This window comes from Crinia signifera, chromosome 12, assembly GCF_055691185.1.
Source record: "Crinia signifera chromosome 12, ASM5569118v1, whole genome shotgun sequence".
Taxonomy (NCBI): Eukaryota; Metazoa; Chordata; class Amphibia; order Anura; family Myobatrachidae; genus Crinia; species Crinia signifera.
This window is the reverse complement of record NC_139228.1, coordinates 11,214,977-11,459,922: the sequence shown is the minus strand read 5'-3', so window position 1 is coordinate 11,459,922 and position 244,946 is coordinate 11,214,977. Positions and strand designations below refer to the sequence as shown.

General features: G+C 47.6%; 5 protein-coding genes and 1 pseudogene across 19 annotated transcripts in view; 4 read left to right on the top strand and 2 right to left on the bottom strand.

Annotated features, from left to right (window-relative positions):
* Positions 1-13,613: 13,613 nt before the first annotated feature.
* Positions 13,614-35,398, top strand: LOC146050366 (ETS translocation variant 3-like). Its single transcript, XM_083167329.1, has 5 exons — positions 13,614-13,749; positions 21,232-21,296; positions 23,034-23,271; positions 27,813-27,928; positions 29,089-35,398. Exons 2-5 carry the CDS (start codon positions 21,251-21,253, stop codon positions 30,285-30,287), a joined length of 1,599 nt encoding a protein of 532 aa, XP_083023455.1. The 5' UTR covers positions 13,614-13,749; positions 21,232-21,250; the 3' UTR covers positions 30,288-35,398.
* Positions 35,399-44,893: 9,495 nt separating this feature from the next.
* Positions 44,894-64,537, top strand: LOC146049331 (ETS translocation variant 3-like protein). 4 transcript variants are annotated; one of them, XM_083165812.1, is made up of 6 exons: positions 44,894-45,739; positions 53,070-53,124; positions 56,591-56,828; positions 57,156-57,339; positions 58,409-58,529; positions 60,692-61,478. In XM_083165812.1, the coding sequence occupies exons 2-6, from the start codon at positions 53,085-53,087 to the stop codon at positions 61,258-61,260; spliced, it is 1,152 nt and encodes a 383-aa protein (XP_083021938.1). In that variant the 5' UTR covers positions 44,894-45,739; positions 53,070-53,084; the 3' UTR covers positions 61,261-61,478. The 4 variants fall into 4 exon arrangements, with proteins under 4 accessions (XP_083021938.1, XP_083021939.1, XP_083021940.1 ...); XM_083165813.1 differs by lacking the exon at positions 44,894-45,739 and adding an exon at positions 50,656-51,604; XM_083165814.1 differs by lacking the exons at positions 44,894-45,739; positions 60,692-61,478 and adding an exon at positions 64,425-64,537 and having other exon boundaries at positions 50,656-53,124.
* Positions 64,538-95,996: 31,459 nt separating this feature from the next.
* On the top strand, positions 95,997-207,977 carry ARHGEF11 (Rho guanine nucleotide exchange factor 11). 7 transcript variants are annotated; one of them, XM_083166332.1, is made up of 43 exons: positions 95,997-97,172; positions 134,908-134,940; positions 136,267-136,281; positions 144,237-144,328; positions 149,495-149,593; positions 152,715-152,764; positions 153,359-153,416; positions 153,582-153,757; positions 153,841-153,912; positions 154,913-155,032; positions 155,399-155,453; positions 157,255-157,331; positions 158,072-158,206; positions 159,124-159,192; positions 160,052-160,153; positions 161,564-161,662; positions 162,552-162,594; positions 163,428-163,524; positions 163,949-164,071; positions 164,196-164,219; positions 164,649-164,793; positions 166,855-166,957; positions 168,298-168,327; positions 170,000-170,126; positions 175,019-175,198; positions 175,818-175,865; positions 175,948-176,135; positions 177,033-177,179; positions 177,569-177,648; positions 179,597-179,722; positions 179,882-179,999; positions 195,101-195,279; positions 195,580-195,655; positions 196,883-197,050; positions 198,182-198,269; positions 198,446-198,553; positions 198,641-198,720; positions 198,989-199,213; positions 199,443-199,844; positions 203,552-203,647; positions 205,624-205,808; positions 206,436-206,622; positions 206,860-207,977. In XM_083166332.1, exons 1-43 carry the CDS (start codon positions 97,138-97,140, stop codon positions 206,907-206,909), a joined length of 4,710 nt encoding a protein of 1,569 aa, XP_083022458.1. In that variant the 5' UTR covers positions 95,997-97,137; the 3' UTR covers positions 206,910-207,977. The 7 variants fall into 7 exon arrangements, with proteins under 7 accessions (XP_083022458.1, XP_083022454.1, XP_083022460.1 ...); XM_083166328.1 differs by having other exon boundaries at positions 205,624-205,877; XM_083166334.1 differs by lacking the exon at positions 203,552-203,647 and having other exon boundaries at positions 205,624-205,877.
* Positions 184,850-184,968, top strand: LOC146050764 (5S ribosomal RNA; annotated as a pseudogene).
* On the bottom strand, positions 207,863-227,506 carry LRRC71 (leucine rich repeat containing 71). 3 transcript variants are annotated; one of them, XM_083166335.1, is made up of 17 exons: positions 227,339-227,506; positions 225,411-225,505; positions 222,155-222,190; positions 219,606-219,740; positions 216,165-216,287; positions 215,584-215,659; positions 215,426-215,500; positions 215,144-215,212; positions 214,554-214,713; positions 214,060-214,143; positions 213,895-213,984; positions 213,448-213,585; positions 212,577-212,685; positions 212,299-212,381; positions 211,002-211,113; positions 209,997-210,118; positions 207,863-208,373 (listed from the first exon to the last, which is right to left on the bottom strand). In XM_083166335.1, exons 1-17 carry the CDS (start codon positions 227,434-227,436, stop codon positions 208,266-208,268), a joined length of 1,713 nt encoding a protein of 570 aa, XP_083022461.1. In that variant the 5' UTR covers positions 227,437-227,506; the 3' UTR covers positions 207,863-208,265. The 3 variants fall into 3 exon arrangements, with proteins under 3 accessions (XP_083022461.1, XP_083022462.1, XP_083022463.1); XM_083166336.1 differs by having other exon boundaries at positions 211,002-211,110; XM_083166337.1 differs by lacking the exon at positions 227,339-227,506 and adding an exon at positions 225,607-225,754.
* Positions 227,507-243,540: 16,034 nt separating this feature from the next.
* PEAR1 (platelet endothelial aggregation receptor 1) overlaps positions 243,541-244,946 on the bottom strand; it is a 91,961-nt gene continuing 90,555 nt past the window's right edge. For all 4 annotated transcript variants that reach the window (XM_083167110.1, XM_083167111.1, XM_083167113.1 and 1 more), the window contains 2 exons: positions 244,780-244,946; positions 243,541-244,523 (listed from right to left, as the gene is read on the bottom strand). The exon at positions 244,780-244,946 is cut by the window's right edge and continues 37 nt beyond it. In XM_083167110.1, the coding sequence (XP_083023236.1) occupies positions 244,360-244,523; positions 244,780-244,946 (331 nt within the window). In that variant the 3' untranslated portion in view covers positions 243,541-244,359. The remainder of the gene's footprint in view (positions 244,524-244,779) is intronic.

Here is a 244,946-nt window from a genome sequence, read left to right as displayed (position 1 = left end):
CTCCATGTACTGCCAGTACATGGAGTTTCCAGCTCTGTGTATGATGAGCAGTAGCAGCTTCCAATAGGAATCTACTACATGCTGAACTCCTCCCCACAGGGCTGGGCTGTTGCTGTGTCTGCCCTGCTGCTTCATGGAGCCTGGTGACATACCTCCCAACTTTACCAGCTCAGCAGGCGGGGCGCTGCTGCTGCGCGCCGCAGGCGCATCTAAATTTTTGGGGTGTGGCCTAATTTGGGGCGTGGCCTATACTCGCGGCTCTCCCGCGAGGCCACGCCCCCATTTTGCCGCTATGGGGGCATGACCCAGAGGCTCTGTGAGCCTCTAACCATGCCCCCAGCCCCCGCACAGCGTTTATTCCCCGCTGCTTAGCAGCTGACAGGGGGGACTCCCAACAGCCCCCCCCCCCACACCGCAGGACACTGCCGGCCGCGGGTGGGACAGCGGGACAGGCCCTGATAATCGGGACTGTCCCGCTAAAATCGGGACTGTTGGGAGGTATGTGGTGAGAAGGGGTTAACAATGTGTCAGTGACACAGCCAGGCAGCACAAGAGCTCCAGAGGTGGGGGGGAGTGCCTGCGGGGGGAAGCATCTGAGCTCTGGTGCTGTCTGTCTGTGTCTCTGGTGTTGTGATTTTAACTGGAGGGGCTGCAGCCCTATAGCAGGAGCCGCCACTGGACACTCCCCCGCTGCGAGTGCCTTCAGCTAAATTTTCATTCGCCAGCATTTCATGGGTGTGCCAATAGAAACGCTGGGTGTACCCCAGCGAATGCAGCCGTGCCCCTGCCTGCTCAGGGCAGGCGGATATTGTCACATGACATCCCAATTCGCAGAAGAGCATTCAGCTTAAAAGTAAAGGTGCATACATACGGATAGATTTGCCCAACGATCTGGGCGTTCCCGATCGATTGAAACGACCAATCGTTCAAATCGTTCCGTGTGTATGAACGATATATCGAACGATGCGCGTACCCGACGGTCGTTGGTAGAGGTCGCTGATCTTTCCTGCATGCAGAAAGATCAGCGACCAATCGTTAACGATGTGTACCAATCGTTTCATGTGTGTGCACGATGAACGATTTGGTAAGGCTGATTGACTGGCTCCCTCTCCCTCCACCATCGTTAAAGATCAATCTTTCATGTGTAATCGTTTGCTCAATCGTTCATCATTTGTCACCAAATCGTTTGTGCAGGAGGTTCAGAGGAAATCGTTAACGAGATTGAATCGTTGGACATATCTATCCGTATGTACGCACCTTAAGTCCTGGCTGACTTTCAACTGTGAACAGAGGAAAAACTATTTGATGCGGATGCAGTTATAAGATGTACCACAAGGTGTCAGTATATCACAACATATTTTTATCTCTTACTATGGCCTGACTGAGAGGTGTTTGAGATAACTTGCCACTGCGCAAAAGTCCACGAGACCTTTACTCGGCAGACATGATGTACCCACAGGCAATACTCAATAGGTCAACCTGACTGTCGACCAGCCACCAGATTGTGTGAATGTTTGGGGGCCGGGACTGTTGTGAATGGGCAAATATGTAAAGTGCTGTGGTATATGTGTGCACTATATACTGGTAATAACAAATATAATACACACATATGTATATTTTAGAGATGTGAGCCGAGAACTGTTATTTTTTTCATACAATAACATCAACCTCAATAACATTAATTTCCAGTCATTTCAAATCAATTTTGAGCACCTCACAGCTCAGAATATTGGGTACTTATGTAGTATCTGGGCTGCCGATTTTTTGATTGTATGCCTTAAGTTAAGGCATACAATCAGATGCGATGCGATGCGATATCGCATCGCATCGCATCGCATGCGACCATCGGATGCGATGACCCGATTTTTCCATAGGAATCAATGTTAAAATGGACTGAGTCCATTTTAACATGGAATTCAATGGGAAAAAGGGGTCCTTTTCATACCCCTACTATCCAAGTGGGCATGGAGTTGGATATAAACCTGTGGCGAGCGTAGCGAGCCACCGAGCCCGAAGCGTGGCGAGCGAAGCGAGCCCCGCGAGGGGCCGGTATTCTGTGTCTCCTCGCGGGGCTCGCTACGCTCGCCACGCTTCGGGCTCGGTGGCTCGCTACGCTCGCCACAGGTTTATATCCAACTCCATGCCCACTTGGATAGTAGGGGTATGAAAAGGACCCCTTTTTCCCATTGAATTCCATGTTAAAATGGACTCAGTCCATTTTAACATTGATTCCTATGGAAAAATCGGGTCATCGCATCGCATCGCATCGCATCGATGGTCGCATGCGATGCGATGCGATGTGCCCGATTCGACCCGATTTAGAAATCGGCAGCCCAGATACTACATAAGTACCGAATATTGTTTTCAACAATATTAGCCAAATTCTGCAGCCAGTTGGCTGGTTACTAAGCAACAGAGCAGCAGCACAAACACACAACATTTTATAGCACATCTATGAAACAGCAGTGGCAGAAAAGTGTTGCAACATGAAATTGTTCTTGGGGAAGGGTCAGGGCTGGTGCTACCCACTCAGCACAGCCTGCAAAGCCGGTAGGTGGCGGCCCTGTAAGGCGCTCCCCTTCCCATCCCTGACACCGCCGCTGTCTGTTGCCACAGCCTGCTCTTGTCAAAATATATGACAGGCAGCGGGCTCAGCGCACTGCTCATGCAGCTATCTCTCGCCACAGTGCTGTTTTCACAGCAAGGAGCCAAGCCCGTGGCACCACTGCAGTGACTGGAGGCTGAGACAGGAGCTGGAAGCTACGTGTATGCTGCTGCTACAGAGACAAGGAAGACGGGAGGAGTAGCTGGCTGACGGGAAGAGAGCAGGTAACTATTAGCTGAGGGGCAGGCTGCACATTTAAGAAAAGGAAGGGTCATACAGAAGGTAATGGGCACTATTCTTGCCAATTATATGTATTGGGCACCACTCTGGGCATTATATGCATTGGGTACCACTCTGGGCATTATATGCATTGGGCACCACTCTGGGCATTATATGCATTGGGCACCACTCTGGGCATTATATGCATTGGGTGCCACTCTGGGCATTATGTGTATTGGGCCCCACTCTGGGCATTATGTGTATTGGGCCCCACTCTGGGCATTATGTGTATTGGGCTCTACTCTTGGCATTATGTTTATTGGGCACCACTCTGGGCATTATGTGTATTGGGCCCCACTCTGGGCATTATGTGTAGTTGGCACTACTCTGGCCATTATGTATAAATCGACACTACTCTGGGCAATATGTGTATTGGACACCACTTTTGGCATTATGTGTAAGTGTCACTACTCTGGGCATTATGTGTATTAGGCCCCACTCTGGGCATTATGTGTATTGGGCTCTACTCTTGGCATTATGTTTATTGGGCACCACTCTGGGCATTATGTGTATTGGGCCCCACTCTGGGCATCATGTGTAGTTGGCACTACTCTGGCCATTATGTATAAATCAACACTACTCTGGGCAATATGTGTATTGGACACCACTTTTGGCATTATGTGTAAGTGTCGCTACTCTGGGCATTATGTGTAAGCGCCACTACTCTCTGCATTATGTATATGTGGCATTATTGTTGGCATTGTTTGTTAGCAGCATTACTGTGGGTATTATGTGTAAAAGGCTCTACTACTGTTGGCATTATGTGTATAAGGGGCAATACTGTGTGGTGTAATTTTTCTCAGGGGTACTACTGTATGAAGTAACCTAAATAATGGGCTCTACTAGGTGTCTGAATGTGAATAAGGGACACTAGTGTGTGGTGTAATGTGAATAAAACCATGCCGCGGTGTGTGAGAATTCACCCCCTTTTTGTGCAGCATGCCTTTGGCGTGGGCAGTTTGCTTTATAAGGTATAAAGAGAAGGGCGCAAAGTTATAGTTTGCAGGGGGGCGTCCAACACCCTAGTACCGGCCCTGGGAAGGGTTAATGATGGCTAATGCTGCCCTTAGGTTCTCTGGGCTGTGTGCACCAGTATAACGGACTGATAGTTTGGGATACGGTATCTAGGTGACAAGCATTAGGTCGACCACTGAAGATCGATATTGCTGAAGGTCTACATGCATGAAGGTCGACATGACTAAAGGATGCAGCGAGCCATGCGAGGGGACGCTGTGCACTTTTAAAGTGAAAAACCCCATTTCGACCTTCCACATGTGGAACTAATGCTTGTGTAGACCTAACCCATGTTGACCTTCAGCCATGTTGACCTTCATGCATGCCGACCTTCAGTGATGGCCCAAATGCTTATAGACCTAATGCTTGTCTGTCCTATGACCCTCAGATGTTGATGCGCTGCGATATTCAGACCTGATCACACAGCTCTGATTTTACAGGCTGGGCGATAATTGATAGCCTGCGGATTTGGACAGATCGTAGCATGCATGAGGCCATCCGGGGATAAAATCCTGCTACTTTTTTATCCCTGGCCATGTATTTGGGGGTGGTAACCAATGTTTTTCATAAAAAAAAACCCTACCCTGATTATGAGCTCCCGCAGCACCCCTTCCCTGTCGCGAGGACTCTCACCCTGTGCCGCACCCCAACCCTGAGCATTCTCACCCCTCGGGATTGGTGCTCAGAGCTCCCGGAGTGCTGCCATCATTGGGGCTATCTGCTACTGTGACCTTCGGTGCTGTAAGGTGAGCTGCTGCTTTGCAGCATTGCTTTACTGCACTGGGGGTCACAGGAGCAGCAGGGGGAGCCCCAATATCAGCAGCCGTCACTGGACCACCGATTATCGACCCTAGATAGGTACGTTTTAGCACTTTATTTTACACTGTGATCAGTGTTCGGAGCAGTTTTTCACACAAAAAACTGCCCCCAAAGTCCTTTAATGTATCCTGTGATACTAATGCAAAAAGGGGTGCGAAAAATACTATTTTTTCACATTATTTTAGTAAAAACTTTGTTAATAAATGGCCCCTATGCCATAACAACCTGATAATTGTGCCTCATGTGTGAGTAGCATGAGTTCCCAGCACAGCCGCCTGGAGCGAGCACAGCCGCCTGGAGCGAGCACAGCCGCCTGGAGCGAGCACAGCCCCCTGGAGCGAGCACAGCCGCCTGGAGCGAGCACAGCCACCTGGAGCGAGCACAGCCTCCGCACAGCAGCTGCCGTCGCTTGCAGTACTTCATGCACCCACAAAACCACACTCACTACTGTGAGTGACATCATTCTCCCACTCCTTGGGCAGTGACGTTGTGCACAGGTGTCCGGGCAGTTCTCACACCCTGGCATCTGTTCTTACAGCCCTACAAGAGACACAAAAGCACACGTTAGACCTAGTGCAACACACCATTAATGATACATTAGCTGCTACCAGGTCAAATACAGATCTTTCAGCTTCTCAGTGGTCGCTGCACAAGTCTTCACCTGAGCAGAACTTCTCATCCCTGACCAAAGCTGTTCCCCAGCACAACTAGGCAGGCACTATTATGTAGTTATATAATGGGGCTCAGCAGCGAGGAGAATATACCATGCACCAGTCTTCTCCCCACGGCATATTCTGCTTGTAAGTCACTGTTCCTGGGTTTCTTGGATGCAATTATCTTTGCAATTAGGATGTTTGCTGCAATTATCTTCATTACATCAGAGTTCCATCTAGATAACTCAGGTAAGTGAATACCTTAGTCCAAGGGCTATTTTTATACTTCCTGAAATCTGATTATTTTATTATATATAGTTGCAATCACTCAGCTAACAGGGTTTGCAACAGCTTCTAGGAGCAGGGCCGGCAACAGAAAATTGATATCTCTCAAGGCCCCCTCAAACACTATGACTCCTCCCCCCCCCCCTCCTTTGCTGGGACATAAACTGGAAGCGCATGCCCATTACTGGGGTGTGCTCTATCACATTGATGCCCTCCCTCACCCACGGTCTGAGCTTTAGCACACTGATGTGCTCCCTCACCCTGCGTTCTATCACACTGATGCTCTCCCTCACCCTGCAGCCTGCTCTCTATCACACTGATGTACTGACTCACCCTGCGTTCTATCACACTGATGCTCTCCCTCACCCTGCAGCCTGCTCTCTATCACGCTGATGTACTGACTCACCCTGCCGGCACTCCCTCACCCCGTGGCCTGCGCTCTATCACCACGCAACTCTTGCTCTCATAGTTACGCACTCCCTCATGCCCCGGTCTGTGCTCTATTACACTGACATGCTGGAATTTCCTGCTGGAACTAAGGATGGCCATCGACCATCGATGATTCAAAATCATCAATGGTTTAAGGCCAATCGATGGCCAGTTGCAGAATTGACATCAATGGCAACCATCAATGGCGTCCGCACCGATGGCCATCCCTAGCTGGAACTGCAACAGTCTCTCTTCCTGGTTCCTGCAACCGCCTCTCTTCCTGGTTCCTGTTCAGGCAGCAGCAGCAGTGCAACTGTGTGAGTGCCCTGTAGCTCCGCCCCCATGGAGACCGTGTAGCTCCGCCCCATTGAGCCCTGTGTAGCCACGCCCCCATTAAGCTCTGTGTAGCTTCGCCCATGTCCCTCAGGCTCAGAGTGGGGGGCTCTCGGCAGCTGAGCTGATTGAGTTGACGCCTGCTGGTCAGCAGCAGTCTGCAAGACGCTGCAGGGATCTAAGCTGTTGGGCGGCTGGGGGGGAGGATAGCTCTGGGGTCCCTCAAATGGTCGGGCCCGGGTCAGGTGTCCCCTTTGACCCCCCTGTCGCCGTGCCTCTCTAGGAGAGCCAGAGTGGCCAGAGACTGAATGCCAGGGGTGTAGCTACCATAGGTGCAGGGAGTGCATTGCTATGGGACCAGAGCTGAGAGGGGCCACCTACCCTGTCACAGTTACATGTGTTATATACAGGGGTGTAGCTACCATAGGTGCAGGGAGTGCAGCTGCTATGGGGCCCGGAGCTGAGAAGGGCCACCTTCCCTGTCACAGTTACATGTGTTATATACAGGGGTGTAGCTACCATAGGTGCAGGGGGTGCAGCTGCTATGGGGCCCAGAGCTGAGAGGGGCCACCTTCCCTGTCACAGTTACATGTGTAAATACAGGGGTGTAGCTACCATAGGTGCAGGGGGTGCAGCTGCTATGGGGCCCAGAGCTGAGAGGGGCCACCTTCCCTGTCACATTTACATGTGTTATATACAGGGTGTAACTACTATAGGTGCAGGGAGTGCAGCTGCTATGGGGCCCAGAGCTGTGAGGGGTCACCTTCCCTGTCACAGTTACATGTGTTATATACATGGTGTAGCTACTGTACCATAGGTGCAGGGGGTGCAGCTGCTATGGGGCCCAGAGCTGAGAGGGGCCACCTTCCCTGTCACAGTTATATGTGTTATATACAGGGGTGTAGCTACCATAGGTGCAGGGGGTGCTGCTGCTATGGGGCCCAGAGCTGAGAGGGGCCACCTTCCCTGTCACAGGTACATGTGTTATATACAGAGGGTAACTACCATAGGTGCAGGGAGTGCAGCTGCTATGGGGCCCAGAGCTGAGAGGGGCCACCTTCCCTGTCACAGTTACATGTGTTATATACAGGGGTGTAGTTACCATAGGTGCAGGGGGTGCAGCTGCTATGGGGCCCAGAGCTGAGAGGGGCCACCTTCCCTGTCACAGTTACATGTGTTATATACAGGGTGCATCTACCATAGGTGCATGGAGTGCAGCTGCTATAGGGCACAGAGCTGAGAGGGGCCACCTTCCCTGTCACAGACACATGTGTTATATACAGGGGTGTAGCTACCATAGGTGCAGGGAGTGCAGTTGCTATGGGGCCCAGAGCTGAAAGGGGCCACCTTCCCTGTCACAGTTGCATGTGTTATATACAGGGGTGTAGCTACCATAGGTGCAGGGAGTGCAGCTGCTATGGGCCCAGAGCTGAGAGGGGCCACCTTCCCTGTCACAGTTACATGTGTTATATACAGGGGTGTAGTTACCATAGGTGCAGGGAGTGCAGCTGCTATGGGCCCAGAGCTGAGAGGGGTCACCTTCCCTGTCACAGTTACATGTGTTCTATACAGGGTGTAACTACCATAGGTGCAGGGAGTGCAGCTGCTATGGGGCCCAGAGCTGTGAGGGGCCACCTTCCCTGTCCCAGTTACATGTGTTATATACAGGGTGTAACTACCATAGGTGTAGGGGGTGCAGCTACTATGGGGCCCAGAGCTGAGAGGGGCCAACTTCCCTGTCACAGTTACATGTGTTATATACAGGGTGTAACTACCATAGGTGCAGGGGGTGCAGCTGCTATGGGGCCCAGAGCGGAGAGGGGCCACCTTCCCTGTCACAGTTACCTATGGGTGCAGGGAGTGCAGCTGCTATGGGGCCCAGAGCTGAGAGGGGCCACCTTCCCTGTCACATTTACATGTGTTACATACAGGGATGTAACTACCATAGGTGCAGGGAGTGCAGCTGCTATGGGGCCCAGAGCTGAGAGGGGCCACCTTCCCTGTCACAGTTACATGTGTTATATACAGGGGTGCAGCTACCATAGGTGCAGGGGTTGCAGCTGCTATGGGGCCCAGAGCTGAGAGGGGCCACCTTACCTGTCACAGTTACATGTGTTATATGCAGGGGTGTAGCTACCATAGGTGCAGGGGGTGCAGCTGCTATGGGGCCCAGAGCTGAGAGGGGCCACCTTCCCTGTCACAGTTACATGTGTTATATACAGGGGTGTAGCTACCATAGGTGCAGGGGGTGCAGCTGCTATGGGGCCCAGAGTTGAGAGGGGCCACCTTCCCTGTCACAGTTACATGTGTTATATACAGGGGTGTAGCTACCATAGGTGCAGGGGGTGCAGCTGCTATGGGGCCCAGAGCTGAGAGGGGCCACCCTTCCTGTCACAGTTACATGTGTTATATATAGGGGTGTAACTACCATAGGTGCAGGGAGTGCAGCTGCTATGGGGCCCAGAGCTGAGAGGGGCCACCTTCCCTGTCACAGATACATGTGTTATATACAGGGGTGTAGCTACCATAGGTGTAGGGGGTGCAGCTGCTATGGGGCCCAGAGCTGAGAGGGGCCACCTTCCCTTTCACAGTTACATGTGTTATATATAGGGGTGTAACTACCATAGGTGCAGGGAGTGCAGCTACTATGGGGCCCACAGCTGAGAGGGGCCACCTTCCCTGTCACAGTTACATGTGTTACAGACCCTCCAAACGTACTGTCACGACCACCATGTCTGCCACCCATGCCTCCCACACAGAGGGGTAGATTTATCACACTGCGCTATGGGGCATAGGCGCTATCCCCGTGAGCTAAAGCAGGGGATAGCGCTTCCCCTCATCTACCAAACCCGCTGTGCGGGTGCTGTAACGGCGGCGCTATGGGGAAGGAGGGATAACGTTATATACGTTATCTACAGGGCGCCTGCCTAATATACCTCATTTATTAAGATGCTGGATGGCCGCGCGCTCCTCTGTTTTTCGCATGGGCATATCGCCAGAATTATCTGGCGCTGCGGGGCTCTCCTGTATTCCTCTTCACCGCTTGCTGGTCTCCGGCGTCTGCAAATTCAAACTGCGCATGCGCCGGGTACACAGCATCCCGGCGAACATTACCCGGCGCATGCGCAGTTTGAATTTGCGCATGCGCCGGGTACACAACGCGAGACCAAGGTATCCGGCGCATGCGCAGAAGATGCCGCCGGACGCCAACACATCATTCGTTATGGGAGGGAGCGTATCCCCGGCAGGAGGGGATAACGCACTCCCATAACGTGCGGCCACACAATAATAAATTTGGGCGAAAGTCAGGTTCTCTTCACCACGATAAAGGGGTGAAGCGAACCTGCGCCCTTAAGGAATGGTAAGGGAATATTAATAAATCTACCCCTGAGGCGCCATGATGCTGTGAACTCTGCCTGGGCCTTGCTGGACACGCTGCCTGGAGTGTACTGCACACACTTCCTGGTTCTGAAACCTGTCGCCTTCCCTGGCGGTGGCCATCTTGTTGGTTTCTCCAACCAGGCTGCACTACCAATTACCTTCAGCCAATTACAGTGCAGCTCTCCTTTTAAATACTGACCAGCTGGGCCAAACAGGCAGTCAGTACAATGATGTCCTTTCCCTAGGCATCTGACGCCCACTCCTGCTGAAAACGCTGCTGCCTGTCAGCTATCTCCAGACTGAATCCACTCCTGCTCACCTACTGTGAAGACCATCCACCTGCAGAACCCTGCTGCCGCCTCTACGGTCCGGACAAGGTTAGCCCCCCAAAGGGGATCACCCTTTCCTCCCCTGACGGTTACTTCCACTGCAACTCTCCCTGGTCACAGCTACTCAGGCCTGCTGCAATACTTCTTGGATTCATCCTATCAACCGTCCAATATTCCAATCATCCAACTGTCCCAACCATCCAATCGTCCAATCATCCAATTGTCCAATCACCCAATTGTCCAATCGTCCAATCATCCAATTGTTCAACCATTCAATCATCCAATCTTTCATTCAATCTTCAATTCAATCATCTCTTCAAGTAAATCCTTCAAATCAACTATTCAAGTTTACGTTTATTCTTCAAATCTACACTTCAAGTCATCTTCAGTTTTCAACCTCGTTATACCATCCACTAAGAACTTTACAATAAGTTTTATATATCATTGACTCTGGTTATTTCATATCTTCAGTATTACCTTTGTGCCACAGTTCATCTTCTGTATCGCAGTATCTTTATTAAAACTGGTTTTCTTTTATCCAATTACATCCCTCCCTTCTGTCGTCTATGCAAAAACCTTACATTAAGGCACCTAGCCTCCGTTACACTCCAGCTGGTGCTACTGCTAGCGTGACACGTACCAATTTAGCCGGTACAGTACTATTTTATAACGAACTGTACTGGCAAAAATAACATTTACCATTTTACCCAATTAGTTTGGAGTTTATACTGCCGCTGCCTTTCATCTGACATTACGGCTAACTTGCGGCCCCACCGGCTGTTCACAGTAGTGCATTGCGGTCACATTATGATGTCACGCTGGCCGCGGACTCGCTCCCGCACTCAGAAGCTGTCCACTCTGACAGACTTAAGTTCAATGGCTCCAGCAGCAGCATCTGAGCTGCGGCGGAACTCGGTGTGGGAGCGGCCTTGCATGAGTAAGTTTTACTACTCGCTCTCTCACAAAACATCCCTACAGTAAGGGACCTGACACATGGGGAGCTGAGGCGGACAGTATGGGACTTTCTTACTATCTCCTCAGCTTCTAGATGCCATAGGCTGCAGCAGCATCTCGCCTGCAGTCCCAGACGGTGCATGTACAGTCTGCAGCTGCACGGCTACTGCAGGATGCCCATAATTTGCCTATGTGTGCTTCTAGGGCAGCCCCTGACTAAATGTGTACAGTAGTATATGTGTATCTGCTTCTGCGTGCAGTGTGACAGATTCTCCAATAACTCGTCTCTGATTGTATATATGTATGTTATATGTATTATATTATAGGTATGATAGAAATAGCACATCATTTAAGGACAGAGGTAAATCATTAGGGTATAAGTGACACACCGAATGCATAAGCGGATACACATATTATATACATTATATACACAAATGTACACATATTTTCTGGGTCTCCAAATGTCCATTTAAAGTTTAGGAAAGGGGGCGTCCTTTACCAGTGGCCACGCCCCCTTTCTGAATTTGTACCGATTTCTGCCCTTCAAATGTTGGAGGGTATGGTGTTATATACATCATACTTGCCTACCTGACCCTCTCCATGAGGGAGAAAATGCTCTGTTCCTGGACTTCCCTGGTAATGGTGAAACAACTTTCGGTACTTGTGTATTATCTGGGTGCCCGATTTTTTTATCTTCGGGCATTGTACAACCAAAAATCGGTCGCATCGCATGCGATGCGATTGGACCTGATTTTTAATTGTACGGGCACCCAGATGCCTGATTCCTATGTTAAATGCCCCCCCAGATCCGATTTTTAATTGTACACCCACCCTGATGGGTAATGACTATGTTAAATGCCCCCCCATAGTTAATGCCACCCCACTATCAACGCCAACCCAAAGCATGGCGAGCACAGCGAGCCCGCGTCCTCCGACCTTTTCATACCCCCACTATCCCGTCGGCGTGGAGTTGATTTTATATAGTGTGGCGAGCGCAGGGAGCCACCGAGCCCGAAGCGTGGCAAGCGGACGCGGATTACTTCACATATATTCTGTGGCCGCTCGCCACGATTCGGGCTCGGTGGATCGCTGCGCTCGTCACACTATTTAAAATCAACTCCACGCCATCATGGATAGTGGGGGTATGAAAAGGTTGGAGGACGCGTACCGCCGCCCCTCACGGGCTCACTGCGTTCGCCACGCTTCGGGTTGGCGTTGATAGTGGGGTGCCGTTAACAATGGGGGGGCATTTAACATAGTCATTACCCATCAGGGTGGGTGTACAATTAAAAATCGGGTCTGGGGGGGCATTTAACATGGGAATAAGCCCAAATCGGGCATGATCGTGTCGCATCGCATGCCATTATAATGGAATGCGATGCAACATGATATAAAAATTGTACATTCGGGTTTTAAAACCCCTGAAATCGGGTACCATCGCATTGCATGCCTTAATTAGAGGCATGCGATGCGATATATCGGGCTCCCAGATAATACATAAGTACCCAACTTTCTTATCAATTACCTACTGTATCCACACAAGTAATGGCAATCAGTACCAGGGAAGCCCAGGAACAGAGCGTTTTCTCTCTGAAGGAGAGGGTCAGGTAGGCAAGTATAGGTGCCCATACACGTGCCGATTCAGCCGTGCATTTTGAGCTTAATTAGCATTGCATCGCATTGCATGCCTTGTGCATGCGATGCGATAAAAAGCAAGTACAAAAAGTATGTGCACCACATACTTTTTGTACTGTGCGATGAGATGCTGCGGAAGCGCGCATCTCAAAGCACACAACGCAGCGCCGGAATCGGCACGTCTATGGGCACCTTAAAGGTGCGCACACACGGGGGCGATTTAGTGCAAAATCACGTGAAATATGGTCGCTGAGCGACCATATTGCCCACAATGGGAGTGTGCACCGGGTGCGCTTCCGTTTTTGCCCCTGTGGTGATCGCTGGTCGCAGGAACATGCTCCTGCGACCAGCTGATTACCACTGCCGGGCTCCCCCCGGCAGTTTCTTTTTCATCAACGACCATCTCTGGTCGCTGATGTAAAGGAGAAACTGAGCAATATATTGCTCAGCCATATATGGCTGAGCAATATATCTCCCCCGTGTGTACACAGCATTAGATATACAGGGGTGTAACTACCATAGGTGCAGTAGCACTAATTGCACTCTCCCTCCTGCCCTGATAATGATGTACACCCTGAGGTGTGTGACTTGCAGATATTAGCAATTTTGTTGCCAAATTGTCAACAAATACTCCCAGGTTTGACAGTCTCTAAAATGGCGCCCCGTATGTCTCAGCTTCTGTATACGCATGTGTAGTTCCCGCCTCCGCACGCACACGTCATTGGCAAACGGGATTACGTGCTCGCGACGGGGGTTTCCTCGGTGACGTTCGACAGTGTGGAAGAAGAAGGAGGCCGGAGGCTGTACGTCATATGACGCGTTACGCGCTGGAGAGGGCGGCGCTTGAGAACGTGGGTGTGGAGCTGCGCTGACGCACGCCGGGGGTGGTGCTCGCTGGTGACGTGACCGATGGGAGGGGAGAGACGGGACCGGAAGTGGGATTAATAAGGCGTCTGACACTTCCTGCTGCCCCGTATGAGCCGAGGAGACTGGCGGCGGCGGTGGAGGAACTGTGACTGAGCGGCTGACACTGGTAAGCGCACCGTGTCTCCTGTATTGCCTGTGGCCGGCCTTCCCTGCGTGTTCCCGGGCCTCACCCATCGCCGCGGGGTCCGAGCCGGGGACCTATGGAGGCCCCGGGAAGCTGCGGCCCAGTGATGTCCCGCACAGCGTTGGTCTATGCTCTGTCGTAGCCCTATGCCGCTCATAGACCTGGCTGTAGCAGATTCTTGCCGCCTGTAGTACTACAGGTCCCAGCAGAGACTGAAGCGAGGCATTCTAATATATATGTGTGTGTGTGTGTGTGTGTGTGTGTGTGTGTGTGTGTGTGTGTGTGTTGTGAAAATTGCTGTATTGTGTGGATTTAAAAAAATATATGTAATATATATATGGCGCGTGGGTGGCGTCACGCGTGCCCCCCCCTCCTTGGCGCGTGGGTGGCGTCAGGCGTGCCCCCCCTTGGCGCGTGGGTTGCGTCACGCGTGCCCCCCCTTGGCGCGTGGGTGGCGTCACGCGTGCCCCCCCCTTGGCGCGTGGGTGGCGTCACGCGTGCCCCCCCCCTTGGCGCGTGGGTGGCGTCACGCGTGCCCCCCCCCCTTGGCGCGTGGGTGGCGTCACGCGTGCCCCCCCCCCTTGGCGCGTGGGTGGCGTCACGCGTGCCCCCCCCCCTTGGCGCGTGGGTGGCGTCACGCGTGCCCCCCCCCCTTGGCGCGTGGGTGGCGTCACGCGTGCCCCCCCCCCTTGGCGCGTGGGTGGCGTCACGCGTGCCCCCCCCCCTTGGCGCGTGGGTGGCGTCACGCGTGCCCCCCCCCCTTGGCGCGTGGGTGGCGTCACGCGTGCCCCCCCCTTGGCGCGTGGGTGGCGTCACGCGTGCCCCCCCCCTTGGCGCGTGGGTGGCGTCACGCGCGCCCCCCCCTTGGCGCGTGGGTGGCGTCACGCGCGCCCCCCCCTTGGCGGCGTCACGCGCGCCCCCCCCTTGGCGCGTGGGTGGCGTCACGCGCGCCCCCCCCTTGGCGCGTGGGTGGCGTCACGCGCGCCCCCCCTTGGCGCGTGGGTGGCGTCACGCGCGCCCCCCCCTTGGCGGCGTCACGCGCGCCCCCCCCTTGGCGCGTGGGTGGCGTCACGCGCGCCCCCCCCTTGGCGCGTGGGTGGCGTCACGCGCGCCCCCCCTTGGCGCGTGGGTGGCGTCACGCGTGCCTCCTCCCCCTTGGCGCGTGGGTGGCGTCACGCGTGCCTCCTCCCCCTTGGCGCGTGGGTGGCGTCACGCGTGCCTCCTCCCCCTTGGCGCGTGGGTGGCGTCACGCGTGCCTCCTCCCCCTTGGCGCGTGGGTGGCGTCACGCGTGCCTCCTCCCCCTTGGCGCGTGGGTGGCGTCACGCGTGCCTCCTCCCCCTTGGCGCGTGGGTGGCGTCACGCGTGCCTCCTCCCCCTTGGCGCGTGGGTGGCGTCACGCGTGCCTCCTCCCCCTTGGCGCGTGGGTGGCGTCACGCGTGCCTCCTCCCCCTTGGCGCGTGGGTGGCGTCACGCGTGCCTCCTCCCCCTTGGCGCGTGGGTGGCGTCACGCGTGCCCCCACCCCCCTTGGCGCGTGGGTGGCGTCACGCGTGCCCCCACCCCCCTTGGCGCGTGGGTGGCGTCACGCGTGCCCCCACCCCCCTTGGCGCGTGGGTGGCGTCACGCGTGCCCCCACCCCCCTTGGCGCGTGGGTGGCGTCACGCGTGCCCCCACCCCCCTTGGCGCGTGGGTGGCGTCACGCGTGCCCCCACCCCCCTTGGCGCGTGGGTGGCGTCACGCGTGCCCCCACCCCCCTTGGCGCGTGGGTGGCGTCACGCGTGCCCCCACCCCCCTTGGCGCGTGGGTGGCGTCACGCGTGCCCCCACCCCCCCTGGCGCGGCTACTAAAGTGATAAACATTATTCAAAATTGCTGCTTATAGTAGATAGTTGCATTAGATGTGATGGTTTGTATGGGTGTTTATTGGAGGGCATCATTTGTTGCATTATATTTAGATTGTAAGCTCCAGTTCCAGGTAGGACTTGTTTGTATTTATGCTATGTCATTTTCATGATTTCCACCACCACACACCCACTCGGCCAGGGGGTTAAGCTTTGTCTGAAACCCAAACGCTGGGATGTTTCCTGGTGTTGGGAGGGTGCATGAGATGTGGTTTTATGTGTGTTTGTTGCTTCTGGGCAGGCACTCGCTGCGCATACTGTAGCCTTGGCACCAGAGTTTGTTATTACCTGTATTGACCTGGCAAGACTGAAATCCTCTTAAAACATCTTGTCCAGTGGCCTTGACTCTACTGCTCGCAGCGTGGGTTATATATGCACACGTGTGATTGCTCCATTCATTGGCTGGTTGTACTTTACATATTTGCAGTTGTTTTGGTGTTTATCTTGTACAGCGCAATGGAATCTGTAAGTGCCATATAAGTGAATGTTGCTGATTTGTTTGTTACCAGCTCCACCACTGAGCAGATTGGGTGGGTGTGATGTCTGCAGGGGTATTGCTGTGTTTTCAGCTGCTCCTTTCCTCCTTATCCTGGTCGATTTGTGTTTACCTAGACATTTATGTGATTATATGGCTGTTTTCCTTGTGATAAGAACTGGCCTTCACAGCAAGCGCTCATGTTGTGGTGGGTGATGGGCTCACCTGGATGTTTTAGGTTATTTTGTGTTATTACAAATGTTCTCTTTGACTGATCCTTTGGTTCTTGTGTTTGTTCTAAACATCAGTTAGTGCCTGGAGCAAGTTCATGGTTTGATTAGTAGGATCATAGTTACCCTCTGTCCAGCAGCTGGTACCCCAGTGATTAGTTTCTTTGTCCTCCTTTTTCTTCTTTCCTCTGATATGAGTATTTTACATTGATAATAGATTCACCAAATCTTGAATTCCCTAATAATGGTTCTCCACTAGTGGCTCCTTCCCTGGGACCCCAATTAGCAGTCCCAGTTTATTAACCATATAGCTACTTCTCCATCCTGCACATTGAACTAGGATGTGTCAGTGATTCAGAGAGGAATGGTCTATTATTCAGGAACCCTAGCACATGTTCCACCCGTTACAACATTCACTTCCTGAGTGCTGATTATAGAGTATAAAGCAATGGTGACCAGCGATCGCTTTCATTATACACCTGCTCACAACAAGTTACTTCTGCATTTTTAACTAATCTCCTAATCCTGTAGCCACCTCCTCCTCCTAATCGTCTGGCTGTAAGAGAATTTCCATTCTTAATGTTCAGTCATTTAGAATGTGAGTGAGTTTTTATTTGGTTTGAACTGTGAAGCTTTGTTTTTTTACCTCTTAGGTGCAGTTATTTCACACATTCAAGTAATGCCACAGTATCCAGGTACTGCGTTGCTGGGGATATGGTTGTTATGAAGTTTGACCATTAAAAGGTTGACATGGTTTCGGTTGACAGGCCTAAGGTTTAAAGGTCAACATAAGCATTAGGTCAATAGTCAAAATATTGACATGAGTTAAAGAAAAAAATTAAAAAACATCGGTATTTCATACTGCACCATCCACTAAGGCATGGGGGGACAGCATGTCGACCATATAACTCCTACCCAGTGGAACGCACTCCCTCGCTCCATTAGACTCTCCCCGACCTTGCAAAGCTTCAAATGGGCACTGAAAACTCACCTATTCATCAAAGCGTACCCTTCCACTGCATAAACCAGCTGGTTCTCCGACCCCTTGCCTGTTTACATCCTGCTATCTAACCACCACCCCCTCGCTTGCACCTCTTGTAATCTGTCTGTCTCCCCTTCCTACTAGATTGTAAGCTCCTCCGAGTAGGGCCCTCTTCCCTCCTGTTGTCAAAGCCCACTTCTCTTCACATTTCACTCACAGATCTCCTTTACTCCAACACTCAGTGACCATCTTCATACTCATCTCCATCATTGGCCTCAAGCCTCTAGTTGTATGTTGATTGGGTCCTCACTACTTACATTTAAGCTGTAATGTGTATTGAACTGTGGTGCTCTTTATTTGTACTGTATTTTTGTTATTTATTCAATGTTATGCCAAGTTTTGTCTCCCTGTATTGTTCCTTTGTACGGCGCTGCGAAACACTTGTGGCGCCTTTATAAATAAAATTATAATAATAATAATACCCAATGAGCTGTTGGATGTCATATTAGTCTTCTGAGCAGTTACCTGCTGCCAGTTACCATATTTTGCACCTGGCATGAGACGACAAACGCATCCACCACCACACTGTTCCCCAGTTTCCCTATGATATTTTGTAAAGGTGCTAAATAATATATTTGCCCCAAGATATTGTGATAGTTGATTGTACGGGTGAAAAATAATCTCTATTAACCATAATATAATATAGTGTATCTGGATGGTAGTTGCTAGATCCCATTGCAGGGATGGGGAACCTTTAGGCCTCCAGCTGTTGTTGAACTACGCATCCCAGCATGCCTTGCAACAGTTTTAGCATGGCCAAATGACAAAACTGTTCCAAGGCATACTGGGATGTGTAGTTCAATAGCAGCTGGAGGGCAAAAGGTCCCCCAACCCTGTACTAGTGGGAGACTGGATCTACCACATAACATGCGACACCAATGGGAGGAACAAGGTCAGTGGATTCAAGCCAAGGATTCATATCCAAGCCACCATCTATTGCATTTAGTAACCAGGTGGCGAGTGAAGCCAGCATGCCTGAAGCATGGCGAGGGTAGTAAGCCCTTGGGGCTACATTTGAGCTCCCAACTTGTGACATGTCACATGATTGTGACGACAGGAACACCTTCTCCCACTAGGATATAGGCTTATTGTATCCGGTTGTATGTAGGTCGACATGGAAAAATGTTTTTTTTTGGTGGGGATTTTTTTTTTTGCAACTCTTTAATACTTTACCCTCCACGGTTATTGTATAGGTGATAGACAATGTCGACCACTAAAGGCCATTTTCCACGTAATCGTACGTTGTTTCGGGCATGGTGCCTCGGTGCGCTCTGCACACTATGCCCACTTGGTTAGTAAAGTATGAAAAACCACTTAAAAAAACAAACCAACCGCAGGTCGACCTTTTGACTGTCAATCATAAGCACCTAAGGTATGTCTATCCACTGACTGCGTACCACCCTCCACGTCTTCTTCTATTGGGTAGTCCGAAGCGAGTGAAGCACTACACTAACTGAGGGTCCACATGCTGAGGTGTTAACAATTGACACCCCAAAAACTCCTTCTGGGCTTTTTCTGTGTCGGCATAATGACTGCTGACTTAGATATGGCCTGTAAGCTATAATACATATGATTCTGCGATTGCCCATTTCACGCACAACAGCTGTTCTAAGCCGCTTTTACCGTGGTTTACCAGGAGGGTGCAAACAACAATAAGCTAGAATTGCCTTTTTTGGGCTGGTCGTGCTTTTGGGCGCTTTAAATTGGAGCTACAATTCCCACAATAATTGAGTTGCTGCCTAGTGTCTTACCAAGAACTACTAGTATGTATCGGATTCGGTATGAAATCCCGAATGGGTCATAATACCGACAAGGACAAAATCCCGACAAGGACAAAATCCCGACATTTAAAATCCCAACAGGGTCAAAATACCGACATATAGAATGTACAGGTGAAACAGTCAACATGACTTTCCGTCGACAGGTCGTGAGGTCGACATGGTTTTTTTCACTTTTTTTTTACCCGAATGTCGACACAGTCGCATAACTCGCTTCGCTCGCAATGCTTCGGGCACGGTGCCTCGCTGCGCTCGGCACACTGTTTTATTCTCCCACCACGCCCTAGTGGATGGTAGGGCATGAAATACCGCCTGTCGGCACGCGTCGGGTCAAAAAACAGTGAAAAAAACCATGTCGACCTTGCGACCTGTCGACTGTTTCACCTGTACATTCTATATGTCGGTATTTTAAATGTCGGGATTTTGACCGTCTGGATTTTGACTGCATCCCGTATGTATCTTACACGACTCTTCCGTATATGGGTTTTACTCTTCCTCGCTGTATTGTTGCCACAGACTGTGAGCTCGCAAAACTTCTCTGCATGTTCTTAGCCAGACTGGTTTTATTCCCAATTATGACGTGGAAAGTCATACTGGCACTACATAACTATAAAGGTAGAATGCAGAGTTTGCTTAACCATTATGAGCACTGCTACGGTGGTGTGACCCTTATGGGAGGCTCTAACAGTGCAACGGCACTCAGACGCTGGGTGGCCATGATTCTCTTCTCTTGGTGCTTAGGATACAGGTACACATCGATTAGGTGTGGTATAGGGCTCCGACAGTCGGGATCCCGACAGTCATGAGCCCGACGTCGGGATACCGACTGCCCGGACTCAGACAGCACGGTGAGCGCAACAAAGCCCCTTGTGGGCTCACTGTGCTCGCCACGCTGCGGGCATGGTGGCTCACTACGGTCACCACCTATTCTATTCTCCCTCTGTGAGTCGTGGACCCCCACGAGGGAGAATAGCCAGTAGCCGTCATGCACCTGTCTGTCAGCGTTTTGACAGTCGGGATCCCGACGTCGGGTAAATGACTGTTGGGACCGAGTCCGGCAGACCATCAATTGGAGGGGCTTGGGGGAAGCCCGGAGCCTCAGTAGGTGCCGGTGAGGCCGCACCGCCGGAGTGCACACTGCAGGCATACTACTCCTGTGCCCTGCCTAAATCCTAGCAGGCTTGCCGCAATATATCAGCTGTGTGTGTATGCCCCGTTAGACATCCCATCTGATGCGTTTGTAGTGCCACCTAGGTGAATGCGGGTTCTACTGCTATACTTAGCATGGTGATATACCAGATCATGCAGTGTGTACAGCCACATGATGTACCGATCCATTGGTAAAATAAGTTATAAGACACCAGATGATGACGTGCCGGCTTTTGCCGGATGGCACACATCTTACAATAGTTGCTGCCTAGCATACGGTCTGTTTGCGCTAGGAATTGGCGGCACAGGTGTATGCAGCGCACTTTCGGCCCTGGAATGGTGCGGGGGTTAAATGTATCTATGCCATTCAGAGAATCCTGATGTCAGCCCCGGGTCCAAATGAGAAAGGGTTTTGCAGAAGAAAACAAAACTCTTCCGGCAGTGAGATCAGCGCTCTATTAGTAACCTTTGTTTTGTCACCACAAGTGGGGGTAGAGGGGAGGCCGGTACAGTGCTTTAGGCAGCAGTGGTCAGGAGGAAGGAAATGCGTAAGCTGCTGGTTTCCTTTTTGTTGGTGACAAAGGGGGTCACACACGGATCACTCACGATGTATTGCTCACCTGTGCGGTGGTGGGGGGGCGTGCAGTGACATCTTGCGCTGTTTCTTGGTTCTCCTCGTGGTTAATGTGTTGTGCGTGCCAACAGGAAGTGTGTGTGTGTTAGCACGCAGAACTGGCCTGGAGTCACAGGGAAAGCACAGCGCTATATAATCAGTCTTTGTCGTGTAGTGCCAACAGGTTTCTGCATTATTTCATTATCGTTATTTGGACTTTTTATCGGTTTAGTTTTTTTTGTTGCGTTTTGAGACCTTTATTTATTTTTCTTCTGCAGGTCAGCAAGAAGAAGAAAGATGAAAACGGGTTGCAGTATTGGGGAGAAGCCTAAAGGAGGGGGAGGTAAGAGCGCGGCACATGTGCTGACTATACAGCGATAGTCTTCAGTACCCAGAACCATGCAGAGGAGATGATGTGTAACCCACCCAGCTTTTTTAATATATAATGAAATTATTTTTTTAATTCGCTCCTCCCTGTTTGGCAGCAAAGGTGTCGTGCCCTCCCCAGTATGTATAAGTTTCTCATGTGTACTCTATTCCCTCCCATTCAAAACTTGCGCGGATGACAAAAATCCAAGGTCCTCTTGCACCAGTTTACAGATTATGAAGCCCTTTCAGCGTGATCCTGCACTGGGGTCTATCCACCTTTAAGCGTTGGCGAATACCCCCCCCCCCCCAACATGTAGTGGTTCTTTTCTGCTGTCATGTCTGCCTACAAACCATGTGTGTACTGTTACTGCTTTACCTGTACTCTTACTTTCTTGCTGGGTACTCTCGCACATACGTTCTCTATACTTCTGCTTGTGTCATCTTATGTGCTATGTCCGACAGCTTAGAGCATAGAATGGCGCCCTTGCCTCTGTCATTCTGATCTTTTAGTGCTAAAGTCCCATGGCTGGCACGTGCCTCCTTGTTGGTAATGTGTGTTTTTTATGCCTGTCACAGGTAAGACGAAGCTTAACACTGCCTGCTGACGCTCTATTAAAATCACCTGGCCAATGTTGTAATGTTATATATAGATGCTTGTTATCTCCTTGCAAAGTTTGTCTGTGGCTAATTTTTGTTTCTAAATTAGGTACTTGTTTCCTAGCACGGTGCCCACTACGCTAATTGCTTAGTGGGCTATTCTGCGTAGTGAAATCTCATCGCATGGGCCATTTTAGTGCCGTGCGATGCGATAGAATGTGATTTTTTTAAATGTAATTTATTCACTGCTCTACACTAATATGATTGTATGACATACCAAGAGGTTTTAGGCCCCCCCACTATCCACGCCACCCCGAAGCGTGGCGAGCGCAGCGGAACGCGTCCTCCGACGTTTTCATACCCCTACTATCCATGTTGATTTTATATAGGGTGGTGAGCCCCGCGAGGGGACGCGTAATACATGTTAAGTAATCCGCGTCCCCGCGCAGGGCTCGCTGCGCTTGCCACACTATATTAAATCAACTCCACGCCGACGTGGATAGTGGAGGTATGAAAAAAGTCAGGGGAACGCGTACCGCTGCGCTCGCCACGCTTCGGGGGGGGGGCTAAAACCGCTTGGTATGTCATACAATCATATTATTGTAGAGCAGTGAATAAATTGCATAAAAAAATCGCATCGCACGACACTAAAATGGCCCATGCGATTCGATGCGATTTCACTAACGTTAGCCTACGTAGAAAATCTGGGCGCCGTGCTAGGAAACAAGTACCCGAAATGAAGAATAACTTCTGTCTGCTTATCCAGGTAACGGCTTTAACACCCACCCCCACTGCCCTTGCCCAGTCATCAGTCTATATCCGAGACTGTCCTGTGCGTTTGTAACGCTTGCTGCACAGTGGCCCCCAGGACGCGGTCCTTGTGTACGTTTAGGATTTGTGTTTGTGCTTTTGTCTGATGCTGGCAATTCTAATCTATCTCTGCTCTTCTCTACTTTTTTCTTTTTGTTTTTTTGTGTGTTCTGCTTGAATCTTTTTTTTTTTTTTTAGTTTCCCATGTTTTCGTCCAAACATTTCTTTTGCGATCGCTTGTCTGTTTTTTTTTTTTCCTTTTTTTTTTTTTATCATTTTATTTAATTTGTTTAACAATCTGTAGGTTATCACTTTCCGGACTGGGCATACAGGGCAGAGTCCAGTCCTGGCTCCCGTCAGATCCAGCTATGGCACTTCATCTTGGAGCTGCTACAGAAGGAAGAGTTCCGCCATGTCATTGCCTGGCAGCAGGGGGAATACGGCGAGTTTGTCATTAAGGACCCGGATGAAGTGGCCAGGCTGTGGGGCCGGCGGAAATGTAAACCTCAGATGAACTACGACAAGCTGAGCCGGGCACTCAGGTGAGACCGGGTAACTTAATAGTCTGTGCTGGTAATAACGAGAAGCAAACTGGTTTGTAATGGGCTCCAAACTGCCGCCCTCCATTGGCCGGCGCCCTAGGCAAATGCCTACGGCTGCCTAGTTGTGGCGCTGACCCTGTGTGTACCCAGCACGACATTGCAGGCGACTGGGACCCTGCATACAAACTTGCCAAGCAGATAATGATGGAACTACAGGGTCTGCCATGCTGCTTTCTACTGTGCGGCATTGCTAGCGGAAGGGCCATCAGCCACGGGTGCATGCAAATAGGGAGTACACACTGGACGATTTGAACAATTTGGCATTCTGATTAGTCGGAATTGGGCACATTTTTCAAAATATCATCTAGTGCAGTGGTCTCAAACTCGTTCCCCAGGACCCCACACTGGTCACGGTTTCCAGGTCACCCAGCAGGTGCACTCATTACTAACACATTTTAATAGATCCACAGTTGGAGGTAATTATTTCACTTGATTCTGTGAGGTGACATGCAAAACATGCACTGTGTGGGGACCTGAGGACCGACTTTGAGAACTTATGGTCTAGTGTATGCCCAGACTAGGTGATTCATTGCACCCTATGGGCGCTCTTCACACCGGCGTAAGGGGCTGCGCCCCCTTAATTTGTGAATGTTTGTATTGTGAGAAATATGGTTAGAATTGTATGTAAGATGCCTGTATTGCAACTTAAGTTAAAGGTGAAATGTGTTAAATAGAGAGCATATGATTTGGAAGGGGGTGTGTATTGTTTTGTTTAATTAAGCGGTTACAGAGTAAGATGTACATTGACATTTGTGGGTGTGTGTGTGTGCAATAGTATAGTAGGGTGTTTTTGAGTCAGCGGCTCCCCACTGGCGGAGGTTACGACACAGGAAAACAGGAGGCTGGGTAGTGATAGGGGTGTGTGGGCATACGGGGGACTAAAGAGGAGGGTGAGGGACACTGTGCAGCTTTTGCCAGTGGGTGAGGGTCCAGCGTGGCAGCACAGGAGTACAGGACGGTGGCCCTGAGTCAGTGTCTCCTCCTACTGGGTGGGAGTTAGGGTGCATGAGAGCAGGAGGCTGGGTGGTAAAGCATGAATAGGGGAATGGGGGCGACAGTGTCAGCCACTCCCCAGTGGTGGAAGTTACGGTTCAGGAGAGCAGGAAGCTGGATAGTGATAGGGGTGTGTGGGTATGAGGGGGACTAAAGCTTTTGCACTAGTGCAGAGGAGGGTGGGGGACACTGTGCAGCTCCAGCCAGTGGGTGAGCATCCAGCATGCCAGCGCAGGAGTACAGGACGGTGGCCCTGAGTCAGTGTCTCCTCCTACTGGGTGGGAGTTAGGGTGCATGAGAGCAGGAGGCTGGGTGGTAAAGCATGATAGGGGAATGTGAGCGGGTCCCCACTGGCAGAAGTTACGGAGCAGGAGAACAGGAGGCAGGGCAGTGATAGGGGTGTGTGGGCATGAGGGGTAGTAAAGGTATTTGGCTGTTGCAGAGTAGGGATGGCCATTGGTGCAGATGCCATCGATGGTTGGCATTGATTGTGATTTTGCACCCTGCCATTGATAGTAGTAAAATATTACTTGGATAACCATCGATTGTTATAGCTATCGATGGTTATCCATTATATCTGACTGAATAGGCCGTGGGTCAATCAGAACTCAGTGGCGGGACTTCCGGGTGTGGGGGGCAGAGCTATGCTCCGTGTCCTGGCACCTTAAAAAAAATTTAAACTTGATCGGTTCTCCTTTTCCATCAATGTAGGGAAACCATCTGGTCCTCCCGCATCGATGGCAAAAGTATTCAACGTCGGCCATAAACCATTGATGATTTGAAATCATTGATGGTCTATGGGCATCCCTAGAACTGGAGGAGGGTGGGGGACAGTATGCAGCTCCCGGCAGTGGGTGAGCGTCTCCTTTCACTGGGAGGGAGTGAGGGTGCATGAGAGCAGGAGGCTGTATAATAGTGGTATGTGGGCACCTAGGGGCGGCACCTGCTTGTGGCGGATGGTGGGCGTGTACTGTAGCCCACCATGGTGGATGGTGGCCGTGTACTGTAGTCCTGGCTGGCTGGTCTTTTCCCTGGGGGGGGGCGGGTTTGTGTCTAGCGCTGGGCGGGAACGTTATACACACAGGGGATGAGTGACGGATCTGGCTAAATATATAAGATTAATCCCTTCAAATCGGTCCCTCCTGCTGAGGTTACAACTTTTATTAGGAAAAGTGGTCTGACATGACTGTAACAACTCAATCCTGGATCACAAAATGAAGTGTTGGCTGTTGCTGAACAGGGCATCTGGGGGTCCGTTGATTTTAGGTTCTAAAACTAAGGTTGCGTTGGATCTCAAGCAAACTGCGCCATGCATCCTCTTGGCTGCGGAAGGCTTTGTGCTTTGCGTACACGTAGATCAGGAGATTTAGACATATGACTGCTTACCTTCTCAGTATAAACCCGATACTACTGGGATAGCAGCTCCTTGCTTTCCGAAGTGCGCGTATAGAAACAGCTGACATTGTCCTGATACATCCAGTGCGGTTAGTAAAGCAAACAGCAGCTCTGTTGGGAAACTGATCACAGGACATGTCATTAGTCAGACGGTACTTCATATAATACTGCTGGGTGGGGCTTCTCCAGGCTAAATTCTTTCTGCAGGTGTCAGATTCCTCTGCACGCAGTTCATGCGGAGTCTGGGTCCAGCCACGACAGGGTTAAACATAAGATTGTGTTCTCCCCTGTGGCTCTCGGATCCCGTGTGTTACCTATCCTGCCTCCCCCACAGCCACCTGTGCAGCCTCAGCATGGGCACAGACCCTCTTCCATTTGGCCGTTGTACAGCAGTCGTGACTCCAAAGCAGAAAAACATGTTCTTTTTATACATTCTGGTACATTGACTCCTACTTTCTTCTGTTTTTGTATCGTGTCCCTGGAAGGTCTGATGTTTTGCTGTCATAAGCTAGTTTGTGCTGGCAGACCTGGGCAATAAATTGCTGCTTTTTTTTTTTTGAACATGTCGTCATGTTTTCTGCATCCTGTGAGCATGTTCCTTAATGAGAATAAAGGGGTCTGCCTTGTGGTTTGTCATTGGCTAATCCAATATGAAAGGTCACTGTGCGACAGATGACTACTCGCTGCAGTATTCCGTACAGGAAGTCTGGTGAGCACAGATAATACACTTCCCATAAAGCACCTTGTGTTTGGGTTACTGTCTAGCTTTCCTCTTCTCAAGGTGGTTGTGTACCAAGTAGCTGTCTGTCATACGCCTTAAACACTGAGTGTCAAAGCAGGCATCTCCAACCTTGCCCCTCCAGCTGTTGTGAAACTACAAGTCCCATTATGCCTGGACACGGTTTAGCTATTAGGGAATGTTAAAACTATTTCAAGGCATGCTGGGATGTGTAGTTTCATAACAGCTGGAGGGCCAAGGCTGGATATGCCTGGTCTAAAGTGACAGACATTGGTTCTTTGCAAAAGGGGTTGACCCATGACCAGTGCGCTGTATTAAATGAAAGAGCCCTGGCTTCAGTGGTATAAGTTCCATAGAACACTAAACATTACAAGCCCCTAACATTCCTTCTGCATGGATGGCAGCCTTACAGTCACGTGACCTCAGATTGTTCCAGCACAGTGAAAGGCACAGCTGTGACCGGGTTCAGCCGCGTGCGCAGCCTCTGGCTGCTGTAATCTCACCCGTGCAGCTGATAGGATCCTCGTCCCTGTGATAGAGAGATGTGGTTTCCTTCCCTTCTTCCTCTCCGCAGTGCTAGTCCTGGTATCTGTCCCGTGCACACAGGGTGTGTGCCCTTCTGGTCTCGTCTCCAGACTAGGTGTGTGGTTTGCAGTCAGTCGCTGGTTGTGTTTATCAATGCATCTTTTCTGTGACCAATTTGCATGTTGCGCACTGCAAACTTTATTTTTTTATTCTAACGGACGTTATATAATGTCATGAGAAGTTGCAGGAACTAAGGGTTTGTGACTGTGGGGAGGAGACAATGGTATAAGTAGGGGGAGGGAAGAAGGCAGTGTACAGAAACGCAGCTCCACACACTTATGGGTACAGCTGACCTGTAATAATTCATATACGGCGTTACCTTGGGTTACAGATGGCCTGCATGTACCTGGACGAGTTATTAAGTTTCTGTGCAGGGTAAATACTGGCTGCTTTATTTTTACACTGCAATGTAGCTATCCGTTTGAACACACCGCACCCAAATCTAACTCTCTCTGCACCTGTTACATCAGCCCCTCCTGCAGTGAGCATGTCTTTGTCCATTAGCAAACCAAATGTGTATCACCCCTTAGTCTGGAGTGGATATGGCGTATGCAATGTGGAGCAGAGACCGTTCTAGTTGCAGACTAAAGGCTAAATATAAAATATGATAAAGGGTTTTTTTTTTTGTTCTCTTTTATGATGGTATTTAGGAACATAGACATGACCCAGAACAGCAACAGCGGGCGGCATTGAGTTAGATGTTGCCTTATTAACATCTGTACAAATGAGGAACGTTAGATTACTAACCGGCTTCTACTCGCCATTGCAGATACTACTACAACAAACGGATCCTGCATAAAACCAAGGGGAAGAGATTCACCTACAAATTCAACTTCAACAAGCTGGTGATGCCCAATTACCCATTCATCAACATAAGGCCCAACGGTAAGCCGCCAGGCGTATATAGAAGGGCCTCAGGTCATGCATTGCTTATACTTTGCTGCCTGTTATATGCAATGGCTCTTTTTTAGCATTTCTAATATAGCATCATTGTGTCTCTTTTGCACTTTACAAGTGCCAGTATATGATTGGTCGTTCCTAGTTATACCATTTCCTATTGCTGTGCTGTTGCCGAGTAGCTGATCACATGATTATAAAGCATTGTCCATAGCTGTGCCTGTGCAGTACCTAACACTCATTGGTTGCCAGGCTTGTACTGATTAGAGACTAAACATCTCACTTGATGCACTGTCGAAATATCTCCTTCCTCATTATTTAGAACTCATTGACTGAGATACTTCTGTATTTTGTAACCATAACCTTTAGGATGGAATTTCCCTGCTAGAATCCCATGTTTTTGTTCTGTGCACTGCATTTTACAAATACAATTCATTGCACTGGATTTGTGCTGATCTAGCAAATGAGTCACCCAATCTCTGTTCACTCTCCTGTTTCTCTGTATTGCTTCAAGCAAAACTGCCCTTGTAGCACGAGATTGTGTTGCAGCGTATTCTGTTTCTCCTGCCCCAGGCAGAGCAGACGGGAAACACAACCTGCTGCACAGAGTTTACGCTCCTCCTATTCCCATCCTGTAATAGCCCCAGCCATTGGGAGGAGATCCAGGTAATAGGTACTGAAGGTAGAGGTGCTTTATACACCTGTGCGGTACAGCGGGTGTATCCTTACCCTTATGTGTGCAATTTATAGCATGGTGAGTGTTCCTCAGGTTTGGATTTCCAACCTTGGTTCCATCCCATTATTTGTCACTTTCTCGGTTGTACATCTCAGTTGCCCCCTTGACACCCTTACCGCTTGCATGCCGGGCTATTTTCGGCAATGCCTTTAGTTCAGCAGCTGTTATTTCTGTGACTGAGGGATATGACGCGGTTGCGTTGCGCGCGCGACGAGGGTTATGACGCGGTTGCGTTGCGCGCGACAAGTATAGCAGGATGCATGCCAGAGCAGATTTTGATTGAGTGTCCTTTACAAGGCCAAAGAATGGCAGCAGGATGGAGCCGTGCCGGAGGGCTAGTACAGCGTAACTCAGTGCGTCACCTGTAATCCTGTCTCGTCACACACCAGTTTCATGTTTTCCTCTGTTGTAGGTGGTGTTCCACAGAGCGCTCCGCCTGTCCCTACAGCCTCCTCCCACTTCCACTTCTCGCCTATAGACTCTCCGAATGACGATGGGCACGGTGGCCATTTCTCAGGGGGCTCTACAGCACAGTCCAGCCGTGAATCCTTAATTGATGTTGGAGACCGTAAGCAGATGCCTTCAGAGGCAGAAGATCTCCATGCTGAGTGGCGACGCAATGCTGACCTCATGTCCCCTCGACACCCCATGGTCTCCGGCGCCCACGGCCTCCAGAAGCATAAGTCTGATCTCTTGCTGCCAGTGTTTTCAATGCCTGGGATGTATCCGGACCCGCACAGCCCCTTTGCTTTGTCTCCTCTCCCGGGTCGTGGAGGCTTACTCAATGTGCCCATCTCACCCGCTTTGTCCCTGACTCCAACAGTTTTCTCTTACAGCCCCTCGCCAGGGCTGAGTCCAGCTTTCCAGAGCGGCAGCTGCTTCAACTTCAACCCTGAAGAGATGAAACACTACCTGCAGGCCCAGGCCTGCCTTAACTACCACCTAAGTCCACGGACTCTGCCCAGGTTCCCTACTTTCATGATGCCACCACCTCACCGCCATTTCCCCCCAGAAGAGCAGCCGTCTTTCCCCATCAAGCTGCAGCCCCCTCCGGTTGGACGGAAGCATAGGGATTGTCCTCAAAGTCCCGGCGATCAACAGCCACCCCCTCAACAACATCTCCTACTGCCAGTGAAAGTGGAGCCAGTTTCCGATGATGAGCCTAACTCTGAAGATCTGGATTCTTCAGACCATGCAGAGAGGGAGTTTAATGACAGCGATAATGAACAAGAACCAGTTTCTCCAAGTGAGGACGCAGAGGAAAAAGGGCATACATTCGCGAAGCCCGCTGCTCCTTCCTGGCCACTCCTCTCCCCCGTTGCAGGTCGATTTAGTTACCCGAAGGAGGGTACAGTAGAGCACGCTGATGCTGGTGACAAGGTGCCGAAAGACTCCTCCGGTGATGTTGTAGCAGCAGCAGCAGTAGTAGTAGAAAAGAAGGAGGACTCTCTGCCGGCCAAGCTGCGCTTCAAGCGCCTCTGGTACGGAGAGCGCCAAGCGGAAGCCAATGAGGAACGAGAGTGCAGGAAGGTCAGCTGCATCGTCAGCGGCCTCCGCTCGCCAGGCCTGCCTGCAGAATCCAAGGCCGTAGCCGCCGCAGCCGACTCCTAGTACTGGACCTGAATGTGGAAGACATGTTTGTGGATTCCTGTTTTTGTTTTTATTTTATTTTTTATTTTTTTTATGTATAGTATAATGCTATTTTTATAGCATTGCTGCAGAAGTGGTGAGGTTTAAAGGTTTTGTTTTGATTCCCAGACTTCCTTTTAACATTGCAGGTGATGTTTATTTAGTAAATATATATATATTTTTTTTGTTGAGGCTTCAGGGAAAACATTTCCTCTTATATATGTAAGGGGAGCTTAAACTATACATTGTGTTTTGCCGATTTATATGGAGACATCGAAGTGTATTTTATTACGATTATATAGATTTGTCATGGTGAAGAGCTCTGCTCAACGCTTCTCTAAACCGAAGAGAGGATGAGTGACGCTGTCTTGCACTCTTGTCCCGCTCCCCCCCCCCCCCCCCCCCTCCTTTCGGCTTATTAAGGGTCCCACAGATTTATTTCCCTTTTTACCTGAAAGCTTTAAAAATGAGAGCAAAGTGACACTACAACATGGATTGTAGGGACCGCATAACTTAGAGGGATGTGATTTGTGAGGACGAGTTAGATTTTTTTTTTTTTTTGGCTTTTATAAACATTCAGAAACCCACACACCTTTGTGATGTCATGGATGACCAGTCCTTTTTTTTTTTTTTTTTTTTTTAAACATGAAAAGTAATTTATTCTACACAACAAAGTTTGTAAAACAGCAGTACTAACTGTAAATAGAGAACCCTACACCGCGTCCAGCCAGGCCAGCCTGCGGGAGCCTAGTAGCATGCAGGCCACTGCAGTCTGTTTTCCCTCATCACACGTACCAACTCCTGTCATCGGAACTCCAGGATGTGTAACGTGTGGTTTCATGACCTACAGGAAGCAGACTTCATAGAATACGGGAAGTCCAATGAAATGAAAACAAAAGACACTCATGCGACGCATCCCTTTTTTGTCTCGTATATTGGTTTGTTTGGTGTTTCCTGTGACGCTCAGACATTCCTGCTGCTAAAAGTCCCAACCATACCGGCGAGGCCACAGGTAATCCCAGTTCCACCTGTGGTCCCACGTAATGTAGGATCGCAAACCAGAGTGAAGCACTGCACCTACCTCTCCGTGACACAGTGGTGGCACCGATGTTATCGTTCGGCCAAACGGGCGAGATTTGTCTTTTTGAGTGTTGACTGATCTAGAAAATGTTCAGCTTTTATTGCAGACACCGTCATTATTGGTGTCTGGGCAGCCTCCAAGGTAATTCCTCTCTTACCGGCAAACCTGCTGTAAGGGGGAGTCTAGCCGTATTCACCAGCCGATCCAACTATCCATACGTAAAATCTCTTGTAACAATATACCGAAGTTCTCTGCTTTTTTTCTGATGCAGGCCCAGTTCTCCAAGATGTCGTTGGAATCCATTTGAGGGTTTTTGAAATGGCGGATAAATCCGCAGGGCACCAGCGGAAGCTTCAGGATAACCTTGTGTAGTGCGTCTACGAAACACTGGACTTGCTGATAAAATGTATTGTATTTAATAGGCCTGCTGGTGGTTTAGGGTTCTGTAAGAATAGTCATTGGTGATGTGGTTCCAGTGAGCTGCTATTTCTACACCCGCTTTGTGAGTACCAGTCGGTGACATTGTTGATCCTGTGACATTTTCTGACTTTAATATGAATTAATTTCAACAAAATGGCCAGGTTTTTTTTTATTTTTTATTACTTTCCCTACTCCAAAATGCTTCGGACCAGAAGTATTTGGGCATCTGATTTTTCTGTTAGCAAAGTCTGAACACCGGAAACTTTAATGTTAATATATACCTTTTACACAATATTAATGTACATAAATGAATTTTTTTCATAGACTTCATACATACAGCCTGAAAATAATGTGTACATTCATTGTGTGCATTTAAAGGTCGGGAACACGGAACCACGAGATTAAGATAGTGACCGTCACACTCCAAGGAAAAGAAAAAACTTTTTTTTCCGGTATATTCCATATTTTGGAGATATGGTGACTCGACCTGAATTAGTTTCCAAGGAAATAAAATGTTTCATCTCATTATATAATTGTTGCACATCCGCTAAGAAGCCTAGTTGTGCACTGTCATCTTCGTTACATAACTGCCATTAGCAACCAGAATAACTGGTCATCCTCGCAGGAAGTCTTGTCGGCAGATAATTAGTGCTGTGCGTGTGTTGTCACGCTCGCTGGTAACTTTAACTAGTGCGAGCGCGGGTCTTTACACCGTTACAGAACGTGTTGGTGTGTCGGTGGTAAATAAAGTGTGTTGTACACCAGAATTGCCTGCCCTGTTTCACCCCCTCCTGCATACTTAGCCGTTTCTGGTGGGTCCTCCATCCCCCTCCTGGTAGGGTTTGCTACACTGGCAGCAATTGGATGGGGCGGTGTGTGTGCTCCCTGCATTCCATCGTACATGGTTGTTGGTGATTGGATCGGATCATTCTATTGCTTTCTGTGACCTTTATTGCCTGCCACACACAAAGCTGATTAGCTGTTTCTGGATATTTGATCGCTATATGACCTTACGGCACGTAACACTAGACGGAACCACTGAGTAGTGTAGTAGTCTAGTCCTCCTCCCGTCTGTCTGGATTTTTGAAGCTCTCCTTTCGCTTGTGGATAAAGGCGTCAGTGTTTACGGATATTCTGACACCTCCTGATCAAGACAGCCTCCATCGCCCTTCCTCCTGTCTGCCTCTACATTGGTAATCCATCTCCATACTCCGATACTATACAGGTCTGTGCTCCTGCTCCGATACCATTTCTATCAGCCATCCCATGACGATTAATAAATGGTTAATGGGAAGTAGAGAAATGGGACACCTTGCCTTGGGTGCTTTCATGTAACCTCTGTGCCTGTAATTCCCCGGAGTGACTACCAGTTCCCAATGTCATGGCCAGGAATGCAGTCTAACCTGTAGCCAGTCCCGTGAGAAGCTGACACCACTGTGTTCCGTGTACGCGTTTCTCTGCAGTCTGCAACCTTCCCTATTGTGCAGGAGTCGGACAGGATCCTAGCGGAGATGATCTACAGATAATGGACATGGCTGCTTTTGATGCATCTCCCAAATGTCCCGCTGCTTGCTGTTCTATATAAAAGCGGATATCCTGATCATGCATACAGCCGCTCACTTTAGGGTGGCCTGGCTGCTTTTTACTCACCAAGAGCCGAATGTAATAGCCTCCGAATTTGGCGGCTGCGGGGGTTACTGGCCAAACTGACATTTTTTTTTTTTTTTAAAGGGGCAACCCCTTACAAAGCAAAACCATGCCTTGCCAGTGATAGCCCCTTTTAAAAATAAAGTTTGACCAGGAACCAGTACAGCCGCCAAATTCAGAGGCCCAAACATTTGGCCTCAAGTGTTTTGTTATATGTACTGCTGTTTAAGCTTCGAACAATAGGAATCTTGGAAGTAAATTTCTCTCCCATGAAAAACCAAATTAAAAAAATATATATATTTTTGGGGGGTGTCTGGTTATTCTCAGGAACAGGAATGACAGACCTTCACGTCCCTCTACCGTAGACCATGTCCTCACAAAGTGCTCATTGCTCAGAGGAAGCGGCCAGCCCCCCCTACTGGTAGAAAATAGAATGACACACAATGCCTGTTAACTCCTTTCCCAAGTGCCAGATAAGTGTAGATGCTGCTTCTTCGACCGGTATACGCTTGCTATTGTATAATAAAGTGTGTGTTTTTTAGTTTAACTTGATATTAACATTAAGTTATCTATTTACTTTTTTAAAGCAGGGGTGGGGGGATAATTCATGTATCAGGGAGAACTCAGGGCTTCGGACACTGGACCAGCCTGGAAGCAAATGTCGTATTAAATAAAGAGCCCTCTAGTGTTAAGAAGTTGCTATTGCAACAGTTCAAATAATAAAAAAAGATTCAGATGGACAAAGTTCTGTGAACCCCCCCACTATGAAATGGAAAAGTAGAATATAATTATTTTTGTAATCCTAAAACAAGTGCCAAATATTGAATGGTAATAAAGCGATGTAGTAGACGTTGTTTTGTGACTCTATGAACACTAAATGCACAATCAACCAAGTGATGTGGAGGAGAAGGGTTTGCAAAGCATTAACGAGTCTCTGCAGTGTGTTCTCCAACTCTACAATGTGTTCCTGAACTAAATCGAGTCCTCGTATAACTCAGGTGAAACGCGTTGTCTTGGGACGGAGAAACGCGTCTGAAAGCATTCTTTCTTCAGGGTAGTGGAAGTAAAAAATTATCATGGGGGGGGGGGGGTGTTAGGGACCCCACTGCCTCTCAAGCACTTTGTTGTGAACAATATTGAGCAGAAGAACTACATGTTCCAGGTTCTAACTGGTAGATGTAGTGCTGCTTAGTGTATGTCCGTAATGCTGTTGTCACAGAGCGCTCCATTTGATAATAGTTTTGTGATGAGTTGTTTTTTTTTCTAAAAATGACTTTATTAGCAGTCATTCCAATATTCACACTTAAATACAAATGGGGTTTAATTCTGTTAGGTACAGGAAACCTAGAACACCTGACGAGATGTCAATCCCCGGGATGTCTCGTCTGTTTATATTCAGGTAGCTTTATGCAACAGCGCCACCTTGAGGCATAAGTAGTCTCCGCACACTTGGTTGATTGTCCCTCTTGCCCTCTCTTAATTCCAGCATAACTTTTTTTGCTAAGTGTTGGATTTTATTTCTTCTTTTTATTTTTTTGGAAATGTTATGCTTTTAAGGCGTTTTAATTCCAGTGGTTTTCTTCCCCCATTGTTTTATTTTACTTCTAGATACTTAGTGGACTGTGGGAAGAGGACTATATAGTATTAAGGCCATGTGTCAGACTGAAGTGGGTAGTGTACGTACATAACGGTGGACTAGCTGATCTGTGCAGTGCCTTTAGACGATTCTAAAATGTCTTCAGAAAAAAAAAGAACCCACAACTTGTATTTGGCATATATATTATATATATATGATGTAATGTTATATAGAAACATATGTATAATATACATATTTTTTCCCAGGGGTATGTGAAAGCTCTGTATTTTGTATAAAATTTGAAAGTAAAGTGTTTTACCTCAAATTTTAAGATTTTAAAAAAGTAAATAAAATTTCCCTTTTCATTAAGTTTGCTTTTGTGTCTTTCTTTTTATTACGAAGCCGACCACGGGGGTAGATTGCAAGGGGAGCAGATTAGTAGCTCTGTGATATCACGTGTCCCGGTGACATCACAGATGGGATTTAGCTCCCAAAATACCGTAGGGTACGTAGGGGGATCCAGGTGATGGTTTTTTTGTCAGTGCTTCTTTGTGGGGGGGGGGTCGGGAGAGATGACTTCCGTACCTTTCCATCCACGTTGACTCAATTTGTGAACCGTAACGTGTTCTGAGCACAGCGGTAGTCAAGTGAGGCGAACTGGGCAGTACCCCAATCTCTTGACAGTTGTGTGATTGGGGATATTAAATGTGCCAATGCTTAATACATGGGTTAAAAACCAAGATCCTGGTGGTAATTGCAGAATTGGGACTTTTTAACATGCTTAATTACCTCAACCATTGCTGGCCGCTTATTGGTGCATCCGGTCGGCGGTAACTGTAAGAAGGTTAATCTTTAACCGTTTCAGTGCCAAAATTGATGTGAGAGATCCTCAAAATATCCATTAAAAATGCCAGGGCCACTCACAGTGACGGTTTTGTTTTATGTGCAATATTTAACTAGACTTCAGTGAATTGGTTTGGCTGTAATTGTATGTATACTAAAAGAACGATCGCTGTGAGCAGATGTTTTGAGGATCTGACCGCAACATTGGCACTCAATGGGTTAAGTCTGGCATGTGTAAACTGTGGCCCACCAGCTGTTGTGAAACTACACATCCCAGCATGCTTTGCCATAGTTTTAGCATTCCCGAATAGCGAAACTGTGGCAAGACATGATGGGACTTGTAGTTTCAACACAGCTGGAGGGTCATAGTTTGGACATTCCTGGGTTAAGTCCTGTATGCAAATTTGGGTAGACTCTGTACCCTATGGTAAAGCATTGTATTACATTCACAGATGGTGCTTACCAGGTCTTGTGGGCAGACGGATCATTTGCTGTGAAATAACCATTCTTGCTCTCACATCTTCCTAACCGAATACCGCTGCAAGGAAATCTGTATGGGCGTCCTTGAGGAAGAACTACAGGGGGGACAGTAAATGCCACTCACATCCAGACCGCGCTGCCTGCCCTTACAGGGAAAGCCGCTTCAACACTGCAGCATCTCGCTTTCCTTCATCTCGCAGGGCCCTGTTTAATATTTTCTGAAATCCCCATCCTTAATTTCCAGCCCGGCCAGGGAAAACATCACAGGCGCTGCACGTGCGCTGGTATTGATCGGCAAGATTACTCCATTTCACCCGTATTGATCACATAATTGCTTGATCTCGGTTCTCATTTAGACGTGGCAGGTCCTTCTATTGCTTTTAACTTTCTCTGTTAGTTTCGCTTCCCCACCGTCGTGACCAATTCAATAACTAGGGCAAAAAAAATTCCCGGCTGGTCTCCTTGGACTCATAAGCTGTATTAATTACAAAGTTCAGGAATTTGACGTTTTCAAAGGGTTCTTTTTTTTTTCCAACAGTGTTCAGGCAAAGATTGGTTTTCATAGCAATATTGTTCCATGATGTGTACTTTTGTCATCTGTGATTTTTTTTTTTTTATTATTATTATAAAAAAAAAAAAAAAACACTTTATTTAAATGGTGCCACAAGGGATCTGCAGCACCTAACTAGTTTATAAACCAATGAGCAAAACAAAATGGCGCCTAGCAGTACAGGACAAGTCAATGTGTCAAGATGGCTTCATCAGCTGTCGATGTCGTTTTATAGAATAGATGAGAGGCTAAGGGGGGGGCAGGGCCCTCTAACCCCCCAAGTCTGTCTGTTACCCAGTTTGTTTTATCACTGTCTACTATTGTAAAGCGCAACGGAATCTGCTGCGCTATGTAAGACACTGTAACGGAATCTGCTGCGCTATATAAGACACTGTAACGGAATCTGCTGCGCTATATAAGACGCTGTAACGGAATCTGCTGCGCTATATAAGACGCTGTAAATAAATAGATCCTGGTCTTTGAGAAGCCGAATCTGCAGTTGTGGACAAGGCCACGAAGTCTTCAAATTAGTGGTAATCTTTTATGATTTTTGGATTATTTCTGAAAAATATAGAAAATTGAATAGATGAATGCAAATTCCATGTATTCTGTGCAAATACGGCCGCAATTTCGCCATATTTACATGGATGGGCAACATTAAATATCCCCCTAAGAGAAGAGGCATTTGATGGGGGAACCCGAAGTCGGGATCCCGACTGTCAAAACACTGACAGCCGGGTTCCCGACGGTCACCCGCTATTTTCCCTCATGGGGGTCCACGACCCCCATAGAGGTAGAACAGAATAGGTGGCTCGCTTAGCGAGCCCGCAAGGGGCTTAGTTGCGCTCACCATGCTGTCTGGGTCTGGCCAGTCGGGATCCCGACGTCAGGATAATGACTGTCAGACCCCTATACCACACCCTTTGATGGGAGAGGACCATGCCTTTGATATCTTACACTATGTGGGATGGGCAGTATGTGACAGAGGGGCAGATGTATGAAGCAGTGATAAGGGAGAAGTGAGCCAGAGGAGTCACTCAGCAACCAATCGGCATTAAAGTAACATCTATAATTTGCATAATATAAAATTAAATACAGCAGCTGATTGGTTGCCATGGGCCACTTCTCCTCTGGCTCACCTCTCCCTTATCACTGGTTCATAATCTATTAAAAGATTGTTGCAGAAATGTAACGGAGACCAGAATTTGTCCAATATTGATTTGCTGGCTGTTACAGTTCGCAAGCAACTTTCTGGTGTGGGGTTTATCAGGTGTGGTATGGCGGTCCAACAATCATCCGTCGGTCAGAATCCCATCTGCCCGTGCTCCGACAGCGGAGGTGGCCGTGCGCAAAGAAGCTCGCCACAGGTTCTATTCTCCCTCTATGCGGGTTGCGGACCCCCACAAGGAAGAATAGCCCCTGTCAGTCGGGATCCTGACTGTCGGGCAGTCCTCCGCCACCCGGGTTTATCAACCTTGTAAGTGCATAGGTTCCTCCTATAAAATTACGGACAGATCTTGCTACTTTTGTACAATACATCGATGATGTCTGTATCGTTTGATTTAAAAATAAATAAATGGATGAACAAGTCAATGCCTAAGTGGTGGTAGTTCTCTGAACGATGGGGGGAATAGTAGAGCTGAAGCCTATTAACTGCAGGTATTGCCCTAATCCGGATTTCCCCTAGGTCAGGCATGTCCAAACTGTGGCCCTCCAGCTTTTGTGAAACTACACATCCCAGCATGCCTTGCCACAGTTTTAGCATTCCCTAATAGCAAAACTGTGGCAAGGCATGATGGGACTTGTAGTTTCACAACAGCTGGAGGGCCACAGTTTGGACATGCCTGCCCTAGGTTATATGAGCCAGCAATGCTATTGGCATCATGAGCTGGCATTGGTTCCTGGTCACCCTGCTCCTTCCTATGGAGTCCTGGGTTGCCATCAGGAATTCAGGTTGATCCCTCCAGCCGCATTTCTGAGCGGAGCAATATGGAGTTATCCCTGTACGTCCGCCTTCGCCGCTAGTCTGATCTATGGGAACGATGATATGCCCTGTAAGGAGTAGATTTATTCTAGAACGCTTTTCTCAGTCTCCAGTAACTTTCTGTAACCTGAAAGCTGAGTGCGCTTCTGTATCGATACCGCGACTGTGTTGTGATTGTGCTGTTTTCACATCCTTTTCATAGACCGCTGCAGGACGTTTGAGTCATTCCCCTTCTATTTATACCTCTAGCAACAGATGCAACCTAGCAGCCAGGCAGAACTGATCTGTGCTCTGCCGGAGCGTGAGGTCTGTTTGCAGAGTGGCTGATTCACTAAGAACCTGGGTAATTCTGCAAATCCACCAAGAATCCTCCTTTGAGTCAGCGGCCAGTGACCTTATTTTTCAGCATTATCTAACCCGGCACTGCCCACAAGCCACACGAATATGGGGATGGTTTTATGTATAAAGCTTTATCTCCCTGCCTACACTACATGACTAATGTGTGTTCTCTATTTAACGGCTGTTACGGATTTCTTTTATTAGCATGTTCCACGAGTGGGGAGGATAATCTGTTGTTCCGTATGCTGCCGTCAGCCCCTGGAGGAGGTCTCCGCTGCAGGTTTAACAGAACATTCTGCAGCTTAGGCAGTGAGAAGATTGCTAGGGAAAAAAATAAAAAAAAGTTCTTCAGTCTCCTGTAAACTTTGATGCAGTAACTTAAAGACGTGGCAGGAGAGACGGCTGTGTCCCACATTCAGCCATTTAGTTCTGACATTGATGCCAGTACTAGGTGGCCCTAGAAGCCGTCAGAACACCTTTGTTACAGCAGTTAAGTAGTATCCGTACTCTTATACGTAGTGTTCCTGGTCTGTAGAACTGGCCAGATCTTGTGGAGACTCACCCCTGTAAACACACACACAGCATAGCATTAGGATAAATGGTCCTGCAAGAAAGCCACCGATGCCAGTGTAGTTGGGGGCTGTAGTCCCTTTCTTAAAGTACACTTTAGAACCCAAAGACTTGGCACATCATACAAACCAAAAGCTGCATGCCAATTTAAGGTCTGCTAAAGGGAGGCATGAGGCACTGTGTGATAGCGTTTTGGGACTCGTGTCAGTGGTGTAGCAAGAGAGCTCTGGAACCCATCGCTTCTGGTAACCAACCCCACCCCACCTGCAGAAGTATCACAGGTGTACTTACCTCTAGCTGCCAGTCTTGTTGTCACTGTCCTACCTCGTGTCTTTGGTCTGTTGCCACATTCGGCTTCCTTCTGCCTTCCTCACGCCTGTGCCTCTTGTTTATAGTCTCTTGCCCCTCTGGGTTGCCCCCATTGTTCACGTTGTCATGTGGTTCAGATCATTAAGCCCTGCTCATCTGTGTGAAGACTGATTTTGAAGGGAAATATTTGGATAACTCCAGTCATCCTTCCCCATGCTACTCTGCTTGATGTGGTGGACGGGACGTGAACCCTCAATGTGCATGGTCTCCCCAATATTTTGTGTCTGTAAAGCTTGTTGCAGACCTCTGACCAGTTCTCCAGGGAGTCCAGGTGGTCTCACCTTAATTTTAGGGTTTCTTAGAGCTTCCAGGGCACGGTATGAAGCTGCCTGTGGTTGTGGATGAGTTCTTCTATACAACCTCTATTTAGAGAAAGCATTAACTTAGCAGATGTTAATAATGTGACTCTGCTTATGGGCGAGATGTACTAAGCCTTAAAAATTGATAAAATGGAGAGTGATAAACCACCAACCAATCAGCTACTACCTGTTATTTTTCAAACACAGTCTGTGACATGGTAGTTAGGAGCTGATTGGCTGGTGGTTTATCACTCTCCATTTTATCACTTTTCAAGCTTAGTACATCTGGCCCTATGTCTGGTACATTTTTGCTTTAACACAGTGGACAAGGAAAGGGAACCAGCACCGCTCAACTCATGGTGTAGATCAGGGCTCGACAAACCCCAGGGGCCAGGTCGCCACGGCGACCAGATTCTGCTTCCTGGCGACCAGATTTTTTTTGGGGGGAGGAAGCAGAATCTGGTCATGGCCGGCCGGGTGCACTTGCGGTAACAGCCACAACTCACCCGGCTGTATGAGAGAGCAGAGCACTGTCTGCAGGTCCACCGCGGCTATTACAATACTCGAGCCGGCGGGGGCGTGGCCTAATCACTGTGCACCACTGCACTGAGCTCCTGCGTGCTGATCCCCGCTGGCCCGCTGCGTCTGAGCGCCTGTACGATCTGACTTCCGGGTACCAGCTGCCGTATCCCAGCGGCCTGCACACCAGGTCCCCTGCTGTCTTCACACTGGGACTCCCGCTGACTCCTTCACTGTCTGCAGTTCCCAGGCAGCCGGGGGTGCTGGAGTTAGCCGCCGTCCACTCCTCAGTTCATTCCAAAGAGGCTGCGTCCTCCTGTGGGGCAGGGACTGCTGGCTAGTCAGCAATGTGTGACAGCAGCTGAACCATGGCTCCCAGGCGAGGGCTCTAAGAACTGGCTGCTGCTGATGGTGCTGCACCTTGAGGCAGGTGCTGCCCTCCTGCCTGCTCTCTGCTGCCACTGTATTGCACCAAGAGAGTGGACCTGCTGTCTGTGAGGTTCAGTCAGGTGCTCTTAGGATCCCTCTACCTGCCAGTCTGGTGAGTCCACTGTCCCTTATATCTAACTAAAGCTGATTCCTTGAACACCCCCCCCCCCCCCCAGCTTCTGCCAGACCTCAGACTTCTACTAATGTAATTCTGATTACATTTTTATCGTATGTGCATATGCAGACGCCTGTTGCAAGCGGGCATGGCGGACTGCCTGTTCAAGGTCCCGCTCGTACTTAGTAGTGCGGGCGTGGGGCAGAGCCCATAGGAACGCCTAGCGTTTTATGGGCTTTCCCATGCAAATGGCCCAGTGGTGCGGGGGCGGGCATCTGACATCAGCAGGTGTCAGCTGCCCACCTGCTTACCGTGCAGGGCGCTCATAGATGTAAAACACCAGAGAGGTGTCTCAGATCTGTGAGCACTGCAGAAATCATTCGATGGTAGGTGACCATCGAATGATTGCCTCCCTGCATGCAAGCTGCAAATGGATGTTTATAATAAGCATCCATTCGCACGCAGGCGGGGATTTTTGGCAGACACTGTCCCTATCTTTTTTTTCTGGCTCCTAAACTTTCATCCTGGCTCCAAGATTTTTAAGAAATTTGTCAAGCCCTGGTGTAGATGGATATTGCACTGGACTCTGGTGAGGTCACTGCACCATTAGTAATGTCACCAGTCCCTTGTGCGCTAGATCTGTCCTTTTCCTGGCCTATGGGACACTCACAACCTGGGCAGCTGGGCTTCATGTGTGTCAGAGGTAGGGCACTTTGGGGGGGGGGGACTTTTTTTTGTTATGCTGTGCCACCAATGTAGGCAAACCATCTAAGGCTATTATTCTACATGGATCCCAAATCATTGATGATTTTGAATCATCGATGGTTGGTGTCCATCCCTACACTACTCTGTGTTCAGTCCATAAGTTGCTTCTCCGCATTCTGTAGGCATCTGATACACTTCATACCTGTACAAATATGGAGACACCGGATGAAGACCCAATGACTCGTCTTTCCATTTAAGTGTACTTAAGTCCCCAAGAAAAGGCTTTTTAGTCTCTTCTTTATAAACAAAGGAGAGCGTCTGGCTGCTGTTGAGCCCATACCTAAATCTGACTGGAATGAGTTCATTACTTGGGCTGTTCGTCTGGATTGTTATTGATCCTAAGCTGTCACTTTTCATTTTTACTAATGGGATATGAAAGGCCTTCAGTAACCGGAGCAGGCACATCTCGTCCTGCAATGCGCTCTCTCTCCCCGGCCTCATCTGTATGCCTGGGATGGCTCCGTTTTGGCCGCCGTTCCAGGCTTCTTTTTTTTATCTTTCTTAATGGCAATTATAACCCAATAATAGTTTCAGCAAACATGTGCCCTGGGCATGGAATACAAATAAGTGGCTTCAGCATACGTCCGCTCTCAGATCCCTGGCAGCAGAGTCGTGCCACCCCTATCATGTGATGTCTGCATTGTGTCATAGGCTGCTGGCACAGATCATGTACCGTATGTGCATGTTGGGTGGGTCATTTATGATATAGCACCCAGAATGATGTCAGGTAATGCAGGGTTTCCTCAACCACAGGCCTCATGGAATCCAAACAATCCAGGTTCTCCACATTTCCCTTCTGGAGCACAGGTGTAAACATTCATGACCGGCAAGATCAGCAGGTGGGATTAATTACTTCCAGCTGTGATTCTGTGAGGAAACCTGGAATACATGGCCTGCCAGCCTGCCCTTCGGCATGGGTCATGTATGTACTGCCACCTTCCACACTCCCCACTGAAGAAGCACTGTGTCTGGAGAACCCCAAAGCCAGATGGCTGCAATGGTGCAGATGGGGCTGCAGCGCCCAGGCCTTCATGTGGAAATAGGCCCATCACTGTGACAGCATGATAACTTTCCCAGGCGGAATAAGTTATAACAACCACCCAGCTGGCAACCCGATCAGCCAGAAATCAAATTTATTACAATTATATTTCTATTTTCCACGCAAGGAGCCAATGTATAAAAATAAAACCACAGAACGGCCGAGTTCTAAATCCAGAATGGGCTGCAGTGAGCATGCCAGCGATCAGGATGTCTCCAATCAAAGACCCGGTGCTGTAAACCTGACCGGCAGCCTCAAATCCGCTGCCATAATCCCATCATAACTGCTGATGCGGGAATACAGACAGCTGGCATCCAGCTCTTACGTATGCTGGGGGTCTCTTAGGGTTAGACTGTGGTGGGACAGAGAGGAGGGTGAGGCTGTGGTGCATGGGCAAGCTGTAAGGTTGGGGGTTAGGGGGTTGTGTTTAGGCTGTGTGTGTGGGGGGGGGGTGCTAGTCACTAATGGAGAGGGTTATTCTACTCACCCAGCCCATGTTGGGATTTTAATCCTAAGGATTCGGACTGCCGGCACCCCAACCACTGTTCTCCCCTATGTATTCCCCTAGAAGTCAGTACGTTGCCGGCACTGCTCTACATCTCAGGCAGTAAGTGCTGATACAAATTGGCATTAATAGATGCCACGGCTTGTGTGTTTGCAGACCGTGGGCTGTGCATGTGCACTAGAACGTCCGTGTCATATAACTATAAGTCCGTCCTTCAACAGGACAGCTCCAAAACATGGACGTGCGGTGAGGGAAATGGCGTTTTACAGACCTTTAGGGAGCAGAGGTGGCTAAAGCGTTGATCGAGGACACGCGACCAGTTGTGAATGTTTCTGCAGCAGCCGATAACAAGCGACCAGTTTTCTGATTTGCTGGCTGCACCAAACTGAAGCTGGGCTGTGACTAGTGGTGCGCGAGCTGTGCCGTTGCGTTAGATACAGGGTCCTGGGGGTCGGCAGTGTCGCTGCCCCACAGCATTTGGATACGGCTTGCAGAACACCCCACAGCAAGTGGCACTACTGCAGAACCGCCTGCTCTGTGGGGATGCGCTGAACTCCTCAACGCCATGACCACCTTATATCTTCACAGATTATGTGGGCGAGGCCGGCACCGGGCCACTGTCTATACCAGTCATGCCCAAACTGTGGCCCTCCAGCTGTTGCGACTACACATCCCAGCATGCCTTGCCATAGTTTTAGCATTGCTTAATCCCAAAAATGTGGCTAGGCATGATGGGACTTGTAGTTTCACAACAGCTGGAGGGCCATTGTTTGGACATCCCTGGTGTATACAGTGACGGTATATAGGCACATTCACGCCAGCTTACAGATATGTTGTATCTAAGTATATGTCCCCATATAAGGGCCCAGCACAATACACCATATACATATTATATGCCCTCAACCCAGTGAATTGTACAGAGAACTACAACTGCATTAGACCATTATTAATCTGTACTAATGGCTAGGAATTGTCCAATATGAATCTCATTGTGTAGAGATTCCACCATCCACCAATCAGCCATTTCCTGTCTGGCTACAGGCTGGGAGGGGGAGGGGGGGGGGGTAGAGAATTCTTCTTGGCCGCTCTGATTGGGTGTAATTCACAATCCGACACTACTCTCCATCCAAATAGCTCCGCAGGCAGCAACCCGCCCCTGCTTGAAGGCCCCTATAATCATGGTACCTTGGGTAAATGCCCAGTGTGCCTATACATTAAGATGGTGCTGTGTGTAGAAGGCTGTTTCACTTGCTCTGATATATCATGGCTGCATGTACATATCCGCACAAGCACGAATTAGCCCCTGGTGCAAATAGTAAGTCTTGTCTCAGAGTGAAAAAGCGTATTTATCCCTCTACATACATGCCCTAAATATATATATTCTACTATCTGTGCTTTACCGCAACACTGTGCGCTCCGGAGAAATGCCTAACGCTCTTTTGACCAACGCTGGCGTCAAGGCTCTGATAACATTGCATCGGTGTGTCGTCACAGGAGCGCTGGTGAGCTTTGTGCGTTGGCACGCCTCTAACAGCGCCAGGCGTCTCTGCAGCGGACTCTTACCTCTGGGAAAGTGTGCCGCTGTCAAATAGGTGCTAATTAAAAACCCGCACATGGTTATAGTCTGCGATCAATGCTGAGTCAGTGTCATGAACAACGGGATAATGTTTATTAATGTATTTTTCCTTCCCTCCACAACACAGCCGGTGTATCACGCGTAGAGTATCGCCACTATGCTATTTAAAGGGTTAAGGTATCAGCCTCAAAACCACTCTCTTCTCCTGGGACCGCAGAGCTCTTGGTTATCATTTTAAGTAACTCTAATGCAGCATGTGATGAGGACTGCCACTGGCTTGTGACAGATCGAAGCAGGACAGGAGAGAGACAGCAGCACACCTCCTAAGGTAAGACGCAGCGTGGAGACACCACAGTGCCTGGCTTTACCCCTGGGGCTGCAGCACAGCGCCAGAGGAGCTGGGATATGCTTGGGCGCTGACGGATGCTGTTCCTTTTAATATATAGATTTTATAGATCTCTTGTAGCATATTTCAAAATAGGTTAGAAGGTGACTACAGCTGTGTTCTGCACATTATATATGAAGTGCTCCGTTACAGTCCTGGTGGTGCAGAACTAGAGGTTAATGAGGTCTCCAAAGAAACAAACCTGATGTTAATGGTTTTTTTATTTTTTGGGGGAGACACTATATTCCCAATTAGCGGATCGGTAGCGCACCTCTCCTGCAGTTGTCCCCAGAGCTTACAGTCGATAGGTGAAATCTGAAAATGAAACTACAGGCTAATGCGACGTATTGGGGATTGTGTGTGACGTGTCGTTTATATGAAATTAGAGCAGTGGTTATCAAACTCGGTCCTCACACAGTTCACATTTTCCAGGACAGGTGCACTCATTACTGACTGTCACATTTTAAAAGAGCCACAGGTGGAGCTAATTATATCACTTGTGATTCTGTGAGGAGACCTGGAAAATAGGCACTGTGTGGGGTCCTGAGGACCGAGTTTAAGAACCTGTGGAATAGAGGAAGCGGAGAGTATTTCCTTTACTTCCCAACTAAATCCTAGACCAAGCACTTCTTATTGCCTGATAGATTTGTGTTACACCCACGGATCATTGAAAGACAAAACAAAAAAGTTAGGGGTATAGCAATCTTAGAGGATAAGGATCATGTCAACAGCAATTGGGTGAACTGTGTTTAGGACGAGCCCAAAAGGTTGACATGGGGTGAAAGGTCAATGCGGTTATGATTGTCACGTGAAAAAAAAAATAAAAAAAATTCAAACGTTTTTTTCATAATTTTCCATCTACATGTGCTATGATTGGGAACATTAATGTGGACAGGAGCCATGCGAGGGGGACTCCGTACACTAACAGAGGGGGTCCATGCGTTCAAATGTACAGAGTCTCCTCTCATGGCTCGCGGCCGCAATACTGTTCCCAATCGTAGCGCACGTAGATGGAAAATTATGAAAAGCTTCAAAAAAATTTGTGAAAACTCGTGTCAACTTTTTGATTGCGTTGACCTATTATCCATGTCGACTTAATGCATGCAGGCGCAATCACTAAGGTCCCATCTCGACAACCGTGTAGCAGATAGTGAGAGACCACTCATGCGGCGCAGTGGCGGCGGGCTGAGCTGTGTGCCAGCGGATGCTGAGAGACGTGACACTGTAGGGACACTGTAGGGACTATAGATGAGATTATCTCTGGGACAATATCATACGTTGTTCTTGGGAAATACACCGGGACCAGTCATTGACACTACGGCGTTTATTGGAATAGCGCTTTGTAGAGGGGATGAAACAAGCCATGGATAGAGAAAGTGGGGAGGTTGCCCAAATGATCAGCTTGTGACAGATAAATGATGGAATCTGACGGATTGCTTTGCGCAACGTCTCTACTTTCTCCCCATGACCCGATACCTCTCCCCCTTTATGTATTCCGCAATATCAAGAGCACAGGGATATGCAAAGATAGAATCGTAGTAGAACTATTAACCCTTTGTGTGCCGGTGTTGCTGTGAGACGCGCAAAATATATAAGAAGCCCGCATCATTCACAGTTACTGTTTCTTTTTTTTTTGGTTGCAATATATATAATTAAACATTAATTGACTTCAGTTCATCTGCCGGCAATAACTCAAGCGATTCATATTCCCTGACTACGGCCCTGGCGTTTTTAGCGGATATTTTGCTCATCTCTCTCAGCAACGTTGGCACTGAAAGGGTTAATGAACTAAAATAGTTGCTTTATAACATAACCTCCGATGTCCCTCTTACTGTATGATTGCCGTCACCCTTCGCATCCATACCAGTACGGATAAGAGGGGCCTCACCGGAAAGGAGCAAACCAGATTTCTATTGGCTTCTTACGTATTCAGGTTCAGTGTTGGGCATCAATCCCGAATATGTAATACCCCTTTCACATCCACTTTTAAAACGGTAAATTGCCGTTTTTTTCCCTTTTTAAAACGTTTAAGCCTGCACTGTGAATGCACCACAGCCGATTTACCGTTTAAAGTTAACTGGCATTTCGAACCGTGTAAAAAGCAGAGTCCTACACGGTTCCTTGCCGTTTTTTGTGCAATGTGAATGTGTACAATGCTATGCATTCACAGTGCAGGCTTAAACGTTTTAAAAAGGGGAAAAAAAACGGCAATTTACCGTTTTAAAAGTGCGATGTGAAAGGGGTATAAACCGGTATTTAAAACGGTAATCTGCGGCAATGTTAAGGCTCTGACCCGTTTTAATTACCGTTTTAAATACCGTTTTTTAAAACGTGTCGGCGATGTGAAAGTGGTATAAGATACGTATTTTTAAACATTTTTATTATTATTATTTTTTATTTTTTTGTGACCGCAACTCTGGTAAGTGTCCCTTTATATGTGTGTGTGTGTGTGTGTGTGTGTGTGTATATATGTATATATATAAAGTTATGTTTTTATTTTTTGTTTCATTTATTATTATTTTAAATTTATTTTATTTTTATGTTATTGAACAACATGTGACAATGTGATAAATAAGCATTCATTACAATTGACTGAACATTTGTAGTGGAGCCATAATGGCATTGAATTATAGAGTGTATCAGATTCATTGACCTACAATTACATTTTGGAGGATTATTAATGATAGTGATGATTAATAATAATTCATTAGGCAAGCAAGTGTTTTTGTTTAGCAATATGAATTATTTCTGATTAATCGACAAGCGAGACCAAGTAATGAAAATATTTTTATAATAATAATATGTGGCCACATTCTATTTTTTTCTTACAAATGATTTGACAGGCACTGGCCCAAATACCTTGAGTAATATACATGAAATAAAACAGGAGGGTCCCACATAACAGAAAATGCCGCTTAGTTCCCTGTAGCTAAGACTCTTCTCTCTACCCTACAATCCAAGGGAAATTAGACTTTTGATTGGTTGGTAGAACACTACAGATGCAGTAACAGAATCTCACTGACTCCCTGCAGGACACAGACAAACTTTGTGCAGATTTGTGGTTTCGGTATAATAAAGTTGACTTTATTTTGTATTTTTGGACCCCTGCGGGACGTTACTCAAAAACTTGTTTGAAGTGTGTTTTTTGCAGTTGTAAGTCACCAACATACATAAGACATACAGTGTGAAACCTTTACCTGTCCTAGTCACAAGAGCTCACACTGTACTTGGGGAACGAGCCTTGTGCCTTAGCCGGTAGGTAATAATCTGGCTGTTTTGCCATAGTTTTCCCCCGTCTCTGCCCTATTACAAGTGACCTTCCTGCAGTACTCTTTCCTTGGTTAGGATTTCTTGTTTGACTGGCGTACAAAAGCCTTTAAATCCCATTTCCCCCAGAGACACAAAGCAAGGAAATGAGGAGACGGGGTTCCAGGATAGTGGAAATAGCACGGAGTCTGTCGCTGCTGGAGAGGTGCCAGGCACACACAGCCATGGATGCTCCACTAATTCCCAGAATAATGTGGCTGCTGGAAGCAAACACTGGTGCAGACATAAAGATTATTTATACCGACATTACAGCATGAATGCGCTGACGTAACGCTGCTAAAAATAGATATTCAACTTTATTTATGCTGCTCTGTGACCTCTCTATTATCGGGATCTGTGGTGTTTTCCCGGAGAAATAAACCGCTTCGCCTAAAAATAACACTACAGATAGTAAGCCTGGCTAGCCGCCGTGGCTGCGTCACCGATTGTGACATGAAACAGGCACAAGTCCGAGTTCACCTCACCCAACTGGGCTACTGCTGCTGTCGCACACTGCGAAATGTGTGGTGTTATGCCTGAAATGCGCGGTGTAGCAGTGAGCGTAAAGGGCTAGATTTACTGAAACTTGCGCAAAAGGGAAAGTTCTGATGTTGCCCACAATGACCAGTCAGAGTCTTCCTATTAAATATGCGCTCGTAGAATATAAGACCTATAATATGACTGGCTGTTTTAGGCAACATCTCTACCTTTCTTTTTAAAAAGTTTTAAATAGTGCTGGGCAACGATTAAAAGTTTTAATCGCTATTAATCGCATAATTTTCTGCGATTAGTTGCATTTTTAGGCACATAAGTGCTGTTTACCTACATGCTCGTTGCCAGGGGGGATTACATGCTTTTTGCCAGGGAGGATTACAGGCTTATTGCTAGGGGGATTACATGCTTATTGCCAGGTGGGCATTACATGCTTTTTGCCAGGGGGGGGGGGGGCATTTCATGCTCATTGCCAGGGGGCATTACAGGCTTGTTGATGGGGCATTACATGCTTATTGCTAGGAGGGATTACATGCTCGTTGCCAGGTGGGCATTACATGCTTTTTGCCAGGGGGCATTACATGCTTGTTGCCATATGCTGTAGGTGTGTTTTATGTATACTACGTATATGAGTAAAGTATAAAGATAGCAGCAGCTGAGAAGATAAATCTGTACAGCTCTCCATAACCAGAAATGCTGGCTGATTCCGTGTGTGTGTGTGCAATTCTAAACGGCCACCCCAGAATCCTTTGTGCTCCGTCCGTTGGTTCTCCCGGCAGCCCTTAATCCTCTTGGCCTAATAGCATTAAACAGTTTTAAACAAACAAGGGTTTTGACCTCAGCCTTGAATTATATTAACTGGGGAAGGCCCAATTGCTTGTGATGATCCCGGCATCCCGAAAGGGAATTAATGAGCTCTGCATGGGATTTAGAGGGATGAAGAGAAACAGGGCCAGAGAATTATCTCTGACAGTGCCGTGCCTGTTTGTTTGGGGCTAACAAGCGTGAGACGAGAGACCCTTTCCCTTCCCAACCCGTAATGCCCCCCCCCCCCACCCCGTCTGCGAAATCGTCTTTTCAGCTTCTGTAGCTTAATAGCTACTCAGAGAAAAGTGTCAGAGCTGGGATTAAATCATGTTATCAAACCAAACATCCAGTTCTGGTGTGTGTGTGACACATGTATAAGTTACCAGCCGCCAAAGTGACAGAATAATAGAGCCGTAATATGTGCCCGCCCATAGAGGCGATCACACCATGGGGGTATCCTATTAGCAGCTGTCATTTACCGCTGCTCATAGCTTCACCGATGCCGCAGCTTCTTCCAATAATGACATCACTTATCGCACCGATGACATCACTTATTAAGGACCCAAGTCACAATCCACAATATGCCAACTGTAGGAGCCACGGTTACCCATGGGATCGGGAATTTATTCTGGGTCCCCTGCGTGGGCGCTGGTCCTTTTTTTTTCCACCCGATTAAAAATGTCCTCTAATTTGAGACCGCAATAATGAACATCGGTATCGATATTAGGCAGTATTTGTATTGCCTGAAAATGTATTGCATCTAATTGGGTGCCCCCCATAGTATGACAGGTCACTAAAACCTGTTTATTTGGCACTTGCAACATTTTTTAAATAATCCGTTCCATTCTACACCGTGATCCGGTTTTTCTTTGAGCGAGCTAAATGCGCAGGGAACGCTGTCCAGTGCCGCCCGTATCAATCAAATGATTTCTTTAAATATTCTTAAAGCAAATGGGATTACACTAATTATATATTTGCTTTGGCCGGTGAGAATCTGAGCGGAGAGGCTGAAATCCCTTTAGAGCCAACTGGAGTGGGATAAATCTATGCTTAAGCATTGGTGTAAATGACTTCTTATTTGGGGGGTAGATAAGAAGATAAGGACCCCCTCCTCCTGCCAGCGTATATATTTGGCACACTTCACGGGCATACAGCTCATCTCCTCGTGTGTTTGCCGCAAGAATCACGGCCCGTTGTGACTCCGTAAGTGCCAGTGTTATTGGGTAATAATTGTGTTGTGCTTCTGTGCCTTATTTATGTTGTGTCATTTATTTGCCACATTTTGTACGATTTTTATTTGTTTAGTTTTATTTTTTATTTGGAAACTATTTCTTAGGAAGTGATTTTCTTTTTTATTTACTTTGAGTCATTGAAAGCTAATGATACACCAATATCTGACCCAATGGCTCTACTAAATCTATATTTATACAGTTTTCTCAGAACTGGTTTTATACCAGCCCAATAACTGGGCCCGGTGTGAACCAGGCTTTCACTGAACTCCTGGGGGGGGGGGGGGGACGGGGAGTTATTAAAACTTGGAGCAAGAGAAACGGGTCTATGTGCTAAGTGGACAGAGATGAGTACCAGCCAATCAGTTACTTACGGTCAGGTTACAATCTGTGATTCAAAAATGACAGCTAGGAGCTGATTGGCTGGTACTTTTATCTCTCAACTTTATTTTTTTCTGAGCTTTTAGACTATTCCGATTTGTCTTGCAGCACAAAAGCAATGTCTCCAGTAAATTACCTGATAACAGAGAAAATACACTACATAGCAACTATAGATATAAGTATATATATGTATTATCGTTGCCAAATTAATCTAAAGCAGTGTTGCGTTTCAGGAGCTAAAACACACATTTACTAACATATAAAAATAAAAAAAAAACAATCTGTCAGTAAATATGTTTAAGCCTCTTAACCACAAAAATAAATTGGAGGTTATTTTTCTAATTGATCGATATTAGTCTTTAACAAATAACTGTAAAACATCATATACTGTGACCTGTCATGCAAACACAGTATATAGATACTATGGGATGACAGAAGACGTTGGGATCCCAACAGATAGAATACTTACACGTCTTGCCAGTAAATTGTGAGGTTAGGTACTAGGGGGAGGGTCCGTGTTAGGCTGTGGAATGGGGGTGCTCCAGCCCTGCCCCCTCCCCCATGCATGCAAGTGTGGTATCACATGCAGCACCTAGGGCAGTAGACCCCATAGCACCCCACCTTTCCCCCTAGTTGTGACCCTGTTAAGGGTAGGGTTAAAATACTTATGGGGATGTCAGAAATCTGTCTGTTGGGATTCCTCTGCCAACCCAAATAGATAGCCATACTGTACATACATATCAGGACAGGTGTTTGTAATAAAAAGCTTTATTCTATTTCTGGATAAGGAGGCTTTTAATTCTCTGCGAAGTCCCCCATAACTGTCAGTGGCGCCATCTTTCCAGTTATATTTTTGGAACAATGGCTAAGTTTTTCTTGTCTCCTCTACCGGCGCCATCTTTCTGAAGACATTGCCAGAGAGAGGGTGCCATCGCCAGTCAGTATACCCACTTCACGCGCACAGAATCTGTCATGGCCCAATTACAGATCTGCAGTTGATAACATTATTGATAATGATATTTAAATAATAGATGACCAATTATTATTTGTATTTCTAGTTACAGGCGGAGAGAATGCACTGTGGCTGTGTCCCCAGCTCATACTGGATACCAGGTAAGAGAGACCATGTGTAGCATGTTTCCTGAGCAGACTAAGAGCATCCTGTGGCCCCAAGCAAGTGTTAGAAGAGGCCCATGGCAACCAATCAGCTGCTCTGTATAATTTTATATTATGCAAATTATAGATGTTACCGTAGTGCTGATTGGTTGCCATGGGCCTCTTCTCCTCTGGCTCACTTCTCCCTTATCACTGCGTCTTACATCTACTCCTCAGTTACCAAGTAGCATCTTGTGTTAGTCGCCGCTACCCTGAGGTGAAAATTAAACTGGCAATATTAGTGATCCCGTTGTGCTGTACACAGCTGAGCTCCGTTTAAATTTTTTTTTTTTTGGTTAAACGAAGTAAACAGTAAAAAAAGATAAATGTGTCAATTCTTTAAATGCAAAACATTAATGCATATTTTATTCAAAGAGTAAGAAGTAGAGGGGAGAGAGAATAAGGGAGGAATCTGTTTGTGGCGCACTGAAAATAGGGTACTTGTGTAATATCACGGCACCCGGCTACGCTACGTTTTCAGCATAGCCCAATGGCTACCGAGCGTAGTCAGCGTAGTGCGCCTGCCAACGGCTGCCTTGCATAGTCAGCGTAGCGCCCCTGCCAGCTCTCCCCAGGGGGCAGCTTGTGCTGCCTGTGTCCCCAGGAGTCCTACCCCACACACAGCCTTCGCCGCAGGCAGGGAGGCTTCCATCTCCCTGCCTGCTGCCGTTCCCCGTCTCCCTGTGGCATGCAAATTTATACCAAGTTTCGTATACTTTAGTACTGAGAAAGGATCGGCGTGCAAATTTATACCAATTGTTGTGTCATTATTCCCAATAAGCAAAAGGGTTTACAGGAAATTATACCTGGTGTATTTAAGTGTGTTTAAGTACTTAGTACTGAAAAAAGATACCGCTTTTCACTTATTGTCCTTTGGTTTGGGATTAAAATGCCTCCATTTGAAAACCCCACTATCCACGCCAGCCTGAAAGATGGCGAGCGGACATGTTACGCTGTCTCCCGACCTGTTCATACCATCACTGTACACATTGGCGTGGAGTTGATTTTATAAAGTGTGGCGAGCGGACGCGGATTACTTTACATGTATTCCGTGTCTCCTCACGGGGCACGCTGCACTTGCCTTGCTTATAAAATCAACTCCACGCCAATGTGTGATAGTGGGGGTGTTTCAGGAACACATTCACACCTGACATATCATACATCTGAGACAGTAATGACGACATGTGTTAACTGGTAACTGAATTTTAGTTAATAATAAAGCAAAAAGCAATTAAACAAAGTACAATAAGTTTTGCAGCCATTACGCAGTCCCTTCACCTCTGACTGACTACTGTAACTGCGTAACGCTGACTGACTACGCTGGCCGTGGGAACACTATGCCGAATCTGACAGGGACACTGACTATACACTGGCCGTGGGAACACTACGCCGAATCTGACAGGGACACTGACTATACACTGGCCGTGGGAACACTACGCTGAATCTGACAGGGACGCTGACTATACGCTGGCTGCCGGAACACTATGCCGAATCTGACAGATACCCTGACTACGCTGGCTGTGGGAACACTATGCTGATTCTGACAGGGACGCTACGCTAACTACATAACGGGCGCCGTGATATTACGCAAGTACCGAAAATAATAATTAATGTTTAAAATATAACTTTTATTAGTTTTCGCAAACTAATAAAAGTTATATTTTAAACATTAATTACTATTTTCAGTGCGCCAAAAACAGACTCCTACCTTATTCTCTCTCCCCTCTACTTCAAACTCAACGGTCTGAGGCTGCACCCCCTGTAAAAGCAAAATAAATTAGAAAAGAATTTAACAACTAGGGGCCGAATTAGAAAAATATACAGAGAATTAGTCGTTGTGTGGGTGTTTTCTCCATAACTTCCGAACCTATTCAAAGAGTAAAGCCGTTTTTTATTAACTTAAATCTGCTATCACCATCAGGAAACGTTGAAAACCAGTGTCAAAGCAGCAGATCTCATGGTGGGTTGCGGGCACTGGGGTTATGATGGCGACCTGGCAGCATCATGGGCTCCCAAAATCCCCTCAGAGGATACAGTTTTTAAGGATGCTAGAGAAAGTGATGGTGGTGGCCATCTTGGGAGGGCCATTTTCAATAGTATGAAGGGGGCAAGCATGAACAGTGGCCCCCACCGGGACCACAGACCTATGGTTGTGGCCTAGGTGTGCGATCCCCTGACAACAATGAGAACCACTGACAATGAGCAGGAACTATGGGGCATAGCTGCCTACCCTCCTGCATTCTGCAAGAGACTCCCTGACATAGCAGCAATCTCCCTCTCTCCCTCATTAGTCTAGCAATCTCCCTCATGTCACCTAGCTCACATTACACTGTTACACCATAGTTACCTCCCCTCCTGCATTCTGCAAGAGACTCCCTGACATAGCAGCAATCTCCCTCTCTCCCTCATTAGTCTAGCAATCTCCCTCATGTCACCTAGCTCACATTACACTGTTACACCATAGTTACCTCCCCTCCTGCATTCTGCAGGAGACTCCCTGACATAGCAGCATACTCCCTCTCTCCCTCATTAGTCTAGCAATCTCCCTCATGTCACCTAGCCCACATTACACTGTTACATCATAGTTACGTCCCCTCCTGCATTCTGCAGGAGACTCCCTGACATAGCAGCAATCTCCCTCTCTCCCTCATTAGTCTAGCAATCTCCCTCATGTCACCTAGCCCACATTACACTGTTACATCATAGTTACCTCCCCTCCTGCATTCTTCAGGAGACTCCCTGACATAGCAGCCATCTCCCTCTCTTCCTCATTAGTCTAGCAATCTCCTTCATGTCACCTAGCCCAAAGTGATGGTGGTGGCCATCTTGGGAGGGGCATTTTCAATAGTATGAAGGGGGCAGGCATGAATAGTGGCCCCCACCGGGACCACAGACCTGTGGTTGTGGCCTAGGTGTGCGATCCCCTGACAACAATCAGAACCACTGACAATGAGCAGGAACTATGGGGCATAGCTGCCTACCCTCCTGCATTCTGCAGGAGACTCCCTGACATAGCAGCAATCTCCCTCTCTCCCTCATTAGTCTAGCAATCTCCCTCATGTCACCTAGCCCACATTACACTGTTACATCATAGTTCCCTCCCCTCCTGCATTCTGCAGGAGACTCCCTGACATAGCAGCAATCTCCCTCTCTCCCTCATTAGTCTAACAATCTCCCTCATGTCACCTAGCCCACATTACACTGTTACATCATAGTTCCCTCCCCTCCTGCATTCTGCAGGAGACTCCCTGACATAGCAGCAATCTTCCTCATTAGTCTAGCAATCTCCCTCATGTCACCTAGCCCACATTACACTGTTACATCATAGTTACCTCCCCTCCTGCAAAATTTGTTTTATAAGGTCTTTGGCTCTGTGATAATTCTCCCTCTAAATCTGAAATCCTTCCGGACCCCTCTCTGTCAGGTTTGGCGTTCCCAGACTGGGCGTACAAGGCGGAGTCCAGCCCTGGCTCCCGCCAGATCCAGCTGTGGCACTTCATCTTGGAGCTACTACAGAAGGAAGAGTTCCGCCATGTCATTGCCTGGCAGCAGGGGGAATACGGCGAGTTTGTCATCAAGGACCCGGATGAAGTGGCCAGGCTGTGGGGCCGGCGGAAATGTAAACCTCAGATGAACTACGACAAGCTGAGCCGGGCACTCAGGTGAGATGTAAAGCAGATCATGTGACCAAATTAATTGTTACACCATAGTGGCTAGATGGTCACCAACCAAACAGTCCCCCTAAACTATAAAAATTGAAGTCTGATATAAAAATAAAATTCAATCTGATTGGCTGATGATCCCCAGGGGTGGGGGAAGTCTTTCTGGTCCCCCTTGTACAAGCAGATTAGCTCAATTTAGACCTCAGTTTGTTTGGATTAATTACAGATCCGATTATGTTAGAATTGCATCACATGACCTGTTTGTATAATAAGTGTCCAGCATACGGACTGTGTACATTTCTGACCTGTGGATTTTTTTCTTTTCAGGTATTACTACAATAAGAGAATATTGCACAAGACAAAAGGAAAGAGATTCACCTACAAATTCAACTTCAGCAAGCTCATCTTCATTAACTACCCAATGCTAGACATGAGACGTCCGGCGCAGCCCGTTCTGCTGGGAAACAATGTGTGTCGCTCAGCTGTGCCGCCATGTGGTGCTCAATGGGAGGTAATATTCCTGTATTACACAGATGGCTACGTGTACAATGCTCATGGCACAGGGATATACATTATCCTAGTCTCATAACTCATTATGGAAGGACTACCTGTGAGAGATGCGCTGCTTCTAAGCCGGACCCAGGCATTGGGAGGGGGAGGGGGCATGGCCAAATCTGGGACACATGACCATGCCCCCTCCCAACAAAAAGTATGTGTGGCACCACAAGCTCCACCCACCTGTAGCACTTCCACTCTCTGCCCAATGGCTGATGTGCCACTCAAGGGCGTAACTACCATAGGTGCAGGGGGTGCAGCTGCTATGGGGCCCAGAGCTGAGAGGGGCCACCTTCCCTGTCAAAGTATCATGTGCTGTATATATTTTTCAGCATTACATGATTAATAGTGGCCCTTACAAACTTTTGCTATCGGGCCCACATATATCTAGTTACGCCACTGGTGCCACTTCTATACCCACGTGGCCGAGGCGGTAGTGGGTAGAAAGGAGAAGTGCTACAGGTGGGTGTGATGGCTGACCCGGTTACCGGTCAGGCCCTGACATAAGGGCCCCGCCATGAGTAATACCCCTCCCCCTCTTTTGTTAACGCCTTACACAAAAAGAAAAAAAAAAGAGCGAGTAACTTTGCACCTACAAGGGGAGCAAATACATTTATGTTGTTTGCATGCAGGGTAAGTACTGGCTGCCTTTGCATGTCGCCCACACAAGTTGAGTACAAAAATTGTACCGAATTGATGGCTTTGATTTACAGAGCATCCTATGATCTGCTATGACCGAAAACTGCAGCAGAAATCTCCCTTGTATTAGTTTGGTCCCATCTGTACAGTCTAATCCAGGGCTGGGCAACACCGGCCCTCCAGATGTTGATGAACTACACATCCCAGCATGCCTTGCATCAGTTTCAGCATGGCCACATAGCAAAACTAATGCAAAGCATCCTGGGATGTGTAGTTCATTAACATCTGGAGGGCCGGTGTTGCCCAGCCCTGGTCTAATCTAATCTCTTATGTCTCTTCTGGTCCCATCTGTGCTGTATAATCTTAGGGAGTTCTCTTCTCTCCAGGTTCTGCAGAACTCTCTCCTTGCACAGAAGCTGTTGGCTGAGCAGCTGGCTTGCTGCAGGTCCTTCCACAACCCAATGGATTATGACGGCAGCTCAGACAAGAAGGATCTGGGTGCTGGGGGTAAGTGTGTTTGTAGACACTGTGTATAAGGTCGCTGTTTCAGCCTAGTGCAGTATTATCTCTAAATACAGTGCTGCATAGGATGGGCAACAACACAATACCAAATCTCTTACTAGATGTGATCGTGAAACCAAAGGAATTAGGTGCTGTTACTGTAACGCTGACAGTGATAACTGTAATCCAATTGTAATATATCATTTAGGAGCAAGTGAACGGATGGAACGGTGAGCGGTTGGGTCCCACATGTGCTCACAGATAGCGGCTGGCACTGACAGAAGTGCAGGGTTTCCCCTGATGCTGGAAATGCAGCATCGCCGGGTCCTGGGCCCATTGCTGACACTTCATGTAACTAGGTTGCTGCATAGGGGTATATTCAGTGACAAATGGCGAGCTATGATGGAGAGCAGTGCCGGTAGCTCGCCGGTCAGTATTCATCTGACCCCCCTCCTTCACTTGGTGTTTCTTTTCAGTCAGTTGGAAGCGGCAAGTGCGGCTGTCGAAACGGCGAGGCTCGCCCACTATATGCAGCGGGCTCACTGCATCCTTGTTACGGTGAAGATTTCCCCAGAACATAGAATAGAGTGAACGGCCGGCAAAAACAAGCCAACCCTTACCGCATTGAATATACCCCATAGGGTTCCTTGTGCAGGGGGCTCCTATAACTCAGTGATGGTTACCATGGTGTTCCTGGCCTCCAATCACCAATAAGTCTCGCTATCGTCAGATGGTTTTACCCTACAGTAGCCAATGAGAGAGGAAACCACCAGATCCCTCCCGGCCCGCCCATTAACATCCTGTATTGTGTTACCCCCTTCCACCATATGGGTTCCGGTAGATCTACAGTGTCTACATAGACTGTTAATAGGTCTACCCCAAAAGGTCGACATGCAATATGTCGAAAGGGTCAAAATATCGACATGAAAGACAGACACATGACAAGTTTGAGATGAGTATGTTAATAGTGCGCAGTGAGGCGCCGAGCATGAAGCGGCCGTGAGCGGGACACTATCTGGGGATCCATGTTGTCAGTTTTGACTTATACCCTAAAATAAAAGAAAAACTCATGTTGACCTTTTCACGTGTTGACCTAATGACCCTGCCGACCTTTCCCATGTCACCTTTTGACTGTTTACCTAATAATCCCCTCCCCATATAGTGCTGCACCGTGACTGGCGCTGAGGGGGTCCATACACCAGTCACATGGCTGCCTTAGACCACCTAACACTAAGCCACACCGGGTGTGGATCGTTTGGTCTACAACAACTAGGTCGACAAGCATTGGGTCGACATGGGTCTAGGTCAACGCAAGCATTAGGTCGACAGTCAAAAGGTTGACATAGTTTTTTTCACTGTTTTTTTTCCGAATGTCGACACAGTCGACATGGACACAGTTTGAAGTGCACCGCATCCCCTCGCTCGCAATGCTTCGGGCACGGTGCCTCACTACAGTCGGCACACTTTTATTCTCCCACCACGCCCTAGTGGATGGTAGGACATGAAATACCGCCTGTCGGCACATGTCGGTTTAAAAAAAAAAACCAACAACTGAAAAACCCCATGTCAACCTTTTGACTGTCGACATTGACCCATGTCGACCTTGACCCATGTCGACCTTGACCCATGTCGACCTTGTTCCATGTCGACCTAATGGCAGGGTTGCCGACCCTCCCGGAATTCCCGGGAGTCTCCCGAAAATCGGGTCCCCCTCCCGGCCCCCCGGAAGGGTGGGCAACCCTCCCGGAATCTGGGGGACCCCCCCTGAGCCCCCCGAATCGCGGCATGTAAATGCCGCAATGCGCGGGTCTCAGAGGTGGGGGCGGGGCTAAAATGGCACAATCGCATCATTTTAGCCCCGCCCCCTCCATGGATATCAGTCATTTCTACTATTTCCCGTCATGGGGGCGGGGCTTAATGATGTCACCTTCAAGCACCGCCCCCCGGTCGGGTAAGGAAAGTCTCCTCTCCGGGCTTCTCCCGGAGAGGAGCATTAAAAAGTCGGCTAACCTGCCTAATGGTGTGGACCGAATGCTTGTGGACCTAGTTGTAGACCCAATGACCGTATCCCGCCACACCCACCTATATGCCTGCACTGTACGCAGTGTATGCAGTCTGCGCTGTATAAGGAAACCTGGGGAATTATATATCATGTCTTCTTTTCGCAGGATGTAGTTTGGTACCCACTCCCTGTTACTCGGGAACCTGCTGTCATTTCGGCCGCCTCCACGTTCCAGCCTCCACTGCTGATGCACCCAGCAACCGCTCGGCCCCTCCCTCCGGTCACTCCCCTTATACCTCTCCCCATGGTGGTCTGCCAGGCTCGCCAGAGTGGCAGCTGTGTGCCAACCATTTCTTACACCAAGGTCAGACTTTCATGTCTTTGGAAGAGAGGATCCAAAGCCTTAGTCACAGGGGACTACATGGCAGGCTAACAGGGGTAAGCCTCTGTCATCCTTTTCTGGGGCAACGAACAATGCCACCCAACCCAACCCTGCCCATGACTTCAACGTTGATGGCTGCTGAACCACGGAAAGAGTCCGGCCCGGCTGCATCCACTGTGAAACCTGACCCAGAGAATAAGTTTCGGACGATAGAGGCGGAGAACGCGATTCAGGACTTCGGTGGGAGTTCTAAGGTGTCCCTGAGCCTGTCTGAAGGCCTTAGTGTAAGGAATAAGAGGCACTCTGACAGTGCGGTTCTCCCCTGCACAAACTGGCTGCTCAGGCCTGCCTAGCTTCTCCCAGCAAACAGCGCCATCTTGTGCCCAGTTCTAGGTATTAATCATGTTGTATATGACTATCTCCCCAGTCTGTGACAAAGGCAAGGTATCCCCTGTCAGCATATTAAAGCTCACTGTTCCAAAGGACTTCATTGCTGCAGTGACTGTATATAGATGTCAATTGTATATTTATTAATAAAACAAATGGCAATAAAATCTACATGTGAAATCTCCCTTTTGCATCTGCATTTAAATGTATACAGTAGCTTCCAGAACAAGCATAAGGAACAGTATTCTCATTGGCTGCCAAGTATATATTTACCAAAAGTTTAATCTAATCGAAATGAGCAAAATGTGGAGCAGGTTAGTGTTAGTCCTGGGTTGGGGTGGTGTTGGGCACTAGCGGGGGACTTAAGGTTAGGCTGCGGGGGGCAAGGTTTGGGTTAAGGCCACCATATACTAAGACAACTTGTCCTAAGGACAAGTCGGACCTGATTTCTCTTGAGCTCTATCCCATTCAGGTGGCCGCTGATTGGTGGCCGCTGATTGGCTGAGAGAGCTCTCAGCCAGTCAACGGCCGCCCATTCTTTTGTATTAAAGATTTCAAATATCCTGCCCAGCTACCGCAGGGGATGCAGCACTGGAGAGCTTCCTTCCTGCCCGGCGCTTCCCCGCTCTGCAGATAGGTGTGTGCGGCTGCGCTGGCACAAACCTACACGGACTGTATCGGATGCTAACAAACACCCGCGATATGCCACTGACGGCTGTACATAAGGGGTGTTGTTGGATTTAGTCTGTGGAGGGCAACATCAGGTGGGGCATTGCGGGGACTAGAGTCCTGGGCTCTGACCGTGAGGTAGCCTGGGTGCCAGTATTGTGAAATATAGGTACCGGAGGGTGTGGGGGGGGGGTGGATAGTACATGGAGAGAGGGTTGTGGGGGTGGGGGCAGGGCAAAAGTAAGTATCTCTCTATTGGGATTCCAGCATTGGTATTCCGACCGCTGGAATCCCGTCCGGTGGTCATATGTATTCCGTACAACTAGTTGAGGCATTATTTCACTGTACAGATTTTACATGACATCGTATTCTTACAATGGAGGAACATAAAGATGTCATTGATCTTTCGTAGTTACCCCAAGGACCCATTTTTCCCATGATTTATTCTTTTTATTGTTCTAGAGCAGTGGCTCCCAAACTGGGGTACTTGTACTCCTGGGGGTACACTGCAGACCGGTTGTGGGTATCTGAAAATAATATTAGTAATGGTGGAAGAGGAGCAAGAAGTCTCCCATTGGAGATGAACAACGTTGTCACTTCCGGTTCAATCCACTACCCACGCTGCCCTCAGACGTTAGCGATCACCTGCCCCACGCTGATATGGGTGGAGGAAGCAGCGGCATTAATCCTACAGGCACTGGCAGGAACCCCGGAGACAGGACACAGCCAGCGGCCAGACACAGAGGGGCCCGATTCCTGGCCGCACGCTACTCCTCCGCTACCGGAGACAGTACACAGCCTGATGCAGAGGGGCCCGATTCCAGACCACACACTACTCCTCCGCATAGCGCTCACTTCCACTCCACTCGTAAGTACTGAGGATATTTCAAATTGAGAGGAGGGGTAATCCGAAATGACAAGTCTAATCAAGGGGTAAGGGAGGGAAAAAAAGGTTGGGGAACCGCTGATCTAGAGAACAGAAAACATTATTTTGTAGTATTTTAATTACTGTGGAGGAAAGTGACTTTATATGACAATATTAGTTCCGACTAGCTGCCGTAGCTACTTACAGCCTCAGTAATGATCTCACTTGTGGGTGTGGAATCATTGTGGGGCCTATGATCTAATTGTAATCATTTGGATTATGTATTTGTTTGGCCTGTTATGAGAAGCGGAGGTGGTGAGGCCAATGTCATGTAGGCAGTTAGAAGCCACTATATGCCCCAGTCTCTTCCTACATATAGGACAGTGCGTCATTGTGTGGAAACCAGAAATACAATGTTATGGCCGGCTGGGATCATCATGCTGTCATGGGGATGGACCTATTTCTATGTGGAGGCCTGGAGCTTTATCCTGCAGTGATGCTTCTTACTAGAGACTGGTAGAAGGTCTGATGGAGGATGGCTGTGATTTCTATCGACCAATAGTGGTCGATAAATTGACATATGTTGTCTATTGGTTGACAGTCAAAAGGTCAACACAAGCAATGAAAAGGTTCGACATAGGGTGGCCAATCCCGGGATTGTCGGGATCCCGGGATTTGGCCCCCAAAATGCCGGGATTTCAATCCCGGGATTGGAGTTTCTAATCCCGGGATTTCAGGATTAGCTCAGCAGCTGCCTGGCTTTTCCTGTCCCGTGTGGTGCGGCTCTGCGCAGCGTGATGTTCACGCTGCGCAGCCGCACAGGCTGCCCCTATCCTGTGACCGGCCAGAACACCCGCTCAGCAGTGGACCAGGCCGACAGCTGACCAGCCCGCTCACCCACCAGCGGAGTAGCGCACACACCAGGCAACCAGCCCGGGCTCCATCAACCCGGCTCCACCTCCTGGTTCCCATCTGCACCACGCATCTGTAAGTAAATATGCGGGCAGACAAGGCGGGTTTTTTTTATCAGGAAAGCCAATCCCGGGATTGGGAATTTTTCAATCCCGAATCCCAGGATTGAAAAAAATGCCCTGGGATTGGCATCTTTAGTTCGACATGAGTTTTTCACATTTTTTTTCCATAAAGAGGACTTTTTTTCATAATTTACTATGCAAGTGGACATAGAGGTAGATCATAATAGTGTGCCCGAATCATGGCAAGTGCAGCGGTATCCATGTGCGCATGTGTCAACCTTTTTTTTATGTGTCGCTCTTTTTCCAGATTTGTCCTGTGTCGATCTTTTGCCTGTCGACCAATAGTGGTTGACCCAATGACCCATACCCATCTAGTCTTCCACCTAGGCCCTAGGGACAGTTCCTGCAGTAGTATTCCCTGCCGCCAGGGGTCACTGGGCCTCTCTCATTTTCATGTGAGCTGTAGTTCTGGAAGTTGCCAGAGGTGGTGCTCTTCTGTACCTGTTCTCTGGCCTGTTGTCAGGTGATGACCTAATCATCACTAGAATGGATCTCACCTGACATCTGTCTATTTCAGTGTGCCTGGTCCCAGCATTCATTTGTGTTTTATTAATGTTTCTAGGCTTTGTGCTTGCAGTGAGCATCTGTGTACTCGGCCTGGCCGGAGACCTGAGGAGCTGCTGACCGTTCATCAGGTTTATATCCTTTGTTTGTTATTCAGTTATCTGGGATATGAATTGCTCTACCGCTGTGGACCCTAAAGGTGCCCACACAGGGTGCGAAAATTGTATGGCTCAAATTGCACCTAACGCACATCTAACCGCGTGTGGGCACCATTAGTCTGCAGCTTTCTTTGTTTTCGTGCCTATTCTGGGTCCTCCATGTTTCTGCATTTCCTAAGAGTGGGGTAGATGTATTATAATGGCGCTCATCCTGCCGCTATAACAGTTCCTGCCACGGGGACAGCTGTCGGCCTGTTATCTGTTAGGTAGCAGCGCTGATATAGACAGGGGCGCCACAATAAATCTGCCCCAGTATTACAAGATCTCTCTGCTAAACTACATTATCTGTGGCACCCTGACATGAGAGACGTCCGTTGTGTCTCTGGGGCAGATTTATTAAGCTCGGGGAAGTGATAAAGGGTCTGGTCTTTATCACTGGCCAATCAGCTACTACCTGTCATTTTTCAAACCAAATACAGAAAAAAGAAGAAAGCTGCGCTTAGAGGAAATACACCAATTATCACACAGCGTGCTGGATTAATTAGTTTATAACCATGAATATATGTATTACAACACTGTATACATTAATCAATGATGAATAATAACAAAAACTTTATAAACAATTCATGGATGGATACTGGGATAGGCACCCCGGAATGTTCCTCTTATTTAGGATCCTGTTCCGTATAACGGACCAAGTGCACCATTTTTTGGACAGTTCAATAATCCACTCACGATTATAGAGAAGAGTCCGGCGTTGAATTGCAGATGGAGCGGAGTTACCCCTTGGAGTGGTGCCGGCGGCTCTATGTCCTGTTGATAAACGACGGCTGTTGCTGGTGGTGAAATGACAAAGTCCTGGTTCAGGAATCCAAATTTGTAATCCACAAGATAATAGGAGTAATGGTGGGGTGTCTGTGGGATTTCCAGCTTTTTCCGGCAGCAGGTATTTCTCCATATATTACAGCAATATGCTGGATGCACAGACAACGGAGGACATTGCTAATGACCTGCGAGTGTGCATCATTAATGATATAGTGCATACACACTAGACCAGGGCTGGCCAAACCGATTCTCGAGATCTACCAGTGGTCCATGTTTTCCAGACCCCCTAACTGGTGCACAGCTGTAGTCATTACTGACTGTCACATGACCCGGATCCCCTAGCTGGTGCACAGCTGTAGTCATTACTGACTGTCACATGACCTGGATGACCTAGCTGGTGCACAGCTGTAGTCATTACTGACTGTCACATGACCTGGATCACCTAGCTGGTGCACAGCTGTAGTCATTACTGACTGTCACATGACCCAGATCACCTAGCTGATACACAGCTGTAGTCATTACTGACTGTCACATGACCCAGATCCCCTAGCTGGTGCACAGCTGTAGTCATTACTTACTGTCACATGACCCGGATCCCATAGCTGGTGCACAGCTGTAGTCATTACTGACTGTCACATGACCCGGATCCCCTAGCTGGTGCACAGCTGTAGTCATTACTGACTGTCACATGACCCAGATCACCTAGCTGGTGCACAGCTGTAGTCATTACTGACTGTCACATGACCCAGATCACCTAGCTGATACACAGCTGTAGTCATTACTGACTGTCACATGACCCAGATCCCCTAGCTGGTGCACAGCTGTAGTCATTACTTACTGTCACATGACCCGGATCCCATAGCTGGTGCACAGCTGTAGTCATTACTGACTGTCACATGACCCGGATCCCCTAGCTGGTGCACAGCTGTAGTCATTACTGACTGTCACATGACCCAGATCACCTAGCTGGTGCACAGCTGTAGTCATTACTGCCTGTCACATGACCCGGATCCCCTAGCTGGTGCACAGCTGTAGTCATTACTGACTGTCACATGACCCGGATCCCCTAGCTGGTGCACAGCTGTAGTCATTACTGACTGTCACATGACCCGGACACCCTAGCTGTAGTCGTTACTGACTGTCACATGACCCAGATCCCCTAGCTGATGCGTAGCTGTAGTCAGTACTGACTGTCACATGACCCGGATCCCCTAGCTGCTGCACAGCTGTAGTCGTTACTGACTGTCACATGACCCAGATCCCCTAGCTGGTGCGTAGCTGTAGTCATTACTGACTGTCACATGACCCAGATCACCTAGCTGGTGCACAGCTGTAGTCATTACTGACTGTCACACATGCTGCATTCATTCCTACTATAGATCCACAGGGTGTCTGACACCCATGCACTGTTGGTGGATCCTGAGTACAGGTTTGGTCACCCCTGTTCTAGACGATGCACACAATAATGTTGTTATGATATGTCGTTATCGTGCATGTAAAACATGGGTCTTCAAACGGTGGCCCTCCAGATGTTGTGAAACTACATGTCCCAGCATGCATTGCCACATTTATTTCCTATAAGAGCATGCCAAAACTGACAGGGCATGCTGGGACATGTAGTTCCACAACATCTGGAGGGCCACAGTTTGAAGACCCATGATGTAAAACGTCATCTATTGTGTAGTGTTCATTCTTGCACCCGCTATCTTTGAAAACCCATGCAGTTCCTCTTCCCTGCCTGGGGTGTCGCTGTCTGCTGTGGTGTTTCTAGCACAGGTCTGGTTTGCATATCGGTGCTGATATACAGACCACACTGTGCTATTGTGTAACGCAGCTTACGCTTGCTCAGGATGGGGTGATAGATCTCCTCTGCCTGGGCCAGGATATCTGTGTCGGAAGATGCTGACACCGGCCTTATCGCTATCTCCAAGGGAGGCAAGTTTGGGATATAGCCAATGGAGACATACAGTACATGCAGTGGTCGACAAAGGTTGACTCAAGCAAGAGTTCGACATGGAAAAAGTCGACGTGAGTTTTTAATGATTTTTTTATTTACACCAACTTGTTCATATATCACCATCGATGTGAGAATATGTGTGTCGAGCGCAGCGGTACATTAACACAACGTAGACACCTAAAAAATTTAAAAACCTCATGTCGACCTTTTCCCATGTCAACATTTTGCTTGTGTCCACCTTTGACCATGTCAATCTAATGCATGCTGACCTTTTTTTCATGTGTCGACCGATAGTGGTTGACCTTTTGACTGCCATCATAATGGCCCATACTCTCTATGCAGTGATGCTGGTGATTACTATGTAATGTTAGTTATCACACTTGTTATTACAGGATGTATATATTTGTCTGGTTTGTCACCATGTGAAGGGGTGGGCATTGCCCACAACGTGACAGTGATGTAATCTGCAGCCGTGATAGCACCCGTTATCCTGGGCCGGCTACGTAGACGTACGTCACACTTCTGCTTTCTTCATATTGGTTTCAGTTTTGTTTTTATATGCAAAACTGCCATTGTTCTACTAATTCCATTTATACAGCACTAAAGGAGATGACATTAATATTAAGGCGCCCACTTGTGGCATCTGGTGGCATTGCAGTCAATCTCTGATTTTATATCGTAGTTGCCAACTTTCTAACGTGTCTAGGAGCGGGCAGCCGGGTTGGCACAACAGTACAGGCATTGGCTCATCCGCTATACAATGCAGAGATTACTAGCAATGCACACTGGACTTGGGGGGCAGTGCACCTGGGGCCCCTGCACTCTAAGGGGCCCACTGCTGCTCCTGTCACCCTCTTCTTGACACCCACTGTTTTTCCCTGTTGCCTCTCCCTGTCATTCACTGCTGTATTGCAGCAGCAGGTGACGGGGTTGGGGTGCGGGAACTTGGATTGGGGTGCAGGAGGGCACCCAAATTATATTTTTGCACCTGGGCTCACCACCCACACGTTCTACCACTGAGTAGGAAAGTATACGTCAGACGCCAACTGTTCTGCGAGCGCTAACAATTATTACACCTACTCAGACTTACATCATCTTACAACTACGTGCAACCTCAACATTGTGCGTGATTCCCTATCAATCCCTACATCTCGTATGTACCAAGAAATAACCCTAGGTGGAAGGATTACATCTAACCACAGAAAAAGAAACCGACTACAAGCAATGCACATCGTCCAAAGATTTTATGGTTATTTAACCCTGTGCGGTAGGTGCATTTACCCACGCTCAGTGACCCTGTGAATGGGCGCCCGGCTCGTGCATGAATCACACAGTAACTAACAAACCATCCGGAACCCAATGGAAGGGGCACAGAGACAGAACGCGGAATTCCCGCTTGTACGGTTACATTGCGGGACGCATGGACCACGTGGGCGCAGGGCAGGGATTAGTGGGAATCTGTAACGGATTTTCCACGTGGATGGCGTCTCTGTGTGATAGCTGGAATCATGACGCTTATTATCACAGACAGGTTTATCCACTTCAAAAGGCCGCGGCTGCATCACGCTCCGTCCACCCTGGTGGGTACTGTTCTGGAGACTCAAGAAAATTGAACTAATTAGGCCATTATAATTGGCACATGTCACAGTCCTGGACTGACGTTCCCAGATAATGGCATGTCTGTCTGTACGTTATAAGATGCCGTAAGATGTGCTCTACTTCCCCAGCACCAGTGCATACTGGGAAATCACTTTCCACCAATGCTGGGATATGTCCCTGACAGAACCGTAATAAAGGGGGAGATGTATCGAGCCTTAGAGAGAGCGAGAACTGAGAAGTTGCCCAAAGCACCAATCGGATTCTAACTTCATTTTATACGCTGTGCTAGATAAATGACAGAAGCGGTGGTTACTATTGGAAACGTCTCTACTTTATCTCTGTGCAAGACTGGCCCATTTTCACCATTGATTTGTCCCAGATTATTCCCAGTTTGTACACATGAGTGCAGTAACCGCCGGGGGTCTCTGATGCAGTGAGACTTTGGCTCCGTGGAAAATGGCGCAGTGGCCATACGCAGCAGGAAATCAATATGCATGCAGGGCTATGGGACAGTGCTAGAGTCAGGAGCGCTGCCGGCTAGAGAGGAGGGGGACCAGAAGAAGACTGCACACAGGCCACCTCCTCTCTTCAGATGCCCCAGGCAGGGCTGTAGAGGGTGGGTGTGACCTGGGTAATGAATGGGGCGTGACTTAAACAAGGAGGCGTGGCCACTCCAGCTGTACACCTTCTCGAGCAACATCTCCACTTTTATAAACCCGCAATAGTGGTGGTTTTTCCTATGGACTGCGGCCTCCCCAGGTACAATCCGACACTGTGTTCTGACAAGTGAAACCAGATGCTGTTGGTGAGACTAATGCACTGGCTTCACTGTGACTGGCAGTGACTCCCTATTGGTAGTCTGACCAGCCAGTCACCGACTGTCCCATTGGGAGGTGTTTCTTCTCTCCCGGATGCCTCCATATAATCCGGGGTCTGCACACTGCCGAGGCTGATACTGCGCTTGTGTCGGTCCCAGGGCTTTTCATCCGCAGTGTACAGGCACCAGGACTGTTATTTTATGGGCTGCTGCTTCTGTCCGGACCCTGTGAATTCTGGGTACATTTTGTCTGTAGGTGACCTCTCTCTACAGCGCAGTTCCCTGTCGCCCCTCTGCGGGGGCGGTGGCGTCGCTCTGTTAGATGTAATTGACAACATTGGCGCTGTAAGCAGTAATATAGGATGTTCTGTACCTGGCGCGTAGGAACCGCAGATCAATAACAAGTTAATAGCAGGGTAGGGAGGGGAAGGCTCGCTGAGGGAGCAGCTGGAGGTAGGGGGATGCTGTACAGGCTGGATACAATTTCATACAAGAGGAAATTACATTACTGTAAAGGATATAGACATTTTTATTGGCAATAATCCTCGGAGAGGTAACAGGGCTCTGTACACGCTGATCACCGGGTGAATTCAGACTTTATCATCAAGTTGGTAAAGATGAGCCGTAACCCATTCAGCAGTGCTGCAAAAACATTACACTGCGATAATAAAATATACTCACTTACGGTGGGATCCTGTTATTTGGCCCCAAATTGTCCAGGATTTCAAGCCCAGAATTGGAGTATCCAATCCTGGGAATTTAGGATTAGACTGCACATGCGCAGTCTAATGCCGGGCAGCGTCTGAGCACCCGTTCAGATGCTGCTCGGCTGTTCCCGACCCGGCGTGCAGCCTGTGTAGCGTGACTTGGTCATAGGTCACACTGCGCAGGCCGCATTGCTGCGCCTCCGCCGCAGAAAACCTCCTCCACCTGACCTTGCCTAGCATCTCCGGAATCACACCCACTGCCTTCCTCCACTCTGCTGCTGCCTGCCCTGCTCCACCGCTCCCCCAAGTAAGTCAATGTCGATCCCGGGATTGAGTATTTTTCAATCCCAATTCCTGGGATTGGCATCCCTATAATCACTCTAAGGGGCAAATATAATAAAGTATCTAAAAATGGTAAGAGGGGCTGTTGCCCATAGCAACCAACATATGAATAGCGGTAAGTGCTCAATTAGTTTAGTAATACCACTCAGGTGCATGAGAGGGAGGGGTAATACTGAGTAAGTAAAAAATACATTGTTTCCCCAGCTCACTGAATGGTATTAGTAACCAGTCTAGAACACTGCATGATAATATAATTCAGAGATATTCAGTGAGCTGGGGGAAACAATGTATTTTTTAACTTCGTATTAAGATGTGTACCGTGCTATGCAATCTGCATACAACTTTGACAAGAGGGTTATTCTGGTTCACTCCTTCTGGCAAATTCCTTCTTAGATGGACAAAACCATGTGCACTACAGGTGGGGCAGATGTAACTAGTGCAGAGAGAGTTAGATTTGGGTGGGGTTTTACTTCAAAGTGAGATCTATATTGCAGTGTAAAAATAAAGCAGTCAGTATTTACCCTGCACAGAAACAAAATAACTCCCCCAAATCTAATTCTCTCTGCACATGTTACATTTGCCCAGTGGCGTAACTTCAAAAATTGCCCCCCCCCCCCCCCCCCGCCAAAGGTTTCTGGTGCGCCCTCCCAACCCGCCACATATACATACATACATACATACATACATACATACATACATACATACATCTATACTTACATTCTCAGGAGTCCGTCTGTCAGCGATGCGGGTGGGAATCCGGCTGTCATTGGCGAGGGTTGGAGCTGGGATGCCTGTCAGCGCTGCAGTGGTCCCAGGTCCCGTCCTGGCTTCATTCTGATATGAAGAACGGACCATCACAAAATGTCCACCCCCATACAGCAGACAGTTTTAGAGAACTGTCTGCTATATGGGGGCGGACATTTTATGATGGTCCATTCTTCATATCATCAGAATGAAGCCAGGACGGGAGCCGGGACCACTGCAGCGCTGACAGGCATCCCAGCTCCCACCCGCACCGTACCGCTATTACAATAGCACCGCAGCCCCCCCCGGTGCCCGCACTCACAGCTGCGGTGCTATTGTTACGCCACTGCATCTGCCCCACCTGCAGTGCACATGGTTTTGTCCATCTAAGAATGAATTTGCCAGAAGGAGTGAACCAGAATAAGGCCCATAGCAGTGGTGTAACTATCATGGGTGCAGGGGATGCAGCTGCTATGGGGCCCAGGCCTTTGGGGGGCCCGAAAGCCCAGCAGGCTATCCCCTGCACCCTTTTGTTTTTTCCCCACATACTTCAGTGCGGGCAAATGCTGCACCGCTGTCCCATCAGTATCCCGGCACACAGGAAATCGGCGGACCGCATGCAGGAGCCCGTGTCCAGCCCACAGCCACAGGACATCCCGCTCACTGATATCGGCGGCTGCCTGAGCCCCTGCGCAAAGGACACACACCCAGCACAGGAGACTGGCGGCTGCCTGTGATGCCTGAGCCGCTTACAGGAGCCGGGGCGCAGTACAACTGAACGGCAGCTGCATGAGATAAGCAGGGGCCGGGCTAAAGATGCCACTGCCGGAGCCTGATGGCGGCCGGGTGAGAAATATGCCTGTCACAAGTAAAAATCCTTTCATTGCTCACCCCTCTCTTTCCCCTCCTCACCTCACTCCCTCCCCACAGGACATCCGGCGCACATTTCAAAAGCCCCTGCACACAGGAGACATGGCACACCTCACCCCTTCTAACTCTTCCCCACTCTCTCCTTGTTCTCCCCCACTCTCTTTCCTCTTTATTGCTCTCTCCCCGTCCCCTTTTCTCTATCTTTCTCTCAACTCTCTTGCCCTAGTCTCTCTCTTTATCCTCTCTCTCCTCCCCTCCTCTCTTCCCACACTTCCCCTCTCTTTCCTTCCACTCACTCACTCACTCAGTCTCTCATTCTCTTTCTCTAACTGAAACCACCTCTCTCTAACACCATCTTTCACTCTGTCTCCCCCCCCCCCCTTTATCTTTTATCTCCATGATGGCATCTCTCACTACCTGTCTCTTCCCCTGACTCTCTCTCTTTCTTGAAAATGGTGGGAGTGGGGGGGGGGGGGGGGGGGAATACTATGGGGCCCACGCAGTTCTAGTTATGCCTTTGGCCCATAGTGCAGATCCGCACTATATAGTCCAGGGTTGCCAACCCTCCTGGAATGGCCGGGAGGCTCCCGGTCCCCCAGGAAGGAGGGCAACCCTCCCCGATACCGACGGACCCCATTCCCCCCCCACACACACACACACACATGTTCCCGGTGGCAGAAGCTTTAAATTGCAGTGATTTGCGGCTTTTCGTGGAAGGGGCAGGGCTAAATATGCTGTACTTAGATATAGTGCTAGGGACCCCCAATATACAGAAGCCTTGACGACGGCTTGGGGGCATGTCATACATTTGTGCAAATATATGTAACCGATATCTCTGAATTCTATTATTATGTAGTGTTCTAGATTGGTTACTAATACCTTTCATTGAGCTGGGGAAACATTGTATTTTTTACTTGCCCATAGCAACCAGTCAGGTTCTGTCTATCCCCAGTGCTATGGGTGCCAGCTGATAGTGACAGCGGTGGGTGCTCGTTGTGAAGATGCACCCCTTCATCCGCATAGGTGACATACAGCTGTGTGGCAGCTGTTAGTGGTGGGGGCGGCTTCATGCTGGTGTTGGGAGGGCTCAGGCAGGTGGACACGCACACACATCTCTCTGGCTCTCTCTGTCTTTCTCTGCATGGGGTGCAGCAGCGTCTGGCGTTAGTTGGGCTCCTATATTTTCATCCTGGGAGGGGAAGGACACGGGGTAGATCGGAGTGACCAGAGTGTTCTGTACTTCAGATACCATGCATTTGCCAAACTATGGCCCTCCAGCTGTTGTGAAACTACAAGTCCCATCATGTCTTGCTGCTGTTTTGCAATTAGGGAATGCTAAAACTATGGCAAGGCATGCTGGGATGTGTAGTTTCACAACAGCTGGAGGGCCACAGCTTGGACATGCCTGAGATAGATCCCTGGTGCTGCTCCAAGGATCTATCACATGGGTCTTCAACCTGTGGCCCTCCAGATGTTGTGAAACTACATGTTCCAACATGCATTGCCACATTTTTTCCTATAAGAGCATGCCAAAAAACCTCAGGGCATGCTGGGACATGTAGTTCCACAACATCTGGAGGGCCACAGGTTGAAGACCCATGATCTATCAGAATGCGGGAGATGAGAAGTGCAATGCAGGGCAGCAGGAGATTTATTGCAAAAATGGGGGCCTCCTGCAGGATGCGGAACAGTAGGCAGCTATGAGTTGAGACTATATACATTTACTGTGGAAAGGTGTGGAATCAGTAGTTTTTTTATTTATTATATATATATATATATATATATATATATATATATATATATATATATATATATATATATATATATATATATATATATATATACCAGCATTTACCTCTAATGTAAAGCATAGTGCCCCCATGATGCATGAGTATCACAGGAGGAGCCAAGGCTGCAAGGCATTAGCAGGACACATCTGTAGTAAAGCCCCAAAACATGATCGCATGTTGCATGGTTATTTTATGTACATAATACATTTCTAAACTGACATTTTGAAAACCTAGAAAATTAAAAAATGGATTGAAACAAAAAAATTGGTACTTGTTTCCTAGAACGGCCACAACGATTTAGATCGTTGTGGTCGTAAGATAAAAAATCGGATCGATCGCATCGCATGCGATTTGGTCGCATACGATGCGACCGATCCGATCGACCGATTTTTCACCCGATTTTTTTTTTTTTTTTCACCAGATTTGTTTAAATTGCCCCCCCAAATGTTAATAAGTGTGCTAGACCCCACGATAGACGTGAACCCGAAGCGTGGCGAGCGCAGCGAGCCCGCGAGGGGCGGCGGTGCGCGTCCTCCGACCTTTTCATTCCCCTACTATCCACTAGGGCGTGGAGTGAGAATATAATAGTGTGGCGAGCGCAGCGAGCCACCGAGCCCGAAGCGTGGCGAGCGCACGCGTCTAACTTCACAGGTATACGCGGCCCCTCGCGGGGCTCGCTGCGCTCGCCACGCTTCGGGCTCGGTGGCTCGCTGCGCTCGCCACACTATTATATTCTCACTCCACGCCCTAGTGGATAGTAGGGGAATGAAAAGGTCGGAGGACGCGCACCGCCGCCCCTCGCGGGCTCGCTGCACTCGCCACGCTTCGGGTTCACGTCTATCGTGGGGTCATGGCGGGCACATAAAAAATGTGAAATGGGTCATATTGGCCCATTTCACCTTTTTTATCATTTTTCCCTATGTGAGATGGACTTAATCAAGTCCATCTCATCTTGTGCCATTATAATGGCACAAGACCGACCGATTTCAATGTTAAAAGATTTTTTAACATTGAAGTCTATGGAAAAATCGGGTCAATCGGTCGGTCGCATCGCGGCCGATTTTAATTGGTCGCGACCGACCGATTGACCCGATTTCTGTCAATCAAAGTGAAAAAATTGTAAAAAATCGGCCACATCGTGAGGATCGTGTCCCTTAATTAAGAGCCACGATCACTCACGATTGTGGCCGTTCTAGGAAACAAGTACCAAAAAATTTTTTTTTTCAGATCCTTAAAATCCAGGACCTTGTTCTGCACAAGGGATTCTACACTATAACAGGGAGATGTGTGTAATTATAGGGAGGACCACTAGATGTCAGTATAATGCCCTCATTGGAAGTGAGAGTTGTGTTTTCTCAGATGCCCCTTGTGCCTTATTTGAAATCAAATTTAAAAAATAACTTAATTCTCTGCGCTCACCTTTAGCAATATATTACCACCATAACATGCAAACTGCACTAAAGCCGAGCTCCTTAGGTCAGGGCTGCCAAGAGACTCCTCAGGCTATGCAACTATAACCCATGACCGGGGTTATTGCCGCTCCAGTCCGGGCCGGGACTTGGTGTAAAAGCAGGGTTGCCGACCCTCTCGGAATTACCGGGAGGATCCCAAAAATCGGGTCCTCCTCCCGGCCTTCTGGAAAGGTGGGCAACCCTCCCGGATTCTGGGGGACCCCCACGCCACCCCCCGATTGCGGCGTCTTCCCCATACCCTTGGATTGAAATCCGTCAATCCCCAGGTCTCAGAGGAGGGGGCGGAGCTAAAATTGTCATTTTAGCCCCGCCCCCTCCACGGAATCTGAGAATTGGGGTTTTTAACATCCTGGGGGTGGGGCTTAATGATGTAAAGCTCAAGCCCCGCCCCCCGAACTGCAGCTGGAAGTCTCCTCTCCGGGCTTCTCCCGGAGAGGAGACAGAAAAAGTTGGCAACCCTGTGTAAAAGGGGTACAAAAATAATAATAACCCGGGTCCTGTTACCCGGTGTCTGACCTGGAGTCAGGGGCCGTGTAAATGGATAACCCGGGTCATCCGACCCAGAGACCGCAGAGCCCTGAGGTCAGTCCGGAGGTTGGGCAGGGGCTGCGTATAGCCTCCGCTGCTGTATGCGGTACTGTGCAGCGCCCTGAGGTCAGTCTGGAGGTTGGGCAGGGGCTGTGTACAGCCTCCGCTGCGGTACTGTGCAGTGCCCTGAGGTCAGTCCGGAGGTTAGGCAGGGGCTGCTTACAGCCTCCGCTGCTGTCTGCGGTACTATGCAGCGCCCTGAGGTCAGTCCGGAAGTTGGGCAGGGGCTGCGTATAGCCTCCGCTGCTGTATGCGGTACTGTGCAGCGCCCTGAGGTCAGTCCGGAGGTTGGGCAGGGGCTGTGTACAGCCGCCGCTGCGGTACTTTGCAGCGCACAGAGGTCAGTACGGAGGTTGGGCAGGGGCTGCGCACCGCCTCCGCTGCTGTCTGCGGTACTATGCAGTGTCCTGAGGTCAGTCCGGAGGTTGGGCAGGGGCTGTGTACTGCCTCCGCTGCTGTCTGCGGTACTATGCAGCGCCCTGAGGTCAGTCCGGAGGTTGGGCAGGTAGAACGGATTTCCTTAGCAGTGAGAACAGGGTCTGGCACTGCAGTCCCCGGCATTAAAATGCCAGGTAAAAGCCTTGTTTTAAGGGGAGGCAGTTCATTATTTAAGTTGGGAGGTATGGGTAATCCCTGCAAAGCCACGCCCCCTATTTGCTGAGGCCGCATCCCTTTCATGCAGTGATATTTATGCGATAATTTCGGAAAGTTGGCATCCTGCGCAATGACTTCATCAGTCACTGTCACTTTAACAGCAGCTAATGGCGCTACTGGGTATTACGCAAAGTGTTGCACAGCTACTGTGTCAGACGTATTGATTGCATGACCTATGTGACACTAGTTTATCTCTAGTCCTCGTGTAGTGTGATAATAATTAGCATTGCCCAATAATGACAACAGATTGCGATTTATACAAACAACACTTTCCTGGGTTGTGAATATGATAGTTCAGTGTCGGCTGAGCTTTCCGTGTCCCGTGCCAGTGCGCCCCATGTAGATCCCTACCTTAGCGCTAGAATGCAGGTTATCATGGCAAATGCCATCAGATTTACTAAACAGCCCAAGTACTTATCCAGGTGTGACGTTGACTGACATGCAGTAGTTATACACTTAGTAATCTGGCTGGAGTGGAGCTTGAGCAGAAGTGGAGCTTGAGCAGAACGGACAGAGCACCAGCTGGGTGAGGTGCGGCACTCTTGCGGTATTTGCCGGATCCAGTAGGAGGATTTAGCGGCGTGTCTGGAGCCATTGGCGTAACTATAGACGGTGCAAGCAGTGACATTGTTGTGGGGCCCAGAGGCTTAGAGGGGCCTGGACCCAGATTATAAAATTACACAATGATTACCCAGATTTGACTGCTAAGTAATTGGGTCCGATCCATTGCCCAGCCTGTTGTGTGATATTACATCTTCAATGAGAGGTGTCTGTAGTGGATGTTATAATGGTAACGGGCTGCATTAATGGGGCATAATATGAACTGGAGGGCACTAATGTGTCATGTGATCTGTTCATTGTAATGTGGAGGGCACTATAATCTTACATAACAAAAATGAGGGCAGAGCAATGTGGGGTAATATTAAATGGAAGCAGTATAGTGTGGCATAATATGAACAGGGGACACTGTCATGTGCCACAAAAAGCAACAGGCTCACTGGGTGACATAATATGAATAGGGGACACTATGGCATAATATGTACTGGCAGCCCTACAATGTGACATAATGTATACTAAGGAACTATGATGGTTCATATACTAAACCAGGGCACCACTATTGGACATAATATTAACTAGGGTACTACTGTGGTTCAGGATTTTAACTAGGGCACTATTATGGGGCATACAATGAATATCTGCTACATGGAGGTGTTTCTCAAGTATCATTGGTACAGGATCCCCTTAAATATGTTACTATGGGGACCGCAAAGGTCTGGTTACACCCCTTTCTGGAGCTAAATGGAGCATGTTCGTGTCCCACTGTGGTGCTCAAACACTGTGCCAAGATGGCGCCACATATTCACAGAAGACCAAACTGTGGCCATTTATATTCTAAATGTAATTCATTGTATAAAACTGTACGTTCACCTGGTGGTCTAGTAATGTCGGCGGTAGGCCCCAGCAGAGGTAAGGTGCAGCGCTAGTAAGGCTGAGACACTGGTGGTCCTACCAGCAGCCCTAGAAGAGTTATCATGATCCTGAGGGATCACCGCCAACTGGGTTCCTCCAGAATGCCAAGTCCTGCAGTAGTGCTCCAGATGCCAACATGGCTAGTAAAGTCTCAAAGCTGGTTTTGCCCTATATGTAGCTCCTTCCCTGGCTTCTAGCCCCATATGATCGCACATGTGTGCCACCATGGTACCCAGGCTGGGCTGACCATCATGGACAGATAATAGAGGTAGCTGGAATTGCTAAAGATACTTGTGGCATTCTCCCCCTTTACCAGACCTGTGTGATAAATGATGCAGGCAGTGGGATGTCGGCCATCTTGTGGCATACGTGCTGACTGTTCCAGCGACTCTGTTTGTCCCTGCGCTGCTAGGTCTCTTGTGGTCAACAGATTACAGCCAGAACTATAATCCATCTCCTGGCTGCACTGAGTTGAGCCCAGCATTCCTGTAAGCAGCACCCTGCCAGCTGCCCAGCAGTCCTGGACCGCAGTGAGCAGTCAGGCAGAATTCTGTCAGCACAGCTAGCAAGGAGGTGCTGCAGCAACCATACGCTGCCTAATGGGTGTGGGAGGACCTATGTGCAGATGAAGTTGCTGATGTTGTTGTGGGCAATTGTTCTATTTATCCACTTTTCCACTTCTTAGCAGGCTTGATGAATCTCTGCAGAACCATGATGGAGGCCTTGTGTTGCCCAGAGCCGTGATGGGAGGCCTTTGGGCGGCCCAGGACAATGACTGGAAGTGTTCAGGCAGCCCAGGGCAGTGAGTGAAGGCCTCGGGCGGCTCTGGGCAGTGAGGGTAGGCCTCGGGCGGCTCTGGGCAGTAACGGGAAGGCTTCCAGCGGCCCAGACCATTGGTGGAAGGCCTCGGGCAGTATACAATAGTGACTGGAGGCCTTGGGCAGTATACAGTAGTTCCAGAATAGTGACGAAGCACATGCATTTATATAGCAGCAAAGTCCACGCGTCCCCTTGTATTCGGGTATTGTACCATATTAAACAATATTCACAGAGCATTATCCCTGGGTCTGAAACATGAGGTAAAATGCCACCATTTTGGGTCAAGGAATGTTTCTAGTGGGACAGAACATTGTTCATCCACCAGTAGGGTTAAACCTCTGCCTCCCATGCTGGGATCTACCATAGGAACTGCATGCAGCTACCAGCATGAATTCCCAGTAGCTTCCTGCTGCTGCTGCTGCTGGGAAGTGTCCCGACACAATGGGATCAAAGATGTAGGAAGCGAAACCTTGCTGAGGGAAAGGTTCTATATAAGGTGACCGACTTGGAGAAAACCCTCAAAATAGAGTATTCGGGGCCTGTTTGCTGGACGTATTTGGAGGTTGTGCCGCGAAAACACTATTTGTACATGGACCAATGCAATATGAGATACAGACAGCGGGAAACATATTGCACTAAAGGCCTGGTGTAATGATGTCACCTCAGCGGTACTGTCTAGGCACTTCTGATTGGCTGTTTGCCCTGCAGCAATAGGTGTCTGTCTAATGGGTGCAGGGTCTGTGGGCACCTGCTGGGCATGAGCATTCCTGCATGGTGCACTCTGCACCCAAGTAGCATACCGTATACAATATAATCTGCCTCGGTAGACAGCCCATCGCCTGCAGTCCTGCAATAACATCACCGTAAAAATGTCGCAGCGGCTACCATACCACCGTCCGCCCCTGAATCAGCCCCCTAATTACAGTACATGTGTAGCAGCTCATGAGGTGACACTGTAGCTGCACCCGGCGACAATTGGGGTCATTTAGTAAGAGTGCTACTTTACTGCAGAGAGCTTAATGACATGCATGGACCTCGCAGAGCCGGGAACAGGTGTTGCTGGTCTGACTGCGCATGTGAATAGAGGATGCTGCTGGGAGCGGTGACCCATGGTGGTCTGGGTGGGCGGGGTTACTGTAGATCAGGTGACAGAGACCAGCGCCATGTGCAGTTACTGTAGAAGGAATAGCAGGGGATGGAACAAAGGAGGTGAATCGGTTTCACACAACAAAAACTGGAATTGTTCCAATTGTTTTTGTCCATGAATAGGGAGGATGAGCCCTTGGGGGGGGATTCAGTATGTTTTCTCAGTGGACGTTGTATCTACGGTCATTATACTGACAGTCAAAATACTGACATGAACATTATGGTATACATACAGCAGGGGTGTCCAACCTTTCACCTTCCCTGGGCCACATTAGAAGATGAAAATTTGGTTTGGGCCGCACATAAAATAAAATAACAGTAACGATACCTGATCATCCAAAACAAACATAGAAAACCTAGTTAACATATTAAACTTAATTGGAAATGAAGTTAGTGAGATGTTTGACATTGTTTCTCACATTCTGACACAGAGAATAGGCCGAAATTCACATTCTGACACAGAGAATAAGCCAAAATTCACATTCTGACACAGAGAATAAGCCAAAATTCACATTCTGACACAGAGAATAAGCCAAAATTCACATTCTGACACAGAGAATAAGCCGAAATTCACATTCTGACACAGAGAATAAGCCGAAATTCACTTTCTGACACAGGGAATAAGCTGAAATTCACTTTCTGACACAGAGAATAAGCCGAAATTCACTTTCTGACACAGAGAATAAGCCGAAATTCACAATGTGACACAGGGAATGAGTAAAAATTCACATTGTGACACAGGGAATAAGCTGAAATTCACTTTCTGACACAGAGAATAAGCCGTAATTCACAATGTGACACAGGGAATGAGTAAAAAATTCACATTGTGACACAGAGAATAAGCCAAAATTCACATTGTCACACAGAAAATAAGCTGAAATACACATTCTGGCACAGGGAATGAGTAAAAAATTCACATTCTGACACAGGGTGCCAGATAACACATATGCCCCCACAGTGCCAGATAACACATATGCCCCCACAGTGCCATATGACACATATGCCCCCACAGTGCCATATGACACATATGCCCCCACAGTGCCATATGACACATATGCCCCCACAGTGCCATATGACACATATGCCCCCACAGTGCCAGATGACACATATGCCCCCACAGTGCCAGATGACACATATGCCCCCACAGTGCCATATGACACATATGCCCCCACAGTGCCAGATGACACATATGCCCCCACAGTGCCCGATAACACATATGCCCCCACAGTGCCAGATGACACATATGCCCCCACAGTGCCAGATGACACATATGCCCCCACAGTGCCCGATAACACATATGCCCCCACAGTGCCAGATGACACATATGCCCCCACAGTGCCATATGACACATATGCCCCCACAGTGCCAGATGACACATATGCCCCCACAGTGCCCGATAACACATATGCCCCCACAGTGCCAGATGACACATATGCCCCCACAGTGCCAGATGACACATATGCCCCCACAGTGCCAGATGACACATATGCCCCCACAGTGCCAGATGACACATATGCCCCCACAGTGCCAGATGACACATATGCCCCCACAGTGCCAGATGACACATATGCCCCCACAGTGCCAGATGACACATATGCCCCCACAGTGCCAGATGACACATATGCCCCCACAGTTCTTCTTCTTCACCACCCCCCAAACCACGCCACCCCACCCGACCTGTATTAAGGCTGACTTACTATTTTTGCTGCGCCGTCCGCCCCTCCACATTCAGCACTGCAGCAGGACCCAGTCTTTATGCCGCCAGATATGCCGCCTTGTCTCCCTATGGCCGCCGACTGCACATTAAGTGCCAGCCTCCACCAACTCCTTTTGGCGCCTGACCATCCTGTAAGCGCCGTACGTCAGTGCGCGGGTGTGTGGTGACGTCACCCGTGCACCCGCGCACCTCCGCAAAGGACTGCTGGGACCGGGCTTCAGAAGAAACATCATGCCCCATTGAAGCCCGTTCCCAGCAGGTTTTATTGCATTGGGCCGCATTACTAGCGGACCTGGGCCGCATGCGGCCCGCGGGCCACGGGTTGGACAAGCCTGACATACAGTCATTAGCTCGACCTGCATTGGGTTGACCACTGAAGCTCGACAGGGTTGGAAGGTTGACACAAGCATTAGGTTGACAATGGCTAGGTTGACAGTCAAAAGGTCAACATGCGTTTCGCGTTTTGTTTTTTGAGTACTGAACGCCGGTATTGCATGCCTTACCATCCACTAGGGCGTAGAGGGACAATAGGATAATGTGCCGAGCGAGCCATGTTGACTATGTCGACATAAGGGTAAAAAAAACACATTTAAGATTAATGCTACATTTTTGACTGTCGACCTTGCCATTGTCAACCTAATACTTGTGTCCATCTTCCAACCCTGTTGACCTTAGCCATGTCGACGTATTGCATGTGTTGACCTAAGCCATGTCGACTTCCTGTTGTCGACCCAATGCATGTCAACTCATACCCAACCATGTGAATACATTCATACTGCTTTCACATCACAAAATGAAAGTTTGCGCCGGGACTTTGAAACGGTTCAGTCCCGGTGTGAACCTGCATTTTGGGATGTTCGCATTCCCACAGCGAACCAATATTATTGCCGATTCGCTGACATAATCCGGGGGGCGCAGCGGGAGTTGACGCATCATTGGAGGGGGGGGGCAGCGCTTAGAGCTGGCGATGCGCCAAGCTCTGCCTCCTCCATAGTTGCCGGGAGCAACGCATCGCCAAGGTCTGGAGGATTGAGGCCAACAGACGTGGTTCATTGGCACATGTCAGATAACTGAATCGCTGGAATTCACATGGCATTGGTCACAGGCAGTTAGCTGATTGTCTGGTACTTTATCTCTCTCCACTTCATCATGTTTGAAGGGATATTACTACTATTTAATAGTTTCATCCATACTTGGAATGGCCGCGAGGCTCCTGAAAATCAGGTGCCATTCCGGGCCTTCAGGAAAGGTGTGCAAGTTTACCACAGCCCTAGAGGGCCCACCTTCTAGAAAAGAATGGCTAGAATCTGATTGGTTGCTATGGGCAACAGATCCACATTTAGTAAATATGAAACATAAAGGCTACAGCAGGCATGTCCAAACTATGGCCCTCCAGCTGTTGTGAAACTACAGGTCCCATCATGCCTTGCCACAGTCTTGCTATTAGGGAATGCTAAAACTATGACAAGGCATGCTGGGATGTGTAGTTTCACAACAGCTGGAAGGCCACAGTTTGGACATGCCTGGGCCGCTAGAGGGTTTCACCTCTAGACTCCTGCCCGGTCCCTGACCAGCCTATACCAGCAGCCAATTAGTCATCAGTGGAGCATAGAAATGTGGACTTTGTCACTGGCAGATCAGGCATTTATTTCCCATACTGCACCACACACTGCTGCTGGAGTGCATATATCGTGAGCTGCTGAAGGGGTGTGTATCCCTGACGTCCACACACACATCACTATGGATGAGCAGTACAGCCGATGGGCGATCTACCAGGGCGCAAAGCTGTGTGTACGGGCGCTCCGCTGACCGTCTGTACACGTGATGTCATAGCTGGGGGTGCCAATTCAGATGCACGTACAGCTTGCTCCTGACGGGCACTTTGAGTGGCCTTTTGTAAAGTGTGTGTGTGTGTGTAACTGGAGTGACCACTGGTGGATCCTCCGAAGCGTCAAACAGGTGTGCACCCAGCTGAAGAGTTTACATCAGCTTTTTCGGAAAGTATGCAGTACCTGGAACACGGTGTATAGGTCGACAGTAATAAGGTCACTATTGGTCAACATGAGTTTTTCACTTTTCCATTGTTAAAAAATGGTATGTACAGGGAAATAGAATCATAAGACTCATTCTCATGAAAATTGCTACCACCCATAGGCGAATCTAGGGGGTGCACAGGACCACCCATTAGCTTTCCAACGAGCCCAGCCCCGTGTCTCTAGCCCTCTGTGAACTGGAGATACTGCCAGGCAAAACTGGAACGTTTTCCCTATAGGATAACATGGGACCCGCTAATTCCGACCCCCACCCAGTTCAACGGCTGCCAGTTCCCCCTTCGGCATCACTGAAGCTCGAGGTTGATCTCAGTCGAACCCAAATCGCTGGGCCTTCAATCTGATACCAGGCTGGATCCATATGGGTTAATTGGTTCCAAGGATATTGAGGTTAAACCATTTTTTTTTTTTTTTCATTTCTTAAATGTAATTTCATGACTGTTTATGTTCTGTGAGGGCAGATTTCTCTGGAACCAGTTTCATGGGACCAAAATCATTCGAAGCCAACTCAAAAGTTCTTCAATATGATATTGGTCTCATGTAAATGGGTCAGTTGGTTCTGAAGATATAGCCGGTTGGTTAAAGGGGTGGGGGGGGGGGGGGAGAGGGGAGTGGTTGTCTCTCCCCCTTACACCAGAAAATGCAGGGACTAGGCTGGTGTATAAGGGGTCAGCCTGGGAATGTCCCTGCATGATCCTGGGACCATATTCCCGGGTAAATCCCTGCATTTTCTGTTGTGAAAGGGGTATTATCAAATATATCAAACAGCCGTGACCTGCAGTGCTCTGAATACAGCCGGCCAGCCCCCTGCTCTCTGCCCAGCTGTCAATGACTGTCACCCCTGCAGCTTCTGCTCCAATTCTTCTCCCCGCTTTCACCTCAGCCCGCGCCCTCCCCCCTTTAATCATGTGGTGCCGGCGCCCGGCGTGCTCCCCCAACGTCACGCACAACAACAGCGTGCACAATATTTCAAATGTCCACTCGGCTAGAGGGGACACCAGGAGGGGAGTGGGATCAGTCTCTGCGCTGCGCTCTGCTCCTCTCCCCATAGAAGCAGCTGCACCGCTCTCCATCTCTCCCTGCAGCAGCAGCGAAAGCTCATATAAAAATTTACAGTAAGTGGCACTTTTGGGGGCATTGCTTAAGGGACGCTACAAGTCGCGGTATGTGGGGGCATTACGGTGTGCAGCATCATGTGTAAGGGGCATTATGTGTGCAGCATCATGTGTAATGGGTACTATGGTGCGCAGCATCATGTGTAATGGGTACTATGGTGTGCGGCATCATGTGTAATGGGTACTATGGTGCGCGGCATCATGTGTAATGGGTACTATGGTGCGCAGCATCATGTGTAATGGGTACTATGGTGCGCAGCATCATGTGTAATGGGTACTATGGTGTGCGGCATCATGTGTAATGGGTACTATGGTGTGCGGCATCATGTGTAATGGTTACTATGGTGTGCGGCATCATGTGTAATGGGTACTATGGTGTGCGGCATCATGTGTAATGGTTACTATGGTGTGCGGCATCATGTGTAATGGGTACTATGGTGTGCGGCATCATGTGTAATGGGTACTATGGTGCCATCAAGCAAGAAACCCCTAGCAATGAGCACGTAGGTAAGCAGCACTTGTGGCAAATATGTAATGGGCATTATGGTTTGTTATATAGTATGATATGTGGCACAATGTGTAATGGGCATTATGGTGTGTGGCCTTATGTGTAATTGGTATTACGGAGTTTGCTAAAATGTGTAATGGGCATTACTGTGTATGGTCTAAAGTGTAATACCACACCCCTTTTTGTGATGCCACGCCTCCTTACCATGAGGCCACACCCCTTTTTTCTGCCGCGCAAAGGTCCCCCTGCTGTAATGTCTGGATCTGGGACCACCCATTACAATAATTCTAGATTTGCCTATGCTACCACCCACAAAATAGCCACCTCCACTGAGAGTGGGTTTGTATTCTCCCAAACATCGGTACCCTACCACCCATAAAATGTCTGACTCCACTAGGCACAGGCTTTCATTCTCGCATACAATATATTGTTACCACCCATAAAATGGCCGACTCCACTAGGCGCAGGCTGCATTCTCACAATCACCTACAAAATGTCCGCATCAAGAGAGGAGGCCTGTGTACAGTCTCTTACCAGACCCCCTCCTCTCTAGCAATACCCAAGTGCTGTCCCAGAGTCTTGTGTGCACAGGTCCCCAGGATAATACTGTGGCAGCCATTTTGCCTGTGGTTTCTGCAGTTCGGCTGCTGCCAATGATGTGAAAGTATGGAAAATTAGGTCCAGGGTGTGTGCCCAATGCATGGGTGCCCGTGTGCACTATAGGTACCTCAGTGCCACCTTCAATGGGCACAGGCTTACATTCTCACACACATTGGTACCACCCATAAAATGGCCACCTTCACTGGGTGCTTGCAACACTTTAAACCAACTCCGTTACCTTTACTCCAATTTCCCCTCATTTGAATCACTGGTTATGCCATAACTGTTATTAGATTTGACATTAAAATAAATAGAACATTGGGAGATGAAATGAGCCAAATAAAATGGTCTTGAGGTTTCTATTTTTCTATCTGTCCCTTGCGGATATGGGCGTCTGCCAGCGTACGCTCAATCCCAGAATCCCTTGTGGGGGAGGGATGGGGAGCCATGCTCTGGTGCAGATTCCTGGCCGAAGGGGGTTAATTCCACTCTGCGTGCTTAATGGAAGCAGAACAACTGACCAGCAGGGAGAAAACAAGACAGCCTCACATCCGCTGCACACAACGCATTACTTCATTAGCAGCTACTGTACTGTACTCCAACTATATCTAACTTCCTGTGGTTAAACCAGTGTCTGCTGTGCTCACCGCCACCAGGGAAAATCATGTGCGCAGTAAGGGGGGGGCTTCATGTTGGATTAATAGAAAACATTTAATATATGGGTAGCCTGCCATAGGGCATTTCTCAGTGCCCTCGTCACCACAAGCAAAAGGCAAATAACTTGGAAAGCCATACTTACCACTGTGGTTACAGTCTTCTAGTATGTGCCCCAACCCCCCCATAGGCAAACATAGGGGGGTTTCTGGTTGCCTGGAAACCCCCTCCTCTTGGCAATTGCCTTAAATTGTGACAAGAAGAGCTGGTATAAACACATTGTGCAGTGTAAGGGGCAGAGCAGAGCTGCTGCACATACCCAGTGTACCAGCTTCTTCTACCACATTTACTGTATGTGTGGATCTGAGCCCTCAAACATCGCGATGGACCAGAGAGTAGCTGAAAGGACAAAGAGACAGGAGCCTTGCCATGTAGTGGGAGATTGTGAGCTTAGAAAATGCACTACTATTTCTATGATGTTTGTGTATTTATTTATTATAGACTCGCTTACTTACTCCAATGCCAATCAGAGTGGGAGATTTTGGATAACATTTGGAAACCCCCCTCTAAATATTTAGCGTTTGCTCTCCTGCCAAATGGGTGGTCCTGACACTCCCTACTTTAAAAAAGGGCCCTGTTCTTTAAAGGCTGACTATGGGGTTATTCAGAACTAATTGTTGCGATGATTATCGAATGACCGCGCTTGCGTACGGATTGTAATGTGCAAGGTTATTCAGCAACAAAAAAAGTCCAGAGTGTTTTTTTTTTCCTACAAGCTGTGCGCAAGTTCACTGACAGGAAGTCGGTGTTTGGGGTGGTAACCGCCCGTTATCTTGGCATGTCAGACAAAACGCAGGCGTGGCCAAGCATCTTCAGGGAGAGCAGCCTCAGTCTTGGAAGTTTAACACCTGATATTTGCATTCATTTTTAGCAAGGAAGCCTCTCAGATTTACCCTTAATTCTGTGATAGTCAGCCCCCCCCCCCAATCCGCCACTGTGTGAAGGCAGATGCTGTCTGTGAGACTTCACTGTGACTAGCAGTGGCTTCCTATTGGAGGTCTGACCTGCCAGTCACCCAAGGCAGTCCCATTGGGTGGTGGTCCCTCTCTCCAAGATGCCTCTATGGCAGGCATGTCCAAACTGTGGCCCTCCAGATGTTGTAAAACTACACATCCCAGCATGCCTTGCCATAGTTTTAGCGTTCCCTAATATCAAAACTGTAGCAAGGCATGATGGGACTTGTAGTTTCACAACATCTGGAGGGTCATAGTTTGGACATGCCTGCTCTATGGGCTGCTGCGGGGGGTAACCCATAAACACAGGTTCTGTGCATGCGCAGTACTGACAACGATACTGCACATGTGCTGGACCCTGGATCGTGAATATGTGACTGTGGACTGCCATAGAGGCTGGGGGTCAACGCATGCGCTGTAGCGAAGAAGCTATTGCGACTGCAATGGGGGTATGGACTGGCAGCGAGGACCAGCAGACGGCAGGGCCAGCAGGCAGCGGGGACTAGCAGCATCGGCAGTGGAGTGGGGGCGGCCCTGCGGCAGCCCCCTTCCCTCAAAGAGGTAAGAGCCACCACTGTCAACCCCTGCAGAAAGATAAAATAGAGAGCGATAAAGTATTGACCAATCAGCTTTCATTTTACAGGCTGTGTGTTGAAAATGACAGACAAGGATTGGCCGGGAACTTTATCTCTTTCCACTTTTTATCTCCTTCCAAGCGTTGATAAATCTTACCCAATGTTTTCTAATAAAGATCCCGCTGTTTGTGTTTCTCCAATTTTCTTTGAACACATTTTTGTTTATTTTCTGTTACCGTCCTGAAGGCAGACATTGTATTTGTGCTTGTACTAGAGACAGCCTGTGTTTAATCTTCGGCTTCCAGACAAGTGAGTCCGGGCACAGCGCGTGGCAAGCACATTGCTGTCTATACCAGCAGCTGTAGGCAATGCTGGTATATAGTAACTGAGCAGTGATGTGGGCACTGCTGCTACATGATGGGTGCAGTGACAGCTTAGCATGCCCCTGCTGGTATATACTTTAGTGGGCACAACTGTCATAATGTGGGCAATGCTAGCTTGTAATGGGGGACTTCTGGGATACAGTGCATGTTTTGCAGGTCGCCTCACAGAATCACAAGTGAAATAATTAGCTCCACCTGTGGATCTTGTAAAATGTGTCAATGAGTAATGAATGCACCTGCCCAGTGACCTGGAAAACGTGAACTGTGTGGGGTCCTGAGGACCGAGTTACAATCTAATATTATACCCCGTTCTCACTGCCACAATAACCCGGGTATTAGCCAGGGCAAGCAGTAATTTCCTATGTCGAATCTCTGTGTGAAAGGGTCTTTGTGAAATTCCCTGGTGTTATGCCCTGGGAATTACACAGGTTTTTTGCAGGGTTTTTCCTGGGTAATACACGGGTGAATGGCAGTGTGAACAGGTTAGACCCGGGTTTTTCTCACAAAATGCAAAAAAGCAAGTTTATTGCATTGCTCAAAGCTGCTTTTTAAACAGCCAATCAAAGATACTTTTTAAACATCCAATCAAAGCAGCTCTTAGATGCCACACACTTGATGGCAGGCATACCAGGGGAAGCAGTGTGAACAGGGCAGTCACGGGAATTTCCCGGATCTAAGGTGCAGTATGAATGGGGTCTGTAGAGCTGAGATGCTCTGTGCCCCGCCAAAAACACGGGAACAAAAACCCGGGATTTTGCAGGGCCGGCAATGAGAACACAGCATAAGTTTCAATCTAATTCACACAACCTATACATCCCAACATGACTCATTCCAGGAGGGACACAATCCTCTCTACCTGGACTTTCCTATTAATGTATTATTGCCCTCACCTGTGTTGGAATTACTTTATTAGAACGTAGTAATATTACAACACAGGTGACGCCAGTCATATATAACGATATGCAGAGCAGGTTGTCCCTCCTGGAATTGGTCATGTTTGCACAATCTTATATATGTACACACACCTTCCCCATGGCCCCCTGTCCTTAGTGCACCAGGCAACCCAACACCTTAATCTGTTCCTGCTAAGGAAGGGGGTCCTTATAATGCTGAGGATATTTTTCATAGGTGTGAGAAGTAATTTTACAGTGGAATCTCAAACACACGGGATGGAAAGGTACAACATACCATATAAATATATAGGGTCAGGATGCAGGGTGTTATGTTAAGGTGGTGGGGTACAGGGATTAGGGTCAAGCTGCAGGGGGAGGGGCCTAGGAGGAGAGGGAGGAGCTTACTAAGGAAGCCCCTGTCAGGATGGTATTTGCTAAATTGTAGTGGGCTAAAGGACCTTCCACACCCAGGGGAGGAGCAAGGCCGTGGGGGCTTGCTCCTTCAGTATCTACGCCACCACTGGTTGCCTTTAGTTTAGTAACCAGTAGCGTGGCGAGTGTCCGTTTGGGTCCCTTTGTTCCGACATTGCTCCTCCTCTCTCCGCCCCCTCTCCTCCCCTGTCACATCACTAGGTCCCTTAGCCCACTTGAATTTACACCATATAATTAGCATTTATTTATAATGTATCTTCATACAAGTATACTAATAGTCACAGGATATATAAATAAGTAACTGCAGACAGATGGCAGCGTCCGAGCCAGCTTACAGTCTATAAAATACACACGGATTACAGTTATCTGTACACTTGGCCTGATTCAGAGATGTACATATATCACACGGGATATACTGCGGTCGGGGTCCTCAGTCAAAATCCTGGATCCAGAACACCGGCGCCAGTATACAGACATCGCTGCCATGCCGGTGCATAAATCTCATCTGACGGCATCCTGATGGTAAGTGCGCCAGGGAGGGTTAGGTGTTGGACGGGCCTGGGGGTGCAGAGGGTTAGGCAGCGGGGAGGGAGGTTTTGGGTTAGACACTAAGAAGAGGGAGTTAGGGTTAGGCCACATGGGGGAAGGTTAGGGTTAGGCTACACGGGGGAAAGTTAGGGTTAGGCTGCATGGGGGAAGGTTAGGGTTAGGCTACACGGGGGAAGGTTAGGGTTAGGCTACACGGGGGAAGGTTAGGGTTAGGCTACATGGGGGAAGGTTAGGGTTAGGCTACATCGAGGAAGGTTAGGGTTAGGCTACATGGGGGAAGGTTAGGGTTAGGCTGCACGGGAGGAAGGTTAGGGTTAGGCTGCATGGGGGAATGTTAGGGTTAGGCTACACGGGGGAAGGTTCGGTTTAGGCTGCACGGGGGAAGGTTAGGGTTAGGCTGCATGGGGGAAGGTTAGGGTTAGGCAGCGGGGAGGGAGGTTTTGGGTTAGGCTACACGGGGGAATGTTAGGGTTAGGCTACACGGGGGAAGGTTCGGTTTAGGCTGCACGGGGGAAGGTTAGGGTTAGGCTGCATGGGGAAGGTTAGGGTTAGGCAGCGGGGAGGGAGGTTTTGGGTTAGGCTACACTGGGGAAGGTTAGGGTTAGGCTGCATGGGGGGGGAATGTTAGGGTTAGGCTACACGGGGGAAGGTTAGGGTTAGGCTACACGGGGGAAGGTTAGGGTTAGGCTGCATGGGGGAAGGTTAGGGTTAGGCTGCATGGGGGAAGGTTAGGGTTAGGCTGCATGGGGGAAGGTTAGGGTTAGGCTACACGGGGGAAGGTTAGGGTTAGGCTGCATGGGGGAAGGTTAGGGTTAGACTACACGGGGAAAGGTTAGGGTTAGGCTGCATGGGGGAAGGTTAGGGTTAGGCTGCATGGGGGAAGGTTAGGGTTAGGCTGCATGGGGGAAGGTTAGGGTTAGGCTGCATGGGGGAAGGTTAGGGTTAGACTACACGGGGAAAGGTTAGGGTTAGGCTGCATGGGGGAAGGTTAGGGTTAGGCTACACAGGGGAAGGTTAGGCTACACGGGGGAAGGTTAGGGTTAGGCTGCATGGGGGAAGGTTAGGGTTAGGCTGCATGGGGGAAGGTTAGGGTTAGGCTGCATGGGGGAAGGTTAGGGTTAGGCTGCACGGGGGAAGGTTAGGGTTAGGCTGCACGGGGGAAGGTTAGGGTTAGGCAGCGGGGAGGGAGGTTTTGGGTTAGGCTACACGGGGGAAGGTTAGGGTTAGGCTGCATGGGGGGGGGAATGTTAGGGTTAGGCTACACGGGGGAAGGTTAGGGTTAGGCTACACGGGGGAAGGTTAGGGTTAGGCTGCATGGGGGAAGGTTAGGGTTAGGCTGCATGGGGGAAGGTTAGGGTTAGGCTGCATGGGGGAAGGTTAGGGTTAGACTACACGGGGAAAGGTTAGGGTAAGGCTGCATGGGGGAAGGTTAGGGTTAGGCTACACAGGGGAAGGTTAGGCTACACGGGGGAAGGTTAGGGTTAGGCTGCATGGGGGAAGGTTAGGCTTAGGCTGCATGGGGGAAGGTTAGGGTTAGGCTGCATGGGGGAAGGTTAGGGTTAGGCTGCATGGGGGAAGGTTAGGGTTAGGCTACACGGGGAAAGGTTAGGGTTAGGCTGCATGGGGGAAGGTTAGGGTTAGGCTGCATGGGGGAAGGTTAGGGTTAGGCTGCATGGGGGAAGGTTAGGGTTAGGCTGCATGGGGGAAGGTTAGGGTTAGGCTACACAGGGAAGGTTAGGGTTAGGCTACACGGGGGAAGGTCAGGGTTAGGCTACACGGGGGAAGGTCAGGGTTAGGCTACACGGGGGAAGGTCAGGGTTAGGCTACACGGGGGAAGGTCAGGGTTAGGCTACACGGGGGAAGGTCAGGGTTAGGCTACACGGGGGAAGGTTTGGGTTAGGCTACACGGGGGAAGGTTAGGGTTAGGCTACACGGGGGGAAGGTTAGGGTTAGGCTGCACGGGGGAAGGTTAGGGTTAGGCTGCACGGGGGAAGGTTAGGGTTAGGCTGCACGGGGGAAGGTTAGGGTTAGGCTACACAGGGGAAGGTTAGGCTACACGCGGGAAGGTTAGGGTTAGGCTGCACGGGGGAAGGTTAGGGTTAGGCTACACGGGGGAAGGTTAGGGTTAGGCTACACGGGGGAAGGTTAGGGTTAGGCTACATGGGGGAAGGTTAGGGTTAGGCTACACGGGAGGAAGGTTAGGGTTAGGCTACACGGGGGAAGGTTAGGGTTAGGCTACACGGGGAAGGTTAGGGTTAGGCTACACAGGGGAAGGTTAGGGTTAGGCTACACGGGGGAAGGTTAAGGAAAGGCTACACGGGGGAAGGTTAGGGTTAGGCTACACGGGAGGAAGGTTTGGGTTAGGCTACACGGGAGGAAGGTTTGGGTTAGGCTACACGGGGGAAGGTTTGGGTTAGGCTACACGGGGGAAGGTTAGGGTTAGGCTACATGGTGGAAGGTTAGGCTACATGGGGGAAGGTTAGGCTACATTGGGGAAGGGGATAGGCACTAGGGGGATGATTTTGGTTGACTGGGTAAGCTGCAAAGTTTAGGGGGGGTTAAGGATGGTGAGGGGGACAGGAAAAAGGTCAGAAGATGCCTCATCGAATTAACTGCGTGAATATCATCATTGGGTTACGAAGAATCATTAGGAAAGTTCATGCCCCTGTCTTCTATAGCGCTGCCACCAAATGCCAGCATCAGTGGTGGAACTTGTGAGTGGTTGGCCCAGGTGCAAAAATATAAATTGGCCTCCCCCTCCTCCACTCCAACCCAAGTTCACAATATGCAACACAGCAGTGGGCCCCTTACTCCTCAGGGGCCCAGTTGCAATGCACTTGTTGCACCAATGGTAGTCCCCTCTCTGGTCAGCAAGGTCTCGGCCATGCTGCAGCGTTTGGGCCACTGTCAGTAACATCGCAGCTCCGGATCTGCAGGGAATTCTCGGGTGTACATACAGGCCTAGAAGCATGCCACAAGCCTGCAGGTATGAGCTAAAGATGCCCACCTGCAAACCACCCAGTGTCATCAACCATTTCCTTAGAAACGAGGGTACTTGTGTATTAGCACGGCGCCCAATTAGCATGCGTACGCTGGCGTAGTGAAATCACAATGCATGTCCCGTTTTTGTGCCATGCCGTTCCGCAGCAATCAGCGTAGGCAGCGTAAATAGCGTAGTATGTTCATAAAACCCCCCCACTATCCGAACCAGCCCGAAGTGTGGCGAGCGGCGGCGGAACGCGTCCTCCCGACCTTTTCATACCCCCACTATCCACGTCAGCAGCGAGCCACCGAGCCCGAAGCGTGGCGAGCGGCGCGGATTACTTTACATGTATTCCGTGTCCCCTCGCCACACTATATAAAATCAACTCCACGCGGACGTGGATAGTGGGGGAATGAAAAGGTCAAAGGACGCGTAACGCCGCCCCTCACGGGGCTCGCTGCGCTTGCCATGCTTCGGGGTTACGTGGATAGTGGGGGTGTGCTAAATCCCATTGCATCACATAGACATGTACACTGGGGGTGTTGTGCTAAATCGCAATGCACTAAAAATCGCATTTAGTGTGCAATGCGATGGGCGGTCAGGGGGCAGTGAATAAATTAACTAGTGAGATCGTATCGCATTACATTGCACGGCACAAAAACGTGCCATGCGATGCGATTTCACTACGCAGAATAGCCCACTAGGCAAATTGCGTAGTGGGCGCACATGCTAATACACAAGTACTAAACATGATATATATGCATATACACCAGGGGTAGCCAAACCGGTCCTCGAGATCTACCAATCGTCCACATTTCCCAGATCACCTACCTGGTGCGCAGCTGCAGTCATTACTGTCACATGACCCAGATCACCTAGCTAGTTCACAGCTGCAGTCATTACTAACTGTCACATGTCCCAGATCACCTAGCTGGTGCACAGCTGCAGTCATTACTAACTGTCACATGTCCCAGATCACCTAGCTGGTGCACAGCTGCAGTCATTACTAACTGTCACATGTCCCAGATCACCTAGCTGGTGCACAGCTGCAGTCATTACTAACTGTCACATGTCCCAGATCACCTAGCTGGTGCACAGCTGCAGTCATTACTAACTGTCACATAACCCAGATCACCTAGCTGCTGCACAGCTGCAGTCATTACTAACTGTCACATAACCCAGATCACCTAGCTGCTGCACAGCTGTAATCATTACTAACTGTCACATAACCCAGATCACCTAGCTGCTACACAGCCGTAATCATTACTAACTGTCACATTTTCCAACATGCTGCATTCATTCCTACTATAGATTCACAGGTTGCCTGAGACACCTGCACCGTTGGTAGATCTTGAGGACAGGTTTGGCCACTGCTGATATACACTATACATGACGTTCTGGTGTGCAATATATCAGGTATATAGGTAGGTCATCCGTACACGCTGCACCATGGGGGTGATTCAGCCTGGCTCTGTAAGCAGCGTAAATTCACTGCTTACCAAGCGGTTGAACGCCACCCACCGGCGTGCGAATGCCCACGCCGTGCGCATTATTCTGACACTCTGATGATTTTTCACCCGCTTGCAGATAAAAGTCTGACCCGGAGATGGCCGAACAGGGGGAGGGGGCTCACATCACGTGACATCATCTGCCCGCCCCTTGCAGACTTCACCACGCCTGCATTCGCATGGGGACGTGCCACTGTTTTTGTTGGCATACCCAGGAAGCACCGCCCCGTGCGAACGCCTTGGCAGGCATCCATACAGTGGCCCTGCACATGAGTATAATCACCCATATGTATACACAGAGCCGCACCATCGGTCCCTGGCGCGAATCCGCTGGGGACCGAGTGATGTTGAATCAGGCCCATGTGCAGAAAATGACAGGTGATCTCATAAGCATACGCATCCAGTGTATCTGTCTGGGCAGCATGAGCAAGTGAATATTAGTACATTCCATAGCTCAGGGCACTAGAGCTGTGTGCAGCGGTATAGACGCATACACACTGTATTATATGCATACAATATGTCCTGTGTGTGACTGTGTGTTCCCAGTCACTGAGAGTAGAATGGGGAGGAAGGGAGTGAGAGAGGGGAGGGGAGTATACTAGCAGTCCTTGCCCAGCCCAGCCTCCAGCAGTTGGGGGGGAGGGGAGCACCATAGCCTGGTCTGTGTGTTTATTGCAGCTTCTGCCTGTATTTATGCAGAAGGGGGGAGGGCAGTGAAAGGAAGAAGAGGAGAGGGAAAAAAAAAGGAAAAGAAAGGAAGGAGGGAGGGGACAGAAAATAACTGATCTCTCCTATCTCTATCACTGCTGCACTGGGGGGTTTAATCTGTGCCTTGGATTTTTTTTTTTTTTTTGCAATATCATTACATACATTTGTTTTTGCATGTCCCTTCCTGCTGGATGTGGAGCCGGAGACTGGGCTGCAGAGGAGGGGGAGAAGGATGCAGCATGCTGGGCATGGGGCTTCAGGAAAGACTGGTGATCTAACAGGCCTCTTGGATTTAACAACAGACCTGGATCTGCTGTAAGGAAGAAACCAGCAAAGCTTCAGTGTGGAGGGGAAGGAGGAACAACCAGGCTGGAAGGATCTCATTGAAAAGATCTGTTTTGTAGGCTCCCTCACTGCACAAAACTCCATTGGTGCATTGCAAAGAAAATCCAGTCCCAAACCACTGCTTATTTTTTCCCTACTGTGGTTACTTGCTGGAATTCTTTTGCATATTATTTAATTTTTTATATATTTTAAGGTGATTTTTTTCCCCCTTACAGCAAACAAGCTTTTAGGATTGGATTTTTTTTTATTATTATTTTAAGGTCATTTTCCTTAATTAAAAAAAAAAAGAAAATAAGCTTTTAGAATATTTTTTTTTTAGCCAAACAAAAAAAAATCTAATATGTTAATTTATTTTGGGAATTCCGCGCAGAGGTATATAATATTTTATTTATAAATTAAAAAATGCTGCAGGATATCGTTGTGGACGCTTAGGGATAGCACTGTGCCTTGACAACAGCTGTTTAAACAAAATTTAGATGGATTTTTTATTTTGTGTTTTGCACCTCTGCCGTCATGTTTAGGCGAAGACATGGGACTGTACACTTGAATTGCAATTGAATTTTTGGATATTATTATTTTTTTGCAAAGACGAAAGAGCCAGTATTTATTTGGGTAGGAGCAGATAGGAGGGCCATGCAAGATGACTTTGCCTGCTCCTTTAACAATTCATTGTTGCATTTGTCTGCAGTGAAAACCCCTATAAATTTAATGTTCAATTTTCCTGCATTTTCTTCCGACTCGGTGGCGAAACGCTGGATTTTGGGATATCCTTCGCAAAGATGAGCATCAGTTCACCTCCGACATCTATTGACAGGTATGAAATTATCTGTCAAGTGTGCTGTTCTTATTTAAAATATGTAATGGTTGCGTGGTGACAGCTATAAGGACTGTCAATCGTTTTGCTTAATTATAACATCATTTTCATGGTTTATGTGTGTTTTATTGAACAACTTTTTATTGAATGCAAGAAAACATGTTTTTGGGCTATAGGAATTTTATTGTGTCTCTTGTCGTGTTTGTTTTTATTTTTTGCATATATGTTTGTGTCGGTCTAATTGGGGAAATATTATTGAATTGCAGAAGTGAATACTTTGTTTCAATTTGGTTCAAGAAACAATCATATATATGTTATTCTTAATATTGCACACACTGGTTTATTATAGGTGACAGGTTAATTCCCCCCCCCCACCCCCCCTCAGCCTTCCTCCTTTTTTTGTCCTTCAACAATAACCTATTCTTGTGTCCCCCCTCCTTTGCCATTGACAAGAACCATTGAAGTGTTTTTAAAAGCATTACAATCTACATAATCATTTGCCCCCAGATTAAATCTTATTGTTCCGAGTGGTTCCATTTTGCAGAACGGTGCACCTTTTATATATGTTTGTGTTAAAGTTCTGGATGTAGAGGTGAATTGATCTTTTGTGTATTTACTGTTATTGGTATTTTTGCTACATGGATGAGTGGCTGAGATTTTAGCTTTTGTAGGTGGAGATGACAGATAAGAAGTTTTTTCAATGTTGTTGTGTCTGGCTGAGTTAACCTTGCGGTTTAGTAAATAACAGTTTCCTTGGGTGTTCTGAGATCATGGTGTTAAAAATGCAAGAAAGTGTTGCTGGACGCCAGGACAGGTGATGTGAACTGGTGTTTGAATGAATGGCTGATTTTGTGTATTTTTTTTTTTTTTTTTCTTCTTGTTTTAATTTTTTTTTTTATTTACTTTTTTTATTTGTTATCCTTCCATTTTTAAAACTCTCCGACTTGTCTGTCTATCACGAAAGATGTTCTAGGCCTGGAACAGACATGTCGTCTTACCAGCTGACATTGTTGCAGACCTGGGAGGCTAATTTCCCATGCAACAAATTCGGTTCTGCAGGCAGTGAGAATTCCTTTGAACCAAAGAAGGTGAAGGGATGGGTGGGGAAATCGGTGCACCACTGCGGAAGAGTCAAACATGGCACATTCTATGTGTACATTTTATGCTAATGGTAGCACTTTGTTCCGTGCTAAGATTCTGCCACTGGGGTGGATGAAGCACAAGACGCCGGCCTGCTTTAACCTTGCTTGTGAGGACTGTATGCATTTGTATCCCATGCCGATCACGAAGCATGGGGCTTCATAAATAGACCTTTCATATCACAGGTGTAACTTCAGTCCATTTGCTGAAGCTGAAGGGGGTTGAGGCCTTCCTGAGGGACGCTTAGGGTACATCTCTCACAACACGGCCTGCAGAGACACATCCACCTGCACTATAGCCCCGGCCTAGTCTCTGTAATTGTCCTTTCCTTTTAGCAGACTAGGGGGTAGATTTACTAAAACATTAAAAATAGGAGCTGTTGCCCATAGCAACCTGACAAATCAGGCATGGCCAAACTATGGACCCCCAGCTGTTGTGAAACTACAAGTCCTAGCATGCCTTGCTACAGTTTTGCTATTAGGGAATGCTAAAAATATGGCAAGGCATGATGGGACTTGTAGTTTCCCAACAGCTGGAGGCCCATAGTTTGACCATACTTGATTTTAAATCTTGCTTTCATTTCAATCTAAAATCTCATTGGTTGCTAGGAGCAACACCTCCAATCAAGGTTGTCCTCTTCATGATGTTCCGGTGGCCAAGTTTTAGGTATGCACATTAGAAAACCTGCCATGGAATGATGGGTTGGCTTCCACCGTCAAAACTTTTGATGTGATGGTAACTAACCATGGTTCTTGAATGCGCCCTCCCAAAAAAAAAAATTATGATGTACGATACTGACCCGCGACTATGTTGAAAAACTAAATTCCGTATTGTAACATCGGCTAGCCAACGCTTTCGCATAATTTGATGGCAACTTCCATCGGAAAGCCACCATTGATTGACAAAACCATAAAGATATCGAGAAACACAGTGATGGTGACAAAAACATCGTCCATCTATGTCCATCCCTACAAGGTGTTACTTTGGCCTCTCTTGGGGCAGTAGAGCAGGCGCTAGCGGGGAGTATGAGGATGCCGGTGTCAGTATCCCAACCGCCGGTCATCCGTATGATATGAAATTTGCGTATTGTGTTTGTCTATTAAACATTGTTCCTGGGGACCACTTTCTCACCTGAAACATTATATAGATATTACACTAGAGCAGGCATGTCCAAACTATGGCCCTCCAGCTGTTGTGAAACTACACGTCCCATCATGCCTTGCCACAGTTTAGCTAATAGGGAAACTATGGCAAGGCATGCTGGGATGTGTAGTTTCACAACAGCTGGAGGGCCACAGTTTGGACATGCCTGCACTAGACGTTCCAAATGCATGGACGACTTCTCTGTGTACAATGACCCACAACCTGAATCTTCTGAAACGTTATTGACCTCTCCTTTTATAGATGTCCTTTTAAGGACTTGGTTGGCACGACGGCCTGCTACTAGGTGCTGTACGGTTGTTGATAAACACTTTGAAGAATGTGTCCTTACACCTGAACTCCCGCCTCTAGTGTTTGCGTTTCCTTATCAAACCGAGCTCATGTACTTTGCACTTGACTTAAGATCATTTTTCACTGTTTGTTCATATTACCATCAAGGAAGCGATATCCTCCATAGTCTTCCATGGACAGAGGATTTTGTTAACGCGGATCGGTGGTATGCACAAAAATGTGGTCATTATCATACACACCGATAATGATCTAGTGTGTATGCAACTTTATTTTTTTGTGCACAGTTTACAAAATGAAAAGGAACATCCGGTTGCTATGGACAACAAAAGCACAATTTCTACACAACAATCTAATGAATGAAGTGCAAAATAACTTTTATTTCACACTTCCAATGGGGAAGATGTACTAAGACTTGGAGTAATGGGCGCGGGGCATGCTGGGAAGGTTCTGTGTCTGATCCCTCAACCAGCGCTGAGGCGCGAAGCCCATAGGCTTCTATAGGGTAACATTGTCTACAGCTGGCGTTGCCCTCCACAACGCGGCCCCAAAATGCCAGAAATGTGGTAATAAATCAGAAAATGGGTTTTTACCGCGTTTTTTTCTTTTGTGCATTTCGTCCGGTGTCTGAAAAAATGGCCACAGATTGAATTGTAATTTATCTCTCTCCACTTTATTATCCGCCAAGGCATAGTACATCTGACCCATTGTGTGCGTGTAATACAGTAACAGGGCAGCGTGTGTGTGTGTGTGTGTGGTGCCAAGGCTGACTCCAATCTCCGTGACTCACGTTACGGCTACACACCCTGGCTTTCGGTGGCGTGGTGCCCACTAGTGTGTCCGTATTGTGGTGCTATGTGCAGTTGGTGCCTTTGGGTTTGCTTGTGGCGTCAGGCCGTTGCTGTGGAAGGGCTGATGAGATCCATCCTCCTGGAACAATAACATTATCATTAGGAAATAGACTTGTGGGGATAGGTGCCAGCGATTTGCGCCCTCGGGCTGGAGACTTCCACCTTCTAGTGTCTCGTTTTTATAGAGCTATGAAATCTTTATAGGGTGGAATAACAGGAGAAGTTTGTGCGGCTGCGAAAAGTGAAGTTCTATGTATCGAGTTTGGCTGTACGGTATCAATGTACAATAGTGCCCGCCCATACGGCGGATCCTGATAGGGGATGGTTGACTTGTATCAATCGTAGATGTAGATCCGTTTCTGTACACTTAGGGTTTTATTCTGGTTAATTTTCAGCCTTTGCGAGTCCAACAAACCCCATCTTGCAAATGGTTGCCTGCCGCCACCCATTCCAGTCAGCCCCTGCCAGCGGCCGGCTCTCGTCAGGGGCGCGCGCGCACCCCGTGGCTACGGTGTTTTCACCGCCGCCTTCCCCATTGGCCCTCACCGCCCCGCCGTCCCCCCATCCCAGGGACCCGCCGCGGCGCCGTCCGGAAACTGGGACACGCGGCACAGCCAGATGGAGCGCCTCTGCGTGCACGCTGGGAAGGAAATGGGCGAGCAGCTGACATCCGGTGATGTCTGCCCTCCCCGACCCCGCGTCATGGCCTCATTGGCATGAGAACGTTCATGAAACGCCAGGCGTTCCCATATGCTAATGGGGCCACAAGCCGCCCACACCCCTTTCCACCCCCCGCCCACTGTCCTGGGTGCGTGCATCCGGTGAACAGTCTGTTCGCCGTGGGTGCACGCACCCTGCGTATGCACGTGCGCAGAAAGGCGCACGCACAGTACAAAAACGTTGTTCCCCGTGCAAACGCAGCCCTGTTGCGAATCAACCAGAATAAACCACTTAGATGCCATGGTATTGCAGTACTGTAGTGCAAACGGCAGAGTGCCGCAAACTGTAAGTTCGTTTTGGATGCGCAGCGCCATTAATAAAGCTGGCATGCCCACACATTTGGCGTTAATATCGCCTAGGGCCGCACCTCTGAAAAGATCTTCCCTTTGCGATTACAGGACTCCTTGGTTTATGACTGGAGAATCCGCCTTCTGCGTCTGAGGTGACTGATGCAATCGCTGCTCAGCAATACTGGAAGGATGCGTAAAGAAGACAGTAGGCTTCTGTCAGAGAGGAGAGAAATCATTGGAGAACACCGCAGTCCGCCATTTCTCCTACCAGGTTACGCCATGCCCAGTTTTGCGCCATCTTGAAGCGTTAACCCATGTACTTCCTGTACAAACGGGCCCACATTTTCTGCAGCTTGGTATATAGCCTTTGACCTCCAGCTTCTGAATAAATGGTCTCTCAGATCGGAGATGAATGTCCCCTTGTTTTATCCAGTGCGAAGAAGCTTCTGCTTCGGTTTATGGCGAGTTTTTTTATTTTTATTTTTTTATAGACGCAATGCAAAAAGAAAGATTTTATCTGTGTCCAGATGACGGTTCCAGTTTCTCTGAGACAGAATGCACAAATCTCATTTACTGTTTTCTTTAGTTGGCGTTGTTCTCCTGTGCGCAGCAGATATTTGCAATAAAGTTATTCATATTTCTTAAATTAGTGTTATCATCACTGCTGCTGATGTTAATGTTATTACTCGTCTGCCCCTGGCAAGGGTGTGGATAATAGGAGAGACATGTGTCTCGGTCAACATGCACTCGGTCGGCATTGAAAAAAGGCTGACACAAGCAATAAGTTGACATGGAAATTTTTTTTTTGTCAGTGTCGAATGCCCCCCCCCCCCCCCCCCATTTTTTAATTTATTTTTGTTTTATTTTTATTTACTGACGCATAGGTCCCACAAGCTTGCTTCTTTATAGCCAAGGGCCTACTAACATTATCGTACCTATAACAAGAACAGGAACCCACTCCCTCATCCTCACTGCGGCAGGAAGCTGTCCTCCGCCATCTTAACATCCCGGAATGCGCAGTGTCCAGAAAGATGAAGCCGTTCAGAAGCTCCTGCAGGAAAAAGTTGTAGGAAGCGGTAATTAGGAATAGCCGAGCGATTGTCGCAGGGGCCTGTAATACTGAGAAGGTGGATAATTAGGCCGCTCCGAGCTTACAGCCTTTCCACAAGTTCCATTAAAGACGTTTCCATGTTGCGTCTTTCTCTTCCTGTTTATGTCGATGCTTCCCGAGAAATGACTTTCGCAGAAAACAGGGGGGTCTTAAAAATAGCTCCTATAAGTCTTACTCTTCTTCCTCTCACGCTGCCCCGGCCATTATACACTTCTACGTTACAGAGCTGCCATATGTCTCTCGGGAAACCTTCAGAAATAAGTCTGAGAGCCGCTGCATTTTGGGCAGGAGGACGTAAGCCCCATACACATACATTGCCTAGTGTGTGCACTTCATATCATTAACAATGCGCGCTCCCACCGGTGATTAGGTATATTGTGTAGGGGGCTTTACTAAGATCTGACTATACCCTAAGGCAGAGGTTCACAAACGCGGTCCTCAAAGTACCCTAATAGTCCAGGTCAGGTCAGCAAAGATGGTTACATTAAATTGACTAAGGTACTAATTGTCATCTGTGGCCAAACATGGCTGTACTTGAAAACCGGGACTCAGAGGCATAACTATAGCACCGCAGCCCCCCGGGGGGGGGGGGCGCTGTGCATGTGTGGGCGCCGGGGGGCTGTGGTGCTATAGTTAGCCCCCTCCCGTCCGCCCATCTGTCGCCCGCCAATCCGCCGCCTGCAGCCTTACCTGTCTTGCTGGTCCCGTCCCGGCTCCCTTGCTGGCTTCATTCTTCTGCTAGTGAGACAGACCACAATAAAATGTCCGCCCCATATACAGTAGCAGACAGTTCTCTGAAACTGTCTGCTGTATGGGGTCGGACATTTTGTGTTGGTCCGTCTCACTAGCAGAAGAATGAAGCCAGCAAGGGAGCCAGGACGGGACCAGCAAGACAGGTAAGGCTGCGGGCGGGGGGCGCCCCCCATTACCGGCGGGGGGGCACCCAATTCATAGTTACGCCACTGCCGGGACTGTAAGGGTTCCTTGAGGAACACATTTCAGAACCTCTGCTCTACGCTTGGGTTCCTTTTGGAACGCATTTGAGAATCTCTGCCCTACGTTAGGGTGCCTTTAGGAACACTTTTGAGAACCTCTGCCTATCGGACTTGATGGCAGAAGCAACCATTTCGAGAGAACCACCAGTTAGCATGGCTGGGGTGTGTATTCCAGGGGGTGTGGTATGTTTCACCGTCAGTCATTATACCGACGTCGGGATCCCAACTGGCCGGTGTCAGACTGCGTGGCCAGCGCAACAAAGCCCCTTGCGGGCTTGCTGCGCTCGCCACGCTGCGGGCACGGCGCTCGCCACCTATTCTATCCTCCCTCTATGGGGGTCGTGGACCCCCACGAGGGAAAATAGCGGGTTGCCGTCGGGAACCCGGCTGACGGTGTTTTGACAGTCGGGACCCCGACGCCGGGTTAATGACTGTCGGGACCCCGTCCGGCACCCATTCCAGGTTCATTGTTCAGAGCTGTGTAATTGACTGCATCTCGTCTGGCACTTGTTTATTAACAATTTCTTATATAGCGCACACATATTCCGCAGCGCTGTACAGAGAATATTAGAACATTCACATCAGTCCCTGCCCCAGTGGAGCTTACAAACTATGGGGCAGATGTATTAAGCCTGTCAAAGAGATAAACTGGAGATCAAGTTGAGATAAAGTGTAAGGAGATAATGCACCAGCCAATCAACTCCTAACTGTCATATTTCAAACACAGCTGATTGGCTGGTGCATTATCTCCTTCCACTTTTATCTCTTCACCAGGTGTAATACATCTGCCCCTTTATTCCCTACCACATGTACACACACACTCATTCATTGTAGGGTTAATTTTGTTAGGAGCCAAATAACCTACCAGTATATATTTGGATTGTGGGAGGAAACCGGAGTACCAGGAGGAAACCCACGCAAGTATGGGGAGAACATACAAACTCTGCACAGTTAGGGCCATGGTGGGAATCGAACCCATGACCTCAGCTCTGTGAGGCAATAATGCTAACCATTACACCATCGGGATCCCGACAGTCATTTACACCGACAGACGGGTTGCCGACAGCCACCGGCTATTCTCCCTCGTGGGGGTCCTCGACCCCCATAGAGGGAGAATAGAATAGGTGGCGAGCGTAGAGAGCCACCGTGCCCGCAGCGTGGCGAATGCAGCGAGCCTGCAAGGGGCTTTATTGCGCTTGCCATGCTGTCTGAGTCCGGACAGTCCTAATCCCGACATCGGACTAATGACTGTCGGGATCCCGACTGTCGGAACCCAATACCACACCCACACCATCCGTACTGCCTTGATATTATATAATGAAATGATGTTACTGTTCCTGCTATTTGGAGGAAGCTATTTTGTGTGCACAGCAGGTTTCCTGTAGAGCAAATATTTGTAAACTTCCAAGGCACCATAGGTTTAATATATTTTTTTAAATATCAGTGTTAACCAGTTTGTGTCTTTCTATCTATGTGGAAAGACATAAGCTGGCAGGGTGGCAAATGGAAAGCTACAGACAGCCAACCTTTTAACATTTACAGACCAACATTTACAGACCATTACTATAGGCCTAGGATACCGTGTATACTAGAAGCTGTAACTGCGCAACTCCTGTCAGAATGTCTAAATATCTTAACAAATGGGAAAGTTGCTTAGTGTATGCTGCCATATCTAGGTGAAAGTTCATCCCACATGAAACAAAAAAACAGATCTGTGGGCACAAGGGTATGTGCTAGTACACTTTTCTGCATATTGTCCGGATTACAATAGTAGTCCGTCCAGTATGTGCTAATTTTACGGTATCTTGCTTTTATTAATATTTTATTTGTTGTTCTTGGCCTGTTCAAGATTATTGTTGTCAGCAAAAACCCCCAAAAAACTATTATTATTTGTTATTAAAAATAAATGCATTAGATCACCCTGTATATTTCCAAACAGTTTCTTTGCCCTGCCTGGGGGTTTCACTAGCTGTTGTGGTGCTCTAACACAGTGTGGTCTGTATTTCAGCAGTTATAGGCAGACCACACTGTGCTAAAAGCACCACACCAGGGAGCGACTCCTCAGGCAGGGAAGAAGAACTGCGTTGGTTTATTCCTATCGGGTATATTAATAGCGATGTAAATAGTGTGTGTGTGTTTTAAACCATGATTTCTTATTAATATATGTGCTTGGTTCTATCAGTACGGCAGCCTCCTCTTAGCTGGGGTACACGAATATGTAATTACAGGGGGTCAGCGTTTTCTCTCTCTCAGCAGATGGAAAATCGTCTGACTTCTGACCCGTTTGGGGAAAATACACTGTAATCTTGAGATATAATTTTCCTGGGTTATGGAGTTTCCTGAGGACACCGGCCCTCAATCTCATAATCCCTGCTCCCGTTTTAGCATTGTGAGACCAGTCCTCAGAGGCGATCTGATTTCTCCTCAGAGGCGATCTGATTTCTCCTCAGAGGCGATCTGATTTCCCGATATACCTGAGCAGGTAATCGCCCTGCAGTGTGTTTATCTGCTGTGCTAGCTCATGCTAGAGGAAGCTTAGTGGTTAACTGTACGGTCGGAATATCATTTGTCGCTGATGGAATCACAGGAAATCCTAATTGGGTTCCCAGTGTTAGTATTAGATTTGTAGCGGGATTGAACAGCGTCTGGAGAAAAAGGATGCACACGGCCTGTATTACATCTGTGTGCAGCCGATAGAGAGCCGCCACTGTATATTCTAATGGGGGTTATTCTGGTTCACTCTCAAAGGCAAATTCCTTCTCAAATGGACAAAACCATGTGCACTGCAGGTGGGGCAGATGTAACATGTGCAGAGAGAATTAGATTTGGGTGAGTTATTTTGTTTCTGTGCAGGGTGAATACTGACTGATTTATTTCTACACTGCAATATAGATCTCACTTTGAAGTTAAACCCCACCCAAATCTAATTCTCTCTGCACATGCTACATCTGCCCCACCTGCAGTGCACACGGTTTTGCCCATTTGAGAAGGAATTTGCCTCTGTGAGTGAACCAGAATAAGGGCCCATTTTTGCTATTAGGGAAATCTAAAGCTATGGCAAGGCATGCTGGGATGTGTAGTTTCACAACAGCTGGAGGGCCACAGTCGGACAATCTGATTGGTTGCTATGGGTGACAACACTGCTTTTCATTTTTTTTTTTAAAGCTTTAGTAATTGTACACTGTAGTGTTCATTCTAGCACTCTGCCCCTGTTGCAATCTGTCCAGTTCTTTATTCCTGCCTAGGGGTGTCGGTCTCTGCTCTTGGTGCTTCTAGCACACTCAGGTCAGTATTTCAGTACTGAGATTCAGACCAGAGTGTGCTAGAAGCAAAGAGAGACCTCTTTACCTCAGGTCTGTATGGCTCCTGCAGATGCAGAGGTCTATAAACATGAGATTTACGTAATTTATAAATTAGGCACAAAGACTGTTTAGGTGCTAGACACTATTGGGGTGACTACAGTGTGCCAGGCACAGGCTACATGCCTGAGAGAGGGTATACGTGTACAGTAGTCTTGGCAGGCTGGAGTTTCATGGCTTGTAGAAATGGGATGGTACACCGCTGGCGGCCATTTTGGGGGGATCCAATACCTCATGAGCATTCTGCCAGTCACTTCTCTGAGCCAGATGACAGCCATTATTATTGCACACTATTGTTCCTGCTGTGGTTGCCTGGTATGGTTTAATGGTGCAGAGTGCTACCCAGCTCGTGTGATGCTCGCCGTGTGACAATGTGGACGCCACATACAAATGTGGTGTTTTTGTAAATTTTATTTACATTTATTTCAGTGGGTGAAATGAGTTCTGGTACTTGTGTATTATCACGGCGCCCCCGATGTTGGTCACGCGATGTTTTCATCGCATCGCATGGCATGCACCCGATGGCATGTGATGCGATGCGATTTTTGCCCCCTATGCGATGAAAGATTGTATAAGCACCCTAATGGGTGCTTACAATGTTAAATGCACCCCCACGCCACTCCCCCACTATAAACGTGAACCCGAAGCGTGGCGAGCGCAGCGGTACGCGTCCTATGACCTTTTCATACCCCCACTATCCACGTCGGCGTGGAGTTGATTTTATAAAGTGTGGCGAGCGCAGCGAGCCACCGAGCCCGAATCGTGGCGAGCGTGGTATCCGCATCCCCTCACGGGCTTCACAGGTATCCGCGTCCCCTCGCGGGGCTCGCTGCGCTCGCCACACTTTATAAAATCAACTCCAAGCCGACGTGGATAGTGGGGGTATGAAAAGGTCGGAGGACGCGTACCGCCGCCGCTCGCCACGCTTCGGGTTCACGTTTATAGTGGGGGGGTGGCGTGGGGGTGCATTTAACACTGTAAGCACCCATTAGGGTGCTTATACAATTTTTAATCACATCACATCGCATTGTATGCCATTTACACTGTCATACAATTTTAAAATTGTATGACATTGTACAATATCGCGGGATATCGCATCGCATGCCTTTTGGTATGCGATGCGATGGGCGCCGTGATAATACATAAGTACCTGAGTTCTTTGCTGTAACACCATTTTGCCGTGCTATAATATGGGCCTTCTGCTGTCTGACTCGGCCGGGAATACTGCAGACCAAGGGATGTAATCTGGTTTTTATAGGTGCAGTGAGTCAGAGGTCTCATGCACACTGTTTATCTGTTGCCTGTGGGACTGGCCATACATACTTGTGTAGGAATGTCTGTCTGTGCCAAGGGAGCTTACAATCTTATAGGGTAATAATTATGGTATGTTACCAGACCTGGTCAACCTGTGTTATGAAACTACAAGTCCCAGCATACCCTCCCACAGGTCCGCTGGTACAGCTGGATGGCCAGGCCGGGCCTGGTCTATAGCTTCCACACAGGATCAGTGTTTTAATGTGCATTTGAGATCTCCCTCTAAACTGGGAAAGGTCTGTGTGTAGTTATGGAGGACAAAGCCACGGTGTGAAGACACAGTACAGTCTTCTAATTTTGGGATATATCTCCCCCTTTTAACCATATAGGCTGCCACTTCCTGTCCGCCTCACAGATCTTTCCCATCTGTGGATCCTGTTGTGGTCCCAGAACACAACCAACATGGCGGCCGGCTGCTCGTGGCCTGGCTGGAATGACACATACACATTAATGTTGGACGTGCAATTGTTTTGGTTGCAGCATTCAACAAATACATGCGAAACGCACCACTATATACGAGATTGCTGTTTTAAATCTATGTCGGCACATTATGCCCACCACACCCATTTTCCTTGATGTGCTACTTGCAATCTCTTTATCTGACCAAATTTGTCACCAAACAGGCCTGTCCTCTCATGGACCTTCTGCCTTTTTCAATTCATAACCATACGGCTGACCATTGCTTCTGCCGCCATCACTGTAGGCCTCTTGTAGGCTCTCTGATCCTACAAATCTCGCTTCTCTTAGCCCTGCCTTATTTGGGTTCGCTATTAGACTGGCGATATGTGCTTGCCGAAGACGCAAGTCATAGACCCATCCACTGTCATGATACATAGACCATTGTTAGTGCTCGTTAGACCTCCATGAATGTTTAAATTGATTTCGGAGGACTTAGTACCGCCTGATATGAGGAAAACAAAATGGAAACCTTATACATTTATTTTATTTTAATATAGCGAAGGGCTCTAAAATGTAGGTTTTTGTCATAATCTTTACAATCTTTGACAGAAAAGGGCCACACTAACCCACGGGTGTGGAATCGACAGATTTATTTTTTTTGTACCTGCACACATGGAGCGATATCGGGCTGCCTCTCCTCTCCCGTTGTTTACCAGGATAATATATATTGAGTACGGGAGTGTTGTCCCCTCAGGTTAGGCCGCTAATTGCTTAGTGTCACTGAGCCTGAGGAACAACAGCAAATAAAGGAAAAATGGCTGCTATTCCCCGGGACGTCTTACGTGCTTACTTCTCAGTACAGATGCATGCACAGAAATCCATGTTATTCTATAGTTCTGTGTGGTAATGAGCGCGGAACGATGATCAATATCTACAGCCATCGGGTGCCTATCATTCCAGGGTTTCTGTGTTGTTGTGCATAGATACAAGTCCTTCCAGCAAACATTACTAGTCTCTGGTACGATTATATCACGCTTATATATAGCACGCGGACATTATATATCGGCATTTCTATGGTATACGTGATAAATTCACGCAGAATACCGTGCTCATAGTGTGCGATGACTCCTGCATACTGTATATTGGCGCGGTTGTGATGTTTACTGATGAGGAGGAAACGGTATGCACTTCTGTCTCTGTATTGTAAGAACAGGCCTGGAGAACTCCATGCAGTAATACTGTGCATCTGTCCATTGGAAGAAATCCTGAGCATTGTACTCAGCATGGTCATTAGAGCAATTTACGATAGGATGGTATCGCTTTACCAACAGCCAGAAGACCAACGCGGCATAGCGATGCACAGAATCCTGCCACCCGGGTGGTCAGCATTGTAATCCTTCCTTCCAGCATCCGAACTGTACCCTGAGTCCCTAATGCTAATCATTCTTCCACAGCCTAACCCCAACCGTACCCTTAGTCCCTAGTACTAACCGTTCCCCGCAGCTTAACCCTAACCGTACCCTTAGTCCCTAGTACTAACCGTTCCCCCACAGCCTAACCCTAACCGTACCCTTAGTCCCTAGTACTAACCGTTCCCCCACAGCCTAACCCTAACCGTACCCTTAGTCCCTAGTACTAACCGTTCCCCGCAGCTTAACCCTAACCATACCCTTAGTCCCTAGTACTAACCGTTCCCCCACAGCCTAACCCTAACCGTAAACTTAGTCCCAAGTACTAACCGTTCCCCCACAGCCTAACCCTAACCGTACCCTGAGTCCCTAATGCTAATCATTCCTCCACAGCCTAACCCTAACTGTACCCTGAGTCCCTAGTACTAACCGTTCCCCGCAGCTTAACCCTAACCGTACCCTTAGTCCCTAGTACTAACTGTTCCTCCACAACTTAACCCTAACCGTACCCTTAGTCCCTAGTACTAACCGTTCCCCCACAGCCTAACCCTAACCGTAAACTTAGTCCCAAGTACTAACCGTTCCCCCACAGCCTAACCCTAACCGTACCCTGAGTCCCTAATGCTAATCATTCCTCCACAGCCTAACCCTAACTGTACCCTGAGTCCCTAGTACTAACCGTTCCCCGCAGCCTAACCCCAACCGTACCCTTAGTCCCTAATACTAACTGTTCCTCCAAAGCCTAACCACCCTTAGTCCCTAGTACTAACCATTCCCTGCAGTTTAACCCCAACCGTACTCTTAGTATCTAATACTAACCATTCCTCCACAGCTTAACCCTAACTGTACCCTTAGTCCCTAATACTAACCGTTCCTCCACAGCTTAACCCTAACTGTACCCTTAGTCCCTAGTACTAACCGTTCCCCGGCAGCTTAACCCTAACCGTGCCTTTAGTCCCTAGTACTAACCATTTTCCCACAGCTTAACCCCAATCGTACCCTTAGTCCCTAGTAATAACCATTCCCCGCAGTTTAACCCTAACCGTACCCTTAGTCCTTAGTACTAACCGTTCCTACGCAGCTTAACCCCAACCGTTTCCTTAGTCCCTAGTACTAACCCCAACCGTACCCTCAGTCCCTAGTGCTAACCGTTCCTTGCAGCTTAACCCCAACGGTACCATTAGTCCCTAGTACTAAAGCTGTGTACACACGGGGGCTGTAGGGGCTATAATCGCTGGGAATATGGTCGTAGGCGACCATATTGCCAGTGATGGAAGTGTGCCCCGGCGATAAATCGCCGGGTGCTCGCTCCCGTTTTCAGCCCCATTGTAATCGCTGGTCGCAGGAGCTTGCTCCTGCGACCAGCTAATTACCTCTGCGGCTCCCCCGGCAGAGGTTCCCTTTCATCAGTGACCATCTCTGGTCGCTAATGAAAAGGAGACACTGGGCAATTATATTGCTCAGCAATGTATTGCTAGCAATATATCTTCCCCGTGTGTACACAGCTTAACCGTTCCCCCACAGCTTAAACCCAACTGTACCCTTAGTCCCTTGTACTAACCGTTCCTCTGAAGCTTAACCCCAATCATACCCTTCGTCCCTAGTACTAACCCTTCCTCCACAGCTTAACCATACCCTTAGTCCCTAGTACTAACCGTTCCCCCACAGCTTAACTCTAACCTCTTCCCCCCCCCGAAACCCCCCCCCCCCCCAGCCATTCCCTCTAAAACCAAGTAAGGTTCAAAAGAGAGAACTGATGAACTGGAAGTGGTACTTTGCGTGTCTGTTACTTTACCCCACTTTTGGCATTGTTTAATCCCCGATCTCTTCCTACACCCTGACACATAGGGGCAGCCTGGGTTAGACTGTGGCCCGTGCAGCCCTGGTTGTACTCACACTTCTCTAGATCTGCTCCCTGTGTACAATGCTGGCTATTCTAGTGGTGGAGGGACTCAGAGTTAGGGGCCCATTTATCAAAATTGTAAAAAGAATGGTAATGAAATGGTGATAATAACGATTAAATTCGCATTGCGATTTTGCTTAACATCGCATGAATTTATCATTATTCACCTCGCAGGACAGGGCTTGCGAAAAAGCCCTGTCCCTGCGAATCCAGATCCCCGCTCTCCCCCCGTTAATATCGCACTGTGATGGACCCGGATCCTACTGCGCATGCGCAGCTAATAGAAAGTTAGCCAGCCGGCTTTTACTTTCACTTTCCCCCGTACTACAGTGTCCTCCTGCGGCTGCTCATAAGCAGGAGCTGGGGCAGCTCAGCAGATCAGAGTAGAGGGGCAGGACGGTGCTTCCCTTTATATCTTTAATAAAACAGAGTGAAGAAACATCCATGTGCAGGTTAGTTCTGTTTCTCCCACGTCCGCCCTCCAGCTCCGTCTCTCCCCCATCCCCTCTCCCTCCCCAGCGCTGCTGCTGTGGTTCTGGATGGAAAAGTACAGCAGCCAGGAACTCAGGCAGGAGAGTCCCCGTTTACATAGGAATCACAATGGGCTCTTCTGCCTGTGTTGGAAGTGCTGCAGTACATTCCTGTCCCCGGCAGCAGCGAGGAGGAGGGAGGGTGGGAGGACGTCCGTGTGACAGATCACCTGCTGCTGCACATGTATGTTTCTTTATGCTGTTTTACTAGAAATAATTTAGGGAAGCACCTGGCCCCTGGCTGCCCAGCTCCTGCTTTTATTAGTTAAGTTTAAGCACAGTACGGGGGAGAGCTCCTTGCAGCTCCGTCTCTCCCCCGTCCCCTCATCCTCCCCTGCACTGACTGGTGCCATAGCTGTCAATATACAGCAGGACTCGTAGCCGGACAGAAGTCTCTGTTAATTGTAGAATCACTCTCCCTGTCCTGCTGCTATACATTCCAATCCCTGGCAGCAGCGACAAGGGGGGTGGGGGGTCAGGGGAAAGACAGAGCTGCAGGGATCTCTGCACAGTACAGTGCACAGAAGTTTCAGCAGCATGAAGGCAGACTGTCACTGCTTAGATTAGATTAATAAAAGGTCTCTCTGCACCTGGGTTTGTATTGAAAGCAAATAGGGGAGGGAGGAGGGTGAGGGTGCTGCTATAGGAGGCTGCTAGAGCAGCCTTATCAAAAATGTAATCTGGATAACGCCTCTAAGAAGTGGCGATATTATCACACAGGACCCTTCCGAATTAATTTTACAATTCAAGTTTAATAAATATGAGTAGATCACATTTCCCATTATAATTATGTGAAATGCGATCTGCTTACTAAAAAATTGCGATAATTAGGTTTAGGGGATAAATTTGCGAAAAGGCTTACAATGCAAATTTAATACATTTAGGTGAAACTAAAATAATGCGAAAAGGGTGCGAAAACACTCGTTATCACATTATTTTAGTAAAAATAATGTTAATAAATCGGCCCCTTTAGTGCATTTTGGGGCCCATTTATCAAAATTGTAAAAAGAATGGTAATGAAATGGTGATAATAACGATTAAATTCGCATTGCGATTTTGCTTAACATCGCATGAATTTATCATTATTCATCTCGCAGGACAGGGCTTGCGAAAAAGCCCTGTCCCTGCGAATCCAGATCCCCGCTCTCCCCCCGTTAATATCGCACTGTGATGGACCCGGATCCTACTGCGCATGCGCAGCTAATAGAAAGTTAGCCAGCCGGCTTTTACTTTCACTTTCCCCCGTACTACAGTGTCCTCCTGCGGCTGCTCATAAGCAGGAGCTGGGGCAGCTGATCAGAGGAGAGGGGCAGGACGGTGCTTCCCTTTATATCTTTAATAAAACAGAGTGAAGAAACATCCATGTGCAGGTTAGTTCTGTTTCTCCCACGTCCGCCCTCCAGCTCCGTCTCTCCCCCATCCCCTCTCCCTCCCCAGCGCTGCTGCTGTGGTTCTGGATGGAAAAGTACAGCAGCCAGGAACTCAGGCAGGAGAGTCCCCGTTTACATAGGAATCACAATGGGCTCTTCTGCCTGTGTTGGAAGTGCTGCAGTACATTCCTGTCCCCGGCAGCAGCGAGGAGGAGGGAGGGTGGGAGGACGTCCGTGTGACAGATCACCTGCTGCTGCACATGTATGTTTCTTTATGCTGTTTTACTAGAAATAATTTAGGGAAGCACCTGGCCCCTGGCTGCCCAGCTCCTGCTTTTATTAGTTAAGTTTAGGCACAGTACGGGGGAGAGCTCCTTGCAGCTCCGTCTCTCCCCCGTCCCCTCTCCCTCCCCTGCACTGACTGGTGCCATAGCTGTCAATATACAGCAGGACTCGTAGCCGGACAGAAGTCTCTGTTTATTGTAGAATCACTCTCCCTGTCCTGCTGCTATACATTCCAATCCCTGGCAGCAGCGACAAGGGGGGTGGGGGGTCAGGGGAAAGACAGAGCTGCAGGGATCTCTGCACAGTACAGTGCACAGAAGTTTCAGCAGCATGAAGGCAGACTGCTTAGATAAGATTAATAAAAGGTCTCTCTGCACCTGGGTTTGTATTGAAAGCAAATAGGGGAGGGAGGAGGGTGAGGGTGCTGCTATAGGAGGCTGCTAGAGCAGCCTTATCAAAAATGTAATCTGGATAACGCCTCTAAGAAGTGGCGATATTATCACACAGGACCCTTCCGAATTAATTTTACAATTCAAGTTTAATAAATATGAGTAGATCACATTTCCCATTATAATTATGTGAAATGCGATCTGCTTACTAAAAAATTGTGATAATTAGGTTTAGGGGATAAATTTGCGAAAAGGCTTACAATTCAAATTTAATACATTTAGGTGAAACTAAAATAATGCGAAAAGGGTGCGAAAACACCCGTTATCACATTATTTTAGTAAAAATAATGTTAATAAATCGGCCCCTAAGTCACTGCAGTCATCTCATTGAGAGCGTCAATGGTTTTCTTGTATGAGCTGGGAACATGGAATTGTCTGATGGCCTCGAGAAGATTATGGGAAACGTTTGGGTGGCGATAGTGAATTCAAAGCACATTCTTGCTTGGTATCCTGTGTTTTGAACTTTTTACTGCCCGAGGGGGGCTATAGGCAGAGTGCTGGCCCCTGATGAACAGTCAGTGGGTAGCTTAAAAGGAGGTTACTGTACAATGCTGTATGGGGGTTTCTTTCCTCCTGCTTTCTTCTCCCTCATTATAATACAAATAAGCTTTCTCTGGTGACCGTGACTGATTTTCTTCACTCTACAGGGGACTCTGGGTGCCATTTTGTTTAGGTCCCTTATCACTGCTTCATACATCTACCCCTCAGAATTCTTTCAGATTTTTAACAAAATATAATTTTTGAGAAAGCTATATTTTATATTTTAGTTTGGGGGCTTTGCTGAGAAGCCATATTGGGGAAACGCAGGTTTTTCAAAGTTTTCCAGGATAGATTTAAAAATTTGTAGTCTGACCAAAACGCAGTGTGCCCAGTATTCTAGCCATTTGGGCACCTTAGGTAATGGGCACCAAGTTCCGCACTCCCACTGGGACAAATTAATATTGCACCATCACCTTCGACTGAAGACCAGGAGTGAAAAAAAATGTGACCCTTTAATTGGGGCAATTTAATTGTCTATCATGCCTGAACTCCTGTCTAAAGTGATGTGGGGGGGGGGGGGGGGGAATTATTCAATTGTGTGTAGTTTTTTAAATATATTTCATTACGCTGATTGCATCCAGACCGCCATCACGTGGGCCGGAAGCTAAAATAAGTCTCTCTGTGGCTCATCAGGGGTATCTCTGTCTGGTGTGGTGTCTATCACATTGTGGCCTATATCTCAATCCAGACTCTACTAGATGCACCACATATATCCATCGTAAATTGATCTGAGTCAATGGGTAAAGATACCCATACACCTGTGGGCTCTATCCCCCCCCCCCCCCCGACATGCTGGCACTGCAGTTCCATCGATCAGACTTGCCCATCAGCAGGCATAAATGATCTGTCAAAACCTGTTAAAATCCTGTTTCCGCCCAAGATCAGGGGATTCGGATTTTTACACATGTTTAATATCTCCAGTCCATTGACGCGACTGTCGGGATCGGAGCTGGACCACTGGTGTAACTTGAGCAATTGTCCGTTTTGGGTGTAAACATGAGCATAATAAAAAAAATATATATTTACTATTGCCATTTCCTTTCCCAAATAGTTTTATTTATTTTCTTTTAAAGGTAAATTTAAATAATTTTTAACAAACCAACAAAGTTCATCATTCAATAATTAAACTATTTTTATAGAACATCTGTTTGGCATTTCAATGGCTATTCAGAATTCTACCCATCAGCGGCCCTGGGAGGTACCGCCTTGCCGTTCCTTTGGCCTTTTAGGTATCTTCTTCCATAAATCACTTTGGGGGTAGATAGATCAAAATGTGGAGAGAGTGACACTGACCGATATATAATGCCCGTTCCACTGAATGGTGGTGTGTACAGACGATATTTCTGAGTGCCGATGTTTTGTCAGCCCTGTGGCCCAGCCGATGCACAATATATCGCAGCATCATGGGCACATGACAACAGATGTGTACAGTGGTGCATGATCTTACCCCACTGGCTCATCCTACCCCGCTGTACATAGGTACGACGGAAAAAAATAAATACACTCTATCACTATGAGCATGAAATATGTAATTGGTTCTAGAATGTAGAAGATTACCCAAGGAGCAATTTAGTCCTCGTTAGGCCTTCCTGCAGGCTTCCTGCGTATCCTACACATAATCTGGTTATCGCTGAGTTGTTGGTTCATTCATAAGCCAGGTAGATGTATAATTGTACATAATGTAGGCAGTGTGGTCTCCTCCGAGTCTGCGGCCTCTGCACGACCTGCTTGTTTGTCTGGGTTAAGGGGTCCTTATGTTCTAGAGTTTCCATCATAGTCCTCACAATCTTATCAGCTGTCATTAGAACTGCAAGTGATCAGAGGCTTTCCAGCGGGACGTACAAAACTGGTTAGCCTACTTACTACCTTACGTTTGTGTGTGTGAATGTATGTATGTATGAAAGTTGAATGAGCAGCGCCACCAGCAGTGGTAGATTACTCAAATGTGAACAATGTATAAAGTAACGGCGACTAATTGTTTTACAAATAAAAACCTAGTGCGAACTGGAACAGTAGTAAGTTTATCAGTATAAAAATATTAAAAGATCAATTGTATAAAACCAGGAATATTTATTTATACACAAAGACAAAGGAAAAATATATAGTTCTTATCTTAAAAGTATGGTCGAAGGCCAGGCTCACCCAACGCGTTTCGTCCTCTCAGACTTCGTCAAGTATATTTGTGCTCATAAGTTTACATACCCTAGCAGAATTTGTGATTGTGATTTTCTGGCCATTTGTCAGAGAATATGAATGATAACTCACAAACTTTTCTGTCACTCATGGTCAGTGGTTGGGTGACGCCATTTATTGTCAAACAACTGTTTTACTCTTTTTAAATTATAACGACAACAGAAACTACCCAAATGTCCCTGATCAAAATTTACATACCCCTGTTCTTAATACCGTGTATTGCCCCCTTTAACATCAATGACAGCTTGAAGTCTTTTGTGGTGGTTGTGGATGAGGCTCTTAATTTTCTCAGATGGTAAAGCTGCCCATTCTTCTTGGCAAAAAGCCTCCAGTTCCTGTAAGTTCTTGGGCTGTCTTGCATGAACTGCACATTTGAGATCTCCCCAGAGTGGCTCAATGATATTGCGGTCAGGAGACTGAGATGGCCACTCCAGAACCTTCACTTTATTCTGCTGTAGCCAATGACAGGTCGACTTGGTCTTGTGTTTTGGATCATTGGCCCTTTATTCTGATCGGTGCGGCCAGATCCGAATATGCGCAGCCAGGACCGTGCGTGCGAAACCCCGCCTTCCATACGGATCGCCAACTCCGTCCGTACGCTGTAAGAAGCTGGCCGAACGGACCGCACATGTATTTTTCATGGAATACGCCTCCTCCATCTCAGGGAACTTCCCCCATCATTCGATGGTCGCAGACCATCGAACGCAGGACCGAGTGGTCCACCAGCTCCCGCAACCTCAGACCACACGGACATTTTTCCGTGCAAAAGCAGGGATCTGGGCGGGCAGCTGACATCCGGCGATGTCATATGTCCGCCCCCTACACGTGCGTCATGGCCGCATTACCATGCGTACGCCCAGCGTTTGCATGGGAACGCCCATGAAACGCGGGGCGTATGCATATGGTAATGAGCCCAAATAGCCCTTCACGCCCCTCTCCACCCCCTGTTCGGAGTGTTCACATTTCATGCGGGATTTGGCCGTACGCCCCGCTCGCACATGCGCAGAGATGCCTCTGCACATCCGCAGACAAAAAACATTGTCGGCACGCACGCACGCGGATATTACCGCACCAACCAGAATAAGGGCCATTGTCATGATGGAATGTAAGAAAATAAGCCTCCGCAATTTCTATGGAGCCTGCGTAGTGTCTCGTAACTGCGTACACATTTGCAGCATTGGCGCAGATCCGGAAAACATTGGCTCATGAAGTCAGGAAGTCTATGGACACTGGAGATGTACAGGACCCTCGCTGATTGGTCTCGACCATACCCTATGCATTTAGAGTCCCAATAAATTGTTTAATGTATTCCCAGCCTATAGCATTCATTGCATTAGTTGGTTCTTCCTCATCTTTGCGGCCACCGGTTACGCTACGGAACTTACGTTGCGTACGGCAAGCCGCGAGGGTTATTTTCGTGGTCCACGCCACCATATATTTCCTTCAGTGAAATTGTGGCAAGCGAAGTGAAGCCCGCAAGGGGACAATCGCGATCCACCTCGCGGCAAATGTAACTGGCGCAAGCGGTGTCCGCAAAGATGAGGAAGTACCCACCAATTTTTACCACCATATACATGTACTGTAGATATGTGAATGTAAACACAAAGGACTGCTCTTCCAATACTCGCTGCCCCTTACGTTAAAAGCCATTTGGCTTTTATGTTCCGGGAGCCCTACTGCACTCATAGCTAGTGTCATCCCTCGCCCCCCCCCCCCCCCCCCCCCCCCCCACACACACACACACATATCCTCATAGGGTCCTCCTTGCAGAGCGGCCTCATGATCTGCTGCTCTGGTCAGTCCGGGAGTTTGGTAACGGAACTCCGCATGAAAGCCTGTGTAAGTTTGACATCTCTGATTTCAGACAAATGCGGTAATTAAAAGGAATTTCATCTTCAGTGTCCAAGACTATAATGAAATCTGAAAACCGCAGACAACACAAACAGAAAGGGAAAAAATCCAGTGACGGCGGAGCATAGAATTGTCTTTGTTCCGTGGAATGCTGGCTACAATCATTCAGCCCTCCAGAGGCTCTGACAGGTGAATGGGCCAAGAATTCCCCTATCCTGAGTCAACCTCCGTGTCGGCGTTGGTGTGGTTTAAATAATATAAATATGGCGGCCTTTTAACATTCTTTGTTAGGAAGGATGATGGGATATGCCTACTAGGTTGACATGATTTAGGTCGATCTGCATTTTTCACTTTGTTTTTTTTAGCCGTCAGGTGGTATTTTATACCCTACCATATACCTCGGCGTGGAGGGAGAATATAATAGCGTGCCCGAAGCATGGCACGGTCCGCGTTGACGGTTTCCATGTCGACATTCGGGACAACCCCCCCTCGGCTTTTGCTAATCTCTGTGTCCTGTCCACCATTGCAGCCATGTTTCTATAGCTTGTACTTGTCCTTTGTTGTCTTGTACAGTAAGTCGCTGTTTTCTTGTTTTTCTCATTGGTTTATGTACTTTGCTAGGTGCTGCAGGGTGCGGATAATTAGCTAGACCGTGTCTAGATTAACAGTCAGTAGGACAACCACAAAAGGTTGACAGGGCAAAAAGATTGACACGGTACAAAGGTTGACACGGTCATGAAAAGGTCAACATGAGTATTTCATAATATTTGGCTGTCAGTGTTGAGAACGGTCGACATGGACCCCAAATGAGTGTACCACTACGCTAACCATGCTCAGCGGACTGTTACATTGTCCCTCTATGTCGACATGCATTATAGGTCGATAGGTTCAAAAGGTCAACATGACCGTGCTAAGCACAGAAATGGTCGTCGCGCATATCACGTTTTCCAAGCGTTTGCTTGTTTTATGTGGACTATAATTGGGAATAGTAACCCTTGCCCGAGGCAAAGCGAGCGAACGCATTTCTATTGGTGTGGTCCCAGAAATCTACAAGATCCTGTAAAAAAAGCGTTGACCGTTTTTGTGTTAAACATTGTCACAACATTTTGACCCCATCGACATTTTGTCGACCTAATTCATGCTGACAAAATGGTGTCAACCTACTGACTGTCTATATAGACCGTGTCGATCTTTTATACCACCCCCAGATAAGTGTGCAACAGAAATCTTATGGTGCGTCTACTCTAGCCTATGCCAACACTGCTCCTCACCTCTATGGGAGCAAATACAAGTGTTGTTCGCACCGGCGGGCCAACGGAACAATTCAAATCTGACAGTACTGCTATGATGTTCTGCCAGTTTGACCTGCAGGTAACTAGTCTGTTAATATTCCCATTCCCAACTTAATTTACAGACAGTACTGCTGCCCTTTTCCAGACTGGGTGCTCCTTTTTAATTTTGTCGTTTTTGCATAAAGTTATGGTTGTTGATGTTTTTCTTTTTTTTACGTGTAATGTGTTTTTGTGTGTTTAGTACAGTATGTTAGTTGCGCCGTTATTAATTGCTTTTATTCCTTCCGCTCCTGCTGGTATGTGGCCGATGCTTAATGCAGCTTGAGGTGGGGTGGTGGGGGTGTCCTTTTTTGTCTGGAGGAAGACGTGGCAAGATTGTGCATTTCTTAGAACACCTGGAACGTTGGGGAATTCCACACACATTACTGCATAGTTTACACAGACCATAGGTCAGATATTGCTGATAGTCTGTTTGGGGGTTTCAGGGCTCTTTAGCAAAAATATCCGGAAGGTGATTCGTAATGACCGCCCTTTCTCGCGGTTATGGTATAGAACAGGGATGGGGAACCTTCGGCCCTTCAGCTGTTGTTGAACTACATATCCCAGCATGCCCTGCAACAGTTTAAGCATGCCCAAATAGCAAAAATGTAGCAGGGCATACTGGGATGTGTAGTTCAACAACAGCTGAAGGGTCGAAGGTTCCCCATCCCTGGTATAGAAGGTCTACGTTGACCACCATTGGTCAACACCTACGAATGGTCAATAGACTCAAGGTCGAAAGTGACAGGAGTCGACGCAAGCATTATTACGACGACCGTCAAAAAGTCGACACACATCTTTCACAGTTTACCTTCTGAGTGTCGACACAGTCGACATTGATACCTTCTTAGAGTACCGCATCACCTTACATGGCTCGCTGCGCTTGGCACACCGCTTTATTCTCCCACCACACAGTATTGGATGGTAGGGCATGAAATACCGCCTGTCGGCACATGTCGGCTCGAAAAAAGTGAAAAAAAATTGTGTGTCAACCTTTTGACTGTTGACCTGATGCTTGTGTCGACTTTGTCAACATTGGGTCTGTTGACCATTCTTAGGTGTCTACCTACTCACTAGACCTAGCGATTGTTGACGCTGGGCCCGGATGCCCCTTCTCGCATACGTTGCGGCATTTATATGGTATGTCGTCACTGACAACATTGCACAGGTTGACACAGTTCTGTTTTACATAACTGCAAGTTGGATAAATGAGAAATGTTTGACTTGTGCAACGTTGCCAGTGACGACCTAGCATGCAGTCCGTTACAGTTCCCTTTATAACCGAGTATACATTGGGAAGAGAGCGTACGTGTTTGCTAGCGACTACTGCTGCTTAATGATCTGTATTATGTGCCGGGATCCATTCCCTTGTAACTGCGTCTAACTAACTGTGCCACAAATTAGTATTGACGTGTCTAATCCGAGGGGCGGGTGTAATCGTCTCCCATAATGAGTTTTATTTCCACCAGTGTAAGGATGCACTAAAGCAAAAATATGGTAAAACCCCCCCGAAATTCACTAAAAGCCGCACGCCGGGTGCTTCTGCGGGGGTTAATAGATGCCTATCGGCTTCCTACCGCAGCGCTGTGTGAGGGATCCGTTGCAGATCACTCCCAGCATGCCCCACGGCCGGTCTCTCTGTGCATGCACAGAGGGACTCCTGGGCCTCCGACCGGGAAGTCCAGCGCCGGAGCCACATCGCGGAGGACAGATCTTACCGCAAGTGTTGTTCTTTGCGTTAATAATCACATATGAGAAACGTACAAACTCCACACATACAGTGCCTCGGTGGGAATTGAACCCAAGACCACAGTGATGTGAGGCGGTAAGCTAACCGCTATTTGCAGTTATGCTGCCAATATGGATGATTCAGTATATTTAACATTTATGGTCAACGTTCTTTGACGAATGAGTAAAGTGACATGCTTATTCATTCCCTGTGTGCCGCCAGCTTCACCGTTTCATTCTCTCTGTAGGGCAAATAAACACAGTTTTGCTCTACAGTGACGTAGAGAGAAATAAAGTACCAGGCAAACCGTTCCGAACTTCCATGTTGCAATGCTCAACATGCAAAGGAGGCAGCCATTTTGTTGGGCTCATGAGATGTGCATGTTGCACGCTGTTTGGTCGAGCTGATTGGTTGGTTGCATTATCTCTCCAAAGCTTATTACATCTGCCCCATTGAGTTTCTGTGATGAGGCCTATTATACAGGATGGGCTGGGTATAGTATATTTTGCTGTAGAATGCCAACACAGTAAATGCAAGTGCAGCAGCTAACATACATGTTGCACGGCAGTAATCCAGTTGCAATGAAGCCATGACCATACGTGTCAAGCTTCACGTGTGGGGTCTAGCATCCCGGTGTATGCCAGCTATTGACATGTGCTGTCTTGCTCTGCACTGCTGGCGTGCGTGCCTGCACAGAACACGCGTGATGCTGTTATTCTCTACGTACTACACCACATCTGGCTCTGGTTTCGTTCTACAATGAGGCCTATTTTTAGTCTGCCATCCTTAACATCTGCTGCAAAAATCAGCATGGCTTTATGATGTCACCAAAACACATGACTGCGACGGGAGGCTCTGACCTGACCCGAATCGACCTCCTTTTCTTACCTACTTCCTACATCGATTAACCTCCGACCTTTATGCATGTTCTCGTTTAAGCCTGAAAAAAAAAAAATCAGTTCTGCTATATGTGCGTTATGGGGATATACTGTATAGTCTACAGGTTATTCTGTAATACTTATAGGGGTTATCTGCTGAACTGTTTCCTGGCTACCTGATTTGGTCATGTGTACTGTTAGGGGGAGGGGGGATGTTACAGTGCCAGTTTTAGCTAGGTGGCCGTATTGTGAGGTCACAGGACAGTATTCATAACTAATGCAAACCCAGAAGACAGGGAAGACCTCCCCCTTTTTTGGAACACTGACCCTCGTTGCTCCTTCCCAGCCCTCATTCGTGATGCAGCTTCAGGGCAGCACAACCGGATTTGCAGACAGAGATTTGCTCCTCCTACAGATCCTGAGCAGATCTCTAAACTCCGAGGTACGCACGCCATTGGATCCCTGCAAATGTCTTAATCCGACCGTGAGATAGGTGTCTCTGGAAATTCTTTTCTAACATTGGGGACTGCAACTACATATTTTTTTTCCCAAATATATTTTAATGGGGAAGCGGTCATCTATTAGAATGAACTTAGGTCTACAGTCATTAGGTCGACCCCCACTAGGTCGACTGGCAGGAAGGTCGACCTGACTTAAGGTCGACATGGGCCAAGGTCGACATGACTTAAGGTCGAATTTGCATAAAGGTCGACATGAGGAAGGTCGACTGGTCATAAGGTCGACATGGGTTTTTCACTGTTTTTTGAGCCGACATGTGCCGACAGGCGGTATTTCATGTCCCACCATCCACTAGGGCGTGGTGGGAGAATAAAATAGTGTGCCGAGCGCAGCGAGGCACCGTGCCCGAAGCATTGCGAGCGAAGCGAGCGATGCGAGGGTCCGATTCTCATTGCCAACTGTGTCCATGTCGACTGTGTCGACATTCGGATCAAAAAACAGTGAAAAACCCATGTCGACCTTATGACCAGTCGACCTTCCTCATGTCGACCTTTATGCAAATTCAACCTTAAGTCATGTCGACCTTGGCCCATGTCGACCTTAAGTCAGGTCGACCTTCCTGCCAGTCGACCTAGTGGGGTCGACCTAATGACTGTAGACCTAAATGCAGTCTGACGAATGATCCCATTCCATTTTAATGAACCTCAAAAGACATCTAAGAACGGGGACGTGCGGTTTAAAGTCTCTAGAGCACATGGAACCATTATAATGTCAAAGATAGAACCATAAAATAAAATGAGAATCTAGAAAAAGAAACAAATTAATCCAATACAAAGTAAATAAACAGTATAACCAAATACTTGCCCAATGACAAACCAGGACCTCTAACCCATCCACGGACAGATCCAGCCAATCAGCAGGAAATGAGGATAGGAAGGACAGAGAGTGTGGAATGGATGAAAAAGGATAAGATAAAGGAAAAGAAAAGCAAGTTCTTGCCCAGAATCAGAGGGTAATGATTACATCTATTTATGAGACGAACCTAACAGAGTGCACCTACTGTATACAGTAGGCATGTCCAAACTATGGCCCTCCAGCTGTTGTGAAACTACAAGTCCCATCATGCCTTGCCACCATTTTGCTATTAGGGAATGCTAAAACTATGGCAAAGCATGCTGGGATGCGTAGTTTCGCAACAACTGGAGGGCCACAGTTTGGACATGCCTGGTATACATATATTATTATTATAATTATTATTTGGCATTTTTTGGGGGGAAATTTTTGAGTTTCCCTGGCTTTCATCACTGAAGTGCGTACACATTAGACCACCCCTCCCCCTACACCCGCCATCACTCCCTGCTAATTAATGGGCGTCTGATTGGTCATTCAGGGGAAGCAAATGCATTTGTTTTCTGTGCAGGGTAAATACCGGCTGCTTTTGCATGGAGCGAACAGATGTTAGTCAGCCTTATTTTTAAACTGTGATTTAGTTTTCAGTTTGGACCACTTACCCCCCCCCCCCAACTCTTTCTGCACATGTTACATCTGCCCCCCCCCCCCCCCCCCCCCTGCAGTGCAGCATGGTAACGCTTAGTTGGTTGCTTAACTTCTTTATTTATAAACATGAATCAGACTAGATGTAGTAATATTAATATAATGTAAGAATGATCTAATAATAAACTATTAATAAATAAAGAACAATAATGTAATAATACAACCGTCATTTTATCCAAATGTATAATTTTCACTTTCAGTTCTTCTTCTGCGCCCAGGGTCCCCCCCCTCCCCCCCCCCCCCCCCCGTGCACGTCTATCTAGTACTGCAGTGTCCCACGTTTGTACTTGTCCACGTTCTAATTCCGCAGGTGCAGTAAATTCCTGTCTGGGATAACATTATTGTCTGATTTATACACGTGGGGAGACGGCTTGCCTGGGGAGAAGGGATATTGGATTGTGCGCCGCACTCGCCCACTTTAAAGGCCTGCTAGGTCAGCAAAAACAAACTCTTGTTTTTCTAGGTCTCCGGGTTGTCCTTCATGATGTCTGCTCCCTGTACACAGGATAGCGGTTCTCCGCCGGCTGTTATTGTAGGTTGTGTTTTCTGTGTGTAAGGTGCGGGACTAGCGCAGCCATGGCTCCCTTACGCAATGGTGTTCCCGATGTTGGGGAGTCGGCACATGGGTATAGGGGGGTGTTCAATCTCCTGCCGCTATTGCCGACAGGGGAAATAAGGCGGGGCCCTATTCAGTGCTGTCTTTCCCAACAGCATTGAACAGGGATCTTGTCAGAATGGGCCCAACTTTAGACGCAGTTGTACCCATTCTTTCCCAAGAACGTCCATGGATTGTTGAGCTCCCGGCTACAGCTTGAGGATATATGGCCGTATCTTGCGACCGCGCCCCCTGTTCGGCATGCCGGACATTGAATCCCGTTTGCCGATTCTTCGTCGAGCCAGCCAAGAATGGGATAGGGTCACGGCTGTCGGGTCAGCCTGACGGTCGTGACCCGGGATTGTGTGTGTGTGTGTGAGAATGCATTCGGTGTGGACGGGCCTAGCGAGCAGGTCTGAATGATCTCATGGTCTGACCATGCTGCACTACAGATGGGGCAGATTGTGCAGAGAGATGTAGGTCTGAAAAACTCATTTCAACCTTTGCCACTTTGACCTTTACTTGAGTCATCCTCTTTGTCAGTGGTCACCTAGTACGTGTCGGCTTTTTTCGAATGACGACCAAGTGTATGTCTACTTATTAACTGTCGACCTATCATCCGTGAGTTGCAGAGGGGGAAATAAAAGGCATTTTGCACAGAGGAACCATTTCTTCTTGGAGATGAGGAGAACCGGATTGGTTGTCCAGATATTGTGGTCAGGAAATGTCACCGGGCTAGGCGGCTGTTCCCTTACAGCCTATGGTTTCCCAGCGCCGGCCTGTTGCTTAGCTGGCTGCGGCCTAGCTGGGGGATAAACCGTTACAATGCTGAGCACACAGAACACAAGCCCGCCTTCCTTCCCCCTCTGTAATTATGGTCTTTGCAGGGATGCGGTTGTGGAAACTACGACACACTATTTATATTGGGTTTTTCTCTTGAGTTTCGGCATCGTGCAAAACGTCACAAAGGACTGGAGAATATTACAGCAATACTGAATTAACACCTTGTATGTTGTGTATGATCGCCATCGATGCGATGTACGAACCTGCTTCATGATCCACTTTACCTTAAGTCGATATATCTGCCATCCTTAAACGACATTGGCAGAAAACTCACAGTAACCTTCTGCCCTGTATATTTAGGATTATTTGCATGTATATGACCTATTTCGGTTTCCTGTCCTTTCAGAACTCAGCGGTTGCTTACTGCACGCTGCCGTTTCTCAGCGAACGTCTGTTCCACATCGTAATCAGCTGTGTATAAGTTACAGAAGACTTGGGTACACCCTGTGTGTTGGAAGGAGGAGCTGGGATTCCAGGCCTCATTCTTGGATTCCAGAGTCAGGATAGGGAGCGATGGGCGTGAGCCGGTTACCTAGGTGTCGCTGCTGACACAAGGGTCTCCGCTTTGTGACATTGTCCTGCGAGACCCTGCGAGACCCTGCTTAGCATGCCTGTGTGTTGGGCAAACATACATCTGTTTTTAACCCCTGCTTTACCTGCACATTATTGACACAGCTGGGCTTGTGTGCGGTTCCACCGAGTCCTTCATTCTTGTACCAGGAATGGATTCCTCCAGGAGTCATTGACTTTGCTGTCACAACCTTTGGAAAACAGAACTGCACCAAGTCAAATGTCCCAAAATCATTTCCATTAGTTACATTACGTAGATGCACAGACCTACCTCTGGCTCCTTTACTGTACAGCTTAGCAATTCACAAAGGACAAGTGACAATGCTGAGGCATGAGGCACCGAGAGGTAGGAGGTATAAGTCATACTCAAAGGCGTGAATCTAGTTACGGGCCCTGCCTATGAAGCGGTGTTGTATCGATCACAAAGCCCCTTTCATTTTGCACTCATTTTGACACAAAATGGTGGAGGTTTGCACACGGCTCTTCTGGCATTGTGAGGAAGAAATACCGTCCACTGTGCTACATTTCAAGTAACTTTGTACTCAATGTTTTTAAAAATCTGAAAATGGCGTCACAGGTTCCAATTTTTCTATGGCAAAGATTTAACCCTGAATTTTAACTGTCCGCAGTCCTTCCTCCTCATATATTAATTTTGCAATGACAAATGTCTCTGCGCTTTTCCCTGTCCGCGTTACAAGTAGAATTTACTGACCACCACTAGGTTCTACTTCTCTGTAATGTATCGTACTGTTCATCTTAGTGTCTTTCATTTGATGACATGTCTATTATTAGTATTCTTGATATATTTTTTGCGTTAATTCACCCTGCACCTTTCAAAACTGATGCAGTTCCTCTCCCTGACTGGGGTGTCGCTGTCTGCTGTGGTGCTTCGAACATAGGTTTGGTCTGTATTGAGATACAGGCCACAATATGATAGACACCAAAGCAAACCGCGACACCTCAGGCAGGGAGAAGGAACTGCACGGGTTTGTGTTTTGAAAGGTGTAGGGTTCTAGAATGAACACTATATTTGAGTTAGGTTTCTTTAAAGGGTAGAACCATTTATGAGCCTTATTCCAAGATGGCTGCTATGGAGTCACAGCCATTCCTGTAGAATTATGCTAAAGAAGAAGGAGGCCTCTTGAGTACATAGGTGCTTTTTGCCGGCTTCTGTGACCCGCTGCTGTGTTCGAAGACACATCATCGGGGTCACTCTCCATGACTATTGGTCATTTCATTAACCCCCTGGTTATTCTGGGTGGCCGGGGTGTTCTCGCAGCTGAAGCCAGTGATCAGAAACCAAGGACGCAGCTGCAGTCTGTACTACAGGGGTTTACCACATGCTTCCCTCCAGCTGCTGCGGAACTACACATCCCAGTATGCCCTACCACCCTTGTACTAACAAGAAACCTTGCAGGCATGCTGGGATGTGTAGTTCCGCAGCAGCTGGAGGGCCTGCATGTTCAATACTCCTGTGGTACTAATTAATAGTGATCACACCCACTGTGATGTCATACTTTGATATTAGGTGTCCAGCCTTGTAATCGCGTCGTGTGCGGCTTCCTGCCAGGTTTGATTTTCTGTACTGCGTTACACTGGCCAAATTAAGGTTGGGATTAAGGGTAAAGTAACATATGTCAATTTATGTGGGGCTGGTACCAAATAATTTAGTACTTGTTCTCGTAGGCCTCTGCATTGTAGTTGAGGTCCGATGCTGCGGCCGAAGGTGTCGATGTTGATCGGATGCTGCGTTCTGTCGGCAACCACCTCTGAATCAGGCATTCAACTCTGATGGGCCATTACCGATTAGCCTTGACCCATGACCTCAGCCGTTGGCTGCACATACCGCTGTCAGGCCACTGTAAGCGGCCTATCCAACTGAGCTGCAAAGTGTTAACAGCACGGTGCCCAGTGCGGTGAGGTCTCGCTCCTTCCGCCCTCCGTAACTAGGTGTTTGTGTGTGAGCGCGTTGCCCCCCCTCCTACCCACACACACGGTGCATATGCTGTGCCTTGCAGAAATCCAGCCTGAACTAATGACTTCAATAGAGCCAGCAGGGGGGGAGGTACCACGGGCAGCTGCATCGCAATTACTTGTCTCCATCGGAAAATACTGGTCTGGATTATTAGAAAATTCCCTCCATCCAGCTGCTACCGTCGCCCTGTCCTTGGGGAGTGATGGCTTTTTCTGTCAGGCTCCAAACACCGCTTACACTAGCGGTTTCCTGTTCCGTGTTCCCCTATGTCACTGTGCGTCCTCTGAGACTTCCATAATGACATCACTGAGGGAGTGAGGAGATTGTGTGAGACCCTCACATGTTCTATGAGTGAGACTGTCCGGCTTTGTATTCTGAGGTAGGAGGGGGGGTCCCCACTGTGGATTATATGGATATTTCAGGTCGCAGGCCGTGTGCTTTCACACAGGTCACAAGTGTCCCTCCGCTTGCGAACGGGGGGGGGGTGGGGGGGCGGCTGGATCCATTAGATGAGGAGTGGTTCCGAATTGATTTCTCCCTGTGTTCCCAGTTGTGAACGCATTCCCATGGGTGGGATTTTCACTTGTGCGGGGGGGCGGCATTTGGGCTCAGAACGCAAGCATGTCTGAATTATAATACTTATTGGGATCCGTCAGGTTATCCTACCCAACACCTTTGCCTTTGGAATATTCTTTGTGCCCCTATAACATTTCAGAAGATCTGAGTGTAGGTACATGTAAACTAGGAAGCGCTATCATTAGGGGCGATTCATATAACACAGGTAATCCATGTAGGATATTCGCTAGCCCCATAGGGATGCCAGAATAATTGGCCAATGTTCCTCCATAATAGTCCCACTTATGCTACAGTGGAGGAGAGACCAGCGTAGACCGCCAATGAGGGGAGTACATGGTGGGCCCACTGTATTGCTAGGTGAGCGTTCTGCTGGACTCAGGGTTGTGCTGGACTGTAGTGTTTGCTGGATATTTAGTCCTTTCTGGAACTAACCGTGCCTAGACTACAACCAGAGGCGGAACTACCATAGGTGCAGAGAGGGCTAAGGGGCCCACTGCTGCCCCTGCTACACTCCTTGTGTCGACTACTGTTTTTTCCCTGTCACTCTCTGCCTCCCCCTGCCTCTTCCTGTCACCCACTGTTTTTCACTGTCACACTCTGCCTCCCTCTGCCTCCTCCTGTTACCCACTGTTTTTCCCTGTCGCACTCTGCCTCCCCCTGCTTTTTCCTGTCACCCACTGTTTTTCACTGTCACACTCTGCCTCCATCTGCCTCTTCCTGTTACCCACTGTTTTTCCCTGTCACACTCTGCCTCCCTCTGCCTCTTACTATTACCCACTGTTTTTCCCTATCGCGCACTGCCTCCCTCTGCCTCCCTCTGCCTCTCATTGTCACCCACTGTCATGCTGCATATTGTGTACTTGAGTTTGGGTGGAGGAGAGGGACCTGGCTCAACATCCACCACTTCCATCACTGACTACAACAGATTTCCACAAAGGAATAAACCGTCCAGCATTCTTGGAGCAGCCAAACTACTGCACCACTTTTTTATGTGTACTGGAATTCGGACGCTCCATATTGTTAGGAGCTGCTGTCCTAATCTTCCTATTGAGCACGGCCCTGCTTATATTGTATGTCCTTTTAAAGGTGGGCCAGAAGCTGAACGTTCCTTGGAGGGCCCGGGAGGAATAATACACCAGGCTGAATTTGTGGGGCCTCTGATATATACGTAAAATGCCCTGGTGAGGATCTCCGCTGCCTGGCTGGTAGGGTATAGTGACCCTCGCTATTGGGCATACCCGTGTTGCTGGCAGGACTCCTGCAGCCGCAGCTGATCCTCAGTGTTCTGACTTGCAGCAGGGCTTTAAGATTTGTATAAGATTAAAAGGGCACCAAGGTGGGAGGATAATAAGGTTTCCCAACACAGCTGTGTATTTGTGCCCCCAGCGTGTTCACATGGAGGTATCTGGCTTTGTTAGCTGGCTGTAAGCTGCTAGGTTTCTGTCATTGCCGGATCTAATTTGCTGTAATTCTCGATCCCCTGGATATATTCACTGAATAAGGTCCGACCAGATACGCCTTTTGCAGAAGATGTATCGCATTCGCTGCCATTGACTGCCACTGGATCCAACAAATCCTCGTGGCAGCCATGACGATCTCTGGATCCAATTGGAATTGGCGATTAGACACCTATGATTTGACTCTTTTCACCCGATTTCTTGGCCCGATGTGTCGGAATCGGGTGAAATTGTATAAGTCAGGCTTGGCCAAACTATGTCCCTCCAGCTCTTGTGAAACTACAAGTTCCATCATGCCTTGCCACAGTTTTGCAATTAGGGAATGCTAAAACTATGGCAAGGCATGCTGGGATGTGTAGTTGGAAGGCCGTAGTTTGGCCGCGCCTGGTATAAGTGTGTGGCACCTTAAGGAACTCTGCTAAGGCTCTTAATGAGTGTGCGGGGGAAGACTGGAGTGGTTATTAAATGTCGTTAAGGATAATTTACAGGAGGTGATCCAAATTAGGAAGCAAAACATCCTCCCGCCAAATATTCGGTCTCCCACGGGGATGCTGGGACCAGCGCTCTGATGCTGGCTTCTGTTCTACTTGGTGATTGGAGTAAAAAGGATTGCTGTAACATGGGTGCTTATTTTAGGTAAAACAATGTTTTGGACCGTGGAAGTCGCCTTGTACAAACACGCAGCCTTGAGAAAGACGTTCCAGCCATCTGAAAGCATTAAGCTCTCCCTGAGAAAGGGTAACTCCGTGACCCAGAAACGCTGAAGACAAAGATCAAAAATGTTACCGTAGCTTTGTGTATGGATTCTGGCGCAGAGACATGAGAGGGGCTCACTTACTGGGGGCACGCAAACTCCCATAGCACCCAGAAAGACGGCTCCTGTGATTGGTGGGGACTGTAGAGGCAAGCATATTTTATGTACGTCAGCGCTGATCAGAATACGTCTTACATGCCGACTGTATACTGACCACAAGGGAAGTGGCTCCTGTAAATGTGGCTGCCTCTTTGCGTAAGAAGCAGAATCGCGCCCATTGTATTTATCTCTCTCCAAGCTTCGTTCCATTTCCGTGGTGCATTATTATTGGAAAGAGTCTCATCAGTCTGTAAAGGGGTCCTGATTGTGTCCCAGATCTGTTGCTGGACTATAGCCAGAAGCAATGTCACAAGGGAAGGTTATAATAACAAAAGTGTTTTTTAAATATACTTACTTTTTTTGGGAGCAGTGGTGCAAATAGGTTTATGTTCTAGAACATTGTTTTTTATGTACTTGCTAAAATAAATAAGTACAAATAAATCCATTCCAGTTAGGGTTGGGGTGTGGGAATGGGCGGTTAGGGTTATGGATGGGACATTAGTTAGGCTATGGGAAGGTCCGGTTAGGATAATGGATGGGACGTAATTTGGGCTAAGGGAAGGTCCGGTTAGGGTTATGGATGAGACGTAAGTTAGGGGCTAAGGGAAGGGGTAGTAAGGTTTATGGATGGGACATTCTGCTACGGGAAGGTCCGGTTATGGTTATAGATGGATGGTAGTTTGGCTAAGGGAAGGGGTGGTTAGGGTTATGGATGGGTCGTTAGTTAGGTTAAGGGAAGGGGCAGTTAGGGCTATGGATGGGTCGTTAGTTAGGTTAAGGGAAGGGAAGGGGTGGTTCGGGTTATGGATGGGTCGTTAGTTAGGTTAAGGGAAGGGGTGGTTAGGGCTATGGATGGGTCGTTAGTTAGGTTAAGGGAAGGGAAGGGGTGGTTAGGGTTATGGATGGGACGTTAGGCTACGGGAAGGGTCGGTTAGGGTTATGGATGGGACATTTAGGCTACGGGAAGGGGCGGTTAGGGTTATGGATGGGACGTTAGGCTACGGGAAGGGGTGGTAAGGGTTATGGATGGGACGTTAGGCTAAGGGAAGGGGCGGTTAGGGCTATGGATGGGTCGTTAGTTAGGTTAAGGGAAGGGAAGGGGTGGTAAGGGTTATGGATGGGACGTTAGGCTAAGGGAAGGGGCGGGTAGGGTTATGGATGGGACGTTAGTTAGGTTAAGGGAAGGGAAGGGGTGGTTAGGGTTATGGATGGGACGTTAGGCTACGGGAAGGGTCGGTTAGGGTTATGGATGGGACGTTTAGGCTACGGGAAGGGGCGGTTAGGGTTATGGATGGGACGTTAGGCTACGGGAAGGGGCGGTAAGGGTTATGGATGGGACGTTAGGCTACGGGAAGGGGTGGTAAGGGTTATGGATGGGACGTTAGGCTAAGGGAAGGGGCGGGTAGGGTTATGGATGGGACGTTAGTTAGGCTAAGGGAAGGGGCGGGTAGGGTTTTGGATGGGACGTTAGGCTACGGGAAGGGGTGGTTAGGGTTATGGATGGGACGTTAGTTAGGCTACGGGAAGGGGTGGTTGGGGTTATGGATGGGACGTTAGTTAGGCTAAGGGAAGGGGCGGGTAGGGTTTTGGATGGGACATTAGAGTTAGGCTAAGGGAGAGGGTGGTTAGGGTTCTGGAGGAGAGGTTATGTAAGGGGCTGTCGGGATCTGGCTGTTGGTCATACCCCACCTGATGGAACAGATCATCTGGTTGGATGCAGAATCCCGCTTGTTTTTATAATGCCGGTCCGTAACATTTAAAAGGATAATTGTACAGGTATAAGAACATTAATATATGAATATGTAACGGTGCGTCCTCTTTCATTTAAAGGGGTACATTCAATAAGATAGGCGGTTTATTGAAGATTGGTTATTGCCCATAGCAACCAATAAGTTTCTATGTAGTATTTTCTAGAAGGTGCTAAAAAAGAATTAGAACTTCATGAGTTGCTATGGGCAACCTCTTTTCTTTAGTAGAATGCCCATCTTGGTAAAGTTCCTGTTTCACTTAATATTAAAGCATTGTACTTGACATTTTTTATTTCTCTTTGCATGTTCCATGTTTTGTCATGTTACAGTCTCTCGGTGTGTTTTTATGTGTGACTGTTGTACATTTTGTAAAACCAGCCTTCCGTTTTTTCTTCTTGTTGTCAGTGTTGGACAAGGGCATGAATGGCCCACCAGTGGTGGTGGTGGAGTAAGGGCTCATGACACCGCAAAGGGAATTTGCCAGCCTTTATAGAGGACATTGTCCAACCTTTATAAGGGTGAAGGCGGGGGTGTCAGGAGCCTCTCTTTGATTGTCAGGGGAGCTAACTTTTCTGTAGCTTCCATAGAAACAAACCAAGCACCCAAGTTCATCCATGGTCCTGCACCACGTGTTACTGACTCCCAAGTAGAGTAACAATGTATAATTTGATTGGATGGCTTGGAACCTGAGCCTCAGAGTAGGCGGTGGTGTCCACCAGGAACTTCCCCTGCATACCAGTTGTTCAGTCCAACCTAACGTATGGGGAGATTATTCAAGGCTGGTGGAGAAAGTACCAAATGACGCACCGTAGACTTTTATGGTTTCTATTTCTGTTTGATTAGACCGTAGGCTGGGTGTACAGAAATGGCGCACACATGTCTATGTCTCTCGCACACGGCCTCTTGTCATGCCTGTCTCTTTCTTTCTCTCTCTCTCTCTCCACTGTGCTTTCATGGGATTTGATGTCTGTCTCCATCACCTGTCTGCCGTCCTCATTCTGTGTCACAGAGCACCTTCTAAGCGGCATTCTCATCTGCCAAGGTATGTAGGAAATAATGTGTCTGTGACCTGTTTGTGCTGTTTTTATGCTGCTGCCCTCTGGCTGCGGCGGACCTATAGATTCCAGCAAGTTCTGTCATGGTAGGGATGGACATTGGAAGCCCACCACCAAAACCTTGCATCGCATCGATGCGATAGTAACTAACCATTGCAATGCAGCGAAAACTTCTGATGGGAAATGAATGACAATGGTTTGCATATTGCCACACGCTCGATGGTGGCCATTCTTCATGTTAAACAGCTGAATTCAGATGATTTTAGCATGGAAAGTCCATCGCTTACAAACCATTTGATGGTGGCTACCATCTAAAATCTGCCATTTAAATATAAAAACACTACCATCGCAGCAACACCGATGGGGCTCAACCATCGGAATTCAGTGTCTATCCCTGTGTTGGGTAACTACTGTAGCTACAGAGTGACACATAATCTCTGCTCAGTGCATACTAGTGGTGAGCCATCGATGGTTTCTCCTTTGTACTTGCGCAGAACCCATTTTTGTTTCACTATTGGGCCCAGCTATGGTATATTATACCATCAGTGGCTGGTCTTCAATGGTGAACCCAATCACCAGTGCTCTCTGACCATCGATGATTGCTTTTCCATGTTGACACAGGAGTCAAGAGGACCGTGCAGTGGATCCTCATAAAGAAACAATTGTCCAAATTAAGGGTGGCCACCAATGGATCTAACCATTGATTGTCAATGGTTTAATCATCAAGGTGGAACCACCAATGGTTAAACTGTGGATGTTACAGATGCTAAGGAATGTGACTGTGCTGTGCCTTCCCAGTATTTACAAAAAAGAGTATTTTGCCAAATTGATCATCTGGGGAAATCATGGATGGTTACAAACCATCAATGACGGCCCTTGGCTCATAAAAAATATACGAGACACTAGTTATGACATTATTGTTGCCTGTGCTATTGTTGTCTCTGTTATGTACAGTATATGTTCTCGTAATGTCTCTGTGTAATGTATAGATTCTAATATATGTACAGTCGCCAAAACAAGCACATTTCCGGTCATCGTGGTAGGAAAACCGATGTTGCCCGCACCTCAGTTGGGCGTGAGCGCCCCCAAAAAAAGGACTGTTTTCCTGCATGGTCCTCTGTAGCATTAGTATGAAAGGTTTATCCTAAACGTCACGGCTAATTAAACATGCGCATCAAAGCTTCGTGTGACCACAAGAACTCACTCTCCATGTCTTTTATATGTCATGATGAGGAGATAATTCATCTGTTTTGTTTGTAAGCTAACGTGTGTGTCTTTTTTTTGTCCATTTCACCGTGCCGCCTCCCCATCAGCCCCATTGCAGCCTGGTAAGATGCGACTGTCTGTGTGTATCGCATGTGACTGTGACCATAACGTGTGTTTCTCTCTGCCTCTATTTCTATGTTGTACAGTTACATAATACCCCGCCCATCAGATATAGCCCCCACCTCGCTTATACACATTGTCAGTGCCCAGTACCTGTGCACAAAATGGCCGACTGCTTGTGGGCTGCGCCAGTATTTACCAGACTGCAGCATGTAGCTTATAGCACAGCTTAAATGGTTCTACTTTAATTGTATTCTATGCAGTATCCCTGTCCATACCCTATACATATATTATACCAGGTAAGCAGTGATATTTGCTATGTGACAGAAAATATTGCAGCAGTAATATGAAACCCTATAAACATTCAGGCCTGCAACCCCCTGAAGGGCCACACGTTAAATTAAATGGCAGTCATTTAATACATTAATCCAAGAAACACACTATCTGTATTAACATATCAGCAAACATTTGGTAGAAGCATTAACAGGAAGTAGCTGAGGGCCACCGGCCATGATTCAAAATGGCCTTCTCTAGTTTTCTTGCCCAACAATGTTAGAGCCTCTTGTGTGCTTCAGTCTTTCTGACCATGTTTTCTTCTTCTCTGTTGGTTGTTTGTTCCTTGTATCCATCAGTAACTAATCTTCTCTGTTCTGCAAGAAGCGTATGCCCCCATTTTATAGGGGTTGCTGACTTGTCAATCACAGGCCAGGAGCAGCGTAGAAGTCCCACACACCGTTGCATTTGGGGATCATCTCGTAATGAAAGGGTTGGTTGGTTGACTTTGCTGCATGGTATCTGGGCCTGGCACAGGCTGCTTGCATGCTCGCCAGAGGTTGTGCTGAAAGGGTTACACAGGACAGCGTTGCCTTCAAGGTTACAGCACTTTGTCCTGCGTTGCTGCTAAAGGTTTTTGTTGCAATTTTTTTTTTTGTTTTAAAATTCCTGCTGCCGAGAAACAGTGTCAAAGAATTCTAAGAATGCGCCAGGCTTCAGAGAGCTGAATTTCCGTGTACCTTTTCCATTCCATGTTCTTTAACACTTGACTGATTAGTCGGTCCACCTAATTTCTCTGAATTAAGTTCTCCTTGTTTGTAAGGTTGCTGATTTTATATAGACGTATACAGGTCACAAAGCAGAGTTTGGCACGTGCTGTGTAATGCTGTCATCGGTGCTGTATTTGGGTGTGTCAGCGGTGACTTGCCAGAAGGGCCACTGTCTGTAACCAAAACCAAACTGGTGGTCTGTCTGGACGGTGTCTATGAGTATGGCCGGGTCTTTGTTTGACGCTTGAGGGACGGGTGACGATGTTTGATGCTGCAGGATGGTACAGAGATGCCAGGGACTTTATAGTGTAACACCCTCATCCAATTCATATAGATATTTGCTTTGAGGGCCAATGCTGGTATGCTGTGAGGTCCGATGCTGGTATGATATGAGGGCCCGTGCTGGTGCACCATGGGGGCCCTTACAGGTAGCAGCCAGAGTGGATGGTGGAGCAGCGGAGAGGGGTCCAACCTAGGTGACCCGGGTCACTTTACTAGTACCAATAGATGACATACAGTCACCGTTAAGACAGATAAAGTAGCAGCAATATGAATTGTATCTCCTGATGGGGAAAGCTGTGTGTAACTATGGAAAGGCGGAAGTGTGATCAGCCACAAAATATCAACAAAGATATTGGTGAATGTCATGTGGTCAAAAGCGGGTGTAATGCTATTATCCCTGCGGAACTAGATAGTGTAATAGTGCTCATTCCTGAACCCTGCACCTTTCAAAACCCGTGCAGTTCCACTTTCCTACCTGGGGTGTCACTCTCTGCTGTGCTGCTTCTAGCACAGTCTAGTCTGTATCTCTCTGCTGAAATACAGATTGGTTTGTGCTAGAAGCAGCGCAACAGAGTGACAGCCCAGGCAGGACAGAGGAACTGCACAGAAGGTATAGGGTGTAAAAATGAATTTGGGACAAATGCTGGTGTAATGTTTATATCCCATAGGGGACCGGGCAGGTGTAAGGATTGTATCCCCTGGGGAACGGGTTGCTTGTAGTGTGGGGCGCAGGCTAGTTTGCTACCGTGAGGCACAGGTGACATGTTATTATTTGTGGGGGCACAGTCTGGTGATGCTGGACACAAGCTGTACATAACATACTGTTTACCGTGTAATATTTGGCGGTGTTATATGCTGGTCATTACCAGGTATGACTGATGCTGTTACCGGTCAGCTGACACAATTGCCCACCTAATCATTTCTGCATGGCCTGCAAAGGTCTAATTATACAATTGACGGCTCCTTACTATTGGATCCCTGTGTCCAGGCCTGTTCCTCATTAACCTAGCCTTGACCTTGTCAGATCTTATTTAGCTTTGCCCGGTACAAGGTAAATACTCTGTGACGTTACACGTATTCTGGGTGCATTTGCTGCAGCTTAAGGTGCCCATACACTAGTAAGATTTCTCTGCAGATCTGGCTGGTTGGAACAAAAATATGGTTATGGATGAGTGACAGTTTGTCAGTTTTCCAGCATTTCCAAGCAAATGGTCAACTGTCATTTGCTCTCATCCATAACCATATTTTTGTTCCAACCAGCCAGATCTGAAGATAAATCTGCGTGTGTATGGCCACCTTTAATCTCTGTGATTGGAGCCACAATGTAGTCACAATGATACAAGTACCGTCCATAGTCCATACAGGTAACATGCTGCACATGTATACGTGGTGATGGCGGCTGGCTGATCTCCGACGTAACATCCGCGCAGAATCCCGAGATCAAACCAAGCAACTGGATGTCAACAGTGAAAATGTTGACGTTTATAATGTTGACAGTTGGTGTTAATGTTAGGCTGCAATTAAAGTAGGGGTTTCAGTTAGGGCTTAGGTATCCTAAAAAAGCCATGTCGACATTTGAACCATGTTGACAGTTTGAGCGTTGTCATGATCTGCCACACCTGTCCTCACTACTATGGCTCTCTTACTGCGGATAGCATTTGTGTTTGGCATTGCTTTCATCTATCCCATTACATGACCAAGGTTCTATAGGGGCCCAGTGATATTTCATTAACACCCCTTTCACACTGAAGGCCCGGATCCAACCTGGGTTATTGAACATGATGTCATGCCTTGTTGGAGCTTCTGGATCCATGTTCACATTGCAGGCTGGATCGGGAACGTTATTTTCAGACAGCACCCGTGTCTCGTTCCCCCAGACCTACTGGCGCATGGGATAAAAGTATTAAGTGTGGGCCTGGTTGGCTAACCCGGGGCATCTTTTACACTGCAGCCCAACCGGGTTGGTCCTGGGTTTACCACCAGTGTTGGGCCTTTCACACTGAGACAGGACCTGGGTTGCACCAGCTGCCCCGGCAATATGCCATGTGAAAGAGGTATATGGAAATGGTGGATTGGTACTTATGTATTAGCAGGGCGCCCGGCTATGCTGCGTTGTCAGCGTAGCCATTGCTAATATGGGGAAATGCTGGCGGGGCTTCAGCGGGCAGAGGGGGGAGATGCCGGCGGGGCTTCAGCGAGCAGAGGGGGGAGATGCCGACGGGGCTTCAGCGGGCGGCTTCAGCAGCCGGAGGGGGGAGATGCCGGCGGGGCTTCAGCGGGCAGAGGGGGGAGATGCCGGTGGGGCTCGGAGCGGGGAGACGCGTCCCAGCGGCAGTACGTAATTCAGTGGCGTGGAGTTCATTTTATAAAGTGTGGAGAGCGCAGCAAGCCAACTAGGCCGAAGCGTGCCAAGCGCAGCGAGCCCCGTGAGGGGGCGCGGATACACGTCCCCTTGCGGGACTCGGTGCGCTCGCCACACTTTATAAAATTAACTCCGCGCCCACGTGGATAGTGGGGTGTGTTAGTGGGTGTTGTGTGTGTGTGTGTGTGTGTGTGTAGTGTGTGTAATATACTTACCATTAAGGATGCCTCCGGCACTTGGCTCCCCTCGGGTCCGCCATGACAGTCCCAGCAATGTACGCAATTAGCGTAGTGCCGCTGGGAGAGCAGGGAAAGCATGCTCCCCCAGAGGCAGTACACTGAGTTACGTACTCCCCGCTCCGAGCCCCGCCGGCATCTCCCACCTCTGCCCGCTGAAGCCCCGTCGGCATCTCCCCCCTCCACCCGCTGAAGCCCCGCCAGCATCTCCCCACTCCGCCCGCTGAAGCCCGGCCGGCATCTCCCCATATTAGCAGGGCGCCCGGCAATGGCTATACTGACTACGTAGCTTAAGCTACGCTGTCAACGTAGCATAGCCAGGCTCCCTGCTAATACATAAGTACCCTTTATTCAGATCTGAGCTCAGTACAAATTTGTTTGAAAAATGAGCAAAACCATGTGCACTGCAGGTGGGGCAGATGTAACGTATAGAGCAGAGGTTCCCAATCTTTTTCGGATCGCGGCACCCTAGAGTATCAGAATTTTTCCACGGCACCCCTAGGCCCCCCAAAAAATATATAAAATTAAGTAGCCTGTGTTTCTTAGGTTCAGTTATGTGGTAAAGGGCAGGATTTGCTTCTGATTATACACATATTTTATGATTGGCAGCCACCAGCACTGGTTTTGTCCATAAATAATTGACCATAAATAATTTGAATTGGTCCTGGTCCACCAACCCGTGGCACCCCTGCAAGTGTCCCGAGGCACCCCAGGGAGCCACGGCACACAGTTTGGGAACCACTGGTATAGAGAGAGTTAGATTTGTGTGAGTTATTTTGTTTCTGTGCAAGGTAAATACTGGCTGCATTATTTTTACACTGCAATTTAGATTTTAGTTTCTGCCCACCCCACCAAATTTAACTCTCTGTATACATGTTACATCTGCCCCACCTGCAGTGCACATGGTTTTGCCCATTTTCTGAACACATTTGTACTGAACTCAGATCTGAATAAGGCCCAGAGTGTGGTTTGCTATTGCCCTGTTTTTATCACTTATATCTGCTATCAGTATCTTGTCGATCTCTTCAGTTCCCAAGGAGTCACTGGGGCAGTGTCAGCGGTCATTTCAGTTTGGGCATCACCCAAGTTCCCTCTGCTTTTCCCACAGTCTCCCTCGCCCCCTCAGTTCCTCCCTTTGATTTGTGCTTTGCACCGTCAGTAAAGCTGCAACTACTGCAGAGTCCATGCTGAGCCCAGAAAGTATTGAGCGTCTGGGTTTATCGAGGCGTTCCGCCAGCCCGTCTTATCCCAGGACACATCCTTTAACCCATTCTCCGCGTCTGCAGGCCTCGCTTCTCTGTATTGGGTGGTCTTACTATTGCTCTGAGGGGCAATATCTTCCCATGATAGCTGCTGTATAATGGCTTATAAATAATGTATAGTTTATCCTGCTCTCCTGTCTTTCAAGTGCAAGGTCCTAATCTTATATTTATGAGCAAAACAGTCCACTGAGGTTATCCATCCTGTTTTCCCCATTCAGCATAAGGTGTTTATTAATGTTTTATCAATGTCTGGAAGTGTCTTCATCTCAGTTACCCAAACTTCATGCATTTATCACTGGCCATCATGGGAATTTTTTCTAAAGCATTGTGAAGTTCAATGCACCAGGAGTTCCGCTGTGAGCCCTGGTCCACAGATCGGCGCTCGCCTCTGAGCCCCGGTCCACAGATCGGCGCTCGCCTCTGAGCCCCGGTCCACAGATCGGCGCTCGCCTCTGAGCCCCGGTCCACAGATCGGCGCTCGCCTCTGAGCCCCGGTCCACAGATCGGCGCTCGCCTCTGAGCCCCGGTCCACAGATCGGCGCTCGCCTGTGAGCCCCTGTCCACAGATCGGCGCTCGCCTGTGAGCCCCTGTCCACAGATCGGCGCTCGCCTGTCAGCCCCGGTCCACAGATCGGCGCTCGCCTGTGAGCCCCGGTCCACAGATCGGCGCTCGCCTCTGAGCCCCGGTCCACAGATCGGCGCTCGCCTCTGAGCCCCGGTCCACAGATCGGCGCTCGCCTCTGAGCCCCGGTCCACAGATCGGCGCTCGCCTCTGAGCCCCGGTCCACAGATCGGCGCTCGCCTCTGAGCCCCGGTCCACAGATCAACCCTTGTCTGCGAGTAATAATGCCTATGAACTCCCGGGCAAATTATATAGTGCATACACACTGAAAGATTTTGCTAATGATATCGCTCAGTGACGTCATCCTGTCCCCGCTTCGTACATGTAGTCGTTGACGATATAGTCAGAATTAAGCTGTATGTATATATAATGGAGGACAACATTAATGACCCGTGGGAGAGCGCATCTTTAAGGATATTGAGCTTGACGATAATACAAAATAAAAAAATCAACCAAATCATTGGTTAATATCAATTAGTGTGGGCCCAGTGTACGCCGAGCTGGAGCTACTGTACGATTTGCCTTTGAGAAACCAAGGTCAATGCCCTGATCTTCTCTGAGCCATTAAAGGTCACTTCTGATGTCATCCTTCAGTGACCATTAGGAGCATGTGTTTATTATGAGGAGTAATGCATTCCTACTGTAATGACTGCGGAAGTCATTATGCTGCCTCAGAGGTCTTGTACGAGCCCCCCCACCTATCTAACAGACCTCCCCTACTGGTAGTATTAGTGCACATTAATTGCAAAATTGTAATCCCTACAGAGATGGGGCTTATGGACAAGTTTTTTTATTAATTGTTTGTACAAATGTACCATAATTTTATGGATGGAAGGAAGGGCCAAGTGATCAATGCAAGAGGCGTTGTGATGCATTTCCCAACTGATTTCACGGACATTGCTTGAGCATCAGCACATATGACATCACAGTGACATCACAGATGTGCTTCTCAGTGCTGTCACATTGTACGGCTGCGTCTTATGCATAAATATATAAATAAAATATCCCTTCACTCTGTATTGTGATGATACTGAGTGGTAGATTTATTAAGCTTGGTGACGTGATAAACTGTCTGGTTTTTATCACCGGCCAATCAGCTCCTACCTGTCATTTTTCAAACCAAGCCTGTAACTTCACAGATAGGAGCTGATTGGCCGGTGATAAAAACCAGACACTTTTATCACTTCATCGAGCTTAATAGATCTGCCCCTGACTACAAAATGTAATTATTAAGTTTTAAGAAGTGTGCCAGCGACGTTTGTGTTAACCAACCCAATCTAAATCGAGTCATGTTTTCAGGATGTCTTTAATCACTCATAGGTGAATTTAACTATTTTGCTATTGCTAGTATTACTATTTTCTTTAGCAGTTTCCCACAAACAGAAATCCTGTAAACATGGCCTGTTGGAGGGTACTTGAGGGCGTGAGCTGAAAACCCCTGGCTTAGGGCAAGCAAATATTAGCCATGTTTCTGCGGTGTGGCTAATCTTGTTTATGTGTAAATATCTGTCACCAATGAGGAGATATTGAATGTTGCAGCAGCTGATACATCCCTGGAAAAGCAGATTTCTCATTTAGTCTATGGCAGTGGTTCTCAAACTCGATCCTCAGGACCACACACAGTGTATATTTCCCACATCACCTGACAGGTGCACTCATTACTGACTGACACATTTTAAAAGAGCCACAGGTGGAGCTAATTATTGCATTTGTGATTCTGTGAGGAGACCTGCACAACATGCAGTGTGGGGTCCTGAGGACCTAGTTTGAGAACCTGTGGTCTATGGCTGCAGGTTTTGAAGCTTATAGGCTGTATTTTGTTCTTAAGCAGTTCCGCTTTATTATTTTCTAAACTTAGAGTGACTGTTTTCTTTTTTAAGCAGACCCATCACGTCACACCAGTGTCTGTCATTACTTTAAGCAACTAGTAGCATCACTGAGTCACTTTTTGGCTCCTGTGGATAGAACACTGGTCCCGAGCGATTTAATTGCATTGTACTTTATATTTGCCAGCTGGGGTTCTGTACACAGCGGCTGTCCAGCCCGGTTTGCCTTTTTTTTTTTTTTTTAATGCTCGCCTTTTTTAATTGTTGACTGTTGCAGGGGGAAGTGTATTTACTGTAGACCCTAATTCTTATCTTGTCTTGCAGGTTGAGCAGCCTATCGTCTGTCAATGACGGCGGGTCCGACCAAAGGTCTCCCGGACACCAGCGCCAAACATCTGACTACAATGAGTCTACGGGTAACCTATATTAATCACTTACTGGTTCAGGCAGGATTACATAGGATTACTTGTTACCAGTGTTCTGCATGCAGTGTTAAGGTGCGTACACACGGGCAAAAATTGCTGGCAATAAATCGCCGAGTGCGCGCTCCCGTTTTCAGCCCCGTAATGGTCGCTGGTCGGAGGAGCGTGCTCCACCAACCAGGGACTTCCCCTGCCTCTTCTCCCGGCAGTGCGTAATTTTCATCAGCGACCATCTCTGGTCGCAGATGAAAATGGAAAACACTGAGAAATATGATTACTGAGCAATATATTGCCAGCGATCATATTGCCCCTTGTGTACACAGCTTTATAGAGATTGATATAAAAATAAGTCGCAATCACTGGTTCCTCCATCTGCCCAGTTGAGTGGGTAACTCACTGCCACTGCCAGGCAATTACACTGGCACTTGGAACCCCTCATTCTGCCACCCACACCTGTAGCTGCCTGCTTCTGGGAAAGTGTGAACACGCTACTGCAGCCCCTCCTGGGTCACGTTGGCTAATTTCCTCCGGTCCGTCACTTATGGGCCAGTCTGCGTTGAGGAGCTGGCAGTTGTTCTTGGAGACATTGGACTTGATTCAGAACACCCAGGTAAAGGAGTAGGGTTTGGTTCTAATCTCACAGGATACCGGCAGATGCAAGTGTCTTAAGGCAAGATGTTTATTGCTCAAATGTATTGAAAAATTAATGCTCAAACAGAAATGGCCTTTTTCTGGATGCCACACAGACGTTAACCCATAGCTCCGGGTTGTGTTGGCCTATAACGGTCTCTTTCCTCAAGACCACCTCTGAAATTTCGGCAATACAGGAATACTCACTGGGGCTTCATCTGACTTGGCTTTTAAGTTCCGGAGGTGTAGGACTTTAGTGTGAGTCTGCCCATTTGCTTTTTAAAGCAGCAATCATGTACAAGGCAAGACTTTAGCCCCCAGAGTGCATTGCATCTAACAAAGGCTTGGTCCGTTCACACTTGGGGGTATGTTCAATGGATGCCAGATACATTCCAAAATAATTTTGACGGGATGATCCGCCATCCATTGTTCAATGCAGCGGCCAAATCCGGATGTTGGATTTGGCTGCTGATGGATGCTCACCCGGCCTGCGTGGTAGCCGGGATGGGGCCGGGTGAGCTGCTCTTGCCCGGCGGCGGGACAGGTGAGTGCGGCGGGTGGGTACAGGAGACGGTGGACAGGAGGACGGCACCCTTTATGCTGCTGCTGCCCACCCGGCGCCATCCTCCCTACTTCAGTCCGACATCTTTTCATGTTGGATTGAGATTGTCTTTCGGTTTTGTCTGTGTTTCCGTCAAAATCAGGTGGATTAGTGGCTATTCCGTCAATCCACCTGGTTTTCGTCAGGTTGGAACATTCCGACCTGTCAAAAAAACCCAGCTAGCATTGAACAGATCGTAACTCTTTCAGACCTAATCCTGTGGAAAACTGACGTCTTTTCGGCAAGACGGCAGTTTCGACAACAATTGAATATACCCCTAAACTGTTTGATAGGGCCAGGGTAGCTACTGTATCACTTTCTATTTCAGAGAAAAGGGCAATTCTATTCTTTATCAACTTAGATATTAACCCCTTCAGTACCAGGGCCTCCATCTTGATTGTGTGGTGCGGGTGTCCGTCCACAGCTTCCTATTATTTAACAGGAATGTCGCAGAGAAATCACAGACCTCCGATTTCACCTCTAGGAGCTGCGAGCTAAAATTCCGGCATCGGAAAAACAGACATCGATTGAATTGCTCCGTCCAGCGCCATCAAGTGTCTACCTCTGTTATAAACAATTGAATTCCGCCCAATGTATCTACGTTTATTTTCTTCCTACTCTACTTAGCCTTCTGCCTCATGACTCACTCGCCCCCTCTCCCCCTCGTCCCCTGCCTCCTTTGCTTTCCACTGGTATATTCCAACCATTTATCAAGCCTGTGATGTCTGCCCTTATTCTGGAAGATGAATTACTATAACCCTAACACCCGCTCAGTTCACCTCCCCATTCTCAATGTCCAGGGCCCTACAAGCTTCAGGAGAGGCTAGCCTGCAGTCACCACGCACACACATACTCACTTTCCACCTTCCCTATCGCCCAAGGCCCTCTTCTTTTCATTTAGAGAAGACGAGTAAACCTCTTTAGATCTCTGTATCTTCTCTATAATATTGACAATACCCAGATCTTTCTGTCCTCTCTGGATCTATCATCATTTTTGTTAGCGAGCTAATATTTCAACCTGCTAAAAGAAGAAGACTACAGATTATTTGGGATTGCTGGATCTGTTGACCCCATAATGGTAAACCATACCCCTCACGATACTTAGCTGTCTTATATACTAATTTACAAAGTTACACCAACTGAACCCCTCCCCCCCAGCTCTGTGCTAGATCTGAGCTCCATACTCATTGCCAGCTTCCGGGTACCAGTGTTTTTGGACTGCTCCCACTCTGTGGAATTCCCTACTTCGTACAGTGCAAGAAGACTCTTTGCAGCAAGTTTTTGTAATTTTTTTTTTTTTTACAAGAAGTTACTGTGGCAGGCTATAATAAGGATCTTGGTATCCATCTTTTTGTTTCTTTATTCTTTTTTGGTTTGCTTCATCACACTGCTAATAAGGATACATTTTTTTTAAAAGTGTATTCGACTACCATGGCAACCACAGTCACATAGCACACAATGTAATGCTCTGAGGGTTTTTGAAGAACCCCCTGAGCTGCTGTATATACTTTGTATACTGTACACTTGTACTCCCTCATCCTCCTTTCTCCTCTGCTTTTACATAATATGTTGCGAGTGTGTATGTGTGTAGCTAGCTGGCGGCCATACTGGGCTCCCCTCCAGAGATTTTTTCAAAAGGAGATAATGATTTCTTGGAGGACCGCTAAGAGAAATGCTCATTTGATGTATGCTTCATAAGTATTCAACTGCTGAGTAAAGAATAAGAAACCTCTCTGGACTATTCTACCGATCTGTCAGTTAATAGCCAGTGTATGTTTCCATTTGTAAAACGCTGCGGTCTAAAATAGTACTATATACATAAAATCTAATAATTACATTGTGGTATAGTAGGAATTTTCTGATGATTGCGCTCTGAATTGTGCACTGAAATACAATCTAGAACAGTGATGGCTAACCTTGACCCTGCAACTGTTGTTGAACTACACATCCCAGCATGCCCTGCATCAGTTTTACTATTTGGCCATGCTGAAACTGATGCAGGGCATGCTGGGATGTGTAGGTCAACAACAGCTGGAGTGTCAAGGTTAGCCATCACTGATCTAGAACTATAGATTGTAAGCTTGCAGCAGGGCCCTCTTACCTCCAAGTCTGTCTGTCTGTTACCCAGGTTTTTCTGTCACTGTCTACTATTGTAAAGAGCAACCGAATCTGCTGCGCTATATAAGACACTGTGGGCGGAATGTTCTAACATCTGCAGCCCAGCTCCTGCCCATCACCTGCATAATTATCGCATATGCTCTAATTATGGCAAAGGACAGCACTTGCATTAAGAGCTGTCCTTTGTGGTGAGAGTCAGCGGCTCCATCCCTTACCCGGCGCTGCTGCTGCGCCGGGCTCTCCTCCTCCCTGCACCCGGAAGAGAATCACAGTGCAGGGAGGAGGAGGTCAAAGGTCCGGGCAGCACAGCGCTATGCTGCCCAGATTTTTCAGGCAATTTTCCCCCGTCGCAGTAACCCGGCGGGGGGGGATGTTTAGAGCATCCCAAAATGCGGTAAAAACTCAGATAACGGGGTTTTTAATGCATTTTTAGTTTAGAGAATCTCCCCCTTTAACGTAATCTGCTGCGCTATATAAGACGCTGTAACGGATTCTGCTGCGCTATATAAGACAATGTAACGGAATCTGCTGCGCTGTATAAGATGCTGTAACGGAATCTGCTGCGCTATATAAGACACTGTAACGGAATCTGCTGCGCTATATAAGACACTATAACGGAATCTACTGCGCTATATAAGACGCTGTAACAGAATCTGCTGCGCTATATAAGACAATGTAACTGAATCTGCTGCGCTATATAAGACACTGTAACGGAATCTGCTGCGCTATATAAGACACTAACGGAATCTGCTGCGCTATATAAGACACTAACGGAATCTGCTGCGCTATATAAGACACTGTAACGGAATCTGCTGCGCTATATAAGACGCTGTAACGGAATCTGCTGCGCTATATAAGACGCTGTAACGGAATCTGCTGCGCTATATAAGACGCTGTAACGGAATCTGCTGCGCTATATAAGACGCTGTAACGGAATCTGCTGCGCTGTATAAGACGCTGTAACGGAATCTGCTGCGCTATATAAGACGCTGTAACGGAATCTGCTGCGCTATATAAGACGCTGTAACGGAATCTGCTGCGCTATATAAGACGCTGTAACGGAATCTGCTGCGCTATATAAGACGCTGTAACGGAATCTGCTGCGCTATATAAGACGCTGTAACAGAATCTGCTGCGCTATATAACGCACTGTAACGGAATCTGCTGCACTATATAAGATGCTGTAACGGAATCTGCTGCGCTATATAAGACGCTGTAACGGAATCTGCTGTGCTATATAAGACAATGTAACGGAATCTGCTGCGCTATATAAGACGCTGTAACGGAATCTGCTGCGCTATATAAGACGCTGTAACGGAATCTGCTGCGCTATATAAGACGCTGTAACGGAATCTGCTGCGCTATATAAGACGCTGTAACGGAATCTGCTGCGCTATATAAGGCGCTGTAACGGAATCTGCTGCGCTATATAAGACGCTGTAACGGAATCTGCTGCGCTATATAAGACGCTGTAACGGAATCTGCTGCGCTATATAAGACACTGTAACGGAATCTGCTGCGCTATATAAGACGCTGTAACGGAATCTGCTGCGCTATATAAGACGCTGTAACGGAATCTGCTGCGCTATATAAGACGCTGTAACGGAATCTGCTGCGCTATATAAGACGCTGTAACGGAATCTGCTGCGCTATATAAGACGCTGTAACGGAATCTGCTGCGCTATATAAGACGCTGTAAATAAATAATGGGAAGTGTGTGATGGTTTTTTTTAGCGGTTGTTTGGTTGTTATGGCGTCATCGTCGTTGTTCCACTTTAATTCTTTATCACTATTGTGTCTTCTTGTTGTAGGCTTGGTTCAGCGCTGTGTGGTTGTACAAAGGGATGAGAATGGATTTGGCTTCACAGTCAGCGGGGACCGAATTGTTCTTGTCCAGTCGGTGCGCCCAGGTAAGAGAACCTTTTGTGTGATTTATTGTCATCTTCCTGGTATTATATAAACTGCTGTGTCCATTACATCGTTGCTACAGTTGCAACAAACAGCCATTCTTTGCCTCTTTTTGACAAAAAAAAAGCGTCTTTAGTCGCAACGCAAATGCACAAATACTCGACTGAGTAATATGATACCACATTAGTATATCTGTGTGCGACTGAGTCTTTCAGTCTGTATATGAAGGGCTACAATGTAGCGGTCGCTGCTTTATACCAATACAGGTTCAGTTGTTCTCTGTATGCAGACTCTGTTGTTCATCCTAGTCGCATCGTGTTGCTGCTAAGACTAATTTGTGGCATAAAATAGACACCTGCTAGAAGAGTTGCACGGGACCTCACTCGCTCAAGTCTTCTCAAGCTACCAGGAGCGCCGAGGCTACATGTATGTCTGCATTCCGCTTTGTATCACTGCTACTTGTATGCAGTTAAGTTATCTTTATGCAATGTTTGGAATGCACTGCACTGAAGTGATTTTCACGGCTCTGATCTGCATATTACAGCGGCGCTGCAGGTTCAGCTGAGTCACACAGCGCTTCATATTAGATTATACCAACCTCCATATTAAAAGCACATGGACAGCAAATACCTAGAATTATTGGTCATGACCGAAAACTCCTACCCGCTTCAGTACATGACTACACCTATTCTCTTCTGGTCCAGATTTTTTCTGTGTCACCTCATTGGCTCACAGACGGGGTGCACAATTGGTTATTAAAAGTAATCAATATTTTTTCTGTGCCTTACTTTAATGTAAGTATTAAGTAATGGATGTATAGAAAGGTTATTGATTTTGTGTATATAACTTTACAAGGTTTTGAACTTGATGCTTAAAGGTACTGCATTCAGTACAGTTGCCTTAGTTTGACTTCTTTCCCCCCTTTATCCCTATTGGGATCAGCTAGTTTTGAATTTAATCTCGCACCAGCCGTAACCTAGGTGCAAAAGATCCTTCAGAAACCTGGCGTACATAGGAGTATGCCCAAACCTGATGTGCATTTTAATATCAAGGTTGGTATAATCTAATATGAAGCGCTGTGTGACACAGCTGAATCTGCAGATCAGACATTGCTGTTGGCATGCCATCACCAGATTTGCCTATGGAAGGAGTGTAAATGCGTTCAGTTTAGTCTTTGCATCCTCATAGTTGCATATGGTTGGTTTCGAAGCATGTGCACAGCAAAAACCTATTACACGCCACAAAAAAGGCTTGCGTCCAGACCTTTGGGGGTGTATTCAATATATGCCAAACTTTCCCGATGGGAGATGCCGGCAGTCACCTATTCAATTCTGCCAGTAACAATGGCATTGAGGGCTGTCAGAGACGACTTTTTTTTTTTAAGTCGGATCTGTTTTGTTGGAAATAGCAGTGGGTTGTCAAATTCAAGGACGTTTTTCGTCATTCCGTGGCCGTTTTTGACGATCCACAGGCATTCAGACACTCTACATTGAATTCCCGCTGTCGAGTTACTGTTGGATCGGATGGAAATTGCCTTGGATTCCGACTGTCGGGATGTTGCCATATTGAATACCCCCCTTTATCTCCTCTTCTACTTGGACATTGGAAGCCGATGGAAAAAAATAGCAATGACAAAAGCAGACCGCATAAGATTAACTATGCTGAAGTTGTTTCAACTGAAACCCCATAAAACATACAAGGGGAAATTGAGTTGGGAGTTTTTAAGCAGAACATTGACACTTTTGCTTTAGTTGCTACAGTATTTATACAGCAGAAAATGAAGTTCTGTAAATGTGTGCCCAAAATGACCTTTATCCCGTGGGCTTACAGCAGGCAAAGCAGGTTTTTATTTTTGTTTAAAAAAAAAAAAAAAAAATTCATGTGTTAAATTCTTTTGGTCAAAAACAACTTGTTTACATTTTTTTTTTCATTTTTACTTTTTTATTTTATTTTATCGATGGTGTGCTGTGCGATTTCTTCTGCATCGTGTTCCTCCTCGCTGCACCGATTGTGTAGTTATTCCTGTGTAGCTTGCACATATTGTGTGCGCTTGCGGGACTGCCGTATAAGCCAGTTTGCTGCAGTGCTGGGAACTGTGTAATCCACAGAACAATGGGCCTGACTGGCGCTCTGCCCGATCCTGGTTTCTGCAGCGTTTGAAGCCATCAGGGGGTGATGCAACCGGGACTATTGCACAAAACATAAATAGCTGAAAAAGGAAAATATATACATTTTATGAATGATGCGCACTGAAAACTAATACTGAGGTCAGATTGAATGTAAGTGAGCTAGAAAGGAGGCCGATGGGAATCTTATCCTATAGTTCTGTACATTGGTGCATCCCGTGTTCAGTTATCAACTTCTGCTGGAAATAATATAAATTAGGCCTGTCAGAATATCCGGGTCATCCGGGACACATCTGGATTATACAGGGTCGGTGGCTGACTGAATCAGGTTAGCCAGCCACAGAACCTGAGTAAATCATAGGTGTCCTGCATTAAAATGAGGGTATGGGAACCCTATAAAAGATAAAAGTAGAAATGGGTTGTGGTTGTCAGCCCAACACTTAGGGTGCTGGTGGATGGAAGAGCGGCGATGGAAAGCCAACGCCTGGCAGCATATTGGCGCTAGATGTGCAGGTTCGGATTTACCCGAATCTCAAAACAGGATCTTATTGGCTATCCAGCTGTCACATGTTTTGGAGCAAAAACATGTGACAACATATAGCCAATAAGATCCCGTTTTGTAAATCCGAACCTGCACATCTCTAGTTTAAGTTTAGGCAGTGGGAGGGTTAGGGTGGGACTAGGGGAGATGAGGGTTAGGGTGGGACGAAGGGAGGGTTAGGGTGGGACGAGGGGAGGGAAGGGAATTTTTGGTAGCTCTCGAGAACTGGAGTTTGCTACCACTGGGTTAGACTGTGGGGAGAGCTAGACAGAATGTAGGATGATGGCTACAGAGAGGCAGGGGAGAAGGCTAGCGTACTTGTGGGAACATGCCCAACCCATACAAATGCCCAGTGGGTGGCACATTTGCTTGAAGGTTGTGTGACATTATATACAGAAGACAGATGTAATCTGTTGGGGTCTGCTGTTACTAATGTTCTCTCTCCCATCGTTACAGGGGGCGCAGCCATGCGGGCGGGCGTACAGGAGGGTGATCGCATTGTCAAGGTGAGCTTTGTAATACAGCATTCGCTCGCTCTCGGGGGCAGGCAGTCCTGGGATTAATATATTTCCATTCTCCTTCAGAAAAGCTATTTAGGGGCAGATTTAACATCGAGTGATATTCTTGTTATCACTACTGCGTGCTACAGCCGCCCATTTGCCAGGCCGTACCAGCTGTCCTGACAACCTGCCAATTATACCCATTCAATGACATGCATGCGTTGTTTGGTGTGTACGGGGCGGCTGATGTGTTGTGACATTGGTTGTCTCATGGGCTTGGTACACACTTAAAGTGTGTAAGATAAACCAATAATTGTAGATTGATAAAGTACCAACCAATCAGCTCCTAGCTTTCATTTTTCAAATATAGCCTGTAACATGGCTGTTGGGAGCTGATTGGTTGGAACTTTACCTCTCTCCAAGGATTGTAGTGATAGCAGTTTTGTAGGCGGCAGATGTTTGAATGAGACCGCAGCCTGAGGACCGGCATTATTCTTGATCTTTTAGAATAAGGTTCATGTTAATAATGATGATGATGATACAAGGTCAGAGGTTGAAGGTACTGCTAGACATTACTAGTTGCTTTTCTTTCCTCTGCAGGTGAATGGCACGCTGGTGGCTAACAGCTCTCACATCGAGGTGGTCAAACTCATCAAGTGTGAGTATGGATTTAGGACACGTAAAGCAGAGCACATTTGGGGTGCTATGGACCTCCGCCACCTTTATATCCCAGAACCCAGAAATGGAGTAAATGCCTTGTATTCTGTGGTTGCCGTGCGGCCACAGGCAGATGATCTGTTCCCATGTTTTTTCCCTTAACCAGCTGGAACGTATGTTGCGCTCACTCTGCTGGGCTCTCCCCCGCCTTCCATGGCAATGTCTGGGCTCCATCATGACATCAGCTCCTCCATGTCCCTGCGGAACACCATATCATCTCCTGTTCCGCCGCCACCTCCATTGCCACCTCCCCAGCGAATCACAGGACCTAAACCACTACAGGTAAGGAGCTGAGGGTATGGCTGAGGCTGTGTTCTTCTAATCCAGATTGCAATATTTACTTGCTTTTACTTTTGGTCTTCTAGGACCCCGAGGTCCAGAAACATGCGACTCAGATCCTGCGTAACATGCTGAAACAGGAGGAGACCGAGCTCCAGGTAGGGACTGAGGACCTGATCTGCATCGCTACTCTCCTGGACGGTTCTTGGCCCTCTCATGGGTATAGATTGGGTGCACTGGCACCTACTGGTGTAGTTATTTTAAGAAAAATGGGGTTTAGGCGCAGGGCCGCCCTTAGGGGTGTGCTATGGGTACAGCTGTCCCGGGCTTGGCCTCTCTGAGCGAGAAGGAAGGGCCCAGGCAGCTCATTTTGCCCACCACACCCCATGACTGACCCCACTGTGCTTTCTGTGCTGCGCTCAGTGCGCTGAACGAAGCAGGTACCGGAGCACAGTCTTCTCCAAATCAGGACCCGTCCGACAATTAAAATACTGCACCGGCATTTGAGCTAATCAGAGCTTGCGCACAGTTAGCCAATCATAGCGACTGTCGGTATGTGAGCTCTGATTGGCTCACCAGCTGGTGCTGCATTTTAATTGGCCACCGTGTCCTTAGTTGAAGAAGCTTGCGTTCCGGGACCTGCTTCGTTCAGCGCACTGAGCACATCGCAGTGGAAGACGGGATGGGGAAGCAGGAGCCGGGAGCGGTAAGTGAAGTGAGGAGGGGGCGGACTGGAAATCTGTCCTGATCTCCAAAATACACTGCTGTTATTGTGGTTAGTTATTGTTACCATGGATATATCAGTGTTCTCCCCAGAAATCTGTTACAGTCATGTCTAATCATGACCTAGCCAATGGGAAGGGTAGTAAGCGCAAACTCAGGGAAGGACTTGCACAGTGAGGAGCAGGTTTATTAAGCTCGGTGAAGTGATAAACTGTCTGGTTTTATCACCAGCCAATCAGTTCCTACCTGTCATGTTTCAATCCAAGCCTGTAACTTCACAGGTAGGAGCTGATTGGCCGGTGATAAAAACCAGACCGTTTATCACTTCACCGAAGTTGAACTCACATGTGCATTAGATAAGCTGAATGCTAGGTAAAATAGGTTGCTATATGGATAAAATGTGAGTTTTTATGAATGGTGTTCCCTGTGTTGCAGACTCTGTGCGAGGTCTATAACCGGACCCCAAACGCCAGCCTTCAGGAGCAGATCGAGGGGGCCAGGCGGAGAGTCTATCAGCTGCAGCTCAAGATTAGGCAGGAAACATCCGGTCCTGGGGTAAGTACTAGACAGGTCTATACCACAGGGCGTACAGCTTACATGTGGGGAAGATGTGAAACATGAGGACGGAGGACCCTGCTCACAAGAGCTTCCATTCTAGGAAGGGGAAAGAGTGGGCGGTATTGAGGTCACACCAGCGGATGGGAGAAGTCTTGGAAATGGGAAGTAATTTGTGTGGAGAAGGGGCCGCAGCCATTGGCTGACCTGAGAAATTTATTAGCGGATTTGACTGAAATGGGGGCTGTCTGTGTCCGCTGGTTTATTTGTCAAAATCAGGAAACGTTATTCTGTGGGCGTACTCGCCTCTTACACCCCGATGGGTCTCTCCCACCAATGACACCCTGTTTCTGCTCTGTCTTGCAGGATATATTGCGATCTTACAGCGACTGCAGCTCTGTGGTCTACAATGTGGCGGAAGGTAAGTTGTTGTGTAGTATAGTGGCGCCCACTAGCAGAAATATGTTTTTATAGGAACAAAGGCCCTAATCACGACTGATCACATAAGCAATTAATCGTGCAGTTCTCCGGAGGTCGGGAAGCTGTGCAGGACCTGTTCTACACCTACGCAGGATGGGTCATGTGATCATCGCGCTGTAACTTTGTGAATGCCTCTGTCTGTCTGCTTGCCAACATTTTCTGGAAGTGGACAGGCCAAGGACTGCGGCGCATGGTGCAATTTCCTTGACCTCGCACGCTGCCCTGCGACGGGCAGCCTGAGTAAAGTCAAACTAAGTTTGCGGTCACAGAAGAACTTTTCAGCCAAAGTAAATGCAGAAGGGGGGGGGGGGGGGGGTAGAGAGGGGGCACTATGTAGGCAGGGGGCAGTATGCAGGCAGCAGGTAGTGCGCATGTAGGGGGTGGTATGCAGGGCAGGTATTGCGCAGACAGGAGGTGGTATGTAGGTAGGGGGCAATATGCAGGTAGTGCGCATGTAGGGGGTGGTATGCAGGGCAGGTAGTGCGCAGGCAGGAGGGGGTATGCAGGTAGGGGGCAGTATGCAGAGAGCGGGTAGTGCATAGGCAACAGGTGGTAGGCAAGTAGCGGGTGGTAAGCAGGCAGGGGGTAGTGCGCATGTAGGGGGCAGTATGCAGGGCAGGTAGTGCGCATGTAGGGGGCGGTATGCAGGGCAGATAGTGCGCATGTAGGGGGCGGTATGCAGGGCAGGTATTGCGCAGGCAGGAGGTGGTATGCAGGTAGGGGGCAATATGCAGGTAGTGCGCATGTAGGGGGTGGTATGCAGGGCAGGTAGTGCGCAGGCAGGAGGGGGTATGCAGGTAGGGGGCAGTATGCAGAGAGCGGGTAGTGCATAGGCAACAGGTGGTAGGCAAGTAGCGGGTGGTAAGCAGGCAGGGGGTAGTGCGCATGTAAGGGGCGGTATGCAGGGCAGGTAGTGCGCATGTAGGGGGCGGTATGCAGGGCAGATAGTGCGCATGTAGGGGGCGGTATGCAGGGCAGGTATTGCGCAGGCAGGAGGTGGTATGCAGGTAGGGGGCAATATGCAGGTAGTGCGCATGTAGGGGGTGGTATGCAGGGCAGGTAGTGCTTAGGCAGCAGGTGGTAGGCAGGTAGCGGGTGGTAAGCAGGCAGGGGGTAGTGCACATGTAGGGGGCGGTATGCAGGGTGGGTAGTGCGCATGTAGGGGGCTGTATGCAGGGCAGGTAGTGCGCATGTAGGGGGCGGTATGCAGGGCAGGTAGTGTGCAGGCAGGAGGGGGTATGCAGGTAGGGGGCAGTATGCAGAGAGCGGGTAGTGCATAGGCAGCAGGTGGTAGGCAGGTAGCGGGTGGTAAGCAGGCACGGGGTAGTGCGCATGTAGGGGTTGGTATGCAGGGCAGGTAGTGCGCATGTAGGGGGCGGTATGCAGGGCAGGTAGTGCGCATGTAGGGGGCGGAATGCAGGGCAGGTAGTGCGCAGGCAGGAGGTGGTATGCAGGCAGGGGGCAGTATGCAGAGAGCGGGTAGTGCGTAGGCAGCAGGTGGTAGGCAGGTAGCGGGCGGTATGCAGGCAGGGGGGTAGTGCGCAAGCAGTGGGCGGTGTGCACCACCTCCTGCATTTGCATTAGTATTCATATACTATTAGTTATACCACAGCACCAATAGAGCAGATACCCTACAAAGTCCGGCCATGTGCCCATTTCTGCCTCCAACACTCCTTATACATCTCTACCCTCTCTCTCTGACACTGTATCCCGTATTACCACCCACATTCTGCCCTGTCTAGGCCGACACTCTCTGGACTCACAAGATGGCGACAGCGGATTGGACTCTGGTACAGAAAGAATCTCGTCTCTTAATGAGGTGAGGAGGGCTCGGGAACGGATTGTTACGGATTATCCACAGACTGCGCATGCTCCGGAAACCGCCATGTGTCGCACGAAGCATTCGCGGGGGGTTAGGATCGGTGTATAAGACCGATTTCCAGAGGACTCTGAATTCAGCTCTGGCCAAAGGTGTAAAGGTGCAAGGATGGTTCATCAAGTGATGTAACGAGACCTCTCACGTGTGTTACGTTCATATCATTGTAAGTTCCCACCAGGCCAGAGCAAGTAGACCGCTGCATCCCCTCACGGCCCCTCGTGTCGGTCACTCGGCCCCTCGTGTCGGTCACTCGGCGCCTACCTGCTTTGGCCTGCCAGGAAATTGGAAAGAACCGGAACATTATACACGCGAGAGGTTGTTACCTCACTTATTGAACCACCCTCATACAGGGATGCTCTCATCACCGTGAGGATTTACATGTGGCTGACGTGACCGGACACACTTGTGACTGACTCAGATGTCATCTTGTCCATAATGTCATTTTAGAATAACATTCAGCATTTATTGTTTTATTACTGTCTGAAGGGTTATTTTCCCTTTGTAAATCTGCGGTCATATCCGGCAGTGAGGAGCACTAGGTCAGTACGCGGACATTCTGTGACACACAGCCGCCATTTTTCTATTGCAGTATGTCAAGTGAAAGCAAATATCTGTGGGTTCTATTTGCGGCCAAAAACGCACCTAAAAGTGATGTAATAACGAATGTTTCCTCCCCTCAGTATTCCATGAACCGGAACTCCGTTCTGTCTGACCTGGGATTAGATAGTTCTCATACCTCACCTGTCATCTCTACAAGAAACTTCCAGCACCGGCGGCAGGGCTCCGATACCGTATTAATTCCCGGAACAGAGCAGGTACTAGCACTGCGGTGCAGGTAGTGGGGAAATGGGTGGTTAAAGGCTTATTTCCTGCATTATCTGAGGTATCTTCCTCGTGATCTAACTGATTACGGAGAACCCCATTGGTGTAAAGTCCTCTTTCTTCCTGTCCAAGGTCCCTTAGCCCAATGCTTCCATGTACCCACCCGCCGTCCTGGCTATTGGCTGTTATCCATAAGGATGGCCACTGACAGGTCCATTCTGCCACCCAATAGGATCATTGACCTTACACACGGTTGCAGTGTGCGGAGTCACGTATGCTGACGTATACAATAGGTGGCGGGTTCTAAATTAAGCCCTCTTCACACTCCGGAATCTCTTTCTATGGGAACACACAAGTTGGCGTCCACCTGAAGGTGTTCGATACCAGCGTCAGGATTTATAAAACCGCACCGTTTCCAGGCTTTGGCCTTCCCTCTACCAGCCTTGAAGGCCTTTGGAAATTGGGGGAACAAAAACAAAACAAAAAAAACTTTATCCGATGCATTGTAGAAACATAAAGCACACTAGTGCAGTTTCATCTGCAGTTCTTGCTCCCAGCAGGCACGAGAAGGCTTCAGGGGTGTCATTGGCGCTCTCTCTGCAGCGTCCCATGCCTCGTACATCTGTGCAGCATAATCTTCTATATTACTTGTACTTAGAGATGTGCCGGTTTGGTTTTTTTATACTCTGATCTCAAAGTGGGATTCTATTGGCTATCAGCTGTCACATGTTTTTGATAGAAAATAAGATCCCACTTTGAGAAATGAGTAAATCCGGGTAAAACCGAACCCGCACATCTCTACTTATCCAGGGTATATTCTGTATTTAAACAAATTATTTGTCATGACTGGGGAAATTAGGCATTCCTGTCAGACCAATAGGAACTAACAATACTGTGTTTGTCTCTTTAGGTAGACAACTCTAGACCTCCGATTATAGGGCCCGAAGAGGACTATGACCATGTGTATGATATAACTGAGGTGATAATCCTGTTTTTGTCCCCTATGTTGTGTATTACCCTGGATGGTGACCTTTTACAGTGTGTCGGTGAGCAATAAGTGCACCTGTGCAGCTGCTGGGAAACAGGCCAGTGAGTAATGAGTGCACCTGTGCAGCTGCTGGGTGACCTGGGAAACAGGTCTGTGAGTAATGAATGCAGCTGCTTGGTAACCTAGGAAACAGGTCTGTGAGTAATGATTACACCTGTGCAGCTGCTGGGTGACCTGGGAGATGGGTCAGTGAGTAATTATTGGACCTATGCAGCTGCTGGGTGACCTGTAAAATGTGTCAGTGAGTAATGAGTACACTTGTGCAGCTGCTGGGTTATCTGAAAAACGTTGACTTTTTTGGGGTTGTGAGCACCATGTTTGAGAACCTATGTGAACCCTGAACCATGTGTTCTTAAACTCGGTCATCAGAACTCCAAACAGTCCATGTTTTCAAGGTCTCTTTGCAGAATGTGTCACCTCCTGCTGGGTTACCTGGAAAACATGAGCTAGAGCAGTGGTTCTTAACCTCGGTCATCAAGGACACCCAACAGTGCATGTTTTCCGGGTCTCCTCTTAGAATCACAGGTGAAATAATTAGCTCCATCTGTGATCTTTTAAAATGTGTCAGTGAATAGTGAGTGCACCTGTGCACCTGCCGGGTGACCTGGAAAATGTGCACTGTTGGGGGTACTTAAGGACAAGCTTTGATTCCTGCCCTGTCCATGGGACACGTCCCAGTCTTTCAGATGTGCGAATACAGATTATGATGTGTCCATGCAGTTGTATGTATTGACTCTGACTCGGTCCACCACATTATTTCACATTGTCTTCTTGGTTCTCCCCTCTGCAGGGTGATGGTTTGTTCCAAGACTTGGAGAAACTGAAGGCTCGACCAGCGCATATGGGGGTTTTCCTGCGATATATATTTTCCCAAGCTGATCCAAATCCACTGGTAAGACTAAAGCGCCCCTCCCCCCCATAAGCTACTGTGACTTCTCTGAGGGGAGAAGACACAGCTGATCCCCTTGAACCTTATTGGACCTTCCCGGGCGTCAGGATCGCATGCGATATATCATATGCGGTCCTTTTGCATACGATATATCGCATGTGAACCCTGCAAGGGCTGCGGGATCTCAGATATTGTAAAGTGCAGCACTTGAGATGTCCAGCTCTGATCCGATGGGCACAGGACCATGCGTCCAATCGGAATCATAGACATGCATTCTGTGCAGGGTAAATACTGGCTGCCTTATTCTTACACTGCAATTTAGTTTTCCGTTTGAACTCACCCCACCCAAATCTAACTCTCTGCACCGGTTGCATCTGCCCCAGCGCAGCATGGTTTTGGCCATCTGCCAAAATTGCAGCCTTGCTGCATCCGTCCTGAATCGTGCCCACCGGGCAGGTGCAGAACACGTTGCTGTACTGACATCACATCAGGAGAACGTGCAGCTCCCACGTAGGCAGGAGATGGGGAATTACATCCATTATACGCTGCAGTCATCTGAAAGCTTTGACGAACCAATTGAATTAACGTAATGGTTTTCTGCAGCTGGAACATGAGGCTTCTCAGAAATGCATAATTAATACCCAATTGTTTTGTGTTTTAATAACCGTTAGTAATTATTAATGGGACTTTAAATCGGTTCTGTGTTCCGCTGTGATATCTGTGTTTACCTTTCTTCCTGCGAATTGTTTAATCCCTACTTGGCTGCTACACTATGGGCCTAATTCAGGTTCATTCGCTCGGACGCGTGCACGCACCACCCATTCGGACGCTGAGTTCCTGTGCAAGGCTTGCAGACAGATGTTTTACATGAACATCCATTTGCATGCCCGTGGGAACCTCCCCCATCTTTTGATGGTCACCGACCATCGAATGATGGTGAAGGCGCACGCATATGTAAAGGTGGCCCAGACCGCTCGTACATATGAGCGGAGAAATGCAGGGAATTGGGCGGGCAGCTGACATCCGGCTATGTGAGCTGTCCGCCCCCCACACCGCGTCACGACCACATTAGCATATGTACGCCCAGCGGTTTAATGAGAACGCCCATGAAACGTAGGTTGTGCACATATGCTAATGTCCCTGCCCAGCACCCCGCACCCCTCTCCACCCTCTGCTCGCATAGCTGGGGGAACGTGCCATCGGTGACCAGACTTCTCGCCGAGTTCGCAATCACCCAGCGTATACACATGCGCAGAAATGCTGCTGAGCATCGGACCCCTTGCGAACGAAGGGTTCGGAGCGAATGAACCAGAATAAGGCCCTATACGTAGCTGGCCGAAGCAGCACTAGAGCTTTTGGTGGAATCACATGATCAGTTGTGGTGGCGGTTGACGTTCCCTTCCTCTATTGCAGCTGTTCTATCTGTGTGCTGAGGTGTGTCAGCAGCTGAGTGCCCGGGACTCCTGCACATTGGGAAAGGAAGTCTGGAACATCTTCATGGATAAGACTGCGGTGAGTGGGACTAGGGGTGTTCCTCCCCGGCCCTCGTTCCTGCTCATAGTGGGTGATATGCAGACGGCCTCTGTCATCCCGGATCTCACATTTATAGGGAAGGGAAACCCGTTATCGCATAAGAATATATGAATATGTAGCAAACTCTGGGGGAGATTCAGGGATTTGCACGTGCGAATAATTGCTCATGCTCAAACCCCAACAATCGGAAGGGTGAGTAAATTCGGCCCTCATGAGCAGGTCTGAATGGCCCCCTGCCATGGTACGGGGGCATGGACTCTTATACATCAGTAGTGTAATGGACACACGAGGAGATTTAGCAAAGCTTGGAGAGATAAAGTACAAGCCAAACAGCTACTGTCACTAGTCCAACATGTAACTAGGCTGTAACATGACGATAAGAAGCTGATTGGCTGGCACTTTACCTCTCTCTACTCTCTAAGCTTTGATACATCTCCCCCATAGTCTGAGTTAATGCGTTGTTGTTTCTTAGGCAACAGAAATGTTTTACTTTTTCTTTAAAAGGACCATTGGGGTTTCCCGGTTACCAGTATATTAGTGTCCCCTCATTATATACCTGCCCAGGGGCACACATTATACATGTTTAAATCAGTGGGGTTCTTTATATACTTGATCCATTCCTCTTTTCTAGCCAGCGGTAGAAACTGTGGGATCTTGTTCTGGTATTGGGGTAGGGGTCATTTGCTCCTCACCAGCTGCGATATTGTAGCGTGTGCAGCCAAATTACTTTCTAAAACTTAAAAAAAAAAAAAAATGCTTGTGAAACACTTGTTGGTGTCCTGGGACTGGATCCCCCTGTTTTGCTGTAACCCACACTGATACATACTATCTGTAGAGCAAGCCTGATCTGTCCTGTCCTCTTTTACAGCCTCTGAGAGTGAAAATACCAGAGAGTTTGCTGAGTGATATCGGTAAGCGATCAGGCAGTGATTCTGTACAGCGATATTCCGATAAGGTTTGCCCATATTGATCTGCAGATGTGCAATGCTCTATCTTCCATACACTGCTGTGAAACACTGCCACCCAGAGGCCACTTACATCACTTACAGGGCAGTGCTGAGCAGTAACTTTTATACCGATGTCTGATAATATACTATTTTATTTTTTTGAACGACATTGCTGATTCTGACGGTTCGTAATGGCAGAATGTTTGAATCCCCAAGTGTGTAGACACTAGTCGCTGACAATGCGTAGTCCTATGCGTCATCGGCGGCATCCTCCATCGGCGTTCCACACAGCTTAATCGGAGCATATCGCTAGCAAGGGCAGTGCTGCAGAAAGCAATGTGTACTCCACCGTCGCTGCCAGCATCGCCAAGTGTGTTGGCCGATGTCTTGTCCAGTCGCTGGTGACATCATATGGTCTAATGCAGGGGTAGCCAACTCCAGTCCTCGAGAGCTACCAACAGTTAATGTTTTCCAGGTATCCTCGCATGAATCATAAGTGAAGTATTTAGCTCCACCTGTGCATCTATTTAAATGTGTCAGTCAGTAATGAGTGCACCTGTGAGGGGAGCAGGAAAACATGAACTGTTGCTACCCCTGGTCAAATGTGTACCCAGATTTAGCTCCAGATGTTGTGTCTGTGATGTAACAGGCTCCCAGTGGTTAGATGAATGTCATTTGTATAGGGATGTACCCTGATGTTAAATTATCAAAGGTTATATCCATTTCATTTTGAAAACATAAATAAGCCAGCAACAAAATGGTTTATGTTCTTGGTATCTGCTGTTTGTCGCTCACAGAATCTCGGTTACGCGGCTCTGAGGATATCCGTAGTGCGTTAAGTGAAGCGCAGGAAGCCATGTTACCGGAGATACAGGAGCAGATACAAGATTACAGGTGATATTATACATTTTGTAGAATACTAACTGACCGGTAGTTCAAGGAGTTAATTGAAAAAAACCTAAAAACTAAATCTCACCCGCGTTTCGCTATATTTACTGGAGCCTTTAACTCTTTGAGTATCAACATCTGTGAGGGATGTGCAAAATATCCGCTAAGCATCGCTCACATTTGTTATATTGATTCAAGTATAAAAATGTTATGTAAACAAAGATTCTATTTCCTCTACAAGGTAACAATACCGGTCATTATGATGGATAAAAATGCTCGCTTGGCAATATTCACACCTATCGTGACAAATTCACTTAGACATGAGTGTGGGAGGTTCGGGGCGCAGGTAGCCCGTTGCTGGGTGGTCCTGATGGGGATATGCCCCTATACCGCTTTGTTCAGTAATAATATCTCTCTTAATCTCTTGTAGGACAAAACGGACCATGGGCCTGGGCAGTCTTTATGGAGAAAACGACTTGCTCGACCTCGATATTGACCCCCAGAGAGAGCGCCAGGTCGCTGCTAAACAGATTGCACAGCTGGGGGAGATACTGTGAGTGTGCTGTTACCATGTTACTGCCAGCCTTTGTGCTTTGTGCTGACAGTGTCAGAGTTGTGTCGTTGTCTACTTAAAATTACTTAGAAATCTGACAATATGCTTTTTGCTTTTTTATCAGGTCGAAGTATGAAGAAGAGAGAAGGTGAGTGTAACATCAGGGAGGTATCCAACCAATACACATAGTAAGCTGCGGATACATCTGGTTTGCCATTTTTATGCGAATTTAATCAGTCGCTTGTATCCTCTGATCTAATCCGGTCATAGTGTGTGTGATGTCACTGGTTAATACTGAGATGTTCCCCAGGGTTGTCCATGGTTTGCAGATGGTGGATGCTATTTAAATATGGCAACCATTAACTATTTTTTTTTTTTTTTCTGTGGGTGGGGGTACAAGAACAATGACCCAACAAAATTTGGGGTTCTAGTTAAGTAAGGTTGGGAAACATTTATGCAGTACTGTTCTGTGTTCTGCGTGAGATATAATCCCTGATCTTTGCCAACTTCAGCACTGCACCCGCCTCTGAATCAGACCCTTCACGCCCTCTCTCTTCTCTCCGTCCCTTTCCTCCAGTTCCCCCATGGCATTTGCACTAAGTACGTATATGAATCATGCTGGAATTAGCTCCCGGGAGTTTCGACCTGTCAGCGTCTCAGAGAAGTCTCAGATCATCCCCGACAAAGACAAGTGGCTCCCGTTCTTCCCCAAAACTAAAAAGGTGAGATGACTAGGATGGTGTTATGGTGTCCTGTGTAGGAGATATACAGTGTCCATCAGTGGTCTGAGGAGGGAACACCAGATAAGTGTCCTGTGTAGGAGCTATACAGTGTCCATCAGGGGTCTGAGGAGGGAACACCAGATAAGTGTCCTGTGTAGGAGCTATACAGTGTCCATCAGTGGTCTGAGGAGGGAACACCAGATAAGTGTCCTGTGTAGGAGCTATACAGTGTCCATCAGTGGTCTGAGGAGGGAACACCCAGTGAAGTGTCTTGTGTAGGAGATATACAGTGTCCATCAGTGGTCTGAGGAGGGAACACCACAGAAGTGTCCTGTGTAGGAGCTATACAGTGTCCATCAGTGGTCTGAGGAGGGAACACCCAGAGTAGTGTCCTGTGTAGGAGCTATACAGTGTCCATCAGTGGTCTGAGGAGGGAACACCCAGAGAAGTGTCCTGTGTAGGAGCTATACAGTGTCCATCAGTGGTCTGAGGAGGGAACACCAGAGAAGTGTCCTGTGTAGGAGATGTACAGTGTCCATCAGTGGTCTGAGGAGGGAACACCAGAGAAGTGTCCTGTGTAGGAGCTATACAGTGTCCATCAGTGGTCTGAGGAGGGAACACCAGAGAAGTGTCCTGTGTAGGAGATATACAGTGTCCATCAGTGGTCTGAGGAGGGAACACCAGAGAAGTGTCCTGTGTAGGAGCTATACAGTGTCCATCAGTGGTCTGAGGAGGGAACACCAGAGAAGTGTCCTGTGTAGGAGATATACAGTGTCCATCAGTGGTCTGAGGAGGGAACACCCAGAGTAGTGTCCTGTGTAGGAGATATACAGTGTCCATCAGTGGTCTGAGGAGGGAACACCCAGTGTAGTGTCCTGTGTAGGAGCTATACAGTGTCCATCAGTGGTCTGAGGAGGGAACACCAGAGAAGTGTCCTGTGTAGGAGATATACAGTGTCCATCAGTGGTCTGAGGAGGGAACACCAGGGTAGTGTCCTGTGTAGGAGCTATACAGTGTCCATCAGTGGTCTGAGGAGGGAACACCCAGTGTAGTGTCCTGTGTAGGAGATATATCTATCAGGATGGGTCCGATATGATATGCCGGCGGTCGAAATACCGACGCCGGAATCCCAACCGCTGCAATGCCGACAATGGGGGGGCTGTGGATCGCCCCCATTTGCGGTCTCGTTGCGCTTGCCACGCAGCAGGCCCGGTGCCTCGCTACACTCGACACACTATTTTATTCTCCCTCTATGGGTGTCATGGACACCTATAGAGGGACAAAGTGCCAGCATTGCATCGGTCGGAATTCCGGCGTCAGTATTCCGACCGCCGGCATATTGACTGCATCCCATCAGGATAAAGTCTTTTGCTATACAGTTGGCTGTCAGAGAGAGCTTAAAGGTTAGCTGTCTGTGAGTGACCTAGATCCGGACTCTTAAGTAGTGGGTATTGGTGGCACAGGAGAAGTTGTGTAGGTGGGGGGGGGGAGGAGTGGTGGGTACCAGGGATGGACATTCTATACTTTATAAGTGCTATTTCATAGAACAATGCAATTGGTACAGAAACAGACTGTTCTTTATAGCAGCCAATAAGATATTGGCTTTTATCAGGTTGTTTCATTTCTGCATTAACCCTTTATGAACCCATGCCCATTTAAATGGACATTATTATAAAATGTACTTGTTATGTGACAGTTCGTAATGACTGCACCTGTGCAGGTGGTCTCGGAAATGTCACAGAAATCACTGCACATGTGACCCAGCCAGGTGGTCTGGGAAATGTGACAGTAATCACTGCACCTGTCACCCAGCCAGGTGATCTGGGAAACGTGAACTGTTGGTAAAGCGTGAGGGCCAGTTTGGCCACCCCTGACTTAGGGCTTTATTTGACTACTTTACCAGTGTCATCACTGGGATACACTGGAAAGATGCAGTGGGTCATAAAGGGTTAAAAGTAAATAACTGCAGTACAGTTGCAGTGTAAAGGTGATGTACAGAGAGCTTCTGCAGGACACGATCTTTGGGGGTGGATTTGACCTCTGGTCTCTCTTGTGTCACAGAACAGCAATGCAAAAAAGGACAAGGACCGGGAATCGGCAGAGGACAAGAGACGCAATCCTATTCTCAAATACATTGGCAAACCCAAAAGCTCCTCTCAGAGCAGTGAGTATTAATGAGCTGTATATGTCGTGGTTACTCTGTGAATGTGGCCTACACAGTGGTGCCTTATAGCCGTCATTATGGCTAGTGTTACTGCAGTGCTGCGCAGCGCAGGAGGGCAGAGAAGGCGGAGCATACATAAGATAAAGCCAGACATGAAAACAAAGGGTAGGGAGGGCCCTGCTCACCAGGATTGTACTTCCGTCTCACAGATGGGTCTGTCCAAATGGTGGTGGTGTAATGTGTAGTTTCAGTAGCTGGAGAGGAAGCATCGGCCCTCCCCTGGGGTGTGACCACATGCATTAGGGGCGTGGTTATACCTACTATGACCACATGCCTTACCCTGTGTCACTATCCAGGGATTACCTAACCTTGGGGAGCGGGGTTGAACTTTCATAACTGTGTACGGTCAGATGGTAGAGTCCGCCAGCTTGTGTCATGTAGTGCATACGGTCAGAAGTCTACCTCGTACTTATCTTTTTATTATTATTATTTATTTACATCCATTTTATCTGCTCCAAATGTTGTTGCAAGCGGGTTGTTAGCTTCTCATTACTAAATTAAACCACACAATAATTACAATTCGATGAATGCATTTATTCGGCCAATGTTGCTTATTGCGGTTGAGCCACAAACGTACCTATCTAACGTCTTCATCGTCTCTTATAGATCTTACACTTATTTTTAAATCTATCCTCCAATTAAGGAGACCATGGAGTCTATAGATAAGGGGTATACATTAAGGGCGTTGGCATTGAATATATCGCAGTATTTCCCACATTCCCACTATATCTTCAGGGTTCGGTGACCCCAACAGATTCAGAGAAAAGAATTTAATAAATATATACACATTTTTTTTATTTGAATTTATATAACAAATGTGAGCGACGCCGGCAGCATTTTTAGCGGATATTTTAAGCATTTCTCACAGTGATATTGGCACTCAAAGGGCTAAATGTTTTCTACTGGGATCAAATGTAATGGGCGGCCCATTTTGGGGTTAGAGGGCCCCTGCCCCCCCCTAAGGGTATCCGGTTGCCTATATATGCCCTGGATGAACAGGTCTTCAGAGGGTAGATGGTGGTGATTGTTCTGCTGCCGGTGGTGTGTAACCGCCAGTATCGTTCCTTGCCGGACAAAGCAGTTGTGCTCTAGAATACACAACCTGAGCCCTAGCACAGGATACAATGACAGTAGGTCTGCAATGGAAATGTCTTTATGGTGCATCTTCCCTGTTCTCTCTTCTAGGCTCTGTTGCTTATGTTATTTGTCATTACTTCGCTGCCTAATTTATTTATTTTCATTAATTAAGACTTAATTCCGCAATTTTTCTTCCATTGTAGCATTTCATATCCCTTTGTCCCCCGGTGAAGGTAAACCTAATCTCTTAATTCCTTGGCCTATTTGGCCTCTAATGAAACCTTCTTTCACTAACCCTTTACTCTGATTTTTCTGCTTCTTCTTCGTATGTGTCCTCTCCAAATGAAGCCAGTGACCACTTTCTGACGTTTCCTTCTGTCTGAACTGTTCCTTTTGTTTTTTTTTTAGAATTCTTCTTGTATGGTCGGTGAGGGGCATGTCTGAGCTGAGGAGCTTACAATCAAGTTGTGGTCACGTTAGCCATCTACGGGGAGACGGTGGCAATAAGAGGTCTTCCAGCTGCTTTTGAACTACACATCCCAGCATGCCGTGCCACTGGTTTAGGATGTCCTGCATAACTGCGGCAGGACTTGCCGAGATGTGTAGTCCCAACGCAGGTGGAGTGTTGCCTATTGCCCAATCCTGCTTATCCAATCAAGGCTTATACATACCCACTGGTGTTTATGACCTGCAGTTTTAGTTGAACACTAGTACATGGGTCTGACGCTAGAAATGACAACAAACGATGTAGCGACAATCGTTAGGTGGCCATTCTCTGCTCGGCTTTTTTTTACTGATTCTGTTACACGTGGAACATGGTTTAAAAACCGTTCTTCTCTAAGACGCTGATGCCAAGTAGGAAAAATTAATTGTCTCATATGCAGAGATCCAACACCATTTGGGGTACATTCTGGGTTCCATCCGCTGAATTGGTGCCTGATTTACAGCAGGAACACTTTGAAGTCCCCCACGCACGCATTACGCGCAGCTTACAAATTTGCTGCTTGGGATTATTTACCGTCTAATACAACGGAAATAACTCTGCTTAAGTGGAATCCTAGAAGCTTATTCTGTGCCCAGGTGATAACAGAAGCACCAATCGCAAGCGGTTTGATAAAACTGCCAACCAATGATATTCACCACCCGCAAATGTCCCGGCTCACTCATACATGTTCCCATCTCTTTCCAGATCTGCAGGCACCCGCAGTTTCGGAACATCCCGTTATTGTACTTTGGAGGCATATGTAATAGGATCCAAGTTTGTGGGAGGTGCCGGGCGATTTTAGAGGTTTTTCTTTTTTTAAAGCGGCGACTTATGTACAAAACAAATTATTGCCACTTTTAAAGATAACATCCGAGATCAGCCGGCAACACGCGTCTCTGGCAAATTCTGACCCGGTTACATAAGTCCCTCGGTCTCCATCAGAAAGGTTGAACTGGGGAAAAGTCAGAAATCTACAGGGGTCCTTATTATTTATTTACAGTTTCTTATGTAGCGCAGCTTATACATTCACACGCTGTCCCGCCCACGCATGTAGTGAGGACACACAGCGGGCGCTCAGAGCGGACCGTGGTCTTGTGAGTGAGGCAGTGGACCCTGTGACTTATATCGAGCTGACTCTTAGTTAATATCTTCATGTGACACACAGTAACTTGATTATGATCTCTTCAGCTGTGACCTATATAACTAACACGACTTTGCTCTGCAGACGCTGCCTTTTTCGTTTTATATATATATATAAACTCCGCTAATCTATTGTAATCTAAGTGAGTGTTCGCTCCTGCTTTTCTCCTGTCTCACAATGTCACTTCCTGTTTCCTGTGGTGAATCCGCTGCCTGCCAATGGCGGCACACGATTTATGGAGGTATAGTCGTTCTCATGTGGCGTATTCGTCTCTCCTCAGTAAAACCCGGGAATGTCAGAAATATCATCCAGCACTTCGAAAACAACCAGCAGTATGACCTCCAGGAACTGGGCCTGCAGCGGCTTTCCACAGGAAGCTATCCAGAAGACCTGCTGGACAATGACAGGTAAAAACGTGTAATATTATGAGAGGAAAGAAGAGGGGTCGGACCAATCGGAAGTGACGCATGATGTCTCACTCCTGCGCAGTGTGACCTTTTACATGGTTTGTCATGCATTTTACTATACAGCCCCCATGTTAATATGCACAATATTGGGGTGATTACATAGAGGTGACATTAGCGGAGTTCAAACTCAATTGGTGCATTTATTGTGTTCGTATGCAGGGTAAATACGGTCTGCTTTTGCATGTATCCCCTACCGCTCCCTCTCTGCACCCTAACCCTCTTTTTTTTCTTTACTGACAACTCCCAATGAGCCCATTAATCGCTACTAAATGTGGGAACAGATGTGCTTTTGCAGAGCCCATACCTATATACTGTAGGCCCAATTCTCCCTAAAATGTGACGCCGGCCTCTCAGTAACTGGGTCACACGTTCTGGCACTCCCACATCAGTGATCTTCTAATTCTGTGCCTGAGACAATTATATATATATGTATATATATCTCCCAGTGTAGTTCTGGCATTTCCCAGCCTTTGTGTAGCTGTATTTAGTTGCCTCAGATAGAAGTGGGAACATGGAGCAGGGATGGCAGGTTCCGCCCCATTGGCATCTATGTCAGGGCGCACGCTGTGCTGGTGTGACTGGGCGGGCTGATGCACAGATGCCTGCTCTGTCCTGTGTAGCACGCCATTGATTTTCTTACAGCTCATGTTAGAATAGAAATGGGATCAATACAGTCTCTTGCTCAGACGCTGCCACAAAGCACTGGCAGAATGATCAGGCCTGTGTGCTGCCAAGTCCCGGGGAGGAAGGCGCATCGCTGTGCAGGCTGTGTGGGGATGTAGAGACGGAACAAGGACAGTCAGGGCACGTAGAAAGGGAAGCTGCAGTATAAATGATGGAGAAGAGGAAGCTGGAGAGGATGCTGTGGAAGAGGTAAGGCACAACCAGAGAAGAGTAACTGATGTAGTGCCATAGGCTGATACCCGTCTTTTGTACGTAGGCCATATGTGATTGTGGCACTGGTTCAGCTTTGTTGGCAAAGCAAAAATGCATGCAAATGAGAAAACCCATGCTGCACTGCAGATGGGGCAGAGAGATAGACAGGGCCGGACTGGCCAGACGGGCCCATTTTCTCCATCTATTTTCCTGAAATTTCAGCACCGCCTCCTGGGTGTCACTGTGGTGAGCGGGCGGCCACATCATTTGCATATTGACATAATAATGCGACTGAGCCTCCAGTCTGAGCGCCGCCAGCATGGGTGGGGGAGGCGGAGCTGAGCAGACAGTGGGACATGGCATTTGCATATAGGACATCATGATGCGATTCTGTCATGACTGAGCCGCCGCTCGCCTTCTAAGTTTCCGAACTGCGCGAGCGGGAGAAGCTGAGCGGCTTGGAGGGTGCAATCTAGGATATATCCATATAGCATATATCCATGACCCAGGAAGTAAGTACTAAATAGATGCACAAAGGCACAGAGTTTAATGGGCATGCATAACGGTGTGTGCCACCATGTGTAATGGGCATAACTGATTGTGTAGCCTTGTTTGTAATGGGCATTACAGTGTGTTCCATAATGTGTAATGGGCATTACGGTGTGTTCCATAATGTGTAATGGGCATTACGGTGTGTGCCATAATGTGTAATGGGCATAACTGATTGTGTAGCCTTGTTTGTAATGGGCTTTACAGTGTGTTCCATAATGTGTAATGGGCATTACAGTGTGTTCCATAATGTGTAATGGGCATAACTGATTGTGTAGCCTTGTATGTAATGGGCATTACAGTGTGTTCCATAATGTGTAATGGGCATTACAGTGTGTTCCATAATGTGTAATGGGCATAACTGATTGTGTAGCCTTGTATGTAATGGGCATTACAGTGTGTTCCATAATGTGTAATGGGCATTACAGTGTGTTCCATAATGTGTAATGGGCATAACTGATTGTGTAGCCTTGTATGTAATGGGCATTACAGTGTGTTCCATAATGTGTAATGGGCATTACAGTGTGTTCCATAATGTGTAATGGGCATAACTGATTGTGTAGCCTTATATGTAATGGGCATTACGGTGTGTTCCATAATGTGTAATGGGCATTACGGTGTGTTCCATAATGTGTAATGGGCATAAAGGGTTGTGTAGCCTTATATGTAATGGGCATTACGGTGTGTGCCACCATGTGTAATGGGCATACCTGATTGTGTAGCCTTATATGTAATGGGCATTACGGTGTGTGTCATAAAGCAGGTGGGTCTGTGTGCTCAAAAAGACAGGGACAATTGTTGGTCTGGCCCTGGCAATAGATGTGGGTGGGGGGTGTTTAACCTGAAACTAAATTGCAATGTAAAAAATAAAGCTGTCATCTGTGGACTACATGTACATTGGGCTACAGACAGTATTTACTCAGCACAGAAACAATGGTGTGTTCCAGACGCAAAGCTTTTTTGCTTTACCTATATCCCTTTTACACCAAAAATCCCAGATCCAACCCAGCATTTGGAACATGGATCCAAGCCAGGTCGGATCCGGGATTTGCACCGTTTACACTGTGGTGCCTACCCGCAGTGTAGACAGAGGCGGCGCTTGGAGATGACATCCCGCCAGGACCGCTAATCGCCGCACTGGGGGCAAGCCCAGCACCAAGGTAAGCTGCTGGGCTGCCCCCAGCCCCCGTGCACCCCCCGGCCCCAGTCCGCAATGTGAATGGATGTGGCACACAGGCATCCCTTCACCTCCTCCCTGCCTCTGCACAGTACAGCAGACAGCAGCGGAGGACGTTTCGGTCTGGAGGTTGGGCTTGATGTAAACAGGAGCAGGTTTATACTGCCCTCTACCCGGGTCCTAGCCGTGTTCAACCCAGGTCAGGACCTGGGTAGAAGTCCTGTGTAAGTGGACATGGGTTGTCCCATTTACAACGCCGCTGACCCACTGATGACCCGGGTTTTTGCAGCGGTGTAAAAGGGGTATTAATCTGTTTCTGTGTGCTGGTATGTCGCTATGCCTATGCCAGGGATAGCTTACAGTTATTGGTACTGAGGGGGGACATCTAGTAATGTAACACCCCTTACCCTGTGTATGTAGTTCCTATGTGAGTGTGTGCTGGTATGTCGCTATGCCAGGGATAGCTAACAGTTATTGGTACTGAGGGGGGACATCTAGTTATGTAACACCCCTTACCCTGTGTATATAGGCCCTATGTGAGTGTGTGCTGGTATGTCGCTATGCCAGGGATAGCTAACTGTTATTGGTACTGAGGGGGGACATCTAGTAATGTAACACCCCTTACCCTGTGTATGTAGTTCCTATGTGAGTGTGTGCTGGTATGTCGCTATGCCAGGGATAGCTAACTGATATTGGTACTGAGGGGGGACATCTAGTATTGTAACACCCCTTACCCTGTGTATGTAGGCCCTATGTGAGTGTGTGCTGGTATGTCCCTATGCCAGGAATGGCTTACAGTTATTGGTACTGAGGGGGGCATCTAGTAATGTAACACCCCTTACCCTGTGTATGTAGTTCCTATGTGAGTGTGTGCTGGTATGTCGCTATGCCATGGACAGTTATTGGTACTGAGGGGGAAAATCTAGTAATGTAACACCCCTTACCCTGTGTATGTAGGCCCTATGTGAGTGTGTGCTGGTATGTCGCTATGCCAGGGACGGCTTACAGTTATCGGTACTTGTTTCCTAGCACCGCACCAGCGATTTTAATTGTATCCATCGGGTCCGAAAAATCGGATCGCATCGCATGCAACCAAATCGCTTGCGATGCGATGGATGCGATTTTTACATTGGAACCAATGTAAAATGGTCCCTGAGACCCGATTTTACATTGGGGCCAATGTTAAATGCCCCCCAGAGCCCACTTTTCATTTTATACCCACCCTGATGGGTCAAATGCCCCCCCATTGTTAACGCCACCCCACGATGAATGCCAACCCGAAGCGTGGCGAGCGTAGCAGTATGCGTCCTCCGACCTTTTCATACCCCCACTATCCACGTCGGCGTGGAGTTTATTTTATATAGTGTGGCGAGCCCAAAGCGTGGCGAGCGGACGCGCATTACTTCACAGGTATTACGCATCCCCTCGCTGCGCTCGCCACGCTTCGCGCTCGCCACACTATATAAAATCAACTACATGCCGACGTGGATAGTGGGGGTATGAAAAGGTAATGTAATGTAAAACCCGGGAAACTCAAAATAGCATAATATGGACAAAAATTTACATAAATATATTCGTTGGGGTTTTCCATTTTGTGTGCAATATACTGCCTTAATAACCCCACTGAATAAACCTAATTTAGTCATGGCACACAAGCTAAGAATGAGAGAATTGGTAACAGCTTATTCTGCCATCCTCTGCCTCTCCAGTCTCCCGCTGCCTCTTCCTGACATCTTCGGCCACCCACTGCTTCTCTCTGCCACCCACTGCATGTTTCTGCAGCTTTCGGCCACCCACTGCCGCACTCTGCCACCCACTGCCGCACTCTGCCACCCACTGATGCTTTTTGCCATTCTCTGCCGACCACTACATCTTTCTGTCACACACTGCCTCTTTCTGACACTCACTGCCACCCACTTCCCTTCCCTGTCATTCACTGCCTGCACAGTTGAACACTGGATCTGCTTGCCACCCACTGCTTCATCTTGCCACCTGCTGCCTCTCCCTGCCATCCGCTGCCTATCCTTCCCATCCTCTGCCTCACCCTGTCATTCACTGCCTGCTCAGTCACCCACTGCCTTTCCCTGCCATCTTCTGCCTCCCTGCTATTTTGTCTGATGAGCAAAATAGTTTAAGGCCCCCTGCAGTAAACCATTTAGTGTGGACCACTGGTGTATAATTTCCAGTTAATTTTCCAAGTATCTATTGACCGTTTTTTCCCCTCTTGCAGTTCCAGGGCAGAGGTGAAGCTAGGCCGCTCCGAAAGCCTGAAGGGACGGGAGGAGCTAAAGAAATCCCGAAAGGTCGACAATGTTCCGCGCTCCCGCAGCGATGTGGACATGGACGCAGCAGCGGAGGCGGCTAGACTCCATCAGTCAGCATCATCTTCAGCGTCTAGCCTATCCACTAGGTGTGTAGTGTCATGTGTGGGAGATCACCAGTGCCTAATACGTAACATAAACACGATTCAGACGTGCAACATCCGTAATCCATGTACAGGGAAATATGACCATATAGTATCCACATAACTAATCCTCATTTTGTAGCTATTGGACACAGAGGTCACTGACTGTCGAGTACACCGGGGTTGTGATCTTGACGGTCCAGTAATACGAAGTCTTGATTTTTTTTCATTTGGAACTATTTGAAAATCCTGATAACAGAGTACAACAGCTTTCATTCCTCTGTAAATATACTTTCCGATATGTCAGGCTTTGGTAAAATGCACATAACATTTATACTGTAGAATTCATTATAGTAGCAATGTACTAATTGCAGTTTATATATTAGTTTTGGTGGCTTATTTCTGATTATAGTATACACGTGTGATTCCACCGTAGAAAAAAGTTGAAAACCCCCCCCCCCAAGAGGCTTCTGGGTATGCGCCAGTTAGCCGTGAACTTTCTGCGGCTGGACTACTGTGATCGTTAGTCCATAAGTCACCTAATATGACCCACAAGCCCCTGCTTTTAGACAGTCGGTTGTGATGTTGTTAGTAGACTTTAACGTACTGTACATTTATGCCCCAGGTCACTGGATAATCCGACTCCCCCGTATACCCCCAAGCTGTGCCGCAGGTAAGAAATGCAGCGGGTGGCGGTTTTTTGGTAAATATTCTGTGTTCCGTAAGTGCATGATTTGACGCTTCTCTGATTCAAGGAGCATGGAGTCCCCAAACTTGATCTTTACCGGTGAGTCCCTGCTTGCCAACCTACAAGAGGATGATCTAGGACATCTGTCCGATCTTGACCCAGAACCGGACGCCCAGAACTGGCAGCACACGGTGGGCAAGGAGGTGGCACAGAATCTTCATGCGAAAGAGAGGGCACGCCAGGAGGTGATACACGGTGAGTTCTTACAGTGCGTGCTGGGGTGAGAGGTGTACCTGATTTATTTGGAAGGTGGAATAAATTGTTTTGGGTATTGCTTTCCGCTTAATATCAGGTCACTGGAAGGCTTGAGGTAACCATGTTTATTACTCAGGATGACCAGGTGCTTTCAGTCCTGTACTGCAGGTCTGGCTTCTCTGGCAGAAGAGTCCCAGCTCTGAACTGTTAGCAGAAGAGTCCCAGCTCTGAACTGTTAGCAGAAGAGTCCCAGCTCTGAACTGTTAGCAGAAGAGTCCCAGCTCTGAACTGTTAGCAGAAGAGTCCCAGCTCTGAACTGTTAGCAGAAGAGTCCCAGCTCTGAACTGTTAGCAGAAGAGTCCCAGCTCTGAACTGTTAGCAGAAGAGTCCCAGCTCTGAACTGTTAGCAGAAGAGTCCCAGCTCTGAACTGTTAGCAGAAGAGTCCCAGCTCTGAACTGTTAGCAGAAGAGTCCCAGCTCTGAACTGTTAGCAGAAGAGTCCCAGCTCTGAACTGTTAGCAGAAGAGTCCCAGCTCTGAACTGTTAGCAGAAGAGTCCCAGCTCTGAACTGTTAGCAGAAGAGTCCCAGCTCTGAACTGTTAGCAGAAGAGTCCCAGCTCTGAACTGTTAGCAGAAGAGTCCCAGCTCTGAACTGTTAGCAGAAGAGTCCCAGCTCTGAACTGTTAGCAGAAGAGTCCCAGCTCTGAACTGTTAGCAGAAGAGTCCCAGCTCTGAACTGTTAGCAGAAGAGTCCCAGCTCTGAACTGTTAGCAGAAGAGTCCCAGCTCTGAACTGTTAGCAGAAGAGTCCCAGCTCTGAACTGTTAGCAGAAGAGTCCCAGCTCTGAACTGTTAGCAGAAGAGTCCCAGCTCTGAACTGTTACCGTTTTCTCCTCAGAGTTATTTATGACGGAAGCGTCTCATCTTCGGGTCCTCCGAGTTCTCGATCATATTTTCTGCCAAAGGATGCGCAAAGAGAACCTGCTGTCTACGGAAGAGCTGCTGCTTGTGTTCCCCAATCTGCCAGAGCTCATTGAGATCCACAGTAAGCGTTCTCTAGACTTCAGCTGCACCCCAGCTCATTCTGTGCTGCCTTATGGATAAAATCCGTCACTTCTGAATACTCTGTTTAGATATCCTATAAGCGAGAGCTTGAGCTTTGCAAATTTTTAGAGCAAGAAACTAGGTGGTCGCCTCACCTGGCCCTAGGCATGGGGCCAACCCTCACCCGCCAGAGGGGTCCTCACTAACTGGCAATGCACAGCACATACATCCTCATCTATATGCTTTATTTTTGGCTGGTTATTGCTAAGTGATGGATTTTGACCATAAGGCAGCAGAAAAAATGATTACTCATTATCACCTGTATTTCAAGTAAAAGAATGACGCTGATCTGGGGTTTTCCTGCATTCTCCTTTGTCTTCCACCTTCCAGACTCATTGGCAGAACTCATGAAGCGCCTGAGAGAAGAAGGACCAATTGTCAAAGAGATTGGTGACCTCATGCTGTCCCGGGTAAGGCTGGCGGCCAATCCTGCTCACACCCAAGGCTTGTGCTGACCATGAATTTCATGTCGACCTTTTGACTGTCGACCTTCCAACCCTGTTGACCTCATCCATACCAACCTTTTTCATTTGTCGATCTAAGCCATGTCAACCTTCTGTGGTTGAGCCAATGCATGTCGACCGAATAAAGGTCGACCCAATGACCTATACCCCTGGAGATACAGCTACACAGTCATAGATGTTTTTTGCTAGCTAAAGCCCATTTTGGTGCTGATATACAAAGAGCGTTACCCAGAGATATAGTCCTCTGTATAAGAGCGTTACCCGGAGGTACAGTCTGTATAGGAGGGTTACCCAGAGGTACGGTCCCCTGTATAAGAGCGTTACCTGGTGGTACAGTCTGTATAGGAGGGTTACCCAGAGGTACGGTCCCCTGTATAAGAGCGTTACCTGGAGGTACAGTCTGTATAGGAGGGTTACCCAGAGGTACGGTCCCCTGTATAAGAGCGTTACCCGGAGGTACAGTCTGTATAGGAGGGTTACCCAGAGGTACGGTCCCCTGTATAAGAGCGTTACCTGGAGGTACAGTCTGTATAGGAGGGTTACCCAGAGGTACAGTCCCCTGTATAAGAGCGTTACCCGGAGGTACAGTCTGTATAGGAGGGTTACCCAGAGGTACGGTCCCCTGTATAAGAGCGTTACCTGGAGGTACAGTCTGTATAGGAGGGTTACCCAGAGGTACGGTCCCCTGTATAAGAGCGTTACCTGGAGGTACAGTCTGTATAGGAGGGTTACCCAGAGGTACAGTCCCCTGTATAAGAGCGTTACCCGGAGGTACAGTCTGTATAGGAGGGTTACCCAGAGGTACAGTCCCCTGTATAAGAGTGTTACCTGGAGGTACAGTCTGTGTAGGAGGGTTACCCAGAGGTACGGTCCCCTGTATAAGAGCGTTACCTGGAGGTACAGTCTGTATAGGAGGGTTACCCAGAGGTACGGTCCCCTGTATAAGAGCGTTACCTGGAGGTACAGTCTGTATAGGAGGGTTACCCGGAGGTACGGTCCCCTGTATAAGAGCGTTACCCGGAGGTACAGTCTGTATAGGAGGGTTACCCAGAGGTACGGTCCCCTGTATAAGAGCGTTACCTGGTGATACAGTCTGTATAGGTGGGTTACCCGGAGGTACGGTCCCCTGTATAAGAGCGTTACCCGGAGGTACAGTCTGTATAGGAGGGTTACCCAGAGGTACGGACCCCTGTATAAGAACGTTACCTGGAGGTACAGTCTGTATAGGAGCGTTACCCAGAGGTACGGACCCCTGTATAAGAGCGTTACCCGGAGGTACAGTCTGTATAGGAGGATTACCCAGAGGTAGGTCTTCTGTATAAGAGTGTTAGCTGGAGGTACAGTCTGTATAGGAGGGTTACCCAGAGGTACGGTCCCCTGTATAAGAGCGTTACCTGGAGGTACAGTCTGTATAGGAGTTACAGGGCCAGTTGTAGGTTTTTTACATTCACCTGCAAACTATAATGCTTTTCTGTTACAATTACTGTGCAAGGTGGAGGTTGAACTACTGTAGTACAGGGACCACTTAACCATTAAAGGTGGGGGACCTCCGTTCCACCTGTCCCCTTGTGTGTGTGTCGTGTCCCCCCCCCCCACACACAGACACAAACACTTTAACCCCTGTGAGGGATACCTTGGATCAGAACACACCCAGATTGCTTGTCTTCTCTTCCCAAGAATCTCCTTATCTCCTCCCAGATCTCTCTTGAAATGCTATAATCTTACATTGCTATAGCATGATATCTTGGCCTACTGGCAAGGGGATGTGTGACGTCATTGGTATGATATAATTGATATAAGTGACCAGCATTATGACCGAAAATGTTTATTCTAAAGTGCTTTGTGTCTATGGCCCCCTAATGCGTTCCTCCGGTTTTTTTTTTTTTTTTTTTAGTTCGATGGATCCGCAGGAGAGGAAGTATGCCAAGAAACAGCCAAGTTTTGCTCTTGCCAGACTATCGCTCTCGACCTTATCAAAATAAAGAAAAGGAAAGAGACCCGGTTTAACCTCTTCATGCAGGTACTAATATATATATATATATATATATATATATATATATCTATCATCCGTTTCCTGAGCCCATCGCTCCACATATTCTGTTGTGTTATATATCTCCCCCCCCCTTCCCCACCACTGATATCTTCTCATCTCTGTCCCTCTCTCTCTCCTCACCTTCAGGAGGCTGAGAGCAGTCCGCAGTGCCGGAGGCTTCAACTGAAAGATTTAATTGTATCAGAGATGCAGCGACTGACCAAATACCCTCTGCTTCTGGAGAACATCATTAAACACACGCATGGTGAGGCTCAATAGATAAGCCAGTGCACTAATTGTGAGATACCATACCACTGGGCTGGCCAAAACAGTCCTTGAGATCTACTAACAGTTCATGTTTTCCAGATCACCTAGCTGGTGCACAGGTGGAGGCATTACTAACTGTCCCATTACCCAGACCACCTAGTTGGTGCACAGGTGCAGTCATTACTGTCACGTTACCCAGACCACTTAGATGGTGCACAGGTGCAGTCATTACTAACTGGTCCATTACCCAGACCACCTAGTTGGTGCACAGGTGCAGTCATTACTAACTGTTCCATTACCCAGACCTCCTGGTTGGGGCACAGGAGCAGTCATTACGAAGTCTGCCACTACTCAGACCACCTAGCTGGTGCACAGGTATACTCATTACTAACTGTCTCATTACCGAGACCACCAGCTGGAGCACAGGTGCAGTCATTACAATCTGTCACATATCCAAACGTGCTGCATTCTTGCCTAACCAACACATTCTACAGATCCACAGGTGACCTGGAAAACATGACCTGTTTGTAGATCCAGATGACCTTTTTGGCCACCCCTGCTATATCGTAGCCTTACTAAACCCCTTGAGCATATTACATCCTTAAGAGACAAGTCACTGGAGAGAGAACTGCTCACATACTTATCACTTGGCCGTACAATTACTCACTATGCTGGGTTATCAGAAGGAGTCCAAGGTGTTGACTCACGATTTCTTCTTGGTGTTTAAATAGGATATGGTACTTGTGTATTATCACGGCGCCCATCGCATACCACTAATTAAGGTATGCGTTGGCATGCGATGGGACCCGATTTGAGCCTTTCCCCGGGCGGAGTATACAATTTTAATTTCTTCTGCGGTAGACGTCAGGGGCCAGAGGGATTACATTGGGGTAGAGAGTGAGGTCACGACCTTTCCAGCACCAGAAAGGATAAAACTTCTGGACTGCCCAGAGACAGCCCTGGCTCCTCCCCTCCTCTACCCCGCCTCCTAGGCTAGCTTACTTTCAGTTTTGATTGTGCTGGCAGGAGCCAACACGCATTTTGAAAGGGCTGCTGTTAAAGCAGCTTAAACTTCGTTTTTAATTTTATTTTATTCTTGTTTTTACACTGACTATTGGTCAGTGACAGAGCAGCAGCGCTGGGGGTCTGTTAGACCCCTGCACTGCGCTCCATCACCCGGGACCCGGCAGCCCAACACCACCCACGTGGCTTCCACAAGCGGAGGTGTTCGGCTGGCTCTGAAGCACTGGAGAGCACAGCCGCGACGGGGACCGGGACATCAGCGGTGACCACCGCTTTCAGGTAACGCGCTCCCCGCCGGGAGTGCGAATGCGCACGCAGTTATAGCGGCTGAGCAGCCCGGTGGGGGGGATCGCCGGGCTGCACTAGCAAGCGGCCAGAACGCCGCCTTTCACTAGGTGTGCACCCTGACCCGCTGGACCACCAGGGAGACTTTGAGTGTGGGCAGCGGCGTCGGTATGCGGGGCCGCCCGGCAAGCGCCGGATCCCCGCCATTTTACCGACGCTGCATGAGTCATGAAATCCCGGTGGCCATTTGCTAGTAGGGGGAAGGGAGCCTCTCCTCACACAGCCCCTCTCCCGGAGACAGGAGCTAGGATGTACCCACGGGGTTTCCAGCCCTGATCTCTTCCTGCCTGCCTGCTGCAAGTGTAAGAAGGACACAGAGAGCTCTCTGCCAGTCTGGAGTTCCATCTCTTCACTGCCGGGCCATATGGGCAAATCCCACCTGTACCTCTCCTACTGGAGCACAGGGTACAGTACTTTATGCTCCTGCCGGCCTTTGTGCTTTGCGGAGCTCAGTGCCACTTTATTATTTGCATTGTGCTATGTCTCATAACTGTGTTAACACCATCACTGCATGTCAGAAGTATAGGTGTTAGCTGTACCAGTTTAGCTGCCTCTTGTACAATCTTAGAGGACAGCGATAGTGACACAGGGACTCCTATATTGGTGTCCTGCACACATTGCAAGGCTGGCCCGTGTACCACCGGCCAGCCTGGGCATATGAGTATAGCCTGATGGCGCAGCTACCCTTTCAAAAAGGGACGCCATTGTAAGGACGGAGCTGGTCAGGAGGGAAGCTTACCGCAGGGTTTGCTCCCAGAGACCATGACACTTCCCCAGCTATCACGCGGTTCTGGCGGTCATTTTAACATACTTGCCGCCATTGCACGCTGCTGGAGGCTCCTGACTACTAATGCCAGGGCTGTTCTCAAGCTTGTCCTGGTTAACTGCATATTGAATGCAGTAGCTCCCCCGGGTTCTGTGATCAGACAGTGGGGTTTAGAGCATAGTGGGACAGTATTGGGCTGTATGTAAATTAGGTCATAGCACTCCTGTGTTATATACCATGGTGTTGTTGATTGGCCTGTGGCAGCTCATCTCCTTATACTGTCTCTCTTATCCAGTGATTCTATCTCTGGTTACCTATACCTACTCTCTCTCCCTGTGTGTGTGTAGTGTATATATTGTCAGGTGGAAAGTGTATAACTCCGTTTACATTGTCATCTGAGGCAGGTCTCTGCTGCCTTCCCTGATGTATTTTTCCTCTGTGACATAGAGATCGTTAGATTTCTGCAATAAGCCTCTAATTGTGCAATGTGTATCTGCTGGCTGACAAAATAAAAACCCCTTCTTGCTTTCTTCCAGAAAGATACTGTGTTCTCAGATTACAGTTTATGGGGGGACAGTTTGCTGCCAGCTAGGTCATACAGAGGACAGCAGGAAGCCTTATACCCTGCTATCAGAGTGACACAGAGGTCACTCCATTAATCAAAGGCAAGGGCAGCAATGTCTAATGCAGATAGCATGACTTGTATGTTACTAACTCATGAGTTAGCAAAGTTTTCCATAGCAAGTCAATTAGAAATCACAGTGTGTGCAGCCATTACAGTTCTGGTCCAGACACTTAGTGTAAGACACCTCTGCTAACTTTTAAACCCTGTCGGAACATAGTCCAGGCCTGTTTTACCCTAATAGAGCAATAGCTCAATCAGCAATGCTCCCGTCTCTTAAGTAGACAAGGCGCACGGCTATAAGGATTCAGTCCCCACAATACCAGGGGTTATTTCATGTTCTGACAGGGCACTATGGCAAACGTCACTATCCAGACGAGGCGCACGGCTATAGGGATTCAGTCCCCACAATACCAGGGGTTATTTCATGCTCTGACAGGGCACTATGGCAAACGTCACCAACGGTGGACTCTGAAGTGTAACTTCTCCACAGGATAACCTTCGGTATTCCTGGTCATTGGAAGTTGGAACATTGCACTGTCACATACAGAGCTGTTTGTGGTGTGTACGCACAATACAATCCAGTGTGGGATCTGACTATGAAGTCGGATTTACATTAGGATCACATGCATGTAACATGCAGATCGCACATTTGAGATAATTTGACTTAGAATTCCTCCAGGCCTCTAGTAGCCTTGCACCCCAGCGGGGTAGCATTTTTGGGAGATGCAGCTGTGGAGGTTCAGTACGAACTGTGTAATGGTTAACATTACTACCTCACGGCACTGATGTCAATCTATATTCATACCACACTGGATATGCCCAATCTCGTTTGAGATCACATGGGAACACCAGCTGTTGTAGATAACATGGGTTCCATTCAAACAATGCCATTACCCTAACTGTGTGGAGTTTATGTATATTCTCCCCGTAATTGCGTGGGATTACTCCAGGTACTCCCGTTTTCTCCCACAAACAATTCGGTTTGTCATTTCTTATGGTTCTCCTTTAAGTTATGTTAGCGGAGTAACACTGGCTGTAGCTTTTATAATTAAAAGCTAATATGGCCTTGACTATGCATCCCTTCAGGGACGCAATCTCACTTTGGTAGAAGTTTTACCGGTTGCCAATGTTGACGGCCTTGTTCATATCAGCGCCACCATATGCTATATACCAATATGTTGCCTCTTAATCTGTACGACCTATTGTATAGGGGTACATGAATGCATATGTTTATGCTTGTAGGCATTTGTGTATGTACATGTTTGTGTATATATATACAGTACATGTACATACACAATATATATATATATATATATATGTTATATATATATATATATATATATATAATTGTTATAGCAAGGTGGCACACAAGATTATATAAGTACAGGTGGTGCAGGGTCCATACGATAATTTACAGCAGCACTTTTCTCCTTGAAAGGAAATAAAGACCAGCACTCACGGTTTGAAGGTGAAAGAAGTAGAATGTATTTCAAACAGACATGTTAGTCAATCAGCCTGTCAGCAATCCCGACGGCCGTTTCGACCGGCAGCACCCCTGAGGAAGACTGGCATGCTGCCGGTCGAAACGGCCGTCGGGATTGCTGACAGGCTGATTGACTAACATGTCTGTTTGAAATACATTCTACTTCTTTCACCTTCAAACCGTGAGTGCTGGTCTTTATTTCCTTTCAAGGAGAAAAGTGCTGCTATATATATATATATATATGTGGATATATATAGCGGTGCTAGGTCAGCATTCTCGCTTCTTACATTCAAACAGCGGTTCGATATAGTTTCCTGTTTGTTTGTTTTCTAATGTATCTACATACACATACATTATGACCAAAACTGATCCTTTTGGTAAATCCGTGTTTTATACACGCAACAGTACATCTTAAGGCATAGACTTAATGCTATTATAGAAAAGATGCTTCTGTCTTGAAACCGAAGTGAAAAAGACAGTCCTGTGGGATTTCTGCAAGGTAGAACCTTGGTTTCTAGGTCACCCTGTGCAGGTCCAGTCGGGTGATGTAAAAAGGGTGGTTTGTTATCAACCACTAGGGCGACACTCTGAGTGGGCCGGCTATGAGCCTACGGCCACACCACCCTGAACACGCCTGATCTCGTCTGATCTTGGAAGCTAAGCAGGGTCAGGCCTGGTTAGTACTTGGATGGGAGGCCGTCTGGGACTACCAGGTGCTGTAGGTTTAGGCCTCCCGCTTCTTCCAATGGGTGCAGCGCAAGATCCCGGCCTTGTTGGCAAAACTATACCGGCAGATGGACCCTCCCTTCGGAGGTGTTCCTGTGGTTGGTAGGCCATTGGGGTGGACCAATGGTGGATTGATGGCTTTGCGTCACATTTACCAGGTCACCCTGTATGTGTCCAGGTCTCGAGACCCTGCAGGTTACAGAGTCCACGCTCTGTTATGTCAGTCCAGTGGCTATTCGTTCGGAGGTAGGCTTTTCCCCATTTTTGCTCCTCCTCAAAGTAATTTGTACATTAAAAGTGGAGGTGGGGGCACCTTAATCCAGGAGAATCTGGTTCTCGGATCTGTGAACCCTGTTAGGGGTCTCTCTTATCTGTCTGCCTCTGGGGCCAGAACTGCTCACAGGGCTGTTAAGACAACCTTATTAAAAGCCACGGGATTGAATTCAATCCCAGAATTTACCGTTTGTCTAGGGTTTTGTCCTTTCGGTAGAAGTAGTGGGGGCTGGCCTCCGCCTGTTTCTTTAAAGCAACAGGGCTCGGCTCTCTCCATTGTATTCCACAGCCTATGAGCTTTGTGGTATGATCTCCGCTCATTCTTGCAGGGGGTCCTGCAGATCCAACCTCTGGTTGTTACAAACATGGTGGTTTGATAAAATCTTTCTCTGATTCTTTGGGCCCTTTAGGGCTCTTTACAGGCTAACTGGGACAACGGTTTTCCTGTTGACCGTTGCTGCTGGGTGTCTGCCCGGTAGGCTCTGTTAGGTCAATCGCCTTTCATAGTCTTTCATTCTCATAGAACGGATTCTTTGAAACATTACTTTACACCTCACAAGGTGGTTCCTGAATTTCAGGTCATCCAGGAGATAGTGATCCCTGCCCTTTGTAGGCCGGCGGTCTCTCCTGGGCAGCAATCAACTGGAGATGGTCTGTGCTTTGCACGACTATGTACATCACGCTGTAATACTTTGGCCATCTGACTCTCTCTTTATCCACTAGAGAATTCATAAGAGGGGCTGGTCTGCTACCATGCAGACTATTGCCAGCCGATATCTGCGGTCGTTTATCAAGCAGGATTCCTTGTTCACCTCACTCCCCGTTCTTGCAGGGGTACGGGCTCATTCCACTACATCTGTGGGTGTGTTTCGGGCTTCTACAGGTGGTGCAACGGCAGAGCAACTTGGCAAGGCGGCAACTTGGTCGTCTGCCAACGATTTCTTACGCTTTTTTGCGTTTGTTATGTTTGCCTCTCAGAACTCGGCATTCGGCCAGAATATATTGGCCGCGGCACAGGCGCGTCCCCACCCTTAGGTGGCTGCTTTAGGACATCCCAATGTAATCCCTCTGGCCCCTGACGTCTACCGCAGAAGAAACCGAGATTTATGTCTTACCTGTTAAATCTCTTTCTTCGAGGACGTCAGGGGCCACAGGGATCCCTCCCTGCCGCGCCTGCTTCATGGTATTGAAGTTCATAGTTCCTCCGTTGAGTGAACTTAGTTAAAAGTTCCTTTGTTGAGGTACTTACACATGTCACAGTTATGGTTCCTCTGTTGAGCAACCACACACACATAAGGCGTGACCACGTGATGTAGGGTGTGATACGCAACGTCTCTCTCTCCCCACCCGTGGCTGAGTATTCCCAGGAGCCGTGCTACCTCACCCCTTCCCGCTAGACGCCGAGAATCTCCTCAGCCTTGCTAGCCCTGGACACTGGGGCTGGAGATAACAAGTGACGCCGTGCAGCCGGCTAGCTACTCGCAGGAACCTGAAGTGTGCGGCACCAGTGTTGGGAGGCGCAGACGCCAGCTTTGATTGATGCGTTAACCCGGCAGCCTGTTCTATCTGATCGCAGCGCATCGCAGTGCAGAGACGAGCCGAGACACTTTACCATCTTCCTGCCAGACGCTGTAAGTTTACCCCGCCTGGCTGGTTCCGGACTCTGGGGCTGGAGTGGATAATCGCCGCTGTATAGCCCGCCAGCCACCCGACAGCCTGTCTTACCTGCTCCTTCCTCCTGCACGCCGTTCTGGCTGCACGTGCCACAAAGCCCCTGCTTGGAGACTCAAATACAGCTGGACTCCCTCTAACTCTGCTGACCGGCTTTACTCTGGTGGTCCAGCAGGGAGGGGTGAGTTACTTTTCTGCTCTATCAGTAGCTCAAGGTTAATATCAAAGTCTGCTAAATAACAACAAGGCTAAAGGACATTTACTATTATCATATCCTCTTGGGGACATAAAAGTGTTGAAATAGGAGGTGAGGAAGCCGTACTACCTAATTGGCAGGAGGGTGAACTGTTTAAATGATACGGCAAGTATTTGCTTACAACCTTGAAACCGGTTGTGCGATCATATAATTATATGGAGGGTGGACGTGCACCAATTTAATACTGGCTCAGAGACCCACTGTGTGACTGTTAAAGGGCCCCTGGTAACAATATTTGTTCAGTCAAAAAGCTCACCCCTGCATTACCATGGGAAAATCCCAGAACTCCTCAGCAGCCAGCAAACTGGCTAAATACGCACGTACCCCCACCGCGTCAACCAAGGGCGATGGCACTCCTCCCACTACCCCCCCCAAGCTCCCTGAGAAAAGCCAAGATGGAGATGCACTTCAGAAGGTTTTAGATGCAGTCGTAGCAAGTGAAGGGCGCCTAGCTGTGAAAATTGAGAAGGTCCAGGAAGACTTAAATAGTATCCGATTATCAGTACAAAAAATAACCGAACGCACAGCTGAGATAGAAAAAAGGACTTTGTCACTGGAGAATCTGGTTCCACCCCTAATCCAGAACTTGGAAATAATGAAGCGGCAGGTCGAGAATCTGGATAACAAAATCACCGATATCGAGGGGCGCTTACGGCGCAATAACTTGAGATTTTTGGGTTTTCCAGAGAAAAGTGAAGGAACTAACCCCACTCAGTTCCTGCAGAATTGGTTAATTGATACATTTGGAAAAGAGGCCTTTTCTAATCTCTTCGCTATCGAACGAGCTCATAGGGTTCCTCTGAAACCCCCACCCCCAGGAGCGCCGGACAGAATTCTCATTGCTAAGATTGTATTTTATCCAGACAGAGATTCAATCCTCCGGCTAAGCCGCGAAAAAGGCCAGATAATGTGGAATGATAAGAGAATCTCTATTTTCCCTGATTATGCCCGAGGGGTTCAGAGGGACAGGGCCCAGTTTATTCCGGTGAAAAAAAGGTTACGGGAGCTCCAGTTAAACTACTCAATGTTGTTCCCAGCCAAACTCAGGGTTATATCTGAGGGGAAATCCATCTTTTTTACCTCTCCATCTGAAGTCAGTGACTGGTTAGACAGGAACTTTCCGGCAGCACGGGCTATGAACGGCTCTTGAGTAGAAGAATACACTTGGCTATAAGACGGTTAATTGAACAATTCCCTTTTTTTTTTTTTTTTTTTTTATGGCTCTTAGATTTGGATAACTGATTATCCACTACATTGTTTGAATGATCTAGGATGCTACCGTTATTAGTTGTGTATGCCGTCACTATCTAACGGAAATAGCTGGCGGAGAAGTTATATGGGCCTTTGAGCTATTTTGTTGAATCATATATTTATGTGTGGCCCGGGGGATCTGGGTGGTTAAAAAGAAATTATAATTTAAAGGATCAAACACGGGTGGGTGGGAGAGAGCCCTACAGGGTGGTTATTAAATCTATTGCCTAGAAAAGAAACCTCAAGGAGGGATCTTTAGGGGATGGGTAGGGAGGGTTGGAGTAGGCATGTCGTGGGAGGAGGGGGGCATGCAGGGTGGAGGGTGGGAGGGAAGGGAAGAAAGATTGCAAGTTTACTCTGGGGGGTTGGTGCTAGGAGCAGCTTTCAAGTTAGATTTATCATACAAGGTGATACCCGCAAGATTCAATATAAAATTGCTTATGTGTTATGGGGGTTATGAAGTATAGCATTCTTACCTGGAATGTAAGAGGCCTTAATAACAAATTCAAGAGGGCATTAGTACTTAGAGAAATACGTAAATACGCGGTTGATATAGTGTGTCTTCAGGAAACACACCTGGAGGGGACTAGAGTATTGTCCTTAAAGAAGCCCTGGCTAGGATGGACATGGCATTCCACATTTACTACCTCCTCCAGGGGTGTTTCTATTCTAGTACGGAAAGGTATCCCCTTTGGGGTAGATGACGTGAACGTGGACCCTGGGGGGAATTATGTGTTCCTAAAGTGCAGACTGGATTCCTATGTATTTCTATTGTTTGCTGTTTATTTCCCCCCCCCTTTCAATTTCCAAACACTGCGTAAGATAGCAGAGTTTATGGCCGAGCATCCTGGAACTCCCTCGGTTGTACTTGGGGATTTTAATAATGTCCTGGACACCCACCTAGATAGATGGTCGCTCAATCCACAGAGCACCCAGCGGCCTAAAAATAAATTTGCATTAATGACTGACGAGATGGGTCTAAGGGATATTTGGAGAAGTTTCCATCCTACGACCAGGGAGTTCTCATGCTACTCTGGCTCACATGAGTCTTTTTCGAGGATAGATCTTGCTTTAGCATCAGAGGATTTCTTCCCTATAGTTCAGGGGGCGGTTTATAGAGCCAGAGGAATATCGGATCACTCCCCCTTAGAGATAACTTTGACCCCAGGTCAGGATAGAGGGTACACATACTGGAAATTTAATTCTCGGTGGTTAGCTAGGGTAACTCCTGAGACTGGTCTTGAGAACCAATGGGAGGAATTCCTAGAACTAAATAAGGGGACCGCTCCAATCGAAAAGGTTTGGGATGCTTTTAAAGCCGGGATCCGGGGTACTCTAATCAAGTCTGTTGCTGATCTGAAATTTAAATTTAGGCAGGAAGAACAATCATTAGAAGAAGAGAGTAAAGTAACTGAGCAGACTTATCTGAGAGAGAAAACTAGCGAAAGCAGGGAGAAATGGACTCAGGCTCAGGAAGCTTGGAAAAAAAAAATAGAGGAAAAAAATAAGTACAAAGAAGTCTTCAGGAACCATAGGAAGTTTCTAGAAGGGGACAAACCGGGTAGTTTTTTAGCAAATTTAGTTAAAAACGAACAAACAGTATCCACGATCCTCGAAATCCAGGAGGAGACAGGGGTGACTCTGAAGTCCACGTCAGAGATTGGGCAAAGCTTTGCTAGATATTATGAGTCTACATATGACACCAAGTCCGATGTGACTCCCGCAGAAATAAGAGATTTCTTAGCTTACATAGAAGCCCCTAAGCTCTCCAAGGAATCCAGAGATAGCCTTGAGGTTCCCATCTCACTATCGGAAATAACCGATGCCATTAAATCAATTCCGGGGGGGAAAGCTCCAGGGACCGATGGTCTTCCCCATGACCTATATAAAGCCTTCTTACATTTCTTCGCACCTAAATTACTCGAGTTATATAATAATCTTTATCAAGAGGCAAAACTTCCTCCATCAATGGCAGAAGCCTTAATTATAAATATTTCTAAAAAAGGTAAAGACCCTAGATTCAGAGAGTCTTATAGACCTATATCTCTGTTAACGAATGATGTTAAAATTCTTGCCAAAGTTTTAGCCATACGGCTGAATAAGGTTCTGGGGGAAATCATCGGTTGTGATCAATCGGGATTTATACCCGGAAGATCGGCCTCCACAAACTTAAGAAGGCTATATGCTCACATCCAATCCAAACATGATGAGTCGCAGTCCCCTGCTGTTATCTCGCTCGATGCGGCCAAAGCATTCGATACTCTTGAATGGGAATATCTTTGGGGAGTGCTAGAGTGGATCGGCGTTGGGCCAGTCTTCATAAGATGGATGAGACTGCTCTACTCCTGTCCCAGTGCCAGAGTAATGGTCAATGGCTTTATCTCCCATAATTTCTCTATAAAGAGAGGCACCCGACAGGGTTGCCCCCTATCCCCGGCGTTATTCGCGATTGCGATCGAGCCGTTAGCAGTTATGATAAGATCGGCACAGGGATTGAGTGGGCTCTGTCTGGGAGGGAGAGAGGATCGAATTGCATTATACGCGGATGATATCCTGCTATTTTTGAATAAGGCCATGCTTTCCTTACCGAGAGTCCTTGAGATAGTTAATCAATTTGGAAGGTTCTCTGGATTAAAAATAAACTGGAGTAAATCCTGTGTATTACCTCTGGCAAAATTGGGTGATGGGAGTGCCGCAGCCTTTACCCCTTTGGAGGTGGTATCAGAATTTACATATTTGGGGATGGTAATATCTAAGAACACAGAGGATTTCCTTACTCTTAATATCAGTCCCATACTGGATTACCTCCAACAGAAAATCAAGATATGGGCTAAGTTGCCTCTCTCCGTTACCGGGAGAGTCAATTTAGTAAAAATGATGGTACAACCCAAATTATTATATATATTGCAGCACTCCCCAACATACTTACCCCGTAAGTTATTCAATAAGATAGAGGGGTTGATATCCTCCCTGGTCTGGAACAAGGGTAGAGTCAGAATAAGCCGTAAAGTTTTAACGCGACCAAGGGGAGAAGGGGGGTTGGCTCTCCCAGACTTTTGGCTCTATTATTTGGCCTCACAATTGACCTTCATTCGGTCCTGGGTAAAGCAAGGGCAAGATTCTAACTTAGTAGAAGCATTAATACGGGAAATTTCCCCAAATCATACCCCGATACACTATCTACTTTCCGGAACATACTCGAAAAAAGCCCCTCCTATTATTTATCAGGCTATTTTAGTCTGGAAGCAGATTGAAAGGCTAACTGGTAGACACGGGGTAGATCCTGAAACTCCTTTAACTAATTCCCGCAGGCTTGGAGAGCTGCGTGAGCTAGAAATGGACTCTGTATGGGGTGTAAAGGGTATAATTGAGATTCAACAATTATATGAACAAGGAGGACTGCGTTCTTTCTTAGAATTGAAAGACGTATATGGGTTAGAAAATAATTACAGATTTAGATATTACCAATTAAGACATGCCCTGAACAAACAGTTTCGATCAAGTTCCCCTGTGTTAGAAGAATCCCCTACAAAAAAATTTCTACGTAAGATACGTTCAGGCCATTTAATCGGCCAGTGCTATAAATACCTGAGGGGAGAAGTGCAGACCGATAATTTGGAGGTTGTAAAGGAAAAGTGGGAGCAGGATATAGGAGAAATTAAGGAGGATGAATGGAGGGAAGCCCTGGCAAACGTACAAAGGGCCTCAGCACAGACAAAACATCAACAAATATTACTGTACGTGATGCACAGGACTTACATCACCCCAGCACGTTTAGCTAGAATGGGAGGGAGGGAGAGTTCATCCTGCCCTAAATGCGGGAGAGTTGGAGCCGAATTCTTTCATATGATCTGGACATGCCCTAAGGTCCATGCATTTTGGGGAAAAATTACTGAGACCTTGGAGAAATTGGGCTTTCCAGCAAGGGATTGCACCCCTAAAAGTTGTATACTTATGGTGAATGGAGAGAGACGGGTGAATAAATATCTTTGGGAATTAGTGATCAACCTATGTACCCTTGCTCTGGTTTGCATTGCTAGATGTTGGATGGCAAAACAGGGGCCAAATATCGAGGAATGGTTCGCATTGGTTAGTTCGGCTGCTGACCATGAAAAGTATTTATATTTTGTTAGAAGGAATGAAGGCAAATTTCATTTGAAATGGGATAAATGGTTGAAGATCTATCCCTAAAGTTTAAGGAATATGCGGGATACCTTGGTTACAGAAAGTGAAGTTGATAAACGGGAGCTGCTCGTGGGAGTAGGGGGGATTTCAGGAGTAAACTTGTAATCGGGGTGGATGCTGTCACCTAACATCTCTCAACAATAATAAAATTTTTCCTTCTTTTTTTTTTTTTTTTTTTGTGGTAAATTAGATTTCACACACTGGGTTATTTAGTATAATTTCCCACCTTTAAGTATATAATCACATGAGTAATATACACGTCACTTAGGGCATATCAGTGCAGGATATTTTTTCTTCTTTTCTCCCGGTTAGACACCGCAAGACAATAGGGATTCCTTGGAAATCTTTCTCTTTTTTCTCTTTTTTTAGGCATTTGAGATTTAAGCACATGGAATTAGTTCACCTCTACTACACTGACGACACAAAACAATTAGACACCCGATATTACCAAGGATCGGGTACCTCATTCCTACTCATCACTATCACAAAATCTATTTATTTATTTATTTATTTTTTCCAGAGATTTAAGCACTTGGAATTAGCTCACTTCATCTACACTGACGACACAATACAATTAGACACCTGATATTACCTAATTATTTTTTTTTTTTTTTTTTTTTTTTTTTTTTTTTTGCCCTCTTCCTCCCGTGCCATCAATTTGAGGGTACAGGCGGAAGCCTGTTTGGCTCCCGGAATAGGGAACTTATCGGAATATAGTTGGAATATATAATTCTGTAATGTTGAGAGACGTTATGTCGACAGCGGGGGGGGATGAAAAGGATTAATTGTGTATGGATTTAATTGTATTAATTCAACTAAGTATGCTACAAAACTATGGTGTAGAATGTTCTATGAAAAATTAATAAAAACGATTTAAATAAAAAAAAAAAAAAAAAAAAAAACCACACACACATATATTTGTTGAATGTGTTTCTGTATGGGTTTCTCTTCCTTCTATCTTGTCTCCTGCCTGGCTTTGGGAAAAACTGAAAGTAAGCTAGCCTAGGAGGCGGGGTAGAGGAGGGAGGAGCCAGGGCTGTCTCTGGGCAGTCCAGAAGTTTTATCCTTTCTGGTGCTGGAAAGGTCGTGACCTCACTCTCTACCCCAATGTAATCCCTGTGGCCCCTGACGTCCTCGAAGAAAGAGATTTAACAGGTAAGACATAAATCTCGGTATCGCATCGCATGCCATTATAATGGCAACGTGATCATGCCCGATTTGGGCTTATTCCCATGTTAAATGCCCCCCCAGACCCAATTTTTAATTGTATACACCCACCCTGATGGGTAATGAGTATGTTAAATGCCCCCCCATTGTTAACGCCCCCCCACTATCAACGCCAACCCGAAGCGTGGCGAGCGCAGCGGTACGCATCATCCGACCTTTTCATACCCCCACTATCCACGTCGGCGTGGAGTTGATTTTATATAGTGTGACGAGCGCAGCGAGCCCCCGAGCCCGAAGCGTGGCGAGCGCACGCAGAATATATGCGAAGTCATCCGCGTCCCCTCGCAAGTAATTCCTGTAGGGTGCCACTTCGGAACATCAGTCCTCCTTCACAGTCTAGGTCATTTGTTGTCTTCTGGATGGATGTAGGCTAGGGAACCCACACTCTGCGTCCTCATCATGGGTTTGAGAAAGGAATCCAAGAGAAGGGTCTACATCAAAACAATCCATATGATTCATCTAACGACATTACATTAGATGAATCATATGGATATATATAAGGCTAATGCCTCTTCACCTCTGAGGTGAAGTACCACCACTGACCACTAGAGGCCACACCATATTACTCCTTTCTAAAGCTCAAAGTGAAAGTACATTGCAGAAGCTGTCATTTTGCTGGGCGCTTAACTAGTATTTATATAATAGTCTGTACTTGGAGGTCTACATACCAACTGCTGCACCACTGTTTCTTTTCCAGTGAGACCTTCACTTGTGTGTTTGCTAATCTTTCCGGCATTCATCTGCATCACTGTCTTTAATTACCGTTACCGATGAGCAAAGTATTCAGCTAGAATTTAATTTTAGTGCAGAATGCTTCATAGAAGTCAGTCTTCCAAACAGAGCCACGATGGGTTCCTGGGTTAAGGAGGGTCCATGTTGCTCGCCCTGCTGCACCCCAGAGTAATCCAATCAGACAGAGTCCTGCAGCATTTTTCGGGCTGCCTCTTCCAAAAATATGGCCCTGGCATCAGGTGACGCATTCCCGTAAGATTGCAGTGTGCTAGAGGCATTGCTATTTTCTACCTGTAGGCGGCTGCCATTTAATCAGGGCATTAATTTGCACCGTGCACTCATTTGTTGTTGTACCTTCAATATCAGCTTGGCCAATCCCATGTGTAGTGTCTCATAACAAATATGAATTGTATAGAGATGATCTGGCAGGGATGGGAGGAGACTGACGTGGAGCGGTAGGGATCACTGAGGACTGCGCGTGACTATCTTCTCTGTGTATATACAATTTCCTTTTATCTGACTTTGTGTCCTTGCAGCTGGCACGGCGGAATATGAGAAGTTGTGCTATTGCCGGGATCGATGTCGGGACATACTGAAATATGTGAATGAGTCGGTGAAGCAGAGAGAGAATGAGTATCGGCTGGCGGAATATCAGAAACGCCTGGACACCACCTCCCTGGAGAGGAGCAACAACCCTCTGGCTGCAGAGTTTAAGGTGGGGGAATGTGCGAGACCACTTGGACTGATCTACTGGTCTAAGCCAGGGAGTGCCCAGGAAACTGACTGAGAAATGTGCAGATCTGCAAGCTTTTTATTGGTTACTGCTTAAGGCGAATATTGCAATTTAATGTATTTCTGCCTAGATAGAATGAGTGAGTTCCATTTACTTTAATCCCATAACGTGCATGCGTTGGGGGGGAACGAAGTATCATAATATGTCATGTTGTGGTCTCCTGGGCTTGTGTGATCCAGGCTAGGTGACACTGGGAATGACCATTTGTTTTCTGGTGTGCAGAACCTGGACCTGACATCAAGGCGCATGATCCACGAAGGGTCTCTAACCTGGAGGATAACGAAAGATAAAACCATTGGTAGGTAACCTCTATCGCCAAGAAGGCAAAAAGATATGTTGGAGGACAATAGGTCACTGGTCACAGCAGATGTTGTAGAGCATTTAGCAATATAGGCAGATGGTAGGTGTAGGGCAGGCATGTCCGACGTTGGCCCTCCAGATGTTTTGAAACTACACATCCCAGCATGCTTTGCAATAGTTTTAGCATTCTCTAATAGCAAAACTGTGGCAAAGCATGCTGGGATGTGTAGTTTCACAACATCTGGAGGGCCAACGTTGGACAAGCCTGGTGTAGGGGGTGGTAGATAATGGAGGAGGGTGATAGAAGTTGGGGATTGGTGGATAATATAGGTAGAAATTAAGTGTTGGGGATGGATAGATAATGTAGGAGGATGTAGGTGTAGAAGATGGGTAGGTAATGTAGGATGGTAGGTGTAGGAGGATGGTAGGTGTAGGAGGACAGTAGCTGTAGGAGATGGGTAGATAATGTAGGAGGATGGTAGGTGTAGGAGATGGGTAGATAATGTAGGAGGACGGAAGATGTAGGAGATGGGTAGATAATGTAGGAGGAAAGTAGATGTAGGCGATACATAGATAATGTAGGAGGACAGAAGATGTAGGAGATGGGTAGGTTATGTAGAACGGTAGGTGTAGTAGATGGGTAGATAATGTAGGAGGACGAAAGATGTAGGAGATGCATAGATAATTTAGGAGGACAGCAGTTGGGTAGATAATGTAGGACGGTAGGTGTAGGAGATGGGTAGATAATGTAGGAGGACAGTAGATGTAGGAGATGGGTAGGTTATGTAGGAAGGTAGGTGTAGGAGATGGGTAGATAATGGAGGATTGTAGGTGTAGGAGATGGTTAGGTAATGTAGGAGGACAGCAGTTGGGTAGATAATGCAGGACGGTAGGTGTAGGAGATGAGTAGATCATGTAGGAGGACGGTAGGTGTAGGAGATGAGTAGATCATGTAGGCGGACGGTAAGTTGAGGAGATAAGTAGATCCTGAAGGAGGACAGCAGATGTAGAAGATGATTAGATAATGTAGGACTGTAGATAATCAAAAAGGACGATCAATGTATAAGATCAAGAAATCTGACACATGATAAATGTTGAGAATATAATAAAAGAATACTCTGTGGAATCAGGAATGAACTATTTTCAGCTTGGTTTGTATATTTATAATAAAATTGTATGTATGTCTTTTCTTTGCAAGACCTTTTACCGTGGTCTCTTTCCCCAGATCTACATGTTCTCCTCTTGGAGGACCTTCTAGTTTTGCTGCAGAAACAGGATGAGAAGCTGGTGCTAAAGTGTCACAGCAAAACCACAGTGGTCTCCTCCGATACCAAACAGACATTCAGCCCGGTTATCAAGCTGAACTCTGTTCTTGTCCGGTCTGTAGCCACAGGTAAGGTCTCCACCAAATCTGAGTATTGAGGATGCTACATGTCCGCACATAGTTTTCTGGTGACTTAGTAGCCCGTGGCAGGGTTATGACCAATAGAAGAATAAATTAAGTTCTGCCATTACACACCAGGTTTTAATAATATTCATGCTTGAGCACAGGTGACTTACTTAGTACATCTGTTTTATCTAACCATCTGGACTCATAGATACCCATTTAAGTTCTGATGTGGTTGGTAGTCTCCTGGAATAGGGGGCAATATTCTTTCAACCAGAATCTGTGAACCTGTCATTCTGGCCATACCAGCAGCTTCGGGGGGGCCCTTTTGGTGTTGTGAATATAATAAAACCTGCCCATATAAGGAACCAGCCTCGTTAGGTTGCCCTCCTGTTTTGTTTTTTTTTAATCTTCAGCCCGTGGCTCTGTGGTAGTACCTCCTCCCTCCCATACCAGATGCTGGAAGCACCATCTTGCCTTTGGTACCAATCTGTGCCAGTACGATCATTGAGGAGACCTTACTATAAAGATGACACTGCCAGCAGCATGTATACAGGGATCCCACTGCATGGCCCAGAATACAATTTTGGATGGATGGACTTGTATGCACCACACTCGCCCATTATAGATTCCCCACTGATCCTTGTGCTCTTTTCTTAGCCACGGCACAAAATACGTTTTGTTTTCCAGTGTTTTGCCATCTAGTGGTGAAACCTAACATACTGTCGTCTCACAGAGAGAGCCAGAACATCACATTTTCTTCCATAGAACTGAAATGTTTTAGAACATCTAAAATACTGGTGATTACATCGCAAATCCCTTCCAGCATGGAGCACAGGGATATCAGTAGTCATAGATAGGGAGTACCCTCAGGTGGGTACTAGATCAATGGCAATATGTCTAGAAGGGGCAGTGTGAGCAATTTATTTAGTAGAAATTACAGTTTTATCTTCAGCAACTTATAGCGTCCCTGCTACCTCTATGTTCTGCTGGCGCTCTATCCTACTAATGCCAGATTTCCATGGCAGATGGCTGTTTTTCGTGGAGATACCAATTGTGGACAAGGATCTTAACTGTCTCTTGCGTTGTCATTGAGCTGACCCCACCTACACCATGCAACCTCTGTTTTATTCACAGATAAAAAGGCCTTCTTCATTATCTGCACATCAGAACTAGGTCCACAGATCTACGAGCTAGTGGCACTGACGTCTTCTGAAAAGAACATGTAAGTATGACAATCGGAAGAGTTTGATACCATTTCTGATTTGGAATCACTAAGGGCGATGGTCCTCATATTTTCCTATTGTTGTTTTTCTATGGATCAAAGTGGCAACCAGTCATCATCTGTCTTTTTCCCACATTGTGTAGGGCCGATATTTATGTCCATATGTTTGTTCACAGGTGGAAGGACCTCCTGGAAGAAGCCACCAAAGGTACCATGAGACATCCCCCTACTTCCATAAAACCTGGCTCTCAGGACCTGGCCCCATCCAGGACCCGCTCTTCCAGGTGAGATCCAGAGTTTTTTAAGAGTAGAAGGTAGAGCACTCAAGTATCAGGTTTTGTCACCAGAGATGTTTGACCTCTGTCTTGCAGTTCGGTGTTTCAGGATGCAGGCATCCCGTCCATACTGTGCGAAGCTGGCATGAGAACCAACAGTGAGGACCTGACAATAGGTGAGTCTCCTGCATTTACTGAGTAGTCTTGTTGTATTGCATGGAAAACGCTTCAGTCTAGAACTGGATTTCTCTAGGTTTAGAAAAAAAGAGAAAACCTGGAAGCACATTGCAAGTGTCCTGAAGTGTTTTCATGGTACCTCTGCATATTCTGTCTGTATCTCCTATTATATGTAACACTGGACAACGTCAATTCCTGCTGTCATGCAGATCTCAGGTGGGGTTCACAGCCCGCTAGTAAACTCGCGTTGTTTTTGTGCCCCTGCAGATGAGGGCCACAGTGACTACTTGGGTCACTCTAACAAGCCAGAGGTCCTCATGGAAGAACCTGAGGGACTAGAGGAGGATGAAGCTCAGACCCCTACTCAACTACCATTTCCTTCTAAGGTGGAAGACACAGGAGGAGGGCCTGAGGACCAGGCTGATCCTTCTTACCTTCCCTTCAGATGGCCTTCCGTGACTGAAGGGCTAGCGGAATCTGCCTTGGAAGATGGTGCGTTCTCAGCCATTGTAACATGATCAGCATATTAAATGGTTGTATTTTTCAGGTTTTCTGGGCGTATGTACTAGATTCATGACTGCTGTTAACTAGAGAATCTCAATGGGTTTCTGGAGCAGCAGGGACACCTACTTTTCAGGGAAAATATCTGAAAAAAACATCCTATTGTGCTTGCACTTACAGACCCTTAATACTGTGCCATCTCACTTCAATCTCCTTTCAGTCCAGAATCTTCGGCAGCTGATCCTGCAGAGTCTTCTCCCCCTGAGACAGTCCGAGTACGACACTGCCCCTGTGGCTGAGCCAGAGGACGACCTCACACCCACGCCATCGGTCACTGGTGGGGCTGGACAACCATGGGAGGTGCCAACTGAAAACCTACTAGAGACTGTAAATGAAGAAAGCATGGCAGACAACAGGGGGCGCTTGCCGCCACCGCTGTTCCCTAACATGGAAGGAAGCATTAGGGCTGTGGTGGACCTTACTGACAATCACAGGCGAAGTTCTATAGACGGAGAGCAGAGGGTTTGGAGTCAGGTGGAGGGTCAGAGTCACACCCAGTCTGAGCCTTCAGCAGCTGCCTCTGTGGAAGGGAGTAACAAAGGTTGCAGAGTCGTCCGGAAAGGTAAGACGGTCATTTTGCTACTAGTAGGACATTAGGAAACCTCTACTAATGAACACACCTATAGAAGCTTCAGATGTTCTCTGTGGTTCTGTATTTTTATCTCTAACTGTCTGTGCTTTGATCATGTACTGGTGGGATACCAGTTCCGACAGGTGGTTTACAAGGGGTTCCAAGATAATTGTGTACTGCCTTAAGCCAGGAACCAGCTAATGCCTGCGGTTTGCATTTACCCCAAAGTCTGCTTCATACTGGCCAACAACTGCCGTTGCCAAATTAATGAGCAGATATGAGCAGATATCATGTGACCTAGATACCGGTAGTAGAGACATTGATGTACAGTACATCGCTAGATGTTTATTCTACACCGGATTTTCAGATCATCTCCGTTAATTAGGGACCTCTCGGCTGAACATGTAATGTCCATTAGAGAAGACTCATTGGGGGAAATTTACTAAGATGTGTATTCTACTTCACATGTGATGTTGCTATGGGAAGCCAATCAGAATCTACTTATTTATTTAGCACCCTCTAGAAGATAGTAGACAGGATCTGATTGGTTGCCCATAGCAACATCACGTGAAGTAGAATTTACATCTTAGTAAATTTCCCCCATTATGTTCTGATTGCAGACCTCAGCTGAGGCGTTACAGTTGAGGAAATATATTCTGTCTAGCACATTAACACCCTCCGTCAGTGTGTGATGGTGAGACAGGACACCTTTCATCCACGTTGGAGTTGTCCATTATTTGCTATGCGTAAAGCAGCGAGTGCGCAGGTAACACAATCCATGTAATTGGAGGTCACGGAGACCACTGGCTGAAGCTTGGGCGCAGGTGGAGCAGACCTCACTTCAGAGTAAATAATTTATTGATCTAATAGTGAGCCAACTGCTACAGTAATTTAATCTCCACAGTATAACTATAGAATGGCAAATTTAAGTTCAACATAGCCAGGGTATGGTGTGCCCCCCCCCAGAATTGCGAAGTCACCATAGTTTCCTACAATGTTTTAATGACCCTCCCCTGTGAATTTGCCACCATCAGCAGAGAGCATTGCTGGGCCGCTGGATGCTTTGGGGGGGGGGGGGGATTGTTGGGGCACCAGATTAGTAGAATCGCCCATACGCACTTATCCTAGCTTATTCCTCCCAGAACAAACTCTAAGTTGCCAGTATTAGTTCTCCTGTAACATTATCTAGTACTAGATCCATCTCCAGTGACGTAACAACAAATTTTGCACCCCCTCCCACCCCAGTTAAAGGTCCCCATACACTAGTCCGACTTGTCCTAAGGACAAGTTGGACCAGTTTGCCCTGTAGAGACCTCCGGCAGCTCCCAGGGAGGCTGCTTACGATTTGGCACTTGATGTGCCAAAGTATACATGCAATAAATCTCATGCGATTTATTGCATGCATAACCCTGGGGAGCTGGCAGGAGCGGGCAGGGGGTCCGTGCGGCGCAGGGGTACCTGCGGCTCTGTCTGCAAGCCGCGGTCAGAGGGGTCCATGCGGCACTGTGTATTAAGTTGGCGGGGTCCCTGCAGTGACTTTGAAATAACTAGCGCTATCTGCCGGGCGGCGGGGGAAGTGGTGCTGGGTTTAAAAACACAGGCCGTACACTGATTGGCTGAGATTCAGCCAATCAGCGTGCGGCTAGTGTTTTCAAAATCAGAAGTGATTCCCGCGACGCTGCCCGGCGGATAGCGCTAGTTATTTCAAAGTCACTGCAGGGACCCCGCCAACTTAATACACAGCGCCGCAGGGACCCCTATGACCGCGGCTTGCAGTGCCCGCCTCTTCCTGCAGGCTTGTCACCTCCTCTGCGATGCTGCACCCACAAGGGAGGGGGGAGCTGGGGGGCGTAAGAATAGCACCTGCACACACACCCCCGGCACCCACACTTAGCGCCTCCCTGCCGTTGTGGGGGTTGCATCGCTATAGTTACGCCACTGTCCATCTCCCAGATTGATGAAGGAATTCAGACGAGGGGCCAAATGTAATTGGGTTTCACATGGCATAAACAACCTGGTTTTTCAGTGTAAATGATTGCCGCTTTAAAAAGAAAAAGGGAAACCGCTCCCTGCATCACAAACAGTGTTGAATTTCATATATTAATTGTTGCTAAGCCAATACATCCAAGCTGGACGTTGTATTCTTTTACCACGTCTTTGTTGATGAAACTGCTAAACTCGGTTTTGTCCTAATCGTGATTGGGAAGGTGGTGTTGTTGGGAAGCTAGTAGGGTGGTGTGGTTCAGAAGGTGGTGCGGTTGGGAAGCTAGGAACGTGGTATGGCTTTGATTGGGAAAGTGGCATGGTTGGGAAGTGAGGAAGGTGGTGCAGTTGGGTATGCAGTGCAGTGGGGAAGCTAGGAAGGTTGTGTGATTGGGAAGGTGGTGCTGTTGGGAAGCTACTAAGGCAGTTTTGTTGGGTAGGTGGTGTGGTTGGGAAGCTAGGAAGGTGGTGTGATTGGAAAGATGGTGTGATTGGGAAGCTTGGAAGGCAGCGTTGTCGGGTAGGTGGTGTGGTGGGGAAGATAGGCAGGTTGTGTGATTGGGAAAGTGGTGTGGTTTTGATTGGGAAAGTGGTATGGTTGGTAAGTTAGGAAGGAGGTGCGTTTGGGTGTGCGGTGTGTAAACTAGGAAGGTTGTGTGATTGGGAAGGTGGTGCTTTTGGGAAGCTAGGAAGGCAGTATTGTTGTGTAGGCGGTGCGGTTGGGAAGCTAGGAAGGTGGTGTGGTGGGGAAGCTAGGCAGGTTGTGTGATTGAGAAGGTGGTGTGGCTTTGATTGGGAAAGTGGTATGGTTGGGAAGTTGGTGTGGTTGGGTAGGCTGGGGAAGGTTGTGTGATAGGGAAGGTGATAGGGTTGTGTGATAGGGAAGGTGGTGTCGTTTTGATTGGGAAGGTGTAAGGTGTAAAGGTGGGGAAGTTAGGAAGGTGGTGTTATTGGGAAGGTAGTGTTGTTGGGGAAGGGGGTGCAGTTGGGTAGGCAGTATGGCTGGGAAGGTGGTGTTATTGGAAATGCAGATCCTGAAATGGCTTCTTATGGAGTGTTAAAAAATATAATTATACAGCTGTGGTAAAGCTGTTGTGTGGTTAGTGGAGTTCTCAAGACAATTTTTGTGGACACATGGCCTGATTCCGAGGTGGACACTAACTGAGCACTGATGTTTGCCTAGTTGAGCGGTTTTCTTTTGTAGTGCGTGAACGATAATCAGTTATCATTTGTGCAAGATAACGGATGAGGGCGCAAACATTTTCATGGGCGTACCACAGTCTGTGCCCTCAGTTGCTATGGCTTCGGCGCTTTAGACGCCCAGAGGTTCCGTGATGTATTTTTGCACGCAAGCGCCATTTTTTGACCATACTACAGATTGCGGCGTCTGCGTATGTTCGCTGTACCACTGCATGGGAACGCTCAGTTGAGAGTCCACCTCTGCATCACGTCACTTTCTGGTCCTCCAGTCCTTATACTGTCTGACATTTCTGCCTTGGGAGAAGCTCTAGCAACTCAATAATTGATCTCATTCCGCTAACGTCTACAATGGTATAATCCGACTAAGAGTAGCCAATCAAATGTGCGCACTAACTATCTTTCAGCTGATTTTCTGTTTTTATCTTCTAAATTTTATTTTTGTTTTGTCTTTCCACCATATTCCCCCTTCCTTGTTTTTTTTTTTTTTTTCTCTTTATCTGGTGTCTTCTGCACAGCTGAGGTGGTGGGCAGTAATGATGTCATACCCTTGCCAGACAGCGGCCAGGCAGACAGAGTGTTACGGGAAGCTGGTGGCGGAACTGGTTTAGATGGTAAATCTTTTATGCGTTGCAAGAATGGCCGAAGGAGGAGTCGGCACTAGTTACCGCGCCGATGCTTGGCTGTGTACCCTCTCACCATACCCCGCACACCCCGTGGCATCACCCTTCTCTAAAACACTCATTTTGAAAATTGAAAAATAAAATTACAAATTAAACGATGCTTTATAAGCGATTGAGCATATGTTAAACGGAAAACATCCGGGTGGCTGCCGTTCATATGTCTGGTAGTCAGGGGACTGACCTTGGCATCCAGATGATAACAATCCCGACAGGGTCTGTGTAAGTATTCTTCTTAACCCACCAACATATCCCTCCATACCTGATGCCCAACCCAACTGGTTGGAATTCCCAGATTTCCCATACTCTGCGTCATTCTATAAAGTGAGTTAAGTCCCTTGCTCCTTATGTTTTGGCTGGCAGTTATTTTATATGCACAAGAGGTTTAGGTTTCTACTAGGGGGATACTCGTTGACCATTATTTAATTTTTGTGCTCATTTTTATTTTTTTATAATGCATTCAGAATGTATTTTAACTTATACATTTTCCTTACGGTTATAAGGAATAGGTGTCATGTATTGCTCTCAAAGCATCACGGAAACGGTTGTCTTGTAGACTTTTGTAGTTATTCTGAAGGCTGGGAATATTCTGTAAATAAATTGCTAAGTGGAGGAAAGTTACGTTATGACATAATGGGACCGTTATGACATCACCAAAGTCAGGCGTTGCGGGGAATAATCTGTGATTGTGATCTGTAACCTAATGAGCAGTAAAGGGTGGATTTTCTTATGCATAACTTGAGTGTTGGATGTTTAGAGTAAGGAGATGATGTGAATACTCAGAAATAGGTCCTTTGTATAGCGCCTTGAGGATAACTGTATTGTGCTCCTCAGAATGCTGAAATCTTTCCAACAAGAAGTAGTTCTATATACATCTGTAAGCAGATGTGTCTGCACAAGACTGCTTCATAGTATAATAACCCCAGACAGCAAAGTAGTGGGGTGCCGGATGACTGCCCGACAGTCGGCATTCCGACGGTCAGTACTCTGACATCACAATCGCGACTGTTTAAATGCCCAACGATGTTGGGATACTGACCGCCGGGATCCCGATTGTTGGGACAGCCGTACCACACCCAAACTAGTGTCATGTAAGTTTTTTTTGTGCAGCGGTACTTGTTGCCAGGCAGTACAAATGTGTCACCCGGGCCATGGCGACATAACCTCTATACAATATGTGCTGGGCCAGTGCATCCACCCATTGGCATGAGTCCATTTAGCAATCCCATGTCAACAGACTATAGTCATGCCGAAGACATTTGGGGCCTGTATGTAATCACCTGGCCTGCGTGCTGCAGGAACTGGCTTCGTTCTGGCGGTTTAGCCTGTACTTTTTAAAAGCAGCAATAATTTAAAAGACAAAACCAGGTTGCCGCTTTTAAATCTGTGGTTCCCAGTTTCTGCATCTTGAAGAATCCCAAGAGTGTTTAAGGATTGCTCCTCAAACATACGTCATGCCACCGCCTTTTTGTACCGTAATAAGTGGGTCATGAGGACTCTGCCTGCTCCTCACACGTGGCTTATTTGTATGTACAATATTTATTACCAGTGCGTGTCCCGACCAAGGGTGATGCCTCATAACCCCTCGCTCATATTGCTCAATCATTTTATTTTTCTTCCCTCTCTACCCATATTGGTCTTCTCCTTACAGTCCTCCTAACTTCCATATCTTTTCCATATTAACTTAACCACTTGGAATGCAAAGGTAGTTGAGTTAACTCTATAGTTTGCTAATCCATCGGTTTGAACACTCACAACGGTTTGCCGAGATTGGGAATGAGGCGCTGTCTCCATGTCTTGTTTGGCCAAGCGCTCTTCTTTCATCAAAGTAACTGGTCGCTGCATGTGCTTCAAAATTGCCAACACCCGCCCCCTCCCTAACCTATGCCTCTCTCCACCTCGCATTATAGGAAATCTATTTTACGTGGTTATGCCATCTGTTCCCACGTTGCCACCACCAGAGGAGGAAGAGCCCCGAGAAACTCCAGAACCCAGGCTGTGTAGGGAACCAGAGGCCAGCCGTTCATGGTGTGACAGTCCCCAGGCTCCAAGGGAAGAAAGTCAAGCACCTCACTCAGATCTGCCACCAAATTTGGTAATTCAAGATGTTGATACAATCTTCAGAACAATGGAACAGCTAACGGCCAAATTACATAGGTTACAGGTGAGAGTTAGGACAGTGTTGCAAATTTTAGTTCAAGAAGTTGTATTTTTCAGGAAATCTGTTGGCCGAGAGGGAATGCTGGCAAATGTGGTTCAAGCTTTATTTTTTTGGTCAACATTGACTATTAAAGTAATATTTAAGGCAGAAGTTGTCCTGGATACAATACATTTTCCAAACTATGTGGTCTATGTACTAAGCCTTGAGCGATGACGTGGACTGAGAAACTACCAGCCCAACCAGCTACTGTCATTTTTCATACACCACCTATACTTGGAGCTGGTTGGCTGGTACTTTATTTCCACACACTTTCTCTATCCAAGGCTTACTTAGTACATAGGGGTCTAAGTCCACGCTAAACGTAAGAAAATAAGCAGCTGCTTCCTATCACATGGCATTTTTTAAATCCAGCTCTGTACGTTCTCCAGTCAACGTTGTCTTAAACGCGTTGGGGAACCTCTAATTTCCAATAAGCGTCCGCTGTTCCATAATGTAACATGTTGGGTTTCCACAGCGCTGTAAGTACTTGTGCATGCTGACCTTTCTATAACCTTTGCGCAGGAGGTGGAGTCTGCACACCAGGAGCTCTTACGGTCCTTAAAAAGTAAGACCGCAGAAGAACAGCCGTGCCATTCAGAGCCTACCGCGGAGGTCATAGAGCAGTCGGAGATACAACACGGGTCCAGTGTCAATAGTAGCTCAATGTTCTTTGTGAAGAACAGTATCTCAGTGTCACTACATCAAGACGGTAAGCACCAGCATCTTAATTCAACTTTGTTTACTGGAAATTGCATGCCACCTAACATTTAAAGCTGCCATGTCCCCTTCATACAACTTTCACAGAAATGTAACAGGATACTTACAGCGAAACGTACGTTGTTTACTGTGGGTTACCACTGCCTAGTGCACATATTCATTTAAATCATTTACAGTACTTTGTGTAATACGCGGTTATTAATTCCGATCTGTTTTATTCCCCTCTCAGGCCTTACAGATCCACCAGACGGTGCTTTAAACTTTACCCTGGGCCTTTAACGTTGTGCATGGACGCCAAAAAAACCTCGCTAGGATCTCTACCACTACTCTCCTCCCCCCCTCCTCCTGTCTGTACAGACTTCTAGCAGGGGGATGGGGGGGTGGGACGCTTGAGGTGCAGAGTTGACGTCTGCCAGCTTAGTACATAGGCACTTTACAGTTGAGGCCTGTATTTAAACAGCCAAACTTTGGAGAGCACGGAAAAAAACGACTTTTGGAAATTGAAAAGAAAACAAAAAAAAAAAAACTGGAATTATTTTTAAAGGAAAAAAACAAAAACAAAGCATGTTAGCTTGAAAAATGAAATATAAATATATATATATAAAAATATGTATAGTTATATACCTATTTAAAACCGAAAAGACAAAATACCTACATTATCGCGGAATTGGTTTCTAACAAGACAAGTGGGAGTTTTTTGCGCCCCCTAACCCCTGGAATACGCATGCTGTCGCTCTACCATTTGAATGGCCCTTGCTGAGACCACTTGTGGATGGTTCTATGGTGGGGACACAATGTCTGGCTTGTGTTATCCCTCTGCACTGTGGACAGTCTGTAGAAAATGCACTATTTCCAATGACAAGAGGAGCCCCATGTATCGGCAACATGGATGCTACTCTTTCTATCTTTTTTTTTTTGTTTATTATAAATATGTATGTACGTGCATTTTTTTTTTTTTTTTTTTTTTTTGTATATAGTTTTTTTTTTTTTTTTCTGCCCTCTCTTCCAACTTGTAATAAAACTGGCTTTTTACCACTGGTGTCTTTCATCCACGTTGATGATAGAGGCTGCAGGTACTGAACGGATTTCTAGATTTTGAAGCAAAGCATCATTGAATGCAGGGGGTGTGGCCACAATCTGGGGGCGTGGTTGTGCCCCCAAAGGCCAAGATGGTCAGTTATTGCAGTTCTTTTCAGCCAACACCCTGTAGTCTCCCAATGTATGCAGGCACCTTCTGTATCTTATAAATGGACAATAGTTTATCCACCGCTGTACATTAAATGTAAATAACATGTTTGTTTTCACCTCGTTCTGGATCAATGCAATTAGAATTTATCAAAGGTTGAACTGAATAGACTTGTGTCGTTCTTTACGCTCTATAAAGTGAATTTATCAGTATGGGATCTTATACAGATGTATTTTAATTACTAAGAACTATTTGTTATAAAGACAGTTTGCTCCTCAAATTTAGGGGACAACTCAGATGGGAGTTAGCAAATACAGACATATGTGGCAATGGGCACAGTCCATGTAATATAAGTATAGTGGGTGATTCCATGGTTCCGCATAGAGCGGCTGAGCTGTGGTGTGCGTTTGTCCTTCACAGGATAATACTGAGGTCTCCGATCCCCCCCCTCACAGGGGCTGCTCATCTTCAGACCTGGAGGAATTGATTGGGTCTCTAGGCAGCATTAGATCCTGGAGCCTTGCATGGGTGGCGCAGTCATCAGAGAAGTTGTTCTTCTACAGAGAAGGGAAGATGGGTCATTGCGGATTTATATTGGAATCGTTTGCCTAAACGTAATACAATGGTAACACTTCTACTCTCTGCAAGCAATATCTTACATTTCATGGGGAGGAATTGCAGAATAAAAAGGATTTATGATACATCTGCTTACAGATAGCAGTCATGGTGTCTGCAGCAGACCTTGGTCTCCGGTCCGATCCGCACAGGACTGCATTTCAGGAGCACCTGATTACTCAGCCCGATCGGTCAGAGTTCGGTGTCATGTGACCAAACGCACAAGTGTATGTCCACCCACCCCAATGACAGCACACCATTAAACTGAAACTGGTTTTATTGGGACTGTTCATGGACCTTGTTCTAATACACACACAAAACGCAGGGAAGTTCACAGAGTTGAGCGTGGATCTCTCGCACAGCAGCCCACCCCCCATGTTTGCCGAATTTACCCGCAGCCTTGGATGTGGGGACCAAATCATTCAATGGTCGTCGATTTATCGAATGATTTGGAACGAGCACGCAAAACTATGACACTCTCAGGTCTCTTAACTTTGTGTGTTCCCTATACGGGAAGAGGGTGGAAGACATCCGGTAATATCAGCTGCCGGCCCTTGGCAGCCGCCTCACTGCCTAATTCCCATGGGACACCCATGAAATTTTAGGAGTGCTCATGGGCGCGTAATTAGCGGTTCTCAACCTCCATTCTGAAGTTCTGCCAACAGGTCGTGTTTTCAGGATTCTGTCTGTGGCCTAGTTACTGACCGCTGCCATAGATTATAGCACCTGTGCATGATTTAACGCCATCCACACACCTTGTTGGTGGTACCTGTGGCCTGGCGTTGGAAACCTCTTCCATGAGAGGCTGAATTGTGTCTTATGTTGGTCTGTATATAACATGTGGAAACTACTGAGGAAGAGAGGGATCTAGGTGTCACTATTTCAGGGGACTTAAAAGCAGGTAGGCAATGTAACAAAGCAATAAAGAAGGCAAGTCAGATGCTTGGTTGCATAGGGAGAGGTATCAGCAGTAGAAAGAAAGAAGTAATAATGCCACTGTATAGGTCATTGGTACGGCCTCATCTAGAGTATTGTGTTCAGTTCTGGAGGCCATATCTCCAGCAGGATATAAATACATTAGAGACTGTACAAAGAAGAGCAACTAAAATGGTGCATGGCCTACGTCACAACATTTACCCAGGAAATACTAAAAGATCTTAATATGTATACTTTACAGCAGAGAAGGGAAAGGGGGAGACATGATAGAAACTTTCAAATATATCAAGGGTTTTAACAAGGTACAGGTGGGAGACATTCTTCACAGGAAGAAGAGCAGCAGAACACGAGGACATGCACTGACACTAGAGGGAGGAAGATTCAGGGGAAATGTGAGGAAGAATTACTTCACAGATAGAGTAGTAGATAAGTGGAATAGCCTACCATCAGAGGTGGTAGACGCAAATACAGTAGTACAATTTAAACATGCTTGGGATAGGCATATTGATATCCTTACAAAAAAAATAAGGATCAAATATGGTTTGAGGTAACATGTTTAAAAAAAGGGGCAGACTAAATGGGCCAAGTGGTTCTCATCTGCCGTCACATTCTATGTACACAGTTCTCACCCCCACACACAGCCGCATCAGTCCTGTGTGGCTCTTGGTGCCGGGAATTGGCTTGGTCTCCTGTATTTGTGTCTCCATTGCCGTCACAAAGCCTTTCAGTCCCTCCTCTGTGATCTTGTTCCCTGCAAATCGGAATGTTATAGAACATTTATAGAAGACCTGTGGTATATATCAGTATAGGTGACACATGTCTGCTGTATTAGTTATCATCTTACGGTGTAGGCTCCGAGTCTGCGGTAGATCCCAAACTGAATGGGGCTAGAAATGTCTGGTAGGGAGACTGATGTGTAAGACTCTGATGGAGAGACAGCACTTACACAGATTTCCAATTTGTGCACTGAGTGATATACAGATAGAGTGAGAGATATAGATAAAGTAAGGACAGCACCCTCATATTTTACACTATAGCAAGCGCACACTGCAAGCTGATCCCTATAGTTATAATCAGTTGGGTTTCACCTTTTAATTGAATTGTGTGCAGGGTAACCATGTAAATAAGTATTGTATGGTTTTAATTGCATGGGTTCCTTCACGCAAGTACAGTCTCACTGCAGGTGACCGTACATCTGCTCCAGCATGCTGGGATTGGTGGAACAGCATCACCTACGTCGGACAGGAGGTAAGATAGGGACCGATCAGGGTCACCTTGTCCTCGTGGAGGAGTTTACCGAATGTGATTAGTAATAAATGTATCTTTATACCACGTCTATAACTGAGCATTGCACGACTTTTGGTAATATTAGTCTATTTTGTATACACTACAGCCCTGTCTGTCAGGAATCTAGAGGACTCCTTTCACATCGCAATGCCGGGTCAGAGCCGTGATTGAGATCCATCTGGCGCTATCACACTGAACCCGGGTTTAACCCTTCTTATAACCTAGTCCTAGGTCAAATTTTTGGGTTGTTCAACTGGGGTTATAAGCCGTGGTGCTTTCACACCGCACCTTGACCTGTGTGGACACGTTAGTGCAATGGTACATTGCCTCGCATTCATCTCACTTACGTGAAAGGTTCAAGCTGATCAGAACTTTGTTTCCTGAGAGAAATACTTTCCCGTGACGAAATTCCGCTGCTTCCAGTAACGGGTTGGACACCTCTGTGGGCTCCACTTGCTGCTAAGCACAGGAATAATTGTAGAGATATAACACAATATCGCATTTACTTCATAACTGATATAAAGGGACATGGGCCCAATCTATTTGGCTTTAAAACCGCTTCATAAGTTTCCTATTATACCGCTACATAAATCCGAGATTGGGTGGGGGTCTCCAATAAAACTATGTTTCTGAACGCCAATCCTCAGGAACCCCTAACGGTGAATGTGTTCCAGATCTCCTAGACCAGGCATGTCCAACGTTGGCCCTCCAGATGTTTTGAAACTACACATTCCAGCATGCTTTGCAATAGTTTTAGCATTCTCTAATAGCAAAACGGTGGCAAAGCATGCTGGGATGTGTAGTTTCAAAACATCTGGAGGGCCAACGTTGGACATGCCTGTCCTAGATGGTACTGGCTGACTTTAAAATAGATCCATAGTAGGTAGAGGTAATTATTTTAGTAGTTATGTTTAGGAGAACCTGCACCGTTAGAAGCCCTGAACGCTGGTGTTGGAAATCACTGGCAGGGCTGCCGACAGGGGGGTGCTGTGGGTACAGCTGTCCTAGGCTCCACTCCGCTGTGCTGCCTGCTTCTTCAATGCAGGATGCTGGCGGCCAATTAAAATGCTGCACCTGCTTTTGAGCCAATCAGAGCTTGTGTACCGTTAGCCAATCAGAGCTAACTTAACAGAGATGATTTATATATGAGGTAGGGTCTTCCAATATAAAACTATGGCTGTATGAGGTAGGGTCTGCCATAATAATAGTTTAAGGGGGGTATTCAATGTTCGGGTCACGGCAGACGAGCTTGCTCGCCTGCCGTGACCCAGTCCCGTTCTCGGTCAGCTCGACCGAAAACATGCAGGCGGGATTCAATGTCCCGCCTGCAGCGGGGCGAGAAGGGGGCGTGGCCGCGAGTTGCGGCCGGGAAGTGACGAGCTGCAGCCGGCAGCTCGTCACTTCCCGGCTGTTCTCGGCAGAACGAGCCCGACAGCTAGAGATGTCGGGCTCGTTCTGACAGGAAACCCTGTTCAATGCTGTCGGGGAAGACAGCATTAAATAGGGCCCGTCGAGCATCTCCCCCACGGGAGATGCTCGACGGAGATTGAATATCCCCCTATGTCTTTATTCAGGTCTCCCATCAAATTGACACATCAGTGGAAACCCCATCCCAGCTAGAACCTCATTCCTGCCCCAGCATACCTCTTGCTCTGACATTGGAGCCCTCTTGGTGGCAGATTTCACGCCTTTTCCACGCGAGCCTTTTTGCTCAGCATTGGCCAATTCTGTAAGATAATGACACGTATATAATTGAAGAAGATTTAGAAGCGTCCGCTCTTCATCATCCGAGCTTTTGATAACAGCAGAGATAGGCCTCTAGCCATAACATAGGCCAGATGTATTTTCCTGCCCCAACGTAACATAATCCCAGGACGTATCATCGTGATATAAAAGTATCCTGGTCCACCTGACTGACTTACGTTTTTTGGCTGCTTTGGGGTCCTCTTTCTTCCCTGACTGTGTCCCCACACCGGGGGTACCATTTGTCCCATTGCTGACCGTAGTTCTCTCCTCCTTTTTCTGGGGCTCCTGGGACAAACACTTTATTAGTATTCTCTCAGACTGAATCAATGCAAGAGGCAGAAAAGTTTGTATATGTTCCGTAATAGAATATCGAAAATTAAATGTATTCCCATTAGAGGATCATCAGTACCTTCCACTGTGGCAGATTTAACCACAACTCCCATTTCCTACTTATTTTCTAATTAACGTAACCTAGTCTGGATTATTTAATCCTTTAATTTGGTCCCGAATCAACAATTTGATTTTGATTTGTTGTGAGAGGCCTGAGCATGTAACAATGGTTCTGAGAGTTACTGGACACACCGGATCATATCGGAGCGCCGACTGACTGTGACCTGCGGTCGGGTACTTTACCTCTCTGTCATCTGAGAACCTAAAACTAGATTGCTAGCTTGGTTGGGCTAGGAAAATGTGCCTCAAAAATCCTCAGCACATGCCTTTATTATGCCAATTCCTATCTCTCGCTATCTGAGCTCACTTTTCTAACTAAGGATCATCTGAGATCCCGGGATCGCTGACAGTCAGTCATGAGCTGCTAGATCAGTAAATAGAGTACAGAATCAGGGGAATATGCTCCAGGACGTTCTGCTATTTCACTATTCTGGCTTCCTTCATTGAACGTCATTTAGAAATGCCCGTCTCACCAGTTCCATGAGTGGTCAGTTCCAGTAGGGCATTATGTTGGAAGGTGTGATGCGCATGTATAGTTAGAAGCCACGTTTTACCACGGATGACGCTGAGCCGATACGGAGGAGCCGGGTGAATTACCTTCTCCTTATCTTTCTTCTTGATGACAGTCTGTTTAGCCTTCACAGAGTGGCTCTTGTCTGCTTTATCCACAGATGCGGTGCTCGGGTGGGTGGCCAATCGCTCACTCTTGGAATCAGTGGGCCTTGATGTGGGCGGCTAGGAAATGAACAAAATAAGCTTTTTAGAATGTCCTGTTGCGCTGAATGACCTGTTCGTGCAGATTATCAGCGACTACGACCGCTGGGTCTTCGCCATTAATTCAACACCCAACTCTACACCGATCTGCAGAGGGAGCGGTTACGGAGGGAGATAGAATGATGGGTGTAGAGAAATTCTATTGTGCATTCTGGAAGAAAGAAGCCATGGTGAATGGTTGTGCATCTGATGTACAGTGTCAGTAACCCCGGGTGGGAGTAATATCTGTACAGATGAGAGCTATACATAACGGTTATTATTGAGTCTCACCGATCTGGGCTGCTCCAGCGTCCCCATCTCCATTACCAGTCGCCTTCTCTCCACAATCTCCGCGTGCGTCAATGAGAAACGTCCCAGCACCTAACCAAGAACACGTCATTGCATTATATGACTCTCACAGGACAGCATAACAGGATGACCCGGGTGCTCACCCACCTCAGCCAGCGCCGACGCTCCCTGGTCTCCGATCTGGTTGCCTGATAGATTGAGGGTGAGCAGAGAGCGGTTCAGTCTTAAGGCCTGAAGAGTAGAACACAACTGATCAGCAGGTAAACGGCCCGAGTACTAGCGGCTCACTGATATAAGATACGCTGATTAGTAACCGCATCTGTAACAAAGGGCCATCTTATAATGTGGCTGCAGATAGTCATCGCCATCAACTGAATAACCCCCTCATGTGACCCCTTCACATAGTCCATGCTTCCAGGTCACTCGTTCCGCATTAGGACAGCTGGGCGGCTGTAGTGTGAGGAGGACACTGACATTGGACCAAATTCAGGTTTGTTAGCATAGCAAAATAGCACACAATTGGGCAAAGTCCTATTGCACTGCAGGTGGGGCAGATGTAGCAGGTGCAGATAGATCTGTCCCACCTGCAGTGCAGCATGGTTTTGCTTTATGAGGGGTTTCCCAGCTGCAGCCTTCCTCACCTGTGCAATGTAACCTGCGCCCAGGTCTGTGATGTGGTTGTAGCTGAGGACCAGGGAAGACAAGGCTTTGTTGGTCATCTTCAGGTTCTGTATGGCTTGGCTGATGAGTCGGGCCCCTTCGTCATTAATTTGGTTGTTTCTGAGGGATATATGGCCCAACCTGTATAGACGGGAACATTAAACAGAGGCCTCCATAAAGGCATCAATGCATCTTGTAGCTTTTGTTTGGCTGCATCCTACAGTAAGGGCATGTGGATCCAAACGGCAAGCCAAGATGGCCACCTCATAGTCGCAAATGCACCGGTTTGGAGGGAAATTACTTTCAGGTACTCAAACACTGGTGCAGATGGTGAGGCACATTTGCTACTTAAACTGAGCTTGTGACCTCTTCGGCACATAGTATGTACAGGTTGCAAAGTGCCAGGGGCGTTGTACATATTTTGGCCAAGATTAACCATTCCCCTAACAGGCCGTATCACACAGTAGAAACCATCATGGCTGACCCACAGAATTACTCATGTACCTACAGACGCAGTACAGTAACATTACAGCTTATAAATATGGCGCAGTATTCTGATTACGTCACTCACGCTAAATCATCCGAGATTAGCTTGTGGTATGATTGGAATGCCAGCGGGTTCCCCTCCAGTGCCATTATCCTGGTTAGGGAAGACAAAACAATGTTAGGTTTATTTTATAAAAATATACAAACTTTTCATTAAAAGGGAGATTTAGCTTGGAGAGAGATAAAGTAATTACCGGAATCTGGATGGCGTGCGCACAATTTATATTACAAATGGCGTCACCGCTAATTTCTTTTCCAGATGGCGCCACTGGTAATTTCTAGGACAAACGGCGCCATCGGCTCTCACCTGACGTTAGGACACTGCTGCAGGATGGCCAGGAAGGAGGAGAAGGTGCCGTCTGTGAGGCCGACGTTCCACAGGCTGTTAGAATAACGACACGTTATAGGACACCAGGACTATGTGCTTGTAGTCAGGACCGCAGGACAACATGGACGCCACCTCACCTGATCTTGTGGAGGCTGGTGACCGCCGGCAGACACTTAGCGAATACTCCCATCATTTTATCATCGATCTTCCACCCTGTGATTACAGACATTGTGTTGTCAGAGCCACAGGAGCCCATTACCTGGTGTTACGGGTAGTCGCTTGTACACAGCGATAGCACCCATAGTGCCATTTGTGTATTACCCCCCACATACCCCGAGATACCCAGTAACCATCTCATCACATCATTACCAGCAAGGCCTGTAAACGTGGGCATCCTCCAACTGACATAACAGGCACAGATGTGGGGCAAGCAGCGAATGGAGAACACATGTGTACTTTGGCCACCCAGATAGGATCAGTTTCCCATATTCCCTGCCACATGCACTCGCTGAAACATACAAACTCTACACAGATTGACCATGACTGGGAATGGAACTCCTAACAGTGCTAGGAGGCAGCAATGCTAACCACTAGGCCACCCATGTTACCGTTGTATATTTGATTATAGTTTAAATGCCCAAATTATTTACTTTTGTCTATACTCAGTAAAATAATGTTCTCTATCAAATGATAAAGGGGAAATCAACCCATCGGTCACCTCTGATGGCTATTTCCTGGACGGACGATCCGTCTTCGCTGTCCAGCTCTACCCGGATACACGGCTTCAGAGAAGAGAGATTACTCTGACTGGCCTGGCCGTCCGATGCCCAGTCTACGTCATCTGTCGGGGGGAAACAGCAATGTATTATCACTATATGTACAATCCTCATAAAAAATACATTCATTTATCATTCAGCCTATGGGGGAGATGTATCAAAGCGGGTACTTTATCTCTCTCTCCAGACTTTGATACACTCCCCTGGTGTATGATATACAGTGGATCAGTACTGAGTAGGATGACAGAGTGCACGGACAGCCGGCAGCTGTGTTGTGTGATGATCAGTGACCTATGTCAGCTTCTATACTGGTAACTCTGCTGCGATTCTTGGAGGTGTTGGTCTCAGTGTATCGTATTAGATGGATTATTATTATTTACAGTTTCATATAGCGCAGCAGATTCCGTTACAGTGTCTTATATAGCGCAGCAGATTCCGTTACAGCGTCTTATATAGCGCAGCAGATTCCGTTACAGCGTCTTATATAGCGCAGCAGATTCAGTTACAGCGCCTTATATAGCGCAGCAGATTCCGTTACAGTGTCTTATATAGCGCAGCAGATTCCGTTACAGCGTCTTATATAGTGCAGCAGATTCCGTTACAGTGCCTTATATAGCGCAGCAGATTCCGTTACAGGGTCTTATATAGCGCAGCAGATTCCGTTACAGTGTCTTATATAGCGCAGCAGATTCCGTTACAGCGTCTTATATAGCGCAGCAGATTCCGTTACAGCATCTTATATAGCGCAGCAGATTCAGTTACAGTGCCTTATATAGCGCAGCAGATTCCGTTACAGGGTCTTATATAGCGCAGCAGATTCCGTTACAGCGTCTTATATAGCGCAGCAGATTCCGTTACAGCGTCTTATATAGCGCAGCAGATTCCGTTACAGGGTCTTATATAGCGCAGCAGATTCCGTTACAGGGTCTTATATAGCGCAGCAGATTCCGTTACAGGGTCTTATATAGCGCAGCAGATTCCGTTACAGGGTCTTATATAGCGCAGCAGATTCCGTTACAGGGTCTTATATAGCGCAGCAGATTCCGTTACAGTGTCTTATATAGCGCAGCAGATTCAGTTACAGTGCCTTATATAGCGCAGCAGATTCCGTTACAGTGTCTTATATAGCGCAGCAGATTCCGTTACAGTGTCTTATATAGCGCAGCAGATTCCGTCACAGCGTCTTATATAGTGCAGCAGATTCCGTTACACTGTATTATATAGCGCAGTAGATTCCGTTACAGTGCCTTATATAGCGCAGTAGATTCCGTTACAGTGCCTTATATAGCGCAGCAGATTCCGTTACAGTGCCTTATATAGCGCAGCAGATTCCGTTACAGTGCCTTATATAGCGCAGCAGATTCCGTTACAGGATCTTATATAACGCAGCAGATTCCGTTACAGGGTCTTATATAGCGCAGCAGATTCCGTTACAGGGGCAGATGTATTAAGCTTTAACAAGAGATAAATCTAAGGGTGATAAGGAGAGATGAACGTCCAGCCAATCACATTCTAACTGCCATGTTACAGGCTGTGTTAGAAAAAAGTTAGGAGCTGATTGGCTGAATGTTTATCTCTCCTTATCGCCCTTCCATTTATCTCTTGTTAAGGCTTAATACATCTGCCCCACAGTGTCTTATATAACGCAGCAGATTCCGTTACAGCGTCTTATATAGTGCAGCAGATTCCGTTAGTGTCTTATATAGCGCAGCAGTTTCCGTTACAGCGTCTTATATAGCGCAGCAGTTTCCGTTACAGCGTCTTATATAGCGCAGCAGTTTCCGTTACAGCGTCTTATATAGCGCAGCAGATTCCGTTACAGCGTCTTATATAGCGCAGCAGATTCCGTTACAGCGTCTTATATAGCGCAGCAGATTCCGTTACAGCGTCTTATATAGCGCAGCAGATTCCGTTACAGTGTCTTATATAGCGCAGCAGATTCCGTTACAGTGTCTTATATAGCGCAGCAGATTCCGTTACAGTGTCTTATATAGCGCAGCAGATTCCGTTACAGTGTCTTATATAGCGCAGCAGATTCCATTACAGTGACTTATATAGCGCAGCAGATTCCGTTACAGCGTCTTATATAGCGCAGCAGATTCCGTTACAGCGTCTTATATAGCGCAGCAGATTCCGTTAGTGTCTTATATAGCGCAGCAGATTCTGTTAGTGTCTTATATAGCGCAGCAGTTTCCGTTACAGCGTCTTATATAGCGCAGCAGATTCCGTTACAGCGTCTTATATAGCGCAGCATATTCCGTTACAGCGTCTTATATAGCGCAGCAGATTCCGTTACAGCGTCTTATATAGCGCAGCAGATTCCGTTACAGTGTCTTATATAGCGCAGCAGATTCTGTTAGTGTCTTATATAGCGCAGCAGTTTCCGTTACAGCGTCTTATATAGCGCAGCAGATTCCGTTACAGTGTCTTATATAGCGCAGCAGATTCCGTTACAGTGTCTTATATAGCGCAGAAGATTCCGTTACAGTGTCTTATATAGCGCAGCAAATTCCGTTACAGTGTCTTATATAGCGCAGCAGATTCTGTTAGTGTCTTATATAGCGCAACAGATTCCGTTACAGCGTCTTATATAGCGCAGCAGATTCCGTTACAGTGTCTTATATAGCGCAGCAGATTCCGTTACAGTGTCTTATATAGCGCAGCAGATTCTGTTACAGTGTCTTATATAGCACAGCAGATTCCGTTACAGCGTCTTATATAGCGCAGCAGATTCCGTTACAGCGTCTTATATAGCGCAGTAGATTCCGTTACAGTGTCTTATATAGCGCAGTAGATTCCGTTACAGTGTCTTATATAGCGCAGCAGATTCCGTTAGTGTCTTATATAGCGCAGCAGATTCCGTTACAGTGTCTTATATAGCGCGGCAGATTCCGTTGCGCTTTATAATAGTACACACAATTTAGACAGCGCAGACTGGACACAATTAATCAATCAATGAGTCTGCGCTGTCTAAATTGTGTGTATCTTTTGGCCTTTTTTGGTGTAGGAAGGGCCGAGTATCCCTTCCAAGACAGCAGCAAGGACAACTGTTAGTGTTTTTTTTTTTTCCTGCGCCTGGTTTATAGTTATTTCTGTTGCTTTATAATAGTAGACGGTGATAAAACAAACTGGGTAACAGCAGACAGACTTGGAGCCCTCTTATGACCATTGGACAGAAAGGTGGGGAATCGGAGGAATGGATTATTTGGTCCCCAATGTTGGCAGGCGTGTAACTATCTGTTCACAAAATATATTCTACCCAATAAAAAATGCCAGTAAATACATATAAAGTCATCATTCTAAGCAAAATAAAAAAAAATTGTCATAAACAACCCACCGTTTGTTTCCCCATGTGTAGGCTGACATGTAAAACTGAAGCTCACCAAAGCCATGTTTTTCGGATATCGGCGTGCTGGGCGGATGCAGGCGGGTGACCACTTTAGGAATTTCCGTGTAACCTGCGCGGCTGCAGAGCTCGGTAAAGTCCTGTTCCAGGTTACCGGTGCAATCGTAGTCCTCTGCCAGAAAGGGGCTAGGTTACAGCAGACATTACCCCTTATACACTGGTCATATTAGCACAACATCGGTGGTTTGTTATATATAGAGCAATCTAGGATTCAGTAAACACATCCATCAGGAATCCATGCACAGGGGGCTGCTCTGAGAACCTGCTAAGCCCAGGTACAATGACTTATACACAAAGAGATACAGTTTAATGATCTGTACGTAAACCAGATGGTGACAGATCTGCAAATCTAGTTCTGTGAGATCCCATGTGGTGTCCCCAACCTTCAGCAAGTCATCTGGGGGATGAAGACTGGCAGCGCTGGAGAAAACGGGTGCGTTCCCTTTGTTTTCCCGGTGTTCTGAAGCCAGCGGCTGCATAGGCATTAATTTCAGCTGCATGATTATCCCTTGGCTGCATGATTATACCTCGGTGATCCGGTGCTGCGTCCTCTGATGCAGCAGCAGATCACGGAAGCCAGCAGTATGTGGCTATTTACATGATTTGTATATGACGACACAGATGCTGTGTACCAAGATGCAGCAACTGTGCTATAACAACTTGTATGAAGAAAAATTCCCTGCGGTCAAGATGCCAGTTGACAGGTTCCCGGTTGCAGCAACCAGACTGCTGCTAGATGACCGACACCGGAACTCCGATATGGACTACCATGCCGACTCTGGTATCCCAGCAGCTGGTAAGTATTTGTGGTCTTACAGCCCAAGGTTAGGGCGGGGGTGTTAAGCTATGTACACACACTTCGTTTTGCCTGAGATTCGATTTTCTATTAGATTTGGCATTAGATCTGTACTTTTGCATTCGATTCGATTTCACAATGTACTCATTTCATTTACTGGATCGAATTTGAGATTTCCTTGGCTGCACAGTAGATTTTTCTATTCGATTTTGAGAAAACGGGAGTGCACATCGAATCGAATGCAGATAGAAAGTGTCCTAAAAACCATTCGATAAGCAAAATCGAATCGAAAACAGGGAAAAAACTAAGCGTGTGTACACAGCTTTAGGTTAAGGCACTAGGAGGATTTGGGTTAGGGTACGTAGGGAGCTCCTGCTGGGATCCTCCCTATCGCGGTGCTGGTGTCCCCCACTCAGTGGCGTAACTACCATAGGTGCAGGGGGTGCAGCTGCTATGGGGCCCAGAGCTGAAGGGGGCCCATCTTTGCTGTCAAACTAATGTTTTGCATACATTTATCACCATCAGTTGCTAAACAGGGGGCCCTTACAAACTTTTGCTATGGGGCCTATGGATATCTAGTTACGCCTCTGCCCCCACTGATGGAATCCTGTATGTTACCCTAACAATCTGATGGATGATGGTTGCCAGCAGTGGCGTAGCTACGTTTTGGGCGCCCCCCCCCCGCCGCCCTGCCAAGCACGCCGCCGCCCTGCCAAGCACCACCTCCGCCGCCCATGCAAACACCCCCCCCAATCCCCCACAGCCTTACCTATCTCGCTGGTCCTGGCGGCTCCGTTCTTCTGCTGAGGACCACCACAAAATGGCCGCCCCCATTCAGCAGGCAGTTTCAGAGTTTGTGCTATATGGGGGGTGGCCATTTTGTGGTGGTCCTCAGCAGAAGAACGGAGCTGCCCGGACCAGCGAGATAGGCAAATCTGCGGGGGATTGGGGGAGGTGTAACTATAGCACCGCAGCCCCGGCACCCCCACATGCACAGCGCCCCCCCGCGATGGCTGCGGTGCTATAGTTACGCCGCTGGTTGCCAGGTCACCTAGCTTAGGAGAAACACTAGTTATTATTATTATTATTATTATTATTATTATTATTATTATTATTATTATTATTATTATTATTATTAGCTCTACATTTTCTTTTAGAAAATTGCCAGGCTGGCATATGCTGCGTCCTGCAAGGGCTGCACAGGTGAGGGCACTAGGTAACATTCACCTAGACTTTGGGAGCTCCTATACGGGCGGCGCTCCCCGAGTTGTGTTACATGTATATACAGGGGAGTGAGCTGGCTTTATACAGCAGTCTGGTTATAACACAGTATAATTAGCATACATCTCCAGGAAGGACAGGATGCTCTGCTCCTGGACTTAGCAATCAGACATTGAGAGGTATCACCTGTGTTGAAATTAATTTCTTATAAATGAACCTGAAAAGGGGCAGACTAGATGGGCCAAGTGGTTCTGATCTGCCGTCAAACATACATCCCAACATGACCCTCTCCAGGAAGGACACATTGCTCTGCTCCTGGACTTCCCTCTAATTTATGATTCCCGTCACCTGTCTCATCAATGAACCTGTTTAAACCAGGTAATGGTAATCATAAATTAAGAGAGAAGTCCAGAAACAGAGCATTGTGTCCCCCTGGAGATGGGCATGTTGGGAGGTATGCATTAGGATATACATTGACAATTTGTAAATGGGAGATACATAGTACTTACCGACTGTCAGTAACGGTTTGTCTTGATGACCAATAGCTACAATAAATAACAAACAAACAACTCAGTGTGAATGTTACTAGTACAATACAACAACAAACAACCAACTCAGTGTGAATGTTACTAGTACAATACAACAACATACAAACAAACAAACAACTCAGTGTGGATGTTCCTAGTACAATACAACAACCAACTAGTGTGGATGTTCCTAGTACAGTACAACAACAACCAACTAGTGTGGATGTTCCTAGTACAGTACACCAACAACCAACTAGTGTGGATGTTCCTAGTACAGTACAACAACAACCAACTAGTGTGGATGTTCCTAGTACAGTACAACAACAACCAACTAGTGTGGATGTTCCTAGTACAGTACAACAACAACCAACTAGTGTGGATGTTCCTAGTACAGTACAACAACAACCAACTAGTGTGGATGTTCCTAGTACAGTACAACAACAACCAACTAGTGTGGATGTTCCTAGTACAGTACAACAACAACCAACTAGTGTGGATGTTCCTAGTACAGTACAACAACAACCAACTAGTGTGGATGTTCCTAGTACAGTACAACAACAACCAACTAGTGTGGATGTTCCTAGTACAGTACAACAACAAACAACTAGTGTGGATGTTCCTAGTACAGTACAACAACAACCACCAACTAGTGTGGATGTTCCTAGTACAGTACAACAACAACCACCAACGTGTGGATGTTCCTAGTACAATACAACAACAACCACCAACGTGTGGATGTTCCTAGTACAATACAACAACAACCACCAACGTGTGGATGTTACTAGTACAATACAACAACAACCACCAACGTGTGGATGTTACTAGTACAATACAACAACAAACAATTTAGTGTGGATGTTCCTAGTACAATATAACAATAAACAGATGGAATGTAAGTAAATAATGGATCTGTCCACAGCTAGAGAAAGTTTGGATATGAGCACGGTTATTCATTACAGGTGATGCTGCACCTGTATGTGGCTGTGAACTGAAATATAAAGCAAAACCCAGGCAAACTGGCAGCGATAGAGTGTGCCAATGTGGGCATAGTAACGCAGATATTGCTGGTAACTGAATAGTTTTACTCTTGTATAATAAGGACATACCCTCCAACATGGCCCCTTCCTCCAGGCACACAATGCTCTGCTCCTGGGCCTCTATCCCCTGCTGTATGATTGCCATCACCTGTGGCACTCACATACCTCCCAACATGACCCTCTCCAGGAGGGACAGAATGCTCTGTTTGTGGACTTCCATCTTAATTTATGATTGTCATCACCTGTTTTAAACAGGGTAATTGATAAGAAAGGTGTTTAAGCACAGGTGATGGTAATCCATAAATTAAGAAGAAAGTCCAGAAACAGAGCAATGTATCCCTCCTGGAGAGGGTCATGTTGGGAGGTATGCACTCAGCAGGTGACTGGTCCAGCTCATGGGATAGCAATCCTACACTGAGAGGGCAATGTTGGAGGGTCTGTAATAACAACATGGGGATAATGTCTTACAGTGTGTGAGGTATAGGTGTATGCAGGCAGGATAATAACAACATGGGGATAATGTCTCACAGTGTCCTAGAGGTACAGTGTCAGTGTGTGGGGTATAAGTGTATGCAGGCAGGATAATAACAACATGGAGATAATGCCTCAGAGGTGCAGTGTGAGGTATAAGTGTATGCAGGCAGGATAATAACAACATGGGGATAATGCCTCAGGGCTGCAGTGTGAGGTATAAGTGTATGCAGGCAGGATAATAACAACATGGGGATAATGTCTCAAGGCTGCAGTGTGAGGTATAAGTGTATGCAGGCAGCATAATAACAACATGGGGATAATGTCTCACAGTGTCCTAGAGGTACAGTGTCAGTGTGTGGGGTATAAGTGTATGCAGGCAGCATAATAACAACATGGGGATAATATCTCAGGGGTGCAGTGTGAGGTATAAGTGTATGCAGGTAGGATAATAACAACATGGGGATAATGCCTCAGGGCTGCAGTGTGAGGTATAAGTGTATGCAGGCAGGATAATAACAACATGGGGATTTATATTAGAGGTGCAGTGTGAGGTATAAGTGTATGCAGGCAGGATAATAACAACATGGGGATAATGCCTCAGGGCAGCAGTGTGAGGTATAAGTGTATGCAGGCTGGATAATAACAACATGGGGATTTATATCTCAGGGGTGCAGTGTGAGGTATAAGTGTATGCAGGCAGGATAATAACAACATGGGGATAATGCCTCAGGGCTGCAGTGTGAGGTATAAGTGTATGCAGGCAGGATAATAACAACATGGAGATAATGCCTCAGAGGTGCAGTGTGAGGTATAAGTGTATGCAGGCAGGATAATAACAACATGGGGATAATGCCTCAGGGCAGCAGTGTGAGGTATAAGTGTATGCAGGCTGGATAATAACAACATGGGGATTTATATCTCAGGGGTGCAGTGTAAGGTATAAGTGTATGCAGGCAGCATAATAACAACATGGGGATAATGCCTCAGGGGTGCAGTGTGAGGTATAAGTGTATGCAGGCAGCATAATAACAACATGGGGATAATATCTCAGGGGTGCAGTGTGAGGTATAAGTGTGTGCAGGCAGGATAATAACAACATGGGGATAATGCCTCAGAGGTGCAGTGTGAGGTATTATATGCAGGCAGGATAATAACAACATGGGGATAATGCCTCAGGGGTGCAGTGTAAGGTATAAGTGTATGCAGGCAGGATAATAACAACATGGGGATAATGCCTCAGGGCTGCAGTGTGAGGTATACGTGTATGCAGGCAGGATAATAACAACATGGGGATAATGCCTCAGGGCTGCAGTGTGAGGTATAAGTGTGTGCAGGCAGGATAATAACAACATGTGGATAATGCCTCAGGGGTGCAGTGTAAGGTATACGTGTATGCAGGCAGGATAATAACAACATGGGGATCATGCCTCAGAGGTGCAGTGTGAGGTATAAGTGTATGCAGGCAGGATAATAACAACATGTGGATAATGCCTCAGGGCTGCAGTGTGAGGTATAAGTGTGTGCAGGCAGCATAATAACAACATGGGGATAATGCCTCAGAGGTGCAGAGTGAGGTATAAGTGTATGCAGGCAGGATAATAACAACATGGGGATAATATCTCAGGGCAGCAGTGTGAGGTATAAGTGTGTGCAGGCAGGATAATAACAACATGGGGATAATGCCTCAGAGGTGCAGAGTGAGGTGTGGGAGCAGGGCTGGTTGGTACCTGAGTGCCTGGGGTCCTCCTCGGCGCAGTCCCTCAGTGTCCTGTCCTTTGGTGCCTTGTCCGCCTTCTTCCCCATAGCCAGGACCCTGATGACACTGTAGGAACACCGCAAGAAGTGTCAGCTCTGCAAACAAGATCTCCTGCAGCTTTCGGCACTACAAGTCCCAGCAGGCAGCACCAGGGCGGCCGGGCATACCTATACTAGTAGTTCCACAAGTGGTAAGCACAGCAGCACTGTATCGGGTAATATTATATATATATAATAAGTGGATGGAGTACTAGGTATGGCTGCCGCGGCCTCGACAGCGTCCCGTCACCACAGTAACCAGGAAAGGGTAGGCGGAAACTCAGAGACCGCCCACCAATCAGCTGCCGGGGCGGGGTTAGGGAAGCTACAGGAGCCGCGTCGCGGGCTAAGAAACGCTGAAAAAAAAAATAGGGGAGGGGCTTGGTTCCCATGTCACATGAATATTCATGATAGGATGTGGGGGCGGAGCTTGGGTGAATCGGGGCGTGGTTGTCTTGAATGGACACCAAAAGTTCGACATGTACAAAGTCGACACAAGTAAGGTCGACAGGGCAATGGTTGACACATGAAAAGGTCGACATGAGGTTTTCATATTTTTTGTGTCAATGTCAACATCTGAGCACGTGGAGACCCAATTATTGTAGCGTGTACCCTCACATGGCTTGCCATGTGGATGGTACAGCATGCAACAGTAAGATAAAGGTGAGAGAGTCGACATTTTCACAGTTTCAGCATTCAGCGGCAGGGCATGCTGGGATGTGTAGTTCCACAGAAGTTGAACACTACTGGTCTAGACAGTCATTGTCAGTACAATGAACGCATTTAGCTCTCCACTACATATATGCGATGACCCAATATCACGACACACAATCATGTTAAATAATACTCAGTGTGAGTTATATTCATCTTGCATAATGTATGAATCATGATTAATCTGGTAGTTGGATATTAAATGCTAATGAAGACAACATTAGTCTTATTATTACTGATTACTGATTGTATCATGCGCAGTGTTCTCTATAATGCCAATCACACACAGCAGATAGTGTATGGACAGACAACCATACATGTTATAACATGGCACCACGGTTAGCGCTGACCCCCGGCCAACCACGCTGAAACCTGGCTGACCATGCGGTACGGTCTGTAGCCCATAGGCCCATGACGGTAGACCATTGTCTACCGCCATCTCAGAATGGCGGTAGCCCCGGGAACCTCTGCAAAGCTGCCCTTCGCATACCCCATAGTAGTCTATGGTGGATGTGGCTGCGAGTGGAGCAGGAGAAATCAGAGATTCCCGCTGCGGTCCATCCTTAAACATTCAGGTGTTTTTCGGGAAATTAGCCCCAAATATAATCTGATAAGCTGTGTACACACGCGGTAGATATAATGCTCAGTGTCTCCTTTTCATCAGCGACCAGAGATGGTTGCCGATGAAGGGGAACCTCTGCCGGCGGTGCCGCAGAGGTAATCAGCTGGTCGCAGGTGCGACCAGCGATAAGAACGGGGCTGAAAACGGGAGCGCGCACCCGGCAATATATCACCCGGGGCACACTCCTATCACTGGCAATATGGTCGCCATCGACCATATTCCCAGCGATATCAGCCCCTATCGCAGCCGTGTGTACACAGCTTCAGAGCAGGCATGTCCAAACTATGGCCCTCCAGCTGTTGCAAAACTACAAGTCTCATCATGCCTTGCCACAGTTTTGCTATTAGGAAATGCTATAACTATGGCAAGGCATGCTGGGATGTGAGGTTTCACAACAGCTGGAGGGCCACAGTTTGGACATGCCTGATAGATGCACCCCTAGGCATGACAGAGGATAAGTATCCTATATAAAACAACCTAATGAAAAACAGACAAGAAATACATATAACAAGCAGAACTGGAGCTTACCCGGAGCCCCCGAGTGGTTGGTCCATCCACGGAACCGAGCAAAGATGACACAAGGAGGAAATAGGGATAGCCATGAATAATGCACATGGAAGGAACATGAACAGTATTGTGAGAAGTCAGAGCAATGGTGTCGGATCGACTAATGGTCAGCTGGAATACAATCATGTGTCCACCTTAGGGCTTAGGTTAAAGGTGCCCATACACAAGAAAGATTTATCTTCAGATCTGGCTGGATGGAACAAAAACATGGTTATGGATGAGTGACAGTTTGTCAGTTTTCCAGCATTTCCAAGCAAATGGTCAACTGTCATTTGCTCTCATCAATAACCAGGTTTTTGTTCCAACCAGCCAGATCCATACCTCCCAACACGACCCTCTCCAGGAGGGACAGAACGCTCTATTTCTGGACTTCCTTCTATTTCTGATGACCATCACCTGTGTTGAAACACCTTTCTTACCAATTATCCTGTTTAGGACAGGTGAAGGCAATAATAAATTAAGAAGGATGTCCAGAAACAGAGCATGGTGTCCCTCCTGGAGAGGATCATGTTGGGAGGTATGCAGATCTGAAGATAAATCTGCGTGTGTATGGCCACCTTAACACATGAGTCGACATCTTTGTCAACTTTTAGTGGTGTATGTCGTCCTTCAAACTTCATCGACCTAGCAACCATGTCCCTCGCTTTTGGCAGCATGGCATTGCTACTGATATTCTGGGTCACACTGCAGCAAGGCCAGCTAGAAACCATCGCTGATGAAGGCGAGAAATAGTTTTTAACAATATATCAGGTAATATATCTTCTAGTGTGTACCCGGCTTAAGTGCGTTTATTAAACTAAAGGTGCGTACACACGGAAAGATTTAGCAAACGATCCAATCTCGTTAACGGTTTCCTCAGAACTCCTGGACAAACGCTTTGGTGTCAAATAGTGAACGATTGTACCCATCGCTAACGATTAGTCGCTGATCTTTCTGCAGATCATCGACCTGTACCAATGACCGGCGGGTACGCGCATCGGCATCGATATTGTTCATACACACACAGGGCCGGTGCAAGGCACCGGAGCGCCCCCAGGCGGGAGGTGCACCCCGGCACTCACCTGCTCCTGGGGGGGAAGGTGTGATGCAGCTACTGCTCCACATTTGCCGGGTGATGGGCGGGCGGGGGGCACGCCGCTCAAGGTCACCTCCATCCAGGGGGTTCCCTGCTCCCAACTACCACCCTCCAGTGTTCGGCGCCCTAGGCAAATGCCTAAAGCTGCCTAGTGGTGGCGCCGGCCCTGTACACACATAACGATTTGAGCGATGGTCCTTTCAATTGGTCGGGAACAGGCAGATCTTTTGCCAAATCTATCCATGTGTACGCACCTTAATTAAAACAAAGGCAGTGCATAGTCACAGTATATTTCTTTTACAGGGGGACTATAATACCAGGGGCCCTTAATGCAAACCTGCCTACTTCTGTATACTCCTCTCCCGGAGAAGCCCAGAGAGGAGTGGGGGGCAGGACGAGGCTACTTGTCATGGGGCGGGACGAGGCAGACATCATCAAGCCCCGCCCCCACGACAGTCATCCGCGGCAATTCCTGGATTGGGGGAGGGGCTAAAATGATGCAATTTGCATCATTTTTGTCCCGCCCCTTCCCATGCACCTGTGAAAATCGATGCAGCGGTTAATGGGGGTGCTGGGGCTGCGGGGCAATGTGGGAGACTTGCCCACCTTCCCAGTGGGGCCGGGAGGGGGACCCGGTTTACGGGAGGGTAGGCAAGTATGCCTTAATGCCCACATACTGGTACGTTTGGATCTACAAATACCAGCATGCAGGGGAGGCTTGCTGGGACCTGTAGTCCACCTGTAAAAAATATGTATATATATTTTTCTAACTTTAACTGACATGCAATTAATTCCAGGACTTTGTGCTGGTTCTATGAAATACAAGACAGCAAACAGCAATGCGCAAAACACTTTCCTGTTCCCCGGGCGTTTTGGGGAGGAGCCCAGTGTCTCCCAGCTGCCAGCGCAGGCTGATCCACAGTAACGGTAGGGATTGCCATCATTGTGTTTGTTTGATTGGGCTGTGGGCCAATCAAAACACGGGGGCAGGGCTTTGCGGGTGTTGGGGGGCGGAGCTATGCTCTGTGTCCCGGCACATTTAAAAAAAAGCAAAACATTGTTTTGCTGTTCCATCGATGGAGGGAAACCAACTGGTTCTCCCCCATCGATGGCTAAAGTATTCAACATCGGCCATGAACCATCGATGATTTCAAATCATCGATGCTCGATGGCCACCCCTAAGTAACAGACTAGTGGGAATCAGCAGGCACCAACTAGGAAGTGTCCACGCTCACACCTGGGGAAGACGGATTTCAGGTGCAGATTGTAGGAGCCGGGTGGTTTCAGGAAAACACCCACCCACTGCGCAGTGGGTGGAGTTAGAAACAGGCAGTTACTGACAGTAAGAGGAAATTCCCTATTGGCTCAGGTCCTGTGTGAACAAACAAGTCTGTGATGAATTGGCGCAGGCAGCGAGGCATGTCTGGTCAGTGACTTGTATACCCCACAGTACAATATTATATATAACTATATAATGACAGCCTCAGCATAAACATGACATTTCTGAGCATATGACCAGGGCAGCCGAGAGGAATGCCGGGCCCTGGTAAAATTTTGGGGGCGTGGCCTAAGTGTGTGTTGTGGGAACTTCCCACACTTAGGCCACGCCCCAAAATGTTTAGAGGAGGGTGAAAGAAAACTCTAAAAACTGTAATCTCAGAAGTAGCACACACCTACAGCATGTGCTGTGCTGACTGCAGGCTCAGCATGACCTCTCACGCTGTCAGTGAGACACTCATGCCGAGCCTGCTGTCAGCACAGCACATGCTGTAGAAGTGTGTGCTACTGTTGCTACCCGGGAGGGATGGAGGGGGAAGGGAGGGGTCAGACCAGGGCCACTGCGGGGCCCCTTCAGCAAGTGTGGGCCCGGGTAATTAGTACCTGCTCCCCCCCTCTCTCGGCTCCCCTGCATATGACAATACATAAAGCTACGTAGGGGTACCTACCTCCTCCACTTGTCCAAAGGCGTCATTATTCCGTCACCGTTGGCAACTGCTTATTCCTCTCTCCCAGTGGGGAAGGCTCCCGTCTATGTAACAGGACGCTGCTCAGGAGACGTATGGCTCAAGGTATGCCTTGGCCATGGTGACGAAATGAAGCATGTGTGTCATTAATATATATATATATGTATGTAGGATGCAATGAGCCACCTGTTCTCCCCGCTCATCTACCAGCAGGCTGGCCTGGTCCCGCACAGCAAATGTCACCGGCAATGTCAGTGTCTTGTCCCCCTGAGGGTATTACTGTACCTGCACATGAATAGGAGGATGACTTCTAATCACTCATCATTTATTAATGACCATGTCCCGGGAACAAAGCATTCATCTTTGTTACCATAGTCTCCTTTTATCAGAGTCTTCAGGAACATGTGACCTCAGCGATAATGGAGTTTGTCTGTTCTACACAAACTGACCAGACATTTTTATAACACAGTAAAAACATACAAGAAGCAGCACTAAACCACAATGAATAAACCTTTTGGAATTACAAATGTATATTTTACTTATAGAATAAAATTGACAATTCAAAAACATACATACATATACATAGAATATTTAAAAATAACACTCTCAGGATAGAGTTGGGCCACTAGTGGCAGTGGCTTTGTCATTTTAACCCAGTTGGTGTTTGGTGGGTTTATTACCAGGACTACTTATGCCTTTACCACTGTTCGAAGTATGGGGAAAGGGGTTTCACAGGTCCTCATTATTACAGGGTCTTGGTACGGCGCCGCTGGAGGAATCTGCGAAGGTTGGTAGAAAGATGGTAAGGAGTATCCAAATCCTCTCTAGTTGTTTGCCCACAGTTAGTTGCTCAGAAGTGGTTGGTATGCCGACCTTTGCCCGTGTAGACCTATTGATTGCCTATCTAGACCCTTTTTGGGGAGACCCCCTGAGAAGGGTAGCAGAGTGGAGTGTAGTCCTGCAGCAGACCTTTAGGGTTGATGTTACACTTTAACAAATAACAAACACAGGGGGCGATTCGGGATCGCTCGATGGTCAGCCTCGAGGGGATGTGTTCATGTATATATACCCTCGCCTGGTACCAAGGGGAATCTGCGGTGGGGGGGCCATTCGACCGGGGCGGCTGTCGTTGTTTATGGGCTCGCTAGGCATCGAATGTATGCTGCCTAGCGAGCCTAGCTGAATCAGGCCCATAGTGCAACATCCAATAGTCTCAAACTATGGGGATAATTCAGACCTGATTACTGCTGTGCAGTGTCCTGCAATCAGGTAGACGCCACAGATTTTATATAATGGATTGCGAAAACTGTGGCAGGGCATGCTGGGACATGTAGTTCCCCAACAGCTGGAGGACCATGAGTTTGAGTTACATCTGTTACTACACTGCAAACATTGCAGCTGTGTTACTTAACAAATGACCATTTCTTTTGACCCCTGTATGTGTGGGAGTGCGCAGCACTATCCATTGGTGGCATTCCAGACACAGTCCTGAAACAGTGGGCACATCCCTTTTACTATTTCATTCAACTGGTTTATACCCGAGGAACAGCAGTGGCACTTGGCTCCTCATTCCACTCTAGGGCTAGGTGACATGAGGGAGATTGCTAGACTAATGAGGGAGAGAGGGAGATTGCTGCTATTTCAGGGAGTCTCCTGCAGAATGCAGAAGGGGAGGTAACTATGTGAATATATAACTGACCAAGAGTGAACTAAGTGTGGTCTGTGCAACAAGAGGTGCACAATATAATTCTATAATACTGTAGACTTTGATAGTAGTCTTCTGTAAATATTTTCAAATGCCAATGCAACATAGATACCTCCCCTCCTGCATTCTGCAGGAGACTCCCTGACATAGCAGCAATCTCCCTCTCTCCCTCATTAGTCTAGCAATCTCCCTCATGTCACCTAGCCCACATTACACTGTTACATCATAGTTACCTTCCCTCCTGCATTCTGCAGGAGACTCCCTGACATAGCAGCAATCTCCCTCTCTCCCTCATTAGTCTAGCAATCTCCCTCTCTCCCTCGTCTTCTCTTCTCTCCTCCTCCGCTCGCCCTCTCTCTCTCTCTCCTTCTGCGCTCTCGCTCGCCTGTTCCTGGACTTCCCTGTTACTGTAAGATTGCCAGCACCACACAGGTTTATTGATAAGAAAGGTGTTTCACCACAGGTGATGGTAATCAGTAATTAGGAGGGCAGCCCAGGAGCAGAGCATTGTGTCCCTCCTGGTGAGGGTCATGCTGGGATGTATGATAATCACTGTGAAATATAGCTAGTTGAAGGCTGACTCATTTGTATCCTGGTTACACCAGGTTCTGTCACAGCTGCCATCCGAGGGGATCATATTTGTATGTTAGATGCTGCAGATGAGGAGTCTTCTCTTCCCAAGTCAGCTCTGTGGGCCAGCAGCAAGGTGCTTTGTGGACAGTGATGGTTCTAATTCCCCATGTCACTTTATTAAAACTTAAATATTGGCAGCTCACAGAGTCACTGGCCATGCGCCTACAGTTGCAAAACAGTGGCATGGCCTCATGGGAGTGACTTGATTTGTAGGTCATGGCTTCTTGCTACCAGTCCACACCCCCACATTTCGGGCACACGCCTCCTGCCCTTAACTATTTCATAGTTGGGAGGCATGAAGGAAGGTAGAGTGGAGCGTGGATCATCAGCAGACTGAACTCAGGACACCCGACTGAGGATACACCAATCACCCACCAGCCCAGGGTGCTCCATGGCATGTGGATCTAGCACACAAGGTTGTGATGAGCCATGTTGGTGATATGAGCCCCCATCCTCAGCATTAGCAGCCACATCCCAGTACCAGGCAGCCTTCCAGCTGAGCCACCACATGATATTACACTAGGCATGATGATAATACTGAGAAAATGACCACCAGCTTCACTTGTAGCCTGCATAGCTCGGTGGGCGAGTAGCTGCTCTGGTAATGGCAGAATGGTCCCTGGTTTGAAGCACATGGTGTTTACCATTTAGTTATGTGGATTTTACAATGGTGTTGATATAATTAAAAAAAAAACATGTGAAAGCTATGGCCTGCATAGCTCAGTGGGCTAGTAGCTGCTCTCTGTACTGGCAATGTCCATGGGTCTCCCGGTTCTAGTCCCATGGTGGTTTCCCTTTAGTGCTTTAAATTTGCACTAAACTAGATGATATAATTTAAAAAAAAACCTGGGTTACCTATAGCCTGCATAGCTCAGTGGGCTAGTAGCTGCTCTCGTATACTGGCAATCCTAGTCTGGTCCCCGGTTCGATTCCCATAGTGGTTTCTCTTTAGCACCTTGGATCCCTCATGGATGATGAGAAAACCTTCGCCGCTTCTTATGAGCTGGCGCCCTCCACACTGCATGCTCCCCCCTCACCACTTACCCTGCATGCTCCCTCCCCCAAACTCTGACAGCGATGGTCGTATCCCCGTAGCTAAGTGCCTCGTGTGGTGGATGAGGCGGATGCTCCGCAGCAGCCCTGACGGTGTCTAACGCACAGTCAGAGCGTGCGAGGAGCGTCCCCCGAGCTAGGGTGTTCCCGGATAGGGCCGGTAGGGAGAGCGGCTACAGCAGAGCTAGGTGGGCTTTTATTGTTTTCTAGCACTAAGCAAAATCATTCCACCAACAAAATCCTCTGTTTATACCAGTGAGCAGAGTACAAACCACTGTGGGATTCGAACTCCAGTCTCCACCACCATGACATACCAAGTACCTGCCGATATACTGACTGAGCCATGGGAGGTGTTACTAGAAGCAGGAGATTTTCCGTATTGTTATCTTCTAGCCTAACAACAGTCTATAGAGTAACATTGCAGCTAGCCTTGTCCTCTGCCATCACTGGTAATGTATAATATCCTGTGCTGGCTCACTGGGCTAGTAGCCTGATACTGCCCTGGTCAGTGATGGGGAAACCAAGGTTCTAGCACCAGACAGTTTTTTTTTTTAGTTGGGAAAACTCTGTATTGGTAGAGTAAGTAATAAAAGTACAAGGCGTCATTTCTCTGTATCAGGTGCTGGCTCACAGCCTAATCCTACACTTATTCTGTCACCTGTGCAGATTCCTTTTTTAGTACTATAAATTCTAAATGTAATGTCATCTGTTAGTAAATGAGTAATTTAGCTCATAAACTATAACGCTGAACAATCCATCTTTAGTACATTTACCCCTTACTGTCTATTACTGCTGCATTAGAGATAGAGGACACTGAGGCATGTGGCTGAGCTGACTCAGTTGTATCTCGTTATGTTACACCAGGGTCTAGGTAATCAGTGATCTGCCCCAGCTGCCCAGTAGCCGTGTGCTCTCCTGCCAGCAGAGGGCTCGTCTTGGTATCTGGGATGTTACACCAGGGTCTAGGTAATCACTGATCTGTCCCAGCTGCCCAGTAGCCGTGTGCTCTCCTGCCAGCAGAGGGCTCGTCTTGGTATCTGGGATGTTACACCAGAGGTCTTGGTAATCACTGATCTGACCCAGCTTCCCAGTAATATACCAGTGTAGGTCAGGATTGCCTACCTGACCCTCTCCTTCAGGGAGAACATTAGGGTGACCAACTCATCCCTTTAATCCGGGACACATATTAATTACACAGGTTCTGTGGCTGGCTTTCACCCTGCTTTAAACTGCCACACCTCAAGACACCATTTCACCTGGTTTTAAACGGCCACAGAACGTGTGTAATTAATATGTGTCCCGGATTAAAGGGATGAGTTGGTCACCCTAGAGAACATGCTCTTGTACCTGGACTTCCCTGGTAATGTATGATGGCCATCACCTGTGGTGAAACACCTTTCTTATCAATTACGTAGTTCCTCACAAGTGATGGCAATCATACATTACCAGGGAAGGCCAGGATCTGACCATAATGGATCAGCCATGCAGAACAAACATCTCAGACACTGAGTGCATAAAGATATGTGACCCCCTCCGTCTGACCATATAGAGCAGGGATGGGATACCTTTGACCCTCCAGCTGTTGCTGAAATACACATCCCAGCATGCATTGCCACAGTTTTTCTATTTAGTCATGCTAAATCTGTAGCAAAGCATTCTGGGATATGTAGTTCAGCAACAGCTGGAGGACCGAAGGTTCCCCATCCCTGGTATAGAGTCTAATCGACAAATCGAGCAGGAAGCCAAGGCCGGCTCTACAACTAAGCAGCTGCCTTTGGCACCGGGATCTGAGGTATGAGGAAGATGTCCTGTATATATTACAGGTAACGGCTGTGAAATCTCTAAGAGACCACATCCAAATTGTCACTAAAGGGGCTGAAAAGTGGGTATTGTGGCAGTGTGGGGTTAGAGGGGGACACTGAGAAGCCTAAAACATCGGCCCTGTGGTAAAGTGGAGAGAGGTACAGCTCCTTACTATCAGGTTACAGACTATGTTGGAAAAGTTACAGTTTGGCTGGTACCCTTTTCACTCTCCAAGCTTTAATACATCTCTTCTTAAGGTCCCAATACATTAATGCCACTTCTCCCTGTAGTTTCCCTCCTGGCTCCCTACTGCTATAGGTAATAGTCTCAGGATATACTGTGTAGTGTGGTGGTTCAGCTGGTACCGTGATGTAGCTGCTAATGCTGGGGATGGGGCTCATATCACCAACCTGGCCCATCCCAACCTTGTGTGCTAGATCCACATGACACCAGGCACCCAGGGCTGGTAGGTGATTGGTGCATCCTCAGTCAGGTGTCCTGAGTTAGGTGTTGCACTTTGTTTGTTATAGTGCAACATGAACACTATAGGACAGCCGCATGCAGGACTACGCTCCACTCTGCTTATCCTTCTCAGGTGGTCTCCTCACCCACTGGGGGCATATCATTAGCATCATCCATCTTTCATAGAAGCAATGACAGGGAAGCCACCATGCCTGAGGACCCTAAGCAGGGACTCTGCCATCAATGTCCCCAAAACACCTCACTGCTGACCCACACGGATGCTGCCTGATAAGGATTCTTCTTTTCATAAAGCAGCTAAGTGACTACAAAAATCCTACCTGGAGACCAGGGCCAGAATTCCCACTAGGCCTGTGCCTGGGTGCGGCAAGGCATCCCCTCTCTCCCTCTCTATGCTCTCTTTCTCTACACTTCCGCTCTCTATCCATCTTTCTCTGTTCTCTCTCTCTCTCTCTCGCTCCCTCTCCCTGCACTCCATCTCTCTCTGCTCTCCCTTTCTCTCTCCCTGTACTCCCTCTCTCTCTCCCTGCACTCTCTCTCTCCACTTTCACTCTCTCTCCCTTCCTCTCCGTGCACTTCCTCTCTCTCCATTCTCCCTTTATCTCCCTTTCTGTCTCCCTCTCCCTGCGCTCCCTTGCTCTGCCCTCCCTTTCTCTCCCTGCGCTTCTTCTCTCTCCGCACTCCCTACCTCCCTCCCTCTCCCTGCACTCCCTTTGTCTCCCTGCACTCTTTCTCTATCCCCACTTTCCCTGTCTCTCCCTCTCCCTCTCCCTGCCCTCCCTCTCTCCCCATTCTCCCTTTATCTCCCTGTGCTCCCTCTCTCTCCCCCCACTTTCCCTCACTCTTCCTCTCCCTTTCTCTCTCTCCCTCCCCATGCTACTTCGCTCCGCCCTCTGTTTTCTCTCTCTCCCTCCGCTCCCCCTACACCCCCTTTCTCTGCGCTCTCTGATGAGGAGACCCAGGTTCCAGCACCATACAGATTTTTTGGGAAGTCTCCAAAAATATTGTCGTAGTTTTATCCAGTGCTCAGCCAATCCAAAGAGTATGATGTGGTCCCCCACAGCTGGCTGCGCTGTGCTACACTGGGTGGGTAACGGGAGCCACCGGCTCAGGTCCCACTGCAGTTTTCATCTTAGGAAGTTTGGAGATCTCAATGTATTTTACTAGAGCAATAGAGTATTGCGCAATAGGCGAGGGAAGTGCGGTGACATTAGCAGACATTCCATTTTGTGCTTATTTTTCCATTCCTCTTGGTCTGGCTAAAGCCATTATTCGCATCACGTTACCACAGCCTTAAGCCCAGCGCCCACATTTACCTTACATGATTCTGTAAAGGAAGATTATGCTGAGAAGAAAAAAGCTACGGATTATACTTACGATAATTCCTTTTCTTCGGAATACTTCATGGCAGCCAGACAATGTGATCATCCCTCTCTCCCCTCTTATTCAGACAGGTAGTTTTTTCCCTAGGACACTCCCCCTTCTCCCACCTGTACATTAGCCAGCACCTTCCCCCATGCCTTCAGTCTTTCGACATGTCTCCGCCACTGATCCTAGGGAAAAACACAAACATGGGGGTGTAATAATATAGGCTACCATGAAGTATTCCGAAGAAAAGGAATTTAAGTATAATCCATAGCTTTCTTCTTCTTCCTTCATGGCAGCCAGACAATGGGATATACCAAATCAGTAGGGTGGGCTACAATACCTTAGATCAAGGCCTGATGTAGAACTTTGCTCCCAAAAGATTCCTCAGACACATCCAATGCATAATGTTTCGCAAAGGTATGGCTGGACAACCATGTTGCAGCCTGGCATATGTCTTTAACCGAGACGTTAGCCTCTCTTGCCCAGGAAGTTGCCATTGCTCTAGCCGAGTGTGCCTTAATACCTTCTGGAACTTGCCGGCCAACTTTCCTATACGTGAAACAAATTACTTCTTTGAGCCACCTGGAGATAGTTTGTTTCGAAGGAGTGAATCCTTTCTTCGCCCCTTGCGGAGTCACAAACAATGACTTCATTTTCCTGAAGCTTGCTGTTCGATCCAAATAAATTTTTATTGTCCTAACCATGTCCAACGTATGAAGATCTTCTTCTCTTCTACTGGTTGGATTTGGGAAAAAACAAGGTAAAACAAGGTCTTGACTCCTATGAAACGAAGAAACAACCTTCGGCAAAAAGGAAGGTTTGGTTCTCAGGACTACTTTGTCCGGAAATAACTTAAGATAGGGTTCGAAGCATAACAAAGCATGTAACTCCCCCACTCGTCTTGCTGACGTGATGGCCACCAGGAACACCACTTTCCATGTGAGAAATTTCAGTTTAGACCTCTCACATGGTTCAAATGGAGTTGACATGAGACCATTTAATACTAGATTGAGATCCCACTACATACTGGTCCCTGCTTCAGTAGATCGCGCGATACTGGAAGAAACCATGGCTCTGCCACCGCCATGCTTTCTACCATCGGGAACCAGGACCTCCGGGGCCAATATGGAAGAATGGCTATCGCCTGAACTCTCTCCGACCTGATTTTCCACAGGACTTTGTGAATGGGGAGAGGTGGAAATATGTACACTAGAATGAACTCCCACCTCTGAGACAGAGCGTCCACACCTTCTGACCCTTGCGCCGGGAATCTGGAAAAGAACCGAGGAGCCTTCGAATTTTCTGGAGTCGCCATGAGATCTATTTGGGGTTGTCCGAATCGGTGAACTATTTGCTGGAAAACAGAGTCCTTTAGCTCCCATTCCCCTGGTAATACCAGACTTCGACTCAGGAAGTCTGCCAGCTGATTTTCTTCTCCTGGCACGTGTAGTGCTGAGATGGACAAGAGATGTTCTTCTGCCCAGACTATGACAGCCTGAATTTCCTCCAACAGTGGGCGACTTCTTGTCCCTCCTTGTTTGTTGATATACGCGACTGTGACTATATTGTCTGAAAAGACTCGCAGATGGGACCCCGCTATCTCTGTGCTGAAAGCTCTTATGGCCATATACACTGCTCGGAGTTCTCTGTGATTTGACGACAGATCTGACTCTTGAATGGACCAAATACCTTGGGTAGTTTTGCCTAAACAATGTGCTCCCCACCCCGTGGCACTTGCGTCCGTTGTCAACACTACATACTGCGGACTTGATAGGGACATTGTTCTGGATGCCAGATATCTGCTTTGCCACCAACGCAGGGATAGGACCACTGGACGGGGTAACATGATGTAGCAGTCCAGTGAGACCTGACTTTTGGTATATCGGAGAAGATGCCACTGTAATGTCCTCATATGCCATCTGGCCCAGGGAACTACCTCCACTGTCTACGCCATCATCCCTAGAAGACTTATTGCTAGCCTTAACGGAACCTTCTGACTCTTGAATAACAGTCACAAGATCTTGGATTTTGCTGCACCTCTGACTGGTCAGAGTAATTTCGAATTCTACCGTGTTTATGACGACGCCCAGGTACTGAATAGTTTGCGTAGGGGACAGATGACTCTTGCTCCAGTTGATCAACCACCCGTGATCCTGTAAAAAGTGGACGACTGTTTCTGCGTCTCGAACGGCTTCTGCCTCTGACCTTGCTGAGATGAGTAGATCATCCAGGTAAGCCCATATTGCTATATTCTTCTTCCTCAGACATTCTATCATGACTACTAGCACTTTTGTAAATACCCTCGGTGAGGACGTAAGGCCAAAGGGAAGGCAGGTAAACTGAAAATGGTTTCCTTTGACGCAGAACCTGAGAAATTTTCTGTCTGGTGTACATATAGGGACATGAAAATAAGCGTCTTTTAGGTCTATTGAGACAAGGTAGTGGTCTCTCCTTAGTCCCATCAGTATAGACCTGGTTGTCTCCATATGAAACTTGCGTTGCCAGATTCTGGCGTTTAAGTCCCTTAAATCTAAAATTGTTCTGAATCCTCCAGAACTTTTTGTTACTACAAATAGGCGAGAGTAAAACCCTAGGCCTTCCTCTGCCTCTGGAACAGTCTCTACCGCTCCTGACTCCACCAGATCCTTTATGCTTGAGACCAAAGCCTCTTGCTCCACACCTGAAACTGGGAGTTGTGAAACTAAAAAATTTTCCCGTCTGGGTTTTGAAAGGAAATCTAACCGATACCCCGTGGACACTACTTCTAGTACCCAAGTGTCTTGAACCGTTTGCTCCCACATGTGGGCAAACTGTAGCAGTCTTCCGGCAACCTGGATACTCTCCACGGGACGCGGTTTGTCACTGTTTTTTATCGCCTCTTTTTACCGTCTGTCGGAAGAATGCCCTGGAAATCCCCGAGGTATATCTCTCCCGAAATGACCTCCCAGGCCTATAGGACCTGGCCTGCCTGAAATTTTTTCTGGGGAAATAGTTAGAGCCCCTTCCCCTTTTATCCTGGGGAAGTCTAACCGACTTACCCCCTGACATCCTCTGTATCATCTGGTCTAGTTTACTGCCAAAGAGGAACTCACCGTCAAACGGCAGGGTAGCCAGCTTGTTTTTAGAGTGGGAGTCTGCCGCCCAGGACTTAAGCCACAGGGCCCTCCTCGCCACTACTCCAGATGTCAACGCCTTAGCTGAATAATCCAGCACGTCTAACGATGCCTCACAGATGTAGTCGACGGCAAGCTGAATCTGAGCCAGACTACTAATAATCTGTTCTCTGGCTACACGCTCCTGCAGATCCTCCTGTAAGGATGCACACCAGATTCTGAGAGCTCTTGCTGACGAGGCTATGGCCACACCTGACTTAATGGAGGTTGAACTGGAGATATGAAGTCTTTTCAATGCACTCTCCATCCGTTTGTCCATAGCATCTTTAAGGGAGGCACCATCCTCCAGAGGAATCGTTGTTCTAGTGGTGACCTCAGACACTGCTGCGTCTATCTTGGGAATATTGCACCATTTTAGGAACTCCACATCCTCTATAGGGTACATTCTCTCTGCCCTCTTAACAGACCCAATGCGCTTATCTGTATTGGCCCATTCCTTAGTGAGTATCTCTTTAACGACTTTATGAACGGGAAAACACCTTCCCTTTCTGGATCTGTCCTCGAATAATGCGTCATACTCGGTCTTGACCGGCTGCTTATAGTTTAATGTCTTATATAAGTCTTTAAGGACAATTTCCACAAGCTCCAAATTGAATGAGCGCTCCTCCTCGACTAATTCGCCGGAGTCAGCACCAGAGACTCCAGACCCCCATATCATCATCAGTGTCTACAGCAGCAGGTATCACATCACATTCTAGATCCAAACTGGTCTGAGACCTGGACCTTTTACCTTGGTATTCTTTTTTGGAAACTAAATTCTCCTTCATCCAAGCCATTAACTCACTAATTTGGGATACGGTACCAATGCTAGCAACAGCATCCTTTGAACAGCCCTGACACATGGATTTTTCACCAGTGAAGACTTTATCACACCCAATGCAGGTTTTATTAATATGCTTCTTCTTAGTCACCACAGGCACACTACAATTGAACAGATGATAATCACTAACTAAGCTACATACAAACTAAGATAAGCACAACCAGTCCTCAAAGAGGACTTACCTGGGCAGCAATGCAGAAACTTTCTGAGAGGCTTCCTCTGCGTCCATATTTGATATGGTGCTGGTGATAAGGTGCTGACAGAACAACCTTGATCGCAGCACAACTTAGGAAGCGCCTGTTACACCGACCAGGCGCATTATATAGGCTATTCCGCCCCCCTAGCATTTCCAGCCAGGCGAGACGCACACGCCGGGATAGTACTCCCGGCCAGGCGCCGGCCTAGTGCACGTCATCCAGAGGGGACGCGCTTGAACGCACGCCGAATAGTACCCCCGCCAGGCGCCGGCCTAGTGCGCATCATCCAGAGGGGGACGCGCTGGAGTGCACGTCGTTGGACCGCACTGAACTTCCGCCGGATGTCACCAACGTGATCCCTCCGGCGGACACCGCTGCTACAGGGAGCCCCACGCCGTGAACGCTGACCCGGGAACCAACTAATGGCTCTCGCCGCGTCCACAAGGGGAATTGTGCCTACGAGTCCACGCAACCGGCCAGGACATACTCAGGGAACCGGCGCCGCCATCCCTATGCTGCCCAGGACTGGCAGCATAACGCCTACCAGTAAGTAAAGAAAATAACAAACCTACACTACCCTGTCTAGCTTTTTAGGAGACAGGAAAAAGACTGAAGGCATGGGGGAAGGTGCTGGCTAATGTACAGGTGGGAGAAGGGGGAGTGTCCTAGAGAAAAACTACCTGTCTGAATAAGAGGGGAGAGAGGGATGAACCCATTGTCCAGCTGCCATAAAGTAAGAAGAAGAAAAAAAAAAGGAAACACTTGAAATTGTGAATGAAGGGATCGTTTTTAAATGGAGAGACTTCTCTTTGTGGACTGGCTTCCCAGCTGCCATAAAATCATAAGCAGGTTATTATATTCCTCCGCTCTCGCCCTGCCCCTTGTGCTGGAGTGGTATGGAGAGGCCGTCTTCCGCACACGCGCCCTGTGCCAATCGTTATACAAAGGTCACTGTTTTGCTTGCTCACTTCAAGGCTTTTACACCTGCCGCACACTGACGGGGAATGAAAGGCTCCGCAAAGTCTCCTGAATCAGTCAGGACTCACAGCTCTCCCCGTTATCTATTCACCGTTATCTATTTTTTTTTTTTTTTATAATTCGGCCATGTTTTGATATGCTCTTAATACGATCTTCCCTTGTAAACTAGATTTGTATAAAAAGACTGAAGGACAAATTTGGATTTTATATATTAGATGACCAAGGAGTAATCCTGTGCTGACACTCACACCTCCTCTCTCATTAATCACGCACCCTCCCCGGCTTTGGAACATTCGCGGTGCACCTATAATCGGCCACGGTGGGAATTTACGGCATTGCATTTAGGTCTGAATTACCGCCTTAGTAAAGGGCAAGTGCCAATACTAACGACAACTGTCCTGGCTTAGTGCCTCTTGCATCCGCTCAACAGCCATATGGAAACAGCCATTAGCATTACGCTAGCGAATCAGGCATAACTTACAATGTGTATAATTTTGAATTAGAATTTCCTGTAAAAGGATGCATAGGAAAATGTTCAATCTCTTACCAAAAATAAAACAAGTGTAATAAGTAACTTTATTCCACCAGGACTTGGCAGCATCCAGGAATCACCCCCTAATCCAGGGTAACTGAATTGTCGGTCGCATTTTACACCATAATTTCCTATTCTCTTAGAATGGCCGGGATGTTTCCAAACATCAGGAGAACAAGTGGGCGAACCAATAGGAACCTACGGAGGCGGAGCTACAACATACAATACAAAGCGGAGCTACAACATGACAACATGACCATGCCCAGCACCACCCCCACAGAGCACAGAGATCTGCTCGCACAGCCTTCTTACACAGACCACCCCACCCCGCAGCAAAGTAACTATGTATTACACGCACAATACAAAGAAATACAAACTAAACTTTTAAAAACTACCGGTTTGCTTTAATGAGTCACTTATTTTCTTTAATGACCACCATATAGTAAGTGCAGGTCAGGATTTGCACAAGAGCTTCTGAGACTCTACCATGCTTTTTCCAATCCAGCAAAACATCTGGAGCATGAACCCTAATTTTACCCTTAATCTTCATGGCTAGTAATAACAAGAAATAGAATCCAAACTACAAAGCGCCAAGGACATTTTCCAACACACTTAAATTCTGGTCCAAAATCCACCCATAAATGAATGCAGCAAAGTGTCTTTCTTCTGTGGCCATTAAGGTATGGCACATTCCCTGGCGCTACTAGTATCCACAGTTTAGGAAGGAATAATCGGCGTGTTGGGACGCAGAAGACGGAATTGTCCATGCTTAGACAAAAATTCAGTCCTGGCATCCAATAATATGTCGGATATACATTATCCCATCTCAAACATGATCACCAATATCATATGGTAAACAGTCCAAAGCGAATGCTACACAGTCTAAGAGTAGAGCATCTTTTCCCATATTAGATGTCCACTAATATTGTCTTCAGCTTCAGAAGATGCCATAGATGCCTTCAGAGGAATGTTCTACATGGAGACCAGTCTCCAAACTTACATCTGTGAAGTTTAAAATGAGAATATCTATAACAATCCATCTCCGTTATACCCCAATGGACCCAGAACCATTATTTTGTAAACAAAGCACAAAGTCTTCCACAGATCCTGAACATAGCGGCTGTAGGAACAAGGCCCACCAATTGGGCTTCATTGGTGTTGATCCACAAGGTCCCACCTCCTATTCCACAAGACACGTACTTCATGCTTTCCGCTTAGCTCCGGGAGATGGTGGAAACTGTCGTACTGGTGGCATGTCGTAGTGGCTGGGGATGTGGCTGTTTTTCGGAGAATCGTAGTGGTTTGTTGGGAGACTGTTACGTGGGGAACTGGTGGATGCTGCGCCAGCTCCAAGTGCAAAGCTGTCTATAAAGAGGAACAAACATATGTTATTTGTATACATGGAAATAAGCAATGTACTCTCTCGTTATATCGTTCTCATGGGGTCAAACCGCAGCATTGTTTGAAATACCGTTCATGGATGCAGAGGTCTTAATTGAACCTTTGTTGCCCTAGATGTGAAGGATTCCTAAAGGTACAAATAAGCTACAGTACCATGTTCTGCCTGACAAGTCAGGACATCTTAGTTCCTCAGTGCTGTGTATCCGATGGTAGCCCTTACCTTGCTCCTCTGAGTCCACCTGGTACATAGCATCCTCATCAAACAGTCCAATCTCAGCATATGACATCTCCCGATGGACCGGGGACTTCATCTCCATGTAATTCCCCTCTGAGGTTTTGGATATCAGCATTGGGATATCTTTGATGGTAGCATAAGGATTCTCACTG

Bases quoted from the DNA above. Each gene is read 5' to 3' on its own strand.
- LRRC71 (XM_083166335.1), bottom strand. From the start codon at position 227,436: ATGTTCCTTCCATGTGCATTATTCATGGCTATCCCTATTTCCTCCTTG. The intron at 219,741-222,154 runs GTAAGTACTATG...CCTTTCTGGCAG, and splicing joins CAAACCGTTACTGACAGTCG to AGGACTACGATTGCACCGGT. The intron at 211,114-212,298 runs GTATGCTGGGGC...TCCTGTGCTTAG, and splicing joins CTCCAATGTCAGAGCAAGAG to CAGCAAGTGGAGCCCACAGA.
- ARHGEF11 (XM_083166328.1), top strand. From the start codon at position 97,138: ATGAGCATCAGTTCACCTCCGACATCTATTGACAG. The intron at 97,173-134,907 runs GTATGAAATTAT...TCTGTGTCACAG, and splicing joins CCTCCGACATCTATTGACAG to AGCACCTTCTAAGCGGCATT. The intron at 168,328-169,999 runs GTAAACCTAATC...GTCTCTCCTCAG, and splicing joins CCCTTTGTCCCCCGGTGAAG to TAAAACCCGGGAATGTCAGA.
- LOC146050366 (XM_083167329.1), top strand. From the start codon at position 21,251: ATGAAAACGGGTTGCAGTATTGGGGAGAAGCCTAAAGGAGGGGGAG. The intron at 23,272-27,812 runs GTGAGACCGGGT...TCGCCATTGCAG, and splicing joins AAGCTGAGCCGGGCACTCAG to ATACTACTACAACAAACGGA. The intron at 27,929-29,088 runs GTAAGCCGCCAG...CCTCTGTTGTAG, and splicing joins CATCAACATAAGGCCCAACG to GTGGTGTTCCACAGAGCGCT.
- LOC146049331 (XM_083165812.1), top strand. From the start codon at position 53,085: ATGCACTGTGGCTGTGTCCCCAGCTCATACTGGATACCAG. The intron at 53,125-56,590 runs GTAAGAGAGACC...CCTCTCTGTCAG, and splicing joins CAGCTCATACTGGATACCAG to GTTTGGCGTTCCCAGACTGG. The intron at 57,340-58,408 runs GTAATATTCCTG...TCTTCTCTCCAG, and splicing joins CATGTGGTGCTCAATGGGAG to GTTCTGCAGAACTCTCTCCT.